The following is a 281,205-nucleotide window of genomic DNA, read 5'->3' on the forward strand; positions in this document are numbered from 1 at the left end:
AGCAGGGCTCGTCCCTCGTCCCTTGAATTCCCACAATGCCCTGGGGCAGCAGGGCTGGGCCCTCGTCCCTGGCGCTCCCACAATGCCCTGGGGCAGCAGGGCTGAGCCCTCGTCCCTGGCATTCCCACAATGCCCTGGGGCATTATGGCTTGGCCCTCATCCCTGGAATTCCCACAATGCCCTGGGGCAGCAGGGCTCGTCCCTTGTCCCTGGCATTCCCACAATGCCCTGGGGCAGCAGGGCTCGGCCCTCGTTCCTGGCGCAACCACAATGCCCTGGGGCATCACGGCTTGGCCCTCATCCCTGGAATTCCCACAATGCCCTGGGGCAGCAGGGCTCGGCCCTCGTTCCTGGCGCAACCACAATGCCCTGGGGCAGCACGGCTCGTCCCTCGTCCCTGGCATTCCCACAATGCCCTGGGGCAGCAGGGCTCGGCCCTCGTTCCTGGCGCAACCACAATGCTCTGGGGCAGCAGGGCTGGGCCCTTGTCCCTGGCGCTCCCACAATGCCCTGGGGCAGCACGGCTCGTCCCTGGTCCCTGGCATTCCCACAATGCCCTGGGGCAGCACGGCTCGTCTCTGGTCCCTGGCATTCCCACAATGCCCTGGGGCAGCACGGCTCGTCCCTCGTCCCTGGCATTCCCACAAGGCCCTGTGGCAGTAAGACTGCGTCCTTGTCTTTGCCGCTCCCACAATGCCTTGGATTTTTATACTGGGCCTGGAAGCCATGTTAATGCCCAGTGTGGCTATTCGCCCCAAATATTGTGCTGGGGTGGGGGCCATGTGTGATGGGGTTCAGGGTCCCCCAAGCTCTGCACCCGTCCGCAGGCAGGAGTGACTCTCACTCAGCAGGAGAACAGCGGGTTTATTAGCCGGCAGGGCACAGCGTGGTACAGAGGAGTCAGTGCAGCCGGCAGAGACAGCCAGTCCCATCCATGCTGGGGAGAGGAGGCCCCGAAGGGCCCCCAGAGCCAGGGCCTTGCCCCCTCCTTGGTCTCGCTCTCTCCCAGCCCAGACTCACTGCTTCCAACTCCCAGTTCCAATTCAAACCCCTCAGGCTCCACCTCCCCCTTTGTCTCCAGTACAAAGGTGTCACCTGGTCGCCAGGTTACCCTCAGCAGGAGCTCCCCACCCTCTGTGACTGACACACACACACACACACTCTCTCTCTCTCTCTCTCTCCATCCCACCTCTCCCCCCTTCCAGACCGAACTGAGCAGGGTCACTCAGCTGGTGACCTGGGGAAGTTCAGGGCCCTCCCCTTGTGACAGGGCATCGGCTGTACCCTTGGTGCTCCCCTTGATGTGCACCACCTCCACATCATAGTCCTGCTGGGGGAGGCTCCAAGTCAGGAGCTTGGTCTTGGCCCTTTTCATGTGATGCAGCCGGGCAAGTGCCTTTAGGTCCCTGGGGTTGGTTGGTTTCCCTGCTTCGGCCTCTGGTCCATCAGCCACATTCTCAAGTTGGGCCGGCAGAGCCCATACAGCTGCTGTAGCACCAGCAGATCAAACAGCTCATCTCTGGTCTGGGCCCTGCCCCGTCTGCCCACCAGCCCATACAGCTGCTCCAGCAAATGTTTGGAATTCAGTTACAGTCCAGTAAAGGAAGGTACAAATGCTTTCCCTCCTTGGCATTTAGCCAGACCACCAAAATTGTTGTGTGCCTCAGTTTCCCCTTCCATGCCACACAATAGGTTTGGAATGTTCCTCCTCATGTGAGAGGTTGCAAGACTAGTTACAGGGAACAACGGTGACATTTCAGAATTACAAACTCCTCCCACACACAATTCATGCTTATACATCAATGTCATCATGTCACATGGCTCTTTCCAAACATTCAGTGCATGGTACAATTCTACAGCTTTTGGTAGCAGCACCCACTGGTCACAGCAGTCAGTGTGAGTAACAAGAACAAATCCATTGCAGCTGTACATTTACGTTGCTCTTTGGTAGACCACAACCTTTGTGTAACATCCTTGAGAATTTGGTATTTTGGGGCGAAATGGCGGAGGCCTTTCTTTGCACCGTCAAGTTCTAATCTCCTCTCTTGACCCCTGGGGTGGAAATCTGACCTCTCTGGGTGTGCCCTCCCTTCTAAGGAGAGCTGGGCCATTGATGATCTCAGGGAAACTGCCCCCTCCCAGCCAGTCTGGAAATTTGCAAACCAAACTGGTTTCTAAAAGTAACAGAGAGGAAGCCGTGCTAGTCTATACACTATCAAAACAAAAAGCAGTCAAGTAGCACTTTAAAGATGAGCAAAATAATTTATTAGGTGAGCTTTCGTGGGACAGACTCACTTCTTCAGACCATAGCCAGACCACAACAGACTCAATATTTTTCTGATTTGCTCACCTTGATTATCTTTTTCTGATTTGCCCTCCTTGCTCACTGTTTTTGGTTCTCTGTGCCTTAAATATTGAGTCTGTTCTGGTCTGGCTATGGTCTGAAGAAGTGGGTCTGTCCCACGAAAGCTCACCTAATAAACTATTTTGCTAGTCTTTAAAGTGCTACTCGACTGCTTTTTGTTTTGATGGTTTCTCGAAGTTGTTTTGTGAGTCCGACTCAGAATCCACATGAAGGAGCCACGTGAAGGAATCCCTGTTTATCCCTTACTGGCCCACCAGGCCCAAAGCTCCTTTGTTCTTCCACCTCCAACTTCTGCTTCCCCCATGGAATCAGAAGTGGAGTCCAGTATGAGAATATGAGTGTTTCCACCATCTGGAGATGGGGAATTGCTGGTGCTCTCCTGCATCCGACAGAGATTGACTGTGCAGCTGTTTTACTTGGTTCTCACAGGGCTGCTCACACTCCCTGAGAGTTTTCACTTTACTTGGACCAACTTCCAACTACTGAGAAGCCTTTGCCCTGCCTGCTTTGGACCCTTGCAGAGTACAGCCAGTGGTTTCACACTCAGGCAGGTCCTGGCCATCAGGAGCTGAAACAAACTCCTCCACGGGCAAAGGGCTGCTCTGGCTCTTACAGACAAGCACCTTTCCTGTTCACTCTCCTTCAGCTCACTCCCATTTTCTGCAGTCCCCACAGACTGCTCAGGAAAAGTTTCAGGGAAATTCTCTTCCTCAAGAGCTCCCCCAAACAACAACTCACCCCTGTCTGCCTCCACAGGGGCACTGCTCCCTTGAGCCACAACCAGCTCCTGGGGTTCACCTACACCCAGGATCACTTCTGGCCCATCAGGCAGATTCCTACATAATCCCCCTCCAGGCAGACAGCTGGTACCACCGGAGAGAAGGTCAGGATCCCTTTCCTCCCTTCTGCTACCAGCTCCTTTATCTTCATCAGTCAGCGTTAACTCCATTGCGCGTCTGCTCTTCCCGTGTCCTGGCGAGAGGATGACTGTGGTGGGACAGAGTCCTCTCACCCCTCCCAGTAACACCTCAGCATCAGGCAGAGAGCAAGTACTAGAATCATCTGGTCTCTGGGATTCCCTGATGATACTAACTGGATCAGACCGAGTTAAAGCATCATCCCCCCTGAGAGACACAGAGGTAGGCCCACTTCCCATCTGGGCTTCAGCTGCACTCAGATCCAGCTCTGGGATCTTGGTCCGATCTCGAGCCCCCACAGGCTCAGACAAAGGAGTCACTTCCCCAGAAGCAGAAGCACCTTTCTTGCACCAAGGACCAGTGTCCTTAGCAGGGACACCACTGCCCATCCCAGAGCCATTCCCTCTGCTCCAGCCCCCATGGCTGGATTCAGAGTCACACCTGGAATGGCCTTTCCTGGTGGTTCCCTCTCCAGCCACCCCAGGCTTAGGAATCCTCCTCAGACAATGGACTAGTTTCCTCCTTGGCACCTTTTCAAATGCAGGCTCCCCTCTCTCCCCAGGCTGCTGCTGCTGTTCAACACAAACAGACAATGGGAGACAATCTCTCCTTTGTCCCAGCCCCCCCGGCTGGTCTAAGACACACACCCAGAAGGTGAAGCAGCTTCTCTCACAGACAACTTGCCATTCCCTGTGGACAAACTGCTTTTCTGCACACACAGGCACCTTCCTCAGCCCAGGCCTGGAAAACTCTTCGCAGATCTGTCTTGGCCACTAGTAGATGATGGGTTGGAATTGCTCCTTCCCTCCTTGAGCGGCGGCAGGACACTCTGTTCAGAGCTAAATGCAGTCCAGGGCTCCCTGCCCCGATCTGGGCTCACCTCTGCAGGAGTTTCCTTAACCCTCAGCTCTGCCACTGCATATCCACTCTGCCTTGTCCAGCTCCTTTAATCTCAATTCGGTTTCCAGGTGCTGCCACTTCACAGCGGAGTTGCTGAGCGTGGTTGCAGGCTCTCAGGCTGATGCCCTCTGCACCCCACGATCCCTAGAAGAATCCCTTCAGTGTGCCAGGCTCCTTGCAGGTCACAAGCTCCCCGGGGTTAGGCCGTAGGCCCCTCCGCCATCTGGGACCGACTCCAACAGACTCCCAGAGGAACCCCTTCTTCGCTGTGACACCCACTGTCAAGGGCCACAACCACACTGTCTTGGGACGAACTCATTCAGCGCGTCAGCCTCCTCGTGGGTCACTTGTTCCTGGGGGTTGGGCCCTCGGCCTCTCCACCTTCTGGGACTGACTCCCAGGAGTAACCCCTCCTTGCGTGTGACACCCCCTCTCGAGGACCACGACTGCAGTTGCTCGGGTTCGGCCACAGGACCCTCCGCCTTGGTGAACTGCACCTCACTGCCCGTCAGCACACCTGGGTCTCGCAGTCTCCCCCTTCTTCTTCCGTGGCGCCCGTCACTTACTGCTGGATGCTCCATCCTCTCGGTGCAGAACATCCCACTGCTGACACCAGTGTGATGGAGTTTGGGGTCCCCCAAGCTCTGCACCCCGTCTGCAGGCAGGAGTGACTCTCACTCAGCAGGAGAACAGCAGGTTTATTAGCTGACAGGGCACAGCATTGTACAGAGGAGTCAGTACAGCAGGCAGAGACAGCCAGTCCCATCCATGCTGGGGAGAGGAGGCCCTGAGGGGCCCCCAGAGCTGGGGTCTTGCCCCCTCCTTGGTCTAGCTTTCTCTCAGCCCAGACTCCCTGCTTCCCAACTCCCAGTTCCAATTCAAACCCCTCAGGCTCCACCTCCTCCTTTGTCTGCAGCCCAGAGGTGTCACCTGGTCCTCAAGGTTACCCTCAGCAGGAGACCCACACCCTCTGTGAGCCCCCCCCCCCAGGTATCCCCCACTCCATCACAGCATGTGAGGAGTCTAAGGAAAGCTCATGGTGCTCTGAATCTCTGAACATTGCTCGTACGTCTGTATCAGGCTTGTATGTAAAGTTACAGATTTCTGTAATGGTGAGGGCTGTCCTTTTGGGACTGCAACACAACGGAAACACAGCACAGTGACCCCATAGCTGTGGGCTTGGGTCCCCTGCCTGGAAGGCTTTTCCAGGTGGAGTCAAGGACCCTTGGTGCTGAGGGGAGCTCGTCTGCCATGGGTCTGGGCTGGCTCTGGTGTCACCACAGGGGCTCTGAGACCCAAGAACCTTGCAGGGGGCGAAAAGGCTTTGCCTCAAACTGCTCTCCTTCCCTTGTGGCTCATGGCTGGTCTGGCAGGCTGGGGGGTACTTAATGCTCTGGCTAAGCGGAGAAACAAAAGCTAATTCTGGTGGTTTAACCCCTGTGCCCAGGCTGGCAAAGGGGCATTGTCAGTCCTGCAGCCAGGGGCCTGAGCCCAGAGCTCCAGTGCCCTGTGGAGTCTCCCAGACCATGAGCGAAGTACAGAAGGTAAGTGGGGCTGGTTCCCAGTTAGGCTCCTGTAAGACTGCATCACAGGACAAATGCTCAGCGTGACCAGCACCGAAGAGCGGGCTCCAGCCGTGTGGGACCCTGGAAATTCATATCAATTTAATCTCTCCAGAGCAAAGCAGCAGATGGAAGGCAGGGCCTGTAGGAAAGGGGCAGAGCCTGTCTCACAGTTAGCACAGGATTGGGAGGCCGGGAACTAGGATTGCCCTGCGTGGCCAGGATGGAGTCCTAGTGCACCATGGGGTCAGAGGCTGAGAGTTTGGCAAAGGCCCTGAATCAGGCTGGGATTAGCCCAGGCCTCTCCCAGGGTCTGGCTTGAAATGCACATGAAGAACCAGGCAAGCAGCAGTCCTAGAGGTGGCTGCAGCAGAGCCTTTTGTCTGGTCCGATGAGACTCTGGGACCAGCCCTCATTCTCTCCACAAGGCCCTACCAGCCGCCCTCCCCTATTACTGCCATGGCTCTATGCCAGCTATGGTATGGCTACAGAGATTCCCTCCAAACACGGTACCCCTGCTGTGCTACCCATGGACCCTTTAATGGGCTGCCCCATTTGCCTGAGGACAGCTTGAGAATGGTACGGTACGGTACGGCTGGACATGACAAGACAGGATAGGACCTCTCTGCTTTTCAGTTTCACATTCCTACCATGTCCAGGATTTCCAGCATCTCCCTGGCTCTGGAGTTCTGTACAGATCACTCTCTCCAGGTAGGCGAGTGCTTTTCTAATGACATGACTTTAACAAGTAACATCTTGGGCATCTGCCTGTTGCAGCTGTTGACAGTTTCTGTTGAACTCTCTCTCCCTGGCCGCCTCAGTCTCTATCGTGTGTGATCTGGGTGATGAATCCGTTTGTCACAAGAGCTGGAGTTGTCATTGTTTTCCTCCGTGAAGTGTGACAAGTATGTTGTCCCTGGGTTCTAGACCCGGCAGTTCTCTAAGTGAGGTTTGTTTAAAGCTGTCCATAAGCTTTCCATAATTTTTAGCCATTTGTCTGCTCACTTCATGTCTGGCCACACTGGAGTTAAGCTCCTTTCCAAAGCTGGACGGGTAGCTCTGAGTTGCTGTCCCCCCAGGAGCTGTGTGGGGCTATCCCCAACAGCTGCTCTCAAGGCTGACTGGTAACACAGAAGAGCAGGAAATGGATCTTCCGCCATTGTATGCTGTAAGGTACAGTGCTGTGTTTTAGATGATCTGTAAGGAATCTCCTTTCAAAAGTCCAGTATCACGAAATATTCCATTGAGTTCTTCCCCTTTACCCAGAGGGCCCAACACAGCTGCCATGCCGTGGCTGAAGAGGCTGTGGCGAGCTGGCCCACGCAGCTCTGAGTACCTCCAGGGCTAGTCTGACCAGCGTTGGGTGACTTCAGCTCTGGGAGGGGCTGAAGGTAATCAAAGTCACTTCAGAGATGGCTGATGTCAGCTCCTCAGTCAATTTTTGTACACCAGTGCCAGAAGCCTGGGTAACAAGCAGGAGGAATTAGCAGCCCTGGCTCAGTCCAAGAACTATGACTTGATTGGGATAACAGACACTTGGTGGGATGACTCTCATGCCTGGAGCGCTGCCATGAAAGGGTATAAACTGTTCAGGAAGAACAGGCAAGGGAGAAAAGGAGAAGGAGCTGCACTGTACGTAAGAGAGCGCTATGATTGCTTGGAACTCCAGTACACAGAGGGGGACAAGCCTGTTGAGAATCTCTGGGTCAAGCTTAGTGGTGTAGGCAGCACTGGAGATGTGGTGGTTGGTGTCTGCTACAGGCCGCCAAATCAGGACGATGAGGTAGATGAGGCTTTTTTTGGACAACTGAGAGAAGTTTCCAGATCGTGGGCTCTCGTTATCGTGGGGGACTTCAATTACCCTGACATCTGTTGGGAGACCAATATGGCGGCACACAAGCAGTCCAGGAAATTTCTGGAGAATGTTGGGGATCACTTCTTGGTACAAGTGCTGAAGGACCTAACCAGAGGTCATGCGCGGCTCGACCTGCTGCTTACAAACAGGGAGGAACTAATTGGGAAGGTAGAGGTGGATGACAACCTGGGAAGCAGTGATCATGAGATGAGAGACTTCAGGATTCTGACCAAAGGAAGGAAAGAGAGCAGCAAATTACACACCTTGGACTTCAGAAAAGCAGACTTTTATTCCTCCAGGAATCTGATGGGCAGAATCCCCTGGGATGCTACCATGAAGAGAAAAGGAGTCCACGAAAACTGGAAGTATTTTAAGGAAGCCCTATTGAAGGCGCAGAAAGAAACTGTCCCGATGCGCAGCAAGAGAAGTAACTATGGTAGGAGACCAGACGGGCTTAATAGGGAAATCCTTGGAAAACAGGCACAAAAAGGGAGCTTACAAAAAGTGGAAACTGGGACAGATGTCTAGGGAGGGGTATAAACGTATAGCTCGAGAACGTAGGGCAGTTATCAGGAAGGCGAAAGTGCAACTGGAATTGCGACTCAGGAGGAATGTGAAGGGTAACAAGAAAAGTTTCTACAGACATGTTACCAAGAAGAAGGTGATCAGAGAGGGTGTGGAGTCCCTACTGGATGAGGGAGGTAACCCAGTGACAGATGATGTAGGGAAAGCTGAAGTACTTAATGCTTTCTTTGCCTCTATCTTCACGGACAAAGACAGCTCCCGGACTAATGTGATAAGTGATGCATTGTGGGATGAAGGTGGACAGCCTTTGGTGGGGAAAGAACAGGTTAGGAGACCTCTAAAAAGACTAAATGTACATAAATTGATGGTCCCGGACCTAATTCATCCGAGGGTTCTGAGGGAGTTGGCGTATGTCATTGACAAGCCCTTGGCCGTTATCTTTGAAAAGTCGTGGAGATCGGGAGAGATCCCGGATGATTGGAAAAGGCAAATGTAGGGCCCATCTTTAGAAAAGGGAAGAAGGGTGATCCAGGGAACTATAGGCCGGCCAGTCTTACATCAGTCCCTGGAAAATCATGGAGGGGCTCCTCAAGGAAGTCATTTTGAGGCACTTGGAGGAGGGGAGAGTGATCAGGAATAGTCAGCATGGATTCATGAAGGGCAAGTCATGCCTGACCAATCTGATTAGTTTCTATGATGAGATAACTGGCTATGTGGATAGGGAAAAAATCAGTGGATGTGATTTATCTGGACTTTAGCAAAGCTTTTGATATGGTCTCCCACAATACTCTTGTCGGCAAGTTAAAGGAATGTGGATTGGATAAATGGATGGTAAGATGGATAGAAAGCTGGCTAGAAGGTCGGGCCCAGAGGATAGTGATCAACGGCTCAATGTCGGGATAGCGGTTGGTTTCTAGTGGAATGCCCCAAGGTTCGGTTCTGGGTCCTGCTCTGTTCAACATATTTACCAATGACCTGGATGAGGGGTTGGTTTGCACCCTCAGCAAGTTTGCGGATGACACTAAGCTAGGGAGAGAGGTAGAGACGCTGCAGGGTAGGGACAGGGTCCAGACTGACTTAGACAAATTGGAAGACTGGGCTGCAAGAAATCTGATGCGATTCAATAAGGACAAGTGCGGAGTCCTGCACTTCGGCCGGAAGAATCCCAAGCATTGTTACAGGCTGGGGTCCGACTGGCTCAGTAGTAGTTTTGCAGAACAGGACCTGGGAGTTGTAGTGGACGACAAGCTGGACATGAGTCAACAGTGTGCCGTTGTAGCCAAGAAGGCTAATGGCATATTAGGTTGCATCAAGAGGAGCATTGCCAGTAGATCCAGAGAAGTGATTATTCCTCTTTGTACGGCTTTGGTGAGGTCGCATCTGGAGTACTGTGTCCAGTTCTGGGCCCCCATTTATAGGAAGGACATGGATACACTGGAGAGGGTCCAGCGGAGGACGACCAAAATAATTAGGGGGCTGGAGCATATGGCTTACGAAGAAAGGTTGAGGGAATTGGGACTGTTTAGTCTGCAGAAGAGAAGACTGAGGGGGGACTTGATAACAGCCTTCAACTTACTGAAGGGAGACTGCAAAGAGGCTGGAGAGAGGCTGTTCACAGTGGTCACGGATGGCAGAACACAGAACAACGGTCTCAAGTTGCGGTTGGGAAGGTCCAGATTGAACATTAGAGCTGCGTTTACACGTGCACGCTACTTCGAAGTAGCGGCACCAACTTCGAAATAGCGCCCGTCGCGTCTACACGCGTTGGGCGCTATTTCGAAGTTAACTTCGACGTTAGGCGGCGAGACGTCGAAGTCACTAACCTCATGAGGAGATAGGAATAGCGCCCTACTTCGACGTTCAACGTCGAAGTAGGGACAGTGTAGACGATCCGCGTCCCGCAACGTCGAAATTGCTGGGTCCTCCATGGCGGCCGTCAGCTGGGGGGTTGAGAGATGCTCTCTCTCCAGCCCCTGCAGGGCTCTATGGTCACCGTGGGCAGCAGCCCTTAGCCCAGGGCTTCTGGCTGCTTCTGCGGCAGCTGGGGATCTATGCTGCAGGCACAGGGTCTGCAACCAGTTGTGAGCTCTGTGTATCTTGTGTTGTTTAGTGCAACTGTGTCTGGGAGGGGCCCTTTAAGGGAGCGGCTGGCTGTTGAGTCCGCCCTGTGACCCTGTCTGCAGCTGTGCCTGGCATCCCTATTTCGATGTGTGCTACTTTGACGTGTAGACGTTCCCTCGCTGCGCCTATTTCGATGTTGGGCTGAGCAACGTCGAAGTTGAACATCGACGTTGCCGGCCCTGGAGGACGTGTAGACGTTATTCATCGAAATAGACTATTTCGATGTCGCAACATCGAAATAAGCTATTTCGATGTTGGCTGCACGTGTAGACGTAGCCTAGGAGAAACTTTTTCACTAGGAGGGTGGAGAAGCATTGGAATGGTCTACCCAGGGACATAGTGGAGTCTCCATCCCTGGAGGTGTTTAAGTCTCGCCTTGACAAAGCCCTGGCGGGGCTGATCTGATGGGTTTGGTCCTGCTTAGAGCAGGAGGCTGGACTCTATAGCTTTTTTAGGTCTCTTCCAGCTCTATTGTTCAAAAAAAAATAAATAAAAAATTCCAGGCCAGTTGTCATGTCCAAATAGTCAGTTTCACTCTCCAGTAAGGTTCCATGTTATCACATGACACTTGATTGCCTGTGATATCAACCAGCTCCCTGATTACACCCCAGTGCATCTTCTGACCCAGCTGAGACCCACCTAGCCAGGGATTCTGCAGCAGTCCCAGTATAACTGGGGGGCTCTAGAAGGCAACCCTGGCCACTCAGGGTCCCCTTAGGGGCTGCTCGCTGTCATCCAAAAGCTCAAAAACACCATGGAGCAAAAACTGTGGATGGCCCTGCTGGGGCTGGACACTGCCAGGAAGACCACACTGCTGAAGTGCGTGGCATCAGAAGAAAACAGCACCATTACCCCTATGCAGGTAGGCGCAGAACCCTGGGCAGGGCTGCTGATGGTGGCAAGGGAGGGCAAAGGGGGCAGCTGCCCTGGGGCTTAGCAATTTAAAAGGGCATGAGACTCCAGCCACTTCCACTGCTACTGCAGCAGGGGAAGGAGAGCTCAGTGGTTGAGCACTGGTCTGCTAAACCCAGGGTTGTGAGCTCAGCCCTTGAGGGCCGTGTCTACACGAGCCCCAAACTTTGAATTGGCCACACAAATGGCCATTTTGAAGTTTACTAATGAAGTGCTGATATGCACATTCAGCGCTTCATTACCATGCGGGCGGCTGCGGCACTTCGAAATTGACGTACCTCACCGCCGCGCGGCTCGTCCAGAGGGGACTCCTTTTCAAAAGGACCCCGCCTACTTCGAAGTCCCCTTATTCCCATCAGCTCATGGAAATAAGGGGACTTCGAAGTAGGCGGGGTCCTTTCGAAAAGGAGCCCCGTTGGGACAAGACGCGTGGCAGCGAGGCGCGTCAATTTCGAAGTGCCACGGCCGCCCGCATGCTAATGAAGCGCTGAATATGCATTTCAGCGCTTCATGAGTAAACTTCGAAATGGCCATTTGCGTGGCCATTTCGAAGTTTGGGGCACGTGTAGACGTAGCCGAGGGGGCCATTTAGGGATCTGGGGCAAATAGATTAAAAAAAAAAAGCCTCTCAGGGATGGTGTGAGTGCAGGGGACTGGACGTGGTTTCTCATGGTCCCTTTCAGCTCTATGAGATAGGTGTATCTACAGATAGCAGCAGGAGTCCTGGGCCCTTTAAATCACTGCCTAAGCCTGACACAGTGCAGGTGGTGCTGAGGCACAGCTTGGTCCCAGGCAGTGTTGAGGGTTGACTGCTTCTACCTGTCACTTTTTGCTCAAGGTCCATCCCTTCAGGGGGCCCAGAGCTGAGTCCCCCATTGCCCAGGTCCCACAGAAGTCTGTTGCCAGCTGTAACATCAGAGGTTTTTCTGGGCACAGCTGAGGCCAAATTGCTTTCCACGGGGCTACATACAGCTCAAGACTGGGGGTCTGCCACTAAAGACACCAAACCCATCAAACCGGGCTCTGCTGTTGCCACACTGGCCGGCCAGAAGTCACACAAACAATTCCTTCCGACACTCCAGCTTCCCTTGCACCAGAGCCAGTCCCCTCCTCACCCAGCGAGAGGTTATGAAAACCAATCTCACCAAATCCGAATGAGGTTTTCTAGTCCCAAAGGACCAGCCACATCCCCAGATCAATATATACTTAGATCTTACCCCAAAGAGCACACTGGGCCAATCCTTTAGAATCTAACCTCTAATGGTTTATTAATAAAATGAAAGAAAAGGGTGAGAGTAAAATTGTTAAAGCAATCAAATTACACACACCATTCACAAAGTTCTTGGTGTAGGCTGCAGCAGATGGAGGGTGTGTATACAGGTGGGAGGCTGATATCTTATATGTCTGTAGAATACACCCTTGCTAGAATGGGTCATCAACCCTTCTGGGCTCAAGATCACAGCAAAGATGCTCTTGAAGTGATGAGCTGGAATGAAGGCCAATGGAGGAGCTCCAAGAGCGTCTCTTTACTCCCTTGCCCACATGGAAGGAATTCCATTGCTCTCCCTGTGCCGGACCAGGTCTGAGATGGAGCCTGTCACATGGACAGGTCACCTGACCACATAATTTTAAGGCCATCAGCCATTGCCTCTCTATTCAGTTACATGATCCCAGCCACGTTCCTCAGATGTGGATTGGAACCTGATAAGGCACTTTGCCTGTCAACAATCAAAGAGAGGTCACCGCATCAGTCTGTATCTTCACAAAACAAACCAGCAGTCTTGTAGCACTTTAAAGACTAACAAAATTGATTTACTCGGTGATGAGCTTTCATGGGACAGACCCACTTCTTCAGATCAGAATTTTCAAATGTGAAGAAGTGGGTCTGCCTCACGAAATCTCATCACTGAATAAATCATTGTTAGTCCCTGAAGTGATACATGACTGCTTCTTTGCGTTTTTTGTTTTGCCTGTCAAGCATGGCTTCACTTGACCAGGAACCTTTCACAATTGGTTGCCAAGCCTCTTGTTGAGGTCTCCCAGAAAGTAACGGTTCAAATACCAACAAAGAGCCAATACTTGTAACTTCTGATACAAAGGTGATGCATGTCTATGAGCAGTAAAACAGAATCAGTGAATCATATGCTCTCAACAGACACCTCACTCAGACCACTTTGCACAAGACTTGGTGCAAACACAAACAGTGGTTGTAAGAATGCTTTGCACATTCATCTCAAAAGCCAATAGAGTCACACCAGCCCTGACACCAGGCCCAACACACTGTGGACAAGGCAGGTTCTTCACCACTGGCTGCATTTACAGGGGTTCAGCATAAAAAGTGTGCACTCACACGGCTTCAGGCTGAACGTCTGGGACATAGCTGGGCAGCGCGCCACCATCCGTCCTTACTGGAAGAAATACCTTGGTAACACACGTGCTGGTAAGCATGGGGCCCACTGCTCAGGCGGGCGGGGCTGACCCAAGGGGTGAGCAAGTCCAATGCCCCCATTCCTGAGGCAGTGGTGGAAGCTAGATTGGCTGGTTCTACGCCAAGAGCTGGTGGGCGCCCATCCAGGGGATGCCTGGGACCAGGTACCCACAAGGTGGGCTGGCAGGTGCCCCAGGGACAAGAGGTGAACTGGCGATTTTGCCTTTTGTTGACTTGGCAGATTTACATCAATGACAGAACTGACAAGAAACGCTTTGAGGAAACCAGGCAGGTACAGTAGAGCTGGGCCCCCATCCAACGTCATGGGCCTCCCTGGAAATACACTGACCTGGGCAGACTGCTCTCCTGCCATTGCTGTGCTGAGAGAGGTCACAGATGCACCTGCTTCTGGGGTGTGGGGACCAAGTCTAGGCTGTGAGTGGCTGCAGCAGCTGCTTTGCTGCAGGGCCAAGGGCAGGGCGGTTAACTATTCAATTCTGAGAGTAGGTTGGGCTGGACCCCAGCCTCCCTGAACACCCCATTCCCCAGCCCCCGCTGAGGGATTGCTGGGAAATAGTTGCCCAGCAGCCAGCTGTAGCCCTGACAAGGCAGGCAGCAAAAGGGCTTCTAGTGAGGAATGTTTCCTCCCCAGCTTGTGAGATCCATAATGACACTGATGAGGTCTGAGGCCCAAACCAGAACATAGCTGGCCGGGGGTCACAGCTTCCCAGGTGAAGTCCCAGACCCTCTGGAGTTTGGCCTGGGGAATCCTGCTGGGTTGGCAGCATCTTGGGGACTAGGCAGAGCCAGGAGGCAAAAGCAAGTCAGTATCTGAGATACCTATATACAAATGCAAGAGGTCTGGGTAATAAGCACGAAGAACTTGAAATCCTAATAAACAAACACAACTATGGCATAATTGGTATCACAGAGACTTGGTGGGAAAAAGCACATGATTGGAATATTGGCATAGAAGGGTACAACTTACTCAGGAAGGACAGACAGGGTAAACAGGGCAAGAGGTGTTGCCTTATGTATTAAAAAATGTGCATACCTGGACTTAAGTGGAGATGGATGTAGGAGACAGACATGTTGGATGCGTCTACACTAGCAAGTACATTCGAAATCCAGATCAGACGACCGAGCTCTTTCGAAAGAACCTGTGGAGCAACTACACTCACATGATGCTTTCAAAATTAACTTTGAAAGAACTCCCCCATTCTTTCGAAGTCAGTCCTCTATTCCCTGGATGGGAAGAGCACCCTCCTTTGAAAGAGAGCAAGTGTAGACACTCCGTAGCCCGCTCTTTCTACGCGAAGAAATTGGAGAAGGTCCAGAGAAGAGCAACAAGAATGACTAAAGGTCGAGAGAACACGAGCTATGAGGGATGACTGAAAGAACGGGGCTTGTTTAGTTTAGAACAGGGAAGAGTTACAGGGGACATGACAGTTTTCAAGTACCTTAAAGAGAGTTACAAGGAGAAGGGAGAAAAATTGTTCTCCTTGGCCACTGAGGATTGGACTAGGAGCAAAGGGCATAAACTGCAGCAAGGGAGGTTTAGCTTGGACGTTAGGAAGAACTTCCTAACTGTCAAGGTGGTTAAACACTGGAATAAATTGCCTGGGGAGGTTGTGGAATCTCCATCACTGGATATTTTTAAGAGCAGGTTAGACAGACACCTGTTGGGGATGGTGTAGTTGGTGCCTGGTCCTGTCGAGAGGGCAGGGAACTGGACTTGATGACCTCTGGAGATCCCTTCCAGTTCTAGTGTTCTATGATTCTATGACACCTCTATGCAAAATTGGTGCAGGAAGGGATGCCTGCAACATCACTGAATGCATCTCAGGGCCTTCCCATTCTTGGCTCTGGGTCACTACAGCTTCTAAGCCAACATGAGAACCTTGCTTGTCCAACACAAGCTTCATCAATGCAATTACCAGCTCAGCATATCCTGCTACCAAGTCAAAACAATGCTCAGCGAGAACAATAGTGGGTGGGATCTGCTTTTGCAGCATGGCTCCCACGCGTCCTATGTGCTCATACCCAGAGATGCATAAAAGAGTGAACTTATCCCTGCAGGCTCTGGCAAAGGTTAGGAATTTAGTCATTATCCAGTAAATGTACCTACAAATGTCTCCTGTAGTGTATGACCCTGTTTTTTGGTCATATAAGCAAAATAGTTGTGTGCCTCGGTTTCCCTTTCCACACTATTCATTGGGTTTGGAATGCTTCTTCTCATGTGAGAAGTTACAAATCTTGTTACAGGCAACAACAGCAGCATTTTAGCATTACAGTCCTTTTACATATAATTCACGCGTATACATCAATGACAACATGTTACATGGGTCTTTCCAGACATCATGCACTTTGTACAATTTTACAGCTTTTGGTAACAGCAACACATCAATTACAACAGCTAACACCAGCAGCAAGAACAAATTCATTGCGATTGTACTTTTACATTGCCTTGTGTCATACCACAAACCGGGTTTGACACTCTCAGAACTCTGGCATCTTGGGGTTAAAGGGCTGATGCCTTTCTGGGCACCATCAAGTTTGACTCTCCTCCCTTGCCCTGTGTGGGGTAGAACTCCAAATTTCCTTGATGTCCAGGTGTGCCCTCCCTTCTAGCAATGGCTATAGCTAGGGAGATTCTGCTCATCTTCCACAGACCTCAAACTGCTCTCCAGGTTTGAGACAAAGCATCCTCCTGAAGCAATTTCTTTTTAGCCCTTGCTGGCCCACTGCTCATTTGTTCTACCATCTCCAACTTCGGTTCCTGCTTGGAATCAGGAGTAGAGTCCATTAAAAGAATACAAGTGTCCACAGTGCCTGAAGATGGGGCTTTACTTGGCCACTCCTGACTTTTGGAGAAATCGACTGCACAGCTGTCCTGCTCCACACTCTGAGTTACATAATCTTCTCTATGAAACTGAGACCTATTCTGCTCACTCACAACAGCAACCTGGCACAGCGCTGCATTCCCAGTGAGCTGGTCACACACAGTCACTTGGTCATTACAGGGCTGATCAAATACCCTTACAGTTTCCACTTTCCCTGGACCACCTAACTCCTGAGAAACCTTTGCACTGTCTGCTCTGGACCCTTCTAGAGCACAGCCAGTGGTCTCACACTCAGGCAGGTCCTGGCCATCAGGAACTGAAACAAACTTCTCCACAGACAATGGCTGGCTCCTACAAACAAGCACCTTTCCTGATCATTCCCCTTTCACCTCACTCCCATTTCCCGCAGTCACCACAGACTGCTCAGGAAAACTTTCAGGGGAATTTTTTTCCTCAGGAGCTCCCTCAAACAACAACCCTCCCTTCCCTGGCTCCAAAAGGGCACTGCTCTCTTGAGCCACAACCAACTCTCAGGTTTCACCTACACCCAGGATCATTTCTGGCCCATCAGGCGGATTCCCACACAATCCCCTTTCAGGCAGACAGCTAGTACCACTAACAAAAAGTTAGGATCACTTCCCTTCCTTCTGCTACCAGCTTTCATATTTCCATCAGGCAGCATACCTCCAGTGCCAGCCTCCTCTCCCTGGCTCCTAGCTAGATGACTCTGGTCAGACAGAATCATCTCACCCCCTCCCAGCAAAACCTCAGCATCAGGCACAGAACAAGCACCAAAATTGTCTGGTCTCTGGGATTCCCTGATTACACTGAGTGGATCAGAATCAGAGAGGTAGCTGTGTTAGTCTGTAGCTTCAAGAACAACAAGACAACTTGTGGCACCTTACAGACTAACAGATATTTTGGAGCATGCGCTTTCGTGGGCAAAGATCCGCTTCATCAGATGCATGAGTGGTGGGGTGGATATTTCAGAGGGGTATTTAAAGAGTGGGGTCCCAGTAAGAGGGAGGGCCAGAGCTGACAAGGTCTATTCAGCAAGGTGGAAATGGCCCAGTATCAATAGCACTTATCAAAAGAGGAAAAAACAAGTCAGATCAGACAGGGGGATGTGAGCCTTTGTCAGAGTCTGATGGGGAGATATTAGCACCCAGCACAGCGAAACTGCCTTTTGTAAGCTGCGAGCCGCTCCCAGTCTCTATTTAATCCAGGGTTAATGGAGTCAAATTTGCAAACAAATTGCAGCTCAGAGATTTCTCTCTCCATTTGATTTTTGAAATTTTTTGTTTCAGGACTGCCACCCTTAAATCTGCCAGTGGGTGTCCAGGGAGATTGAAGTGCTCTCCCACAGGCCTCTGTACATCACCGTTCCTGATGTCTGATTTATGTCCATTAATTCTTTTACGGAAAGACTGTCCAGTTTGGCCCATGTAAATTGCAGTGGGGCATTGCTGGCACATGATGGCACATATTATATTAGTATATGTGCAGGTAAAGGAGTCCCTGATGGTACGGTTGATGTTAGGTCCTGTGATGATGTCACTGGTGTGAATATGTGAGCAGAGTTGGCAGCAAGGACTGTTGCAGGGGCTGGTTCCAGACCTAGAGTCACTGGTTTGTGATTTGTGATTCCGCCAGACCAGGAAAAATTCTTCCCAGGCCTGTCCTTGCCCCTAGCAGACAAATTACTTTCCTGCCCAGACAATGGCTGATCACAATCACTTGATCCAAGCAGACAATGGGTGAGACCCCTGCTTTCTGCTGGATTCCACACACTAACCTGAACTTCTTTCCTAACACAAACCTCACTCTTCTTAGGTAGGATTTTAATCTGATTCTTAACTTCAACCTGCTTGAAAGAAACCTCCTTCTGGCTCCCTGCCCTTCTCTTGTCTCTGGTCTAATTTCAAGCTTCTTTCTAAGGACTTAGACTCACATGCAGGGATTGCATTCAGACACACGCTGCTTTTCTGCACAGACAAGCAACTAACTTTTCAGACACACATCCAGAGAAACTTTCCCCTGGCCATAGCAATATGGGTGAGTTTCAGAGCATTTCTCAGAGTGCCCTCTACCACCCTGTCCTCCCCCCCCGCCCCCATTACATACAGGCAATACAGACACAGCAGAGTTACACAGAGACTCATTCTCAGACACACCCCATATGTTACACTCAAGAGTTCGTAACCAGACCAGTTACACACTGGACTGCCAGGGGACTGCTGCTCTTGCTTCTCCTGCGATGGTTTTGACTCCAGTTCCAGAGCTCGAAGTTCAGCCTCCATGTTTTTATAACCTGGGCATGCTCTGCACTTTCCCATTCGGCTTTTCACTCTCTTGCCTCTTGCTCCTCCAATCAAAGCTCTCCTGCACTTCCCTTATACCATGGTTTTCCAAACTGGGGGGGGGGCATGAAGAAATTCCAGAGGGGCGAGAGGCAACCCAGCACCCTCCACCATTCCCCTCACCACAAGAGCCAGCCTTTGCTTGCGGCTCTCAGCCCCTGCCATTTCAGGTGGGTGACCTAGTGCAGCCACTATAAAAAGCAGGCAGTCGGCGAAGGCCCACATGGAGCTAGCTGCCTCCTGCAAAGGCGAGCGGGGGTTGCAGGGGGAGGAGGAAGATGGGGTTAGATGGGGGGCTGGCAGTGCCTGGCTTTGGAGGAGGGGAGGGCTCAAGCGGGCAGCTCATGGGCGGCTGGCCAGCGGCTCAGGCAGCTGGCCCTGACAGGCTGGGGCTTAGGCAGGCAGCTTGGGCGGCTGGCCCCAGCAGTGTGGGGCTCAGGTGGCTGGTCAGCTTGGGCTGTATCAGGCACACACAAGGTGGGGCCCGTGCCATTAGCCTGGATGGTCCATAGCTGGTCTCCTGGGGTTTCCCAACGTATGAAGAAAATGCAGCATCATCTTGCACATTCCGTTAATTTGTCTCTGATGTTAAATTAGCTTTTTATTAAAGTTTTGGGCCAAGAAAAACTATCTGTGCTTAAAGTTAATTTTAAGTAACATTTTTATATCAAAATTTTGTGTTTATTTTAAATTACTAATTGAATTTTTTGTTAAAAGGGGGGGTTGGATGATGGTAAAGAAGAGGTGGGGGGGACGTGAGGGTTTCTCAAAAATCAAAGGAGGGGGTGTGATGCCGAAAAATTTGGGAACCACTGCCTTATGCAAAAGTCTGATAATTTCTGCAGCTAATCCAAATTCGACTCTCCTTCTATTGTGGTCACCTCCGCAGGGTTCAATGCACCAGGTGAGGGCTGCACTCTCTTGGACTGCCCTCCTTTCAACTTAGCCATGCATTCAGTAGCCTTTTTCTTCACTGCCTCTGCATGGTACCACACCCACAACAAAGATCAAGCTCCCCATCAGTAGCTTCTTTGCCAAAGGAGACATTTCTTTCCCAGCACATCTCTTCCAGGGCTTTCCTTCCAGCCCCTCATACTTGTTCAAATCCATTAGCCACTGCATTTTAACCAAAACTCTCTCAAAACTCAAATTTAGAACAGTGTAGGGTCCCGATCACAAGCTCAACTGACCACGTTTTATGGATCCAAGATGGATTACGCCACTGACATAGGACAGGGTTTCTGAGCACAGCCAGAGAAAGCAGTTCAGGTACGTTTGCTTAAAATCTGAGCCACTCACAGCCCCGGGCTGGGATTTCCTTCTCACTCAGGCAAATCCAACCAGCCACCAAAGCACCTCTGCTAGCCCCCCTGGCCAGCCAGAAGCCACACAAGCAAACCCACAGACTGCCCAACTGCTCTATCAGCCCAGACCAGCAACCTCCAAATTCAGGTGAGAGGCTCTTAAGCCTGGTTTCACCCAACACCACAGATTCTTCCAGACCCCAAAGGGCCCAGCCCCAGAACCCGCTTAATATATATTTGGATCTTACCCAAAACAACACACTCACCGATCCTTTAGATCTAATAATAAAAAAAGAAAGAACAGGGCTAGAGAGAAGAATTGTTAAAGTGACACTTTACACACATCAGTCATAACTACTGATGCAGCCAGCGGTGTTATCTGCTGATTCTTGAAAGTCTCTGAAAGTTCATTTCAGGTTACCTAGATTCAGTGGAGCACTGGAAATCCAGCCTGCTGGGGCCCACATGCTGGGACATGGACCCTTGGAGACCACAAGACAAAAGATCCAAGATGGACACTGCTAAGTCCACACTATTGCTGTCCTCTTGTGTGCTCAGGGCCAAAGCCCCACCTTACCCCCATAGTGCCTTGAGGGTCTGCCCTCACCTGGCAGTCTGTTGTAGCAAACTGCCATTGGATGAATCCCAGAAGACAGTCTCATATTTCTGAGATGGACCTTCAAAACAAAAAAGCAGTCCTGTAGGACTTTAAAGACTAACACAATGTATTAGGTGGTGAGCTTCCATGGGACAGGCCCACTTCTTTAGACCATAGGCAAACCAGAACAGGTTCCTTTGCTTCAGTTCAGGTCACCTGACCAGCAGGTTGCATACCATTGACAAGTCCCAAGCATCTGAAACACGGATTCGGCTGTCTGAGCACCCGTCTATAGTCCATTTATTGTGGCTGGGGCTGAGTTCACACCTGCTATTGTGAAGCTCAGCACGCTCTAACATTTTCTAATATAGCTACAGAGCTAAAATCTATAACTTTCCCTACATACATGATACAGTCACATAAGCAGCACGCACACACTCAGGGCATCATTAGCTTTCATTAGACACCTCACATGACCCCCCCAGCACAATATTTGGGTTGGTAACCACATTGGACATTAAAATGGTTTCCAGACCCAATATAAAAACCCAGCCACGTGATGGGTTGAGAGCCACAGGAAGTCCCAGTATGGGGGAGGTCAGCAAAGAAGCCCAGGGGCCAGTGATCTGGCCAGAGACCCCTGCAAGGAGCCAAGCCAGTGACACCGGAAGTGGCCAGTGCTCACACTGGTCTCTTGTTTTTAATAGGATGGGATGAACTGGATTTGCAGCCAGGTTACAAGATGGAAGAAGTGACTGATTAGTTTCTATGATGAGGTAACAGGCTCTGTGGACACGGGGAAGTCGAGGGATGTGATATACCTGACTTTAGCAAAGCTTTTGATACAGTCTCCCACAACATTCTTGCCCATAAGTTAAGGAAGTATAAATTGGATACACAGACTGTAAGATGGATGAGGGGATGGATTGCACCCTCAGCAAATTTGCAGACGACACTAACCTAGGGGGTCAGGTAGATATATTGGAGGGTAGGGGTAGGGTCCAGAGTGACCTAGACAAATTGGAGGATGGGGCCAAAAGAAATCTGATGAGGTTCAACAAGGAGAAGTGCAGAGTCCTGCACTTGGGACAGAAGAATCCCAAGCATTGTTACAGGCTGGAGACCAACTGGCTAAGTAGCCGCGCTGCAGAGAAGGACCTGGGGAATACAGTGGATGAGAGGCTGGATATGAGTCAAAAAGTGTGCCCTTGTAGCGAAGAAGACTAATGGCTCAGTGGGGTGCATTAGGAACAGCCTTTCCAGCAGATCTAGAGAAGTTATTATTCCCCTCTATTCCGCACTGGTGAGGCCACATCTGGAGTACTGAGTCCAGTTCTGAGCCCTCCAGTATAGAAAGGATGTGGATGCATTGGAGCAGGTTCAGTAGACGGCAAAGAAAATGATTAAGGATCTGGAGCGCATGACCTATGAGGAGAGGCAGAGAGATCTGGGCTTATTTAGTATGCAAAAGAAAAGAGTGAGGGGTAATTTAATAGCAGCCTTCCACTTCCTGAAGGGGGACTCTAAAGAGGATGTAGAGAAGCTGTTCTCAGTGGTGATCAGATGGCAGAACCAGAAGCAATGGGCTCAAGTCACAGAAGGAGAGGTGTAGGTTGGATATTAGGAAACACTATTTCACCAGGCGGGTGGTGAAGCACTGGAATGTGTTGCCTAGAGAGGTGGTGGATTCTCCATCCCTAGAAGATTTTAAATCCCCGCTTGACATAGGTCATGGCTGGGATGACTTAGTTGGGGTTGATCCTGCTTTAGACAGGCGGCTGGACTAGACGAGCTCCTGAGGTCCCTTCCAGCCCTAGAATTCGATCATTCTAAGATGCCATGACTGAGCCGTCCCAGAGCTGAGCTCATCTCAGCGTCTGACATACTTTACTATTGCTTGTGACCTCAACACTGAGCCAACACTGGTGGCGGCAGGAGGCCCACGGAGGGTCAACTGGTAGGAAACTCAGAGAGCTAGTGTGCAAATTGCTAGAATTCGAGGGCCGGAAGGGACCTCAGGAGCTCATCTAGTCCTATTCTGCTGCACTGCTACTTACCCAGTCGGTCCCCAGCCTGTAACAATGTTTGGGAGTCTTCCGCCCCAAGTGCAGGACCCTGCACTTCTCCTTATTGAACCGTATCAGATTTCTTTTTGCCCAATACACCCGCGCTGCCCGACCCCGTCAGTCCGAGCGCCCCAGGAACACCCGCGCTGCCCGAGCCCGTCAGTCCGAGCGCCCGAAAAACACCCGCGCTGCCCGAGCCCGTCAGTCCGAGCGCCCCAGGAACACCCGCGCTGCCCGACCCCGTCAGTCCGAGCGCCCCAGGAACACCCGCGCTGCCCGAGCCCGTCAGTCCGAGCGCCCCAAAAACACCCGCGCTGCCCGAGCCCGTCAGTCCGAGCGCCCGAAAAACACCCGCGCTGCCCGAGCCCGTCAGTCCGAGCGCCCCAGGAACACCCGCGCTGCCCGAGCCCGTCAGTCCGAGCGCCCGAAAAACACCCGCGCTGCCCGAGCCCGTCAGTCCGAGCGCCCGAAAAACACCCGCGCTGCCCGAGCCCGTCAGTCCGAGCGCCCCAGGAACACCCGCGCTGCCCGAGCCCGTCAATCCGAGCGCCCCAAAAACACCCGCGCTGCCCGACCCCGTCAGTCCGAGCGCCCCAGGAACACCCGCGCTGCCCGAGCCCGTCAGTCCGAGCGCCCGAAAAACACCCGCGCTGCCCGAGCCCGTCAGTCCGAGCGCCCCAAAAACACCCGCGCTGCCCGAGCCCGTCAGTCCGAGCGCCCCAGGAACACCCGCGCTGCCCGAGCCCGTCAGTCCGAGCGCCCGAAAAACACCCGCGCTGCCCGAGCCCGTCAGTCCGAGCGCCCCAAAAACACCCGCGCTGCCCGAGCCCGTCAGTCCGAGCGCCCCAAAAACACCCGCGCTGCCCGAGCCCGTCAGTCCGAGTGCGCCAGGAACACCCGCGCTGCCCGAGCCCGTCAGTCCGAGCGCCCCAAAAACACCCGCGCTGCCCGAGCCCGTCAGTCCGAGCGCCCCAGGAACACCCGCGCTGCCCGAGCCCGTCAGTCCGAGCGCCCCAGGAACACCCGCGCTGCCCGAGCCCGTCAGTCCGAGCGCCCCAGGAACACCCGCGCTGCCCGACCCCGTCAGTCCGAGCGCCCCAGGAACACCCGCGCTGCCCGAGCCCGTCAGTCCGAGCGCCCCAAAAACACCCGCGCTGCCCGAGCCCGTCAGTCCGAGCGCCCCAAAAACACCCGCGCTGCCCGAGCCCGTCAGTCCGAGCGCCCCAGGAACACCCGCGCTGCCCGAGCCCGTCAGTCCGAGCGCCCCAAAAACACCCGCGCTGCCCGACCCCGTCAGTCCGAGCGCCCCAGGAACACCCGCGCTGCCCGAGCCCGTCAGTCCGAGCGCCCCAGGAACACCCGCGCTGCCCGAGCCCGTCAGTCCGAGCGCCCGAAAAACACCCGCGCTGCCCGAGCCCGTCAGTCCGAGCGCCCCAGGAACACCCGCGCTGCCCGACCCCGTCAGTCCGAGCGCCCCAGGAACACCCGCGCTGCCCGAGCCCGTCAGTCCGAGCGCCCCAAAAACACCCGCGCTGCCCGAGCCCGTCAGTCCGAGCGCCCGAAAAACACCCGCGCTGCCCGAGCCCGTCAGTCCGAGCGCCCCAAAAACACCCGCGCTGCCCGAGCCCGTCAGTCCGAGCGCCCGAAAAACACCCGCGCTGCCCGAGCCCGTCAGTCCGAGCGCCCCAGGAACACCCGCGCTGCCCGAGCCCGTCAGTCCGAGCGCCCGAAAAACACCCGCGCTGCCCGAGCCCGTCAGTCCGAGCGCCCCAGGAACACCCGCGCTGCCCGAGCCCGTCAGTCCGAGCGCCCCAAAAACACCCGCGCTGCCCGAGCCCGTCAGTCCGAGCGCCCCAAAAACACCCGCGCTGCCCGACCCCGTCAGTCCGAGCGCCCCAGGAACACCCGCGCTGCCCGAGCCCGTCAGTCCGAGCGCCCGAAAAACACCCGCGCTGCCCGAGCCCGTCAGTCCGAGCGCGCCAGGAACACCCGCGCTGCCCGAGCCCGTCAGTCCGAGCGCCCGAAAAACACCCGCGCTGCCCGAGCCCGTCAGTCCGAGCGCCCCAAAAACACCCGCGCTGCCCGAGCCCGTCAGTCCGAGCGCCCCAAAAACACCCGCGCTGCCCGAGCCCGTCAGTCCGAGCGCCCCAGGAACACCCGCGCTGCCCGAGCCCGTCAGTCCGAGCGCGCCAGGAACACGCGTCGGGCTGCACCGGGGCGCTGGGCGGAGCGAGCCCTTCGCGGGGCTTACAGGATCACTGCACTGCCCAGCCCCGAGGCCGCGGCGCGGGAAGAGGGGAGGGGTCACGTGCACCTCAGGGCACGAGGGGGCGGAGCGATGTCCGAGCCAAGACAACGCGGAGACACGGTGAAACTACCGCTCCCGGCATGCTGTGCTCCTCCGGCCTCGCCCAAGTGCACGCCGGGAGTGGTAGTCTGCGGGCTGGCGCATTACGGGCAGAATCTGTTCCACGGCCGCGTCCCGAAGGCCTGCTGAGAGCGGTCTGAGCCTCGTTATCCCCGCCCTCTGTCGCCATGGATACGGGGAATGACGTGTCCCTCTCGCACGAGTTGCGCTGTTTGGGGCGGAGTCTCCTCCGGAAGTTCCGTCAGGCCGAGCTCTAATTGGCGGCCGAGCGCGACACTGCCGGGCGTTTCTAGGGCTTTTGGCGCTTTCTGGCCGGAAGCCGGAAGTGGCGGGGGGCAGGATGGCGGCGGCTCCGGGAGGAGGCGGCTGCGCTCGCCGCGGGCGGAGGGGCCGGGGCTGCCCCCCGCGCGGCTTCTTCTCCGGTGCGCTGCTCCTGCTGGTGTCCGGGCTGCGGTGCGGGGCCGCCGAGCTCACTGACGGGAACAACGAGTACCTGAAGCGGGAGCACTCGCTGATCAAGCCCTACCAGGGTGAGGGCCGGCCTGGGCGCTCTGAGCGGCTGGCTGCTGCCGTCTTCCGCGAGCAGGCGAGCAGGGCCCCGCTTCCCGCCGGGCGGCGCGGCGCGGCGCGGCTCTTAGTCCGCGTCCAGCGAGGCTGTTCGCTGCGGCTCCTCGGGCTTTGCGGCCCTTCCCTCTCTGCCGTGCTCGTGATCTCAGCTGTACCCGCTCTCTCCACTCTAGGGGTTGGTTCCAGTTCAATGCCCCTCTGGGACTTCCAGGGGAGCACGATGCTCACCAGCCAGTATGTCCGCCTGACTCCTGATGAGCGCAGCAAAGAGGGCTCGATCTGGAACCGAGTGGTGAGTGCACACTGGAGGTGGACGGGATTCCCTTTAGGTTGCTTGGGAACAGAGTGCCAAGCCCTGCCAGAGTGAATGTTGCAGCTTCTGTAGGAGCTCTGTGTGAGAGGACAGAGCGTGGATGCAGGCACTGAGAAGTTCTATCTGTGGGAGTCCCCAGAGGTGTGGGAGCTGTTTCTGGAATGCTGTTCTTGGCACTGAGTGCGATTCCCTTTTACAGCCCTGCTTCCTCAAGGACTGGGAGCTCCATGTTCACTTCAAGATCCATGGAGCAGGCAAGAAGAATCTGCATGGGGATGGCTTTGCTCTGTGGTACACCCGGGAGCGCCTCGTGCCAGGTACACCACAGGGAATGGTGCGTGCACTTACAGAAAGAGAGGGGTCCCACTGAGGGGGTGGAGTGGGTGGAAGGTTCATCTCATCTTGGCTTCTGTGCTTCATCCTTTCAGTATCTGCCAGCAGCAGCTCAGGTGGAAGAAATGTAGCTAGTATGTGCTGTAACATAGGTGTGCCCCTTTCAAGCCTCCTCCTAGGGAGTAGGAATGTGGGTTGTCACTCCAAAGACAGAGACACAAGGTAGGTGAGGCCAACTTCTGTTGGTGAAAGATACATTTAGCTCAAAAGTTTGTAACTCTTCTTGAGATCTGGGAAACTAATTCCAAAGTGTGTGTTGAAATTTGCCTTTATTTCCTGTTTGTGGTGGGCAAGAATTCTGAGCCCCAAGTGTGCATCTCTTTACAATTTGCACTGATGGAAGCTGGGCTGGTTTACCACTGTTGTGTAACACCTGAGTGTCTCAGCTGTTCTTATCAAATTTTCCTTGTTATCTAGCACCTAAGATGTCAGTTAGCACTTTCCTCAATGGAAGCTCTTTTTAACAATGAATTAAAAGGTACTTATTCATATTGCTTGTGTAGAAGCTGCATGAAAGATATGTATCAGAGATGTAGCTGGGTTAGTCTGTATCTTCAAAAACAATAAGAAGTCCTGTGGCACCTTATAGACTAACAGATATTTTGGAGTATAAGCTTTCATGGGCAAAGACCCGCTTTGTCAGATGCATGAAGTGGGCTTTGCCCATGAAAGTTTATGCTCCAAAATATCTGGTCGTCTCTAAGGTGCCACAGGACTTCTTGATACTGCATGAAAGAAGTTATTTTGCACACACCCCACCACCACCTCAGGTGTGTTTCAAATCACTGCGTGAATGCTGCAGTTTTAGACTATGTTAAAAGCATAGTTAATTGTTTATGTATGCCTGCTGTTTGAGCTTAAAAATGTTTGAGCCTAAATAACAAAATTAGCCAAATTTATGGGCTAACAGCCAAGCCTTATAGTACAAAAAAGAAATATTACTCTTGTTTTGGGAAACCATTCGTGTTTCACTCCACAATCGCCTTACAGAATGTGTGCTTCAAAGATATACCCCCCCAAAACACTTCTACGTGTACAGTGGTCGCTTGCTATTGCAAAGCATTTTGTGACCACTGAGATGCAGCACACCCATTCATACCCATTCCTGAACTTGTTCTCTACTTTTATTTTATCTTTGATATGGATGTTAGCATTCTGGGTGTTGAACCACATAGGTAGCTCCCCAGCTTGTACCCTGGCAGAATGTTAATGGATTTTGTCTTTGACAGAGTTTCTATCCCTTATGCCAGATGCTGAGTTGGCCTCGTCAAAGGTGTTGTATGGTATACCAGTGAAGAAGAAAAAGCAGCATTGGGGGGGGGAAAAGCAATACAAGTTAGTTGGCATATACTCTTCATACATAATGAACAGTGTCAACTAGTGATTGTATTATACATGCTACTAATAATGGAATGTGACGTTCACCGGTGAGCGGTTGCTAATATGGAGTGGAGGGTCCTGAGTGCCCTTTTCTCCTCCATATCATGTTCAGCTGGAAAAGTGACTCTACCTTATGTATTGTGTGGATGGAGTGATTTGATGTTCTGCATAGTTCCTTTGCCAAAGTACTAGAGCTGACTCTTGAGCTCTCTAACTCCATAGTGCTTTGCTTTTTTAGGTCCTGTCTTTGGCAGCAAAGACAACTTCCATGGCTTGGCCATTTTCCTGGACACATACCCCAATGATGAAGCAACAGAGGTAAGAGGTAACAAAGTCTGGGAGGGCGTGGATGGGTCTTATTATAAGTAGTACCTGCGTTTTTCTGCTGAGCAGCCTTGGCCTATCACTTGGGTGGACACGAAGCTTTGGAACAGGCCTGGAGAGAGAGAGAGAGAGAGAGGGGGGGGGGGGGAGGGGGAGGGGGGGGGAGAGTGTGTGTGTGTGTGTGTTGGGATGCAGGGCCTAGTGACCACCCCACATCAGTAGCCGGATGACTCTCATTCAGCAGGTAGAACAGAAAGTTTATTAGAAGATGGGCGGCGGGGGACACAGCATAGAACAGATTTGTCAGCACAAAACCAGAAGCATTTAGTACAGTCCATCTTGGGGAGAGGGGGTCCCTGAGTCAGGGCTCTGGCCTTCCTTCCTCCCTCAAGTCAGCTGAGACTCCTCCCTCCTGTTCAACTGCCCAGTTCCATTCAAACCAGCCAGGACACTCCTCCCTGTTTCGCACAGAAGGAAGGTGTCACCTGGTTGCCAAGGTTACAAAAGGCATGGAGGCCCATTGTGTACATGTGGGAAGTCATCACACTGAAATGACCGTCAGCCACTATACATTGATGCTGTGCCTGTGGAAACTGAGGCACACACCTTGTGTTACTACAGGACTGTAGGAGGACACACACCGCAGAACCAGGGGAATCAAATAATCACAAACTCCACTTAATCACAGTAGTAGAAGGGTTAGGATGTGTTGAGTCAGTAGAATGGGGCAGTTTTCTTGCTACAAAGAGTCTGTTTTCAGGGTGTCTGATTCCTTCTGCCACAGGAGCAAACACAACACATGCACTGCTTACTAGGTGCACAAAGGGAAAACTTCAAACAGCAGATCAAAGAAATCTGTTACTGAGAATTCCCCAGTTCATCCTGCCCTTACAACAATGATTTACTAAATGTTTGTTGCTAGACCATGGGTTAATTCTGCTGGATTAGTCCTGCCCTTGGTCACCAACACATTTGATGGAAATAGAGAGTAGTAATAGCACGAAGAGACTTTGGTCTAATCATTCCTATACTAATTCTTGTGCCTGCATCTCTTCTTGTTGGGATGTATTTTTCATTCTCCTCCTTTACCCTGTGTGTAAGTCTCATTACATCTTCCGGCTCCCACAGTAACTTCCATTAAGATCCACTAGCTCCATCTTTTGTCTCATCAGATACAATCTGCTGTTCTTCATCAAGGCCCTTTGTGATCTCTGTCCACTACCTGTCATACCTCTGTCATTACTTATCTGTGACTGCTTGTGTCTTTGGTACGTGATGCCAACTTTCACAGCTTGTTTGTCTAAATTTTCAATGAAATACTCTGTTTTCTGCCATGCTGTCTTCTGTACTTGAGGAGCTCTCCTGAGAGTCTGCAAAGCTCCTTCAGCATTTGTCTGAAGACTCCTTTGCCAGGATGCCTTCAAAGAAGCATGCCAATGATTAAGTTGCTAGTTTGCAGAGACCACTGCTTTTCATGCCAACCAATAATGTTTCATTTCTTTATTGTACTTCCTTGTCTGTCTGTCCATCTAGTCTCTTGTTTTATGCTTTGGTTGTAAGTTCTTTGCAACTGCTCTTGTACAGAGCCTAGCACAATAGGATCCTCGTTTTACTACAGGAATACAAATAATAAAAAGTAATCCAGACCTGAAGTGGCCTATTCTATACTGAAGTGGCAGAAGCATATCAGGAAGGATGAAGATTCTAGGCAGGAGGTGATTTCTCTTTAGGAACCTGATGGAGCAAGTCAAGATGGTCAGGCAGAGAGAACTGCCTGATTCCCCGTTGGTTGGAGCCTTCCTAATTCTGCGCACACCTGACAGTTTTGTGAATTTCAAGTGAGATGTGTTTTCTGCATATGGACCGTCATGGCTGAGTCCCCACCCTGGCATGTTGAGTGCAATTGCCAGAGACAGAAAGGTTTTCCTGATTTGTTTCCCTGAAATTAATCATTAGGTGCCACCCACAAGTGCATAAATTCTGTTTCCAAGAAAGAAATCACTTGGAATCTTTTCTCACGTGCACCCCACAAGCCCATGCCAGGAGTGGTGAGCTCTCTGGTACTGTCTGCTGCCAGGCACATAGTTTTAAGCCCCTGTAAAACAGAAAGGATCAACCACTACTTGTTTAACAAAGAAAAATCCCTTATTGTTAAAATAAGACCATATCTGCAAGTACTGTAAATACCTTTAATGTTAAAAAAATTGAATTAAAGCAAAACCTGGGAATTTTTTCATGGGTCAAATTCTTGGTTACAAAAAAGAACAATAGAAGCAAATAATGAGCTCAGACATAATTTCCAAACCACCAAGCAATGAAAATAATAAACCTTACAGGACTGGCTAAACTTTCCCTACTCTCACTTTTTGATGAGCCCAGGAGATCTGTCCTGGAAGAGTTCGTTCTTCCCTCTGCCCTGAAGAAATCCCCCTCTTTTATGTTTTCTAGCAAAGGGTGCTGCTGGGATTGTTTCAGGTTTGACTTTTTCTCCCTAGCTCCTTTTGGCTCTTTGCCACTTACCCCCAAAGACCCTCCCTCAGCTCCACCGTATTTTTAGCTCTCCAGCTAAGTTTAGGTTTTCCTTTGTAGCTCCCATTTGATAGCTTTGTGTGTTGCAAGTGAGCTGCATTGCCTGTGTGTTAACTATGAACTGCACAGAGGAATATCTCCACTTTTGTTTCTCTCACCCTGTGGTCAACTTAACCTAGAAAGGAACCTTTAAGTTATGTGCTGCTTTCCTCTGTTGATCCCCTTTAGGCAACACCATGCTTCAGTACCCTGGCGAATGGTAGATTTGTGTCCTGATGAAGTGCCTAGGCTTATGGGGGACACACACGGGCCCTGCCAGGCAGAGGCTTAGTGCTCGGGCATGTGGGAAGCTGGGAGTGGGCAACCAGGAATGGATCATGTGGAGGCTACATGTTCTTTTCCTCGGGGGCACTGGAAGACAGGGTACTGAGCTAGATGGACCCAATATGGCCGTTTTTATATGTAGCACATACCTGTCCTTAATGCAGAACGCGTGCCTCTCCCAGCCTGTAGAAGGCTGAGTAATGTTCTCTGCCTGTACAGCGTGTGTTCCCATACATTTCTGCCATGGTGAATAATGGATCCTTGGCCTATGATCACAGTAAGGATGGGCGCTGGACGGAGCTAGCAGGCTGCACGGCTGATCTTCGAAACCGGAATCATGACACTTTCCTGGCAGTTCGTTACTCCAGAAGTCGACTGACGGTGAGATGGGTTGGGAAGACAGCACTGAGCTCCGTGCCTGTTGCAGGCTTTCTGAGCTGTGCAGTTGGCTTTGTGCTGGGCAGGAAGGTGGTAGTGCTGACATGCGAGAAGGAGCTATCCTCCTTAGCACCTGGCTCACCAGTCCGCCCACTTGCCAGTGTAGATGGAGAGAGAGGATAATAATGACCCAGGCAGCATGCTGTGCCAGTGGCCCCCAGACAGAGAGGTCAGGTCCTCCCACTCTTTCAAAGCAGATAGGCCTGTCCTGTCCACTTTTCCTTGAGGTCAACCCACTCTCGTCCTCCACCAAACCTCTGGACAGCCCGTTTTGGAGCCTGCCTGGGAAAGGGAGCTTGGGTGGCTGTGGGGAGCCATGCATGTGGGCCTTCCGCGTTCCTGCAGTGTGGGAGGGCTGAAAGTAGCCCCCAGCCTGTCGCCCAAAGTGAGCAGAGGGTCTGCGGTTTCATGCCAGCTCCCAGTAGCAGCTCTTCCAGACCCAGCTCTGGCCCAGGGGGCTGCTGTAAGAACCTTGTGGGCAGCCGCAGCGCAGACCCTCCCCATATGTGAACAGGGGAATCGGGGTGAGGACACAGGCCAGGGCTGTGCCAGTAGAAGGTCCAGAGCTGCCTGGGGTGCTCGTACGATGCTGAGCTGCTGCTGCAGTGCCTCACCCCAGGGGGCGCAAACTGGGGAGAGCCGCACGAGAGCCGGCCTAGACCCTCCACCTCTCCAAGGCTGGGAAGTGAGCCTGGATATGGGCAGGGAGGGGGATGTCTTCCTGGCCACACTCCAGCTCCCAGTTTAGTGGGGAGCAGAGCCTTGTGAGCGGGCCCCCCCCCCCCCCCCCCCCCCCGTGGAAGGAACTGGTGCCCCTTGCGTCTGCACTCTAACTGGCATTTCCTTCTCTGGGTAGGTGATGACCGACGTTGATGACAAGAACGAGTGGAAGAACTGCATTGACGTTGCAGGAGTCCGCCTGCCTACTGGCTACTTCTTTGGGGCTTCTGCTGGCACAGGGGACCTGTCTGGTGGGAGCTTCTTTCAAATGGGAATATGTTCTCAGCTCAAGCCAGTTCAGAGACTGAGGCATGGTGGTACGGGTGGAGTGCTGCCTTGTAGTGGCATGAGTACTAGGTGCTCCTAACCATGCAGGAGAGGAGGCAGGCAGCCTGGGAAACAGAGGAGGCTCTTTGGCTTGGCAGCTGGGGAAAGCCTCTCAAACTGTAGCCACGCCTCTGGATCAAGAAGGGTGGGCCTGAGGGAAACCAAGGTACAGCAGAGAACAAGAGGAACCTTTCCATGAACCTTTAAGAGGGCATGCAGCTTGGAAAGGGCTATGTCATCAGCTAATAGAACTGATGTTTGTTTTGTAGATAATCATGACATTATTTCAATGAAGCTGTTTCAGCTGATGGTAGAACATCCACCAGAAGAAGAGAACATTGACTGGACAAAGATCGAGCCCAGTGTCAGCCTCCTTAAGTCACCAAAAGGTGAATCTTTTTGGCTCTGCGGACCCATAATGGAAGGGTGCCTGTGTCATCCCTTCAGACTTGCTCAGCTCTGAAAATGATGCAGGCCTGATAAAGACCTATAATGACCAATGTTGTCCCTCAGCCACAAGCAGGGGGGAGAGCTAATGTTGCATATCATCACGGGTGGGAGGGTTTTGCCTCACATGCAGCCTGGAGGTCTAGTGTGCATCTTTTCTAACCCAGCCTAAGCAGTGGGATCTCCCTGCCTGGTCTTAACCCAGTAATGATAGAGCAGTCAGTGGCTTGTCCAAAAGCCACCCTCTTGGGAGGAGATTTGGCAAGTTGGCGTTAGCCTGTTTAACCCTGAAAGAGGAGATCACGAGTTCAAGGTGGGATAAACTTGGGGTAAGTCTCTGTGTTAAGGCTCATTCTTTCCTGCTCGCAGACAATGTGGATGACCCAACAGGGAACTTCCGAAGTGGGCCTCTGACTGGCTGGAAGGTGTTCCTGCTGCTGCTCTGTGCCCTGCTGGGCATCATTGTGTGCGCTGTGGTCGGGGCTGTGGTCTTCCAGAGACGGCAGGAGAGGAACAAGCGTTTTTACTAGTGAAGGAGCTGGCCTGGGCCGGGACTTGAGTCCAAATGTGGTCTTTTCTACAGGCACTTGTACAAAACTCTGGTTTCTAAAAAGCTGTTTTTGGAGAAATAACATAGGAGTATTTTGGTATCTTGTTTTTGGCTGTGTGTAAGGTCGTCTGTGTCCAACAAGCAGGTGTGACCAGGTGCTGAATTCTGTGGGCTGGTGCCCCCGGCTCTTGGTTGCTGTAACATGGGTGGGGTGAAGCCCTGTGCCTGATGAGCCGGAGGGGCAGTACAGCCAAGGCGGGGGGGCGGGGTGTCTCTTTCCTGCCCCATGCCGCCCTGGGTCCCAGGGAAGGGTGTGGCCTCCTGCCAAGGGCTGGATTTAGAGGTAAAGGCAGGGGAAGGTTGTCCTGGTCCCTGTCCCCCACGAGGAAAGGGTGTGCCCCCCGTCCCCCCGATGCTTGCAGGGGGTACAGAGCAGGGAAGGGCTGTCACCCCCCGCCCCCTGGGGGTGCGGCAAAGGGCGGTGCAGCGCTGGTGGGGGGAAGGAAGCCCTCCTGCCCGCCGGGGGGCGCTCCCGGGCCGAGGCGGGGGCCAGTGCCGGGTGCGGACGGGCGCGCGGGGCATGCCGGGAGTTGTAGTACCGCCCGCAGTGAGGCTGCGCGGGGTGAGAGGCGGTGTCGGGGCCAAGATGGCGGCTCGCGGCGGGCTCGGGCTGCGGCTGCTGCTGCTCCTGGCGGGCGCCGTGTCCAGCGGCTGCGGCCTCTACTTCCACCTGGGCGAGACGGAGCGGCGCTGCTTCATCGAGGAGATCCCGGACGAGACCATGGTGATAGGTGCGGGGGAGAGGGGGGGCTGGGTGCCGGGCTGCGGGGGGGGGGGGGGGGCTGGGGTGTAGGGGGAAGGGGGGGCTGGGTGCCGGGCTGCGGGGGGCTGGCTGTGGTGTAGGGGGAAGGGGGAGCTGCGTGCCGGGCTGCGTGGGGGGGCTGGGGTGTAGAGGGAAGGGGGGGCTGGGTGCCGGGCTGCGTGGGGGGGCTGGGGTGTAGGGGGAAGTGGGGGCTGGGTGCCGGGCTGCGGGGGGCGGGCTGGGTGCCGGGCTGCGGGGTGGGGCTGTGGTGTAGGGGGAAGGGGGAGCTGCGTGCCGGGCTGCGGGGGGCGGGCTGGGGTGTAGGGGGAAGGGGGGGCTGGGTGCCGGGCTGCGGGGGGCGGGCTGGGGTGTAGGGGGCTGGGTGCCGGGCTGCGGGGTGGGGCTGTGGTGTAGGGGGAAGGGGGAGCTGCGTGCCGGGCTGCGGGGGGCGGGCTGGGGTGTAGGGGGAAGGGGGGGCTGGGTGCCGGGCTGCGGGGGGCGGGCTGGGGTGTAGGGGGCTGGGTGCCGGGCTGCGGGGTGGGGCTGTGGTGTAGGGGGAAGGGGGAGCTGCGTGCCGGGCTGCGGGGGGCGGGCTGGGGTGTAGGGGGAAGGGGGGGCTGGGTGCCGGGCTGCGGGGGGCGGGCTGGGGTGTAGGGGGCTGGGTGCCGGGCTGCGGGGTGGGGCTGTGGTGTAGGGGGAAGGGGGAGCTGCGTGCCGGGCTGCGGGGGGCGGGCTGGGGTGTAGGGGGAAGGGGGGGCGTGGGGGGACCTAGGTGTTGACGGAGGAAGGGGCCTAAGATCCAAGAGCACGGTGGGGGTGAGCCAGTGGTGCAGACGGGGCACAGGAGTGGCAATAAGAGCAAGGGCTGGGGCTGGGGTGGGGGCGCAGGTGGTTGTGGTGCAGGGCAGTTGTGTTTGGTGACTAGGGTGTCCCCTCACCGTTGATCTCTCTGTAGGGAACTACCGTACCCAGCTGTATGATAAGCAGCGGGAGGATTACCTGCCTGCCACACCTGGGCTTGGTATGTTTGTGGAAGTGAAGGACCCTGATGATAAGGTAACTGGGTTGTGGGGAGAAGATACTGGTACATCCTACAGCCAGGGTCAGCACAGGTCCTTTGCCTCCCCAAGCTCATCTCATACCCATCCTGTGTGGCTCCAAAGCTGTGGCAGGAGGGCAGTGGGGCTGAGCAACCCAAATCCAAGGCCCATAGTGAAGGGCACCCCTTTTGCACCTGCCTGCCACTCCACTGAGTTTTCTTACCTGGCCTTTAATTTTGCCTGCTATGTTTTCTGCTGACTCTGGTGCCCCACACAGACCATTAAGCATGTAGCATGTTGACTTGAGACACCAGATTTCCCTGGTGTGAAATCGGCATAGATTCTGGTGATTCTGCCATGCAACAGGCTGTCTTTTGTGGCATGTAAGCAAACTCTGGATTTACGTGGATATGCCTGGTTTTCTGTTGTTGCCTGGTTCTGCTGACAGGCCCAAGGTCATACTGCATTCAAATTCTGAATTAGCTGTGCTCTGTCTTTCTCTTCCAGGTCATCTTATCAAGGCAATATGGCTCTGAAGGCAGATTCACCTTCACGTCACACACTCCTGGAGAGCACCAGATCTGCCTGCATTCCAACTCTAGCAGGTTCTCCCTCTTTGCAGGGGGTGTGTTGGTAAGGGGGAGCCCATGCAGGACAGAGAGGGAGGAGAGGCCATTGTGCTGTGGTAGAACCTCTAATGGTGATCTTTTGTCTTGCTGCAGAGAGTCCATCTGGATATCCAGGTGGGGGAACATGCCAATGACTATGCTCAGATTGCTGCCAAGGACAAGCTGAGTGAGTTGCAGCTCCGGGTGCGGCAGCTCATCGAGCAGGTGGAGCAAATTCAGAAGGAGCAGAATTACCAGCGGGTGAGGAACCAAAGTAGCCTGGCCCCCTGAGCGTACTACATTGGAGATGCTGCATGGCTATGTTCATGGGCTGGACTGGTGATTCCTGAGAAGAGGGTTTACCGAACTGGAGAATGACTACTAGAGATTTCTGAGATACAAGGGTCGTGGGAAGCCGCTGATCTCTGGGGCCTGGGAGGATCATTTTGGTATTTTGCTTGTCTGACCTGTGTGTTTGTTTTGCAGTGGCGAGAGGAGCGGTTCCGTCAGACCAGCGAGAGCACCAACCAGCGGGTTCTCTGGTGGTCCATTGTCCAGACCCTCATTCTTGTTGCCATTGGTATATGGCAGATGAGGCACCTCAAGAGTTTTTTTGAAGCCAAGAAACTGGTATAAAGAGGGCACACTGCATGAGCAACAGCACTCTCTTCACAGAGGCACCTCTCTGAGGTTCAGCAGCCTGTGATGGTCATGTCTACCGTCCACCAACTAGCTGTTGGACTAAGTGTCACCTGCCTCAACCACTTTCCTCTCACCCAGCCTCAATGGGATTTTCTTGCATTGGTTTATGCCATTTCACTTGTTCACAATCAGTGAGTTTACATGTCTCCATCACTGTAGTATGAGTGCCTCACACTCTGTAATACATTTATCCTCAAGGCCCTGGGGAGGTAGGCAGGCTAATACTGTCACATTACAGTAGGAATTTGAGGCCTGAAGCCTGTTACTTGTCTCAGGTTCTGCACAAAGTCTGCAGCAGAGCAGCAACTCTTAGATCCAGTCTCAGGTTAGTACCCTAACTGCTGGACTGCCTTTCCTGTGAATAAGGGATAGAGTGTTAACCTGTGTGGATTCCTCCAAGGTGCCCTGACTTTCCCCAGGAAGTTTGGACCTTGCTTTCCCTGCATGACATTCGAACTCTGGCAGTGTGGGTCAAGCCTGTGTGTGCCTGTGGATTTTCTCCCATCCCAACGCTCACTCCCTGCGATGTACTCTGGTCCCTTTTCCACGGAGCCTGGAATTCTCATCCCTCTTGTACACAGAACCTTCAGCCAGGTGCTGAAACCTGCCATAACTAAGTCTAGGATGGTATAGTCTCTGGTGGGGTAGGCAACATGTGATTGACTCCAGAGATAACAGAATTGATGGTTCTGGCAGAGGGAGCTCTTTTCCACCTGGTGTGAGGCTCTCAAACTGTCCTAATGCTGACAGGGTATTAATCTGTGTAAGGTGCATAATGTGAAGGGACTGAAGTGATGGAACTAGCTGCCTTGGGGCTGAGGCAGTGGGGTTGTATATCTTTCATGAGTGTTACCATGGTGCTGATCACCTTTCTGTGTTATATGAGTACTGTGGATTAGAACCACACAAGTTTCTATGCAAGGGTGGCTGCATATTTCAGTGCTTATCCCGTGTTTTCCTTTGGCATTAGTTTGTTAGCAGGAATCTGGATCACAAGATAAAGCAGTCTTATCTTTCCACTTCAGCACTCTGTGAGTCTGGTGGAGGGTTGGGCATCTCCTTTTCTATGTGGTTCTATATGGTGCAGTATGGCCAATTAGCACCATTCTTTGCTGGTAATAGGGGATGGATCAGTCATCTTCGTCTGCGTGATCCACAGTGCTGCAGCCAGCTTTCCCCTTCCACTGGGCTGCAGGGCAGCCATGGCCCTAGTCTGGTGCAGGTGGAGCAGTGAAATAGAGGGACTGATGCATCCCTTCCCCCTAAAGCACAGAAGCAAAGTGGGGTTCTGGGAAGAGCAAGGGGGATGTTGGGCCACTTGGTTATGGACTGTGAATACTTTGTCCTGTATCATGGATTTCTAATAAAGAGTTCTCTAAGGAAGAGCCTGTGTGCATGCCCAGATTCTTGCCCTGTGCCTGCTGCCTGCCCGGGGGAGAAGTGGGGGGTGACCATAGCTCAGTGAAAACCCTCTTTCAGAGCAGTCTTTCCCCTAATAGCTGGGCGAGCTCCCTTTGAAGGGGGGGTGGCAGGCTGACCGGGGGCACGCTGCAGGGGAGCTCCGGGCCCTGCGGGTGAGGTGGTGATGGGGCCGGGCGTGGAAGGTGCTCCTGGGGAGTCGGGGGGCTGGGGCATGGCTGGTGGCTTTCAGCCAGTGGGGCCGGCCCAGAACTAGGGACAGCGGGTCACCCTACGTCAGACTGCGGGCGGACCCTCCTTCCCTCCGCCGGGGCGTGTCGCAGGTGCCCCCTGGCCGCGGGTCCGCCCGGCTCACGCCGCTGAGCGTGAGCCGCTTGTCGGCCGGAACCTCCGCGTGGGCGGAACGGGCCGCGCCGGCACGTGTGTTCGGGGGGCCCCACTCGGCGCCGCACACGGCGTCGGCGCCAGCGTGTCCGGGTGGCTCCCGGCGCCGCCCGGGAACATGTTCCCGTCCCGGGGGAAGCCGGCGGGGTAGGTGGGGGGCTCGGGGGTCAGGGAGGAGGGGGGGATGGGAAGAAGGGATGGGTGGAGGGTGTGATGAGGTGGGGGTGAGGGGCTCGGGGGTCAGGGAGGAGGGGTGAGTGGGGGGATGGGGAGTGGGAAGAAGGGATGGGTGGGGGGGTGTGATGGGGTGAGGGGCTCGGGGGTCAGGGAGGAGGGGTGAGTGGGGGGATGGGGAGTGGGAAGAAGGGATGGGTGGGGGTGTGATGGGGTGGGGGGCTCGGGGGTCAGGGAGGAGGGGTGAGTGGGGGGATGGGGAGTGGGAAGAGGGGATGGGTGGGGGGTGTGATGGGGTGAGGGGCTCGGGGGTCAGGGAGGAGGGGTGAGTGGGAAGGGGATGGTGGGGGGGTGTGATGGGGTGAGGGGCTCGGGGGTCAGGGAGGAGGGGTGAGTGGGGGGATGGGGAGTGGGAAGAAGGGATGGGTGGGGGTGTGATGGGGTGGGGGGCTCGGGGGTCAGGGAGGAGGGGTGAGTGGGGGGATGGGGAGTGGGAAGAAGGGATGGGTGGGGGGTGTGATGAGGTGGGGGTGAGGGGCTCGGGGGTCAGGGAGGAGGGGGGAGTGGGGGGATGGGGAGTGGGAAGAAGGGATGGGTGGGGGTGTGATGGGGTGAGGGGCTCGGGGGTCAGGGAGGAGGGGGGAGTGGGAAGAGGGGATGGGTGGGGGGGTGTGATGGGGTGAGGGGCTCGGGGGTCAGGGAGGAGGGGGGAGTGGGAAGAGGGGATGGGTGGGGGGGTGTGATGGGGTGAGGGGCTCGGGGGTCAGGGAGGAGGGGGGAGTGGGAAGAGGGGATGGGTGGGGGGGGGTGATGAGGTGAGGGGCTCGGGGGTCAGGGAGGAGGGGATGGGAGGGCCAGGATGGCTGGAGGGTAATGGAGAGCTGCAAGAGCACAGCACACTCTGTGCTTAGACCCCCTTTCTCCCCTGCCCCAGGCCCCGCCGGCTGCTGGCTCTCCTGCTGCGGAAATGCTCCATCTTCCAGCTCTTCTTCCTCATGCTGCTCCTGGGCTTCGCCTCACTCCTGTGGTTGCAGCTCAGCTGCTCAGGTGAGGTGGCTCGTCAGGACCGTGTGGCAGCAGCCCCTGACCCCTTGAAGCCTTGCCCCCCGGCTTCCCAATCCTTGTGGGCTGAGGACCCTTCATGGGGCCCACATCGCCTGGCACTGCTGGTCCCATTTCGGGAGCGCTTTGAGGAGCTGCTGGCCTTTGTGCCCCACATGCATCGCTTCCTCAGCAGGAAGAAGATCCGCCACCACATCTTTGTGCTCAACCAGGTGGATCACTACAGGTATGGTCCTGTGCCCCCTACAGGGCTATGCTCTGTCCCAGGTGCAATCCTTGTGCCACTGAAGCACTTTGGTGGTGCAGGGTGCTAGGTTTAGAGTAGTCACTTCTCAGGGCTACAGAAGAGCCATGACTTCTGGGTTCTAGGCTTGCTCTTTGACCCAAGCAGGTCACTGCAGCCATGTCCTTGTTTTCTGTTTATAAAATGGATATCTCACTCTCTGATGGGGGGTGTGACCTTCCGGGCTTTGCAAGCTCCCTTTCTTTTCTCTTTGCTGGGCTGAGAGTGTTGGAACTAGGCAGAGCTGGGGTGGGAATTTCAGATGCTCTGAGCCTTGAGATGCCAGGTTAGGCATAGTTTTGTAGTCAGTCTGCGTGCAGAAGGGTAAAGGATTATTTTCCTTCTTCACTCTCCTTCCTTCAGTGCTGGACTGGAGCAGAAGAGGGAAATTTAGCTGTGGGCTACTTGACTTTCTTCCTAACTATGAACACTGAGACTGGAACCCTGAGAGTCAGGGGAATAATGCAAGAAATGTTCTCAAAACAACCTTAATACTCCACCCAAAGCCCAACCATGTGGGCCAACACTCCCAAGAGCCTACGTTGCCCTGCATGTTGGTACAGTTGAACCTCTCTAGTCCAGCACACTCGGGACTTGATGGGTGTCAAACAAGAGAATTTGCCAGACCATGGGTGTTCAGTATTGTCTGGCAGCATTACCAACACTTCCACTGCTTACTGGGTTCTTAGAAGACTTTAGGGGTAAATTACAGCCAAATAACAGCACAGCACACTGAGGGCCAGGACTGATGGCTGTAACCCAGGGGTCAGCCACCTTTCTGAGGCAGAGTGTTGAAATTTGACCTTTTCACCTCTATACAGTCCGAGTGCCGGTGATACCTGTTTAAGTCACTAATAGTCCTGCTTCCAACAGCTTCATTAATAAATAAATTAAGATGCAGAACTTTCCTGTGGAGGTGCTGGTTGGTGGCATTAGCTGATCTTTTGTTAATCCACAGGCGGCCTGGCTTTGAGCCAGCTGCATGGGAGAGGCGGGGTGAGGCTGAGCTACCACCTTGTGTTCCATTGTTGGCACTTGGGCAGGGGGTTGCTGACCCCTGCAGTAAACAAACTTTATGGGACTATGGGAAACTTGGCCACACCCATGGTAAGTGGTTGTCCAACAAACTAAAATGCTGGATTGCGGATGTTGCCAGATGTGAGAGTGACAGCCTAGAAAGGTTTTAGAAAGGGAAATAAAGATCTTTTATAAATACATTAAAAGCAGGAGGAAGACGAAGGATAGGGTAGGCCCATTGCTCAGTGAGGAGGGAGAAACAGTAACGGGAAGCTTGGAAATGGCAGAGATGCTCAGTGACTTCTTTGTTTCAGTCTTCACCGAGAAGTCTGAGGAAGGAATGCCTAACATAGTGAATGCTAGTGAGAAAGGGTTAGGTTTGGAAGATAAATTAAAAAAAGAACAAGTTAAAAATCACTGAGGAAAGTTAGATGTCTGCAAGTCACCAGGGCCTGATGAAATGCATCCTAGAATACTTAAGGAGCTGATGGAGGAGATATCTGAGCCTTTATGTATCATCTTTGGAAAATCGTGGGAGACAGGAGAGATTCCAAAAGACTGGAAAAAGGCAAGTGTAGTGCCCATCATTAAAAAGGGGAATAAGAACAACATAGGAAACTACAGACCAGTCAGTTTAACTTCTGTGCCCGGAAAGATAATGGAACAAGTAGTTAAGGAAATCATCTGCAAATGTTTGGAAGGTGGTAAGGTGATAGGGAACAGCCAGCATGGATTTGCAAAGAACAAATTATGTCAAACCAATCTGATATCTTTCTTTGATAGGATAACAAGCCTTGTGGATAAGGGAGAAGCGGTGGATGTGGTATACCTAGATTTTAGTAAGGCATTTGATACGGTCTCGCATGATATTCTTATCAATAACCTAGGCAAATGCGACTTAGATGGGGCTACTGTAAGGTGGGTGCATAACTGGCTGGATAACTGTACTCAGAGAGTAGTTACTAATGGTTCTCAATCCTGCTGGAGAGGTATAACAAGTGGGGTTCTGCAGGGTCTGTACTGGGACCAGTTCTGTTCAATATCTTCATCACTGATTTAGATATTGGCATGGAAAGTACGCTTTTTAAGTTTGCAGATGATACCAAGCTAGGAGGGGTTGCAACTGCTTTGGAGGATAGGGTCATAATTCAAAATGATCTGGACAAATTGCAGAAGTTGTCTGAGGTAAATGAGAAGGAACATTCCAAACCTGTTGTGTGGCATGGATGGGGAAACTGAGGCGCACAACCATTTTGGTGGTATGACTAAATGCCAGGGGTGGAAAGCATTTATACCTTCATTTACTGGACAGTGACTGAATTCCAAACATTTCCAAACAGCTGGAGCAGCTGTATGGACTGATGGGCAGACAGGGCAGGGCCCAGACCAGAGATGAGCTGTTTGATCTAATGGTTCTGCAGCAGCTGTATGGGCTCTGCCTGCCCGACTTGAGAATGTGGCTGATGGACCGGAGGCCAAAGCAGGGAGACCGACCAGCCCGAGGGAACTAAAGGGTCTTGCCTGGGTGCATCACATGTAAGGGGCCAATGCAAAGCTCCTGAGGTGGAGCCTCACCCGGCAGAATTATGACATGGAGGTGGTAACATCAAGGGGAGCACCGAGGGTACGGCCGATGCCCGATCACGTGGGGAGGGCCCCGAACTTCCCCAGGTCACTGGCTGAGTGACCCCACTTGGTTCGGTCTGGAAGTGGGGAGAGATGTGATGTCATGGGGGATACATGTGTGTGTCTGTGTGGGGGTCACACAGGGTGGGGGGCTCCTGCTGAGGTTCACGTGGTGACCAGGTGATACCTCTGGGCTGCAGACGAAGGAGGAGGTGGAACCTGAGGGGTTTGACTTGGAACTGGGAGTTGGGAGCAGTGAGTCTGGGCTGGGAGAGAGAGAGACAAAGGAGGGGGCAAGGCCCCGGCTCCGGTGGCCCTTCGGGACCTCCTCTCCCACACATGGATTGGACTGGCTGTCTCTGCCGGCTGCACTGACTCTTCTGTACGATGCTGTGTCCTGTCGGCTATAAACCTGCTGTTCTCCTGCTGAGTGAGAGTCACTCCTGCCTGTGGATGGGTGCAGAGCCTGGTTAGGCCTCTGTTGTGTCCAGTTCTGGGCACTGCATTTCAAGAAAGATGTGGAGAAATTGGAAGGGGTCCGGAAAAGAGCGACAAGAATGATCAAAGGTCTAGAGAATGTGATCTATGAAGAAAGGCTGAAAGAATTGGGCTTGTTTGGTTTTGAAAAGAGAAGACTGAGGGGCAACAATGATAGCGGTTTTCAGGTATTTAAAAGGGTGTCATAAGGAGGAGGGAGAAAACTTGTTCTTTTTGGCCTCTGAGGATAGAACAAGAGGCGACGGGCATAAACTGCAGCAAGGGAGGTTTAGGTTGGACATTAGGAAAAGTTAACTGTCAGGGTGGTCAAACAGTGGAATAAATTGCCTAGAGAGGTTGTGGAATCTCTATCACTGGAGATATTTAAGAACAGGTTAGATAGATGTCTGTCAGGGATGGTCCTGCCATGAGGGCAGGGGGCTGGATTCAATGACCTCTCAAGGTCCCTTCCAGTCCTAGTAGTCTATGATTATCAAAATCTGCTCAACGCGGCGCTCATACATGAGCAACCACTGAAAGCAGGCTCCCCTCCCCGCCAGATCACTGCAGCCAAGACATGGCATTTAAACCACATCCCAGCTCCAGCAGGCTACCTCCGTCTGTCCCTCCCTCCCTCCACCTTGCTACAGCAGGGAGGTGGGGGGAGCTCCCCACCAGCTCGTTTGGGTTAGGAAGCAGCATTTCAGCTGCCTCGTGGTGTGTCCAGGGCCCTGCAGGGTCAGCATTTCACCTCCTGGTAGCTGTGCAAAGAGCCACAGCAAGGGAAATTGACAACATGTCATGGCACGCCTGGACAGTTTTGACAAGCACGTCAGTGTGCTGGGGCACACTGGTTGAAAACATCTGTCGTACCTGGTCAGCCTCCAGCCTTTAGAACAGGCACTGATGGTGTTACTTGGTTTAGCCCCATACTAGCCTCAGCGACCAAAAGCCCTGGTTGGCCTGGGTTTATTCTGTGTTTCCTGCATGTGGTTTCAGCATTGAGTTGCAGTACCTGGGGCATGAGATCCCAATGGTGAAGCCGGGAGAAACTCTTGGTGCAGAGGGCAGTGGTGACTAAGCCTGTCTGGGGGACAGCTAAGCCTGCTCTGCATTGAAAAGAGACCTGATGCTCCTAGACTGGGACGAGATTTTCCTGGTTTCTTGAGCAGGTTTAACAGAGCATCTCTGATCAACGTTGGCTTCCTGGAGAGCGGGAATGACACTGATTACATCGCCATGCATGACGTCGATCTCCTGCCGCGCAGCGAGGAGCTGGACTATGGCTTCCCAGAGACAGGGCCCTTCCATGTGGCCTCCCCAGAGCTGCATCCTCTGTACCACTATAAAACCTATGTGGGAGGCATCCTCCTGCTCACCAAGCAACACTATGAGATGGTGAGTCTCTGGCAGAGAGAGCTCGGGGGAGGAGTCCTTGTTGGTGAGTCACTTCCCTCCACCACGACAGAGGAGGCGCAATGGGGGGAGGGAGCGACGATTGTGCTTCAGGAGCGGGGGCTCGTGGGCTGAGCTGTGCTCTGGTCTTTGGACGCAAGGCTGCCCCTTGGGGCTGCTCTCCGTCCGTAGGGCTGGGTGCGTGGAGGGAGGGGACAGCGCTCCCTCTGTTTTCTGTCCATGTGCGGAGTGAATTTTGTCACGTGCACCAGTACCGAGATGAGGTGCGGCCCATCCTCCCCATGCTGATGTGCGTAACAGCGCTCATTCTGCGCGTGGACCGTCAGTGCCAGAGCTGGGGGCTAAGTGGCTTGGCGTTTCAGGGGCTGAGGGGATGCTGGCTCTGAGACGGGGCTGCAGATGAGGGTTTGAGGTGTTGGGGTAAAGCTGTGGGATCTCGGATGGAGCTGGGAATGAGGGGATTTTAGGAACAAGCTGCCCCCAGTCCTCTCTCACTGCACCTGCTCCAGGCCAGCTGAGAGGCACTTCTTTGGCTGAACTTGGGGAGGGCACCGCTATGCCAGGTCCATGCTGCTGGGGACAGTGGGGGAAGAACTTGGAGAAGGTGCCTCTCCCCCAGCCATGGCTGCCACTGGAGATGCATCCCCTCCCCTGGGCCCAGCAGGGAGCTGCTGTGGCTGGGTGTGCAGGGGGCTCTTGCAGCTGCGGAGAAGCGCCTCTTCCCTGACCATGGCGGCCTTGTTATCGGGAGCTGTGCAGCTCAGAGGGAACGCTAAAGTAGGGCAGCCCGAGCTCTGCCTGTGGCCTGCTCTCGTTACAGTGCAATGGCATGTCCAACCGCTTCTGGGGCTGGGGCCGAGAGGATGACGAGTTCTATCGCCGAATCAAAGGTGTTGGCCTGCAGGTAGGATGCTCTCGAGTCTCCTGGTCACAGAAACCACCCGAAGGCCTGTGCTCGGCCCCAGGGAGAGGAGAGCCTAGCTCCCTGCTGGTCCCTCTGCCCAGCCCCCCAAAGGCCCTGTGGTGCCGGGGAGGGATGGTGGAGAGCAGGCAGCCCTGGGCATGGGCATGCAGCTTAGGGCAGCGTCTCCGGGGGCTAGTGCAGACTAAGCTCTCTTCCAGGTTTTCCGCCCCTCAGGGATAAAGACTGGCTACAAGACCTTCCAGCACCTGCACGACCCAGCCTGGAGGAAGCGCGACCAGAAGCGCATCGCTGCCCAGAAGCAGGTTTGAGCAGCTCCCTGGGGTGGGGCAGGGCCGTACTGACCTCTGCACTGGAGGGGGCAGGAGGGGCTCCCCAGGAAATAGCATCTCTCCCTGACCCGCAAGTGGATGCATAGCTCTGAGCCAACCCAGTCTGTTTCTCCACTGCTACCCCACCTGGCCCTGCCCCCTCCCAGCTGGCCCAAGGCGGGAACTGAATGCCGTGTTGTCTTCCCAAAGGAGCAGTTTAAGGTAGATCGGGACGGGGGTCTGAGCAATGTGAAGTATCGGATCGAGTCCCGGACGGCGCTGACTGTGGCTGGAGCTCCCTGTACTGTCCTCAATATCCTACTAGACTGTGATGCCAGCGACACCCCCTGGTGTACCTTCAGCTGAGCCACCTGCCAGGGCCTCACTCGTGTCTGCTATGCCGAGGTGCCCGGCGCCTGCAGCGGGGCAGCTGAGCACAAGCCTGGGCCGTAGAGGTGACAGGCCGGAAGAGGGCCGAGCAGCTTGCCCAGAGCTTGGGCCTGAGCAGCTGGGAGAGCAGAACTGAGGAGACGCTGCGGCCCCCAGCACAAAGGCTGGTAGTCTGCTCCTTCCTTGCACGGAGCCGCCACCATGCACAAGGGGACAATAAAGAACTGTCAGGCCCATGTGAGGTCAATGGACTGAGCCCCGCCCTGCTCACCCTGCCAGTGCCCAGCTCCTGCAGCAGCAGTCAGGGCATGGGGCCGTTGCTCACAGCAGAGGTTTGTTGTCCTGGACCTAGGACCCCATTAACACAGGCTGGGATTTCAGCAGCCAGCGGCACTTACTGGGTACAATACTGCCCAGCATGTCCCATTCCCCTCCCTGCAACTTCTAGGTCCTGCTGCTCAGCCTGTATCTGCGGGGTCTTGTGGTGAGCATGTCCCTGCTCATGGGCTGCGCCCCCAGAGCACCAGCTGTGCCAGGGTCACAGTTCACACTGTCCCCCAGCCTTCTCCATCAGCATAGCTGCTGCCCAGTGCTCCTGTCTCCTGGGGCCTCCTCTCTCCCAGCTCGGGTTAGGAAATCCTGTTCCGTGTGTTCACCTGTGCTGTGATGGCTGCTGAGTCACTCCAGTGGAGCCATGGCTGGAGTCTCCGGGAATCCAGCCCAGGGTTCCTCCCCAGAATCATCTGTGGAGACTGGGCTTCCTTTGCCTTGCCCCAACACAGTCCTGCAGCTCCCACTCGATGGAAACTACAGCTGGGATCATAGCTGCCTGGGCCATGCATGTGGTGTGGCTGGGGGTCACAGTCCTTCTGTGGGGCCTTTCACCAGGCTCTGCTTGGGTGGAAAAACACACTAGACTCTCGGCCTCTCAGCTCTTCATGATGGGCCTTGTTCTGCTCAGAGTGAGGGCTGCCCATGGGGGCGGGGGAGAGTACAAGGCTCCCCCAAGCTGGACTGGCCACTGGTAACACCCCGGCCATCCTGCAGTCCCCTGCAGGAGCATGAGGGTGAGCACAAAGCAGACCCAGGGAACAGGACAGCCCTGTTCCTTCATGACAGAGTGACAAGGGTTTTTCTGAGTGTCCGAACAGGCACTGGAGGGAGCTGCTGTGAATTGGGAGTTGGGGGGAGGAGAGCTCATGGGGCTGAAACCCTGGGGAATAAATAACAATCAGGGCAGATGACTGTGGGGCAGCATGGTGAGGCAAGCCTGTGCGCCTTGGACAGGGGAAAGCTCTGGCTCCAGGGCTCAGGAGCACCTCTAGCACTTACTGGGCAGAACGTCTCCAGGTTCCTCTACCACCTTTTCATCTGTGCCCCTGGGCTGGGGTGCCGCAGGGTAGAACTTGGGGCTGGGGCATCCCATGCACTGTGGAAGCACCAGCTACAGCAGCATTTCCCTGCTCCCAATAGTATGAATTTGTAAAGCTCTGGGAAGGCAGGACAGAGGGCAACCACTGCACGGAGGTCAGTGCTCGGGTCTCACACCAGAGCACCTCAAGCAGACGGAGCAGCCTCAGCACCTGCAGTTGGTACATCCAGGTGCAGCTGAGCCCAGAGCCTTAGTGCTGGAAGGGTGGGAAAGGCTTACCCTGAAGGTGTGCAGGGTTTGTGCCCTTTGTGGGGATCTGACAGTCTCCTGTGTCCCACCCAGGGGTGGACAAGAGGCCTGAGAGTCTCCAAGTCACCCAGTGACTGTGTTCCCCTGCTTCTGTGGCTGGGCTGTTTTCCTGAGGTGCTACAGGGTGGCCTGGGGGGCAGGCTGCCTGGGAGAAGCAGCTGGGTGGTGGGCTGCAGCAGAGGGGGCTTCATAACCTGTCTGCTTAGCAGGGTAAGTCCTTAGCTGCAGCACAGTGGCCAGGGAGACCATCAGCCCAGCAGGCGCTGCTGGAGAGATCAGCTGGGTTCCATCAGGCATGTGTCCAGGGGGCGAGCGGGAAGGAGACTCTTGCTGGATGCTGGGATTTGGAGCTGCCGGTGCAGAAGCACTGGGCTGAGGAAGGGGAATGTCTGCATTCAGGCTGGGCTGCTGCGGCTGTTCGGCTGTGCCTGGCACTGCGGTATCGGGGCACCACGTTACCTGAGATACCTGGGGCTAGGTGCACCGGTGAGATGGGGGTGCTGGAGAGCAAGCCTTGGAAGTGGGTGCTCTTTGCAGCATCGCTGTGGGGGCGGGGTGTACCAGATACATGGCTACACACCTCCCAAGGACCTGAGCCCTGCGGGGCGCGGGGAGAGGTGAGCACTGAAGCTGAGACAAGCAGCAAAGGAAAAACTGCCCGGTAATGGGCGAATGTAGCCACGGGGGTGTGACGCAGGAAGGGGAGGAACCTGTTGCATGGACGGATCCCTGTACAGGTACAAACCTGCCCTGGCTCTGTTGGGGGTGGACAGAGACCAGCATGAGCCTCTTGGCAGTCCCGTAATGCTGGGGTATGTACCCTTCCATCCTGGCCTGGCAAGCTGAGTGATGCCAAGTGGGCGTATGGCAAAGGACTGTTCTGGGGCTCTAGACTGCTGCTGGGGGACTTCACCTGCTGTGAGATGACTAGTATTGCTCCTGTAAACACCCCAGCTGGGTCTGCACATCAACATGACAAGGCAGGTCTGGGCCCTAAGGCCTTGCGATTGATAGAACCGACTGCTGAGAGTGGGGTGAGGACGAGATGACCTTTGGGAGGCAGGATGCATGGACAGACTGCCTCCCTTTGCAGACAAACTGTTGTGCTCCTCAGAAGTGTGCAGAAGATGTAATTGGCATCAAAGCGTGGGTGTGTTTCTCAGCATGACCCAGTGCAGCTTTAAACTGTGTAAAAGGCCTTGTGCAAACTGGGTCTTTCAACATGTTACGGCATCAACTGTAGTGAACCAGTCGCGTGGAGCCAGGAGAAGGAGGCACTTTTTACTGAGGCTTTTAAAGACGGAGAATGCCTGAGGCAAATCGTGTGTGCGCATCAGTGCAGAGGAGGCTTACATGCTGTTTCAGGGTTGCAGAATCACCAGGCTGTAAGAACCTCTTAGCCAGATCTCCTTCCTGCCTTCCTCTGGCTCTTCCAGCCCCAGCGGCTTCCTGCACCTGGACAAGGAGGGTGCTGAGGGCCTTAGTGCAGGGCACCAGAGCCTGGGGGAAGCTCAGGCCTACGTTTTTGTCCCTTGCTGCGGGACAATGTTGACTTCCCCTGCCTGGTGCCTAACTGAACATTGGCAACCCCAATGGTTTAGGAACTGAGTCAGGCACCAGTAAATATTCCTATTGGCTTCAAACCAGGGAGCTCCTAAGAACCTACCATGGTGTCTGCTTGAAGGAGATGTGTGTTGAGCAGTGCGTTTAATACCGGGGATAGAAGATGCTGGTGCTTTGCTTGGGTCCGTGCTTCTGAATAAGCTGGGCAAGCGCTTCCATCCTGGTGACTGGAGCAGCCGTCAACATGCCCCAGAATCCCAACTCCCTGAGCCCGCAGCAGCTGGGGTGGGGATGCAAAGTAACAAAGCCAGGTCCTGCTGGGAGTGAGCGGGCCTGATTCAGAGGAATGATTGTGTCACATCCCATTACTAAAGCAGGTGGATCTAGCGCAGAGCTCAGCCCTGTGTTGTGGTCTGTGTAAATGTCAAGGGGAGCAGTAGAGGCTCCCTCAGCTCCTTCCCCCTGTGAACTGGCTGTGAATGTTTAGCAAAAAGCCCTTGTGCTACCCTGCTTCTCTCCCTCCCTCCATCCGGCACACAGCAAAATCAGGGCTCTGCGTGCAGCCTCCTCACAGGCAAGGCCAGCTTCTAAAATTACTGCTGCTGATGAAAGGGCTGTCAGGGATCTCGCCCACATATTCTCAGCAATCAGGACTTCCAGAGAGAAGAGAGAAGTGCCATTTAGTGTGGTATTGACAACATGGTCTGTATAAATGGAGCAAAGGGCCTGGAGGGAGCCCATTACTGCGCAGCACCTGCATGGTGGGGAGAGCTAGGTGTACTTCTAGGCCCTGACTGACTTCTGCATGTCTGGAAATTCTGGATGTTTCATACAACCAGCTGTTCCACTCCTGGCCAGGTCTGTTTCCTGTCATCCACTTCAGTGGGTTTCACAATGCAAATCCCAACAGTACATGTCCAGGTGCTGAGCCTTGAGCCCCAGGGCTGTGCAGTGAACAAGTCCTGGCAGCACTGAATTGCTCACGTACACCTGTGGAGAGCCAGGGCCTTGTCACTGCTCCACCAGTGCTAACCACACATGTGGGTAGCTCCTACTGCAGCAGGATGAGTCAGTGCTGTGTGCTCCTGGGCTCTCCCCCGCCTGTGGAACGGTGCTCTACCTAGTACCAAGGTAGATCCTCATTTCCTGCTCACATGCTCCCTTCGCCCTGGGGCTGTGTGGCCAAGCATCAGTTTGCATTGGAGTGCAGTGACCCTCAGCCAACCTCTGCTCTGCTCTGCTCTGGCTCTAATAAGGACACACGCGAGGGCACATACTGCCCATGAGTGGAAGGGATGACACTGTACCTGTAAATAGCTGGAGGCCTGGTTTGAAGCAGCCTGCAGTGCACATGGCTGCTGAGCTCTGCCTGGCCCTTTGCAGCCTCCTGTGGGGACAAGGCTTGTTCACAGCAAACATCCCAGTGCCTGCAGGGGGCTGGGAGCAGGTCCAAGTAATAGTACTTGTCCTTTACTCCAGCACTGGCAGCCAAGGGCTCTGACTGCATTGGACAGGCCCATCAGCACAGCCTCATAATCACCCCGCTGCTCAAGAGGGAAGGGTTGTTATCGCCTCTGCAGGATGGGGAAACTGAGGCATGAGGCAGCAGATTTGCATTCTGCCAGAGGGAAGCAGAGAGGAGCACAGAACCTTCTGTCTCCAGGGCCTTTCCCGGCTAGTAGCTGCTAGTTTGCAATGGGCTGGGGTGCCAGAGCTCTCTTCAGGTTGTCTCCTGAGTCCGGTGCAGTGGTGCCTTTTGTGACAGGGGGATGAAGGTGGCCCCAGAATGACAAGAAGGGCAGTGTGGCTGGAATCGTGCTACATTGCCTAATTCCAGAGGCCCCGAGCCCCAGGCCAGCGCCCAGCCTGCTGGGCCAGGCCTGAGCCGGGGCGAGCAAAGAGGCCCCTGAGGCAGGGGCACTGCATACTTGCCTTCCACCCCAACGCTGCCTTGTGGGCTGTCTCTGTTGCCCAGGCAGGGCAGAGCTGTGCTGCCCAGGGCTGCTGCATGCCAGCGTCCTCCAACAGGCACGGGCGTGGAGGCGCTGGCCAGCTAACAGCTGGTAGCCACGTGGGGCAGAGGCGCTGCACGCAGAGGATCCCGGGGCCCCGAGCCCTGCCGTAGGGCGGGGAAGGGCTCCGTGCAGCGCCGGGCACTGGGGGCGGGCCCGTAGGACAGGCCCCGCCCCCGGGCCGCGATCCAGGCCGGGCTTTGCCGCGCCGACTTCCAGAGCAGCCGCGATGCGGCCGCGGGGGCCAGGCCGGGTTTTGCAGCTGCCCCGGCCGAGCCGCGCGGAGCCCGCGCCGCGAGCATGGTGAGTCCCGGGGCGCCGCCGGGCACGTGGCCGCAGCCCCAGCCGGTCCGAGCGCTGCGCCCCGGCGCGGGGCCGGGGCTGGGGCTGGGGCTGGCCCGGGCCGGGCGGGAAGCGCCGTGCACTTGGCTGGGCCGGAGAGGAGCCGCGGCGCGGGCAGGCTGCGAGCGGCAGGTCGCGCCCCGGGCCGGGGTGTTCCCGGGGGGATCGGGATCGGGGGCGGGAATCGGGGGGGGTTCCCGGGGGGATCGGGATTGGGGTCGGGGCCCCGGGGGAGCGGTTCCTGGGGGGATTGGGGCCGGGGGTCGGTTCCCGGGGGGCCGGGAGGGCTGTTCCTGGTGGGACTGGGGTCGGAGTCGGAGGGGTCGGTTCCCGGGGAGATGGGGGGCGGTTCCCGGGGGGCCGGGAGGGCTGTTCCTGGTGGGACTGGGGTCGGAGTCGGTTCCCGGGGCCCGCGGGGGGGTCGGTTCCCGGGGCCCGCGGGGGGGGCGGTTCCCGGGGGTCCGGGAGGGCTGTTCCTGGGGGGACTGGGGTCGGAGTCGGAGGGGTCGGTTCCCGGGGAGATGGGGGGCGGTTCCCGGGGGGCCGGGAGGGCTGTTCCTGGTGGGACTGGGGTCGGAGTCGGTTCCCGGGGCCCGCGGGGGGGGTCGGTTCCCGGGGAGATGGGGGGCGGTTCCCGGGGGTCCGGGAGGGCTGTTCCTGGGGGGACTGGGGTCGGAGTCGGAGGGGTCGGTTCCCGGGGAGATGGGGGTCGGTTCCCGGGGGACCGGGAGGGCTGTTCCTGGGGGGACTGGGGTCGGAGTCGGAGGGGTCAGTTCCCGGGGGGATCTCGATTGGGGTCGGGGCCCCGGGGGAGCGGTTCCCGGGGGGATTGGGGCCGGGGGGCGGTTCCCGGGGGGCCGGGAGGGCTGTTCCTGGTGGGACTGGGGTCGGAGTCGGAGGGGTCGGTTCCCGGGGCCCGCGGGGGGGTCGGTTCCCGGGGAGATGGGGGGCGGTTCCCGGGGGGCCGGGAGGGCTGTTCCTGGGGGGACTGGGGTCGGAGTCGGAGGGGTCGGTTCCCGGGGCCCGCGGGGGGGTCGGTTCCCGGGGAGATGGGGGGCGGTTCCCGGGGGGCCGGGCCCGCAGAGCTGGGCTGGACAAACCCCGTTGCCAGCGGCCGAGACCGGGCCAGGGCGCTCCCATCTCCCGAGCCTCCGCCCTGCTTTAGGGGGCCGCAGCCCGTCGCGGGGCGCTGTTGCCCCCGGCTCCCTGCTCTGCCCGGGGCGGCGAAGCCCCTTGGCCCGGGCCATCAGCGTGGCGGGAGCGGAGCTCAGCGTTGAGGGTCGGGGGCTCTCTGGCCCGGCCGCCCGTGGCAGTGGGTTTCCCGGTCAGCCCCGCGGGCGCCGCGGCACCGCTGGGTTTTAGCGGCAGACTGGCAGGGCCCCCCCTGCACCGTGCCAGGGGGCCACAGCTCCAGCGAGCCGGGGCCAAGCGCTGCCCCCGCCGACGCCTTGGGCTCTGAGGGCTTCCAGCGGCAGGGGAAGAGAACGGGGCTCGGACAGGAGCTCGCCTCGGGCGCTGAAGGTGACCCCCTCCGGCAGGAATGGTGTCGCTGCAGCGTGGGAGAACCAGGGCACGTCAGCCCATCTGCCCCACTCGGGCATCAGCGCCTCCGCCCGCACCAGGCTCTTCAGGGGCATCCCGCATGCTCAGCACCGCAGGGCCTGCTAGAGCCCCGGGGGGCTGCGCTCGCCACCCCTCGGCCTGGTGCCCCCACTGTGATCTGGAGTCTGTGCTTGGGGGTTGCCAGGCCTGCTAGTGGCACCTGCGTGTGGCAGCAGGAGTCGTGCTGGGCTGGCGTGGCGTGAGTGGGCGAACGCCGCGTCCGGAGTTTGCACGGCTGCTAGGCGGCGGTGTGGTTGGGGACTCCGCGGGATGGCGGCTGGGATGCTTGCAGTGGCGCTCGGGTGCTGTTCCCAGGCTGTGACTTCTACCTGCCGGCGCGAGCTGGCTGCCTGAGAGGCAGAAAGGGCCAGGAAACATCAGCTGCTGCCTGCTCTCACCACAGGTGCCTCGTGGCCACCCGCGAAGCGAGGGGTTGGTGGGGGGTTCTTGGTTATTACTGGGTTAGGAAGCGAGTAGGGAGGTTAACATGCTGAGGTTAATGAGAGCACTTCTGAAGCATTGTGGGCCTGCTCCCCACCGTGGGCCTCTGTGGCCAGGGCCGCTCCCAGGGTCGGCTAACAGGCAAGCATGCCAGCAACCCTCATGCTTACTAGCTAACGGGTTACTGTCCCTGGAAGGGCTGGGTGACCCCGGGTGAGCAGCCTGTCACTTACTGTCACCTGGCAGTGGCCAGGATCCTGCGGTTCTCGGGGATGTGGCTGGGCAGGGAGGTGGTGCAGCGATTACCTGATGTCTCCAGCTGGTGCTGAGATTCCTGCCAGGTTTGGAGAGTAAACCCCAACCTCCCTGCCTGGGACGGGGTTCCTGGGGCAGCTGCATTCTTGGGGAGGAAGCCTGGCAAAGTCAACAGCGCCCAGCCCCCTGGGGTCTGCGGGATTTAGGGGCTAGGACCTTGCCTGTCCAGCTGGCTGGCAGGATTGCAGCCCAGACTGCAGGTTGGAGGAGGTGTCAAGCAAGTCCCATAGGGCCTGAAAGCCAAATCTGATTATCCAAAACTCTGTCGGAACCCATTGCCTTGGCTGGCTCTGGGTTCAGCTGTCTAGCTGTAAATCCCAGGCCCTGTGCAGGAGCCAGTGCACTGCGTGGCCTTGGGGTGGGGTTGCTTTCTCCTGATTCCTGGCCTCCCACACCACTCCCATGGTACTCCAGGGCCTCTTGTATCGGGGGTGGCTGGTCGGTTTCCCCAGCCACCCAAGTGCAGCCCTGGGAAAGCAGGCCCTCAGGAGAGGTGCACTGTAGCCAAGGCCCTGGGGGTGTCTGTTTAATCCCACCCGGAGCAGGGTGAGTCTAGGGCTGAAGGTCCCACTGACATGGTTCATCCGGAGAGGCTGCTGCTGCCACCAAGGTGAACCAGGCTCCAGTAACCAAGAGGCACGGAGCTGCATGGCGCCTGCCTTGCCATGTGTCCCCTCCCCTCTGGCAGGCACAGGGAAGGAGAGGATGCTTACTAATTGTCTTACTAATCTGTTAGAGTTCTTTGAAGGGGTTAACAAACATGCGGACAGGGGGGATCCAGTGGACATAATATACTTAGATTTCCAGAAAGCCTTTGACGAGGTCCCTCACCAAAGGCTCTTTTGTAAATTAGGTGGTCATAGAATAGGAGGAAAGATCCTGTCATGGATTGGAAACTGGTTAAAAGACAGGAAACAAAGGGTTGGAATAAATGGTAAATTTTCACAATGGAAGGGGGTAACTAGTGGTGTTCCCCAAGGGTCAGTCCTGGGACCAATCCTGTTCAACTTGTTCATCAATGATCTAGAGAAAGGGGTAAGCAGTGAGGTGGCAACATTTGCAGATGATACCAAACTGTTCAGGACAGTCAAAACCAAAGCAGACTGTGAAGAACTTCAAAGAGATCTCAGCAAACTGAGTGACTGGGCAGCAAAATGGCAAATGAAATTTAATGTGGGTAAGTGTAAGGTAATGCACATTGGGAAAAATAACCCCAATTATACATACAATGTCATGGGGGCAAATTTAGCTACAACAGATCAGGAAAGGGATCTTGGAATTATAGTGGATAATTCTCTGAAGACATCCACGCAGTGTGCAGCGGCAGTCAGTAAAGCAAATAGGATGTTAGGAATTATTAAAAAAGGGATAGAAAATAAGACAAAGAATATCTTACTTCCCCTATATAAAACTATATACGCCCACATCTTGAGTACTGTGTGCAGATGTGGTCTCCTCACCTCAAAAAAGATCTACTGGCATTAGAAAAGGTTCAGAAAAGGGCGACTAAGATGATTAGGGGTTTGGAACGGGTCCCATATGAGGAGAGGCTAGAGAGACTGGGACTTTTCAGTCTAGAAAAGAGGAGATTGAGGGGCAGTATGGTAGAGGTATATAAAATCATGAATGGTGTGGAGAAAGTGAATATTGGAAGGTTATTTACTTGTTCCCATAATATAAGAACTAGAGGACACCAAATGAAATTAATGGGTAGCAGGTTCAAAACTAATAAAAGAAAATTTTTCTTCACACAGCGCACAGTCAACCTGTGGAACTCCTTGCCAGAGGAGGCTGTGAAGGCCAGGACTCTAACGGAGTTTAAAAACGAGCTTGATAAATATTTGGAGGTTAGGTCCATAGATGGCTATTAGCAAGGGGTAAGGTATGGTGCCCAGCCTTTAGTCAAAGGCTGGAGACAGATGGCAGAAGACAAATCGCTTGATCATTGTCTTCGGTTCTCCTCCTCTGGGGCACCTGGCACTGGCCACTGTCGGCAGACAGCATACTGGGCTGGTTGGACCTTTGGTCTGACCCAATATGGCCGTTCTTATGTTCTTATGCTGTGGGCCAGCACCTGGGTGCCGCTTGTCTTGGTCTGCCAGATCAGAACTGGCTTCCTGCAAGGCGATGCCCATGGGGCACAGGTGGAACCCATGCTCCGCAGCCTTGGGGGGAACCGGCTGTGCGGTCTGGTCCCTGCAGCGTTCTCAGGGTGTGGGGCCTGGTGCTGCAGGTGCAAGGACTCCTGCCCAGTCTCTGAGAAGTGAGAGCCCTTGCAGACCCCTCAGCTCCCGGCTGCATGAAGACTGGCCGTTGCGGAACGTGGGCTCCTCCTCTGCTGATTGGAAGGCAGGGAGCAGCGGCTGGGTTCCGGAGGCAGGAGATGGCCTGGCAGGGCAGGAGCTGTCAGACTGGTCTGCATGGCGGTGATTACAGGGGAGGTGTTTGCTTACACAGCCTGCTGCAGAGAGCTGGGGTGTGACACAGGCCGGGAGCTCCCGTGGGTCAGGGCAGTGCCTGGCCCAGGGCTCCCAGCAGGTATCTTTCTGGCATTGGCAGTGCTGGCCTAGATTTGGGTAGTTCCTCTCACTCCCGTACACTGAGGTCCTGTTCTCGCTGGAGTCCCAAAGCGAAGGCTCCTCTTCCCCTAGACACTACAGTATCCAGGGCTGAGCTTGCAGGGAGCTGAGGGAGGGGGCCGTGGCAATGCTGTGCTCTCCCGGCACACACAGTATGCCCTCGTGGGCAGCCCAGCTCTTCCGCAGAAGCCTGAGCTCCTTCGTTCTTGGCTGTAATGTGAGGTTATGGCAAGGCTGTTTGCTGGCACGTCACGCACCCGCTTTGTCTCACTTTCCCAGTCTGTATAATGGGGCCACTAGAGAAGTCGCCTTCCAGGGCTGCTGGGCTGGGCAGAGCATGTTAGCACTGCCTCTGGGGTATTTGGCTAGCTGTCCTGTCAGAGGCAGGGGAGGAGGAGCAAGGCCCTGGAGACCGTCCTTGCAGCATGGAAATGCCCTACCAGTGCCGGAGCTGCTGACGTAGGTGTCTAAGGCAAAGTGTGAGCCTGCGGTGAGTGGGCAGTGGCCTGAGAGGCATTGGAATGAGTGGCACAGCCTGGAGCGAGGAGCCCTCCCCAGCTCATGGGCATCCTGCCAGTTCTCAGGCTGGGCTGGGTTACCCCTGCGCCCTCCTGAAGCAGCAGCAGGCCCTGATGCCTGGAAAGGAAAGAGCTGAGATGTCCCTCCTTGGGGCTAGGGCTGCAATGGTGGCTTGAGGCTCCATGGCCGTCCGGAGGAGCTGGTCACCTTGCCTCAGGGTCCATCCCTGAGAGGATGAAGGGGGCTGTGGGTATGTGCTGGCCTGGGCTGCTGTTTGCCTGGCTGCCCAGGCAGAGGGGGTGGGGCAGGACCCCTGTCCTGAGTCTGGCAGACCTGGTAAGAGTCTGTTACTGAGGCAGGATCAGGCCCCAGTGGAAAAAGAGTTTCTGGTTCCTGTGGGGAGCTGCTCCTCCCTCCCAAGCCAGACTTTCCAGCCCAGCTGCAGCAGCGCCCAGCCGCCTGGCTGGAGTGCCTGGCGGCACCTGCCGCCTGGGCGCTCTGGCATTGTGATTGGCATGAGCAGGGGCTGGCGGGTAGCAGCCGCTCACTCTAGCCCAGCCAGTCTGAACCCCTCTGCTGTGGCTGCCAGTGGGAGTTAAGCTGGGTGCTGGATTTTGTGCTATTGAGAGCCAGGTTTGCCAGCCCCAGGCCTCAGAGCAGCCATGGAGTGGGGTTGTCTGCCCAGCTGGGCCGGGCCGGGCCGGATCCCCGTCTGCCCCCAGAACTGCTCTCCCTGGAGCTGGGCTGAGGAGCCACGTGCCGCAGCCTGGGGCTGTGAAGGCTGCTGGGGCTGGGGGCGGCACGGCATGTGTGGAGCAGCCGGGCGCCCTGCTGCTGTGCCAGAGCCCTGGCTGTGCTCTGCAGGGGCCAGCTGTCCGGGGAGCAGTCTGGGGTCAGAGCCTGGGCAGGTGACGCAGGGCGCCTGGGAGCCTGCTTGCCTGGCTGGGTGGTGCGCGCTTGGTTTGTTAAGTGGGAGGAGGAGCAGGGTGTGGGCACCGCCCCGTCAGACAGGAGCAAGCCGTTCAGCTGTGGCTGTGTGGCACCACTCGGCTCCTGCCCAGCATGCGGCTCCCGGGGGCTTGGCCCTGGCTGCCTGGCGGAGCAGGTCAGTGGCAGAGGCCCCTGCGTTCTCCCTGGGGAACAGGCCGGCCTCCGGATGGCGCCTGCAGGGAGCAGCTGGCCTGGGACAGCCCCGCTCTCGCCAGAGCCCACTTGCTGGCGCCAGTGAGGCTTATGGCACATGGGAGCGAACTCCCCTCCCTGGCTGGTTCTTTGGCATCCTGCTGGGGGAGCAGGGAGATGGGGCCTCCCCTCTGGCTGGCTGGGGGTCTGTGGGGACTGGGGGAGCCCTCCCCTCCCCTCCCTCCCCTCAGGCCCCCTTGCTGACTGTTGGTTGCTTCCTTTGGCAGCGCTGGTACCATACGTCCATTTAATTCTCCATGGCAACAGCCCAGGCCCCTCATGTGACCTGTGACCCTGGCAACTGCCTCCTGGACTCCTCCCTCGCCTCCGGGAAGTACGGCTGCAGCATGGGGAGCGTGGGCAGCCTGGTGGAGAAGCAGGACTTGGCGCCAGTGGAGCTGAAGGCGGCACTGGGGGCTTCGCGGGGGTTTCGGCAGCCGGACGGCTTGCTCCGCAAGGGCCCGGGCCAGCGGGAGCTCTTCAGCTACCTGCCAGGGACCAGGAAGGAGCCCCGGGCTGAGAGGAAGCACCAGGTGCCAGGGGCACCCTGCAAATGGGACTACGAGAGTGACCGTGAGAACTGGTCCCCTGAGCACTGCTCCCGCGAGCACCAGCGGGGGGCGGAGTTCTCTAAGAGCTCGCTGCCCGAACGCGGCCGCTTTGACAAGGTGAGGGTCCAGGGCAGCACCCAGCACCAGCCACTCCTCAGCTGCGTCTGCCTCTGGGGTGGAGTGCGGTGGCTGGTGGGAGGCAGGATGCCATGGTGATGGTCCTCGGTAACTGCTATGACCGGTGGGAGCTGCTGGGAGGTCCTTTGTGCAAACGTCATGTCTACGTCCAGGGCAAAGGGTGGGGCAGCCCTGTGCCTCCCGGTGGTTGGGGAGATGGGCTGGGGTGCAGTTCCAGTGGAGGGTGGTGGAGCTAGGTGGCTGTGCAGCGACCAGGCTGGTCATTGGCTCCCCTGTCTTCCAGTGTCGCATCAGGCCATCAGCCTTCAAGGCAGTGGCTGGGAAAGGCCTGGTCTCCATGCAGGGCCTGGCTTCATCCAAAGGGCAGAAGCTGTCGAAGAGCAACGGAAGCCTGCACACCCTCCTGTCCCAGAGCAGCACCAGCACTGGGGCCTCCTCCCAGCACGGCCCCCTGCGCACCCACCTGCTGCACACTATCAGCTTAGACGAGGCCTCTAATTCCAGCCACAACTCCATCCAGAGCTTCCCCTCCTACCCGCCCTGCTTCAAACCCTCCCAGGGCCAGTTCAGTGCCTCCATGGGCCACATCAACCATATTGGGGGCTCCCTTGACAGGGTCTCCCGGGGCCCTAGAGACCCCCTGGCAGTGGAGAAGGCACCTCTGTCCTGCAAGAGCATGGCCACGCTGAGCCGCCTGCAAAGTCTGGGGGAGTCCCCACCCCCCTACGACTTCACCTGGTCCCTGGAGGATGTGGTGAAGCACCTGGAGGACCGGCTGCAGGAGAAGACTGGGGAGCTCTGGCAGCTGAAGCGGAGCCTTTCTGAGACAGAAGACCCCTTCGCCCTGGTGAGTGCAATGGGGCTGGGCTGAGGGGGTGGGGCCCGAGGCCTACTTTCCCCGCCCCACCCCTCCCAGCAGCCCACCCGCGCAGAAGTGCTGACGCTGCACACGTTCCCTGCTGCTGCGTGCTGTGAAGTGTCCTGGAGCTCGTGGGCTCAGAGCCGTGTGGGGGCCGTGATTTCCTGGAGCAGCGCTCTGGCAGTATTGTTCCAGTGTACTGTGTTTGGGACGAGCAGGGCTGGGAGAGGGCAGTCACCTCCAGAATCCGGTGTTGCTGCTCCCATTGCTTGCTCCAGGGACACTGGCCTGGGAAATCCCCATGCACCGGGAGCCTTTTCACAGCACCAAAGGCAGGTGGCAGTGGGAGGAGGCTCATAGGGGCAGCTGCCCAGCCTGCATCTGCTCAGAAAATGGGGACATTCTGTCTCTGGACTGTTTCAGAACCTTGTACTCGTGGTCCAGGGCTGGGAAGTGAGTCCTGCTGTGCTGGCTGAGCCCTGCTTAGAGATGTCTGTATTGCTGGGGGGTGGCTCCTGGAGCTGTTGCACCCCATGCCAGACAGCCAGGCTCCAGGGCTGTAAGGCGCGGTGGGATCTGCTGCTGAAGGGGGCTGGGCTGCTTGGCACTTGACCCCATGAGTCGGGCACAGACTCCTCCTTGTGCCAGCAGGTTTATGAGGACAAGCAGCATCTGTGGCTGGAAGCACTGGACGAGCTGAAGCAGATGTATGTCGCCAAGCTGCAGCAGGTGACCCAGCAGGCCCAGCGCAGCCAGCGGGCACTGCAGCTGCAGCTCTACAAAGCACAGCAGGAGAAGAAGCGGCTGCAGGAGGAGCTGAGCCTGCACCAGGGCCAGTGTGAGGAGCTGAGGCGGCGGCAGCAGCAGTGTGAAGGTGTCAGTCCCAAACTAGAAGAGACCAGGTGGGAGGTGCGTAGTGGGGAGCCCTCCAGATCTCCTCCGCCCTGCGGCCCCCAGCAGCAGTGCCAGCAGCCCTCGGTCCCAGCCACAGCCCCAGCCCCAGCCCCAGCCTGGGCACAGGCTTCAGGCACAGCGAGCGCCAATGCTTTTATGGAGGGCCTTTGACTCAGGACAAGGCCGAGAGTGGCTGAGTCACTGTCATCTCTGACTTAATCCAGCTGTGGCAGCAGCTTCTAGAGCCAAAAGCTTAGTGACCCCGTATCCTCCCATCCAAGCCGTCCCTTCTGACCCTTCACACCCCTGCAAAGCCTCTTTCCTGCCTGGGGGAATCCCAGGACCTCTGCAGGTGTAGTGCTACGCCCCTGGACTGAGTGGGGATCTCCTGGTCTCTCCCACCTGCTGTGCCTGGGCACCCCATGTCTGGCTGTGCCGCTCCCCACCCATTCTCTGCATCTCTTGCAGGTGTGTCAGAAGGCAGCGGAGATCGCGCTGCTCAAGCAGCAGCTTCGAGACTCCCAGGAGGAGACGGCCCAGAAACTCAGCGAGATCTTCAGCTTGAAGACCCAGCTGCGGGAGGCCCAGGCGGAGGTGCAAGCCAAGGAGACTCAGCTGGCCCAGCTAGGGGACTCCTTCCGGGCCCCACCAGAGCCCAGCTCCCCTGTCCCCTTGGGGGATGCTCCCATGCCAGTCTGCCAGGACTTTGCTGGCTGTGAAACTGACGACTCCAAGTGCTGGGGTCTTCACGAGGAGAGTACAGAGCCCCCGGAGAAGCAGGTGGAGTGGCTGTGGGCAGAGCTGCTGCGCGAGCGGCGCCAGAGCCAGCTGCAGGCTGTGAACTTTGAACTGGAGCGGAAAACCTGGCAGGAGGAGAAGGAGAAAGTGCTGCGTTACCAGAGGGAGATCCAGGCAAGCTACATGGAGATGTACCACCGCAGCCAGGTGCTGGAACGGGAGCTGCGGCAGCTGCGGGCTGAGCCCAGAGCGGCTGAGTCTGACTCACCCTGGATTGAGAGAGTTGAGTCTTCAAAAATCTGAACAGGAAGCCGACAGCCTGGACTGGGGAAGGGGCAAGAGCTCTCGGGTTGGTGGCCAGGCAGAGCATGGGGTAAGCCCAGGGCCAGATGGATGATGCTGGGAGCGCTGCAGGCCCAGGCCTGGGTGAGTGAGGAGCAAGCGATCCTTCTGCCTGGGCTCCAGCAGCTGCCTTGGCTGGGCGACAGTGCACTGTGATTCTTACTGTCTGGCAAAGAGAAGCCCAGCATCAAGTGGGACGTCCTGTTCTTCCTCTCTCTTCCCCTGTTCTGGCCCCACTGGGGTGATGCCCTCTCCTGACACCGACAATGCTGCATGCCCTCCGCACTCAGCCTGCACTGCCCACTGGCCCCAGTGGAGAGTTGCAGGCAGAGCAAACAAGCCTTGCTGGGTGCCAATGCAGGTAGCCTGCAGAGCAGCTTCCAGACCAGGCTAGAGATGCCCTGTCACCTGGTTCTTCAGCTGCAGAGAATCCAGCAAAGGAGTGACTAGAGGGCTCATGCCACAGGGGACAGGTTGCAGGGGCTCTGTGTGTCGCCTCTGCACTGGGGCTTCTGCTGCTGCTTTGGATTTTGCCGTAGAGAGAGGAAGCATCTCCCACCAGAGAGCAAACACCACTGCGGTGTCCTGCTCTGCCCAGCCATTGTCCGGGTTTGAGGCTTTGCTGTGATGCAGTAGTGGATGGATGGATGGATGAAGAAACTTTCCCCCACTAGCCCAGCCCAGGGTGAGGGGAGGGACCTGCCCATTCAGAACGAGAGCCCACAGGGGAGCACCTGGTGGGTTCAGTGGCACAAGCATAGTGAGTGGGAAGGTCTGGTGAGCTCCCCCTGCCCATTCAGCTGCAGCACCCAGGGAAGCAGGGTCAGGAGGGGTGGGCTGGCGCTTGGTGCTGAGCGGCTAGCACCAGGGGGTGGAGGGCTTGCTGCTGAGGGCCTCTAGATGCCGGGGCTCTGGGTATGAAGATCCTGGCCTGGCAAGGCTCTGCTCAGCCTCTCCTAGAATAAATCTGAATTTTGTACTTCTGGCTCCTGTGGCTGCTTCTTTCTCCCCTCCAGGGGGTGGCCCCAGTAACTGTCCATGGGCGCACGTGCTGGCTGAGTTACAGGCCTCCCACCTGGCAGTACAGGGCAGCAGTAAAGGGTGATACTGCAGCCAGAGCTCCCTGTGCTGTGCAGGGAGGCGGAGCAATGACAGGGGAGTAGTGCTCCCAAAGCGCCGACTGGCCTGCTGAGAGTCGCCCTTCCACACACTGGCGTGCTGGGAGAGCCAGTCACAGCCTGGGGCAGAGGTGGTTGTAGAGAGCTCTGGTACCTGTGCATCCCTCGCAGAGGTAGCTGTGGCAGCTGCTGCCCTTACTCCTTTTCACTGCCGATAAGGATTGCTCTCTCCCCGCCCTTCTCTGAGGCGGTTACAGCTTCCCTTGGCCTGGCCCCCAGCTGCTCAGTGATAGCAGCAGCTTCAGAAGCTCCCTACCCCATGGTCTGTGATCCCCCGGGGAGCGTAGGCTCAGGTTTGTCTTTAATGAGCTTGCAGTGACGTGATGCTCTTTAAGGTCAGACGCAGCCCCCCCTCACCTCTCTTCACTGCAGGGTATATGAGGGGTGGAGAGGAACTGAACTGGCTTTGAGTTGATCTGCTAGTGGCCACAGGTGCTGGGCTGGCAGGGTCCATCTCTTTGGCCTTGTCCTGGCAGCACCCTCTTGACTCTGCTTGGAACTATAATACTTCATGTGCCAAGTGCTCTAATACCCTTAACTGCTGGGCAGTGTTTCTTTCTAAATCATCCCGTCATGGTGATGCCTGGGACCAGTCCATGCTGTAAACCAGGCATGGCCCTGTGGTAACCAGAGCTGTGTGCACACAGCACCGCTCCCTGCTGCTAGCCCAGTGGGCCTTGGCTGTGAGAGGCAGGAGCTGGAGCCTGGGATCTACTACAGGATTGTTATTGAGAGCAGCTGGCTGTTGAAATCTCATTTGACTGCTGGGGCTCACATCAGGCCAGGGCTCTGATCCTTGCAGCAGGTTGACACCCAGCAATTAGAGCCCTGGGAAGGCAAGGTGGGACTCAGGAGAGGGCGGCACCAAAACTTGGCAGAGAAGCCAGAAACCAAGCTGCCGCTGCGGATGCCACAGGGCAGAATTGTAGCGTCTCAGGAAGAACCTGGTGCTTAAATTACTGGGCTCGTGGTGAAACCAGTTTCCTGAATTCCACCATGTTGATTCACACATGTAGCTATCAGTGCTGCGTGGCAGAGGCCCTTCTCCAAAGGCACTGCAGGACAGCTCACCCGAGCTTGGCACCCAAAGGCTGTGACAGGCCTCCCTTCACCCACTTCTAGCCATTGCAGACAAACTCACACTGTCAGCATCTCTGACCCAAGCTCTGTCACTCAGCACAAGGAACCCTAGGGAACCATCTCCCATGTACCCAGCAAGCATTCTCTCAGGCACCAGGCAGAGCTGCGTGAATGCAGCTGTGGGGTGGGGGGTGGTGTCCAGATAGCAATGCAGGTGCTACAGGCTTGGTATAGTTAGTTGAGACATGCTGATGCTGCAGAAGCCTGAGAAAGGGCAGGGGCAGTTTTTTCTTGCTATTCAGTCTAAGGGCTCCTCTGCCTCATTCCTGCCCCTCACTCCTACTTATATCCCTGTCCAGCTCTTGCACAACTCTCCTTGGCCGTGTCTACACTAGCCCCAAACTTTGAAACGGCCATGTAAATGTAATACATATTCAGTGCCTCATTAGCATGCAGGCGGCCACCGCACTTCGAAATTGGCGCGGCTCGTCCCGATGGGGCTCCTTTTCAAAAGGACCCCGGCAACTTCAAAGTTCCCTTATTCCCATCTGCTCACAGGAATAAGGGGACTTCAAAGTAGGTGGGGTCCTTTTGAAAAGGAGCCCCGTCCGGACGAGCCACGCGGCGGCGAGCCGCGTCAATTTCAAAGTGCTGCGGCCACCCGCATGCTAATGGAGCGCTGAATATGTATTTCAGCGCTTCATTAGTAAACTTCGAAATAGCCATTTGCATGGCCATTTTGAAGTTTGGGGCTAGTGTAGACACGGGCCTTTTCTCTCAGGTTGTCCCTGGAGGTGTGGAGTCACATTCTTGTCGCTGAACCAAGCTCCTAGCCTTCCCTCACCAAGCTGCTGCACGTCTCTCAGAAAACATGCCCTGACCTGACCCATGCAGGCACCTTGACTGACCATGGGCTGTTATGCTGTGTACCACCTGCAGCTCAGCTCAGCTCAGCTCAGCGAATTCATGAGCACCCCTAGGGTACACCTGGAAACCACAATCTCTGACCTCCCTGCTGCAGAATCCTGGGCCCCTTACCTGCGCCCAGGGAGACCTGCTCATTGCCTGACATGTAACCAGGGCCTGAGGCAGGGAGCAGGCTTCTGGCTTGGGCATGGGGTGGGCCAGGGTCTCCAGCTGGGGACTGGTGGGGCCAGAGGAAGGGGCTGAGATCACAAATGGTATTGTGGGTACCTCCTCTGTGCTGACCCACCAGGCTTCATCCCTGCTCCCCAGCAAAGCCTGCCTGGGCCTTCATGCTTTCCTGCTGCATTTGTTCCACCCCCTGCATCACTGCCCCTCTCCCTTGTCCTGGCGCCTTCCACTGCTGCCCTTCCCCCCAACCGCTCCCCAAGCAGTATCCCTGTCCCCAGGTCCCCTCCCCCACCCCCACCACTCTCCCTCTCCCCAGGCCCCCTCCCACCTCTGCCCTCCCCAACACTATCCCTGTCCCTGGGCCCCCTCCCACCTCTACCCTCCCCCAACATTATCCCTGTCCCCAGGCCCCCTCCCCCCTCCCTCAACCCCTCCCCCAACACTATCCCTGTCCCCGGGCCCCCTCCCACCTCTGCCCTCCCCAACACTATCCCTGTCCCCAGGCCCCCTCTGCCCTCCCTCAACCCCTCCCCCAGCACTATCCCTGTCCCCGGGGCCCCTCCCACCTCTGCCCTCCCCAACACTATCCCTGTCCCTGGGCCCCCTCCCACCTCTACCCTCCCCCAACATTATCCCTGTCCCCAGGCCCCCTCTGCCCTCCCTCAACCCCTCCCCCAACACTATCCCTGTCCCCGGGCTCCCTCCCACCTCTGCCCTCCCGCAGCCCCTCCCCTAACACTCAATGGTACATTCCAGCGCCCTCCTTCCCCCGCCCGGCGAGGATGGTTTGCTCCCACTGAGGCCGGGCGGTACCAAGCTCGGGAGCCCGGGGGTCGCCGGGCCTCTAGGCGACCCCTCCCTCAGGAATGGGCCCGCCCGGTTCCCCTTTCCGCCGGCCGCTGTAGGAACGTACCACGGCGTCTTCCGCGGGGAGAGTCACCTGCCGCGCAGTGGGACGGTCCGTGTCCCGCCCCTGGCAGCTGCCGGAAACCGCCCGGGCGCCGGGTGAGCGGAGCAGGTCCCGGGAGTGACCGCCCAGCGCGGCAGGGGTCGGCCGTGCGGGTGCGGGTGCGGGTGCGGGTGCGGGAGCGGGAGGGGCAGTGGGGGGCGCTGTCCCCGGGGCTGGAGTGGGGGGCGGTGCGGGAGGGGGAGGGGCAGTGGGGGGCGCTGTCCCCGGGGCTGGAGTGGGGGGCGGTGCGGGAGGGGGAGGGGCAGGGGCAGTGGGGGGCGGTGCGGGAGGGGGAGGGGCAGTGGGGGGCGCTGTCCCCGGGGCTGGAGCGGGGGGCGGTGCGGGAGGGGGAGGGGGAGGGGCAGTGGGGGGCGCTGTCCCCGGGGCTGGAGTGGGGGGCGGTGCGGGAGGGGCAGGGGCAGTGGGGGGCGCTGTCCCCGGGGCTGCAGTGGGGGGCGGTGCGGGACGGGGAGGGGCAGGGGCAGTGGGGGGCGCTGTCTCCGGGGCTGGAGTGGGGGGCGGTGCGGGAGGGGCAGGGGCAGTGGGGGGCGTTGTCCCCGGGGCTGGAGTTGGGGGCGGTGCCGCCGGGGGGGCTGTGCCGGCAGTCGGCGGGGGCGGGGACAGTGGGCTGCTCCCCCTCAGCCAGCGCCTGCCTGCAGCTTGGCTGGTCCCTGGGGCTCTGCCGCCCTTGGCCAGTGGTCAGGGCTCATGGGGCCAGTGACACGTGGCCCTTTCCAGCCTTCCTGCGGGGAGCTGCTGGGGGTCCTTCCGAGGCGTGCCCGGCCGGGCTGACAGGGGAGGGAGGGCTTGGTCCCAGCATGTCTGTCCCGGCACTTCCCCCCAGCACCCACCCGCGCCCATAGGGCCCTCGGATGCTGGAGCAGGGCACCTCTGGGGTGCGCTGTCCTCTGTAGGGTCCCTCAGATGCTGGAGCGGTGCGCCTGCCCCATGTGCTTCCCCTCTGTAGGGTCCCTCAGATGCTGGAGCGGTGCGCCTGCCCCGTGTGCTTCCCCTCTGTAGGGTCCCTCAGATGCTGGAGCGGTGCGCCTGCCCCATGTGCTTCCCCTCTGTAGGGTCCCTCAGATGCTGGAGCGGTGCGCCTGCCCCGTGTGCTTCCCCTCTGCAGGGGCTGTGGGATGCTGGAGCGGTGCGCCTGCCCCATGTGCTTCCCCTCTGTAGGGTCCCTCAGATGCTGGAGCGGTGCGCCTGCCCCGTGTGCTTCCCCTCTGCAGGGGCTGTGGGATGATGGAGCGGTGCGCCTGCCCCGTGTGCTTCCCCTCTGTAGGGTCCCTCAGATGCTGGAGCGGTGCGCCTGCCCCGTGTGCTTCCCCTCTGTAGGGTCCCTCAGATGCTGGAGCGGTGCGCCTGCCCCGTGTGCTTCCCCTCTGTAGGGTCCCTCAGATGCTGGAGCGGTGCGCCTGCCCCGTGTGCTTCCCCTCTGCAGGGGCTGTGGGATGATGGAGCGGTGCGCCTGCCCCGTGTGCTTCCCCTCTGTAGGGTCCCTCAGATGCTGGAGCGGTGCGCCTGCCCCGTGTGCTTCCCCTTTGCAGGGGCTGTGGGATGATGGAGCGGTGCGCCTGCCCCGTGTGCTTCCCCTCTGCAGGGGCTGTGGGATGATGGAGCGGTGCGCCTGCCGCCTGTGCTTCCCCTCTGCAGGGGCTGTGGGATGATGGAGCGGTGCGCCTGCCGCCTGTGCTTCCCCTTTGCAGGGGCTGTGGGATGCTGGAGCGGTGCGCCTGCCCCGTGTGCTTCCCCTTTGCAGGGGCTGTGGGATGATGGAGCGGTGCGCCTGCCCCGTGTGCTTCCCCTCTGCAGGGGCTGTGGGATGCTGGAGCGGTGCGCCTGCCCCGTGTGCTTCCCCTCTGCAGGGGCTGTGGGATGATGGAGCGGTGCGCCTGCCGCCTGTGCTTCCCCTTTGCAGGGGCTGTGGGATGATGGAGCGGTGCGCCTGCCGCCTGTGCTTCCCCTTTGCAGGGGCTGTGGGATGATGGAGCGGTGCGCCTGTGTGGAGCGGGAGCTGGACAAAGTGCTGCACAAGTTCCTGAGCTATGGGCGGCACTGTGAGCAGAGCCTGGAGGAGCTGCTCTGCTACGTGAGCCAGCTGCGCCAGGAGCTCAGCAGTGCAGGTACTGCCACCCCGCCAGCCTGATGCGGCACAGTGCCCCTCCTGGAGCAGACCTGGTCCCCAAAGGGTGTCTCAGGAGTGGAGCACTGTGCCGGCGAGGGGTGTCCCGATGGCAGATCTAAGGGTATAGGGTGAACTTCTCTTCTGTCTGCTCAGCCGATTGTGCTCTGGCTCAACCCCCTTTGATCAGAGACATGCCTGCTCTTGGGGCACAACCACCCCCCAGACCCCCACTGCTGGGCCAACCAGAATGTTCTGAGGCCCTGAGACAAGTGGCAGGGGCAGTCGGCAAGTTCCTGGCTCGATGAGGCATCCTCGCCCCAAGCACATCTCCCCCTTCAGGGCACCCTCTGGAGCCTCCCAGTGACCCCATCCTGAGACTCCCACCAACCCCTTCCCGAGCATCCCACCTGCTTCCTGAGCAGGTCTCTCCTTCCTTGCCACATCCCTTCCTGTGGTCCTCCCAGGTTGGGAGGTCCTGGCCAATTGCAGGGCTGAAAATGGGGGCCTGACCTAAAAGGTTTGCTCACCTCTGCTCCAGACCAGCACTGAGCAAAGTCCTCAGCTACGCCAGCCACATCCTGCTGCTCCCATTCAGGTCCTGCATTGCTGGGTCTCGCAGCTCTGGTTGCTCCTGACCCTAGTCCTGCACTGGGGAGCAGTTGCCCAAGCTCCAGGATGAATTAGAGGATCTTAGTCAGACAGAAGTCACATCAGAGCCTTGTTCAGGCAGGGCAGGGGGTGGCTGGCAGAGGTAGCTCAAAGCTTTGGCAGTAAGGGACTTGGACTTCTTGCAGTAGGCTCCTGGCTAGTCCCTGTGGCTAGGCCTGAAAACCCTTTTTACTGCAGCCCTACAGGGAGCACCTCTCTCTGCCACACTCTCCCTGGTGATGGCTCAGTGCTGTCGGAAGATCAAGGACACGGTGCAGAAACTGGCTTCAGACCATAAAGATATTCACAGCAGCGTCTCCAGGGTGGGCAAAGCCATCGACAGGGTGAGTGCCCCCTTTCATCCAGGGCATGGGCCTAGGGCCCCAGACGGGAATCCCTGCCCTAGTGCTGCCTTTCACTCTCATTGGGCTTTGGCCCTCTGCTGGCTGGAGCCTGGGGAGAGGATATCCCCAAGGTCTCCCTCATCTGCTGGCGCCCAGTGGCATTATAACAGGAGCCAGTTCTCATGGTGTTGGCCTTTCTGTGGTCCTGAGTGTCTCCTACTCCTGTGGCTTCATGACTAATTTGCATGTACTGCAGTGATGCCCTGAGGTTGTGGTCAGAATCATGGCCCTCTTGCGCTAACGTCTTCTCAGCCTCTGGCGGACTCTCTGTGAGCTTGAGACCACTGTGCCCCTGTAACTCTCCAGCCTGGGCTGTCTGTGAGTTCTGTGTCTAGTCACAGGCAGCAAACCCCTCCAGGCACCGTTATCAGTCAGTACAATAGCATGTGGGCATGAATGCTCCCAGAGCTGCTCACAGATCCCCTGGAGAAAGGCACCAGCCAATCTCCCAAGCACCCAGCCTTGCACCCAGAGCTGTTCTGTCTTGCCCAGGTCTGAAGTCTGACTTGTAAGTTTGCTGGCCAGTCTGCAAAGGACAGACACTAACCTTTGTAAGCTGCGATTTATCAAGCACGTCAACTGAAGCACAACACTAGCTAAAATGTACAACAGATTGAGCCCTCTGAAGTGAACAATGTGAAGTGATTAAATGTGATAGCCACAGAGGTCGTTATCAAAGAAAAGTTAAGTGCACAAACCAGCTGCTAAGCCCTGCGGGAGGAGGCAGTACTTGGCTCAAGCAGCCTTTCTCACCTGCTAGATGAGGGAAGCAGGTTGTAGTTCTTGAGCCATGGGCTTCTCCTGCAAGCCTGGGACCAGTCTTCTCCGTTCAAGTCTGCTGTGAGCGTAGGTGTGGAGAGGAGAGTGGCCAGAACACGTCCCTGTTTTATCTCTTCTGCCCGTGTGCCTGGAAGACACGAGGCCAGGTGGGCTTTGCTGTGTCACGGTGCTGAGCAACCCCCCCTTGTGCAGCCCTCCTACAGCATTGTCAATCCCTTGCTTACCCCTCCCCTGCTGCTTAATGGTCATGTTAACAGCTTCCTGGCAGGAGCGTGCAGCCTCTGTCACTGCAGAGCCAGCAGCGTGTTTCAGTGCCAACCCTGCAGCGGACTCTCCCCAGTCCTGCCCAGAAATGAGCTATGGTGGCCCTGAGGCTGTGATTCCAGCCAGCCAATCAACTGCAGCTCAGTGCAGGGGCCACGGCTGTTTGCGTAGGAGGGGGTGTGGTGGGCTGGGTTCGCAGGCGGCTGCAGGGGGATGTTCATGTGCTTGTGGTCAGACCCGGAGGTGCTAGGTGAGGGCTGTGACCTTGCTTTTTTGCGGGGGGCACCGCTGGCTCCTCTGGTTCGTCTCCCAGAACTTTGATGCCGAGCTCTGCAGCGTGGTCTCTGATTCTGTCTGGGAGTCGAGGGAGCAGCAGCAGCAGCAGCCCCTTCTGCAGCTGGCCATTGTGGAGCACCTGTACCAGCAAGGGATGCTGGGTGTGGCTGAGGAGCTGTCCCAGGTACTGGGGCACCAGTCAGCATCGTGTGCGGGAGGGGGCACCAGGAGTGCCGTGCGCTTTACTTGGGGTTAGCCACTGGCAGGTTTGCTCCAGGCCAGTTGATATGAAACCCTGCCCAGCTCTGCCAGGACGGCATTGCAGCCACCTGGTCTGCTGCCCCCCACCTGTGTTCTGTGCTGCGAGTGGGGAGTCTTCCCTCTCTCACGTCATGCAGGGTAGGAGTCCTCAGCCATCCCTGCTGAAGAGAGCCTCTCCTGGCTTCTCCCCTCTGCCCCCGTGCCACCTGCCTGCTGCCTGCCTGAGAGGGTGGTGGGGTACGACTGCTGGCGCTCATTCCCCACAGGAGTCCACCCTGCATGTGGACGCAGGCTTCAAGCAGCCGTTCTTGGAGCTGAACCGGGTCCTGGAAGCACTGCACAAGCAGGACCTGCAGCCAGCACTGGAGTAAGCACCGTTCCTCTGGGAGTGCTAGACTGGCTGGGGTGGACACCCCAGTAGCCTCCTCTCCCACCACCACCTCATCCTTCCTGAAAGTGGCCCCTCCCCTTTGGCCTGACTCCGTCCCCGAGATGGGGCTGGGCTGGGTGTGCTTTGTCTGGCTGCAGCAGCCTGGCATAGCTACTGTCTTATGCGGGCACTCGCCCTACCTGGTGGAGCATGTTCCTGGCACCTTGTATCCCAGCTGAAAGGAGGCCTCCAAGCCCAGTGGTCCGTCATGCCCCTGCAAAGCCTGCTGGCCCTCTGTGGTCTGACATGGCCCCTCTCTTTTCACCCTGGCTGACTGGTGTTGCATGCGCAGTCCCTGGACTTAGGGACGCTGGAGGTAAAGGAGCTCTCTAGGCCAGTGGCATGTCCCACAGATGAGTCTCCAGGCCCAGGCATTAGCCCCAGCCTTGTCTTGTTGTTGGGTTGTGCTTCTTATCTGTCCTGGCTTCCCCGCCCTGGGCTGGCCAGGGCTTAGCTGCTCCTTGCTCTTTCTGATTCAGCTGGGTTATTGCAAACAAGCAACGTCTGTTGGAGCTGAACAGTTCTCTGGAATTCAAGCTGCATCGTCTCCACTTCATCCAGCTCCTGGCAGGTGGCCCTGACAAGCAGCTGGAGGCCCTGAGCTACGCTCGCCACTTCCAGCCCTTTGCCCACCTGCACCAGCGAGGTGAGCCTGTGCCAGTGGGGCTGCTGCTGGCCTCCCTAGCAGCATTCCCTGTAAGCCGGGCACTTGGGCAGCTGCCCAAGACAGTCAGGTGCCAGCCAGATGATTGCCAAAGTGCCCACAGCTCCCCCAACTGGCAGCGTGTCTTCATTGGCCTCAGCGCACGTAACAGAATGTCTCCACGTGGCTGGAAATATCAGCGAGACCACTGCCCCGTCTCGTGCCATCCGCTCACTAGCCCCACGCCGGGGGCGCTGGCTGGCTGGCAGGCAGGGAGGGGGTGTTGCCATGGTGTTTCCTAAGGCCAGCCAGGTGTTGTGTTCAGAGATCCAGGTGGTGATGGGCAGCCTGGTGTACCTGCCTCTGGGCATTGAGAACTCCCCGTACTGCCACCTGCTGGATGCGCGGCACTGGACAGAGATCTGTGAGTCCTTCACCCACGATGCCTGTGCCCTGCTGGGGCTCTCGGTGGAGTCCCCGCTCAGCGTCAGGTAAGGCGCAGGCTGGGCCTGTAGGCCCCCCTTTGCAACGCCACCGAGTGCTCAGGCCTCTCCCTCTTGTGCAGCTTTGCCTCTGGCTGTGTGGCACTGCCGGTGCTGATGAACATCAAGGCGGTGATTGAGCAGAGACAGTGCACAGGTGTCTGGAGCCACAAGGATGAGCTGCCTGTAAGTGCCATCCCCTGGGGTGGCGGGGCCGGGTGGGGCCGCAGGCTGCCGTGACCTCCCTGTGCTCTTGTGGCAGATTGAAATTGAGCTGGGCATGAAGTGCTGGTACCATTCTGTGTTTGCCTGCCCCATCCTGCGCCAGCAGGCGACTGACTCCAACCCGCCTATCAAACTCATCTGTGGGCACGTCATCTCCCGGGACGCACTCAACAAGCTCATCAGCGGGGGGAAGTACGTGTGCTGCGCACCAGGCTCGTTCTGCGAACCTGCCTCAGGTCTGCCTTGTACCCCGCCCGCAGGCTGGGCCCTCACACGGCCTCCCTCAGCTAGAGCAGCCCAGTGCCATGCGTGCGCCCTGGACTGCCAGGTTCTTGGCTGGCCTTGTGCTAGTCTGGGCCAAGTCACCTTCCTGAGTCCCTCACTCCCCTGCTGGGAAATAGCAGTGCTGTGTGGGCACCCTGCCTGCCCCGGAGGTGCCCAGCTTTCCCGAGGCTGTGCCACCGCTTCCAGGCCCCTGGGGACTGGACTGAGCCAGGAAGGGCAGTCAGGTCTCTGCTGCCATCAGCCAGCTGTGGCTGGGCTCCCTACAGTACCCCAGAGCTCTGCCATGTCTGCGTTCCCTGATCTTCCTGCCTTTACCTCTGTTCCTCTCTCCAGGCTGAAGTGCCCCTACTGCCCCATGGAGCAGAACCCTGCTGATGGGAAGCGCATCATCTTCTGATGGGGCACAGGTCACTACTCTTCCCCTGAGGTGCTTTCAGTGCCAGGGGCTGGTGGTGTGGGTCTGAGAGCAGCTCTGTGCCTGCAGCCTCACTAAGGTCCCTTCCTTCTGCTGATCTAGTACAAGGTCCAGGGCAGGGGCAGCTGAGCCCAGCCACCCTCTGGGACAGAGGCTGAAACAAGCAGGGGTGGCCACGGTGCCTCTGCCTGGCGTATGGCCACTGGCACGTTCCTAACTGCTGCAGACAGTGGCTGTGCTGCACAGCCCTTTGCCTATTTGCTGGTTGGTTTTTGCACTGTAAATATTAAATGCAGAGTTGTGTGGGGCCAGTTTATAAAACCCAGAAAAGAGCCCGGCCTGCTTGCGCTCCAAGCCCCTTGGGGAGGGAGGCACTGTCAGAGCAAACATGAGGGAGGGCCAGGTCCTTAGCAGCCTAGACTCAAAGGTGAAGGAACCCCACTGTAGGAGGGGGCATGCTGTCTGGGGTGGGGCCGGCAGGTGAAGTGGGAGCCCCCAGCTGTCTCCTCCCCCGCTTGTCCTTTATCGGCCTATGGAATAGGGCAGAGAAGTGAGGTGGGGAGCTGCCCTAAGAGCTGAAAACTGGAGGGATGAGGGAGGGGGTAAGGCAGCAACGGAAGAGAGTGGGGGGCGGAGGGGGCCCGGGGCACTAAGCCTGGGCAGAGTAGTAGCTTTAGAGTAAGCTAGACCAGCGCTGAAAGAAACCCTTTAGTCTGAACAGCAGCAGCTGCAGCCTAAGGTAAGAAACAAACTGTGCTATGACTGGCCTGGCAGGATCACAGGGAAACTAAAGCCTGTGAACAAGTGAACAAGGCTTGGCTATCTGTGCCAGAGCTTATTCTGCTGCAGGTGGGCCCTTGCTTACAGAACGTTTCTGAAGTAAGCCAGTGGTACCTGGGAACTAACAAACGACAGGCCCTAGAGTAACTCATTTCACCCTCTCAGGTTGTGTTAATACATCTGTCTCCAACCTCTCAAGAGTGTTCAGGGCTTGGTTCCATGTTGCGTCTGCTTTCACTGGCACGGCCATGGGGTCGGGGATCCCGGCACATGCTTGTTAGAGTAAGAGCCTGCTTTGCTCACAGTCTGACTGAGGTGACTCCCCTTTGGTCGCTGGCAAGCTGGGCACTGCCAGTCTCTGTGTTCAGCTGGGACAGGCCTGGCCTGCCTTTCCCAGACTCCTTAGTCCTCCTTGCATCATGTGTAACTGAATGCTCTGAGTCTACTGAACAATGTGGGGCTGGAAGGGACTGAGAGACCATCAAATCCAGGCACCTGCACTGACAGAACCAAGGAAATCTGAGCTTTCCCTGGAAGGTGTTTGTCCAACCTGCTCGTGATGGGGATTCCACAGCCTTCCTGCCAGCCTCATCAGGCAGTTTTCCCCAGTATCTAACCTGACTCTCCCTTGCTGCAGATTAAGCCATTCTTTAGGATGTCCTGGCAGAGGACAGGGAGAACAGCTCATCCCTGTCTTGTTTGTAACAGCCTTTCACACCTTTGAATCCCCTGCCAAGTCTCCAGCAGCCTCAGCAACGCTTCTCCAAGTCTCTCTCTCTCCTTCTCTCTTTGCATGGCAATCAGTGGTCTGTGGTAGCTTCAAAGTGGCCACTGCAACACTCAAGAACACAGTGAATACGTGTGCTGCCAGACCCAGCAGTGCTCTGTGTATAGCCTCTGCGGTGCTCGAGGTTTCAGAGGCATGCAAGACTGGCAACCCATGAGGCCTGATACACCCAGCCAGCCTCTTGGAGCACCTCTATAGGTGGTTTAAAATAGTGCAGGGCTGACACCTAAATGGGCTTTCAATCACTGCCTGACTGCTGGTCATTTCCTATTTGCCTGCTACTTGCCAAAGTCACAGGCACAGGTTGCTGCTTTCTGTCCCTGCCCGATTTCACTCTGAGCTTTTCCTGTGCTGATTTCCTGGGGCCATTCAGTCACACACTTGTCTTTTTTGGCTTTTGTGCCAGTGCTGTTGCTTGCCTTATGTCTGTGCTTAGTAATCCTGCAGCTTGGTGAGCCATGACAAGCCAGACAATCTGGGCTAAGCCTTTTATTTGTAGGACAAATTTAAAATTAGGCCTGTGCAGTGTTTCCTCTAGTTCTTTTCCTCCCATGTATGGAATAAATTTTATGTGCCCTGAGGCAAGTGCCAGCTGGGGGTGCTCTGCTAGTCAGCCGCACAGCACCTGAATCGACCCTGGGCCACCACCCAGGTGCTCAGCAGACAGGGAACACTGGCCCTTTTGTTTTCCCCCCTTCCTTCCCTTTGCTCTGGGGCCTTGGCCTGACCTGTTCTCTTTCCCAAATACCTCTTCCAGGGACACCCTGCTCCCCACAACATGATCACTGTTTTTCCCTCCCATCCCTGCCCCCTGGTGCGGGCTGTCCCACCAGCTGCATGGGAGGCAGAGTGTACAGCTCTACTGTCTGGGCCTGCTACTGCTCTTTGCTCCTGTGGTTACGAGCCAGCTGACTGCTGCCTGGCTTCCAGGCCTGTGGCATTTCCACAGCTTCTTAAGGCTGCTTGGGGAGTTGCTTACAATTGCCCATGTTCTGTAACAGCCACTGTAATACTACTGCTCCCCAGGGCTTCCAGCACATGGTGACTTCTTGGCTGGTATCTTTTACCCTCCCGTTGCTCAGCAGACCAGGATCAAGATAAAGGGCTGGGCCATGGGGCAGAAGAATCCTACAGCCAGGACCAAGGTTTTCAGTTGCATTATTTATCTCCCTGGGCAGCAGGCATTGTTAATGGAACAGCTGCATGCAGACAGGGTTAGCGCTGCTGTGCTTCCACCAGCAATGAGAAATGTGCTGTGGCGATGTCTCAGCAGCCTGCAGGGTCCCTGGCTGGGTCCCTCAGCACTGCTGTAGGAGGCAGGGTAAGGACAGAAGGACTGGGCCTACAGCTCCTGGGGCTGGGGGTGTTATTGGGAAAAGCCTGCTCTGGTCTGTGACACTGCAGAACCAACACCACCATGAGGGCAGGGACAGGTCTACAATCCCGCCCCCGACCCCCTGCACCAAGTGCAAGGGCCCATTTCTTCTGTAACAAACCCTACTGGGCCCAGAAGCCAAAGCAGCATCCTGTGTTCTGTCCTTTCACCAGGGTCAGCCTTGGTTCTCTCCTGCCTCCTATTCTCCAGCATTCAGGCCTAAACCACTTACGCTGCTTGCTCAGGCTGTAGCCTTGACAGCAGGCACCACAGACACAGGCTTAGCTGCTTTACTAAAGCCCCCGACAAACTAAGAACTGTATAAAATACATTTATTCCATCCATTACAGCCACGGTGTTTTTGCTGCTTGTGCCTTGGGCTCTTTGCTCCTGGGAACACTGCCCAGGCCAGGAAGCGCCAAGGGGGCCATCTTCAGTAGCTCCTACGCTAGTTCAGAAAAGTTTTCTTTGGTGAAAGGGAAAAGCCCAGGTCCCTGCCACCTGCTCTCCACCACTGAGCTGCGCCAAGTAGCTGAGGGACCAGCCAGCCAGTAGCTCCACTGCAGGCCCTTCACAACTCCTTCACAGCGGGACAGGCAGGGCAACCACCTCCTCCACACACTCGTCATATGCCTCCTGGTACTCCTCGTGTGGCTTGACCATTATCACACAGGTGGGGCGCTTTGAGCCTCCAGCTGCCCCCAGGTCCTGAGCAAGAGGGTGGAGAGGGTATCACAGGGCCATCCTTAGGCATATGCAGCCACAGAGGGCTCCCATGCAGTACCTGCCCCTTTTCCTGGCTCCATCAGCCCACAGCCCCATGCTCTGGCTTGCAACCCCCTTTGGGCTCAGCTGTGAGACTGCAGCAGCCCCCATCCTCTCTGCCCCCCTTCACCAGGCTGAGGCAGGTGGCACAAGTGTGGGCAGGAGGAGCAGAGGGTGTCCATACTGCCAGCCAGAGAAAAGCTCCCTCCCTCACTCCCAGCTGTCCGCTCCCCAGGACAAATACCATTGCAAGAAATGGTGTCCGGGCCACGAAGGTGGGCAACCCTCTACTCCCTGCCCCCACAGCTTCTTCCCTGAGCAGGGGTGTTCCCCTCACGGGGGGTGTGTGCACACCAGTGCAGCCCAGCACAGGACACCAGCAGGGTGTGCGTGTTGGGCACCAACCAGTGACCAAATCAAACTCCTCTTTACAGAGTTCCTCATTCTGAAGAGCTAAGTGGAATCCACCACGGATGGTGTGGTAGCACGGGTGGAGGCGGTGGGCAAAAGAGCAGCAACAAGTGGGGAGGGCCAGGCCCTCAGCTGCTCAAGGCACAATTCCATGTGGGAACAGCTGTGTCCGAGGGACTTTCCCGAAGTCACAACCCAGCCTGTCCTTTCTCATCTAGGAACAGCCAAGTGCCTGGCAGGGTGGGGCCAGCTCTACTGTATGAAAATGTGACAAGTCACAGCAGAGCCAACCTCTTGCGTGGAAGGAAGCAGGTAATATCCTAGGGAGGCCATCTGGAGACTCCTCCCCAGAGGACCCCCCCCGCTCATTAAGTTGTTCTAACAACAAAACAAAGGAGCTGCCAGCTGAGACCCAACACCTAGACCAGGCTTTGAGCTGCAGCTGGGCTAACTAGAAAGAAGCTGTGGGAACAACAGTGCCTCCTTTAGCCCATACATTACTGCACACAGCACATTACCTCCGGCAAAATCACTGCTGCAGTGGCAGACAGCATCTCCCTGTTCAGCCCCTCCCTGGAAGCAGGATGACCAACAACCCGTGGAGTGTCACTACCAGAGAGGCCAACTGACACCCACAGGTGAAGTTTCCCTCGGGGGGCGGGTGGGGGTGGGGGGTTCTTAAGCCCCAAGCCAACAAAGGCAGGGGAGGGGGAAGAGAGGTTGTGTACCACTAAGCCACAGCTCCTTATCCCGCTGGGAAATTCATCCACTCTTGGTGCCCACAAATGGCCAAATAGCCCCCTCAGACACCCCCAACCCTACCGATTTGGAGGGGACATAAGCGTAGGGAAGGTTTCTGTCTTCACACATGATGGGGATGTGGCAATACACTTCAATAGGCAGCGTGTCTCCAGCAAGGACGATGATCCTAAAAGCACAGAGCAAGAAAACCCGTCAGTGCAGACGGGGAGGTGGGACCGGGACCAGGACGAGGCCGGTGATCCGTCAGACTCAGCACCCGCCGAAAGGCTCAGCCGGCACAGGACGAAGTGCTACGGGCTGGAACGGCCAGAGCCGAGCGGCCAGGATGCGAGTGCTGCAAGCCCCGGCGGCAGCCGCTCAGTGCCCAGCTCCCGGGGCAGCGCGGGGACGACCGCGGCGGGCGGGGGGGGGGTCTCACCCTTTCTCGCCCTTGTTGATGAATTTCTGAACTTCCTTCACCCCGCGCCGGATCTGCTTCTGTTTGGCGGCTGCAAGAGAAGCGAGAGATCTTGAGCGCCCGGCGGGCCCCGGCCCCGGCCCCGGCCCCGCGCTCGGCTCCCCGGCCCCGGCCCCGGCCCCACCCTTCCGGATGCACTTGTGCAGCTTGCGGGTGAGCTTGCGGGACGCCAGCGGCTGCGCGATCGGGTTGAGGTGGCCCAGCAGCTCCCGGTACGAGCGCTCCGGGGTCGCTTCGGCCTCCGCCGCCTCCGCCGCCTTCTCCCGCGCCATGACCGGCAGACACGTGGCCCGCGCGCAAACCCCACTTCCGCGCGTGCGCAGAGCACGGGGAGAGACGCGGCTCCCAGGCCCCGCCCCAGCCAATAACAACCCGCCGATTGTTTGGCCCGCCCGCCGCGGAGGCGGATTGGCTGGGCGCCCACGTGTCCGCCGCGCCCCCTCCGGGGACACAGTCAGACTCGGGCCCGCTCCAGCTGTCCCCCCTGCCCCCGGCGTGTCAGTCAGACTCGGGCCCGCTCCAGCTGTCCCCCCCCCCCAGCGTGTCAGTCAGACTCGGGCCCGCTCCAGCTGTCCCCCCCCCCCGGCGTGTCAGTCAGACTCGGGATCGCTCCAGCTGTGCCCCCCCCAGCGTGTCAGTCAGACTCGGGCCCGCTCCAGCTGTGCCCCCCCCGGCGTGTCAGTCAGACATGGACCGGCTCCAGCTGTGGCCCCACCCCCCCGGCGTGTCAGTCAGACTCGGGCCCGCTCCAGCTGTTCCCCCCCCCCCCCCCCGGCGTGTCAGTCAGACTCGGGATCGCTCCAGCTGTGGCCCCACCCCCCGGGCGTGTCAGTCAGACACGGACCCGCTCCAGCTGTTCCCCCCCCCAGGCGTGTCAGTCAGACTCGGGCCCGCTCCAGCTGCACCCCCCCCCCCCGGCGTGTCAGTCAGACTCGGGCCCGCTCCAGCTGTGCCCTCCCCCCCCGGCGTGTCAGTCAGACTCGGGCCCGCTCCAGCTGTCCCCCCCCCCGGCGTGTCAGTCAGACTTGGGCCCGCTCCAGCTGTCCCCCCCCCCGGCGTGTCAGTCAGACTCGGGCCCGCTCCAGCTGTCCCCCCCCCCCCCTCCCAGCGTGTCAGTCAGACTCGGGCCCGCTCCAGCTGTTTCCCCCCCCCCCCGGCGTGTCAGTCAGACTCGGGCCCGCTCCAGCTGTGCCCCCCCCCGGCGTGTCAGTCAGACATGGACCCGCTCCAGCTGTGGCCCCACCCCCCCCGGCGTGTCAGTCAGACTCGGGCCCGCTCCAGCTGTCCCCCCCCCCCCCGGCGTGTCAGTCAGACACGGACCCGCTCCAGCTGTGCCCCCCCCGGCGTGTCAGTCAGACATGGACCCGCTCCAGCTGTCGCCCCACCCCCCCGGCGTGTCAGTCAGACTCGGGCCCGCTCCAGCTGTTCCCCCCCGGAGTCTCAGTCAGACTCGGGATTGCTCCAGCTGTGCCCCCCCCCCCCCACGGCATGTCAGTCAGACTCGGGCCCGCTCCAGCTGTCCCCCCCCGGCGTGTCAGTCAGACATGGACCCGCTCCAGCTGTGGCCCCACCCCCCCCCGGCGTGTCGGTCAGACTCGGGCCCGCTCCAGCTGTGCCCCCCCCGGCGTGTCAGTCAGACATGGACCCGCTCCAGCTGTCGCCCCACCCCCCCGGCGTGTCAGTCAGACTCGGGCCCGCTCCAGCTGTTCCCCCCCCGGCGTGTCAGTCAGACACGGACCCGCTCCAGCTGTGCCCCCCCCGGCGTGTCAGTCAGACATGGACCCGCTCCAGCTGTCGCCCCACCCCCCCGGCGTGTCAGTCAGACTCGGGCCCGCTCCAGCTGTTCCCCCCCGGCGTGTCAGTCAGACTCGGGATTGCTCCAGCTGTGCCCCCCCCCCCCCACGGCATGTCAGTCAGACTCGGGCCCGCTCCAGCTGTCCCCCCCCCCCCTCCCAGCGTGTCAGTCAGACTCGGGCCCGCTCCAGCTGTTCCCCCCCCCCCCGGCGTGTCAGTCAGACTCGGGCCCGCTCCAGCTGTGCCCCCCCCCGGCGTGTCAGTCAGACATGGACCCGCTCCAGCTGTGGCCCCACCCCCCCGGCGTGTCAGTCAGACTCAGGCCCGCTCCAGCTGTCCCCCCCCCCCCCGGCGTGTCAGTCAGACACGGACCCGCTCCAGCTGTGCCCCCCCCGGCGTGTCAGTCAGACATGGACCCGCTCCAGCTGTCGCCCCACCCCCCCGGCGTGTCAGTCAGACTCGGGCCCGCTCCAGCTGTTCCCCCCCGGCGTCTCAGTCAGACTCGGGATTGCTCCAGCTGTGCCCCCCCCCCCCACGGCATGTCAGTCAGACTCGGGCCCGCTCCAGCTGTCCCCCCCCGGCGTGTCAGTCAGACATGGACCCGCTCCAGCTGTGGCCCCCCCCCCCCCCGGCGTGTTGGTCAGACTCGGGCCCGCTCCAGCTGTTCCCCCCCCCGGCGTGTCAGTCAGACACGGACCCGCTCCAGCTGTGCCCCCCCCGGCGTGTCAGTCAGACATGGACCCGCTCCAGCTGTCGCCCCACCCCCCCGGCGTGTCAGTCAGACTCGGGCCCGCTCCAGCTGTTCCCCCCCGGCGTCTCAGTCAGACTCGGGATTGCTCCAGCTGTGCCCCCCCCCCCCACGGCATGTCAGTCAGACTCGGGCCCGCTCCAGCTGTCCCCCCCCGGCGTGTCAGTCAGACATGGACCCGCTCCAGCTGTGGCCCCACCCCCCCCCGGCGTGTCGGTCAGACTCGGGCCCGCTCCAGCTGTTCCCCCCCCGGCGTGTCAGTCAGACTCGGGCCCGCTCCAGCTGTTCCCCCCCCCGGCGTGTCAGTCAGACTCGGGATCGCTCCAGCTGTGCCCCCCCCCCGTGTGTCAGTCAGACTCGGGCCCGCTCCAGCTGTGCCCCCCCCGGCGTGTCAGTCAGACATGGACCGGCTCCAGCTGTGGCCCCACCCCCCCGGCGTGTCAGTCAGACTCGGGCCCGCTCCAGCTGTTCCCCCCCCCCCCGGCGTGTCAGTCAGACTCGGGATCGCTCCAGCTGTGGCCCCACCCCCCGGGCGTGTCAGTCAGACACGGACCCGCTCCAGCTGTTCCCCCGCCCCCCGCGTGTCAGTCAGACTCGGGCCCGCTCCAGCTGTCCCCCCCCCGGCGTGTCAGTCAGACTCGGGCCCGCTCCAGCTGTCCCCCCCCCCCCCCCGGCGTGTCAGTCAGACTCGGGCCCGCTCCAGCTGTGCCCTCCCCCCCGGCGTGTCAGTCAGACTCGGGCCCGCTCCAGCTGTGCCCCCCCCGGCGTGTCAGTCAGACTCGGGCCCGCTCCAGCTGTCCCCCCCCCGGCGTGTCAGTCAGACTTGGGCCCGCTCCAGCTGTCCCCCCCCCCCGGCGTGTCAGTCAGACTCGGGCCCGCTCCAGCTGTGCCCCCCCCCCCGCGTGTCAGTCAGACTCGGGCCCGCTCCAGCTGTGCCCCCCCCGGCGTGTCAGTCAGACATGGACCGGCTCCAGCTGTGGCCCCACCCCCCGGGCGTGTCAGTCAGACACGGACCCGCTCCAGCTGTGCCCTCCCCCCCGGCGTGTCAGTCAGACTCGGGCCCGCTCCAGCTGTGCCCCCCCCGGCGTGTCAGTCAGACTCGGGCCCGCTCCAGCTGTCCCCCCCCCGGCGTGTCAGTCAGACTTGGGCCCGCTCCAGCTGTCCCCCCCCCCCCGGCGTGTCAGTCAGACTCGGGCCCGCTCCAGCTGTGCCCCCCCCCCCCCGCGTGTCAGTCAGACTCGGGCCCGCTCCAGCTGTGCCCCCCCCGGCGTGTCAGTCAGACATGGACCGGCTCCAGCTGTGGCCCCACCCCCCGGGCGTGTCAGTCAGACACGGACCCGCTCCAGCTGTTCCCCCCCCCCCCCGGCGTGTCAGTCAGACTCGGGCCCGCTCCAGCTGTCCGCCCCCCCCGCGGCGTGTCAGTCAGACAGCGACCTGCTCCAGCTGTGCCCCCCCGGTGTGCCAGTCAGACACGGACCGGCTCCAGCTGTGCCCCCCCAGCATGTCAGTCAGACACGGACCCGCTCCAGCTGTGCCCCTCCCCCCGCGTCAGTCAGACACGGACCCGCTCCAGCTGTTCCCCCCCCCCCCCCGCCGGCGTGTCAGTCAGACTCGGGCCCGCTCCAGCTGTGCCCCCCCCCCGGCGTGTCAGTCAGACATGGACCCGCTCCAGCTGTGGCCCCCCCCCCGGCGTGTCAGTCAGACTCGGGCCCGCTCCAGCTGTGCCCCCCCCCCCCCCGGCGTGTCAGTCAGACATGGACCCGCTCCAGCTGTGGCCCCCCCCCCCCCGGCGTGTCAGTCAGACTCGGGCCCGCTCCAGCTGTCCCCCCCCCCCTCCCAGCGTGTCAGTCAGACTCGGGCCCGCTCCAGCTGTTCCCCCCCCCCCGGCGTGTCAGTCAGACTCGGGCCCGCTCCAGCTGTGCCCCCCCCCGGCGTGTCAGTCAGACATGGACCCGCTCCAGCTGTGGCCCCACCCCCCCGGCGTGTCAGTCAGACTCGGGCCCGCTCCAGCTGTCCCCCCCCCCCGGCGTGTCAGTCAGACACGGACCCGCTCCAGCTGTGCCCCCCCCGGCGTGTCAGTCAGACTCGGGATTGCTCCAGCTGTGCCCCCCCCCCCACGGCATGTCAGTCAGACTCGGGCCCGCTCCAGCTGTCCCCCCCCGGCGTGTCAGTCAGACATGGGCCCGCTCCAGCTGTGGCCCCCCCCCCCCCCGGCGTGTCGGTCAGACTCGGGCCCGCTCCAGCTGTTCCCCCCCCGGCGTGTCAGTCAGACTCGGGATCGCTCCAGCTGTGCCCCCCCCCGGGCGTGTCAGTCAGACACGGACCCGCTCCAGCTGTGCCCCCCCCCGGCGTGTGAGTCAGACATGGACCCGCTCCAGCTGTGGCCCCCCCCCCCAGCGTGTCAGTCAGACTCGGGCCCGCTCCAGCTGTTCCCCCCCCCCGACGTGTCAGTCAGACTCGGGCCCGCTCCAGCTGTTCCCCCCCCCCCCCCCCGGCGTGTCAGTCAGACTCGGGATCGCTCCAGCTGTGCCCCCCCCCCGGCGTGTCAGTCAGACTCGGGCCCGCTCCAGCTGTTCCCCCCCCCCCCGGCATGTCAGTCAGACTCGGGCCCGCTCCAGCTGTCCGTCCCCCCCCGGCGTGTCAGTCAGACAGTGACCTGCTCCAGCTGTGCCCCCCCGGTGTGCCAGTCAGACACGGACCGGCTCCAGCTGTGCCCCCCAGCATGTCAGTCAGACACGGACCCGCTCCAGCTGTGCCCCTCCCCCCGCGTCAGTCAGACACGGACCCGCTCCAGCTGTTCCCCCCCCCCCCCCCCCGCCGGCGTGTCAGTCAGACTCGGGCCCGCTCCAGCTGTCCGCCCCCCCCGCGGCGTGTCAGTCAGACTCGGGCCCGCTCCAGCTGTGCCCCCCCCCCCGGCGTGTCAGTCAGACATGGACCCGCTCCAGCTGTGGCCCCCCCCCCCGGCGTGTCAGTCAGACTCGGGCCCGCTCCAGCTGTTCCCCCCCCCCCGGCGTGTCAGTCAGACTCGGGATCGCTCCAGCTGTGCCCCCCCCCCCGGCGTGTCAGTCAGACTCGGGCCCGCTCCAGCTGTGCCCCCCCCCCGGCGTGTCAGTCAGACATGGACCCGCTCCAGCTGTGGCCCCCCCCCCCGGCGTGTCAGTCAGACTCGGGCCCGCTCCAGCTGTTCCCCCCCCCCGGCGTGTCAGTCAGACTCGGGCCCGCTCCAGCTGTGCCCCCCCCCGGCGAGTCAGTCAGACATGGACCCGCTCCAGCTGTGGCCCCACCCCCCCCGGCGTGTCAGTCAGACTCGGGCCCGCTCCAGCTGTCCCCCCCCCCCCGGCGTGTCAGTCAGACACGGACCCGCTCCAGCTGTGCCCCCCCCGGCGTGTCAGTCAGACATGGACCCGCTCCAGCTGTCGCCCCACCCCCCCGGCATGTCAGTCAGACTCGGGTCCGCTCCAGCTGTTCCCCCCCGGCGTCTCAGTCAGACTCGGGATTGCTCCAGCTGTGCCCCCCCCCCCACGGCATGTCAGTCAGACTCGGGCCCGCTCCAGCTGTCCCCCCCCGGCGTGTCAGTCAGACATGGACCCGCTCCAGCTGTGGCCCCCCCCCCCCCCCGGCGTGTCGGTCAGACTCGGGCCCGCTCCAGCTGTTCCCCCCCCGGCGTGTCAGTCAGACTCGGGATCACTCCAGCTGTGCCCCCCCCCGGGCGTGTCAGTCAGACACGGACCCGCTCCAGCTGTGCCCCCCCCCGGCGTGTGAGTCAGACATGGACCCGCTCCAGCTGTGGCCCCCCCCCCCCGGCGTGTCAGTCAGACTCGGGCCCGCTCCAGCTGTTCCCCCCCCCCCCCCGGCGTGTCAGTCAGACTCGGGATCGCTCCAGCTGTGCCCCCCCCGGCGTGTCAGTCAGACTCGGGCCCGCTCCAGCTGTCTCCCCCCCCCCCGGCATGTCAGTCAGACTCGGGCCTGCTCCAGCTGTGCCCCCCCCGGCGTGTCAGTCAGACTCGGGCCCGCTCCAGCTGTTCCCCCCCCCCCCGGCGTGTCAGTCAGATTCGGGCCCGCGCCAACTGTGCCCCCCCCCGGGCGTGTCAGTCAGACACGGACCCGCTCCAGCTGTTCCCCCCCCCCCCCCCCCGGCGTGTCAGTCAGACTCGGGCCTGCTCCAGCTGTTCCCCCCCCCCGACGTGTCAGTCAGACTCGGGCCCGCTCCAGCTGTTCCCCCCCCCCCCCCCCGGCGTGTCAGTCAGACTCGGGATCGCTCCAGCTGTGCCCCCCCCCCCCCCCGGCGTGTCAGTCAGACTCGGGCCCGCTCCAGCTGTTCCCCCCCCCCGGCATGTCAGTCAGACTCGGGCCCGCTCCAGCTGTCCGTCCCCCCCCGGCGTGTCAGTCAGACACGGACCTGCTCCAGCTGTGCCCCCCAGCATGTCAGTCAGACACGGACCCGCTCCAGCTGTGCCCCTCCCCCCGCGTCAGTCAGACTCGGGCCCGCTCCAGCTGTGCCCCCCCCCGAGGTGTGTCAGTCAGACTCGGGCCCGCTCCAGCTGTTCCCCCCCCCCCCCGGCGTGTCAGTCAGACTCGGGCCCGCTCCAGCTCTCCCCCTCCACCCGTCGTGTCAGTCAGACTCGGGCCTGCTCCAGCTGTTCCCCCCCCCCCCCCCCGGCGCGTCAGTCAGACTCGGGTCCGCTCCAGCTGTCGTCCCCCCCCCGGCGTGTCAGTCAGACTCGGGATCGCTCCAGCTGTGCCCCCCCCCCGGCGTGTCAGTCAGACTCGGGCCCTCTCTAGCTGTTCCCCCCCCCCGGCATGTCAGTGAGACTCGGGCCCGCTCCAGCTGTCCCCGTCCCCCCCCCCCGGCGTGTCAGTCAGACAGCGACCTGCTCCAGCTGTGCCCCCCCCGGTGTGCCAGTCAGACTTGGGCCTGCTCCAGCTGTTCCCCCCCCCCCGGCGTGTCAGTCAGACTCGGGATCGCTCCAGCTGTGCCCCCCCCCCGGCATGTCAGTCAGACTCGGGCCCGCTCCAGCTGTCCCCCCCCCCCCCCAGCGTGTCAGTCAGACAGCGACCTGCTCCAGCTGTGCCCCCCCCCCCCGGTGTGCCAGTCAGACACGGACCCGCTCCAGCTGTGCCCCTCCCCCCGCGTCAGTCAGACTCGGGCCCGCTCCAGCTCTGCCCCCCCCCCGAGGCGTGTCAGTCACACTCGGGCCCGCTCCAGCTGTCCTCCCCCCCCCCCGGCGTGTCAGTCAGACTCGGGCCCGCTCCAGCTCTCCCCCCCCCCCCCATCGTGTCAGTCAGACTCGGGTCCGCTCTAGCTGTTCCCCCCCCCCCCCCGGCGTGTCAGTCAGACTTGGGATCGCTCCAGCTGTGCCCCCCCCCCCCCGGCGTGTCAGTCAGAGTCGGGCCCGCTCCAGCTGTCCCCGTCCCCCCCCCGGCGTGTCAGTCAGACAGCGACCTGCTCCAGCTGTGCCCCCCCGGTGTGCCAGTCAGACACGGACCTGCTCCAGCTGTGCCCCCCGGCATGTCAGTCAGACACGGATCCGCTCCAGCTGTGCCCCCCTGTGTGTCAGTCAGACATGGACCCGCTCCAGCTGTGCCCCTCTCCGCGTGTCAGCCAAACACGGATCCACTGGAGCTGAGCCCTGCCCACGTGTCAGTCAGACACGGACCTGCTCCAGCTGTGCTCCCCTGCATGGCAGTCAGACATGGCCCTGCTGGAGCTGTGCCCCGCCCCCCCCGCCGCGTGTCAGTCAGACATGGACCCGCTAGAGCTGTGCCTGTCCTGTGTGACAGTCAGATACGGACCTGCTCCCGCTGTGCTCCCCTGCATGTCAGTCAGAGATAGCCCCGCTGGAGCTGTGCCCCCCCACCCGCATGTCAGTCAGACATGGACCCGCTGGAGCTCTGCCTGTCCCGTGTGACAGTCAGACACGGACCTGCTCCCGCTGTGCGCCCCCCCCCCCCGTGTGTCAGCCAGAGACGGATCCACTGGAGATGTGTCCTCCCCTACGTGTCAGCTAGATACGGACCCCGCTCCAGCTGTGCCCCCCCCCGCATGTCAGTCAGACAGGGACCTGCTCCAGCTGTGACCCCCCCCCGCATGTCAGTCAGACATGGACCCGCTCCCGCTGTGCCCCCCGCCAGCATGTCAGCCAGACACGGATCCACTGGAGCTGTGCCCCACCCACGTGCCAGTCAGACACGGACCTGCTCCAGCTGTGCCCCCTGCATGTCAGTCAGACATGGACCCATTGGAGCTGTGCCCCCACGGCGTGTCAGCCAGACATGGACCTGCTCCAGCTGTGCCCCCCTGCATGTCAGTTGGACTCGGGCCCGCTCCAGCTGTGCCCCCCCCGGCGTGTCAGTCAGACATGGACCCGCTCCAGCTGTGCCCCTCCCCCCGCGTGTCAGTCAGACTTGGGCCCGCTCCAGCTGTGCCCCACCCGCGTGTCAGTCAGACACGGACCCGCTCCAGCTGTGCCCCCCTGCATGTCAGTCAGCCATGGACCCGCTGGAGCTGTGGCCTCCCCCCCCGTGTCAGTCAGACACGGACCCGCTCCAGCTATGCCCCCCCCGCATATCAGTGAGAGAGGGACCTACTCCAGCTGTGCCTCCCCCACGTGTCAGCCAGACACGGATCCACTGGAGCTGTGCCCCGCCCACGTGTCAGTCAGACACGGACCTGCTCCAGCTGTGCCCCCCTGCATGTCAGTTGGACTCGGGCCCGCTCCAGCTGTGCCCCCCCCGGCGTGTCAGTCAGACATGGACCCGCTCCAGCTGTGCCCCTCCCCCCGCGTGTCAGTCAGACTTGGGCCGGCTCCAGCTGTGCCCCCCCCCGTGTGTCAGTCAGACACGGACCCGCTCTAGTTGTGCCCCCCCCCGCGTGTCAGCCAGACACGGATCCACTGGAGCTGTGCCCCACCCGCGTGTCAGTCAGACACGGACCCGCTCCAGCTGTGCCCCCCTGCATGTCAGTCAGCCATGGACCCGCTGGAGCTGTGGCCTCCCCCCCCCCGTGTCAGTCAGACACGGACCCGCTCCAGCTGTGCCCCCCCCCGCATATCAGTGAGAGAGGGACCTACTCCAGCTGTGCCTCCCCCGCGTGTCAGCCAGACACAGATCCACTGGAGCTGTGCCCCGCCCACGTGTCAGTCAGACGCGGACCTGCTCCAGCTGTGCTCCCCTGCATGTCAGTCAGATACAGACCTGCTGGAGCTGTGCCCCCCGCTCCCCCCGCATGTCAGTCAGACACAGACCCGCTGGAGCTGTGCCTGTCCCGTGTGACAGTCAGATATGGACCCACTGGACCTGTCCCCCCCACCCGCGTGTCAGTCAGACATGGACCCGCTGGAGCTGTGCCTGTCCCGTGTGACAGTCAGATACGGACCTGCTGGAGCTGTGCCACCCCCCACATGTCAGTCAGACACAGACCCGCTGGAGCTGCGCCTGTCCCGTGTGACAGTGAGACCTGCTGGAGCTCTGCTGCCCCCCCCAATCCAGGTCACAGTTAGACACTGGCTGGAGTGTGTCCCGCCTCCACTTGACAGTCAGCTACACCCCTGCTGAAGCTGTTGCCCCCCGGAAATCACCCAGGTCACAGTCGGACACACACCCGCTGGAGCTGTACCCGCCCCCTGGATCGGGTCACAGGCACACATCCACTGGAGCTGTGCCCTTCCCCACCTGAGTCAGTCAGATATATGTATCGGCTGGAATTGTGCCCCTGTGCTGTGGCAATGGCTCTAGGCCATGGTAGCGGAAGGGGCGAAGAAGCACCAGTTCTGGGCAGTGATACTGCTCCCCCTCCAGGCAATGGGCCGGCTCATCTTTTGGATCCATGTGCAGACTTCTTCCAGCTATTGGCGGAATAAATGTTATGTGCACCACCGAGGGCCACCCGCTGCTGGCTGTGGGCTCTCTGCTAATCAGCCGCCTGGCATTTGTCTCTCTCTGCAGTGGCGGCACAAATGACCAGCTTACAGGGAACACTGGTGCCAGGGGAAGTGGGGGAAGGTCCTGCACCTGGGGGAGGCCCCAGGCGCAGTGGGTGGGGTGGGCTGGGGAGGGCCCAGGCCCAGGGTGATAGGGCAGACACTAGGCACAGAGGGGTGAGGGGAGGCCTCAGGGTCAGCAGGTAGCTCCAGATCAGGACCAGACTGCCTCACCTCTGGATACCAACGAGGGGTTGCACCAGATCACAACTGAGGCATCAAGTTTGGTCTCCAGCTTGATACCCTGGCCACCTGATCTAGTCAGTTACCTGGGAAGTTAGTCCTGGCCCCCCACCCTGGCCCAGTGGGAGGACTTCTGGACCCAAGGACCAGCTGAGTTTGGGGAACAACAAATGAGAACACAGTTGCGTGTGCAGGTCAGAGGTGTAAAGCCAGGGAACTGTCAGGGCACGCCGAGCAGAGAACTCCAGACAGTGCCCACCCCTCCTCAAAGCAGCCAGTGGCTGCTGCCCAGAGGAACTCCGCTTAGCTATGTGAGACAAGGGAGGAATGAACTAGGCCCCACAGTCACAGGGCGCCCCACTGACCAGCAGCCTCCTCCTGCTGGTATAGGGGGCAACCCTAGTGAGCGCCAGGCAGTTGACGAGGTGAAGTGACTTCATGGGGGCCCAGATGGGGCTGTGTGTAAACGACCAGGGTGAGGGGGGAAAGTGCAGCCAGACACTCAGGAGGAGGTTCTGCAGGCGCCAGCACAGGGGCCAAAATCTGGCACGCTGGAGGCAGATGTGTGCCAGGTTCTCCCTCATGCCACAGAAGGGGCATGCAACAGGGTGAGGGTGAACCCTGTGACATCAGCATGCCACCCCCTGATGTCCTGAGTGGGCCATGGGACCAGAGTGGAATACAGGCTGGCCCATCAGGGTTCCTCATCCTCCAAGGTGGCAGGTAGTCCTGCTACTTGGTACTGGGGTGGGACTCAAGGGTGAGGAGGTGAGCCCGTGAGGATGAGGACGAGCATGCACAGGTGGTCTCTGGGCATGGTCTGGAAACAGAGTGGCTGCAAGTCAAACAGCCAGCTGTGGTGTAAGGGGCGGGAGGCCGGGGGGAGTTTGTGCAACAGGGTTCCCAGAGCAAGAGCTGGAGGGTTTGCAGTGAGGTGGGGTGAGGCGTTACGCTCTCGTAGGGGTCACTGCAGGAAGACAAGACAAGTGTGGCAGTGACACGCACACCTCAGAGTATGCACAGGTGGATTCGGATAGTGGAAAGCCGCATTCCTAGGCAGCTGCAGGGAAGACAGAAGACAAGGCCCAGGTCCTGAGGAGCTGCAAATCCTGTCTCCTTCCAGGGAAGTTTCCCTACTTCAGAAGTGACCAGCTGGGACAGGATCCCTGGGCTGACAGGGTGACATGCGGGTTCCAGAAGCTCTTCCCCTGTAGCAGTTAGAGAGTTCTGTCTGATGACAGCTGTGTGAGATCACCCACTACTTCACAAACGGAAGCTTTATTAGAGAAAGGAAATAGAAGAGGGTGACTTTACCCTGTGTTCAAGCCAAAAACACAGTAAAACACAGTAAAAAACCACAAAAACACCAGGGATAGGAGGTACAAATATAACAGTTGCAACAAGCTCCAATCCAAATATTACACACACAAGCAATTAAATTTTAGATTACATGTAACTACAAGTGTGTTAAGGTTGGAACTGCAACATCAACCAGTTGCTACCTCTGCCCTGGGACGACACTGTGCAATAGCCATATGATTATGATTAAGGCACTATAGTCTGTATGGATGCAGATTAGATTAAAAACAGATTTTTAAAGGTCTTGTAGCTGCTACCCCCCACATGGCCTCATGACAAGGATTACATCGCAGAAACAAACAGCTGCAACTGCCACTTTTCAAAGGCTTAATTATCTTACTTGGAGCATGCATTTCACAAACAGCCTGGATGGCGCCGTACTTCTGTACCGGCCTTTCAGCGACACAGCCACACAATGTGTTCAGTACATGCTTCCTATCTCATTCTCCATCGTACAGACCCTCATCACTGGAACTGTTAAAGGGACCAAGGACTATATAGCTAACATACTTGGGGCCAGCTGCCTTCTTTGCTGGACAGGAAAATATCACCATCCCGCAGCCACGGAAGCTGCCAGCTCAGAGAGTGGGGGCCTCCCACCCCCAGGGGGGTTTTTACTGGCCGAGGGGGCCCCAGAAAGCCAGAAATAGCACAGGGTATTTTTATTTCAGCATCACCAAGGAGCTGGGTGCTGGCAGGAGGGTGAAGGGTAGGGAAGGGGGCAGCTGCCCCAGAACCCAATGATTCAGCCCCTTGCCAAGGAGCAATAGCTGCCAGTCCCATGAGCTGTGAGAAATGGTTGTAGGGGAGGGGAACGGGTTCCAGAACAGAGCTGGGGGAGGGTACTACACCCTCCCTCCCCTGAAAAACAGGCTCCCTACCTCCTTCCAAAACCCAGCCTCTCCTCTGAGCACAGGAGGGCCTCGCCCAGCAGTTGCAGCTGCTCCAGGACCTCTTGCTGCATCTCTGCCGCCATGCGGTGCACATGATGGTCAGCGTTGTTGTACATCAGTGCGTTCTGGAACATCAGCATAAGGTCACACTGGAACTGGGCTGTGGTCCGGATCTGGCCTTTGGACAGGCGTCTCTTTATGTTGGTTAAATCCATGGGTCTAGAAAAAGGCATGAAATGTAACTGCAAGTACCTGAGGACTTCCCTAACATTGCCTCGCCAGGGCAGGGGGAGCACCCTCTCCCTGAGATGAAGGGCTCATTTTTGTCTCCCTGTGGCAGCAGCACTGACAGCTACTTTGGGCTTGGGGAAAGGTCGTCAGGGGGCTCATTCTGCACCCCAGAAGGTGTGAGGCCTCGGGTCAAAGGGGCGGGGCTGGGATGGGAGCAGTCAACCCATAATGTCACCTGGAGGACAGCACTGTGTCTTTCCCCAGTCCTTAGAGCCGTGCAGAGAGGCCTTTCAAAGGGGCCTCTGCCATAGTAGCAATGTCTGGGACCTTCGGGCCCCTTTAAAATGCTGAGCCCATGTGCAATCGCCCCCTTGCCCTCCTGCTGGTGGGCCTGCCCAATGGTCCCAAACACGAGAATTCACTGGCCCACTTCTCCAATGGGAAATGGCAAGAGGTTAAGAAAGCTGGAAAGAAACTGGCAGATTTGGGTGATGTGTATCACATGGCTGATTAACTTGCCAAGGCACTAGCAATTATTCCTGAGAACCAAATGTGACACTGAGCAGAAAAGGAAAGAGGCATCATCCTGGTAATTAGCACCTGTCAAATCACCCCCTTTTCACTTGTGCTCCAAAATGGCACATGTTAAGAACAGGACCCATAAAGAACAAGACTCTAATGATGCCATGGAAAAGCAGCGGTGGTGAGGGGGGTGTGGTATACAGAGCAAAGCTTATTTATGTGCTTGAGAAGTCACTACAGAATTGATGGCTGGAGGGGGAGTTAGACAAGGATGATGAAACACAGGCCAGAAATAGCATGAGCTTCAGCCTTTAAAAATGTAGTTAATCCATCTGGGGGAAAACGATTTGAAATTCAGTTCTGTGCTGGCAAGGGGAAACCTGCAGAAAGGAGCGAGTGGGTGATCTTCCAACCCACTGTGATTATATAAGCCCATCAGTGCAATTGTAGGTGGCATGTGCAGCCTGTCACAGACCCTGGAGTCCCCATGGAGCCCCAGGGCCCACACTTGCAGTTCTGCGGCTAGTGCGCCACAAACATGAATAGATCTATGTGGACAAACTGTCTAGAGACCAGAGAAGGGGTGAAGGGATAGCTCAGTGCTTTGAGCATTAGCCTACTAAACCTGGGGTTAGGAGCTCAGTCCTTGAGGAGGCCTTTTTGGATTGGGGCAAATAGATGCCAGGGACAGTACTTGGCCCCACCAAGAGGGCAGGGGACTGGACTAGATGACCTCCTGAGGTCCATTCTAGGAGATGTGTGTCTCCAACCATCTCATTGCCTGTAAGAGCAAACATACTCTGAAGCAGGGCTGGCGAGAGAGAGTGCAAACCAAGTTACAGAAAAAAGGCCTCAGTTCAACCTTTGAAAACCACTGATGTCACAAGAGATGAGGTCCCTCCCCCTCAGCAGTAATTGCTGTTCTTCAAGATGTGGCCTTCCTGTGCCTCACAAATCCTTGATCAGAGCTTTTCCATTAGCAGCGTATGGTCGGCCCACACATGCACCTGTGCAGTTTTATGCTGCACACCAAGGAGCTGTAAGGCACAGGTGAACTGCCTCCAATTCCCGTAGCCAATTGGCCCTAAAGGAGGGTAAGGCAGGTGGAGCTCCCACAGGGGCACAACTCAAAGAAATACTGTTACTGGATAGGATGAGTAACCACACCTCTTCTCCTACGGGCACTCCACTTCAGGTGACTCCCGAGCAGTGGCCCCACATGGAATCGGGGCCTTCAGAACTGAGGCCGAGGTTGAAAACAGTACAGCAAAACCAAGTGGCACATCAGCCCTGGTGTTTAGACAAGGTACACTCTGAGGCCCAGCAGCAGCTCTGCATCACTCAGGCTTGGGCTACACTAGACCTTACAAGCAGCTGCAGACATGCAACTCCGGCTGCAGCAATCGCCACATCTGCACTCGACTGTAAGAGCTGTCCTCACTGAGGGAGGATGACAAGAGCATTTCTCCTGTTGACCTCCCTTACTCCTGGTAACGGCTGACCCCAGAGAGAGCCATTTTGCATGTCTTTACAAGACTTGCAAAATTGAACTCTAGAAGATCGACCCTAAAGGGGTTGATCTGGTAGCAGCATGAGCAAAGTGGTGGACGTTGCCGTGATTGGGCAGAGGGAGCTTTTATCATACGGGGAGGAGGTGGAGCACAATCTGAATGGTAGCAAGTCACCCACAAACTCAGAGTGCCAGCTCACCAATCTCTGCGTAGAGACAGTGTTTTCAAAAGGGCTTGGTCCTAGCTAGATACAAGGCCAGTGCCTGTCTAACAGCTAAGGTACAAACAGTACGTTTCACGATGACATTTTTGTTGTTTGGAAGAAGCAATGGTAGACATATTCCTTTGGTTAAGATGAAAACTCCAATAATGCTCTAGATCAGAATGCAGGGTGTGGCCATAAATGGACCCACATATGAATATTCTGTGAAATTTGAGAGTCAGCTCCCACCTATAATCCTGGGGGAAGAGACTGCGGGGTCATACTAGCTGGATTCCAGCAAGGTGAACAAAAGTGACAGGAAGAAGTTACTCGCCTGGTGCAGCAGTGATAGTTCTTGGAGATGTATGTTTCCAGGAGTGCTCCAATGTAGGTATATCTGCATCCCTGTGCTGATGATTACAGAACATTGGCAACAGCGTCTGTTCAGCCCCCACACAGGTTCAGTGGTACCAAAAGCTGCTGCAGTGACATTTCAAAGGGATATGGAGCACCAGCTGCTGCTGCTGCTGCTGCTGCCGCCATCATAATGGTGGCAGCCAGAGATCCAGGTCCCTTTGGCCCAGGGCCAACTGCCCCTATACCCTGCATCCCACTGGCAGGCCTGCATGGATTGCTTCCCTTGTGCTCTGCCAAGAGGCTAGCCAGCACTGTGTGGGCAAATCCACCTCAGCTCTTTCTCTCCTGGAGTTTATGACGAGAACTGAAGACAGGGGAGGAGGGCGGGTCATGGAGCATCTCACAGAACTACTCCATTGCTACTGCACAAGGTGAGTAAATTCTTCTTCAAGTGGTGTCCCTTGGAGTGCTCTACTACAGGCAATTCCCAAGCAGTAGCCCGAACTGGGGACTGGTGTGATGCACTGGAACTCCCTTTGAACTGTTACCTGATGTGCTGAGACCCCAGTAGGCCTGCTTTCCCTGACAGCCTGGACAGCCTGTAACTCTGTCCCGCTCAGCCCAGCACTTCAGCCTGCTTCAGCTGAGACACAAGGATAGGATCTCATCCACAGGGCTGCAGACACACACTGTCAGCAGCACAGGGTAAGACCTTTCCTCAACACACAGCCTCTCTGGGAGCTGAACCCTAAGTAAATCCATTTTATGCTCTATAGAAACCTCTCCAATAAAAGCTCCTGACATTTTGAGGACTAAAGGGACTTCGAAGTACTGGCGGGTGAGCTGTGGCTAGATGCGAGCTGGCGCTTGGAAGTTTAACACTTCGAAATTGCCACGGGGGTGGGGGGAATTTGCTTAATGAAGTGCTGCATGTGCACCACAGCACTTCATTAATAATCTTCCAACACCCTACTTACCATGCTCCCTTCAAAGCAGGAAGCTAGCGTAGACAAGCCCTAGGTGAGGTCTGAGGGTATCTTTGTCAGGGAATGTGACAAGGTGGTTACCCTGCGCTGGTGGAGAAATGGTTAAAAGCAGCCCTGGAAGAGGGCTGTCCTGGGACCCAGTCGGGGGACGCATTCTGGAAGCCAATCAGAGTCCATAAGGGCTGTTTAAAAGAGATGGCTGGCCAAGGTGAGCACACACTCTTGCTCCAGTCCTGTGAGAGTTGGGTACCACAGACAGAGCAGTGCTAGAGAGAGCCAGGGCAGCTCTGGCCAGGCAAGCACCAGGCTGCAGGGCAGCAGAGAGGCAGCAGGTTCAACACCTTGCCAATGATGAGCAGCCATTTTGCACTGCAGCTTGCCCCGGGGCTTGGATGAAGACTGGCAGTGGGTCACTGAGGGAAGGGGGGTATAGGGGACTTGGGCTTCCCTGGGAGGGGAGCATCCTAGAGTGCAGTGTACTGTGGCAGGCCAGTCCCTGTAAGAAGTGCTATGTGATCAGGGAGGGATGCGGGTCCTAATATAAGGGGGAGAACACAATGACAGGCAACAGAGGGTGAGACACTGGCCAGAAGAGGGCGCGCTGGAAGAGCTAATTCCCATGTGACCAGCAGGAGGCACTGCAGTGGTGAGTCAGGTCATGGGCGGACTGAAATTGCCTGCCCCTGGAGGTAAGCAGCTACTATTCCTGGAACCATTGAGAACACCTTCGGGGCCAAAGGGAAGAACATGGCATTGAAAATGCTCCTCACCTGTAATATAACGTAGTATTTCTTGAGAGCCATGTGCCTCACTATGGAAATAAGCTTTTTGGTCCTTGAGACTTTTAAAATGCCATCTCCAGTCTCTAAAGAAGTAGTAGCCATCCTGAATTTCTGAGATGTTACAAACTTGTTCAGTCATTGCAGATCTGAGGTCAGTTCTTCACCCTCTGCACAACAAACCACTGTAAGTAAAATTCTTTACCTCAGTTATGGGAGGAGAGCTGCTCTGCCAATCCTAAGCAAAGGAGACAGTGCACTTCTTGGCTCAGTATAGGCTCACGAGAGGTTTTCCTGAAAAGGGATGGGTTAGAGGGATGAAATGGAAGAAAGGACATAAAGTAGCCTGATGTATTAACCCCCAAGACCCTTTGCTGTAATATGCAGCTGGGTCTGCTGGAAATAAGAAAGACGGTCGCCAAACGTGGGGCAGAGGACAAAATGCTGCATTTTGCAAACCAGAGGTGGGGGTGGAATCAGGCCCTCCCCTACCTGCTGAAATGGCTGTGTACTTGTGCATACATGCTCTCTTCCGCTGGAATCTTTCCAAGTGGCTTTAGAGGTTCTGCTAAATACAAAGAACTAAGCAGGACACGAGCACAAAACTGGATGACTGGGCAACAAAATGGCAGATGAATTTCAATGTTGGTAAATGCAAAGTAATGCATATTAGAAAACATAATCCTAACTCTGTGACTGAAATGGTGGGGTCTACGTTAGCTGTGGCCACTCAAGACAGAGATCTTGAAGACATTCTGGATAATTCTCTGGAAACATCCATTGAATGTGCAGCACCAATCAAAGAAGCAAACAGAATGTTGTGAATCATTAAGAAAGGATTAGATGATATAATAGAAAATGCCATATTCCTGTTTTATAAATCCATGGTATAACCCTGTCTCGAATAATGAGTGCAGATGTGGTCACCTCACTTCAGAAAAGAAATATTATCGGAAAAGGTTCAGAAAAGAGAAAAAAATTATTAGAGGTAGGAAATGGCTTCTATATGAGGAAAGATAAGTCAGACTGGGACTTTTCAGCTTGGAGATGTGATTATTAAGGAGTGATATTTATAGTGGTCTATAAAATCATGACTGGTATGGAGAAAGTAAACAAAGAAAAGTTATTTACTCTTTCCCTTAACACAAGAACTAGGCTAAATGCAATTAATAAGGAACAGGTTTAAAACAAACAAAAGGGAGTATTTTTTCATGCAATTCACAGTTAACCTGTGGTTCTCCCTGCCAGAGAAAATTGCGAAGGCCAAGAGTTTAACAGGATTTAAAAAAAAAAAAAAAACCTAGATAAATTCATGGAGAATTGGTCCATCAATAGCTGTTACCCAGGGTTGGTAGGGATGGTGTCCCTAGCCTGTTTTTCAGGACTGGGAATGGATGACAGAGGACAGATTACTTGATGATTACTAGTCTGTTCACTCCTCTGAAACAACTGGCACTCCCCACTGTCAGAAGACAGGATACTGGGACAGATGGATCTTTGGGCTGTCCCAGTATGGCTGGTTTTATGATCTCCTGCAGTGCGAGACCTGTAAAATCTCTTGTTCATAAGGATATATATGGCCAGAGATCTCTATGTGACCCTATACGTTTCAAGAAGACCTTCTGACCATCAAATGGAAAGTCTACACCAGTATTCTGAACCCCTTTCAAACCCTGATAGCAGCAGCCTTGATGACCTGTGCCTAATAACAGCTGTAGAGATGGATTTGGCAGCAGCATCTGGGGCATCCAAGGACACTCAGAGAGATTCTGGCTAATCATTGACCTTTCTAGATGATGGCCTGAAAGAGTTCTCTGTGCTCTTGTGGAAGATTAGTTGAAATTCATGAGGTTGTACTTGGCCGTGATCTCATGATAGTTTGTGATCTGAACCTGTTGAGTCATGGATGAGTAAGTCTTTTGGCCAGGAAGGTCTAAACTCTTTTGGTCTCTATCATAAAGGATAGATCTAGAGAGTCATGTTGTTTTCCATGCTCATTTACAAGCATCTGCTATCAGGGAAGTAGGCAGATGGTATGAGAACAAAAGTTCTGAGTCCTTGGGAGAAACACAATGTTTCTTATCTGCCTGTTTGCAGATTGGTAGGGTGATGGAAGGAGTTTTCTACACAGTCTTGGCTGGATCTAGGAGTGGTTCATTAATAGGTAGCACAACCCAGGTGGGTGTTCCTGACTGCAGAGTGTTCAGGAGCTTCTGTTGTGAATTTTTAACTGACTCGATGCGTCAGTGAGTCTCTTGGAAATGGCAACCTCACAACCTCTTGGAAATGGCAAAAATCTCAAGCCACTGGTGGGGGACTGAGTACCTTGTCCAGAGATCAGGATGACGCAGGATTTTGAGGGCAGCCTCCGTATCCGATCGTCACCTCATGTTGGGGTTGGGTAGATAAGACTGTGTAACCCAAGCCCCTCAGTGCATTGGCGTCTCAGATTAGGCAAATTGCTATTGATATGCCATCCAAGGATCCCAGTACGGCCACTGAGGGAGCAGGATTGGAGCTCTTGTGGACATATTTCAAAAAGGATCCCTCTATGGATGAGGGGAACCCTGCACTGCTAGAGAAGAGACTAATTGACTGTCTCTGCCAACCTCCTCAATGTCTATACCTTTCTCACAGAGCTGGAAGGGACCTCGAGAGGTCATCAAGTCCAGTCGCCTACACTCACAGCAGGACCTGTCACCATCCCTAACAGTTTTTTTTTTTTCTATTTGCCCCAGATCCCTACATTTCTTTGCTTCAGTCTTCACGGCTGAGGATGTTAGAGAGATTCCCAAATCTGAGCCGTCCTTTATAGGTGACAAATCTGAGGAACTGTCCCAGAGTGAAGTGTCGTTAGAGGAGGTTTTGGAACTAATTGATAAGCTAAACAGTCACAAGTCTCCAGGACCAGATGGTATTCACCCAAGGGTTCTGAAAGAACTCAAATGTGAAATTGTGGAACTATTAACAGTGGTTTGTAACCTATCCTTTAAATCAGCTTTGGTACCCAATGATTGGAAGACAGCTAATGTAATACCAATATTTAAAAAGGGCTCTAAAGGAGATCCTAGCAATTATAGACCGGTAAGTCTAACGTCAGTACCGGGCAAATTAGTAGAAACAATAGTAAAGAATAAAATTGTCAGACATGTAGAAGAACATGATTTGTTGAGCAAAAGTCAACATGGTTTCTGTAAAGGGAAATCGTGTCTTACTAATCTATTAGAGTTCTTTGAAGGGGTTAACAAGCATGTGGATGGGGGGGATCCAGTAGACATAGTATACTTAGATTTCCAGAAAGCCTTTGACACAGTCCCTCACCAAAGGCTCTTATGTAAATTAGGTGGTCATGGGATAGGAGGAAAGATCCTTTCATGGATTGGGAAGTGGTTAAAAGACAGGAAACAAATGGTAGGAATAAATGGTAAATTTTCACAAGGGAAGGGGGTAACTAGTGGCATTCCCAAGGGGTCAGTCCTGGGACCAATCTTGTTCAATTGACTCATCAATGATCTAGAGAAAGGGGTAAGCAGTGAGGTGGCAAAGTTTGCAGATGACACCAAACTGTTCAGGATAGTCAAAACCAAAGCAGACTGTGAAGAACTTCAAAAAGATCTTAGCAAACTGAGTGACTGGGCAGCAAAATGGCAAATGAAATTTAATGTGGGTAAGTGTAAGGTAATGCACATTGGGAAAAATAACCCCAGTTATACATACAATGTGATGGGTGCAAATTTAGCTACAACAGATCAGGAAAGGGATCTTGGAATTATAGTGGATAGTTCTCTGAAAACATCCACACAGTCTGCAGTGGCAGTCAGTAAAGCAAATAGGATGTTAGGAATAATTAAAAAAGGGATAGAAAATAAGACAAAGAATATCTTACTTCCCCTATATAAAACTATGGTACGCCCACATCTTGAGTACTGCGTGCAGATGTGGTATATATAAAATCATGAATGGTGTGGAGAAAGTGAATACAGAAAAGTTATGTACTTGTTCCCATAATATAAGAACTAGAGGACACCAAATGATATTAATGGGTAGCAGGTTCAAAACTAATAAAAGAAAGTTTTTCTTCACACAGCGCACAGTCAACCTGTGGAACTCCTTGCCAGAGGACGCTATGAAGGCCAGGACTCTAACAGAGTTTAAAAAAGAGCTCGATAAATATTTGGAGGTTAGGTCCATAGATGACTATTAGCAAGGGGTAAGGTATGGTGCCCAGCCTTTTGTCGAAGGTGGGAGATGGATGGCAGGAGACAAATCGCTTTATCATTGTCTTCGGTTCACCTCCTCTGGGGCACCTGGCACTGGCCATGGTCAGCAGACAGGATACTGGGCTAGATTGACCTTTGGTCTGACCCAGTATGGCCGTTCTTATGTTCTTATGACCCCCCACCCCCCGACGATTGGGCTCACAACCGTGGGTTTAGCAGACCAATGCTCAAACCACTGAGCTATCCCTCCCCAGTGGAGAGGAGCAGGAGAAAAAGGGGAGGCACTTGTAGTATCAGGAAGCAATGGTAATCCAGAGACTGGCATTTGGTACGAAGAGCTGGCACTGTTAAGCAGTAAAGGTGCTAGCTGGTGTAAAACTGACCAGTCCCTGCAGTAGCAGAATTCCTGCTGTACCAAGTGTGGAACTGTAAAGGGCTGGGGAGGCATGAGACTCATGGGCCAGAACAAGGCAAGCTGCTGTCCACATCTAGCACACAGGCTCTAGGTGCCCCCGCCCTAGCACAGCCTTTTGAGACCTTTACAGAAACAGCTGATGACAATGCCCCTCTACAGCGCACAATGTACATTGGGCAAACTGGGCAGACTCTTCGCCAAAGAGTGAATGGACACAGAGCAGACATCAGGAATCTCTATACACACAAGCCGGTCAGTGAACACTTCAATGGAGTGAGCCATTCTGTTAGACCCGAGAATGTGTGTCTTACAACAGAGACTTTAAAACCAGATTACATAGAGAAAGTTGTGAATTGGAGTTCGTATTCAAATTTGACACATTAACTCTTGGTAGGAACAGAGACAACAATTAACTCATGCATTACAAGGACTGCTTCCCTTCCTTTGATGCTCGTGACTATCTCAGGCAAGACACTTGATATCCCCCCCACTCTCCAGTCCTATGTACTTGATTTGTCAGTTTTTATTGCAATTTTTTTTGGACCTCTGTACTTACAGATGTCAGTCTGTACTGGAAATGCGATTGGTCTGATGACGTGGGTCTGCCCCATGAAAGATCATCACAGAATAAATCATTTTGTTAGTCTTTAAAGTGGTACAGTTCTGCTGTTTTGTTTTGTTAGAATACAGAATCACAGAGTCACGGAATCACAGGGCTGGAAGGGACCTCAGGAAGTCATCTAGTCCAGCCCCCTGCTTCCAGCAGGACCAAACCCCACTAAGTCGTCCCAGCCAGGCCCTTGTCCAGCCGGGACTTAAAAACCTCTAGGCATGGAGAATCCGCCACCTCTCTAGGCAACGCATTCCAATGCTTCCCCACCCTCCTGGTGAAGTAGTTTTTCCTAATATCTAACCTCCACCTCTCCCTCTGTAACTTCAGACCACTACTCCTTGTTCTGCCATCTGACACCATTGAGAACAGTTTCTCACCCTCCTCTTTAGAGCTCCTTTTCAGGAAGTTGAAGGCTGCTATTAAATCACCTCTAAGTCTTCTCTTCTGTAAACTAAACAAGCCCACATCCCTCAGCCTCTCCTCATAGGTCTTGTGCTCCAACCCCTTAATCATTTTCATTGCCCTCCCCTGAACCTGCTCCAGCAAATCCACATCCTTTTTATACTGGGGGGTCCATAACTGGACACAATATTCCAGATGTGGCCTCACCAGTGCCGAATAAAGAGGAATAACTACTTCTCTAGATCTGCTTGCAATGTTCCTCCTAATGCACCCCAGTGTGCCGTTAGCCTTCTTGGCTACAAGGGCACAGTTTACTCATATCCAGCCTTTCATCCACCATAACCCCTAGGTCCTTTTCTGTCGTGCTGCTGCTGAGCCAGTCAGTCCCCAGCTTATAACAATGCTTGGGATTCTTCTGCCCCAGATGCAGCACTCTACACTTCTCCTTGTTGAACTGCATCAGATTTCTTTTGGCCCAGTCCTCCAATTTATCCAGGTCACTCTGGATTCTTGCTCTGCCCTCCAACATATTTACCTCTCCCCCTAGCTTTGTGTCATCCGCAAACTTGCTGGGGGTGCAATCCAGTCCCTCATCCAGGTCATTAATAAAGATGTTGAATAACACCGGCCCCAGAACTGAGCTTTGTGGCACTCCGCTTGAAACCGACCGCCATCCAGATATTGAGCCATTGACCACTACCCATTGGACCCAACAATCAAGTCAGCTTTCTACCCATCTTATAGTCCAAGGATCCAATCCATAGTTTCTTAACTTACGGACAAGAATGTTGTGGGAGACTGTATCAAAAGCCTTGCTGAAGTCAAGGTATATCACATCCACTGACCTCCCCATGTCCACAGAGCTTGTTACCTCATCACAGAAGCTAATCAGATTGGTCAGGCAGGACTTGCCCCTGGTGAATCCATGTTGGCTACTTTTGATCACTTTCCCCTCCTCCAAGTGCTCCAAAATGGATTCCTTGAGGATTCTCTCCATTATTTTCCCAGGGATTGAGGTAAGGCTGACTGGTCTATAGTTCCCTGGATTGTCATTCTTTCCTTTTTCAAAGATGGGCACTACATTTTCCTTCATCCAGTCATCCGGTATCTCCCCTGATCTCCAAGAGTCTTCAAGGATAATGGCCAAAGGTTCAGCAATGACCTCTGCCAATTCCGTCAGTACCCTTGGGTGCATTAAATCCAGACCCATGGACTTGTGTACATCTAGTTTTTCTAGAATACAGACTAACATGGCTACCACTCTGTTACTATTCAACATGCAGGGAACTACATTTAGCTGTTTGGAATGGAGATCCATCAACTATATACAAAAACTTGCGCAGATCTAGACAGACATCATCTTTCTCTACAAATGCAAAAAGATGGACATCGTACCCAAGGGACTGACAGTGAAAACCCCATTGCAATCAACATACTACACTGATTATAGTGAGAAACTGTGCCACGTACGCTCTAAGAAACTGAGGAACCACTTGATCAGTATCAGTACAGGAATGACCTCTCTGAACTTCAAACTCTCCTCACTAATCAAGACCCCACAGAGCGGGACTTTACTTACACTAGACAAGAAATCTATAATACACACTTCCATGCCCTATAAAAAACAAGGACAATAAACTATTTAAATTACTTCATACCTCAGGATACTACATTACTACAACTACAGCAAACCAGATAATATCGTTAGCCTATGAAGCTGCAAATTCTACCCAGCTGAAGAGTCTCTCTTATCCTGGGGTCTTTCTTTCTGCACCACCGCTTCCACAAACCTAACATAATTTTGTGGTGATCTCAAGGCCTTCTTTCATCGTCTCCGTCTACAGGAATGCTTCCAACACACCAATAAACATCAGTCTGACTCACTAGATCCCCCACACCAACACCAAAAGAAGAAGAATTCTATGTGGACTCCGCTGATGGTCGTAGTGACATTCTAGATTCTACATACAATGCTTCCGCAACCGTGCACGGACCGAAATTATATGCAAACAATACCAAACAAAACACAATCTCAACTGTGCTTAACGCTATGCTGTCCAGAGTGTCAAAAATAACTCAGACATTATAATCAAGCCAGCTGAGAAAGGAGGCGCTGTTGTCATCAAGACTAAGTCAGACTATGAACAGGAGGCAGCCAGACAATTCTCCAACACCACATTTTACAGACCTCTCTCCGCTGATCCCACTTTAGAATTCCAAAAAAACTGCACCATCTACTTAAAGAACTCTCTGCCTCTACTTGAGACCAAATTCACTTGGACACACCATCTGAGCCCCAACCTGGATTATTCTATTTACTGCCTAAAATCCACAAACCTGGGAACCCTGGATGCCTTATCATTTCAGGTACTGGCACCCTTACTACCAGAATATCCAGCTATGTAGACTCCCTCCTCAAACCCTACACCACCAGCACTCCTAGCTATCTCCAAGATACCACTGACTTCCAGAGGAAATTACAAAACACTGGAAACCTTTCTGACAATCTCATCCTTGCCACCATGGACGTAGATGCTCTCTACACCAATATTCCACACAAAGATGGATAAAAAGCTATCAGGAATACCATCCCTGATGTTACCACAGCAAATCTGGTGGCTAACCTACGTAACTTTGCTCTCATCAACAATTATTTCCAATCTGGGGACAATTTATACCTCCAGATTAGCGACACTGCTATGGAAACTTGCATTGCCCCACAGTATGCTAACACTTTTATGGCCAACTTAGAACAATGATTCCTTAGCTCTTGTCCCCTGTTGCCCCTCCTTTACTTACACTATATCAATGACATCTTTATCATTTGGAACTATGGTAAAGAGACTGTGGAAGAATTCCACAGAGATTTTAACAACCTGCACCCTACCATCAATCTCAGCCTTGACTATTCCACATGAGAAATACATTTCCTGGACACCACAGTACAAATCACTGATGGCCACATTGACACGACTCTCAATTGGAAACCCACTGACTGCTACACTTACCTACATGCCTCCAGCTTCCATCCAGCTCACACCATCCATTGTTTACAGTCAAGCCCTTAGATACAATCACATCTGGTCTCATCCTACTGACACAGACTGAAAACTTCAAGACCTCTACCATGTATTTATACAACTTAATTACCCACTGGGAGAAGTAAACAAACATTTTGACAGGGCCAGACAAATACCCAGAAACCAGATACTTCAATATAGGCCCAAGGAGATCAATAACAGAACACCACTTGTCATCACTATAGCCCCCAACTCAAACCTCTGCAATGCATCATTAAAAACCTACAACCTATTCTAGATCATGACGAACACTCCGGAAGGCCCTAGGTGACAGGTCTGTCCTCTTCTACAGACAACCTCCTAACCTAAGAAAGATTCTTACTAGCAATTACAGGGTATACAGTAACATTTGGTATGAACAGAGACAGCAATTACCTCACACATTGTGCTACTTGACTGCTTTTTGTTTTGATAGTGTATAGACTAGCACAGCTTCCTCTCTGTTACTATTACAAGGACTGCTTCCCTTCCTTTGATGCTCATAATTATCTCAGGCAAGATACTTAACATCCCCCACCCCTTATCCTCCTCCTTCAGTCTTACGTACTTGATTTGTCAGTTTTTATTGCAATTTTTTTGGACCTCTATACTTATAGATGCCAGTCTGAACTGGAAATGCGATTAGTCTGAAGAAGTGGGTCTGTCCCACAAAATCTCATCAGCGAATAAATCATTTTGTTAGTCTTTAAAGTGCTGCATTTCTGCTGTTTTGCTCAGATGATCATAGGCTTAGCAAACGCCATGCGTTCCTCTGTGCCCAGGTGGAAGGCTGAAATGGTGACCAAGTGAACTTTTATTCATGAGATGGAGAGCCCCTGCTGCTTGAGGTGGAAAAGACAGCCCTGTATAAATGGCACAGAGGTGACCATCAGGGATAAATGTTGCTGCACTGACCAGCATGAACAGGTCTTCCACTTGTGAGACAGGTGGCTCTCATGGAGGGTTTCCTGCTGTCAAGGAGGACTTGTCTTAACTTGACCCATGTAAGGAAGTTCCACTGGATTCAGTGAGGGAGCTTCCATGCCACGAGGTGCAATGACTTGGGGTCTGGGTTTTGTCGATGGCCATAATCCTGAGTACGTAACTCTGGGAAGAGTGGCAGGGTGACTGGAACTTCCACACACATTTCCAGCAGTGATGTGTACCAGTGCTGTCAGGGATGGACTGGAGCTATCAATGTCACTGAAGCTTCTTTCCTATGTATCTTGAGGAGAACCTTTTGTAACCCTTCTGCTGAAAGGAGTCAACAGCAACCAGGGCTGGGTTCAACGTCTAGGGGTTCCTTTTCATCCATCTCACACAGAACCAGCTCGAGCCCTCACCCAGTAGCCTGGGAAATGCACACACCCCTGGCGCCTCCGAGAGGCAGTGCTTCCCCACTCGCAAGCACAGAGTCTGAGTGCAGAAAAGAAACTTCTAATGAAAGAGGCAGAAACATCAATTGACATAAGCTTGAGAAAATACCACACCCAGAGTTCATAACCAATCCTCAAGTAACTGTCCGAGCTCAAATGGACTGAGCAGTGTCCTTGGCCTCTCAGGCTCACCAGTCCAATACTGTAAACAGCCAATCCACACACCCAAACTTTCTTCGTACCCCCACTTCAAATGCCCCACTTACACCTCGGTCCAGTCCGTACAGGCCCTGACACATCACCCTGATGCATCCCCTCACTGAACCTAAGGCAATGCCCCACTTACACTAGTCTGGCGCTCCACTTGCTCACTGCCAGCTGCCAGTTGCGCTGTCCGTGCGCCCGCTGCTCCTCCTACTGGCCATCCATCAGTCACTCCTGCTGTCCGCCCGCTGCTCCTCCTACTGGTCGGCTGCCGGTTGCACCATCCGTCTCTTCATCCACTACTCCTCCTACCGGCTGGCTGCCGGTCATCCGCTGCTCCTCCTACCAGTTGCACCATCCATCCGCTGCTGTCTTGTGGGTTTTTTTTGTAGACAAAACCCTGTGATTCCAGCTCTCAGTGAGTTCACCTCATAGTGGCATTCAGTTCTGGGCCTAGTCACAGCACCTCAGTATCCACCAGGGTGGATTCTCACAGAACAGCTATAGACCCATCTTTAGGTCTACCTGTGAACAGTGCAGGAAGAACTAGCCAAACCAGTCTTACAGCTACAGAGAGGGAGCCGTGCTAGTCTATACACTATCAAAACAAAAAGCAGTCAAGTAGCACTTTAAAGACTAGCAAAATAATTCATTAGGTGAGCTGTCGTGGGACAGACCCAGTCTGAAGCTCACCTAATAAATTATTTTGCTAGTCTTTAAAGTGCTACTTGACTGTTTTTTGTTTTGACAGTCTTACAGCTGTATAGCCAAAAGGCTTCCAGCCAGCTAGTTCAACCACTATGGCTCCCCATTGTTACCCACACAGTGCTTTGAGGGGGGGAGCCCTCTGTAAGCCATATCTTACACAGAAGTGATGACTGCCCTGTACCCCCCACAAAACTTCAAGCATTTCTACAATTCTTACACTGGGTGATGGCATAAATTGTGACTTTACAACAACATATTGTTCACAACAGACAAAACCTCCTTGCTTTGCCTGCTCCCAGCAGGCTTTGTTTACAAGGCATTACGTACATACACCTTTGTATTTTCATGAAAATATCTCTGCAGGATACATTCCCCAATGACTTCAGCAGTACTGAGCTCCTGCTGGCACACTCCTTACCCTTGTGTCCAAGGGGGAGAGGCAGAAACACACGTAGGACATGGCCTGACCATCAGAAGAGGAATGTGTTCACCATAGAGTCTGGGCTGTGATTCTGGAAGGAGAAAACTGTTGACATGTCCTGTTGCATTGCACCATGAATGGGGGAAAGGACCACTGATGGAAGATTGAGTTTAGTAGGCCTGGCTGAACGGACCAGTTATGGCCATAGAACACTATGCTGAGAGAGTCCACCAACTTGTTTCTACTGCAGGGAGGTGTGAGGCTTGCAGGTGTATGGAATGCTCTACGCAGAAGACCCAGCGCATTCGGGCTTCCTGGCCCAGGGGAGGGGAACGACCAGGCTGTTTGTAGCTATAAAACATCACTGTGGGGTTTTGTCAGCACTCACTTGTACGCATCGCCCTGTCACGAGGGTTTGGAAAGCCTGGTACACCAGGTACACCACGCTCAGCTCTCTGACACTGATGTGGAGAGCAAGTTGTTGCCAAGACCAGAGGCCTTGAATCCTGAGGGCCCCCAGACAGCTCCCCAGCACAAGTCTGATGTGTCCATTGCTAGCAAGTGAGATGACTGAGAGCTGGTGAAGAGGACCCCTAAAAGAACTACACGGAGGATTGACCATCCACAGGAAGGATCCCAGGACCAGCAGGGTCCCCATCGTGTCCAAACTGTCCCATGCTGCCTGATACTCATTGCTAGCTATCTCGGAAAGCTTTGAAGTTTGAGCCTGGCATGTGGAATCAGATAGGCACAGGGAGCCTTGTGACCCAGGAGTTTCTGGCAATTTCTTGCTGTAGTGGCAGGAAAACTGCCTGAGACCTTGAATAACGTAACCAAGGGTCCAAAATCTCATCTCTGGGAGGTACACCACAGCTTGCATCAAGTCCAGTACTGCCCCTATAAATTCATATTCTGACCTGGGGCAGTGTTGATTTCCCTATGTTCAGTTTGTAAAATGCTCTTATGAAGCTGACGTGTGTCTCCACTTGAAATCTGAAGAAGCCCTTGGTGAGTAGAGCCCTGCATGGATACAAAATTTATATCCACATCCCTATCTGTATCAGCAAAAATGAGCCGTGGGCACCTGCATTGACATCTACAGAGACCTGCGGATATAAAGGACAGGAGCCCTGTTCCACTGCATGCTATACAAACACATTTTTCTGCCCATCCCAGATCATAGACTAACTGGCGTTAATGCCCAAAGGGCAAGAGGTGAGCATAATGCATGGAGCATTTGCAGGGTCACCCACACAGATCAGTGGTCCCAAATCACCTGGAAGAGGTTTTCATGAAAACAAATGAAATCAACTCTCCCCAGCTGCCAACCAGTCTGACCAGTTCCTTTGAGGCAGTGCAGCAGGGGACGGGACTAAGAAGATAACAGATTCAAAGTATTTGAAGGGTGCAAATGCACCTTTGACCCATTGGAATACTCCCACTTTCTCTTCTGCAACATTTCAAAACAGAACATGGATGCGGAAAGGCAAAATGGAGGCTGTATGTAAGGAAAACATTTCCAAAGAGTGAGATCTATTCAGGGAGAGGAGAGCTGGGATGAGGAGAAGCCCCAGGGATCTGAGCAAAGCCTGAAGACACTGAAGGGAACCTGGTCCCTGATGGGAAGCAGCTGCCATGGTGACAAGCATGAGACAGATGACAGAAAGTTGTCCCACAGCTCTTTGCTCTCTACATTTTGGGGCCCTTGAGAGGTGGAGGAAGCAGATGAAAATGGTCTAGGGCAGCCTTCCTACCTTCTCACCACATCCTTGTACCCAGGAGCCTGCTTGTCTGAGACCGGCTTCAGGAATGGGCCACTGTACCTAAAAGGACAAGCTCAAAGAGACAGGAGAGAATCAGGTTTGCCTCCTCCTATGCACCTGACTTTTGAAGAGAAGTCACCAGCCCCCTGGTCCTCTTCCCTGGCACTCATGAAGCTGACAGTGGGTGAGGGGGAGTGACGACCAGTACCCATAGGAAGTACAGGAAGAATGGCGGGAAACCGTGGAGTCTAATGTTTGTGTTTGGGAAGACAGAAAACTGAACTCCGTTTTCTGCTTAAGCCAGCGGCTGCCAAGGTAAACAGGTGCAATATGCAGGGCCAGCACCTCACATTAGCTTCGTCCCAGCAGAAGTAGGAATTCTTGCAATATGGATGTGGGTGAACCCAGCAAGAAATGATCCATTCTACTTCTGCCTTCATGGATAAGCCCGGGGCGAGAGCTAGGGATAGCACGGACAGGGGCCATGCAAATTTCACTCCCAGATCTGCTGCTGCCTCTCATTGCCAATCTGCAGCCCCTCTGCTATTCTATCCTCACCCCCTCCCTCCAGCTGAGCCCCTGCCCTCCACCCAGCCCACCGCCATCTGACACATCATTCCTCTCTCCACACCTCTCAGTGTTGGTGATTCCCCTCAGTTCACTGATTCAGAATCAAAGATCAGAGAGGACCACTCTGACCTTCCGGTCTGATCCCCTGTATAACACAGGCCAGAGACCTCCCCTCGATTATTCTAGCTATGAACTGTCCTGCCCAGATACACACCTGTGGCTGGCTATCATCTTCCAGATGGACAGCAGTGTTTTTTTGAAAAGCAAATGTCTCAGTGGGTGATCCCAGCTGCGTGGCACCCTGCAGAGAGGAGAGGTTATTAGCTTACAGTAGCAGGAAGATGATGAAGTGGGTCCTACCCACAAAAGGTCATTACCTAATAAGTAATACCGATAGTCTTTACGGTGTTACAGCATTGCTGTTGTTGGTTTTTGTGAAGCTACAGACTAACGTGACTACCGTTCTGAGCCTATGTAGCAGGAAGAAAGTGCTTAGCACAGAGCACTCACACAAGCACATTGCAGTCTCAAGTGGTACCAAAATGTTCCAGTACTAAACATGGTACGAAAACATTCCTTCAAAATAACAGGACCCACACGACGATCCCCTCCTACGCAAATAAGATTAATAGAATACTATTGCTAAACACGTTTTAATTCACAAGTACAAGATGAGGGGTGATAACCAGCCATGCCAGGGGCAGTACTAACTTGTTTGCAGTAGGGTATAAGAATGTATTTCAGAAGAAGTATCTTTGTTTAGCCTAGAGAGGAACAGAAAGTCCTGCCATTTACTGAGCTGGTCCATTGTTACAGACACTCATGCGGTAGCAGCCCAGTACAACTTATGGCATATTGTACAACACTGTGTTGAAAACCAACTTGGCTGGTGCTTCATTCCTTAGAAGACATAATAGTTATTGGGCATTTTGCCTGAGGTCTGCCATTCGGGCTGTCTGTGCAGTGCAGAGCAGCATGCAGACAGAACACCCATGCAGCCAAGCATCTATCGATACGCATCATGCCAGGTAAGGAGCAGGGGGTACTTCCACTGCTGGCCGCCAGGACACCTGGGTGAGAAAAGGCCTCTGCGCTTTAGCTTGTGGTCTAAACAGAACACCCTGTAGGTACCTACTAGGCAAGCCTTCCCGTCCAAGATGTATAGGACAATATTTCCCAAGAAACTTCCTTTGTTTGGGTCTCTCCAGCAACTCTCACTTTGGGGTTCTGCTTAGCAGCAATACCTGCTATTGTACTCACAATTTACAGGCCAGCAGAGGTCTTTAGCAATGGCTCAGTAATGTCAGAGGCACCAAGGCCCTATGTGATCCCATGTGCTGAGTTTATTAAAGCCAGCAAAACCTGGGTAGTTGTCACTAGCTCCTGCTAGAGCTGCTGGCCCACATCTCTCTCTCACTGTGTTGTGAAGAATCTCTTTTGCTCACATCCATGAAGGGACTTTAGGCACAGCTGTGATCCACGCATCTCCTGCTCAGCTGTGCCTGCTACCTAACACACTAGGTGCCAAAAATCACCAGACTGTAAAAGTTCCCTAAGGAACTCAGTTCCTGCCCCTGGGGATGAACTCTTCTGCCAGAGTCGAGTGTCTGGATGTCATCTCATGTATGTATAACAATGAGCTCCTCAGACCAAGGGAAACAGGCACGTGGCTGTGTGGCTTGCCACAGGGTGCCAGCCGGGAGGCATGCTCAGAATATGGCTGCCCTGCACAGCAAGGCCGGGGGAGAGGGTAGCAGACTCTTTTATGGGCTTTAGCCCAGTGCTTAAGGTACACACCTGGGAGGTGGGAGACCTAGGGTCAGTGTCCCTTGCTACTTGGTGAAGCAAAGGAATTTGCTCTCTGGTGAGGACCCTGACCACTGAGGTACTGGACAGCCTGAGGCAAGAGCTTCTCAGTCTCGCTTGCTGAAACCATTCCCCTTTGTATTAACAAATCAGATACAAATAAGATCAGAGCACAAGTGAGAGTGGATCTATAGCATAAGGAGGAACTCCGTTTCATTCTTCAGAGGGGGACCTGGGGTTTCTCATGTCCCAGTGTGTACTGTGAAATCAGAAGTTTGATTGGATCTGCCCTAGGCAGTATTTGGAGGAAATTCTCTTGTTAGTATGTCAGGGTGCTCTGCAGGAGGATAAACAAGATCACAGTGTGGTCTTCTGGCCTTGAAATCTATGACTCTGTACAGAAGGCCTAAGTCACCTGATTCCAGGAGAGGGCACCTGGCTGTGGCTCACAAGCAGAGACAGTGACAGAGAGCCGTATTAGTCTATTCTATCAAAACAAAAAAGCAGTCCAGTAGCACTTTAAAGACTAACAGAATAAATTATTAGGCGATGAGCTTTGGTGGGACAGACCTACTTCTTCAGATCATAGCCATACCAGAACAGACTCAATATATAAAGCACAGAGGTCCAAAAATTGCTATCAACATTGACAAATCAGAAAAATTGTTATCAAGGTTAGCAAATCAGAAGAGCAGAGGGGTGGCAGGATCGGGGTGCGGGGTGGGGAACTTAAGACATAAAACAAAGTATGCAAAAGAGTCCTTACAATGGGCCAGGTAATTGCTGTCCTAGTTCAAACCATGTGTTAGTGTGTCGAATTTGAAAAAAAGACAGTTCTGAGCATTCCCTCTGTAAATGGTTGTTAAAGTTTCTTTTCAGTAAAACACAGAATCAGGTCATTAACAGAATAGCCCACTCCAAGATAGGCCCAAAAAGTCAATAACAGAACACCACTGGTCATTACCTATAGCCCCCAATTCAAACCACTGCAATGCATCATTAAAGACCTACAACCTACCCTAAATCAGGATGCTACACTCCAGAAGACCCTAGGTGACAGGCCTGTTCTTTCCTATAGACAACCTCCCAGCCTTATGAGGATTCTCACTAGCAACCCAGGCTATACCACAATAATACTAATCCTGGAACTTTTCCTTGCAACAAGCCCCGTTGCCAACTTTGTCCACAAATCTATTCTGGAGATGCCGTCACTGGACCTAACCAGGTTATTCACAGAATCACAGGCACATTCTCCTGTTCCTCAACTAACATCATATATGCCATCATGTGCCAACAATGCCCACACACCATTTATATAGTAACAGAGAGGAAGCCCTGCTAGTCTATACACTATCAAAACAAAAAGCAGTCAAGTAGCACTTTAAAGACTAGCAAAATAGTTTATAAGGTGAGCTTTCGTGGGACAGACCCACTTCTATGGTCTGAAGAAGTGGGTCTGTCCCACGAAAGCTCACCTAATGAACTATTTTGCTAGTCTTTAAAGTGCTACTTGACTGCTTTTTGTTTTGACCATTTATATAGGACAGACTGTAAACACTCTTTGATAAAGAATGAATAGACACAAAACAGACACCAAAAATCTCCTAACACACAAACCTGTCATCCACCACTTTAATGAAGTGGGCAATTCTGTTAATGACCTGAAAGTCTGCATTTTACTTAAAAGGAACTTTAACAACCATTTAGAGAGGGAATGCTCAGAACTGTCATTTATATTTAAATTGGACACACTAACACGTGGCTTGAACCAGGACAGCAATTACCTGGCCCATTATAAGGACTCTTTTACATACTTTGTTTTATCTAACTCTTAACTTCCCCACCCCACACCTGCCTCCTGCCGCCCCTCTGCTCTTCTGATTTGCCAACCTTGATAACAATTTTTCTGATTTGTCAACATTGATAGCAATTTTTGGACCTCTGTGCTTTATATATTGAGTCCGTTCTGGTATGGCTATGATCTGAAGAAGTGGGTCTGTCCTACCAAGGCTCCTCACCTAATAAATTATTCTGTCAGTCTTTACAGTGCTACGTGACTGCTTTTTTGTTTTTTTTAAGCAGAGACAGGTGCTTCTGGACACCCTGGACTTAGGAACTGAATGCTGTGAGAGGATGAGGCTTAGGGTACTTTCCTCTCCCCAGCCTCTCCAATTGCCCAGCTCAGGCAGTGTCAGTATAGCATGCAGATGTTCTGTGGATCCCATTTTTAGACACCTGTTTAGAGACACTTGGCACCTGATCCAGGCTTTGCAGATTCCGTTCATATTCTAGGCACCTAAACATTAACAATGTCTAGGTCCCTTTGCAGAGTTAGAGCTTGTCCTTGTTGCAGCCCTCCGGTTCCCATAATTCACTCTACATCACACCTAGCCCCCTTGCCAGGCTGAGACCCTAGTTCACAGAACTCACTGCCTGTCCCTTCAAAGGTGTCTGGGTCCTTGGGCTACAAGCTTGGGAATACTTGTGAAATGAATGAAGCAGGACAAGGAGCTTAGTCTTTCGTCTTTCCCTCTGTGCAATGAGATGTTCTAGGCTGTATGAATATCTCCAGAGGAAGAGGCAGTGATGGCTCTGGTTGTGGGGTGTCTGGTACACAGTGTTATTACCGTTAGGCCACGACGTCACAGGAGTGGCAAACGAGCCATGGGACAGGATTTGAGGCACAGGAAGGTGCAGGACTGCAGATGGCAATTACAGGTGGGGTGATGTGATTCAGGGCAGCTCTGAGAAGTGGCCAGGAAGCTGAGTCCAGACCTGGGTAGGAAGCCACAAACCAAAGTCGGGCAAGGGACTGTATCGTGATCGCTTTTGGTTCCTGGTTTCCGTTCCTGTTTTTTCTGATTTCTGTCCTGAAGGGACAGATTTTATTTTATGCTCTGCTGCATCATTTCCTTTGGCGAGTCAGACCAGCGGCTCTGGTGTGTAACAGAGCCTGCCTGTTACACACACTCCTGCCTGGCCCCCGACATGGTGGCTGTGGTTGCCCCTGCACATCTCCATCCGCGAGTGGGACTGGACTCTTGTGCCTGGCAGAGCATGACCCTCAGTCAGGCTTAGACAGGTCACCCCAAAAGAAACTCTTGGGTTTCCTCTACGTTTGGTTCCATCCCCCATTTCACTTAAACTGCAATATGACTATCATTGAAAGGTTAAAGCCCTGTCACCATCTAGGCAGCCAGGGCCTCTCTTTCAATCACCTTCCCTCACATGATCCCCTCCACGTATGTACTCCCTGGATTGGGCCCATGGAGACAGGTCCATTCTCCAGCACAAAGGTGGAGTGAAGAGGTGATGACCTCAGCAGCACCTACCAGACTCTGACCCAAACCAGACCCAAGACTGTGCTACTCACAACTGTGAGGAGGCTGGGCTCAAGGGACTGATGTCTACCAGGGACACTCTAGGACTGCAGGTATCACTGTCACCACACGCAGAGCGATTGTTGTCTCCCTCCAGTAAGTGGCTCTCACCCTGAGTGTACTCTTCAGACTGCTTCAGAACATCCCCCTGGGAAAAGACAGAAAGGAAGAGTAACACCGCAAGGCTGGGTACCTCCATGACAGAGCTCCCTGGCAAAGCAACAGATCAACTGGAATCACCCAGCCAAGGGCCAGATTTGCCTCATGTGCCCTTACTACCACCAAGCTTCAAGGCAGGGCCTTCATGGTCTCTCGGAAGCCAATACAGCAGATGGACAAAAATTGAGTCTCTACCCTGCAGGAGCTGTCCTTAGCAGTGAGCTCCGTCTGTGCATCTGACACTCACTTTCAGCCTTTCAGTCCAGTGAAGATGGGTGGCCAATCCCCTCACCATACCGTCCTCACGCTACAGGAGCTCAGAGAGTGATTCTACTCTATCAATGAGGCAGTCCCAAAGAGCAGTGCCCAGGGACATTACCTTCTGCAGGTCAGTCAAGAAATGAGTAGCAGTATATGGAGGAGGTCCAGAGAAAACAATGAAGCAGAATGACTGGCTGCTACAAGGAGAAGCAACGGAAGGGGCCTGACCAGTAGCGCAAATGAAATGGCCATGGAGGGAATACTGTATTGCAGGGAAATTGTGTAGCTCATAAACTCAGGTTTGAGCTGGTTCTTATTCTGGAGGAGAATCCTGGGGGCTTAGTTAGCAGTTTCAGTCACCACGAGTGGACATGCTGGTATAAAAGTGAGGAAGCAGACACATGGCAGGGGGAGATGATAAACTAGCCAAGGAAAAGGAAGGTGGGAGGATTTGGTAGCTAAGGCATATGGTCACCAAGAAACAAATATTGATACCTTGGCAAACAAGGACAGGTCAAGCAGGATATTGCAGAACCAGTGATCAGGAAGCTACTAAAACAGCTTACCAGGAAACAGAGATGTGATCCTGACTGTTCAGAGTCTAGTGAGGTGACTGGCCTGTAGTCACAGCAGAACCCTGCACTGCACTCTGAAAAGTTATCACCCCAATTTGCTGAACTGCTTAAGCACAGTCAGGAATGATTCTCAGAATGCAGGAGCTTTTGCTGCTACCGAGCAAATTGCAAAGTCATGCCTCAGGAAGTTTTGGACACCTTAAAAGAATGTCAACTCAAGATGTTAACTCAAGAATCTCTACTCTGCGCTGGTTAGGCCTCAGCTGGAGTATTGTGTCCAGTTCTCGGCACCGCACTTCAAAAAAGATATGGAGAAACTAGAGAGGGTCCAGAAAAGAGCGACAAGAATGATTAAAGGTCAGAGAATGTGACCTACGAAAAAAGGTTGAAAGAACCGAGCTTGTTTAGTTTGGAAAAGAGAAGATTGAGGGGAGACATGATAGCGGTTTTCAGGTATCTAAAAGGGAGTCATAAGGAGGAAGGAGAAAACTTGTTCTTCTTGGCCTCTGAGGATAGAACAAGAGGCAACGGGCTTAAACTGCAGCAAGGGAAGTTTAGGTTGGACATTAGGAAAAAGTCCTAACTGTCAGGGCGGTCAAACAGTGGAATAAATTGCCAAGGGAGGTTGTGGAATCTCCATTGCTGGAGATATTTAAGAACAGGTTAGGTAGATGTCTATCAGGGATGGTTTAGACAGTACTTGGTCCTGCCGTTGGGGCAGGGGGCTGGACTCGATGGCCTCTCGAGGTCCCTTCCAGTCCTAGTGTTCTATGATTCTATGTGTGAATCAGAGCCAAAGTTTTCCTGGCTGTTGGAGAGTCATGGTTCGCTTCCTTTGCAAAAGATCCAATACCTCATTTAGGGAAGGAACATTCAGTGGTTAGCACATTGGCCTTTTAAACCCAGGGTTGAGTTCAGTTCTTGAGGGGGCCTTTCAAGGGTCTGGGGCAGCTTAGATTTAAAAAAAAAATCTATCAGGGATGATGGAGAGGGAGTTCTCCAGGCAGGTAAAGGAGAAGGAAATACAGGATTCTTAAGTAAGAGGCTCTCTGTGTGTGTGTGTTGTGTTTGGGGCTTTCTGGCTGTGGCTGTGGTGCTTTTCTGTTCTGTGGTGTGTGGTGGTTGTTCCCCCCGCCCACCCACGGAGGGTGGACTGGAACTGGCAGTTGGAATCTGTTGGCTTCTAAATAAGCTTGTTATCTAGAAGCCTCTGCTGATTGGCTGAGCCTCAGTAAGGGGAGGGACTTTGAGGCAGTTCAGGGCTTTATACAGCAGTGTCCAGCCAGGTGAGCCTGTGAACAGGGAGTTAGAGAGGGAGTTCTCCAGGCAGGTAAAGGAGAAGAAAATACAGGATTCTTAAGTAAGAGGCTGTCTGGGTAGGAGACCAGACGGGCTTAATGGGGAAATCCTTGGAAAACTTGGGCACAAAAAGGGAGCTTACAAAAAGTGGAAACTGGGACAGATGTCTAGGGAGGGGTATAAACATATAGCTCGAGAATGTAGGGAGGTCATCAGGAAGGCAAAAGCGCAACTGGAATTGCAACTCGGGAGGAATGTGAAGGATAACAAGAAAAGTTTTTACAGACATGTTACCAAGAAGAAGGTGATCAGAGAGGGTGTGGGGCCCCTACTGTATGAGGGACGTAACCCAGTGACAGATGATGTAGGGAAAGCTGAAGTACTTCATGCTTTCTTTGCCTCTGTCTTCACGGACAAAGACAGCTCCCGGACTAATGCGATAAGTGACGCATTGTGGGATGAAGGTGGACAGCCTTTGGTGGGGAAAGAACAGGTTAGGAGATATCTAAAAAGGCTAAATGTATATAAATCGATGGGCCCGGACCTAATTCATCCGAGAGTTCTGAGGGAGTTCGCATGTGTCATTGACAAGCCCTTGGCCGTTATCTTTGAAAAGTCGTGGAGATCGGGAGAGATCCCGGACGATTGGAAAAAGGCAAATGTAGGGCCCATCTTTAAAAAAGGGAAGAAGGATGATCCAGGGAAGTATAGGCTGGTCAGTCTTACATCAGTCCCTGGAAAATATCATGGAGGAGCTCCTCAATGAAGTCATTTTGAGGCACTTGGAGGAGGGGACAGTGATCAGGAATAGTCTGCATGGATTCATGAAGGGCAAGTCATGCCTGACCAATGTGATTAGTTTCTACAATGAGATAACTGGCTCCGTGGATAGGGGAAAATCAATGGATGTGATTTATCTGGACTTTAGCAAACCTTTTGATATGGTCTCCCACAATATTCTTGTCGGCAACTGAAAGGAATGTGGATTGGATAAATGGACGGTAAGATGGATAGAAAGCTGGCTAGAACGTCAGGCCCAGTAGGCAGTGATCAACGGCTCAATGCAGGGATGGCGGTTGGTTTCTAGTGGAGTGCCCCAAAGTTCAGTTCTGGGTCCTGTTCTGTTCAACATATTTATCAATGACCTGGATAAGGGGTTGGATTGCACCCTCAGCAAGTTTGCGGATGACACTAAGGTAGGGGGAGAGATAGATATGCTGGAGGGTAGGGACAGGGTCCAGACTGACTTAGACAAATTGGAAGACTGGGCTGCAAGAAATCTGATGAGATTCAATAAGGACAAGTGCAGAGTCCTGCACTTGGGCTGGAAGAATCCCAAGCATTGTTACAGGCTGGAGTCCGACTGGCTCGGTAGTAGTTTTCTAGAAAAGAATCTGGCAGTTGTAGTGGATGAGAAGCTGGACATGAGTCAACAGCGTGCCGTTGTAGCCAAGAAGGCTCATAGCATATTAGGTTGCATCAAGAGGAGCATTGCCAGTAGATCCAGAGAAGTGATTATTCTTCTTTATTTGGCTTTGGTGATGCCGCATCTGGAGTACTGTGTCCAGTTCTGGGCCCCCATTTATAGGAAGGATGTGGATACACTGGAGAGGGTCCAGCGGAGGGCGACCAAAATAATTAGGGGCCTGGAGCATATGGCTTATGAAGAAAGGTTGAGGGAATTGGGACTGTTTAGTCTGCAGAAGAGAAGACTGAGGGGGGACTTGATAACAGCCGTCAACTTACTGAAGAGAGGCTGCAAAGAGGCTGTTCACAGTGGTCATGGATGGCACAACATGGAACAATGGTCTCAAGATGCGGTTGGAAAGGTCCAGGTTGAACATTAGGAAAAACTTTTTCATTAGGAGGGTGGTGAAGCACTGGAATGGTCTACCCAGGGAAGTAGTGGAGTCTCCATCCCTGGAGGTGTTTAAGTCTCACCTCGACAAAGCCCTGGCTGGGCTGATCTGATGGGTTTGGTCCTGCTTAGAGCAGGGGGCTGGACTCGATGGCTTTTTTAGGTCTCTTTCAGCTCTATTGTTCTATGATTCTATGAGGGGTCCTGCTGTGAGGGCAGGGGACTGGACACGATGACCTCTCCAGGTCTCTTCCAGTTCCATGATATTTAATTAAATCACTTCCTCTTTCAAATATGCAATAGACCAACCAACTCAGAAGAATCCCATCCTGGATACATCCGTTCTTACCACATCAGTACCCATAGCAACCTTCGATTCCTGAGCATGCACATAAAGAAGATAACCAGGGGCAGTTCTAGCCAACTCCAAGCTTGCCTTGGAACACATGAATCACCATATTGGATGAAACACAAAGTCCTAGTCCACTGTCCACGTAGTACAGAGAAAAGTGTTACGTCGAATGCTACAAAAGATGGTTTTCTACCTTTCTTAACTGTTGTTTTCGAGAGGTCTTGTTCATGTTCATTCCAATATATGTGTGTGCATTGCATGCACAATTATCTGAAAGTTTTCCCTAGTAATATCCATGGGTTAGTGGTGGAGGCCCTGGATGGCACCAGCATGGCAGTGTATATATGCCACTGCCAACCTACCCATCTCTTTAGTTCCTGCTTGCCAGATTATTCTGAAATAGGGGAGGCAGGTGGGATTTGTAATGGACCTGAGCAACATCTTTTGAAGAACAATAGTTACAAGATGTAGGCAAGTGTCTTTTCTTCTTCAAGGGAATGCTTATGTCCATTCCAATAGGTGACTTCCACGCAGTGCTCCTGGAGGACAGGTCAGAGTTCAACTGGTCACTGACTGCAGAACTGCCCTACCAAAGGCAGCGTCATCCCTGGTGTGCCGAGAGATGCCATAATGAGTTGCAACAGTATGTACAGAGGACCATATCACTGCCCTCCAGCTGTTCTGAATCGGGACTTATGTGAGAAAATGTGCACCTTTGCCAAATCACAATATGTCTTGACAAAGACATGAGACCCTCATTCATGCCCGCCACGCTGCCCTGAATTCCTTCGCATTGATGAGCAGGGCTAACTCACTTTGTGACCCTAGGACCTGTGCCCTGATCTTCCACAGGTGTGCCCCTCACCCTAGTGTCGAGGCATCTGTGACCAGCATCATTATCAGATGACGTCTAGCAAATGGTACCCCGGCGCAGACTAACACACATTGCAGCTTTGGGACAGGACAGACGGAGGAAGGGTTACTACCATGTGCAGGGGAGCATGGCTGGGTTTGGGCATCTGTGCTAGCTATGACCGAAGAGGTTTGAGTTGTAATCTGGCATGCTGGGCTGTATACGCGCATGTCACCATGCAATTCTGCACAGTTGTGGGGAATTGGCAGAGTCTTGATAATGGTTTTCAGGGTCTGGAATTGATTCTCGGATGCAGTTCTGGCCACTCGTGACTCTCTAAGAAAGGGGCCCATGAATTCTATGCTGTACAGGTGTCAAAATGTATACCTGTATCTGTGGCTGTGTAGGCGGTAGGCTGTGACTCTGTGAAAGTACGAGAGGCTGACAATAGACCAAATTGGAGTACTCTGGATTGGTAATGTCTGTGTCCCATCATGAAATGTAGAACTCTCCAGTGGGCCAGAATGATGGCTGTATGAAAGTACACATCTTCTACATGAAGGGTGGTATATCAGTCTCCCGGATCCCGGAAGGGACAATGGAGGCCAGAGAGAACATATGGAACCTCTTGGCCCCTGAGGTCTAGGATTGGGTGTAGTCCACTCTAGGTCTTGGGGATGAGGAAATATCGAGACTTAAACCCCCTGCCCTAAAACTCCTGAAGAATCTCATCTATACCCCCTAAGTTGAAAAGTGACTGCACCTCATGAAAGGGTTCCCTGAAGAAGGCCTGGAAAGGCAGTGGGAGGGTGCAGAACAGGAATGAGTATCCTGACCTCACCATGCTCAGAACCCAGCAATCAGATGTAGGCCCAGGCCTGGTAGAATCGGGACAAATAATTCACAAAGAAAAGACAATCCGGGCATATAACTGGTACTCTGTCCCTGGCAGCACCTTCAAAAGCTGGCTGCTGGTCCCTGCAGGAGTTTATTAGATTGCTGCCCCCAGTCAGAGGATGACTGAGATCAGTGACAGCTGCTGTTTCCGCCCCGCCTTTTATATTATCCTGTCTGGGTGGACCAGAATTAAACCGTAAAGGAGTTTGGGGTTTGAACAGTCTTCTCTGGGGAGCAGGAGTGTGACTCTCCAGGGACTTGAGTGTAGTTGGGAGTCTGTTTTAGCTGTGAACACCCCCGCACAATCACATGGGAGGTCTCATATGATGTTCTGGACTTCTGTGGGGATGCCAGACACCTACAGTCAAGCACTGGTGCATTACCACGCTGGTCATCATGGCATGTGCTGCAGAGTCAGTGGAGTCTAACGTCACTGGTAAAGCTGACTGGGACGAGATCTTGCCCTCTTCCAGCACAGCCCCACACTCCTGTCAGAAATCTACTGTGAGTAATTCCTGGAATTTCCCAAGCAAGAATCAGGTATTAAACTCATAATGACTAAGCACTACCTGCTGGTTTGCTACACATAGTTGAAGTCATCCCGCTGCACAGACCTTGTGGCCAAACAGATCCAATTTTCTGGCTTCTTGGGATTTGGGGGCAGACGCTGGTTGACCCTGTCACTCCCTGTGGTTGGGTGTGTAAATAGGATTTTGTAACCTACATGGGAAACAACATTTCTTAGCCTGTCCTCATATGGGTTTGCAGATGGGCTGTGTGTGGCTGTAGATGGTATGGAGACTGGAATTCGTCATAAAATCTAGAACTCTAGTGTTGGTAATAATGGCTTTAATGAGTGGCCATGCTACTCCGGAGGGACCTTCTGGCGTGAGGTTACTGACCATGGGGCCTGGTTCCTTGACAACCTCCTCTGACTGTAGTTTCAGGTTTTTAGCCAACCTGCAGAGGAGGTCCTGGTGTCCCTTCAGGTCCTTGGTCAGCAGGAATATGGTGGAGGCCCTTGCCACAGCTTTGTCCTGTGAAGAAAATGATGAGGCTTTGGGTACAGGATCCTTCTGGTCACTGGGTTCCCACAATGGCTCCTAAGGTGGAGTGCCCTGACAAGGTGTGACAGAGTGAGTGCTCTCAAAATAAGCCTCCAATACCAGCCCTGAAGCCACAGGTGTTGTCTCTGAAGCCATCAGTGGCATCTGATCTGGTGGGGAGGGGCTGCCACTGTGTGTAAAGCTGCGGAAGCAGAAGGGGGACCTCAAGAGATCAGTCCCACCAAAGCTCCCCTGAAACCATGGCCTTCAGCCTGATGAGCCCTGAAGGGGCCCAAATGGGCACTGAATGGCATTGTGAATGGCACTGGGCCAAGAGGTGGGGCTTGCGATTTTAATGGTTCACATGGTGCCAGGAATGGTGCTGGAACAATGTGAGGAGTGGGATCTATAATTGCTTTGGCCCAACACAGATGACTCCCCAAGGTCCGAGGAGTATTCAGACTTAGACCTCTGCAATGCCAATCCAGTTGATGCTGGGTAATGAGGACTGTTGCTACTCTGCAAATGGTTTCCCATGGTGAATGGTCAGTGCCGAAGTAGGCACCATGAAAGTGGCCTGGGCCAGGGCCAGCAGAGTGCTCCAAGGTGCCACAGCAGCTGCTGATAGTGATGCTGCAAGCAGAGACATGGATGGTGCCAGAGCCAGTACAGTAGCCCGTGCCATGGTCATGGCCACCAGTGGTGCCAAGGTTTGTGCTGCCAGGATGGCTCTGCATAGCACTGTCGGCTCCATGAGATCATGCGTGGCCTCAGGTGTGAAGGGGAGATTCACATCCTCCTCCAAGACCTCCCTGACAGGTGAATCAACCAGCACTGGACTCAATGAACTCCTTCTGGGAGCTGAAGTCAACGGTGCTGAGGCCTGTTGCTCTAGTCTTGCCTCCATGGAGCTCCTGTACGCAGGCCTAGTTGGGGACTGATGTGGGTCCATCATCTTTTTATGCAGTTTCAGAGACTATGAGCAGTGCTGAGTGCTCGTACCCTGTGGGAACACAGGGGAGAGGTGACAATGCCCTTTTGCTCAGCCTCTCTTTGGCATTGAGGTGTCACGCCTGAGATCTCAGTGCAGTCCCCATCCATGGCAGTTTGAGGTGACAGTCCCTCCCCTTAGATCTTAGCTGAAAACTTTGGCAAACGGGGGACTTATCAGTCCAGTGTCCTTCCCTCGAATATGATTTGTGGGGTCACTTCTGGGCATTGACTTCCCACAACGTGTGCAAGATTTAAACCCATGCGATCCTGGCATGTGGTGCGGGGAAAAAAGCTGCTGGGGTGGGGTGAAATTCCTGAGTAGAGAGTTAGCTAACAGGAATGCTAATACTAACACTAGCTAGTAACTGGAACCTAACAGTAACTAGGGTAAGACAGGTTTAGATTTGTGCTTGACAAGCAAGAGCAGGCAGCTCCAACAACTGTCACTGGCAGTAAGAAGGAAGTGAGTAGGTGGAGGGATGGTAGCAATATATATATGCTGCTGTATTGGCCCCACTCCAGGGGCCAGATTTATCCAAGCCTGGCAGGTACCACTAGGGAAAACTTTCTAATGATCATGCATGCAGTGAATGTAATCACCTATCTGAATGGACATGATCAATCACTCAACTAAAAGCAGAGGTTTGACTCAGAACAGGGCACCTTGGAATATGCCAGAGGTAAGAGTTGAGGTAGTGGAACAGGCTCCCCAGGGAGATGGAGGAACGCTCCATTATATGGGACTTTGGAAACTGGAGCGAACCCTAGAGATACACGCCCAGGACACCCTTCGTCTAGCTGCACAGGAGAGGCAGACAGACTCTCAAAGGCATTGTTCACCTCTCATTTCTAACCTGGCAAAGCAAACAGCTCGTCCACAGATAGAAAGGTGCTATAATACACAGCACGATCATTGCTTTTAGTAAAGTAACATCTTGAACTGTGAAGCCGAGATGGCCGGGCATGAGCCCTGCAAGGACACACCTAAGACAGTGTTTCATACACAAGACAAACTGAGGATCACTGTTCTCATTTTACACATGGTCCTCTGAGATCCAGAGAGATTCAGTGACTTGCCTGAGATCTCACAGGCAGCCTGAAAAGAACTCTTGTCTCTAGAGCCCCAGTCTACTGCCTTCAGAGGACATGTATTTACCTTCATATGGCCTGGGAGCACCTCCTCTAATGCGCTCACGTCTGAGGAAGTCTCATCCATAAACAACTTTCTGCTCTTCTCTTCCTCTTCCATTTCCATTTCTCCTGCATCCTCCACTGGAAACTGCAGCTCCCTTTGTTCTCCAGAATTCCCTTCCTTCCCTCCTGGGACCTGAAGATCTCCTGTCTCCCCTCCTAGAATCTCCTGTTCCTCAGCTTCTCTAGCCTCCCAGCCCAGGACCTGCAGCTCTCCTGAGACCTGTGGTATCCACTCCTCCAGAACCTCTCTTCCTGGGACGTGCAATTCCCTGGCCTCTTCTGTAAGGACTTGCAGCTGCCTTTCTTCCCTTCTTGGAATTAGAGATCCTGCCATTTCTTCCTTGAAGCTCAGGACTTCCCTTTCCTCTTGCTGCCCAAAGCCAGAGAAAGCCCATTGATTCTGTGCAGAGTCTGTGCCACTAATGCAGAGAGGTTCCATGAGATGGGTCACCTGTAACACAGAGCAGTTCATTATCAATTTCTAACGATGTGAGCATGAGTAAATAGGAGAAGGGGTCAGCAGTATGAACTCCTTGGGGCTCCTCCATTACAGCCACCTTTTCACCTTCAGGGACTTCTAATAACAGTATCTAAATCAGGAGTATTACAAAATGAGTGTCAGCCCATCATCACCTTTTAAAGGGTTGGCTCTATATCAAGATCAGGGCTTAGGAGACCAATTGGCAAGACAACCAGCCAGACACTATTTCAATATGGTAGAGACCTGGACTTTCTTCTGAGAATACAGTAATTCATCTAAGAGGGCTCTGGGGGTTGCGGGGGTCTCTCTTGCTCCACATTAAGTTACGTATGGCAGATGCTCAGAGAACCAGTGTTTCCAAGGCAAGGTTTTTGAGGGCTGGGTCCTTCAGACTCCCTGCTTCCCACTGTAGCAGCTCTACCTCCCAGAGGAACTGCAGAAGACTGTCTTGTTCACACTGCCCTGCCTCTTCCTCGAGCTCTTCATGGCCATCCTCCCATACCACAGGTTCCCTGGACTCCAGCCTGCTATCCTCTTCCTCGCTTTCCTCTTGTTCCTCCACAGCAACCTCTTCATTCGTCCTCCAACTCCCCACCTCCTGCTCCAGGCTGGAGTTCCAGGAGCTGCTGAAAGACAGGCAGCCACTGCTCTTCACTGATTCACCGGGTAACTCTTTCTTGGACTGCAACCACAGCCACGCACGACCCCTCTGCAAACACACATGGGAAAATGCTGAGACATTATTTTACAAACTAATCCCAAACTACAAACTCCAGCTCATTACCCTCTGTGCTCAGAAACAACCCACATTAAGCACAGAACCTACTACTGAGCCCAAACGTCATTTATATACATATCTGATAACGCTGGAAGGGTCCCTGAGAGGTCATCATGCCCACTCCCCTGTATTCACAGCAGGACCTATCACCATCCCTCACAGGTTTTTTGTTTTCAAACCTAACCTGTCACAGAACATTGAAAGGCCCCTTCAAAGGCTGAACTCACAGGCTTGGGTTTAGAAGGCCAATGCTGTAACCACTGAGCTACCCCTCCCCCTATAACCCATTTTCATCTGGTGCACTTAAAGGCCCCTGCTGAACCACAGATACTGGAATTTCTGAATTACTGAATCTAACCTGCTATGTTACACTCTGCTCCGGCATCTCAGTAGGTCTTCATGATAGAAAGGGCGCTATCCTACCTAGCATTACCATTGCTTTTACTACAGTAACAACTAGAGTTGTAAAGCTGAGGTGGCCTGGCCTGAGCCCTACATGAACACACAGGAGACAGTCTAATACATAGATCCACACTACCATAAATTTAATGATTTCAGCTGTTTAAATCTGAAATTTCACAATGTTATAATTGTAGAGGTCCTTGCCCAAGGAGTTATGTGGGAGCTGCAAGGTTATTGTAGGAGAATTGCAATATTACTACCCTCACTTCTGCGTTACTGCTGGCAGCAGCCTTGCCTTCAGAGCTCGGCAGCTGGAGAGTAGGAGCTGCTGGCCAGGAATCAAGCTCTGGAGGCAGAGCTATTGTCAGCATCTGCAAAGAAGTAGGGATGGCATGGGATGGTATTGACACCCTTACTTCTGCACTGCTGCCTGCAAAGGTGGGCCCTCAATCAGCAGCCACCACACTCTGCTCACCCATTTCTGGAAGCAGCAGTACAAAAATAAGGGTGACATGGATATGATATCGCCACCTTTACTTCTGTATTGCTCCTGGTTGGGGTGTTGCCTTCAGACCTGGGCACACAGCTAACATTACAACCAGTGCTCTCCAGTTGCCCAGTTCTGAAGACAGTGCAGAAATAAAAGTGGCAACAGCATGAACCTACAAAAATAACCTTGAGTCCCCCCAGGAACCCCCACTTGAGGCCAATTTGAGAAATACTGGTCTAGCCCATTAAATCTATATAGCAAAAGGTAAAGGCACACAAAAAGCCACATTTCATGAGAGGACACCAGATTTCATGGTCCATGACACATTTTGCATTGGCAGGGTCCTATGAATACACAAGACAAAATAAGGAACATTACTTCCATTTTACAGATAGTCAGCTGAGACACAGAGATTAAGTGACTTGCCCAAGATCATGTAGGCAATCTGAAAGGAACCCAGGTCTCTAGAGTCCCAGTCCACTGTCTTAACAACAAGACTAGGTGCTTTCATGCATTTACTGGGGACTGGCAGGAATGAGGGTGGCACCTTTGTCTGTTGTGTACAGAAGGGTGCAAGGATGTGAGAATGCAGCTGACAGAAGCAAGAGCTCCACAGAGGAGTGTTGCCTCAGGAACTGGAATGTTATTTAGCCACCGTGAATAACCCTGGATTTTGAGGAGCACTCACCACAACAACCTTAGCTCCCAAGGGAGCACTTGGTATTATGCAGTCTCTTCAAAACTAGAACTCAGCCTTTCTGTACACTTGAGTCTAGACTGCTGCAATCTCCAAAAAGAAAACACGTGGGTCCTGATTTGCAGGCCTGTCGAGCAGCTTCAGCTCCCCTGAATACACTTGGCAGAGGGAGGAAGGGGCACCCAGCATTCCATGTGGTCTTGGCACCAGGAAAGCAGGCTGTTTACTCTTTGGAGATGGCAGCATGAGCAGTTTGCCCTCCTTCGCTTAGGGAGGAAACCAATGGAATTTGATTCCAGAAATGAGACAACATGATAACTCAAACTGGTGCTGTTATCCTTTTCTCCTATTAGCAGTCTGGATTCTGAAATGTACAAGAAGGGTGAGTTATTTCTGCAATGTTGCTAGGCTACTGTTACTGCAAGAACTTTCACTTCAAGATTGTTTGACTTGCGCATTTAAAAATTAGTGTTGCACCAATCTGCTCTGGGAAGAAGTTTATGCTTAGGAAAAAGGCCTGTGAGACACTATGTATCCTTATTGCTTCCTTCACTAAAAAGTGTGTGTTGTGCAAAAATTCAGCAGTTTAGATGGTAGGATTTGAGGGCTGACTCTGTCACTCACTCAAATATAGTACGTAGCTCGTGTACTATTTACTTAGACTTACAATTTAACCTTTGTCTCTCCCTTCCCCTCCAAATACAGGAAAAACAAATATTTGCCAAATTATATAATTTAAAAAGTCTCTCTTGGGTTTGAGTACAGATAACTGATTTTATTTATTTTTTTTAAAATGGAGTCTTCTGGCCCATTGAAATAGCTGAAAGGGGTTTATTTCAGCTTTCTTAAAGAAAAAACTCATGTTCAAGCTGAAAAATTTAAGCCCAAAGTTATCTTCAAAGAAGACATTGTGATGTGTATTAGGAATGGAGAGGCCATTTCAGCCCTGCATGCAAACTCCCCTTGGAGGGTGAGAGATTTACTGATTGGATATACTTTCAGCCCAGTTTTGAAAAATCTTGTTTATTTTTACTATGAGATGGTTATTCACCGTGTGTAGTAAGAACATAAGAACACAAGGTCAAAACAAAGATCCCAGTATCTTGTTTTCCAACAGTGGCCCATCTCAGGTCCGCTGGAGGGAATAAAAAGAACAGGTAATCATCAAGAAATCTCTCCTCTCTCACCCATTCCCAGCCCTGACAAACAATGGTGAGGGACACTATCCCAGCCCAGCTTGGGCTTATGAGATGAGACAACCACATCAGCTCACAATATTCAAGACGTGGACATGCCATGGATGTATAATTAATTTTATTTTTTTTAATTTAATTTTATAAAGATGCAATATCTTTATCTCATTAGGTATTCCTTTCTTAATTACTCCCAGCACTGTTCACTTTTTTGACTGCCACTGCATATTGAGCAGATGTGTTCCAAGAAACTGAGGTTTTGAGATGTGTATCTCCGTGCATGCTCCACTTCAGATGGTGGTGTGTCCTGGTGCAGTCACACAGATTTTTGCTAGCCGTGTCTGGCTGGGGTTCTTGTGCACACTAGCGCTCTCAGAGCTCCTCTGGTGTGTCTTCTAGCATGTGCATGTGCCGCCTCTTCAATGCCTTCTCTGCCATGGAGCGTGCGTTTCTTGTTCTCAAGTAGAGGGTAGGCCGTGGAACACCAAATGGGCCACATACCCTGAAGAACCTCATATACTTCACAAGCTGAGTTATCTTTTCTTCTTCAAAAGCTGTGCCTCTGGGTGCTCCACTTCAGGTGGCTGTAGCGCAGGGACTTCAGAACTGTTTGTTGCTGTGGCTAGGACTGTGAGGTCTAGTCCTATGTCAGCAATTGAGTCAAGTACTGTGGCATAGTGGTTCATTAATGTGTATTCAGATGCCCATATGGTGGTTCTGCATCTGTCTAGAATGGATACGTTTTGCAGGAATTCATACCCATTTTGATGTTCATTGCCTAGAAATAGCAGTTCCCTTTGATGATCCTGTTGTTGACACAAATAGTCTGGGAGTTTTATGGAAGGATTTCAATCTATCCAGATAAAAGTCCAAGGCATGGTGGACATCTAATGTGCGCAAGACTGCCTCTTGGGGGGTTATGATGTTTCAGATGAAATAAAAGTAAGTGAATCGGCTGTTGAGATGGAACAAGGATGATATTTTGGGTGAGTCACTATCTTTGAAGAATATTGTATATGGAGTGTAAGTCGCGAGCACTCCCCATCTCACTCACCCTTCATGCCAACGTAATGGGGATCAGGAATGCTACCTTTAGAGGCAAGTGCAGTGAGGAACATACAGCTAATGGCTCAAATGATGGTCTGCTTAGACTTTTGAGTATGAAACTTACGTTTTATGCTCATGTAGGTGGCAGGGTACGTGCTCGATAGGCACATTGTAAATCTTTGAGTAAGTGGACGAGAAAATATTGATGCTCCATCCACCTGTTGGTGGAAGGCATTTATGGCCACAAGATAATCAAATTCATAGCCAGTCCTGAGTTCTTTAGGGATAGTATGTAGTCCAGTATTATAGAGAGTGGTACCTAGACTGCAGATACTTGTTTTGGCATCATCTCTCTGCCTACTCATTTCCTTCTTACTATTTTAAAGTCACTAATAATCCTACTTCACAGAATCACAGAATTATAGGGCTGGAAGGGATCTCAGGAGGTCATCTGATCCAGCCCCCTGCTTCAAGCAGCATCAACCCCCACTAAGTCATCCCAGCCAGGACCTTGTCTGGCTGGGTCTTAAAAACTTCTAGGGATGGAGAATCCACCACCTCTCTAGGCAACACATTCCAGTGCTTCACCACCTGCCCGGTGAAGTAGTTTTTCCTAGTGTCTAACCTACACCTCTCCCTCTCCAGCTTCAGACCATTGCTCCTTGTTCTGCTAACTGACACCACTGAGAACAGTTTCTCACCATCCTCTTTGGAGCTCCCCTTCAGGAAGTTGAAGGCTGTTATTAATTCATCCCTCAGTCTTCTCTTCTGTAAGCGAAACAAGCCCAAATCCCTCAGCCTCTCCTCATAGGTCTCGTGCTCCAGCCCCTTAATCATTTTTGTTGCCCTCCGCTGAACCTGCTCCAGCAAATCCACATCCTTTTCATACTGGAGGGCCCAAAACTGGACACACTATTCCAGATGTGGCCTCACCAGTGCCGAATAGAAGGGAATAACCACTTCTCTAGATCTGCTCAAAATGCTCCTTACAATTCTTACTTACAACAGCTTAATTAATAAATAAATGAAGATGCAGAAATTTACTGTTTGGTTGGTAGCATCAGATGGTCTTCTGTTAATTCACAAGTGGCATGGCTTTGAGCAAGCTTCTGGGTACATGGGAGGAGGAGGAGCAGGGCTGAGCTACTGGCTCATGTGCCAATGAAAATTGTTTTGCCTGCCTCTCTTGGCACTCGTGCCAGAGGTTGCTGACTCCTAAACTAGAGGAACCTTAGAAATTGTATGGACTCTTTATGAGATGGTAATGGTAAAATTATTAATGATGAATGCTGACCTATGATCTTGTCTTTGAATTACACTGCAGTGTATTTGGCTAACAAAAACTAAGTGGTAGAATGCTAACTAGTTTATAATTCTTATTAAAGTGAAATATGGTGGGAAATGGGAAAACTAAAAGTAAAAAGTACTTGGTAACAAGTATTAGACTTTTCTATAGTATAAAGGTAACATTTAATGTGAAGCCCAGTGCAGCAGGCTTAATTTTCAGTTAGCTAAAATAAGCCTGAGGATTTGATTCCGAAATCATATAACTGCACACTCACACTGTCACAAACACGTTGACTGCAGAAAAACAGTACACCATATAAGATTACTTAAATTTTAAATAGGAGATTTGTAGGTATTTTTGGAACTAATAACTCTGGAAATAATTGTATAGATGCAAATGATTTAAGAATTTAACTGCCATGGACAAAGTGGCAGGATCAGGTTTATTATTAAATATGGCCATGGATCCACATGGGTTATATACCCTAAAGAAACAGGAAACTCAGATATTTGCTTCCCTGGATACACTGTCTGCCAATGGGCATGAAATGGGTCAGGACATACACATTGATGTGCTCTACTGAATGATTTAATCTGTTTTTTCTGAATTTTAGGAATATGTTCATAACCCTAAGAACTCTCTCTTTGGTTGTAGCTTGACTTGTTTGAGTACATTAACAAGTGGATGTATTTGGATATTACATAAATTACTTTTATCTATAACCATTTGGAAAAAAACCATCAGTAGTAAATATAATGTGCTTTTCTAACTTTATACACAGAGAAGGCTACATGCAGAAAAAGCAGTGTTCAATATGTATTTGTTCTACATTTGGAAAAAATCCACTATGCTACTATTAGACTAGGATAATGCAGTAAGTTCTAGTTCACTAGTAATTAAGGAAGATGCTAAGAAATTATAAGAAATAACCAGACCTGTTTTTAAAATTTTTAACTTGCTCTTTCGGGGTTGCCTGCGATTGCTGCCTCACTGTTAGTTTTCAAAAGTATTGGCAAAATGGGAAAGTTCCAGAACCCTGGAAGACAGCTACTGTTGTACCACTATTCAAAAGAGCACACAGGACGACACACCTAACTACAGGACATTTTGCCCAACATCAGTCCCAGATGAAATAATGCAAAACTAACAGAATTCACCTGTAAAAAAAAAAAAATTGAATACCAGTAGTTCTGTAGAAAAGAGGTCCTGTCACACCAGATTTCTTTGAGATTACACGTTTCACTAATAAAAGTAATAACTGTGTTACCGTAATCATAGGACTGGGAGGGACCTTAAGAGGTCAAGACCAGTCCCCTGCATTCATGGCTGGACCATGCTCCATCTTCAATGATCCCAAATTATGTAGCCTGCTCTTAAACATCTCAAAAGATGGAGATTCCACAACCTCCCTAGGCACCTTATTCCAGTGGTTAACCACCCAGACAGAAATTTTACCTACTGTTCAACCTAAACCTCCTTTGCAGCAATTTAAGCCTGCTGCTGCTTGTCCTATCATCTGTTGTGAAGAAAAATACTTCTCCTGCCTCACTGTTAACAACCTTTTAGACACTCAAAAACTTATGTTCCTTTAAAGTCATCTCTTTTTTTAAACTAAACAAACCCAACTTTAGATCATGTCTTCTAGATCTTTAGTCATTTTTGTTGCTCTTCCCTGGACACTCTCCAATTTGTCCATGTCTTTCTTGAAATGCAGAGCCCAGAATGGGACAAAATACTCCAGCTGATGCTTAATCAGTGTAGACAAATTACTTGTTTCTTATTTACAAGACTCTTATTAATACATCCCAGAATGGTTAAGTGTCACACTTGACTCACTTTTAGCTTGTGGTATACAATGACCTCGCCCACAATTCTTTTCTGAAGCACTCCAAAACTGTAATTTCCTATTTTATGGAGATACACACATCTCAGAGCCAGAAGGAACCTTGGGAGGTCATTGAGTCCAGTCTCCTGCCCTCTTGGCAGGACCCAGCACCATCCCTGAGAGATTTCTTTTTTTTAAATCTACTTGCCCCAGACCTCTAAAAGGCCCCCTTAAGGACTGAGCTCACAACCCTGGATTTAGCAGGCCAATGCTCAAACCACTATTTTGGAGGTGTGAAACTGATTGTTCGTTCCTAACAAATGCAGACTACTCAAGTTCTTACTGAATTTCATCCCATTACTTCTGACATTTCTCCAGTGTATTCAAATCATTTTGGCAGCGTCTACACTAGCCCCCTTCTTTGAAGGGGGCATAGTAATCAGCCTGATTGGAGAATACTAATGAAGTGCTGTGATGAACTTCATTAGGCTAATTCTCCTAGGCTGTGTCTACACTAAGCCAAATCTTCAAAATGGCCTTGCAAGTAGACATTTCAAAGTTTACTAATGAAGCGCTGAAATACATATTCAGTGCTTCATTGGAATGCTGGCGGCCACAGCACTTCAAAATTGACACGGGTCGTCCAGATGGGGGTCCTTTTCGAAAGGACCCCGGCAACTTCGAAATCCCCTTATTCCTAACAGCAGATAGGAATAAGGGGATTTCAAAGTTGCCAGGGTCCTTTCAAAAAGGACCCCCATCTGGATGACCTGTGTCAATTTTGAAGTGCTGCGGCCGCCAGCATTCTAATGAGGCACTGAATATGTATTTCAGTGCTTCATTAGTAAACTTCAAAATGGCCATTTGCATGGCCATTTCAAAGTTTTGGGCTAATGTAGACCTGGCCTTAGTGTCAAACTTTGAAGTGGTGGCATGCCGTTTAGCCATGGGCACTTCGAAGTGCCTTTACTCCCAAAAAGTTTGACGCTTCGAAATTGCTGCAGGGAGAATGAGCCTAATGAAGTGCTGCAGATTGATTACTCCCACCCTCTACCATGGCCCCTTTGAAGAAGGGGGCTAGTGTAGATATAGTCTTTGCATTTTAATACTATCCTCCAAAGAGCTTCGCAACCCCTCCCAGCTTGATATAATCTGCAAACTTGTATTCTTGACACCATTATCTAAATCATAATGAACAAACTTTTTACTTTGGGCCCCACTTTTTATTCCTGGATTTAGCAGGGCCCCCCGACCCGTATAACACAATCTAAACAAACTGAAATTTCAGTTATGCTCACATGAAGAAAAAACTTTTCTGCATGTGTAAGAAAATAAGTAGGTAGCATGTAGACTGACAAATGCAAACACACATACGTAAAAGTAATATTTCAACATTTTTAATGAGATGGATGAGCTTGAGACCCAGCACCTGATCTTGCTGCCCTGCTTATGCAATTTTACGCTCACCCCCTACTTTGCTCACCCTTGAGCTAAATAATTGATGAAGACATTGATCAGAACCAGACCCAGAACTGGGGAACCCTTATTGTGCCCTTCCAGCAAGGCTGAACCATTGATACCTACTCTTTGGGAACGGTTATCCCACCAGCTATGCACCCATCTTATAATAGCTTTATCTAGGTTGCGTTTGATTAGTTTGGAGGTTATGCAAGACATCATCACGTGTTACTAACGTCTAAATATCGTATAGCTGCCCACGTAGCCACGTTATTCTGAAAATATATTTACTGTTCAAGCCAACTAGCTATACTTGACCAGCCAAATAGTCACATGTGGCTAGTGTATTGGATACCACAGGTGCAGAGGATTCACAAAAGAGCCACAAAAATTATTCCAAGTCTGGAAAAAATGCCTCAGCTCTTTGTGTCTCACTGTAAATCTGTTAATTTTAATCACTTGAGAGATGATGGTTACAGTATATGAAGTACTTTCAAAAGAGAAAATACAAGATATCAAAAGACAAGTTTAACAGATGGGTAATAAAAGGATCAGCAGCTGAACACTGAAGCCAGACAAATTCAGATTAGACAGATTTTAACAGTGATGTTATCAATAATTAGAACAATCTACTTACCACAGCTGCAGATTTTTCCTCCCTTCGTGTCTCCAAATAAAGATGGGATGTTTTTCTGGAAGTTGTGCTTTAGTAAAACAAATTCGATTCAATAGGAGAGTAATCAGATGAAATTTAGTGGCCAGTGAAACAGAAGTGATCGGACTAGATTTAGCAGTCTGCCTTAAAACTGACTCTGGCTCTTGGATCCCTGTATGAAAGGACTAAACGCTCCACGGTAGGGAAATGTGTGAAGTAACCTTTCCACTTCCCTGCCTAATGCCAACTTGGGAAGCAGGAAGTACATTCCCAAACAAAATCTGCAGCAATTACAGCCTATGGGGGTCAAGAGGACTGTCTCTTTCCAGTGAATAAGTCTCAAATTAGACTAACTGCAAAGGTTCTGAAAAACTGTCATATTAAAGAGCTGCTTCTCTTCATAAGAGCAAGGTTATATCCTGATGCACTTGGCCAAATTTCCTTGCCTTTCTTCCCTGCTACAGGGCAACATTCTGGGCAATAGATGTTCTCTAGTCCAGAAGCAGATACTTTTCAGCTGCTGGTGCTGTATGCAAAGAACTGGAAGGTACTTCAGGATCCATGAAGCTGAGAAGTGTTACACACATTCTAAATCAGTTTGTCCTTCAGAGGTCAGTGATGCATGAAGACATGAGTCACTATAAATACATTACACACACAAACTCTGGATACTCATCCACTTTATTATACACATTTACACTTCACTAATAAAAATCTGTACATTTCATATTACAGTATATACTAGCCCCCAGCTGCTAGCTAACACCAGAAAGCAGATGTGACATAAGACTGCTAGCCCTAGAACAGCAGTGGGGCTGCTCTTCCTTTCCAGATAAGCTTCTTCAGCTTACACTTGTCAGAGAGAATGTCTTCCGTGTAGAGAAGCCAGAGTGGCGGAACAGATCTCAACATGAATCCTGGCTGCATTCAGCTCTTCTCCCCTTCTGCGAGATGGGCATGCAGAGTGCTCACTAGTGCCTCACCTCAGGCTGCTCACTAACGCCTCGCCTCCTGCCTCCAGCCTCATTTCTTCATCTTCAAATCAGCCTCAATAGCACAGCGACGTCCTCTAGTACCCCCATCCTAAGCAAGATGCGAACAAAAGGAAAAAGGTCCAGAATTAGTAAGAATGACAAAAAGCTGCCTTGACTATTCAAGGAATAACTGAACTGCACAACTGAAAGACAGTTCTCTTTGCTAATTGGAAGGAGGGGAGTTGGAGAAAGTACACTGCAGTGTGCTGTAAGATAGGCAAAAGGAGACTTCCTCTAAGGCCTTCCTACAAGAGTCAATGTGGGTCTATAACATACATATGTGTGTGTATATATATATATATATATATTATATATATAAAAAGATGACCCAGTGGGGCCTCAGAACTGCAGTGCCTCTATGTTCCACTGAAAACAAGAGGAGACAAAATTTGACTGCTTCTCACCTGGAAAGAGGTTTTTTGGGGCCAATACATACTGCTGCTTTTTTCTATGTGAAACATTCCAGATGAATTGTTCAAGTGGGAAGAGGGTCTATGGTCTAACATACCTGACCAGCTGCTCATCCCTATAGGAAGTGTTCCTCCAGCTGAGCGACCCTGGCACTAGCTGTGCAGAGAAGCTAGGGAGCTACTGTCCATGAATGCAGGGTAGCTGGAGGACTTCTTCTCATCGGATCCCTCTCCCTCTGGCTGACATGCTGCCTCTGCTGAAATACTTCTCTATCTAACAGATGTGTGAGAAAACAAAAACCTCAAAACTTATGTTCTTAGCTCAAAGGCTTGAACTCCCAAGGAAGAAAGTGCTTTTCCAGGCTCTCTCAGATCACTAGTGTGCACAGTAGAGGTGCCCACAGAGGACTATGGCTGCTTCTTAATCCAAGCATCAAAACAAAGAATAAAGCAGATCCTCTCCCATCCTGTAGCCTACTCACAGTGCCCTGTATACAGTGACCTGTATAAGAATTTGCAATGTTGCATTTGACCCATTGCAATAATTGTGGACTAGCAGGCCCACCCCAACTGTGAGCTCAACTGTGGAAGAAGGCATACACCTGACTGAATGTTCCAGTCACCCATAAAATTTGTATAGGAAAAGATACAGAACTGAGACAAGGACTGAACTAGTCTTCATTAAAAGGCCTACTGTATTATCATGAATTTATGACTGGAAATTAATGGACCAAATCCAACATGTAGGAAGTTACGCCTAAATCTAAACGATGTACAAGACCAACAGGGGATCAGCAATTCCACTCAATGCTCCCTTCTGAGTTCTTAAAAAAAGGATTGAAATGGGAAAAATTAAGCTGGATAGGAGACCAGTACATTGGACAGAGCTTCACCATCATGGCTGCAACCACTACTGTCTTCTGGAACCCTGGGATCCAGTGTTATGCCTTTGTCATCTAGATTCTGAGAGCAACCCTGACCAGAGTCAGGGCCCCAGATGACACTGACCTCCACCAGCTCCAGCTAAACTACTATGTGAAACTTTGGTTCCATTTGTCACTCAAGCGTCCTCTCTCCCTCACCATCTCATTTCTTCTCCTTCCTATCCTCATCGTGTCTTCTGTTTAACAGACAAGCTTTGCTGACCACGACTGCACATTTTGCAATGCTGCTGTAACTGTGTGATCCAAGCAATCCCCTAAATAGCATAACAGAAGTATAACTTTGCCAGGTTTTGGAATGGCCGATGAGACCATGCACAGGGCCTGTGTTTCTTCAGAAGGCTGCAAGTCAGAGTTAGCATCACACAAGGATTTCAGAGCTATTCTAACTAGTGTGTGTCCAGGCACCCTGAGCATGGACCCTCTCCTGAATTCCCTGTTCTCTTCCTTTGTGGTGCATGTACACAAGTCTTGTTTTGTTCTAAAGGAAACCGGATCAGACTAACACCTCCAGCCCATCTTAAATAAATGTCTCTCCTCCACCCCTCAAAAGGACAGACAGTTACCATTCTTTAATCTCAAGACTGGCAGTTTCCCTTAAACTGTTTTGCTAAAGGAAAAGGGAATAAGGGATACTGTTAAAATGACAGACCTACTTAATACTTCAGGTTTTTCCTTCTTTATTGTACTTTTAATATGTTTAAAAATATTTTAATGAAACAAGGTGGCCAATGTCTGTGTTACACCCCAAGCTTTGCTTAACTGTTAAATGTTGTACAGGGCCATTAACACCTTTAACTCTCTGGGCCCATATATTTCACAGAATTCGGTCCCACAGATTTGCCTTCCCATTTACATGGAGAAAAATGGATACAAATCATGGAAGAAAGGGGACGTAGATGAGTGTGCTATAACAACGCAAACTAGAAGGAATGGTTAAGACCTCTCCAAAACCTGAGGACAATGGGATTGAGAAGTATTACTGGATGACCCTACATGTACAGCCATGAGTTTAAACACATTGCTACAATGCCACATATGTCAACAGTGCCACAATCTGCCAGACAAAGACCTATCAGTACCTTTCAATGTACAATTACCTACCCAGCCATTTGATACTTACAAAGAGCGAGAGAAGGAAGGCAGGAGAGCCCATGGGGACGCTGTCCTGTCAAAAGGCCAAAGAGATTTACTGATCAGATTGCACAGGTATGAACATGCACACAACATACACAGCCTCCGTGCTCATAAAGGCAAAGAAGCAGGCACCCTCAAAATACCCTGCTACAGGTATTACAGAAACAGATAACTAGGAGAAAGGATGGATGCGCAGGAGAGGATTCTGTGACACAAAGAGCGCTATAACAGGGATTATTCTGCACACTGCTAATGTTGTTTCCAATCAAGGTGTGTCTGCCATCCCCCAACATCATTCTGGTGCCCCATGCACTCAGCCTCTATTTTCCACAACATTTACGTATCTCCCAAGTGATAGGCAACATCAGTTGGCTATCAATGTCCTCTCTAATCTTTTCCATACATGTGCACAATAATTTTTTGTGCGCATTAAGGTATATGTGAATGTGGACCCCAAGTAGAAACACAACCTAGCCCTTGATGCTCTGCTAATCAGTCGGCCAGCATGTGAATCTCTCCTGAGCGTCTGCTCAAGCACACAATTTACATGGAACACTGGCTGCTACCATCTGAAGTCATTTAATCAAGACTGGATGTTTGGTACATTACTTCAGCGACAAGTTAAGCTTGATGCAAGAATCATTGGGCGAAGTTTTCCAATCTGTATTACACATGAATTCAGACTAGTTGATCAAGACAGTCTCTTTTGACACTAAAAACCAGCAAGAAACAGACCATTTAAGCGAGGCACAATGGAGTGTATCCCATTTTTGATTCTCCAACCCAATCTCTCCTGGCCAGACAGTGACCCCATGTTTCCTAAAGGTTCTTGTGATTACTTTTACACAAAGGCCAAACTGTCACAACTGCTAGGGTGACTCACAAGAGTTGTGTCTGTAGTAACCTACAGCTGCCTTTTCTGAACTGCAACTGAAACCCTTATTTCCAGAAAGGTTTGTTCTCATAAGGACCTCAGAACTAGTCTAGCCCCAAGAGCATTTATGCACCCAGGGTCTCATTAGGTAACCCACATCTGTGTCTTTTTTTTTTAAATGATCCTCCTGAAGGAATCACTAACACAAAAGCATGATCTCCAGTCTCCTTTTCCCCCTCACCTTCTCTGAAGCATCTTGTTTCCGGGTGGAATCTCGCCCCCGCAGGCTCTTTGCACTGATCCCGGACTCTGAAGTCTGCATGATCAGCTGCGTGGCCAGAAATTGCTGCATGAAACCACAAGCAAAACAAGCTCAGTTTGTAGCTTTACTCCCACAAACCATAAACTCAAGAAATGGAGGTGGCTTCAGTTTCTAGTTTGCTTTTCAACGTAAGGTCCATCTCTTGCCTAAAAGAGCAGCAATTCATTTTGAGAAACAGTAATAAAGCTACACAGACTCATCAAGTTAACTTTGATGCCTGTCAGCTGGGACTTGCCAACCCCGTGGGAAACTAGATGGCACAAAAGAGAAGGCAGCACTCAGAGCTATGTATCCCCCTCCTACAGATCTCCTCAGTACCTCCCATCAGCCAGTGCACGAGTTTTGTTCACCACTGGGCTTCAGCTTAAGAGGTCCAAATCATGCTTTTACCTGGATCTGCTCCAAGACATCACGCTGCATCTCCACAGCCATATGGTATACATCATGGTCACAGCTGTTGTACATGACAGCATTCTGGAACATCAGCATGATATCACGCTGGAACTCAGCTGTGGTTCGGATCAGTCCATTCTCAATATTTTTCTTAATGGTTGATAAATCCATCGGCCTGTGAATGAAATGCAGTTAGTTTTTTAGTTCCTTTCTGCTGTTTCTATGACCTACTTTTTGTAACTGTTCTTTGATATGTGCTGCTCATGGCCATGAGATTTTTGATGTGCATGTACACAACTGTTAGGAGATTTTTGCCTTAGAAGTATCATTCAGGTTGGCTGTAGTGCCCCCTTGACTGCCATGCACACGTGGTGGAATCTCAGGTGCTACCACAGGATTTCTTGTTGTTTTTGAAGATACAGTTGGCTACCGAAAGAAAATTACAGCTAACACATATGCTATCCATTGGAACATGGAACACCTGAACAGTGTGGGCAACTAGAAAATTAGAGCTGCTTCGGAAGGAGATGGAGAGATACCGATGTGATATACTTGGACTGGCAGAGATGCATTGCATGGCATCAGCAACAGTGGTTGCAAAGTCATTTGGTCAGGAAATGAAACAAAGTGTGAAACAGGAGCTGGATTCCTTCTTTGCAAAACAACTAGAAGAGCCTTATTAGGATGCAAGAATGATGGTAGCGAGATTCAAAGCAAAACTGTTCAACATCTCAGTCATTCAGGTGTATGCACCCATGTTGGACAGTACAGAGGAAGAGATTGGGCTATTCTACAAAGACTTGACAAAGACGGTGGAGGAGATACCGAAGAAAGATGAGTTGATCATCGGAGATTAGAATGCAAAGGTTGGAACAAATAACGGTTGGGAGAGAGTCATGGAAAGGTGTGGATATGGAGAAACAAACAAATGAGGTCAAAAACTACTAGAGTTTGCTACAGAGCATGAGATGGTGATCTGCAACACAACATTCCAACAAAAGGACTGCAGGAAGTGGACATGGTGATCGAATGACAGGAAGTCCATGAACACAATAGATACGATTTTGATAAGAAGATGGATAACATCAGTACAGCAGTCCTGAGCTTTCCAAGGAGTGGATATAGACTCAGACCACAGTCTAGTGATCGCAAACATCAAGATAAAACAAAATATAAGACACTGTTTAAGAAAGTGACAGATGATGCAGGAAAAGCTGAAGTACTCAATGCTTTTTTTGCCTCAGTCTTCACTGACAAAGTCAACTTCCACATGACAGTCCTAGACAATGCATTATGGGAAGGTGGAGGGCAGCCATCTGTGGGAAAGGAACAAGTTCTGAGCTATGTACAAAAACTAGATGTTCACAAGTCCATGGGTCTGGATTTAATGCACCCAAGGGTACTGATGGAATTGGCAGAGGTCATTGCTGAACCTTTGGCCATTATCCTTGAAGACTCTTGGAGATCGGGGGAGATACCAGATGACCGGACAAAGGCAAACATAGTGCCCATCTTTAAAAAAGGAAAGAAGGATAATCCAGGGAACTATAGACCTGTCAGCCTTACCTCAATCCCTGGGAAAATAATGGAGGGAATCCTCAAGGAATCCATTTTGAAGCACTTGGAAGAGGGGAAAGTGATCAAAAGTAGCCAACATGGATTCACCAGGGGCAAGTCCTGCCTAACCAATCTGATCAGCTTCTATGACGAGGTAACAAGCTCTGTGGACATGAGGAAGTCAGTGGATGTGATATACCTTGACTTCAGCAAGGCTTTTGATAGTCTCCCACAACATTCTTGTCCATAAGTTAAGGAAATATGGATTAGATCCTTGGACTATAAGATGAATAGAAAGCTGGCTTGATGGTCGGGCCCAATGGGTAGTGGTCAATGGCTCAATAACTAGATGGAGGTCTGTTTCAAGCAGAGTGCCACAAGGCTCGGTTCTGGGGCCAGTGTTGTTCAACATCTGTATTAATGACCCGGATGAGGGACTGGGTTGCACCCTCAGCAAGTTTGCGGATGACACAAAACTAGGGGGAGAGATAGATACGTTGGAGGGTAGAGAGAGAATCCAAAGGGACCTGGATAAATTGGAGCATTGGGCCAAAAGAAATCTGATGCAGTTCAATAAGGAGAAGTGTAGAGTCCTGCACCTGGGGTGGAAGAATCCCAAACATTGTTACAGGCTGGGGACCGAATGGCTCAGCAGCAGTACGATGGAAAGGGACCTAGGGGTTATGGTGGATGAAAGGCTGGATATGAGTAAACAGTGTGCCCTTGTAGCCAAGAAAACTAACGGCATACTGGGGTGCATTAGGAGGGGCATTTCGAGCAGATCTAGAGAAGTAGTTATTCCTCTTTTTTCGGCACTGGTGAGGCCACTTCTGGAATATTGTGTCCAATTTTGGGCCCCCCAGTATAAAAGGATGTGGATTTGCTAAAGCAGGTTCAGCGAAAGGCAACAAAAATGATTAAGGGTCTGGAGCACAAGACCTATGAGGATAGGCTGAGGGATTTGGGCTTGTTTCGTTTACAGAAGAGAAGACTTAGAGGTGATTTAATAGCAGCCTTCAACTTCCTGAAGGGGAGCTCTACAGAGGAGGGTGAGAAACTGTCCTCAGTGGTGTCAGATGGCAGAACAAGGAGTAATGGTCAGAAATTACAGAAGGAGAGGTGTAGGTTAGATATTAGGAAAAATTTCTTCACCAGGTGGGTGGTGAAGCATTGGAATGCGTTCCCTAGAGAGGTGGTGGATTCTCCATCCCTTGAGATTTTTAAGTCCCTGCTGGACAAGGTCCTGGCTGGGATGACTTAGTAGGGGTTGATCCTGCTTGAAGCAGGGGGCTGGACTAGATGACCTCCTGAGGTCCCTTCCAGTCCTATGATTCTGTGAAAAGAAGAGATCTGGTGAGGCTGTGTGAGGAAGAAATAAGGAATGCATACAGAGCAGCGCTCAAAGAGAAGATTAAGAACATCGCCACAGAGAAAGACCTCGGTAAGAGAATCACAGGGATAGCCATCGCTATAGAAGAGGCAATTGAGCATACTGTTCCAGAAGAAGAAAAAAATCAATAAGAAGTGGATTACCCACAAGACACTGAAGTTGGTTCAAGAGAAGAGAGTACTGAAGATCAGAAAAGATGTTTCTGAGATGGCAGAACAGCAATATAGGGTGAAATGCAACAAGGTAAGGAAAGCAGCCAAAAAGGATAAGGAGAAATGGTTAGAGGAGCAATACGAAGATAGAGAGGTATTACGGTGAATGTAAGACCAGAGAGGTGTATAAGACAATTAGGAATATTAATACGAAATGGCAACCAAAGCAGATGGCGATCAAAGATGAGAACGAATAAGCGCTCATGAACAGGGAGAAGATTGTGCAGCGATGGATGAGATTGCACTGATCTATACAAAACACAGTTGGACCCGAGTGTCTCAGAGAGACTGATCGAAGAACTGAAAGATATCTCCACCAAGCATTGAGAGCGAGACCAATATTTCGAAGGAGGAAGTAGAAAAAAGAGCCCTAGAAATGGTAAGATCATGGGAGAGATGATCAAATATGGCAGAGAAAGCATGATTCAGGAAATACACAGACTATGTAATATAGCATGGAAAGAAGGGAAGTTGGCCAAGGAATGGACGAGATCTGTGCTAGTGACAATACCCAAGAAAAAAAGTACATTGGAGTGCAAGAACTACAGAACGATTGCTCTAACAAGTCATCTAGGTAAGGTAATGATGATCATACTGATTGAGAGACTAAGATTGCAGATAGAAGAACATACAGCAGATGAGCAAGTGGGGTTTAGAAAAGACAGAAGTACCATGCAGCAGATATTGGCACTAAGACTGATAGCGGAGAAAGCTCGACGAAAGAACAAGAACATACACATTTGCTTCGCTGATTTTCAAAAGTCATTTGACAGTATAGATCAAAGTGACTTGGGTGGTACTGGAGTCATACAGAGCAGATAGCAGACATATGGTTGTTGAAGGATATCAATGATAATGCAGAGGCAGCAGTGAGAACATGCAGGGAGTTGGGAAGTTGGTTTAAAACAAGTAGAGGTATGAGACAAGGAGATCCAATACTGCCAACTATCTTCATTGCACATCTGGAGAGAGCGATGGACAAGATCAAGGAAGAGGCAAAAGGGATATCTGTGAACAGGAAAAGAATTAACAACTTGAGGTTCACGGATGATATAGTTATCATTGAGGAAGATGAGGAGAAGCTAGCAAACGGTGCAGGTGTTAAACGAAGAAGGGAAGAGGTGCGGACTGATTATGAACATTGATAAAAAACAATGGTATTTGGAGATAAGGAAATAGGAAGAAAGATCAGTGTTGATGGTATTGAACTAGAAAATGTAGAGAAGTTCACATATCTGGGGAGCAACATAACGTGTGACCTAGACTGTAAGAAGGAAATAGCAACTAGACTAGCGAAAGCAAGAACGAGTTTGAAGGCGAGGGATAAGATCTGGAAAAGCAAAGCAATTAGCTTAAGAACGAAGCTGAGCGTCTTGCAAACGTGTGTATTGAGCAGCATGTTGTACGGATGTGAGACATGGGTGATAATGAAAAAGATTCAAAAAGAAGAATATTGGCGTTTGAAAGGGAGTTATAGAATGATTCTGAAAAGGTCACCAATGAGGAATTATATAGAAAGATGCAGCCGAAAGAGAACCTGCTGCAGGTTATAAAACAGAAGCTAAAACTATTTGGGCATATTTGCAGAATGAACGACGAATGAAAAATCAAGACCCTGGTATTCGGCATAAAGGACGGCTCGAATAGGAGAGGCAGACCCCACAGAGAATGGATGGACGATACAGTAGACTGGTGCGGAGCTAGTTCACAGAAACTAACCCACTCCGCGCTGAATAGGGAAAGATGGAAGGAAATAGAGAGAGGTAGACAGACACTAACGGGCATTGAGCCCACTGTTATTGATGATCTAGCACCCTGAGCATCTGGGCTAGGTTGTTTCTGTTTCGGGGCATAAACTGAGCTGGCAAGAGAGCGAGGCATGACTGACCCCTTATATGCTGGTGGCCATGTGGCCCAACAACCACAGGCAGGGGGTGAGTGGGTGGTCCTTGTCACAGAGATCAGGTCTGACATGGCGTGAAAACACACCTTTGGAAGTCTTGGCTTGTGCAGAATTGAGAACTACCCTGATAATCTCTATCAGCTGAACTGGCCATAAACAGCCCCAGGGTTCAGCAGGTGGAATTCACGAAATTGAGGCTTCTTTGAACTTGTTACCAGGACCTGCCCTTGAAGAGCCAGTTAAGATATGGAAGACCTGGACCCCTCAACACCTCAGGTAAGTGGCTACTGACATCATATTTTAGGTATCAGATAAGACACCAAAGGGCACTGCTGAATGTTGGAAACATCATTCACCCACTAGGAAGCACAGGAAAAGCCTGTAAACTTTGAGTATGGAAATATGATACCCACAACTTGCAGAAGGCCTTCCAGTCTCCTGGATTCAAGGAGGGGATGATGAAGATGACAAACCATGGGTCTGAGGGCCCCCTTTCTATATGGTATTGGAAAATAATAGGTGTAGAATCCTTTCCCTTTCACGAATGAATGGATTTCCTCCATTACCCCAGGCACGGTAGGTTCTCGACCTCTTGGACAAGGATCCTTGAGGAGGAAAGGAAGGGAAGGCAGTTGGTCAAGAATTGCGAAGTGTAATCTTGCAACACTACGTTCAGCATCCAACAGTTTCAGGTGACTCCTGACAAGGACAAACAGAAGGGATGAAGAAAACCGAGGAAAGAACAGTTGGCAAGTGACAGGGTGTTGCTCCAGCCAACACCTTCAAAATGTTTCTGGCCCCTGGAGTGTGTTGTGCAGGTACTGGCATAGCAGGTAAGAGGAGGAAAATGGGCAACAGTGGCTGAAACTAATGTCTTTGTCCCTTCTCCTTAAGGACGCCAGATAAGACTGCCAAAGCCCAGGCAGTAGGAGTGGCTGGAACTGCTTTCTCACAGACTGCACTGCATGCATGCCCAGTGAGCAAAGGGTGACCCAAGTGTCCTCCAACCGATGCAATCCTGCATCCATTTCCTCTGAGGGAAGAACTCCTCCACTGAATGAGAGGTCTTGGGTCAGGGTCTGCATCTCTAGGGATAGGTTGGTCATGTGAGATGCACCTTGTTAACCACCACCAAAGCTACCACCCTAGCTGCCAAGTTCGATGTGTCCCATGCCATTTGGTGGGAGCACTGAGCTGCAGTGGTGCCCTCTGCCACCAGGGTTCTGGATTTATGGGCCACACCCTGTGGGGGAAGCACTCCTTGAACTTAAGGAGGGAATCCCATAAGCTAACATTATATCTCCCTAGGGAGGCCTCAGGTTTCTCCACAGGCTGTCAGCCAAATAAATGTTTCTCCCGAACAGGTTCAATCTTTGTCATTTTATTTTTGTGGTTTGAGCTGGTATGACTTAACTTATCCTTTTCATTGGCTGCAGAGACCACCACCAAGCCTGGGGGAGAACGGAGATAAAAGTATTCAAACTCTTTCACTGGGACAAAGTATTTCTTCATACACCTTTCTGAGGCAGGATGGATGGATGAAGGGGTTTGCCATATGGTAATGGCAATCTTGAGGACGCTGTCATGCACTGGTAGCATGACACAGGCCGGAATAAAAGCTGATTGGACACAACACATAGCTGCTTGGCCATTTCCTCTACCTTCAGGCCCAAGTTCTTGGCCACCTGATGAAGCAGAGCCTGGTGTTCTTTAAAATCATCTAGAGAGCTGAGCCTCAGGCATCCCACAACCACCTCATCTCAGCACGAAGGTGACTATCACTGAGGGAGGTCCCAGGGCATCTTACCCAGCAAGGGAGGGAGACTTAGCGATGGCTGCTGCCTCTCCTGCCTTGACCTCCGAACATGCCTGTTACACTGAGCCCATGTTGTCATTGCCCCCAGCCATAGCTCCAAGGTGGCAGCCGATCAGCAGTGTGGAGAGAGCATTGCCATGACTGGCACTTCCCATACCCCCCAAATAAGGCCACTGGCCATGCTGCCAAGGCAGCATTACGGATATTGATATGGTCTTGGGGTGCCCATTTGTGCTGTGAAGTCTAGGCAAGGGGCTTAACTGTACAGTAGACCACTGAGTTATGTGGGGATTGTGTTCCTTGCAACCCCTGCATAACTCAAATTTCGCACAAGTTGGGGGACACAGGAACCAGGTGGCAGCCTGGTTGTTGTCTGCCCTGGGCTTGCAGAAGCTGGGAAATTGATCAGCCCTGGTGGGCTGGTTAGTTTCCTGGCTCCCAGGGTGGCAGGAAGCGAGAACCAGGTGGCAGCCTGGTTCTCATCTCCCTGCTGTTTGCAGGTCCCAGGAAACTGACCAACACATTGGTCAGTTTCCTGGGCCCCACAAGCAGCTGGGGGAGGAGGAGTGTAACCAATATGGTTTCTCTAGCTACACAGAGTCCTATAGCTTGTCTGCAGCCAGACTAAAGAGCAGCAGTCATTAACTATGAAGCTAAAGTCACATACTCACATTCCATCTACATTCCAGTTCAATACTATCATATCAAGCTGTTAAGACGACCACATCCTAATGCCACCCATTGTTAAACAGAACTCAAGATGCATAAAGAAAACTTACTTAAACACATTTAATCTGGCAGGCAATGACTTATCAATAGCTGAGGTTGTGGAATTACCATTCTATGATTATCTTCACTTTTCTACTGTTTTCTATATAATCTCTGTCTGGTTTGTAATTGCTCCCATCTGCTGTATAATTAATGTTGTTAGGTGTAAATCAGTTAGTGGTGGGTTATGATTGGTTAGGCAATTCTGTTACAGGAGGTTATGCGTGGTTAGTAAAATCATACAAAATAATTGGTCAAGGTATAGCCAAGCAGGACTCAAGTTTCACTACTTAAACTGGGGTATAAGAAGAAAAAAGGGAAGAACAGACCATCAAGCAGGAATGAAAGGAAAGGACAGAACATCGAGCAGGAAAGATGAAAGACAGGACACCTTAAGGAGGACTCACCCCCCAAAAACCCTGAGGTGCACCAACCAGCATCCAAGGAGTGACTTTGTCCCAACAGTGGACGTCTGCCTGCCTCATCAGGACTGGTGAGCATGATACTGTGTGCTTAGCATGTATTCTGCTTTCTTGGTAATAGTAAATAAATAGAGAATAAGAATATTACCGTGTAAGGCTTTTTCAGTGGCACAGATCCTGCAAAGCCACAGGAAATTACACCTTGAGCCCTAGGAATTGGGTAAGGGTGGGAGTTTAACAGGGTCATGTCTTGAGTCCTATGGATTAGGTAAAGGTGTGTATGTCCCTGAGTGTGGAAGGGATGAGAAATTTGTGTGGGTAACGGAGAAGAGAGGGAGAGAGAACAACAGGGGCCTGGGAACCAAGGGGCAGCCTGGTTCCTCTCTCCCTGCCACTGCTGGGAGCCAGGAACATAAGAACATAAGAATGGCTATACTGGGTCAGACCAAAGGTCCATCCAGCCCAGCATCCCATCTGCCGACGGTGGCCAATGCCAGGTGCCCCAGAGAAGGAGAACAGAAGACAATGATCAAGTGATTTATCTCCTGCCATCCATCTCCTGCCTTTGTTCTGAAGGCTAGGGCACCATACTTTATCCCTGGCTAATAGCCATTTATGGACCTAACCTGCAAAAATTTATCAAGCTCTTTTTTAAACCCTAATAGAGTCCTGGCCTTCACAGCCTCCTTGGGCAAGGAGTTCCACAGGTTGACTGTGCACTGTGTGAAGAAAAATTTCCTTTTATTAGTTTTGAACCTACTACCCATCAATTTCATTTGGTGTCCCCTAGTTCTTGTATTATGGGAAAAGGTAAATAATTTTTCTATATTCACATTCTCCACACCATTCATGATTTTATATACCTCTATCATATCGCCCCTCAATCGCCTCTTTTCCAAACTGAAAAGTCCCAGTCTCTCTAGCCTCTCCCCATATGGGACCCGTTCCAAGCCCCTAATCATCTTAGTCGCCCTTTTCTGAACCTTTTCTAATGCCAATATATCTTTTTTGAGGTGAGGAGACCACATCTGCACGCAGTACTCAAGATGTGGGCGTACCATAGTTTTATATAGGGGAAGTATGATATCTTTTGAATTATTATCGATCCCTTTTTTAATAATTCCTAACATCCTATTTGCCTTACTAACTGCCGCTGCACACTGCGTGGATGTCTTCAGAGAACTATCCACTATAAACTCCAAGATCCCTTTCCCGATCTGTCGTAGCTAAATTTGACCCCATCATGTAGTACGTGTAATTTGGGTTATTTTTTCCAACATGCATTACCTTACACTTACCCACATTAAATTTCATTTGCCATTTTGCTGCCCAATCACTCAGTTTGCTGAGATCTTTTTGTAGTTCTTCACAATCCCTTTTGGTTTTGACTGTCCTGAACAACTTGGTGTCATCTGCAAACTTTGCGACCTCACTGCTTACCTCATTTTCTAGATCATTGATGAACAAGTTGAACAGGATCGGTCCCAGGACTGACCCCTGGGGAACACCACTAGTTACCCTCCTCCATTGTGAAAATTTACCATTTATTCCCACCCTTTGTTTTCTGTCTTTTAACCAATTCCCGATCCATGAAAGGATCTTTCCTCCTATCCCATGACCACCTAATTTACATAAAAGCCTTTGGTGTGGGACCGTGTCACTGACAGCACTGGTGGGATGGCCAGTTTTCTGGCTCCCCACCACTCTGGGAGCCTGGTGCCACTTCTCCTTGGCTTCCCCCAGTGGCAGCATCTCTCTACCCATATGGCTTCTCCCCGGGGCACAGGTGTCTGCCTGCCTGGTTTCCCCCAGGGGCGGGGGAGCCTGGCAAGCAGACAGCTGCAGAGTGGCTCTGAGTTTTGTTTAACTCAAAGTCACACATTGAGGGTTTTCTGTACTTCCCTGTCAGAGGAACTCTCTTCCAGTGACCAAGGTGGGGCCATTGATGCCTAAGTGTTTGCTGACTGTTGCCATTACAAATTGACATCCACAACAAGGCAATCACTGCCAGAGGGACTCAATACTTGCCTGGTAGCATTCGCATGAGGCAAGTGACCAGGATCAGCACTGAGAGGACAACCGGCAAAAGATGCTAGTAGTATGGAGACATCATCTCTCTCTAGGCCATCTGCACTGAGCAGGTGGGAACCACAACTGCAGAGCTGATGACCCAGAGAGATCCCTTGAGGATCTGTGGCATGGAGTGCTGCTGCATCTTCCTGGGGAGGGGCTGGGGGTGTTTCACTGCTCCCTGAGGGATTTAGCAATTGGCTTGCCCTTGCGGGGAGCTTTGACTGGTTCCTGAGGCACGTGCTGCAGAGAGATCAGAGGCCTTTGCGCTCTCAGTGCAGAGGGAACCTGTGAAGACAGCGATGTCCTCAACAGCTTAGGTCTCAATCTACTTCTGGGAGCCGGTGGCTGATCTTTTAAAGGGATAAGGGCCCTGACCACGGAGGAAAGAATGCAAGGTTCTAGAGTGGCTAAGCAACCCAAAATGGGTCCCTTTCCTGATGTCCCAGGATGCCATGTTTCCTAGCCTTCTTTTTGGTCACTGCTGATGGGGAACAGTGCTGAAGCATGCTGCACACCGAGGGTGAAGTATTCAGCAAATCCTAATGAGATGGCATGGAAAGCAGATGAAGTCCTGACTCCAGAAAGACAGCCCAAAACTGAATAGCCCCATAATTCTGTGCATGGGGCTGAACGTTTTCACAAATGTAGCATTTCTTTCTCATGTGTGATTTCCCCCAAGCACTTGAAGTCACCCCCACAGTAGCTTAGGTCTGTGCAGGACTTAAACCCAGGAACGAGGGGTATATGTTTGCCTTGGGCAAAGTCCCCTCTGAAGCTCTAACCACTAATGACAAACTACACTGAACTACTTAATGCTAACTACAATATGCAAATTATTTGTAAGGCCCTACCGGTGGAAGTCAGTATGACAAAAACTGCTAGCTCTTGCTATGCAAGCAAAGGTGCTAACTACCTCCCATGGGCAGTAAGAAAGAACTAAGTATGCAGATGACAGTAGACAGACAGAACTATGGTGGGACAGGAGGGCAATAGCCTTTGACCATACCAGTGACACTCAGCACTCTGAACAGGACTGCTGTGTTGCCCATCCAATCAGAGAATGGACTACAGACCCAGGGTGGGGGAGCACTGACTCACAGACAAATCAGCTGGAGTCCACCAAAGTGAGAAGCAGAAAGAAAAAAGCCACACCTCACTGATCTGCTCTTCAACTGTATGGGGGCCAGGGACTTGGGGTCTACAGTGGAGGGAGGGTGCAGGAAGAAGGCTGGGGGTGTGGGTCTAGGTGACAGGAAGGGTGCAGGAGGGTTTGGGGTGTGGAGTCTGGATGGGAAGCGGCACAGGAGCTGTCTGGGAGGACGGGGTTTGTGCAACAGCAGTGTACACCTTTGCAGCACCCCCAGATACACTTGGTTTTGCACCCCTCCCCCCGATCCCAGGCACCCCGTCCACTGCTCTGACTGGCTGGGATTGTGGCCAATCAGAGGAACAATAAGGAAGCCTTCAGGCAGGCTGCCCAGGCCACTGCTGATCCCCAAAGCTGGGAGAGAAGTGACTGTTAATAGAGCCCAGAGCTGCTTCCTGCTCCCCTGGCAGTTTCTCAGTCTGTATCTGGCCCACCGCTTGCCTGATCTGGCCCACAAGGCTTGGGACTCTGCGCCCTTCACCCAGACACCAGCTGGATACCATGCAGGGAAGCCTCGAGTCTCAGGGTCCAGATCCAGAACATGGGTTCCCCCCTCCTGCTGACGACAATTCTACAAACACACACCAGTTCCAGGTAAGCCTTTTCCTCACAGAGAACAGGACTGAGCCTTTCTTCCTACCTTGAAATCTGATTGTCTGCTGAAGCTTTGTACTTCCCTGCCAGAGACTAACATGGGCAGACAGAAGTGGATGCAGACAACAGCTGGGTCACTTACCTCTGCACAATACTGTGGTAACCCGGTGCTATATCATCAGTAACAGGCTGCAGGAAGACATTGGCATATCTGAAGGGAGAGAGAGGTAACTGAGCAGCCAGTCTCCTCGCTGGCAATGAAGTGAATACCTGGTCAGGGGCTGAAGCATGCTCTACCACTCCACTTGTTTCACAAACGCATGCAACTCTGGTGAAAACCAGCCAGCCAGACATGGGGAGTGGAGTCCCTGCCACCACAAGTACTATAGCAGACCAGTGCAGGGCACAGAACAGCACATTATTCCTCTCTTTGGCTTGCTGGGCACTACCTGCCTCTTCCTGCCAGTCCCAGTGGGATTGAATTCACTAACCTGTGATTGGCTGCTGCTCTCCAAACTAGCATAATAGCTTTCTTCCAGATCTTCTGGGCTTGAATTGCCTCCTGGTCCTCACTGCAGACAGAGCTGAGGAGATAAAGATACCCATCAGAGAAGGCTGCACTGAAGCCTGTAGCCAAATGCACTGGGCCCTGAGCCTGTGCAAGACTTCCCTCAACAAACTCCAAAGCTGTTCTGGAGCAGCAGCTTAAGTTCACTGAGCCTTGGGTCCACCCACATTGCTCCACACAACCCAAAGGAAAAGAAGTTGCACCTATCTCCTGGGAACTTGCTTGATAGGAGTTGTCTGCAATGCTCCTGGGAGTAAGGAGAACACAGGAGCCAGACAGACGAGGAGCTAATCTTCACTACAGGCCCATTCAGCCAGCAGTACACACAAATGAGGATCTCCTATTTTCTCCCAATGGGAGAGGATTTGCATTGTGGGTGGCTGAAGGTTTCAGTGATACTCACAACTGCGAGGAGGCAGGGCTGCTGGGGATGGAATCAGCCAGCGTGTGAGACTGCAAAGGTGCATTATGGATACTGAAGCCATCATCACTCTCACTCACAGGTGGCTCGTTATCCATTTCTGATAGGTACCCCTCCCCCTGGTCTTCCTCCTTGGGTTCCTCCAAGCTGGCAGCATCACTGGCACCATCCTCATCATCATCTTCACCCTGAGCATCCTGAGATACAGGATCAAATTCCATCAATCTGCCTAATCAAAATGCAGCTATCAGTAACAATGCCTGCATCACAGCCTCCAAAGATAACTGAGCAGACAGAGCGGAGCCCCCTTTTCACAGCTGCCAGCCAGTTCTAAAGGCATTTGCACAAAGCTTTACAAGGGTGTGAAGTGAGTTCCTCTAGGCTATAGATATCAGATGCAGATACTTACTGGCTCCCTCTCCTACTCAGCACAGGGGCGGGCCACAGGCTTTCCTATCCACTGTGTGGGAGCTGAGAAGCAGCAGCAACATAATGGCATCAAACTCATTTTAACCACTGGACTCAAGAAGTTCAAGGCCAATTACCTTCCCAAAGGCAGCTCGGGTCTCTTCCTTCATTGACTCTGGGAAGAAGATACAAATTTTAATTCACACGTAAAGTTTTTTTATAACTTCCTCTTCTGCACCAACACCCTTCCCTTCCAAATTCATTATTCCTTGTTTCTACACAGACTGTCTTCATCCCCATGCTGAACCAGACACTGAAGTCTCTTCAGCCATGAAATTGCAGATAAGATATCCTAGCCCAGTTAAATTACCTGACAGCTCAAATTTGTGCTGAACATCCGCCTGTGAGGAGTTGTCACCTGCACTTAGTACATGTGGAGGGGATAAATCATCATCAGGTAGCATCTGGAGGGAAGAGAAATGCACTGATTTAAATAGTAACAGAGAGAAAGCCGTGCTAGTCTATATACTACCAAAACAAAAAAGCAGTCAAGTAGCACTTTAAAGACTAATAAAATGATTTATTAGGTGAGCTTTCGTGGGACAGACCCACTTCTTCAGACCATAGCCAGACCAGAACAGAATATTTAAGAAAGAGAACCAAAGATAGTAATCAAGGTTGACAAATCAGGGAAAAAAATTATCAAGGTGAGCAAATCAGAGAGCAGAGGGGCGGGGGGGGGGGAGGAGTCAAGAATTAGATTAAGCCAAGTATGCAAAAAGAGCCCCTGCAGTGTCCCAGAAAATTTGCATCCTGGTTCAAACCGTATGTTAATGTGTAAAATTTGAATATGAAATAGTTGAGAGAGGGGTCTGTCCCACGAAAGCTCACCTAATAAATTATTCTGTTAGTCTTTAAAGTGCTATTTTACTGCTTTTTTGTTTTGATACTAATTTAAATAGTTTGTCAGCTTTCTTCAGACAATGGTGTAGCATAACCAATCCCAGCCATTAGGTTTCATGAACGCAATGACAACAGTAATCCTGCAGCACATGGACTGGTGGCAGACAAAGCAGAGAACTATTATAATGTTGAGAGCGTCAAAGATCTAGCACAGTAGTTATAATTCATAAAGAAAGGCACTTGCTGAAGAGACATCTCCAAACTCAAGGGTCACTCTCTCCTCTGAGCTGCTTTTCCTTGCCTTCCAGCTATTACCAACTTTCAACCACACCAGTCCCAGATGGCCTCCCCACCTACATACCTCTGTCTTCACTGTATTGTGTGCTGGTGTGTCTCCCTTGACTGACTCTGTCTCCGTGTTAGAATTCTCTCCCACAATACCAGCTGCCTTCTGCTGCTCCTCTGTCTCTCGACTCCTGAGCTCAGGAGTTTCTGCTATTTGCACAGCTGCCTCAGTGGCTTCCTCAGAGTCCAACTCATTCTGCTCCAGCTCTGCAGATTCTGTCTTTATTTCTGATCGCAGCTCTCCAATGCTTATTAGCTCTTGGATTTCCTTTGCCTGTGACTCCTCACAGTCTCGCCTTTCCTGCTTCACAGTCACTGCTACTTGGGAGATCTGAGCCTGCTTCTCATGGTCCTGCTGAATTGGATGCTCCCATGGGCCAGTCAAGGCCTGAGGGTCATCAGTCTCTTCACAGAAAGACAAAGCAGCTTCAACTGCTGCTACGTCCAGGACTTCAGGATGGTCATCTCCCTTTACCAAAACAAAGCAAAGCAGCAAAAGCTAAGGTCAGCAAAGAGGGAATCAGAACCTCTGTACTGGTTCAGATACAGAGACCTCCCCATCCCAAATACATCTCTACCCTATCGGCCAGGGCCACAGTGTTCCAATACTGAGAAAGCGGCAATGGGTGCATCAGTATAATTTCTAAATAATAAACCAATGCGGCTTTCCAAAGCTGTATGAACTGTTGTTAAAACAAGGGTATCTAGGAGCCTGGAAAAACCACTATGAAGACATTAAACAGGTCCTTACATCCAGGTAGGGCCATATGTATTCTGTCTTCAGATGGTTCATACCCACTTTGGGCCAAGTGCATCACAGATTGTTAAGGAACCTTTTAATCCTTGCTAGCAACCACTCAGCACCATGTTCCTGGGTCAAGTATTGCTTAATATGGAGAAATAGGACTCACCTCTCTGTACTTTTAGCCCAGGAGACTCCTTGGCAAAGCTTGGGGCCTCCATGCTCAGAGACATGGGATTCTGGAATATACAGTGCTAGCAGCACTTGTTTGTTTGCCTGTCTAGAATCTGTTCCCCATTCAGTCTTGGTGCCAGCTGAAACCCAAAGGGTTTGCTCCAAGTGGAGCACCATACAACAATTGCAGCATGCTGGCAACGAGGTTGCCAGGGGAATGGAACATAACTTGGATGAAGAGGGAGAAAATATGCAGGTGAAGATAGTTGAATGAGCAAGAAACACACAGAAATAGGACTAGGAAGCAACAACTTTGGCTATGTCAACAGTAGACTAAGAAACTCAACCACAGATACAAAATTTCAGCTATGGCAATTGTGTAGCTAAAAGTCGACTCCTCTGTGCTCGGCTAACTTGGCTGTCTATACAGGAAAAGGTTGACAGCAGAGTTTCTCCCGTCAACCTCCCTTACTCCTCAAGTCTTATGAGGAATACAAGGGTTGACTTGGACCCCGAGTGGTCAATTTTATGCATCTCTCCTACAAGTGTGAAACTGAACCTTGGAAGATTGACCCTGAGTGGATCAATCTTCTGGGGTAGTGTAGATCTGACCTAAAATAAATATATCCAGACCCTGAAGAAAAATGCAGCCGACCCTCCAGCTTGCTTTGACAATTTACCTTTTCCTCAATGATGGCTATAATATCTCCAACGGTTTCAAAGTCCAGTTCTTCTCCGGTATAGGAGACTGCAATGCCCATCTTCTCAGCCAGATCCAGGTCTTCTTTCCCATCCATGCTGTGATCTTTGGAAGGCCCTGCACCACTGCCAGTACCGGTACCCAGACACTCCTTCTTGATGGAATCAATGATCATGGAAATTTCATTGCTGTCCATAGAGACTGTCACTGTGTGCGGATCAGACACTGCCTCCATGGAAACACAAGTGTCTGACTGGCCCCCTGGAAAAGGATAAGGATCATGTGAAAGCCTGCCAGCACCAGTGACCATTATGGTGGAAAGATCAGCAGTATGGCCAAAAAGAATAGAGAGGCACACAGGGCAACCTACTTGCTACCCAAAAATGGATGAAAGCAGGAATCTTGCCCTTGCATCATGAGCCAGAAGATAGTGCTTGCAACCATCCCACCCAGCATATTCCCTTAAAAACACCATCTGTCACCCATCCAGCACTACTCCTCAGGAGTCACCTTTGCATGCCCATGCTCCCTCACCCCCTTCTGGGGAACAGTCCAGCTTCTGAAGCCGAGTAGATGCCCCAGCTCACCTCTTCCTACCTGTAGAGCCTGAGGGAAGCACTGGAGTCAAGTACTAAACCACCCACAGTGCATAGTTCAAGAACACACCTGTCACTACACTTTCTGGAGTTGCAGTTGGTGGCACAATGGATTGTGCTGACAGCGTGGGCATCATGACAATTGTTGCCTGGGACACAGGCTCTACAGGGGGTGGCAGGAGTTTAGCTGGAGTTTCACTGGCAACAGCAGAGAAGGAAGCAAGAGGTGTGGTGAACTGTGCAGGCCCAGCTTCTAGAAGCCGAGAAAGGGTAGGAGCACCTAAGAGTACAAGAGGGAAAAAGCACATAAGCAAGAAACAGTCACTGAGCACTCCAATGCAATCACCAGACTCTTTACTGGCTGACTGCTCCCTTCTGGGCCAACATACTATAAATTATCTATGGGCACAGAGAACCACGTTAGTCGCGTGTCAGAAATGCATGGCCCTAAGGACTTACCACTACAGCCAATACCCATGCTGCAGTGAATCAGCCAGCATCTCTAGCAAAGACCTGTTAAACTGTCCGCCTATCATTCAGGCTTTAAGATGAGCTGATCAGAGAGTTTCTTCAACTGGCCCAGCGTGGCGTAAACACTGCGGTAAGTAGATCTAAAGTTGCACTGATTTGAATTACACTACTAATGTAACAAATTGCACAGCTTCAGTAGATTTTTCCATGTAGTATAGAACTTCCTTAAGTATACAGTCTGAGCCAGGACTATGCAGAAACTATGGGGACGTCAGTGTCTATAGTCTAAGGACTGTACAGGTTACACCACATGTTCAAAAGACATTAAGGGCCCCTTTTAAAAACTCACTGCAGATAGCCACATGACTAGGGAGAATGCAGTTCTCAGTGAGCAGAGCAGAGAGGAATAAGAAATTCTCTTGCAGGTTATCCCTGACAGTTGCCTTCTGGATCAAGGGCTATTTTGCATCTTAAGCTCTAATTCAAGCCTGAATTTCTGGAACACCTTTGGCTCCGGCAGGAGGATACAGATCAGATATTCAAAAGGCACAATGAAAATGTGCACATTGGACATGACGAAGCATTTACAAAAAAGCATAAACCCTTCTACTTCAGAAAACAGGAGCAAACCACTAACTGGCAGAGGGTAAGAAGAAACCTTCTGATGGAAATGCTGCTCTGTACCACTTGACCAGATATACCAGCACCTTTCTGTATACTTACACACCTGACCCTTGGCATAACATCCAAGTGCGTCACAACTATCTGGTTTGCCCCACCACAACAACTTTGAATTGATGCAGACTAAGTGACTTGCCCAAGTTTACGAGTAGTCCACAGCTGAGCCATGTACTGGATCTTTGTTTCCTATCCACTCAACTACCCTCCCTATCCTGAAGCTCCCAGTGCTGGCCATTGTTAAGACAAGTGACCAGCATACACCAACCATGATCGGATCCAGACTGGGAATTGCTATCATCCCATCTTTTACCGGCTACTTTCTCTGGCAGGATCAGATCCCTTTTAAAAGAAAGCAAGAAAGTTCCAATGAATCTCTTAATGGAAAGTGATGAGCCAGCAGCCTACATGTCTTTGGCCCTTTTCTAAAAGGGGCTAACTACAGAACAATCTCAAACTACCTTCAGGTGCCCCAGAAGAGAGAACTAGGAAGACAGTTTGTTTGGGTTACCTGAAGCAGCAGGGGATGCAGGGACAGCCCCAGATGCCAACTGCATTTCCCCACTGTGCAGCACTGGAAGGACCCCTCCTACCTCCAGGAGGACTCCTGAGCTATTCAGGTGACCAGATGCCACTGCCATCTCGCTTTCACCAACCTGCCAAAGGAAGACAGATGAAGATCCTGGGTTGGTGATACATTTATGCTACTGATTCTCTGCGAGAAATGTACCCCATTAATACATACACTATTCTGTGTATCAGAACTTCTTCTGAACACTTCAGTCTAGTCCAGCCCGACTGAAGTGCATCGTGCTTGCACACCAACATGGCTGTTTCAAAGTATTTGATGACATTCACTTGAAGCAGATGCCATGTGACAGTTGTCTTAGAAGTCAGAGTGAGTGGGACTGTACTCTAGTACCTCTAGCCAAGGGTCTCGAGCTGATTTACAAGTGTCAGTGTACTTAGTCTCTCCAGCCCATAAGCGGAAGGGAAATATCATCATTTCGCAGATGAGAGGGGAAGAAACTTAGCCAATGACCGAGGTGGGAACAGACGCCAAATGCCTTAACTTGACACAAGCATAATCTGGTTTTCCTCAAATCTGAAGATTGCATACTGCTAATTCATAACTCCAGAGAACTGCATGGGAGCCAACTATACTTCTGCAAGTGAGGAACCAGCAACACCTACCTCTCTGATAGAGAAAGGAGTAAGAGAACCCTAAAGCAATTTCGCCTCTCTGTGTACCAGACTTCTTCCCACCCATCAGAAGCCCTAAGGCTCACTGGCCCAGCCTACATAAAGGACAGCTAAGTTTCCCCTATTAAACACCTATTCAGCCCCACCATGGTTAATATTAGGAACTACTATTCCATCAGCCTCCTTTGCTAACCCAATTTTCAGAACAGATCTACTAAACAAGTTACCAAGGAGCATCAACAATTGCTTGTCCCTCTATCACAAGTGCTCCCAACATCCCTAACACCAGTAGGGTAAAACTGGTGTTAGCAATAGTAGTCATTCTGAGGAAACTGAGCCACTGAGTCCAAGACAAAACAAATCACATTATATTTGGGTCACACACGTTTTAAATACATAAAGCTCATTTATTTGACCTCCCTATTTACAAGTTAACCTGGTTTTGCTGAACATTAAAATTTATCTTTGGGCTGAGATGCAGACAAGTATCCTTACCTAATAAATAAAATCACCACCACCCAAATATATTTGTTAGTCTTTAAGGTACTACAGGACTGCTTGGTTTTTGTGAAGCTACAAACTACTACTATACACACACACACACACACACCCCCCCCCAAACTACTAAACACAGCTACTTCTCTGAGAGGGTTTAATTACAGCTTTAGGATATTCCCTGTGCTGGAATCTCACAAGATCTGGATGGTTTTTTTATACAGCCCTTTTCAACTATCCCAATCAGTACCAGAGTCGGGAGCATAAATTCTGAGTACGTTTATATATGCGAGCAGAAAGCTCCGTACCAGCCTGGGGCTTGTGGGGAGGAGGCTGCCCTTCTTCAGTAGCTCCGAGAGCAGTGGGGAAGGAGGTGGAGTTGCCTTCTGTCCTAGCATCTTTTTCTGGGGTGAATCATCAGTGACTGGGGTTATGGGGGCATCCAGGGGAGCAGAGCCTGGAGGGGTATCAGGGATCCCAATGAAGGAGGCAACTGGGGTGCTGGGTAATGTCCCTGGAGTTACCTGAGAAAGAGAAAAACCACACTGTTCAAAGCCACACCTTTCACCCTACTGACCAGACCCACTTATTCTTTTCCCCAAGGCCACTGACCCAGCACAACCCAGGAACCTCCTTCATTCATTTCATAGCACCTGCTCTAGACACATGCCTTCACCTTTCACTTCCTGCTGTGCAGGGTCTCTGCCCAAGACACCTGCTCCATTACCTCATCACAGATACCGAAGGGACTTTATCTTGGATAATACTGCACACAGGTCACACGACAGCACTAAAAAAATAAGGAAAAAGCCAGCAAGGCAAGGGGCCCTCCCAAGCTGCACAGACTCCCCACTCCCTGTTGCTTTCTCTCACCATCGGAAGCATCATTACCCCTGGACTGGTCTCCTCCACAGTTTGCTGAGACAAGTCCCCCAGAGTATAGTCCCTTCCAGGGGAGGTTGATCCTGCAGGAGAACGAACCATCACTCCGGTCAACCTTCGTGGAGGGTTCTTAACTGCCTGACGAGCTGGAAGAGAACAGATAAGAATGAAAATCTCAAGGCTGCAGCTGGGAAACACCCTTGGAATCTATTCTGCTTCTGGCCTAGCTGTCACTCCCAAATAAACCACCTCACTTACAGCAAGGAATACAGGGTCATTTAATTCAACTCCTGCACCACGATAAGGCTGACCATCCTACACCATCCCTAAAGAATCTGTTCAGAGCTCTGCTTTGAACCTGCCTAGTGGTAGGGTCTCCATGACTTCCTCTAGCAACACTTCCATGACAGAAGTGTCCCAGAAGACAAAAAATTCTGACGTTCAACCTACCTTCCTGTGCCTCACCTTCACACATGAATGCAAGTTTTATCTTCCTTCACTAGTGAGTGTCTCTTATTCCTGGTCTACTTCCAATACCCCTTATCAGGCCATTCTCCTGCCTCCCCTCAGGAGTATTTTCTGTAAAGTAGTGCATCCTGCTCTCCCTCCCACTTGACTAAAGGTCCATTTCTACTCCATGGGTTACTCTTTAAACTTTCATTTTGCCTCTGTAGAATGCTGAAAATTGTGTGCAGCCATCTCCCTCCTAACCCTGAACCAAGGAAAGCAGAGTATCTAGCTCTTTCCTATCTGGGTCTCTGGAGGTTCCTTGCTGTCTCCAGGCTAGGCCCTACCCCAGATTTTTTAAAATAAGTAAGAGTTCCTTTCTGTGTGTTTCGGGAGGAGGAAGCGAATAGTCCCATCTCACCCTGATAAGCAGCATCTGTAGCCCTTCTTTTCACCTCTGCCTCCTCCTCTTCCATTTTTTTCTTCCTGAATAAAGAAACACACACACTTGGCTGCACCATATCCCTGGGACTCAAAAGCCATCTGGTGCCTCCCTGAGTGCCAGCAGGTCACAAACACTAGACCCACAGTCTTCATATGTCAATGAGACACCTCTGCTAGCCGACGCCCACTTTCCCTGAGCCAAGGGGTATTCAGGCTCCAGTCAGAAAATGAGACATTCCATGGAGACATGCTTCCAGCTGCTTTACATTAAAGGAGATGTCAACAGGACACTGCAAACCTTCAACAAGCTCCTTACACAAATGCTGGAGAACTTAGAGACATTCCATGTTGGCTGGTGCCCTCATTCCAAATTTAACCCTTAAAAGCCAGCACATCTGTCCAGATTAGCTGTTCCTCTGAAGACTAGGAGTGCAATGATTGAGAGGAACTGAGAAGGGGGAACATCCCCAATCTCAAGGGACATGAGAAGTATAATTTCAGGGGGAACGAGAAAAGAGAAATAAGATAACCCACATCACAATGTCATTGCATAGCTCTTCCAGCCTGCTATCCATGTGCCCAGCCTGGATCAGCTCTGCATCCTTCTTCAGCTGCCTACAAACAGACACAGAATCACCTCAGCACCTATACTATTTAGTAACCACACAAAGTCAGCAATACACACACTGTAGTTCCCTCTACTTCCCCTTCCTGCACACTCTCTCAGGACAGCTTCAGTAACATTGAGCCTGAGCCATATAATACATACCTATACTTCTCCTGTGTCTCCTTGATCATTTTCTTCAACTCCTCAACTCGCTCTGCTGTAAGTTTCCGCACAATGACATCCTCCACGGTTTCCACAACCTCCCCTTTCTCACCTCGTTTTCTTCTGCAGAAAAAGGACAGGAAAACAATGTAGGCACCAACCAGTAACCCTAATCTGCCTATAAATACTATCGGCTGCCCAAACAGCCTCAGCATTCCAGCAATGCCTGTCGGCTCCTCCCTTACCAACTAACCTCATCCCCAGCTCACCTCTTTCCCTTTTGCTTTTCCTAGAGAGCACTCTGGGACTCACATTATTCAAACACCCTTCCTTCTGATGAGTTCACCTAGCCAGGTATCTTGCCTCTGATAGTGGCCAGCAACAAACGCTTCAGAATGTGCAGAAAATCCCACCATGTGGCAAGTTTCTTTCCATCTTCCAACAAAACTGGCATGTGCTGAAGCAGGAAGGATTTGCCCTTCTGCAGATTTTTACCTTAACTACTATAACTTCAGATAAAATTTTTACTATCCTCATACATGCCCAAATCTTCTCTTGACTGCTACTAAACTCTTCGCTTCAGTGACTTGTACAGAGAGTTCCGGAGACTAGTTGTGTGTACTAGGAAAAAGTTACTATCATGAAATGTTTTTCCTTTAATGTTGATGGGTGTCAAGGGCTAGTATAAGTGCCTTAGCTCAGAACTTGGGCCTACGACTAGCACAGACAAACATTTCAGCCCGAACAGTTGCCGTGTTAGTACAGGGGAAAGAACAGGAGGTTCAGTTGTTCCTCCCTGCACAAACCCAAAATGCTTTGGGTATATAAAGAAAAGCATATACTGAAGAAGGGGAGAAAAGCCTGCACTCGTTAGATAAACACACACCTCAATTCTTTCTTGTTCTAAGATGTAGTTTTATGCATGCAACTTTTGGTTTATAAGGTATAATTCATGTGACTTGAAGGATTTGTTTTTTAATACAAAAAAGTCATTCTGGTGCGATACTAATGCCATATGTTTTATGAAACATTTAATATAGCCATCTTACTGGAATGATACTAAGAAATATTCTAAGTGTAGACTGCAACTATCTTAAAATACTACATTGGGGATATCCAATGGGAATCATGGCCTAAATAACTCTGGAGCCCCACACTGCACTATGAAGGTGTTCAAACTGTGGGTTGGGACCCCAAAGTGGGTCACAATCCTATTTTAATAGGGTCCCTGTGGCTGGTTTCGATTTGCTGGGACCAGCAGCTAAAGCCAAAGTCTGAGACCCATCGGCAGCGACCAACCCCTCTGGGCTTCAGCTCTGCGATTGGCACCAGCAACGTTGGGACTTGCTCTTCAGGTTTGGCCACCCAGCCTGGCATAGCGGGTCTTGAGTGGGCTCAGGCTTTGGTCCCCCTGCCCCCCAGTGTCACGTAGTAATTTCTGTTGTCAGAAGGGGACATGATGTAGTAACGTTTGAGAACCCCATGCTATATTATAAAGTTTGCAAGGACCAATGTATGTGAATGAACTGAATAATGATTTCAGGAATAAACATTACAATAACCAGTTACAGAAGTTTCCAAATTTGAAAGTAACTAGTACTCTAAAGTAGGTGAATGGATGAACAAAAAGAGCATTCTAGATGAATATGCCCATGTTTCCTTCCAAATTGCTCTTCCCTTGGCAGCAATCACTTGAGATTTCCCTGTCCCTGCCCTCTCTTCCTTAGACAACGCTAGCAAACCACAACCAGATACACAGCAAGGGCTGCTGCAGAAACCACGTGCCTCATCTTTTGTACTTACTTGGGGGTCTCTGTGGTCTCTAGAAGCTCTGAATACTGAGATGCACAGTGCTAGAGAAAAACAGAGGAGTAAGAGCACACAGAACAGTCACCACAGGCAACAGTACCAGTGAAAGCTCATGTGGGTGCTGGGATCCCCTCTTCAAAGATCTACCATCCATTGAATGTGTTCTCTGAGATATGGATGGGGACACAGCTGCACTCACTGGAGTCACATCTATGAGTGCAAGTGGGCTTAATATACCCAGGCTTACACTCACTCCACTCCTGTCCATATTGATAAGTCAGAAATAAACAGCTTAATACGTGAATCAAAAAAAACAAATACTAGTTATGATCAGAAACTGCAGGATGCTCTCAGTGTTGGAGGAGACAAGAATACCTCAAAGTAGTGGGCTGACCAGAATTGTACCAAGAGTAGCTCTTCACAAGACATAAATGGGACTAGAAGAACGACAATATTAAAAAAGTGATTTAATGTGTCCCTCAGATGAGCACGTCCTCTCTGGATGTCACAAGGTACTGACTTTTGAGCAGCCATAACCCCAGAAACCAGTCTTGACAAGACTTGGAGCTCTGTTCCAAAGCATCTTACCTTTTGAGAAAACCAGTCAGGTGGGCGGCCGGGTTCTGCAAAGGGCTTGATAGCTCTGCTGACTGATACCCTGAAAGAAACAACAGATAAATGACCAGAAACCTGCCTTTCAATACACACCAAGCCATGCAGCATGGTGCTATGTTGTCTCACTGCTTACTCAGTCGATGGACACGTAACATACAGAACCTTCCTAGCTATTTACGAGAGGAAACCTTTGGAAAGATGCTGTGCATGCGCAAGCCCTAGTGTAACAACGGTCTCGTCTGTGACTGGGGCTCCTAGATACTTTGGCAATACAAAAAATAAGTTAGCTAGTAAATTCCTGACAATTGTCCACCTCCAGCCCTAGAAACGCCCCTTTCCAAACAAACGGAAGTCTTCCTTGACACAGAATTGAGGCTCGGAAGAACAGCATCACTCTCCCTCTATAAAAGCAGGCACAAGCCGCAACGGGCTTAACCTGCAGCAGGGGAGGTCAGCGGGGACCTTGACCTTCGTAACTGCGCAGGGGAGTCAAACACTGGAGTCACTTGCCTGCGCAGGCGGGGGGTCTCCACCACGGAACACATTTAGGCGCAGGTTCGAGACAAACCTCTCAGGATGGTCTAGACGGGGCCTACCCGTGAGGGCAGCGCAGGGCACCGGGCGCCATGAGCTCTTGCGGTCCCGTCCCAGTCTCGCCTTGTGACCGAACAGCCACCTGGCGAGCCCCGCAGCTCTCACGAGCTGGCCTCCGCGCCGCCCCAGCGCGCCCGGCCGCTCGCTGCCCGCGGAGGTCAGCGCTGGAGCCGGGCGCTGCGGGCGGGCCGGAGCAAGCGGGGGCACAGGCCAGGCCGCGCCGCGCCGCGCCGCGCCGAGACGCTCACCAGTTCTGGTCCCCGCTGCGCATGACGGAGGAGGCGAGGCAGAGCTTCTCGCGGACGGACCACGGCTCGGTGGGGCCGGCGCCCAGCAGCTTGTGCTCTGCAGGCAGACGGGACAAGCTCAGGGGGCTGCGGACGAGGCTCCCGCTCCCGCTCCCGGCCCCGGCCCCGGCCCCCCGCCGCGCGCGCGCCCCTCCCTCACTCACTCCCGGTCCCGGCCGCCATCTTCCGCGCCAGAGGCCGCCGGCCGGCGCCCAGCCAAGCAGCAGCCACGCGCAAAGCTCGCCGGGAAACGCTCGCGCACCGCCCCCGGGGCAGGCTGGGAAATAACCACGGTCTCATCTCGCCCCGCCCCCAGCCTCGCTCTCACTTCCTCAGCGCCTTTCCTCCGGCTCTGGGGGAGGCGGCTCGCGCTCTGATTGGCTGAGCGCGCAGACCGCGAGGTTTGAACAGAGCCAGAGGGGCTGGACGCTGCAGCCAAAGTAAGTTGCGAGAAACGAGCCGGGGGGTGGGGGTGAGTCTGTGCTGGGGGGCGGGCGAGAGCCGGGGGGGCGAGTCTGTGCTGGGGGGGGTGAGAGCCGGGGGGTGGGGGTGAGTCTGTGCTGGGGGGGGAGGCGGGGGCGAGAGCCGGGGGGGGTGGGGGTGAGTCTGTGCCGGGGGGGGAGGCGGGGGCGAGAGCCGGGGGGGGTGGGGGTGAGTCTGTGCTGGGCGGGGTGAGAGCCGGGGGGTGGGGGCGAGTCTGTGCCGGCGGGGAGGGGGGGCGAGAGCCGGGGGTGGGGGTGGGGGTGAGTCTGTGCTGTGGGGGGTGAGAGCCGGGGGAGGGGGCGAGTCTGTGCTGGGGGGGGTGAGAGCCGGGGGGGGGGCGAGTCTGTGCTGGGGGGGGTGAGAGCCGGGGGGGGGGCGAGTCTGTGCTGGGGGGGGTGAGAGCCGGGGGGGGGGTGAGTCTGTGCTGGGGGGGGTGAGAGCCGGGGGGTGGGGGCGAGTCTGTGCTGGGGGGGGTGAGAGCCGGGGGAGGGGGCGAGTCTGTGCTGGGGGGGGTGAGAGCCGGGGGAGGGGGCGAGTCTGTGCTGGGGGGGGTGAGAGCCGGGGGGTGGGGGTGAGTCTGTGCCGGCGGGGAGGGGGGGGCGAGAGCCGGGGGGGGAGGGGGTGAGTCTGTGCTGGGGGGGGTGAGAGCCGGGGGGTGGGGGTGAGTCTGTGCCGGCGGGGAGGGGGGGGCGAGAGCCGGGGGGGTGGGGGTGAGTCTGTGCTGGGGGGGTGAGAGCCGGGGGGGTGGGGGCGAGTCTGTGCCGGCGGGGAGGGGGGGGCGAGAGCCGGGGTGGGGGTGGGGGTGAGTCTGTGCTGGGGGGGGTGAGAGCCGGGGGAGGGGGCGAGTCTGTGCTGGGGGGGGGTGAGAGCCGGGGGAGGGGGCGAGTCTGTGCTGGGGGGGGGTGAGAGCCGGGGGAGGGGGCGAGTCTGTGCTGGGGGGGGGTGAGAGCCGGGGGAGGGGGCGAGTCTGTGCTGGGGGGGGGTGAGAGCCGGGGGTGGGGGCGAGTCTGTGCCGGCGGGGAGGGGGGGGCGACAGCCGGGGGGTGTGGGGGTGAGTCTGTGCCGGGGGGGGGCGGGCGAGAGCCGGGGGGTGGGGGTGAGTCTGTGCTGGGGGGGGTGAGAGCCGGGGGGTGGGGGTGAGTCTGTGCCGGCGGGGAGGGGGGGGCGAGAGCCGGGGGGGGGTGGGGGTGAGTCTGTGCCGGGGGGGGGCGGGCGAGAGCCGGGGGGTGGGGGTGAGTCTGTGCTGGGGGGGGTGAGAGCCGGGGGGTGGGGGTGAGTCTGTGCCGGCGGGGAGCGGGGGGCGAGAGCCGGGGGGGGTGGGGGTGAGTCTGTGCCGGGGGGGGGCAGGCGAGAGCCGGGGGGTGGGGGTGAGTCTGTGCTGGGGGGGGTGGGGGTGAGTCTGTGCCGGGGGGGGGCGGGCGAGAGCCGGGGGGTGGGGGCGAGTCTGTGCCGGCGGGGAGTGGGGGGCGAGAGCCGCGGGGGGGTGGGGGCGAGTCTGTGCCGGCGGGGAGGGGGGGGCGAGAGCCGCGGGGGGGTGGGGGCGAGTCTGTGCCGGCGGGGAGGGGGGGGCGAGAGCCGGGGGGGGTGGGGGTGAGTCTGTGCCGGGGGGGGGTGAGTCTGTGCCGGGGGGGGGCGGGCGAGAGCCGGGGGGGTGGGGGTGAGTCTGTGCCGGGGGGGGGCGGGCGAGAGCCGGGGGGGTGGGGGTGAGTCTGTGCCGGGGGGGGGGTGAGAGCCGGGGGGGGTGGGGGTAAGTCTGTGCTGGGGGGGGTGAGAGCCGGGGGAGGGGGCGAGTCTGTGCTGGGGGGGGTGAGAGCCGGGGGGTGGGGGCGAGTCTGTGCCGGCGGGGAGGGGGGGGCGAGAGCCGGGGGGGTGGGGGTGAGTCTGTGCTGGGGGGGGGTGAGAGCCGGGGGGGGTGGGGGCGAGTCTGTGCCGGCGGGGAGGGGGGGGCGAGAGCCGGGGGGGGTGGGGGTGAGTCTGTGCCGGGGGGAGGGGGGGGCGAGAGCCGGGGGGGGTGGGGGTGAGTCTGTGCCGGGGGCAGGCGGGCGAGAGCCGGGGGGGTGGGGGTGAGTCTGTGCCGGGGGGGCGCGGGCGAGAGCCGGGGTGGGGGTGGGGGTGAGCCGGGGGGGTGGGGGTGAGTCTGTGCCAGTGGCGGGGGGGGGCGGGCGAGAGCCGGGGGGGGTGGGGGTGAGTCTGTGCCAGCGGCGGGGGGGGGCGGGCGAGAGCCGGGGGGGGTGGGGGTGAGTCTGTGTCAGCGGCGGGGGGGGGCGGGCGAGAGCCGGGGGGGGGTGGGGGTGAGTCTGTGTCAGCGGCGGGGGGGGGCGGGCGAGAGCCGGGGGGGGGTGGGGGTGAGTCTGTGTCAGCGGTGGGGGGGGGCGGGCGAGAGCCGGGGGGGCGGGGGTGAGTCTGTGGTGGGGGCGAGAGCCGGGGGGCGGGGGTGAGTCTGTGCCGGGGTGGGGGGGCGGGCGAGAGCTCGGGGTGGGTGGGGGTGAGTCTGTGCCGGGGGGGGCGGGCGAGAGCCGGGGGGGGTGGGGGTGAGTCTGTGCCAGCGGCGGGGGGGGGGGGGGGGCGGGCGAGAGCCGGGGGGGCGGGGGTGAGTCTGTGGTGGGGGCGAGAGCTGGGGGGTGGGGGTGAGTCTGTGCCGGCGGGGAGGGGGGGGCGAGAGCCGGGGGTGAGTCTGTGCCGGGGTGGGGGTGGGCGAGAGCCGGGGGTGAGTCTGTGCCGGGGGGGTGGGGGTGAGTCTGTGCCGGGGGGGGGGGCAAGCGAGAGCCGAGGGGGGGTGGGGGTGAGTCTGTGCCGGCGGCGGGGGGGGGGGCGGGCGAGAGCCGGGGGGGGCGGGGACGAGTCTGTGCCGGCGGCGGGGGGGGGGGGCGGGCGAGAGCCGGGGGGGGCGGGGACGAGTCTGTGCCAGCGGGGCAGGGGGGGCGCCGAGAGCCACGGCGGGTGGGGGAGCGAAGCTGTGCCGGGGGGTGGTGAGTCTGTGCTGGTGGGTAGGGTGCGAGCCGGCGGGGGCGGGAGCGAAGCTGTGCCGGGGGGTGGCGAGTCTGTGCTGGTGGGTAGGGTGTGAGCCGGCGGGGGCAGGAGCGAAGCTGTGCCGGAGGGGGGAAAGGAGAGCGATCTGTGCAGGGGCTTTGTCGGATGGGGGTGAGAGTTGACCTAGAGGACCTTGTGGGGAGGGGTCTTGGCTGGAGATCGTGGGTCAGAATCGGGGGCTACTAGGGGGATTTCAAGGGTGTGAGGGCTGATTGGAGGGAATGGGGGTGGGGGGTTCGGGGGTTTCAGGGTTGGGGGGGCCAGGCCAGGCTAGGCTGGCGGGAGCACAGGGGCCTGGGGATGCGTGTTGGGGGTTTCTGGAGTATGGGGGGGCTGGGCTGGAGGGACGAGGGGGTTAGGGTTGGGAGTGTAATCCAGTTGATCTTGCCTATGCATCTTCCCTGTAGGAGTCACCAGTGGGAACCATGGCCCAGGGACTCCTCTCCTCGCAGGGGCTGCTCTCTGATGAGGAAGTCACAGCCTCCCCACTGCTTGAATCTACAGCAGCGGAGTGTGGGTTAGGCCTCTGCAAAGATCTGCTCCCAGAGTTCTCTGCGATTTCCCCGAGCCTGGGGGGCTCCCAGCAGGTGAGTGGATTGTAGAAAGATGGACAGTTGTTAAGGATGTGAAACAGTTACAGATGCTTCATGGTTTGGAGCCTCGATGTTACCACCACTAGCAGCAAGTGCAGCCTGCTAGGCTTCTGTGTTTCTTGTAGACAAAGACTACAGTAGATGCCTGACCCTCCGTTCTTGCACAGCCCCACAAAAGTCAAATTTCGCATAACTTGGGGGAGCCAAGAAACTGACCAGCGCGCACGCAGGCGCACAGAGCCAGGTACTCAACATTAACAGGCTAACAACTTACATACCAGCTTTGAGCTTTGGGATGTCTATTATCTCCCCATGCTCTTCATAGTACAGAAAGAGTTCTTGGAGTGATTGCTCATGTCCTTTCCACGCTGGGTGTGCACTGGTGCATGCTCAGTCTCCACACGCTTTTTGCCTTAGCCAGTACCCATAGGGTCGGTGCAGCTATGGCAACCAATATATGCGTTGTCCTCTCCCCCACAGTGGGTCTGTCCCACGAAAGCTCATTGCCGAATAAATTTATTGTTAGTCTTTAAAGTGCTACTGGCCGGCTGTTTTGTTTTGATAGTTAGCGTTTTAACTTACAGCTGAGGCGGGGCTTTCCGTCTGCCTCAGCGCTGGGGAATGCCTGGCTCCCCAGGCTTTAAGGCTTGTTCAGAATGTGGCAAACGTATGCCCAAAACTGACTCCCATTCAGCCTGTTTGATTTGCGTGGAGGAAGGACACTTGTGTGATCGCTGTCCAGTTTGTAAGGCCTTTAATCCCAGAATTCTGAAAGATAAGGCACAAGGCCTTAAAGGTCTCTTAATGGACGCAGCTCTTAAGCCTCAAGAGTCTCCAGTAGGAGCGGAGAGTAGAGCCTCTTTGGTGCGAAGTGCACCGGCGCCGTCAACTACAGTGCCAGCTAAGGACTCATGGCACTGAGAGCAGGTGCAGGCACCATCGTCTTCTCGGCACCAGTGCTGATGAAGAGGAGGAGGGACGAGAGGCATCACTGGCCAAAGTCAAACTGGGTCGGCCTCAAGTCCAAGGGTCTGGTGTGCACTGCTGAAGGGTAGGGGGCACGTCCACTGAAGCTAGTGTGGAGCGGGATGCTGCAGGTGCTGGACTTGCCCTCAGTGCCAGAGCTGTTTTGAGTGGCACAAGGACTTCCCCAGAGGACGGTGCTGGGTCCTCCTCCATCTATGGAGGACAGGCACTGTAGCACTGAAACGGAGCAATTGGAGCCTGTGGATGTGATGCTGGCGCCAACCCCTGCGTTCATGTTGATGCTGGCACCAGCACCATATTTGGTGCTGAGCACTCCGGTACTGAGCCAGCAGACTGCGGGCCTGTTTTAGGTGCCCTATACTCCGGCACTGTCCTTGGTGCTCACGACATCGGCGCCAACTCTGATGGTCCCGCCGTGGTCATCTGCTGCTGAATTGGCGTTGGAGTCAAACTCCTTTTCCTTGATCTCCAGATGGAGCGGGAGCTCGAAAACATCACATCATAGCTGGTGCAGGCACTGTGGTCGTCACTTGGATGATATAGGTTGGCCGCCAGCTTCACAGGCAACTCAGCAGTGGCCCTTCTGGACCCCGTGGGCATTTCATGAGGCACAGGGCCAGGCTGTTGCAGTGCCTTTTATGGTGCTGGGGGCCCCGCCGATCCCACATTCGTCAGTGTCACTGGGCACCCTACCACCGGAACAAAGACAGGAAGTGACGGTCATCGTGGAGTCGCCTGCATCTACTTTGTTGGCATCGACCTTGGCGCCATTGCAGCAGGACTGGACCCTTTGGTGCCAGCGCCATCCATAATTGTACCTACGATGCCGATAGGGCAGGCACCAGCCTAGGCACCGACACCGACTCAAGTACAGGGAGTGGTAATGGCGCCGTTTGTGCTACCTGTGGCGGGGTTTTCGGGCCAGCTGGTGCCTATGCCAGCTCTGTCTACGGTGCCCCCCCGCCAGCCCTGGTTTGCCTGTAAGTTCCATGGAGGGCCAAGTGCCTGAACAGGTCACTATTGCCCTTCCCCTCTACATGGAGGAGCAAGGGCTGTCGTCCTCTTCCTTCCTGGACGAGGCGATGGTGGGCTTATTGGCCTCACCTTTACTGGAGGATGGCCCAAAACTTAGGGGTGCAAGCGGAGGAGGTCTGGAATAAAATGGACCCTGTCACGGGCATTTTGTCCTCCGCAGGCCCCTCCAGGGTGGCTCTGCCAATAATCAAAGCAATTGCCGCGATGGCTAAAAGGGTTTGGCAGACCCCTGCTTCTGCCCTTCCCACAGCCCCTAGGAATGAGAGGTGGTATTTTGTCCCATCCCAGGGCAATGGACATTTGTTCATGCACACACCCCCCGCCCCCCACCTGACTCCCTGGTAGTGGACACTGCTAACCATGGAGAGTGCCAGGGCTTCCGGGGTCCCTCCCCGAAAAATGGAGAAGGTAAACTCTTGGACCTCTATGGGAGGAAGGTCTATTCAACGGGTGGGTTGCAATTAAGAATTGCTAACCAGCAGGCTCCAGTTAGCAGGTATGCTTATAATACAGTCAGCTCCCTGTCTAGGCTCTCTGAGATGCTGCAACCTGAAGCCAAGCAGGACTTCACAGCTGTGATGGAGGAGAACAAATTGATTTCAAGGGTGGCCCTGCAGGCAGCACTGGATGCTGCTGCACAGTTTATGGCCTCCAGAATGGCAATGCATGGGGGAGTTGGTTGCAAGTTTCCAGCCTGCCTCATGAGGGCCAGCAGATGATCCAGGACCTCCCCTTTGGTGGCCTTATGCTATTTTCAGATAAGACAAATAAAAGACTGCATAGTCTGACAGACTCTAGGGCCATCCTCTGCTCCTTGGGCCTGCATACACATGCCAACCAATGCAGGCATTTTAACCCCTGTCCTCAATAAAGACAGTTTCTGCAGCCACAAAGGGACAGCAGTAGAAGGCGGAACAGGATGGACAGGCGTCGTTCAGGCCAACAACCTCAAGGCCACCAAAAGGGCCCACAGGGACCTAAGCCTCGGTTTTCATGGCACAGTCGTGAGCGTTGAGTCGATCTCACCCACTCCAGTATCCTCACTTTTTTTTTTTTTTTTTTTTTTTTTGTTTCACCTATCCCCATTTTACCATACATGGTACAGCATCCCCACAGACCAGTGGGTCTGGTGTACGGAAGAGGGGATATGCTATTCAGTTCTCTTTGTATCCCACTTCCCAACCCCTTCTTTGTCCCTCTTCACAGACCCCTTTCACAAGACCTTGTTATGGCAGGAATTACAACCCCTCCTGGATTTTGGGGCCACAGAAAAAGTTCCTCCTGGGGACAGGGGTTTTATTCCCAGTATTTCCTAATTCCAAAACCAAAGGCGGGGGGCTTGAGACCCATCCTGGACCTTAGAGGTCTCAACGAGTTGGTGAAAAAGATCAAATTTCATATGATGTCCCTGGGTCTCATACACCCAATGCTGGAGTGGGGGGATTGGTTCGTGGCTCTCGACTTAAAGGACAATCTACCCTCCTCACAGGATGTTTCTCAGGTTCATGGCAGATGGGAACCATTCTCAGTTCACAGTTCTGCACTTTGGTCTGTCTGTCTGGCCCCAGGGATCTTCACCAAATGCATGGCGGTAATAGCAGGGCAGCTACACAGGCAAGGGTGCAGCTCTTCCTGTACCTGGATGAGTGGCTAGTCAAGGGTCGTTCCAGGGAGCAGGTGATTCAGCATGTACAGCTGGTCCGTCAAACCTTTGTAAGCTTTGGTCTCTTGATCAACAAGGTAAAGTCGGTGTTCGTCCTGGCTCTGTCAATAGAGTTTGTGGGGGCACGACTAGATGCCAGGTGTGCCACAGTGTTCCTACTGGACAACAGGTTCATGTCCATGGGGGCCATCATCTGAGACATCCCAGCAGTTCCCACCACGATGGCCAGGTGCTGCCTGCATTTGTTGGGTTACATGGCAGCGTGCACCTTTGTGATACAGCATGCAAGGTTAAGGATGTGCCCTCTACAGCTATGGCTGCCATCGGCGTATCGCCCGAAAAGGCCGTGTCTATACGAGCACAAATCTGCTGATAGGAATAAGGGGATTTTGAAGTTCCTGGGGTCCTTTTGAAAAGGATCCTGTCTGGATGAGCCATGCGGCAGTGAAAAGTGGCAATTCTGAAGAGCCGTGGCTGGTGGCATGCTAATGAGGCGCTGAATGTGCATTTCAGCGCCTCATTAGTAATTTTCGAAATGGCCGTTTGCATGGCCATTTAGAAGATTTGTTTCAGTGTAGACGTAGCCTAAGAGACAGTTTAGACTTGGTGGTTGTGGTGCTGACATGGACATCGTTGACCCTGCGCTGGCAGTTGGCCGACGGGAGTCGTCCTCACAGGAGTCCCCTTTGCCCCGCAGCAGCCCTCACTTTCCCTAGTAACAGACGCTTTGGACTCGGGGTGGGGAGCGCACCTGGGTCAGCTATGAACCCAGGCTCTTTGGAGTGTGTTGGTCCCTTGGCTCTGCATAAACTTGAGGGAGCTCAGGGCCATCAGACTAGCACGTGTGGCCGTCAAGGCCAATCTGATGGGACATTGGGTGTCAGTCCGTACACAGGACAGCAGTGTTCTATATCAGCACACGGGGGCGCACGCGCCTCTCCCCTGTGCCTCGAGGCCATGATGCTCTGGGACGCCTGCACTCGGCACATCATGCTGCGGGCCCCTTACCTGCCAGGTGTGCGCAGGTCCCTGGAGGAAGAACTCAGCAGGTCCTTTATGGGTCACAAGTGGCCTTTCCACCCAGAGGTCGTACATTCTAGTTCTTGGAAGTGGGGGTATCCCCAGGTGGACCTGTTCGCCTCCCACCTCTGCGAAATGCAGGACGTTTTGCTCCTACCACAGTCAGAGCCCGGGGTTCTGGGCAGACATCTCCAGTGTCCCCTGGTCGGGCAGGCTGATGTGTGCATTCCCTCCGATTCCGCTAGCTCACAGGGTCCTCCTCAAGATTCGCTCAGAAGGGGCATCGATCATCTTGATGGCACCAGCATGGGCCCGTCAGCACTGGTACTCGACCCTCCTGTACCTGTCGATCCGCAAGCTGATGACATTGGCGATCCAGCCAGACCTGCTGATGCAGCAAGAGGGGAGACTGCAACACCCCAACCTCCAGTCACTGCAGCTCGCAGTGTGGATGCTCCACGGCTGAGGGACCGGGAGCTGCCTGTTCAGATCCCATAAAGGAAGTATTGTTAAATAGTAGAAAACCCTCTACCAGGGTGATTTGTTTGGCTAAGTGGAAAAGGTTTTTGGTTTGGGTGCCTCACAGAGGGTGATCTTGCTCACAAGCCCCCATCCCACAGATTTTAGATTACCTATGGGGTCTGGTACAGGAGGGCTTGTCTCTCTCTCTCTCCTTGGTTAGGGTGCACTTAGCTGCTATCTCAGTCTTTCACCCAGATCATGGAACGTCTTCTGTGTTCTCAGACACCATTGTCAAAAGCAGTCAAGTAGCACTACTGCCCCCCATGGGATCTCGCTTTGGTGTTAGCCAAGCTTATGGGGGGCCCCCTTTGAACAGCTGGCTACCTGCTCCCTTCCGTTTCCGAGTTACAAAATGGCGTTTTTGGTGGCAGTCACCTCAGCCAGGAGGGTGTCTGCACTGAGGGCACTTTCAGTGGATCCCTTCTACACAGTGTTTCACAAGGATAAGGTTAGGCTGAGACCTCCCCTGCGTTTTTACCTAGGGTGGTCTTCACCTTTCATGATAACCAACACATTTCCCTACCAGTATTTTACCCAAAGCCCCATGCCTCCCTGATGGGGCAATGTTTACATACACTGGAGGTTAGAAGGGTGCTGGCCCCTTAGAAGAACGCAGTAACTCTTTGTTGCAGTTGCTGATAGGATGAAGGGCCTCCCGGTCTCCTCCCAGCAAACTTCCTGCTGGATAGTGATGTACGTCAAGGGGTGTTACAAGCTCACGGGGGTTCATCTCCGGTTAGGGCGCTCTCCGTGACAGCGCAGGCATCCTGTGTGGCGTGTAGGTGCAGGTGCCTATCCAGGACATCTGTAGAGTGGCCACCTGGTCCTCCATTCACAGATGTACAGGACGTTACGCTTTGCTGCAGCGCACACGGAGCGATGCTGCAGTGGGCAGGGCCATCCTACAGTCTGTTCGGGGCTCCAACCCCACCTCCTAGGCATTGGCTTGTATCCACCCCACTTGGAATGCACACGAGCAATCACTCGAAGAAGAAAAGACAGTTCCTGTTCTGTAAGTGGCCTTTGAGATGTGTTGCTCATGTCCATCCCAAGACCCTCCCGCCTTCCCCACTGTCGGAGCAGCTGACAAGGAGGAACGGGGCAGGGATAGGTGGTGCATATATTGGTTGCCATATCGGTGCCACTCCAGGGGGTTCCGCACCGACTGGCTGGTGACTGGGCGTGCACCTGTGCACACCCCACTTGGAATGGACATGAGCAACACGTCTTGAAGAACACCAGTTACAGAACAGGGAACTGTCTTATTTATCTCGTCAAAACATCTTTTCAGTATTGCACGCTAGCCGTTGGAAGTGTATTTACGTAAGTATTTAGTGCAGGGGTGGAGAAACTTCCAGGTTGGGGCCACTGATTCACAGAAAAATCAGTTGGGGGCCACATGCAAATGAGAAGCAACCCCCCTCCCTGCACCCACCCCCGAATCCCGAAGTGGGGGGCTCAACTAAGAAGCAGAAATAAGGCATTCCCCTCACTATCCTCGAGTTCCACCTAGATCTTAGGGAGACTGGGACTAGTAGATTTTGTAGGGACCCCCTACGCTCTGGGGTAAGGCCATAATGAGGGGTACAGTGCATGGGAGGGGGCTGTCTGGGAGTGGGCTGGGGTGGGGATGTGGGGTGTAGGCAGGGGGGAGGGGTGCAGCAGTGGGATGGGGGTAGAGGGTCGAGGGGAGGGATGGAGGATGCAGGAGTGGTGGGGGTGGAGTCTGGAAGCGGGGGGTGCAGGAGCAGGGATTGAATGCAAGGCCTGGGAGGGAGATGGCAGGAGATGAGGGGCATGGGTCTCCTACCTGGTGCAGCCCTGGAGGATAGCAGGTGGGCAGGGCCTCTGTGTGCCTCTGTATGCTGCAGGAAAGCACCCCCCATTGCAGTGATTTTGGTGCCCCCTCCGCAGGGCTGGAGCATGCAGGGATGGGATGGAGCCCTAAGCCTCACAGGACAAATCCAGTGAAGCCATGGACTTGTAGGGTCCCCACCCCTAATCTAAACCATCCTACAGGCCAGCGCCAGATGTACCCACCAGTCATTCACTTTCTCAGTCAATTTTGGTGCCTCCTTCTGGTTTAAGTAGTATGATCTGGCCAATCGATGGGGCCTGTCGTTGTACGCAGTCTGGATCTGTGCAGGTAGCACCTCTGGATGGGGTGAGAGATCTGTTAGTTCCTCACTTTCAGTTCTGCTGGATGAGCTGCCTCGTGGCTGCCTGAGAACCTACTGGGAGTTCCTGAGCAAACTTATGTTTTGGAACTTCAGGAGCAGTTGCCAATAAAGTACCCAGAAGCTTCTGAGGCATGTCTTATGAGCTACCTGTGCCCCATGCTATGGTTCCCATTACTGCACTGAGCTTGACAGAATTTCTGGTATTTCCACTGTGGCTGATCTGCGTGTGGCTCTGCAGGTTGCACCTGAGGACAATAATGGGAAAGTAAAGGTGTATCTGAGAGTCCGGCCTCTGAAGCCATCTGAGCTGGAGAAACAGGAGGATCAGGTGAGAGCCTCTGGCCAAGCAGGAGCTGCATATGGGAAATGCAAGAATCCATATCTCAGTCCTACTGGGAACAGGATGGTTGTGGTGAAAGGGGAGGATTCCATAACCCCCTGCTGTGTCTGTGTGGTGGAGTCATGGGTGGAGGGGCAGATTTGTCTTCTGAGCCACTGCGATGATGAAGTTTTATTTATATCCCTCAGGGCTGCGTTTGTATTGAGAATTCAGAGACCCTCCTTCTGAAAGCGCCCCAGGACTCTTTCACCATGCGGAGTACTGCCCGGGGCATAGGCCAGGCAGTGCACAAATTCACGTTCACCAAGGTAGGTGCTGAAGCCTGGACCATGCAACCTACCTTTCCTTTAAAGAAATACATAACTGTAGAAGTACTGGATCGAGCATAACTGGCAATCCGTGCTGGGGGAAGGCTGAGACTGGGACAGTTGACGGGGCTGCATGTCAGACTTGAGGGGGACTGGCAGGGGAAACGGCTGCACTGGAATAACAGTGAGTGCCGCAGCCAAGGGTGGGAAGCCTCTATGTGGTATCATGCTTGTGCCCATGTGGCATTTGTGGTTGCAGATCTTTGGGGCAGAGGTGGGGCAGAAGGCGTTCTTTGATGAAACGATGGGGGAAGTGCTGAAGGGTGTACTCCATGGGCAGAACTGGCTGGTTTACACCTATGGCATCACCAACTCTGGGAAGACACACACCATCCAGGGTAAGTAGCGCCCAGGCTGTCCAGTGACGAGTTGATGGTATCTGCCTGTATGAGTGCTCAGCTTGCTGCTGTTCTCCCCTTCAGGGAGCAGCAAAGATGGAGGGATCCTGCCTCGCTCTCTGGCTGTCATCTTCAACAGCGTGGGGGATCGGCTTTACCACTCTATGGATCTGAAGCCCTTGCTTTCCAGTGAGGTGATGTGGCTAGACAGCAAACAGGTGCATCAGGAGGAGGCCAAGAAGATGGCTTTGCTGTGTGGGGTGCTGCGGGAGGTGAGTGCCCCTTTGGGGTGCTAGGGCATGGGGGGAGCATGTCAGTTGTCACACTCAGGTTTGCCCATGCTTTTTCAGGAGGAAGTACCGACTCCACTGAAGAGGAGCCACAGTGCTGAGTCCCATCTCCAGGCTACCACCAGTGCCAGCTTTGACAGTGGGATTGGTGGACTCTCTTCTACCAGCCAGTTTGCCACTCAGTTGAGCAGCAGCCAGCAAGAAGGTACATCCAGGGCTCTGCTGTCCTGTGTCACCCATTGGATTGGGGAGGAGTGGGTTCTTCTTCGAGTGATTGCTCACGTGCATTCCAACTTGGGTGTGCGTTGGCGCATGCCCAGTTGCCGGAAGCTTTTTGCCCTAGTCAGTAGCCCTAGGGTCGGTGCTGTGTCCCCTGGAGTGGCGCCCATATGGCTGCCCATATATGCACCACCCGCCCTGCCCCCAGCTCCGTTCCTTCTCCCCACGCTGTGGGTTGCTGGAGCTCCCTCATTGAGGTGTTGGTCGGTAGCCCTTTTTGTTTTAATTAGTTGTAAATAGTTTATCTTTCATAGGTAAATAGCTCTTCTTAGCACCTAGTGAGCTGAGGTGGGTCTTTAACCCCCTCGGCGCCAGGGGATGCCTGGCTCCCCAGGGTTAAAAAGTGTTCAAAATGTGGCAAATGAATGCCCAAAAGCGACCCGCATAAGGCGTGTTTGTTGCCTTGGTGAGGCTCACCTCCGGGAGTGCTGCTCTATTGGCAAGGGCTTCAAGCCTAAGACTTTAAAAGAGAGAACTCAAAGGCAGAAGGTTCTACTAATGGAATCAGCCTTGCACCTGGAGATTTCCCCGGCGGGAACTCAGAGTGCTGCATCGTCGGTGCAGAGCTCTCCGCCACCGTCGGAAAGTTCCCGGCACTGAGAGCAGGACTTGGCTTGTAGCGCTTCCCAGCGCCATAAGAGCCGGTGCCTCGCAGAAAGAGAAGACGGGACTGGGGTCAATCCCAAGAAAGAAGGAGGAGAGGCAAGCTTCGGGGGAGTCCGCCAGCTTGCACCGTGACTGGGGTCATGAAGTGCTTGCGTTGACTCCAGCGCAAGGCGTGAGCCCGCACTCTCCCAGACTGCCCTCGATGCCGGAAGCCTTTAGTGCCTGCGCAAGGCCTCCTGCAAATTATGATGCTGCTACAGATGCCACACCAGGAGCCATCATTGCCCCAGTTCCAGGTGCCTGGTCAGGCTCTAGGGACTCCAGCATGGTTCCTGACACCAGTGAGACCCCAGCAAACGGTCACTTCCCTCGGTGCCGTGCAGACGGTGCAGAGCATGCAAGAACCGGAGGGAGCTATGGGACCCTCGGCACCGCCATGGTCGTCGGCATCAGAGGCCATGTCAGACTCGCGCTCGTTTTACTCCAGCTCAGCTCAGAGTGGGAGTATGAGGTCATCTCAACGCAGCGGGCATCGACGCTGCTCCTGATGCCCCTTAGAGAGGGAGTGGCAGAGACTCCCCCATGGTGCCCCACAATGGCTCTTCAGGACCCTGTGGGTGATCCATGAGGCACAGGGGCAGGGAGGGGGGACTCCTGTTCAGGGTACCCGGCGTGCCTCAGGTGCCGAGATCAGCACTGACTGCTGCTTTGGGAGCCCTGGCGGGAGAGCAAGCAGAATCGTTGGCACCAGCACCGGTGCACTCAGAGGCGACCCAAGTGTGGGCACCACCCCTGCAGGCACCAGAGACTGTGGTGCTGTGGGCACCGACAGAACCGGTGCCATCCTAGGTGCAGAGTGCCCCCATCTTTATGGCACAGTGCCAGAGTCCACTAGGGGGCCCGTCACCCCAGGCACCGAGCACAGCACCGCAAATCGCTGTGCTGGGGACTCAGATGGAGGTGCCTGTACCCCCCACACTGGTGGGCTTGGAGGGCATGATGCCCTCGTCCTCGTCCTCATCCTCCCCAGATGAGGCGCTAGCTGGATCCTCTGCATCCCCGGTACTGGAGGATGCAGAGGATGGAGATGGAGGGGCGTACCAGCAGTTATTGAGAAGGGTGGCCCAGAGTTTGGGGGTGCAGGCGGAAGAGATCAGGGACTCAATAGACCCTGTTACAAACAACCTCTCAATGTCTGGACCGTGCAGGGTGGCACTGCCTATTATATAGACAATTGCCAACACAGCAAAGACAGTGTAGCAGACCCCGGCCTCAGCCTTGCCCAGGACTGGGAAAAACGAGCATTGGTATTTTGTCCCAGCCCAGGGAAATTAATATCTGTTCACCCATCCTCCCCCTGCCTCCCTTGTCGTGGATGCTGTGAACAATAGGGTGAGGCAGGGGGTCCAGGGGCCAAAGATCAGGCCTGTATGGTAGGAAAGTTTATTCTACAAGTGGCCTACAGCTGAGAATGGCTAACCAGCAGGCCCTGCTTAGCAGATAGGCGTACAATATGGCCAGCTCCATGGACCATTTTGCTGAGCTGCTCCCACCAGACGCCCAGTCGGAGTTTGTGGCCCTCATGGAGGAGCAGAGACTCGTATATAGAGCAGCACTACAGGCTGCCCTAGATGCAGCTGCTGCGGCCACCAGGGTCACGGCCTCGGGTATAGCCATGAGAAGGCGGGGGGCAGGGCTTCAGGTCTCAGGACTCCCACGGGAGGTGCACAGTCCATTCAGGACCTCCCTTTTGAGGGGCCCCTCCCTATTTTTGGAAAAAAACTGACGAGGCTTTGTCGTATGAAGGATTCAAGGACCACTGTACGCTCACTGGGTCTATACACACCAGCGACCCAGAGAAGATATTTTACTCTGAGGGCCCCAGTTCAGACAGTTCTTACAACAACGGGATGGGAACAGAAGGGGCCGCCATAATAGGAGACATCATGGTCGCCAAACACAGGACCAGAGCCACCAGCAACCCCCACTGGGGTCTAAACACCAGTTTTGATGGGGCAGTTGGGAGCGACACCCTGGCCACCCCCACAGTTCCAGCTCAGGATTTATTTTCATCCCACCTATCCCCATTCTACCATTCATGGTGCAGCATAACATGGGACTGGTGGGTCCTCCGCACGGTAGAAAAGGGACATGCTATCCAATTTTCTTCATACCCCCCTTCCCACCCTCCTTCCTTGTCCCTCTTCAACTGCTTTGGAGGATAGGGTCATAATTCAAAATGATCTGGATAAATTGGAGAAATGGTCTGAGGTAAACAGGATGAAGTTTAATAAGGACAAATGCAAAGTGCTCCATTTGGGAAGGAAAAATCAGTTTCATGCATACAGAATGGGGAAAGACTGTCTAGGAATGACTACAGGAGAAAGGGATCTAGGGATTATAGTGGACCACAAGCTAAATATGAGTCAACAGTGTGATGCTGTTGCAAAAAAAAGCAAACATGATTCTGGGATGCATTAACAGGTGTGTTGTGAACAAGATACGAGAAGTCATTCTCCCGCTCTACTCTGCACTGGTTAGGCCTCAGCTGGAGTATTGTGTCCAGTTCTGGGCACCGCAGTTCAAGAAAGATGTGGAGAAACTAGAGGGGGTCCAGAAAAGAGCAACAAGAATGATTAAAGGTCTAGAGAATGCGACCTATGAAAAAAGGTTGAAAGAATTGGGCTTGTTTAGTTTGGAAAAGAGAAGATTGAGGGGAAGACATGATAGCGCTTTTCAGATATCTAAAAGGGAGTCATAAGGAAGAAGGAGAAAACTTGTTCTTCTTGGCCTCTGAGGATAGAACAAGAGGCAATGGGCTTAAACTGCAGCAGGGGAGGTTTAGGCTGGACATTAGGAAAAAGTTCCTAACTGTCAGGGCAGTCAAACAGTGGAATAAATTGCCAAGGGAGGTTGTGGAATCTCCATCGCTGGAGATATTTAAGAACAGGTTAGATAGACGTCTATCAGGGATGGTTTAGATAGTATTTGGTCCTGCCATTGGGGCAGGGGGCTGGACTCAATGGCATCTCGAGGTCCCTTCCAGTCCTAGTGTTCTATGATTCTATGACCCCTCTCATGAGACGGTTCTCAGGCAGGAGGTAGGGGCCCTCCTACAAAAGGGGGCTATAGAGGAAGTTCCCCAGGAATTACAGGGGCAGGGATTTTATTTCCATTATTTCCTAATTCTGAAAGCTAAAGGGGGGCTACAGCCAATCTTTGCCCTGCGAAACCTGAACAATTTTTGAAAAAGATAAAGTTTCGTATGATATCCCTGGGCCTAATTATCCCAATGCAGGAACCAGGGGACTGGTTTGCCACTCTCAGCTTACAAGATGTGTATTTCCACATAGCAATTTATCCACCTCACAGGAGGTTCCTCAGATCTGTGCTAGGGAAGGACCATTACCAATTCACAATCCTTCCCTTCGGCCTCTCTTCAGCCCCGAGAGTCTTTACCAAATGTATGTCAGTAGTAGCAACCTCCTTATGCAGCCAGGGAGTGCACCCGTTCCCCTACCTAGATATCTGGCTGATCAGAGGTTGGTCACAGAGACAGGTGATGAGACACGTACGGCTGACAAGAGAAATGTTTGACGCATTAGGCCTCCTAGTGAACAAGGCAAAGTCTGTGCTAGCCCCAACTCAGGTTACAGAGTTTGTGGGCACCTGACCAGATGCAGAGCAAGCCGGGCCTTTCTGCCCAGAGCAGGGTCCAAGCCATGGCGTCTTGCATCCAAGGCCTGATCGGGTGCCCAACCATAATGGCCAGGGGATGCCTCAAGCTGTTAGGACACATGGCAGCATGCACATTTGCAGTCCAGCACGCCAGGTTACGAACGCGCCCCTTCCAGCTGTGGCTCGCCTCAGTATACAGACCTGTCAGGGACAACATAGACAAGTTAGTTACAGTCCCCCCGCAAGAGTGTTAACAGAATTACATGGGTGGGTAGAAGCCAGGTCGGTCTGCATGGGAGTGCCCTTCAATCCCCCGCAACCCTCCCTCTCCCTGGTCACAGGTGCCTCGGACCTGGGCTGCGGGGTAAACTTGGGGAACCGCCAGACTCAGGCTCTGTGAAGCAAGACCGACACTCAGCTCCGCATAAACGTGCAGGAGCTCAAAGTGGTTCAGGCTGGCATGCAAAGCGTTTCAGAGTGAACTGAAGGGGCAGTGTGTCGCAGTCAGTACAGACAGTACTACGCCAACATACTATATAAACAAACAGGGTGCACACTCGTCGCCCCTCTGTCTCGAGGCCCTCACGCTCTGGGACTTCTGCATCCAGCGCCAGATTCTCCTGAGGCTGTTCTACCTGCCTGGGGCTCACAACTCCCTAGCAGACCAGCTCAGCAGGTCCTTCATGGACCACGAGTGGTCATTACACACCGAAGTAGTGAATTCAATTTTCCAGAGGTGGGGACGTCCCCAGGTAGACCTCTTCGCCACTCATCTCAACGCGGAGTGCAGGACGTTCTGCTCTTACCAGAACCAAAGTCCAGATTCTTGGGCAGATGCCTTCAGCATTCATTGGTTGGGTCCCTTGCTGTACGCCTTTCCACCAATACCGCTCATCCACCGAACACCGTGGAAAATTCAGTCGGACTGAGCATCATTTGTCCCCTAGACTGAGAAATGGCTGATCTCATCTGAGAGATCTGAACACAAGGAGACTAGGGAGTCTTGGAGACCCAGGACCAAAGCCCATAGAGAGATACAGCCTCAGGCTGTATATTCTTCCATTTTTACAGATCAGAGGTAGGGCACATAAGAAGCTCATGATAAGGGAGAGATGCAAGAGCTAAGGAGATGCCTATCTTGTCCTGACCGGAAGTCTGTGTTGGAGGTGGAGAGTCCCGCACAGCGACAGGGGTGCACTGGGGCTGAGTTAGAGTTTCTACTGGGCAGGAGGCGTATGCAGTCTCGTACTCCCAAGCCATTCAGCTGCAACGTGCCACAGGATGCTGCAATCACGACTGTCCTCTTTATCCCTTTCTACCAGAGCTGGACCCTCAGCTGACTGACCCAGATCGCATCTCACTCCTCATCCCAGGGGATGTGCAGTTCTCCATCTGGGTCTCTTTCTTGGAGATTTACAATGAGCTGATTTATGATTTGCTGGAAATGCCTCTGTCTGGCCAGAACCGCAAAAGGCAGACTCTGAAGCTATGCGAAGACCGGACTGGCAGCCCCTATGTAAAAGGTATAGTTAAGCAGCCTTACCATGGGATGAGCTCAGGAACACCTGGGAAAGGGTCCTTCTAGCTCAGTTTTGGACTGAAGGAAACAATAGACTGAGGACGTGACAAAGCAGTAACTTGAGGGTGAAGGATATGATGTGTATGGAGTGAGGGCACCAATGGGAAACAGAACATGCTCTGTGGTAGCTTATACCCAGGAAGCTGCTCCTCTCTATTGGGCTGTCAGGTTAATATTTGGTCTCCCCAGTGGATAATGTTGGAGCTCAGACTGGCTCCTGGTAGCAATGGAGCCTGGCTTGTAATAGGTAGCCGATATCTGGGAGGGCAACCCTGGTGTTGGTGACAGTCCCATGTGCCTGGCTCACCTGCGTCTGCTCTTCTAGATCTGAACTGGATCAATGTCCAAGATGCCGAGGAGGCCTGGAAACTTCTGAAACTGGGTCGGAAGAACCAGAGCTTTGCCTGCACCCATTTGAACCAGAACTCCAGCCGTAGGTCAGAGCCAGGGAGTTGGGGGTTGGTCTGGTGTGGAGGCTGTGGTTTTACTCTGCAGTTGGGAGCCATCAGACTGGTATGTTTTCCAGGAGCACCTGATGTATGTTCCTTCAAACTTTCATCCTTGTCCCCCACAGTCACAGCATCTTCTCCATTCGGATTCTGCACTTAAAGGGAAGCAGCAGCGGGGTACTCCCAAGAATCAGCGAGTGAGTCCTGCACTTCTTTGTATGGGTCAGGGAGTTTGGGGGCTCCAGTAGGCTGAGCTTTCCCATGTTTGCTGCTGTTAAGGCTCTCAGGGTCTTTGGAGGGTCACTTGCTGGGTTACTGGGAAGGAGCTCTCATTCCCATTGTGCCACTTGGCAACTGGGGACGTGGATGACTGTGAACTCCCAAGGCCAAGGCCAGACATGATTTATGGGATTTGCTTCAATACAGAGCCAATTAGGGATAATAGTACTTTATTAAGCTTATCTACACGTTACTGCAATTAATTCACACAGTACACATGATAAACAAAGTGCTACAGGAATGTGTGTATATATACACATCTGGACAAGAAGTGATTTGACATGCTTATGTCCCTTTTGGTCGTGGGGAGTTCCGGTCCGGAAGTGCCATCAGGGCCATGGTGGACATTGCTCCAGCTTGGGGAAAAAGATCCAGGGCGTTCCTGAGGCTGAGGGTCCCCAGCTGAAACTCCACTGGGGTGGGACCTCGCAGTAACTGTATCCCTTAGCTGTTTACTGGGTGGGCACATACTGGCTCAACGCCACTTCTAACATTCTCATGGGGCTGAAGCCAAGGTTGCCCTGGTTACTGGTTTCTCTGGTTCCCATGTCTAAACGCAGGTGTCAGGAGATGATATGGCTGCCTCATGTTTATGTTTACAGGGTGCAAGGCTGTAACACAGAGATGGGTTACATGACAATGATTTGCTATGAGAGGTGTTGGAAAGCACCATCCGAGTCACCAGTCTCCACTGAACTGCTGCTTATATGGGTGTTTTGCTCCCATTTCAGGAGTTGAGGGGTCCTTGCAGCTGAGCTGCTGTTGATGGATTGGCCATCTGCTATATAAGCAGCTAGAGAAATCTGCATTGGCTCTGTTCTTGGAAAGCAGCTGCCATCTGGGGATCAGAGATTTCTGGCTGTCTTGGGCCCCCCAACCCTGACTGTGAAGGCAGTGTAGACTGCTACAACGTAACAGCCTCTGGGATTGCAATGACAGAGTTAATCAGCTGTCCTGCAGCTTGAGCAGCTTCTGCACCTACTCAAAGAATATGGAAGATGGACCCATAAGGGGAGGGTGAATATGAAGTGGGGGAATCACGGGATGTTTGGCTTGTGGGGCTGAGGTGCAGAATGAGTGGGACCAGATCACAGGTATCTCCTTGGGATTCCCTTAGGCTGTCCCTCTGTGACCTCGCTGGCTCAGAGCGCTGCAAGGACCAGAAAAGTGGGGACCGCATGAAGGAGGCAAATAGCATCAACACCTCCCTTCACACACTGGGCCGCTGCATTGCTGCCCTCCGCCAGAACCAGCAGTCCAAGTGAGTGGGCACAAGAGACTTGGGGGAGGGATTTCTCAAGCTGTTTGACTACCGAGCTTAGCGGATTCTTCTCTCTCCCTGCAGGCTGAAGCAAAGCGTCATTCCATTCCGGGATAGCAAGCTGACCCGTCTGTTCCAGGGTTTCTTCACAGGACGTGGACATTCTTCCATGATTGTCAATATTAACCAGTGTGCATCCACGTATGACGAGACCCTGCACGTGGCTAAGTTCTCAGCTATAGCCAGCCAGGTCAGTGGGCCAGTGCCTAAGGACCAGGTGTCCAGTAATGGAGAAGTTGCTCTGAATTGTCCAAGTATCTGCATTACTGACCTGGATCTCAGGAGTACCTCCGGCTGCTATGGGAACCAGTTGCTCCTTTCTCACTTGTGGTGAGGTGGAGGGAGTCGGGAGAGAAGGTGTGATGGAGTCCCTAGTGGAATACACGGCTTCCTCAGCATTCCCAGCTGGTTAACTTGAACAAGACTATGACTGGGGAAAACATCTGCCCACAGGCCACCCTGGTCCTCTCACTTTGTGGGATCATGACCATGGCTTTTTGTTTTCTTTTCAGCTTGTTCAAGCTCCCACAAAACTGGGACTCCCATCCATCCAATCATTAATCAAGGAACACAGCATGCTTTCAGGAGAGGGCTCCAAACAGGAAGTGGAGCCTGATGAAGAGAGCAAGGATGATGTAGACGTGCCCATGTACGATAGGGAGGTGAGTGATGGTTTATCTCGTACCCCATGAAGCCACTCTGGCATGTAAGGATGGAGAGTCTGCCTCAGCCCTAGCCTTTGGAACTGTCACTGTGAGTTACTGGGAACAAAAATAGCTGTTGCTGGCACTCCAGCCAGAGCCCTTGTACCCCATCCGCCTGTCCCAGTACTAAGGCCCTCATCCACAGCCCCACTGCAGAGCCCACACTTCCCAGCCCAAGCCCTCAGATTCTTGCACTCCAACCCTCTGCCGCAGGACTAAGTCTCTTCCCACACTAGGAGCCCTTGGGCTCCACCTCACCATGTTAATTTTTATAGGCTTACCACGATCAGGGTGATGTGTTGCACATGACCTTCACATTGGTGCATTAACATTCATTCTCCTTAGGAGTGGGAAACATTAGAGGGAACACTCATACTAAGGATCAGATACACTGACTCAGAGCTGGAGAAAGTTGTGAGGATTTGCAAATCTCTGTTGACAATGCACATTAAGAATGACACGCACAGAGTCACATCAGAGCCCAGATCCCAAAGGCTAGGACAGCGAAACCTTTGCTGAATAAGGGAAACTTACCAATCAGAAACAAGCAGAGCTCAGTCTGTTGTGGGAAAAGGCAACGTTATAGACAGAGGGAGAAGTCTGTGCACTTGGAGTAGCTGAAGGACAGCAGGTGAAACAGAAGCTTGCACTGCATGATATATACCGGCAAGGCTAAGGCAGTAGCCTGCTGTTAAGTCCACCTGGAAAGCTGGTCGCTGCCATGTGCAACTTGCACTGGAGACCAGTTTGAAGTGAGACTGATAAAAGCCATCGGGAACTGGGGGAATGAGGAGAGAGGCTGTCTTAGATTTTGCTCTTGGGATGTGACGAAAGGGGACTCTAAGCTACCCTGGATCCTGTGTTAGTACATGGAATTAGGGATCTGATCTGTCCCAGTGCAGCCAATCTGGTATCTTCATGGCCTTTCCCTGATTCACAAGCATAGGCAGAAGCTCATGTCATCTTATGCCCTCCTCGCAGGACCTTCCGCAAGCAGTGGAGGTCCTCTGGGATCTGCTGGTGCGGGAGCGCCAGGACAAGCTGCACCTGGAAATGCGCCTCCGAGAAGAGCTCTGCAATGAGATGCTAGAGCAGCTGCGACAGAAAGAGCAGTGGTGCAGGTACTGTCATACTGCCAGGGAACAGGGAACTCATCCCAGCTAATTACCCCTCAGCACTGAGCCTCCCCAGTATATCCCTGAGCTGGTACACATGGCATGTGTGTCCTATTCTGCTCTCCGCAGCCAACACTTGGACACTCAGAAAGAGCTACTGGTGGAACTGTATGAGGAGAAGCTGAGCAATCTGAAGGAGTCACTGATGGACTATTACCAGGAGAGGATTCAGGTGTGTGTATGCCCCTGGGGGAAAATGGGCCACTCTGGAGGTTGCATGAGGAAGTCAAACTTAGGAGCAGAGCCAGAGTGGTGAGAAGAGCTGATCTAGGCCCAGGAAAATCTACGACTCTGCCAGTAGCAAGGTTTTCCGGCTTCTCATTTGGTGTTTCTATGGACAGCACCAACTTTATCTTCTTCTGTTCCCTATCGACCTGGAGCTCTGGCTCAGAGCTCTCTCTAGCCCCTTTCCAACTTTTTGGCTATTGATTTATATAGTACAGCATCAAGGTCTGCTTGGGACTAATTTTTGGGCCTAAACTGGACCCAAACCTAAGCAGACTGAGTTACCACTGCACTTGACCCTTGGGTTGCAGTCATCACGTCCTGTCCCCCTGTCAGCATGCTGGGAGCTGCTGTGCATTGTCTCCAGTGAGAAGCACTGAGACTCCTTGAGACACTCACTCCATAGCACACATCAGTGCAGCAAGTGGGTGGCAGCTGGCAGGAGCAGAGCAAGCAGCTGTCACTGATCCACAGTTGAGAGGGTCCAGCTGTTTACCCTCCTGACCCAGGCTTGACATTTGTCAGTCCTGTTTGGTTGCAGGGCGTTAGCACAAACTGCTGGGCATGGGCTAACAGGCAGCTAATCTGGTGAAATGCAGCATCTTTGCTTCCCCTGTTCTGAGCACGTTGTAAACTCACCCACTATTCTTAGTATAAATGCCAGAGAAAATAGTAACATTGACAGATTAAGGACAAGGATCGGTAGATTTCTCTTCCCACCTATTAGTGGTGGTGGGTAGTCACAAAACTGTTTAGTTTCAGTTCACTGAGTAGGCATGTGTCTGGGGTTATGCTGCAGACCCCTCCTCAAGGTACAGACCTTTTTAAAATACCCAGCTTGGTGCGTTTACTGCCATTTAGTTCAAGTGCCCATGGTGAGAACAGGCTTAGTGTGTACAGCATAAGACTGCTGCCCACAGACCGCTGGGCAGGTGCAGATAAATGCTCAACTTTCCCATGAGGAAACCCCTCCCCAGTAAAGGGGGGGGCACATGGAGCAGTAAGTCGGCTGCCTAAATCTGCCCTTCCTTAGGAGCGTGATGAGAAGATTGGAGAGCTGGAGGCTGCGTTGCAGGAAGCAAAGCCACCCTCAGAGGTGCTGGGAAAGAAACAGCAGGAACTGGAGCAGCCCCTGCGCAGATCAAAGCGAGTAGCAGCTGCATCCACACTACAGCAGGAGCTGCAAGAAGTTAAAGCCAAGCTGGAGCAGTGTCAGTCAGAGCTGACCACCACTACTGCAGGTGCGGTGCTGGCGCTTCGGAACTGGGGCTGGATTCTCAAACAGCTGTGATTACAAATGTGCTCAGGGCAGTGGGCCAGGAAGTCCTGAGACCACTGTGCTATTCCAGCTCTTCCATGTAACCAGCCCCTTCCTGTCTCTGCTACTGCTGCACCTCTCCCCTTTGTCAATTTAGATAAGGATGGTGTTTGGGGCAGACATGCACCCCCCACCCCACCACACACAGAGCCTACTGTACTGGGCCCTGTAGTCACACTATGGCAAATAAGAGTTGGGGGGCAGAGTTAAGAATAGAAACTTCTCTTACCCTAAATAAATGAAGCAGTTACAGATCTAAACTGCCCGTTGTTTCACAGGGCTGTGGAACGTAGCATCCAGGTCTCTGTGTTGGGCTTCATGCGTGAGATATTCCATTTGCTTCTCTGCTCCTGGTTGTTTTCAGAGTTGCACAGGTACCAGAAGCTGCTGGAGCCACCTCCTTCTGCCAGACCCATCACTGTGGATGTGGACAGGAAGCTGGAGGATGGACAAAAGGTAACTGCATGCTGTGAAGGGTACAGGAACTCTTGGAGGACTCTTACCTGTTCACAATCACCAGTGTGCTTCAACCACACCCTCATGGAAGCCAGTGTTCTGCTGGTAACATTCTCTTCTGGGGAGTAGGATATGTATCGCCTTCCCCGTTTAGGGAGCTGCTGTATTGATCCCTGCTCCGAGGCTTGAAGGTTTCCCTTAGCATTACAGGTAAGGGCTGTTTTGCCTCTAGGGCTGGGTGTTGCATGGACTTAATTTCCCACCCTTCTGCAGAATGTAAAGCTGCTGCGGTCAGAGCTGCAAAGACTTGGGGAGTCCCTCCAGTCTGCAGAGAGAGCATGTTGTCATACCACAAGTGCGGGAAAACTTCGAGAAGCCCTTTGCACCTGTGATGATATCTTGGCTAGACAGGTAATAGGACAACTTTTTGGATGTGTGTGTCGGGGCGGGGCGGGGCGTGCACATGGGATTTAGCCTGGACACTTGGCTGCTTGAATCTATAAGGGGGAGAAAAAAAAATGGAGGGCAAGAGGGAAAATATAGGAATCCCCTGTCCATTTCCCCTCCTTTTCTCAGATGCTGAAGGGTAGATCAGGATAAAGAAAACCAACAGTTAATAAGGGACAGTACTAACAAGTTACCCGTTTGTTTTTTTTTATGGGATCTCTATGTACAGAGAGATCTGTTTTGTTCCCAAACCACACAATTTTTCCCTTACATCTCTACCTGGGCCTCAGCAGTCATAGGTAACTGGTTCTAGCCCTGTTTATTTCCTGAGCCCTTTGCAATGCCTGGTTACAGCAGAGGCCAGCCTGAGGCAGAAAGCAGTTTATCTACAGTTGAATGTTTACAGTCAGATGGGTTCAGCTTCCCCAGCTGCACTGCTCACTTGGTCCAAGCCAGGGATTGTCATCTTGCCAAACTATTTGCTAGATCAGGCCTAGAAAGAGCTGCTCGGCAAGTCCTCTAACTGTGAATGGCTTGTTGGGTAAGGGGAGTGTTCCATTTCTGGAGGGGTAGCTGGGAGTTCCCAGCAGCTCTGATAGAATCACATGTATAAAGAGTAAATGTAGTGCTGGTTCTCTATCTCAGGACCAAACACTGGCAGAGCTGCACAATAACATGATGTTGGTGAAGCTGGATTTGCGGAAGAAGGCAACCTGCATTGCTGAACAGTACCATACAGTGCAGAAGCTCCAGGCCCCTACATCTACTTTAAAAAAACGCTTTTGTGCTAATAGGGAAAACTTGCAGCAAAGTCAGCCTCCCGGCAAGAAACCCTTCCTACACGGCTTTCTGTCCTGCTCACCTGCTCGACTTCGTACAGCAGACAGCAGCCCCTACCGCCGCATCCTCTGGGCTCGGCAATCACCAGTGCTCAAGACCTTGCCCCCTCATAAAAAATAAAGTGGGGCCTGTGGGTTAGTTGACTCACGAGGGAGAAAAAGCTCCTTGTTTGTGTACACAAACCTAACGTATTTAGTAACACTTCATGGGCTTGTGCAAACACAGCATGTGACCTCCAAAGATGGCTTCTTGTAGTCTGTTTCAGGCCAGCTGCTATTTCAATCTCTGGACCTAAGGTCCTGCTCCACAAACTGTAACATTACCTTGCTTCTCAACTTGTATGTATTATGTTACATTGTTTATGCATGACAATAAATGTACAAACTTATTGCTAATGTTTTACATGAACAAAAACCTGTTTGACAAGTGTTCTGGATGTTAATACCAACTCTAGCATCCTCCAGGAACATCACCTGTTTGAGTCTTTCTACAGCCATGTCAGCACACAATGCCTAAAACAGAGCTGGGCTTCTGCCGTCATCCTGTAGAGACAAGGCTAAGCGGTGGACCCTTGGGGCAGGTCTACTTTGGCATTAGGCACCTGGGACTGGACTGTACCACCTGACTACAGCTTAGGGCCTAGTTAACTGCCATGCAGATTTTCAAACTTGAGCAAGCTGTAAGATCTTCCTCCCACCTTGCAGGGTCTTCGAGCCTGCGCCTAAATAGCTACTCTGCAATTCAACAGCCCCTTAGCCTAATCCAGCTGTAAGTTCAATCACAGTACAAACAATTTAACCACCTAAGGATGTCAGGGTAACTGCTTCATGGTCAAGAGGTACTAAAATTCTCAGGATATGGCCAGTAATGTAGTTTAACTGAAATAAATGGAGGGAGGCCCTATAATTATTTGTATTGATACCAGAACAGGCCCTCACCCTCATGAATAGCTCTGGGCTCAGAATGAGTTCATGACGCAGACAAAGGGCCTGAGGGTATGTCTACACAGCAGTATTATTTTGGAACCGCTTATTTCAAAATAAAACTGCTACACACCATCAAAACAAAAAGCAGTCAAGTAGCACTTTAAAGACTAGCAAAATAGTTTGTTAGGTGAGCTTTCGTGGGACAGACCCACTTCTTCAGACCACAGCCAGACCAGAACAGACTCGAAGAAGTGGGTCTGTCCCACGAAAGCTCACCCAATAAACTATTTTGCTAGTCTTTAAAGTGCCACTTGACTGCTTTTTGTTTTGATAGTGTACAGACTAGCATAGCTCCCTCTCTGTTACTGTGCTACACACCATGCATTTCAAAATAGCTATCTAAAATCAGCATCTACATACAACAGAGCCTATTTTGAAATAGAGCCATTGGATGCACTAATTAGGGTGACCATCTGTCCCATTAGGCAGGACAAAAAGGTGTCACTTTTTTTTAAAAGGGACCAATTGTCCTGTATTTGGGCCCTCTCCCCGCTGACCTTTTCCTCCAGCAGCAGTGTGGGTTCAGCTGCCTTTTCTCCAGAGCCTGCCACTTCCCCGGGATGGGCCAGTGGGTGCCGCTTCCCTGGGGTGTGCTGACAGCTGCTGCCTCCTTCCTGGCTCCCCAAGGTGTGGTGGAGCCAGAGGAGATGCCTCTTCCTAGCATATTTCCCTATCCCCCATTTGGGACAGGGAGCTGTGAGCACCTTAGCACTATTCCATGTCAAACAGCTGCTACTTTGAAACAGCAACGATTCCTTGTGGAATGAGCTTTACAGGTTTCAAAATAAGCCAAGTGGTATTTTGAAATTCTTTCAAAATGGGGTTGCATTTCTTAGACGCTAGCAACCCTGCTAAGTTGTGGTAGGCTTTGAATCACTACTGAAGTTTTTCTTTGAATGGCTAGTCAATTATTGGTACTGCTGTTGGCAAACCAGAAGACTGAAGTGATAACAGCAGCCTCCTGCCAATTCCAGTCGACCTGGTGTGGTATGTGTCCATGCAACCTAGTTTCCAGATTTGAAGAAGGCGGGCTGTTTTGTTAGTCTTTGCAGTGCTGAAGGACGGCTTTTTTGTTTTGCCAATTTGAAGTTCAGCCCCACAGAGCAGTGATGTACAGCATCCTAAAACTTTCCCTTGTTACATTAAAAAGTCAGAGAACAACAAGAGGCCCTGTGGCACTTTATAGACTAACGTATTTTGGAGCATCAGCTTTCATGGCCAAAGACTGCTTAAAAAGTCAGGAAATTCACAACATGGAGTTCATAGCTGCACTGTCAAACTCCACCTTCCACAGCAGGGATTTCAGACAAAAAGACATCAACACACTCCAAACCCATCAAAGAATACCAGTGAGATCACGATCTCAGATTTCTAGGACACTTGAGCTCATGCACTTTGTCATAAAGCATGCTGGACTTCCACAGAAATCAAAGGTAGCATCAAAACAGGTATGGCTACCCAGCAGGCACCATGTGGATATGATCAGTCCTAGAAGTCCCCTCCTCACTGTGATGCACATAACCCTTTCAGCTGTTCATTGCTGTTTCCTTTTCGAGATTTTTTTTTTTTTTTGGGGGGGGGGGGGGGAAGGCTCAGTTGGCTTCAATGTAGAGACTGAACCCCTTAGCAAGCTTGTTTGCACACACATTTTAGGGCAGATGTCTGGTATGCAAGGTTTTTCTGCTTGCTCTCAGGCTGTAAGAAGCCTCATCTGTGGGAGTGGTCCAGCATTCTGTACCAGATCACACCAGTAGCTTGGCACTTTCTTGGACTTCAGAACACCTTGGTGGATTAGTTCAATTAGGACTTTTGTGAAAGCCACAGATAGTCTCACTCAGTTATACACAGCATTGAGCTCAAGCTCCCTGATAGAGGACTCTCATTCCGGCCGTGTCTACACTAGCCCCAAACTTCGAAACTGCCATGCAAATGGCCATTTCGAAGTTTACTAATGAAGCGCTGAAATACATATTCAGCGCCTCATTAGCATGCAGGTGGCTGCGGCACTTCGAAATTGACACGCCTTGCCCCAACGGGGCTCCTTTTCGAAAGGACCCCACCTACTTCGAAGTCCCCTTATTCCCATGAGCAGCAGAGTTTACGTGCCCATTGCCAGCAATCCATGTGAAAAGGAGGGACCCGAGGTAAGAAGCAGGTTACATTGTCTTGACAGCTCTAGCATCGACCAGGGAGTTTGATTGTTTGATATGTTTACCAGATCCAAAAGAGCCACTGATCAACTTATCCATTCTACCCCATAATTTCCTAATTCAGTTCTCAGATATTGTATCGAGGCCCAGAATCTTTATACGTGATGGTATCCACACTGCCTAGGTGGTATTCACCAAATGATGCTATTTGGCCGATAGTCAGAACATTCTACTCAACCAAAAGGACTGGAAGAGGTACACGAAACATTTGCAATCTGGGCATTTCAGTCCAGTTTTCTCCCCAGACAGCAACACATGTTCTAGCAAGTCACCCTCATTCCCAGTTCACAATGGATTTTCCTACCCTGACAGCAACAAAATTCCTGTCCAGCTCTCACGTCTCATATTCTCCTGCGCCCTCTGTCAAACCTGAGGCGCACTCAAGTCCTTTCTGGGATGTAAGTACCAAGAAGGTTGACGAGTCTCCTTTCTGAAACTGCTCCCTTTACTACATGTCAGTGCAAGCTCTTAGGTCTGGATGGATAAAAGGAATTAGGTGCCTAAGCCCCAGGTTTAGTGCCACAGGGACAAGCTGTCATTACAAGAGTTAAGGGGTATAAGGTCTCGAATCTTTGATGCCAGACATAAGATTGTTTGGGAACATGCCCAGGGAAACCTACATCATTCTGTGGTGTCATGGGTTATCTAAACTAGTGTTTGTGACAGAACATGTCCTGATTTAGCCACAAAACGTGCCCAAGCCATTGTAGAGCACATTCTGGAAGGGCTCAGGCAGCCTTTGCTGCCTACTGTGGAATACTTCCATATCTGATGTACACCAGTGTGAAGATGAGCCACATCTGTGCTATTGACTGTTCCTTTCTACAGGCTTATGGACTGGATACGCATTTTGGAAGGACTGGCCTGCAATCTCTATGCCAGTAGGACTCCTTATATACACCCCTAAAAACAGAAAGCTGCTTGTTAGTCACCAAGTGTGGAATCTGTGTGTGTGTGTGGAGGGGAGGGGGGGTTCTCACAAAGAACAATTCCTTATCCCACAGTAACTGTCATTCAAGATGTTACCCATACTGCTTCCAGAGCCTTCCCTCCTTCCCCATTATTTAAAAAGGCCTACTCCTGTAAGCTTCCATAATGAAGAAGAAATTGAGACAGTTGGAGCACCTCAGTTCTTAATCCCCTCAAGTTAGAAAGACACAAGCTCACCCACAGAGCAGTGGACACTAATACCCCAAAAACTATTCTCAGGAGCATGAGGTACACGATCACGAGTGGAACCTCAGGGACAGCATCTAGAGCAGGGATTCCCGACCTATGCGTCGGGAACCAAACACGGGTCATGATTAGATTTGTTAAGGGTCGCCAGCAGCTCGGAGCTGCGTGGGGCTCTTAAAGGAGCCACGGGCAGCTCCTTAACGCTGCCACATCCAGCAGCTACCTCTAATCAATAGAGAAGCAATTATTCATTATAAAGACAGCTTCTCCACTTTTGATACTAATAGTCGTCCTGGGCAAGCCACTTAATAGACTCTTGCAGTAATTTTCACACCCCTTCCACCTTCCCCCCCTTTGCCTCCTTCTGTTCTATGTAGCTGATCTGTTAGTTTTCATTTTTTGTTTGTATCTCCCCCTAGCCTGAGTGTGGCCCCCAGCTCCCCAAACTCCCTCAGCCCCCAAGTCTGATTCCAACCCCAGCCCCTCCAGCCTCTAAGTGTCGGGGGAGCAGTTTGGGAATGAGGGTCTTCCCCTACTACAACTCAGACCAACTATAATAAAATAATTAACTAACAAACCTATAATTATTATTATTACTACTATTAATGTATTTTCCCTTTTCTATGAAATAACTATGAATTTATAGACCAGAGGGGCACAATTTTATATTCACGTCTCAGGTGCAAAATTAGCTAGTTATGGAATTGTTCTCTTCCCACCCCGCCCCCCGACCCCCATGTTTGCATTGCCCTGGGACGCCAAGTCTTCCTGAATTGTTAAAATGGATCTGCATCTGCAGAAGGTTGGGAACCGCTGGCCTAGGAGAACCACAGTTATTTGAGGGCAACTGTTATTTACAGCTCCAGACTATACGCAACAGGCTTGCAGGAAAACAGATTTCTGGTCAAACAGTCTTTCCCAGGCTTGATCAAACAGAATGCCAGTGTAGAAAGAAAGTGAACATACCCTGCCCTCCTCGAACCTGCGCCTTCACGGAAGGGCACAGAAGCTCCAACCAGCTGGACAAACCAGGCACCTGCAGCAGTTGTGCCATATACTCAGTTTGCAGAATGAAACTGAACAGCCAAATCACTACACTGCTGATGTCAATGGTAAAACATCATGTTCCAGGCCCATCTAACCCCCACCTCTGCCCCAGGCAGTGGAAGTTCAAACAAAATGCTACGCTAGTCTGAAAGACTCAGACTACTCCAAAGGACACTGAACAGGACTAATCAGCTCTGCCCTTGGTAGCTATTGGCCACCACCCCCTTCTCCCTTCTTAATGAACTTATGGAAAATGGGATCTTCTCTACAATTAGTTCAACTGTTTGCGTTATAATTGGAAGGAAATCTGTATCACAGCAATACCCAGGGACAGCGACATGCCTACCGACATTTAATGATGTTTTTATCACTAGCTGCTTGGCCAGTTCACAGAGAAGCACAGGCATCTGGAGACAGAGACCGAGCAGCACCCACTTTTCTGGGCGAGGACACTTAGGACTGACATTTCTCAATCCTCAAGCACTGTTTCCCTTTCTCCACAGCAGCAAAGCTGAGATGTCATTCTTACTGTGCATGCTGAATGGCTTCGGTGCAGGTGCAGAACAAAGTCCTCAGAGAAGCCAGCATGGCCAGTTCTTGCAGTAGGCAGCAGTAGTCACAGGAGGCCCCTGAAAGGAGTTCAGAGGTAAGAGTAGAGAACAACTTCAACTCAGGCAAGGAGTGAATCCCCTCGGGGGAAAGCAGCTGCTTCTCACAGGCCTGGGAGTGTGGCAGTGAGAAGCAGGGGTTGCCGACATCCCAACACAGGCACGTCATGTTAGTTCCCCAGTGATAACTGCCTGTACGGACACAGCAGCTGTATTTAGCTATGAGTTCTCAGAATTTCTGCCTCCAACAGAAGGCAGTAACAAACCGAAGCTTTGCAGAAGTGAGATGGTTTTCCCCGGAGGATGGGTTTGAGTCCCCAGTTGCTCCTGACTGGCCCAGGGCTGCAGCACAATTCATGGCGTAACTGAAGAGAGATTGAATGGGGATACTCTCCGTGTGGGAGTGTTATTGGATGAGAGCGACCCAGGGAGGAAGAAGGGAGCAGAGATCTCTGTGGAGGAGGTTTCCCCTTGGTTGCGTAGTTGTAAAATCTGCCGCAGCAAGGCCTTCCCTTCTTCTCTTGTCTGCAAAGAGTCAGAATACAGTAAGTCAATTCCATATCTAATGCAGGTTGTGGCTTCAAGGCACTGAAAGATGTTGGTTTTTCCATCTATTAACAGCAAGATTTAAGATTAGAAAAAGAGTATTTAATATGCTCTTCCCAGCCCCATGGCACACAGATTACTTCCTTTGCACACCTGATTATCTTAAGGATATGTGCTGTCACTTCACTATAGAATGTGGGCAGATTCCGCCATATAGCTTGGCAATAACAGACTTTAGACAGACTCAGTCTCTAGTCTTCTCTTTCAACGTTCTGAACAGCTTTGCTCAGGAGCAGGTTTTATGCTGGTGGTATCTGCAACAATTCCTAGGCTGACATCAAAATCTAGAGCACCCAACTATAGCCTAAGAGAATCTCAGATTCCAAATATGCCAGGATCCCAATTACTGCTGTATCCTTTGCACTGTGCGCCAGATCACAGGTAACAAGGAACATGGCAGATTCCAGGAGGATACTGTGCAGTAAGTCCATTAGTCCCTGCAGAAAGGTGGCAGGATTTCCTACTGGAGATCTGAGGGCGTCAAGTCCTAAGTCATTTTTAAAATACTGAATGCCAAACCAGTGCAACTCTTGGCACAGCTTGAACTAATTACTAAGAAGCAGCAGTAGGAAACAGGCGAGCAGCAGCACAGGGGGTCTTCTCACGTATATGAGGATCGTCCACTCCAGGAAGATGCAGCCCATGCTCCTCCAACGGAAGAGCTGGTCTGACTCCCGGAAGAGAAAGATACAGTTAAGAGTCCCCTGAACACAGGGACACTGGAGATTGGCTACTCACATCGTTGAATGCACAGCACTTCTGAGCACAAGCAGAGGCTTCATCCCAGAGCTTACACTTGAAGTAATATTGGGCTAGGTAGCGGAAGGCAGTGCTCACCTCCAGGTGCTCTACAATCTCCTACAACACAACGTAGAAACAGCAAGAGCTGGTTTCAAAGGAAGTTCTACATCATTCGTCCTCACTTCTTCCCCCGTCCCTCTGCCATTAACTCACCCCACAGGAGTAGATATCCTGGATGTATTTGATGTAGCACTGAGCAGCCTGCTCAGACTCATTCAGCTGCTCATGCAGTCTGGGAAAGGAAAGAAATTGGATCCATAACAGCGTGGAAGAGATCCAAAAGCAAGAACTTGTCTGTCTGTTGTTTCTCTCCCCAAGACAGGCAAGTTCTGGACTCTGCTTTACTAGTTGCAACCAGGCCCAGTCGCCTGGAAACAGACAGACCACACCCAAGGCCTCAGAGACAGGGCATCAGGATAGCAACTAGTTATTAAAGTTGCTTGCCAGTGTCTTGGACTTCTGGGTCCCTCAGCTGAGAACACGCACAACTAGAAGTTCTTTTGCAGAGCTGAGGCAAGACATGAGAAGTGTTGGGGTTTCCAGAGACCGGGGTGGAGAACCATTTTTCTATCATGGGCCATTCATCCACAGACAAAAAAATCATCGTGTGCCATGGCTCAGGGCTTCCTGCCTGTTGCAGGGAGACCCAGGGCTTGTGTCTCCAGCTGAGGCGGGTGGGGTGGGAGGGAGGAAACCAAGACTTGGGGCTTGCTGCTTTAAACAATTTGATAATCAATACAACTGTAATGCTTCACACAAGCTATGTGTTTTACACGATCTTCATAGCACACAGACCCCTTAGCAATCTGCGGGGAGCTGAGAGAGAGAAGCAAAATGTCTTTTGCCTGATGCCTGAGTCTTCATGAGCCAGGATCAACTGCAAATATGCTTCCCTTTCTCTAGGACAGGATCTGCAACCTACTTAGCTCCCTTCCTCCCCTGGGGATAAAGGCTCCCTTGTGTGCCCCTCAACAGCCTATGGCAGGGGTGGGGAACCTGCAGGTCACACCATTAATTAAGCAGCAAGCATGAGCTGACCCACAGGATGTAGTTATCCCACCCCTGCCACAGCCCTAGGGATACGACTCACACCACAGTGGAGGAATAACTACCATTTCAGATCTCAAAGCGTTGTTTATGAGAAAACTGAGGATAAATGCTGAGCCATACTCACTTGGCTAGTTTCACCAATGCCATTTTCTCCACATCTCCCACAGCATAAGCTCTCCAATAGCACTGCCAAGGAGGGAGAAAGTCACATACCGCAGCAAAATGTCTTCTCCAGCATACAGTGGGAGCACCCTGGTCACCCACAGACCCAGTTACTGTGTGAAGAGAGCAGGTTTCTGGAAGGCCACCACAGACATTCACCAACTGCTCTGGGTAGGTGGTTAGTGCAGCTCTTCCCCTGATGTCACAATTATAACAGGAACCTGCTAAGAGCAGGGCCAGACTGCACAAAGCTTTCCCGCCCCTCTTCCCTGCACAGCCTAGGATCCAGGTCAGGACTGGGATAGAATAGCCATTCTGATCACTGTCCCTTAGTGCACCTAGAAAGTAATGGATGGGGAAGACCTGGGAGTACTAATGTGGCCTGTGCCTGCTTCCCTGGTATCCACCTGGATCCCCAGACTTCCCCGCAACACTTACCTTTTTAGCTTCCACCAGCTGATTGAGTTTCTCATAACACTCTCCCAGAGCAACCAGCATACGGGAATCATTGGGTCTGTGAGAGGGAACAGCCAGTCAGGCTACCTGAGAACACGTTGTCTCAAGCTAGCTGACCAGTGAAATCCAGCGCAGCTTTACCTGAGCTGGTGGGCTCGTCGGTAATAATACAGGCAGTAAAATGGCATCTTGAGGATCTCATAGGTTTGCCCCAGTCCATACCAGGCTCTGTAGTCCCTTTTGTTCACCTCTATTGCATGTCTGCCAAAGAAGAGAGAAAGCGGTGTAAGTGTTTGGAAACAAAGCACGTCAGCTCATGGGGTTAGGAGTATGGACAATGAAATACAGTTCCACGCAAGATACTCCTCCACTTCCGTCCAAACCTGTCACTACGTCATACACACCCAGAGGCCATTCACTGCCTTGCATGACTCCTGCACACACACCTATAAGCCTGGATAGCTGCAGATGTGTTCTTCATTTCCATGTACTCATGTCCCATGAGGGTCCAAGCTCCAAGGTACCGTGGATTAAGTTTCAAGGCTCTCTGGAAATAGAGTGCTGCTTTCTCATGCTGAGAGCGTAGACTATAGTAATTCCCTAGAGGACAGTCACAGGAATAAAGTGAACAGGAGAAAGAAGAAGGGGATTAGGAAACAGATAAAAAAATAGATGTCACAGACTGCATCTAAATTAGAGAAGGGAGAAACCTATTACGTCAGATCTAATTCATTGCATAAGTCTAAGCCCCGGTCTGGTCCCCAGTACTTTTGTTCAGTTCACTTCATCTGTGCAAACCAATGAAGACCCACCCCTTACCTTGGAAAAAACAATCCCAAAACCTAATAAATTGCATACATCTTTTTAGGCATCATGTGCCCAGAACCAAACAACAGTATTCCAGGATCTCAGAGCTGCACAGAAAGCCCACCACCAGCATACGCTGCCAATACTGCATTAACCTCTTTTGTTTTAATACCATTTCATGTGGTGTTTTACCTTGAGTGAGTTGCTTCAGCAAGCACAGCCTCAACACTCCTGCTAACAGTTCCTGTGGAAAGGGATTTGTAAGCTGCTTTCCCACCTTTTATAGCCTCAGCAACAAACTAGTAGAAGAGCTACCTCTCACCTATCACACAGCATGTCTCCACACGATACTTGTCAATCTCACACAGATTGTGAGCCAGGTAACTCAGCTCAGGCTTCATGCTCTGTTAGGAAAGAGGAAGGAGACTGCTGAGGGGATGAGTGACACATCATTCCAGAGGGAAGAGGAGAGGTAGATTAGAAAAGCACATCTGGCATACCAGTCCATGGGGAGGAAGGGGAAAGAAAACCGCTGTCAGTTTATGCCCAGAGAGATATTAGCATTCATATGACTGAACTGAGCTAACTCAATATTTTATTAAGCAGCTGTAAAATACTTTACTGCAGAGGAATGGGGGTGAAAGGAGGTGCTCACCCGAACATACAGCAGGTTAGAGAAGGTGTCCATGTTTTCTATCCTGTATGGATCTTGTTTTCTTAGTTCATTGAAGATAGAAAGAGCTTTGTCTATATCTGCAGACAGAGGAAGGCAGAAAACCAGCAAGTGCTGCTGATGGTTGCTGAGATTGCAGTAGGAGATAGCCTCCACCCACCAGTTGAGTTCACTGACCTCTGATGTTATGGTAGGCAACTGCGATCTGCGAAATGATGTAGGTGCTCTTGGAAAAACCTGCATCAATGAGACTCTGGTATTTTTGTAGAGCCTCTTCTATCAGCTGCAGCTCTGTGTAAATGTGTGCCAGGAAAAACTCCTTCATCCAGGTGTCTGGCAAGGACAGGCCCTTCAGCTGGCAACAACCAAACAAAAACAGACACACTAAGAGGACAATCCACACACCTCAATGCCTTGTGCAGCAAAGGAAAAACATCTGCACTCTCTTTACTCAGTGTCCAGATCTTTCAAGGACAAAGGCAGCAAAGCCTTGTCCTTAGATGGTAACTTCATCAGTGGTGCAAAGACCAAGCATGAATTAAAGGATCTGATCAATTTAACAGCACATAGTTCTATAAAATGGATTCAGTCCTGACCACAGATAGATTTTTGTTTAGGGCCAAAAGGGACACTGAGATCATCTACTCTGACCTCCTGCATAACACAAGCCATAAAACTGAAATGCGGTAATGCATTTCAGACTGCCTGATGGCAAATAGTTGCAGCACAGCAGCAGTTTCAACAAACTAACAATGTAAAGGTTCCCTTGCTTTCTAACATGCTTTTGAACAGAGAATATAACCAAAGGCAATGCCAATCCCAAGACATTATTCCATCAACCCTTGGCTTGTACCACAAATAAAAACTAGGTTTTACCATCTCTTTGTCTGTGATCAGATTACAGAGCTCCAGCCAAGCTCCCCAGTGCAAAGGCAAAACATGGACAGCTTCAACAAACACATCTATGGCCTCTTTCACCAGATCCAGCTTCCGCAGCACAACACCATACCTAAGGTACAGAAAGATACCAAAATAACTTTTTGCATCACTCACCTCTGGCAGCTGTACCTATCTGGTCATTACCTCAAAAACTGTCAGGACTACAAGGAAAAAAAAATCAAATTCCCCAGTGACAAATTTCCTATTAAGGTGCAGCAACAGCACTAGAGATCAGTTTAGCAGGAGCCTCAAATTTGCTTTATTCTATAAAAATGTAACTGAGGCAGCAAAAATCAAGCCAGAGTATAAACTTCTAAGTCTTATTTGACTTTTTCATAGTAGTTTGAAAAAGTGGTACCGAGTGAAGCATTAAAAAGGTCACCTTTCCACCAAACTTTTCATCAGTGTCTCAACTTTCTTTGTCTGCCATTTTGCAAAATACCTAATGCACACAGGGACCTATTCTTTAGCCACATGGCTACTTCTGATGCATTCATTCCTTCAATATCAGTTTTACATAGGTAATGTTTGTCTATAGAAACTTGTGTAAAATTTTAGGAGAGAGCAGTGAATAGACCAGGAGTTCAAATCCCACTCCTCCTGAATGGCTGAATTCTCATGCAATTAACTAACATTATCCACTAACACCATAAACCCCAACCTAGAAATCAGCGAAGTTTCTGAACACAGGCCACTTTTTAAAATAAATAAGCACAGAGATTATGCAAGTTTGTTATGGGCCCACAATTCACGTCTGTAACAAAACTAGACACAATTTTATCCACTGCATCATAGAACCTTTGAGAATAACTGAACCAGTTTTGGTCATCCTAACTTTAACCACTGTAAACCACGTTCTTGTACCAGAGCCAGGGATACAATCTAGAACTCCTGAGTATCTGTGTTCTACAGATGACTATTAACTATGTAAGTAATCCACATGGAAAGGGTGCATCAAGCTGTCCCTCCAAGGCCTGTTTCCAAAGTACTTCAGCAAGTACTAAGAGTCCAAGCCATGAATCTAAAGGTCAGGAGAGGATGGGGGACTCAAATCCTGCTGCAGATCTGTAGGGTCAGGACCATTATCATGGTTGCATCTAATTCAAACAGTGAAAACATAAGAACAGCCACACTGGATCAGCTCACAGGTCCATCCAATCCAGTATCCTGTCTTTTGACAGTGGCCAGTGCCAGGTGCTCCCGAGGGAATAAATAAGTGATCTTCAATTGATTCATCCTGTCCTGCATTCCCAGCTTCTGGGGACAGGCTAAGGACCATGGTGTTTTGAGAGAATTAGCTACAGTGACCTCTCAAGACACCCTGAAGTAACAGCTAATTTTGACTCCACCATTTTGTCTGGGGAGTTGGGATTCTGTTGCATTTATCAGTGAATTTCATCTGCCATTTTGTTGCCCAGTCACTCGGTTTTGTAAGCTCCATTTGCCACTCTTCACAATTAGCTTTGTACTTGACTATTTTTGTGTAATTTTATATTATCTGCAAATTTTCTCCTCTCACTGTTTTACCCCTTTTCCAAATTATTCATGAATATGCTGAACAGCATGGCTCCCAGTACAGGTCCTGGGGGACACCACTACTTACCTCTCTTTGGTCTGAGAGCTGACTTTTATTCATGCACTTTGGTTCCTATCTTTTAACCAGTTACTGAGCCATAAGAGGCCCTCCTTCCTCTTATCCACTGAGTGCTGATTTTACTTAATAGCCTTTGGCACGGGAAACTCCTAGAATGCTGTATAGAGTGGATTACCTTTGTCAACCTTGTTGCCCCCTGCTCTCTCATTGATGAGGCACGATTTCCCTTTATGAACGCTGCGCTGACTCTTCCTCGGTACATCATGTTAACCTGTGTTTGACAATCCTACTCTTTACTATAATCAGTCTGTCTAGTACTGAAATTAGGTTTACTAGTCCGTAACTGCCAGGATCGCCTTTTTAAAAATTGGTGTTACCTTCCATCTGGCATAGAAGCCGAATTAAAGTGATAAGTTACATAAGTTCTGCAGTTTCATATTTAAGTTTCTTCAGAATTCTTGGGTGAATACCATCTGGGAGCTTGGGTGGCCAGCCAGGAGAAATTCAGTTACCAGCCATCTGATTAGTAGAGCCCCCCACAGCTCCCAACAGCTGGCAGCATGTGCTTCTCTTGGTACCACACAACTGCTTATGCCTCAGTGGACATAACATTTATTCCACACGTGGATGGAAAAAAAATTGGAAGGAACATTGATGAATTCAAGAAGAAGTCATGGGGACCAATCTGTTCCAAAACCACCTCAGTCTAGGGCAGTTCCTCAGTTTGGTCACTAAAAGGAATGGCTCATGTTTGGGAACTTCCCCCGTGTGCTCTGCAATGAGCACGGATGCAAGGAATTCACGTAACTTCTTAGGAATGGCCTTGTCTTCAAGCACGCCTTTATCAACTTGGTTGTCCACAGGTCCCACTGATTATATAGGACGCTGCCTGCTTCTGAAGCACTTAATTTTATTTATTTACTTTTGCTACTTAATCTTTTGTTAATTGCTCTTGAAATTTTTGACTGGCCTGTGTATACCTTTACACTTAGACTTGTCAGAGATTATATGTCTTTCTGTTTGCTTCAAAAATATTTGACTTCCAATTTTTAAGTCAGTAAACCCTCAAGATATGTGCAGTCAAATTGTGCGCATCTCGGGTTAATGCAACTGCCAACCCTGACCAGAGTGGGAAATCACTCCAGTGAGGAGCAGCAGCCGTGAGTCAGGCTGCTGTCCCTGACAGCAGTGGAGAAACCTGCTCCTGCCAGAGGCTTCCTGCTCCTGTCAAGAGCAGCCACGAGTCAGGCTGCCGCCCTGACAAGAAACCACTCCTGTCAGGGACAGCAGCTGCGAACAACATGCCCGCCCCTCACCGGAGCTATTTCCCGGTCTCTGATGAGGCTCCCTTCCGCTTGCAGAGCCAGGAAACTGAGCAGGGCAGCAGCAATGGTTAGTTTCCCAGCTTTAAGGAGTAGAGGGGAGCCAGGAACCAGGCTGCTACCTGATTCCCAGCTCCCTGCTACTTGCAGTCCCTGGGTCCTGGAAGCAGTAAGCTGCGGGGAGACAAGAACCAGGCTGCCCCCTGGTTTCCAGGTCTCTGCCACTCTGGGAGCCAGGAAACAGACCAGTCCTCCTGGGCTGGTCAGTTTCCTGGCTCTTGCAAGCCAGGGTAGCCAGGAACCTGGTTCCCGTCTCCCCTTGACTTGCATGGAAATTCAAGTTATGCAGGGGTTGCAGAAACGCAACCCCATGTAACTCGAGGGTTTACTGTATGCCTTTTTGCCTCTAACAACCTAGTATTTTGTTTAGCCATATCGGTTATTGGTGGTCATCTTACTGGTTTTTAAAATGGCAGTACACATTTAATTTGAACTTCTACTTTGATTTTTTTAAAAAAAAGTTTCCATGCCGATTACAGGCATTTCACATTTGTGACTGTTCAATTTATTTTCCATTAATTAGATTTCTCAGTTTCGTGTTGCGCCTCATGCTGAAGTTAAATGTTACTGTGATGGGTTTGACTGAGATGGTCCTCCCCACAAGGATCTTACATTAGTTAGATCAGTGGTTCCCAACCTTTTCACTAGTGCAGACCCCCAATCACCTGCCAACTCACCCACGGGCCCCCCCCAAAGCCCATTCTAGCTGCTATGTACACTTCATTAACTGAGAAAGGAAACCACAGCACAGACTTTCAGACAGCAAACAACATTAGTGGAAGAGATTTAATTTAAAATTAATAATCATTGCACCTGCAATTTATTTAAAACTTATTTTCCACGATAAGTTTTATCTTTTATTTTTTTCCTGGTCCTCCAAAAATAAACTCGCAGCCCTCCCCCTGGGTTCCACAGACCCCCAGTTGGGAACCACTGAGAGTTGTATTATGGTCAGTAAAACCAAGCAGTTTAGCTACGTTTAGTTGGACTAGATCCTACACTTCACTTAGAGGACTAAATCAAGAACGGCCTCTACCCTTGGGGGTTCCAGAACCTGCTGTTACAAAAGCAGAGAGGAAGTCTGCAGCTGCGTGTTAGTCTGTATCATCACCTCATAAAGTATTCTGTTAGTCTTTAAAGTGCTGCATGACTGCTTTTTTGTTGTGCTCTAAAAGCAGTCATCAACGATGTCCAGAAACTTTGCCTCTGTATCCCACTCAAAGGTGACATGTATCAGTCAGTACGGCGATAGCTGAGATCCCCCATTATTAGTGGGCTTGTTTTGGCAGCCTCACAAATCAACCTGAGCATTTCACAGTCACCATGACTATCCTGGCCACTAGTCTATTCCTACTGCTATAATCCTATTATTCAAACATAGAATTTCTGTCCACAGAGATTCTGATACAGCTTGATTTAAGATTTTTATTGTAGTTGACTCTATGCCTTTTTTCACAGACCATGCCAGTCTCCCACAGCACAATCTACTCATTATTACTGTGTATTTTGCATGCCGATATTACCATGTGCCACTGACTGTCACCATGCCATTAAGTTTATGATTTCTTTATCCTCGTTTACTAACGGGCATTCCAAAAAAACCACATTTTAGATTTCTAGAATTTGTATAAAAGTACTTACAGAACGCATTGGTTTTTAGTTGTCTGCTTCCATGTGATGAAAACAAACCTCATTCAATTACACTTGAGTGATTCTCTTCTGTTCCTACCTGTGCTTAATTAACTTCAATCTTCTCCTCATTACTAGGCTATAAAGAATCCCCATTAATAGCTATACACCCTTTCACTAGGCCTCTGATCTCAGTATGAAGCATGTTTTTAACCTTCAAAGTTGTCAGTGTGGCTGGCTGTGATACAATGGGGCTTCTGGGCACAGCCAGAAAAATCCATCTAGGGTAACTGCTCAAAACTTGGCCACTTACAGCTCCAGGCTGGGATTTCCTTCTCACTAAGGTAAGTCCATCAGCCACAAAAGCATCTCTGCCAGCCACACTGGCCAGCCAGAAGTCACACAAGCAAACCCACAGACTTCCCAGCTGCTGTACCAGCCCAGACTAATAACCCTCAACTGAGGTGAGAGATTATTAAATCTACTTCACCAACTCCACAGATCTCTCTTCTGAGACCCAAAGTCTCCAGCCACAGTCCCCTGTCAATATACACTTGGATCTTACCCAAATCGCCATGCTCACCAATCCTTCAGGTCTAAACAGCTAAAGGTTTATTTACAAAGTGAGAAATAAGAGGGTTAGAGAGAAAAATTGTTAAAGTGATACTTTACATGCATCAATTACAGTTATTGATGCAAATATCAGAGGGGCCAGCACTGTTCTGTGCTGATTCTTTAAAGTCTCTGAAAGTCTACAAGGTAGGGCCATTGCTCAGTGAGGAGGGAGAAACAGTAACAGGGAACTTGGAAATGGCAGAGATGCTTAATGACTTCTTTGTTTCCGTCTTCACTGAGAAGTCTGATGAAAGAGTGCCCAACATAGTGAAAGCTAGTGGGAAAGGGGTAGGGTTAGAAGCTGAAATAAAAAAACAAACAAGTTAAAAATCACTTAGGAAAACTGGATGTCTGCAAGTCACCAGGGCCTGATGAAATGCATCCTAGAATATTCAAGGAGCTGATAGAGAAGGTATCTGAGCCTTCATCTATCATTTTTGGAAAACCATGGGACACAGGAGAGATTCCAAAAGACTGGAAAAGGGCAAATATAGTGCTCATCTATAAAAAGGGGAATAAGAATAACCCAGGAAACTACAGGCCAGTCAGCTTATCTTCTGTGCCAGGAAAGATAACGGAGCAGGTAATTAAAGAAATCATCTGCAAGCACTTGGAAGGTGGTAAGGTGATACGGAATAGCCAGCATGGATTTGTAAAGAACAAATCATGTCAAACCAATCTGATAGCTTTCTGGCTGGATAATCACACTCAGAGTCGTTCTTAATGGCTCTCAATCCTGGTGGAAAACTATAACAAGTGGGGTTCCACAGGGGTCTGTTTTAGGACCAGTTCTGTTCAGTATCTTCATCAACGATTTAGATATTGGCATAGAAAGTACGCTTATTACGTGTGCAGATGATATCAAGCTGGGAGGGGTTCCAACTGCTTTGAAGGATAGGGTCTTAAGTCAAAATGATCTGGATAAATTGGAGAAATGGTCTGAGGTAAACACGATGAAGTTTAATAAGGACAAATGCAAAGTGCTCCACTTGGGAAGGAACAATCAGTTTCACACATACAAAATGGGGAGAGATTGTCTAGGAATGACTACAGCAGAAAAGGATCTAGGGGTTATAGTGGATCACAAGCTAAATATGAGTCAAAACAAAAAGCAGTCAAGTAGCACTTTAAAGACTAGCAAAATAGTTTATTAGGTGAGCTTTCGTGGGACAGACCCACTTCTTCAGACCATAGCCAGACCAGAACAGACTCAATATTTAAGACACAGAGAACCAAAAACAGTAAGCAAGGAGGACAAATCAGAAAAAGATAATGAAGGTGAGCAAATCAGAGAGTGGAGGGGTGGGGGGGAAGATCAAGAATTAGACTGAGTTAAATATGCAGACGAGCCCCTATAGTGACTCAAAGTTCACATCACGATTTAAACCATGTGTTAATGTTCCGAATTTGAATATAAATGTCAATTCGTCCACTTCCCTTTCTACAAAGCAGCGATAATTTCTTTTCAGTAACACACACACCTTGAGGTCATTGACAGAATGGCCCATTCCATTAAAACGTTGACTAACCAGTTAAAATGTTAGTTTTAGTTAGTTTAGTTTAGTTTAGTTAGTTCGAGGTCCCTTCCAGTACTAGTATTCGATGATAAGGGGTCAGATTCCAGGTTACATAGTTTTAATCACTGGAGAATTGTAGATCTGGCCAGCTGGGGTCAGCACACTGGGATACGGATCCTTGCTACAGGAACAAGACACAAGACTCTTTCTAGGCAAAAGACTTCTCAAAATGGACCTCTAGTCCCCTTTTATAGTTTTCCCCCGCGGAGGGAAAAAACCCTGTTTTCTTCCCATCAGGCCCTAGAGGGTCAATGTCATCTGACCCAGGTGAGCGGCTGTGGCAAAATGCCACTGTCACTGGTTTTGCCAGCACGCCCCAGTCATTTACATGGTAGGTGGAATGATGCCAGGGCATCTGATTTCCATTCCTTTGCTCAGCCCAGGTCACCTGACCAGTGGGCTGCATTCCACTGGCAAGTCCCATATTTCTGAGATGTGGATTCGACATCTGGTTTCCATCCCGCTGTTTAGCCCAATATCCTGGCTGGGGCTCAGTTCATACCTTCTATTGTGAATCTTAGCCCTAAATATTGCTAATACAACTAGGCTGCGTCTACACGTGCACGCTACTTCGAAGTAGCGGCAGTAACTTCGAAATAGCGCCCGTCACGTCTACACGTGTTGGGCGCTATTTCGAAGTTGAAATCGACGTTAGGCGGCGAGACGTCGAAGTTGCTAACCCCATGAGCGGATGGGAATAGCGCCCTACTTCGACGTTCAACATCGAAGTAGGGACGTGTAGACGATCCGCGTCCCGCAACATCGAAATAGCGGGGTCCTCCATGGCGGCCATCAGCTGAGGGGTTGAGAGATACTCTCTCTCCAGCCCTTGCGGGGCTCTGTGGTCACCGTGGGCAGCAGCCCTTAGCCCAGGGCTTCTGGCTGCTGCTGCTGCAGCTGGGGGTCCGTGCTGCATATACAGGGTCTGCAACTAGTTGTTGGCTCTGTGTATCTTGCACTGTTTAATGAAAGTGTGTCTGGGAGGGGCCCTTTAAGGGAGCGGCTTGCTGTTGAGTCCGCCCCGTGACCCTGTCTGCAGCTGTGCCTGGCTCCCTTATTTCGATGTGTGCTACTTTGCCGTGTAGACGTTCCCTCGCTGTGCCTATTTCGATGTTGGGCTGAGCAACGTCGAAGTTGAACATCGACGTTGCCAGCCCTGGAGGACGTGTAGACGTTATTCATCGAAATAGCCTATTTCGATGTCGCAACATCGAAATAAGCTATTTCGAAGTTGGGTGCACGTGTAGACGTAGCCCTACAGAGCTAAAACCCGTAACTCTACCTACCTACACTACAGTACAAATCGAGGATGGCCTGATCAGTACCACACTCTACCAGAAAATCCACTGATCGTTATACTCACCTACATTGTTCTAGCTTCTATCCTGCACACACAACTAGATCCACCGTTTACACTCAAGCCCTTAGGTACAATCGCATTTGCTCTGATCCTACTGACAGAGACCGAAAACTACAAGATCTGTACCAAATATTCATTAACCTGAATTACCCACCAGGAGAAATTAAAAAAAAACAAATCAACAGGGCCAGACGAATACCCAGAGACCAGCTACTCCAAGACAGGCCCAAAAAAAGCCAAGAACAGAACACCACTGGTCATTACCTACAGCCCCCAACTCAAACCACTGCAACACATTATTAAAGACCTACAACCTATCCTTAATCAGGATGCCACACTCCAGAAGGCCCTAGGTAACAGGCCTGCTCTCTCCTACAGACGACTTCCCAACCTTATGAGGATTCTCACCAACAACCACAGTCTATACTGCAGGAACACCAGTCCTGGGACTTTTCCTTGCAACAAGGCCTGTTGCCAACTTTGTTCACATATCTATTCTGGAGATACCAGCACTGGACCTAACCAGGTTATCCACAGAATCACGGGCACATTCTCCTGTTCCTCAACTAACATCATATATGCCACCATGTGCCAACAATGCCCACATGCTTTGTGTATTGGACAGACTTCAAACTCTCTTAGATAAAGAATTAACGGGCACAAAACAGACATAAATATGCTCCAGATTCACAAACCTGTCAGCCAGCACTTTAATGGAGTGGGCCATTCTGTTAATGACCTGAAAGTCTGTGGTTTACTGAGAAGAAACTTTAAGAGCCGTTTGGAAAGAGAGGCTGCTGAACTCTCTTTTATATTCAACTTTGACACATTAACAGGTGGTTTGAACCAGGATGGGAATTTTCTAGCTCATCATAGGGGCTCTTTTACATACTTTGCTTTATCTAATTCTTGATTCCCCCTACCTCCTTCTGCCCCTCTGCTCTCTGATTTGCTTATCATTATAATTTTTCAGATTTGTCAACCTTGATTACTATTTTTGGTTCTCTGTGCCTTAAATATTGAGTCTGTTCTGGTCTGGCTCTGGTCTGAAGAAGTGGGTCTGTCCCATGAAAGCTCGTCACCTAATAAATTATTTTGTTAGTCTTTAAAGTGCTACTGGACGGCTTTTTTGCCTTCTACCTACCAACATGATACAGACATATTAGCAGCATACACAGGTTCAGGGCATCCACATCTTTCATTAGAAATCTCACATGGCCCTTCTGGCACACTGTTTGGGGCCAACAGATACAGTGGACACATAAAATGACTTCCCCATTCAATATAAAAGTCCAGTCACTTGGACGCCATCACACTTATACGTGTGCCAGCGTCATCTAGGCCAATACTGGGAACTGAACCAAGACTCCAGAATTAAGAACATGAACCTTTTCACAGCTTGAGTTAAAGAGCCGGACTATCAAGTTGAGTTGTGAAAGACTCACATCTTCTGTGGAATAAGCGCAAAGGGGAAGACAAGAGAAACACTGACCAGTGGGCTACACAAGCAAATGTATGACAAACGGCTAATGCTAAATGTCCGTGAGGGTGAGTCACACTCTAACTTGTAGATTAGATTAGACAGGTGCACAAGCTCTGACAAATGAAGTGCAAAAATGTGATTACGAAGGCCAAAAAAGAATCTGAAAAACAGCTAGCCAAATACACAAGAAGTATTGGCACATATACATCATAACCAGAAAGTCTTCTAAGGAATCAGTGGGGCAACTGGATGATCAAGATGTCACAAGAAGCACTCAGGGATGGTAAGGACACTGTGGAGCAGTTAAAAGAATTTGTTGCATCCATCTTCTCAGCTAAGCGTGCAAGGGAAAATTTCCGAACCTGAGCCATTCTTTTTACATGGCACATCTGTGAAACTGTCTCAGATTGAGGTGTCAGAGTAGTTTTGAAACAAATTGATAAACAGTAATAAATCACCAGAATCAGATGGCATTTATCCAAGAATTCTGAAGGAACTCAAATGGGAAATTGCAGAACTACTAACTGTAGATTGTAGCTTATTTAAATCAGCTTCTCTCCCAAATGACTGGAGGATGGCTAATATTATGCTAATTTTTAAGAAGCGCTCCAGAGTGGGAACCTAGCAGTTACAGAATGGTAAACCTGACTTCAGTACAATGCAAACTACTTGAAAGTATAGTAAAGAACAAAATTATCAGACTCTAAGATGAACATAATTTGTTGAGAAAGAGTCAACACGTTTTTTGTAAAGGGAAATCATGCCTCATCAATCTACTAGAATTATTTGAGGGGTGTCAACATACATGACAACATTGGGGATCCAGTGGATATAGCATTTTTAGATTTTCAGAAAGCCTTCAACAACATCCTTCTTAAGGCTCTTAAGCAAAGTGAGCTGGTATGGGATAAGAGGGAGAAAGTCCCTTCATGTACTCTTAACGGATTAAAAGATAGGGAACAAAGGACACACAAACGGAAGAGGCAATTTAAAATCAATGATCTGAACTTTAGATTCTAAACGTTTTCCATTCGGTGATTTAAATCAATCCACTCTGTTACAGCAATTTTAAATAGGGTTAACATGTACAAAGTAGTGCAGTTATCTCCCATATTCTGCAGCAGATGTAACCTCCTTTCTCCTTGAACCTAAAGAGCTATGCACGGAGGTACAACAAAGCTGTAAGAAACATGAAACACCATACACAGAGACTTAGATTGAAAACCAAAATGTAGTGGCAGTTACCACAGGCTGAACCTCTCTAGTCCGGCACTTTCTCATTTGGCAACATTCGTAATTTGGTGTGATTTTAGTTAGCTGGATGACCAGTTATCAGGGGTGTGGCCAAGTTTCCCATGGTCCCATAAAGTATATTTACAGCAGAGGTGGAAAAAATACTCAAAAAGCTACTTGAGTAAAACTACAGCTGCTGCAGGGGTGAGGTGGGGTGGGGTGTGTACTTAAGCACCAGCCACCAGTGTCCCTCTGGAAAACTAGCATAAAAGTACACATGCACACACAAATACACATCTTTATTGTACTCAAGGACCCAGAAGTGAAAGCAGCTGCACTTTTACTCAAGTAAATTTTTTAGGTACTTTTTCCACCCCTGGTGGCCACCAATCCTAGCTCTGAGTGTTCCGCGCTATTATCTAGCTACAATTTATTCCTAAATAACTTTTAAGAGCCCAGTAAGCAATAGAAGTGTTGGTAATGTGCTAGACAATATCGACCCCCCTGTCATCCAGCAAATTCTTTCGTCCAGCACCAATTAGGTCGCAAGTGTGCTGGACTACAGAGGTTCAACTAGTATAGGACATACTACTGAGCCCAAACCTTAAGAGAGTGAAATAAGTCTTAATATGAAGATGGAAACGAGTACAAAACACTGTCAATAATACCTCCCCAGCACACACAGCCAGATGTTCACTTCCATCTCCAGACAGAAAAAAGCTTTATCGCCCCAACTTCAAATTAATACTTTAATGCAAAGCCGATGCACAGAAATACATACCTCTCCGTTTAATGTGGTTGGAGAGTGTCTTGCTGACATCATACCAGCCACGAAAAACATTGTTTGATAATTCTCCAGAAAGATACCACCTCCTCCTGTTTTCCTTTTGGAAAAGCACAAAGTGCTCCAGGGGTTCCTGCATTCCCCATCCCACTTCCTCAGTCAAAAATTCAAAGGAAAACCTCCAGATGCTTACAGATAAAGGCCAAAGCCATCCAGCTCCTGTGCTTTGTGTTTCTTGCTAAGCTCCACCCTTAGCTCTCTTAGTGCTTCATTCTTCACCTGTCCTTTTTCCAAGGGGCCTACAAAAAGAAGCGTACAGATGACTTTGTGATTATCACGGTACTTTCTGTACCCTTTGTTGGCTGAGGCGTCACCTGCTTAGAAAGATTTTAAAGACCAGAAAAAGACTATTACAATCACCTAATGTAATCTCAGGCCACAGAATTTCACCCAGTAATTCCTCTATCATGCCCATAACTTCTGGTGGAATAGAAGCATCTTTTAGGAAGATATAGAGTCTTGATCTAAAGACATCCAAGAAACAGACAATCCACCACATCCTTTTGCAGTTTGTTCCTATGGTTAATCATCTTCACTGTTAAAAATAACAATACTTATATACTAATCAAGTTGTAGTAAGCCAATGTATCATAGGCCTGGTGTGCGACTTGAAGACTAGGCACAATGGTCAATATTTTGCTAAAATAAAACAAAGAAAACTGTGATCAGGAGGCAGGTTCTGCTAAAGAACTTAATGTCAGCAGTGTTAAGGGTGTAAAGCGCTAAACGGTGCTAGGCACAGGCTGGAATCATATTCCAGAGGGATCATAACTTAATACCTTGTGAAGAAACATTTTGGTACCAACACTCTACCTACAAACAACAGATACCGACTTCAGGACAAGGTTTAAAACTAACAGCATGATAGCGATTCAATCCCCATATAGAAGGTAACTGGCGGTGTTTAGGTATGTCAGAGCATAGCAACCTGATACATAGGAGTGATGCATAACTTGTTTGTACCGGAGTATAAAAATGTAGTCCAAGGGAGTTGTCTTTATCCAGCCAAAGGGGCAGTGATGAATCCCTGTCACTGACTGATCTGAGTCCATTGTCTCAGACACACATCCTTAGCCAACCTATAGATATATGATCCCAGGAAGCTATTACTGTGCTTCATTTACAATGAACTTGGCTAGGTGCCCTTGATTCTTATATAGTTTTGTGGTCTTTGGGGGCTCATTTGGAGCCTGCTGGGCTGGTTATTTGTGCAGTCAGTGCAACACACAGGAAGAGCACATGCATGCAGCAGCCGAACAGTTATCATTGGGCAAAGAAAGAGACCTGTCAGGATGCTATTTTGGTGACTTCTGACAACCACATTAGTGACCCCAGCTGCTTATCTGGTAAGTAAGTGAGTTGTACCTCTGTTGGAATTGCGATCTAACATGACAGAACTCCACAAGCTAAGGAACCCCTGTAACCTACCCCAAAAAATCCTCACAGACTAATAAATTATTTACCTGATGAGTTGCTAGCAAGAGAGGTCCATATGAATTAAAAATAATATAGTGGGGAAGAAACACGTACAGTGACTGCAGCCTTGAAACACAGAATATTGCAGACTGTAATTATGGCTGTTAAATAGTTAAGACCACACAACAAAATTAGCAGGGCAAGTAAAAGAAACAAAGAAAAAGAGTTAAGAGAAGCAGGACTACACACAATGCATTAGAATGCTTCTGTTCTCCTTGCAGGGCAGCAAGTAATCCAGAGAGAAAGTGTCAACCAGAACATTGCTAACTGTAAGAAACCTACCCAAAAAAAAGTGCTCTCTCTGTTTATAAATACTGGAGGTCAACAAGAGGCATCACGTACCTACCCTGTGCCTGAAGAACGGGGACAGAGATGGAAAAAGATGGCCCTGGTAAATTTAAAGGATGAAATGAGGTCCACTGAATTGCAACCACAACCATATAAAAGCCAGGTTCCAGTTAAACTGAGACCTAGATTGGAGTCTGTCAGAATGGGACAAGTAGGGGCACAAAAGTAAAAAGTAGCAAACGATACTTTCCGTGAACTGGGATATAAAATGAAAGAAAAATGGAACTGTACACAGAGCACATCAGGAGACAGGCACTGCAACCTGATTGCAGGAAGAAAACAATTCAAAGTGAAAAGCCAAGATTAAGCAGGTTAACAATATTAGATGCATTAACATGTGGAGTTCCCCCCAAAACAGTTAACTGCAACACATAGGGCACCCTTGCAATCCATCTGGCATGCAGAAAAAAAGACTGTGTTAGAAGTTACACTTTTTACAAAAACTGCCAAAATATAAAGCAATTAGAACAACACAAGAATTAGAACAACACAAGAATCATAGAAAACAAGGTAAAAGCTTTACTTTAAATATAGCAGTAAATTATTTATTTTAAACCTTCAGGAATGCAACAGCTGGAATAAACTTTTCTGAAGTATCAAAAAGCTCAATTTTTTTCTTTTTTTGATAAACTGAACATTTTAAAATGTTGCCCCCCAGGACTGAACATAGTTCTCCAGTACCAACCTGACCAACACTGTATAAACAGTGTATCCCTTTTCATATATCCAAGGCTCACATTAGTTCTTTTTGCTACAGTATCGCAGGTGTTCATCCATTATGACCTCTAATTCTTCTCAGAGTCAAAAGTGTGTACGACAGATAACTTCCAAAGCCAAATCTCCTATACAGCACAGGCTGTAAAACTTCCCTAAAATAAGTCCTAGAGCAGGGGTTAGCAACCTTTCTGAGGCAGACTGCTGAAATTTGACCTTTATGCACAGTCCAAGGGCCAGTTATACTTCTTAAAATCATAAACAGTCCTCCTTATAACAGATTTATTAATAAAGATGCAGAGCTTTACTGTTTATTTGGCAGTTGGTAACATTAGCTGGTCTTTTGTCAATCCACAGGCAGAATGGCTTTGAGCAAGCTCCCAGCTGCGTGGGGGGGTGGGGTGGGGTGGGGTGGGGCTGAGCTCCAGGCATGCGTGCCAATGAAAATTGGCACCTGTGCCAGGGGCTGCTGAACCCTGCCTGAGATCAAGTCTTCAGAAAGACATCCCAGCCCTCCAGTCTATAAGTGTGTCCTACATTCCTTAGGAATGGATCAATCGTCCAGAATCTGTGGCCACTGCCTTTAGGATTGTAAGATCATACTTCAGCCCTACAGGCAAATCTGTGCTGTCCAATCACATCATCTCTCTTGCTACAAAGCATGCATAGTTAGCATAAAGATACATTGTTGGCAGTTCTGTTTTCATTGGTTTGCGTTCTCTATTTCAGGTGAGAGAAACAGATCCTTACCCAGACTATCAACTGTTTCATCATCTTTCTTCTTTTCTCCCGACTGTAAAAACAGAAGGAAAACAAACAAACAAACTAGTTTTACAATATATTATGCCACAGGTTGCAGTATAATTCTGCTAAGAGCACTTAATTCCAGCTCCAAACAGCACCACCAAAAATTCTGTTAGCTTTAGCAGGGAATCAAGTGATTAACCCGGCTTTCAACATGATTGTGGGGAAGAGAATAAGTGGAAGACTGTAACCCACAGGGCTCTGTGGGAAGACAGAAGGGACATATTCTGTGTTAAAGGATGGATGTCTTCATTGTCTTACCAGGTATCTGGAATACATATACAAGAAGTAGGCCTTCTGGCTCTTGCAGCCCCTCAGAAAGTATGCGGCCCTGTCATACTCCTTCAGATCAAAGTAGGATTTAGCTAACGTGTAGGCATCCAAATCATGAGCATCCTCCTAAAGAGGAGAGAATTTATGAACTCAGTTTTGGACTTCCTTAAAAGTCTTCTCATGACGACAAATTGTTAGGAAGGAAAAAAGAAAACACACTGCTCTGGCAGCTCTTTGCCACACCAAATTAACATTTTCAGACCCTCCCCCCAAATTCTCATTTCATCCCAACCACCAAGTCCTTTCATGTAAAGGTTTAAATCTTAGTTTGAAATAATGCACCAAATCAGTGAAATTCCAGAAAATAAAATATTAAGTGATCAACCACTAGAATAAAGTACAAATTTAGATGGGGCAAGGACAGACGGGGAACACAAGTAATTAAACTGAGAATTTAAGCTGCCAATTTAAACTCAAACCCTCCATTACACTGCCTCCATACAGACTTATTGTAGGACTTATATTTAGCCATGCTTTATAATGAATCCTTTATAACCTGAATTGGTGTAATAAGAAACCAGGCTATCTTTAACCAATTATGATCCACTTGAAAAAACTATGCTCAGTTTTGATCACAACATTTAAAAAAAGAAAAAAGAAAAAAAACAGGCATCATCTAGAGATAGGCCAAGAAAGTTATTTGAGACCAAAAGACTTGCATATGAGAAGTTAAAATTAGAATTGTTCCAAGAGATATGACAGGGATAGATAGGATTGTGAAGAAACTTCCTCTGTAATCAGTTATTCCACAGCTATCCATTAGATTATAATTGCATTTGAGGCATCTAGTATTGATCAACGTACAAAAGTGGACACTGTACTAGATGCACCACTGATCGGCCACATTTATTACATTCTTGTTTTTATGATTTTACTGCCTTAACGCGCTGCATTAACAGACATTTTGGCATTTGGAGAACCTTGAAGACCAGAGTAATAGGGGATGAAATTTACTAGGGCAAAGTCATGCAATTCGGGACTAACACAATTTTTTGCTCTAAACTGAGAACTTATCAGTTGGAAGTGACAGAGAAGCAGGGAAATTTGATGTATTGGTTGATCACAGGATGACCATGAGTCAGTGTGACGGGGCCATGAAATATGGTAACACAATCTTAGGATGCATCGCATGATGTATTTGCAGTAGAGACCGGGAACTAGAGTAAATGGTGGATTTTCTGTAACTTGAATTTTTTAAATCATGATTTGAAGACTTTAGTAACTCAACCAGAAGTTATGGGTTTATTACAGATCGGGGTGAATAAGGCTCTATGGTCTGCAACATGCAGGTGGTCAAACTAGACGATTAACGATTAAGATGGGTTTGTCTGGTTTTGAAGTTTATGTATTACAGTTAGATGTATAACCTAATATACTTTTACAAAAGACAGACAAAAATCTGGGACTTCACTCTATAGTTCCCAGTAGACCTTTCAGCCACTATACATATACATAGCTAAGCATACCCTATTTAAGACAACACTACACATGTAATTAAGTAGGTATAAATGGAGATCAATTTATGGTTAGTATGGGACTCATTTTAAATTTCTGATACGTATGTGTTTAAATGCACTTCTATAATATTGCTTTAATTCACTTTTCCATAGTTCCCCTACTTAAAAACTAAAATACTCCACAAACTAATTGCTTATTAGAATACATTTCACATATGTATCTGGATACTATCCTTAATGTGACTAGATCATTACTAACTGTTCTAGTTCCAACTATTCACATTTTATTTTACAGCCTGGGCCCAGTATATTCCTCAGTAAGAGCTACAAAAAAAATCATGTGGAACTTTATGTTGAAGAGTGTTTGGCTAGCCAAATGCAAACAACACCTAAAATGTTCTTGAAGAAAAACACACCATCATCATTCCTCTATATAACAGAAATTCACTTTTGAGCCCAACAAGTAATGGTTTTGGAAAGTTTAAACTCCCTCTGAGGAGGTTCTCTCAGTGCAAAGCTCTCTACACTATGGGAGCGGCCCTCAGGTAGTTACATGGTTCTATTCCACAACAGACCTTAATCATATTCCCTAGACAAAAACTTTTAAAAGTCTGTTGTTTTATTCTCTTTAAGCAACACAGCTGAGGTACTATGTATGCTACAAATGTGCACGGCACTCAACCAGGTCAAGGAACAGCAGCATAAGAAGATCCACAGCCTTGGCCATAATACAGCAGAGGCTTGACCGCAGCAGTCTAAATGCACATGTAATAAAGATGAAGCTACTCTCAACCTGAACATAGTAGGATGCACTGCTAGGCCTTGCATGGTGACTAGTATCAGAGGTTAGTCTGCATCTTCAAAAACAGCAAGTCCCTTGGCACCTTACGGACTAACAGATATTTTGGAACAAAAAAAACAGTCAAGTAGCACTTTAAAGACTAACAAAAGGTCCCACAAAAACTCATGGTCCAAAACATCTGTTTGTCTGTAAGGTGCCACGGGACTTCTTGTTGTTTTTGCTAGGCCTTGAGGTCTCTTCAGGCACGGCAATTCACCCATTAAAGGGAAACCTTTCTGGGTGCCAGGGGAGGTCACTCTGCCCGATATTGGCTGATGCCATTGTCTTTGCCTTCCCCACCTCCGTGAGCGCAGGAGCAGCAGGCAGATCGCCCAGAGGCAAAGGATCCAGGGCAAACGCCAGCTCGGAGGCCCTGAAACCAAGAGACCAGGATGAAATTAGCATCCCGCAGCCCTCAGCTCTCACACAGGTTATGCAGCCCTCAGCCCCCCCCCCCCGGGCCCGGCGGCCGGACCCCGCACCCCTCAGCCCCCGCCCCCCCCGGGCCCGGCGGCCGGACCCCGCACCCCCTCAGCCCCCCCCCCCCCGGGCCCGGCGGCCGGACCCCGCCCCCCTCAGCCCCCGCCCCCCCCGGGCCCGGCGGCCGGACCTCGCACCCCTCAGCCTCCCACCCCCCGCCCCCGCCCCCGCCCCCCCGGGCCCCGCACCCCTCAGCCCCCGCCCCCCCGGGCCCCGCACCCGGACCCCGCACCCCACCCCCCGGGCCCGGCGGCCGGACCCCGCACCCCTCAGCCCCTCCCCCGGGGCCCGGCGGCCGGACCCCGCACCCCTCAGCCCCTCCCCCGGGGCCCGGCGGCCGGACCCCGCACCCCGGGCCCGGTGAGAGCCCCCACCCCAGAAGCAAGTGCAACGCCCGCGGCGGACAATGCCCGAGAGCAGGGGAGGCGCAGCCCCCGCCCCCCGCACCATTTCCCGCTGTGCTGCAGGCCGCGCTCGCGGCTCCGCTCCGCCACGCTCAGAAGCTGCTTCTTGATCTCCCGCAGGTCGGAGAAGTCGCAGTTCCCCAGCCCCGGCGCAACCGCCGCGGCAGCCATCTTGCCCATCCCGCCCCGCCAATCACAGCCCGACATCCGCCGCGCGCGGAGCGGCGCTAACAGCTGTACTCCTATTGGCCAGCAGCGCCCGCAACCCAGCCAATCAAAGCGAGGAACGCGGCTCCTGTATGGTGATTGGCTGATAATTTATTGGTTTGCACGAGCGATCCGAAAGAGGTGAAGAAATCGCCGCTTCAAGTCGTTGCGCCCCACTTCCCCCCAGGGTCACCCTGCACCCCACTTCCCCCAGTGACCCCGCACCCCACTTCCCCCTAGGGTCACCCTGCACCCCACTTCCCCCAGTGACCCCGCACCCCACTTCCCCCTAGGGTCACCCTGCACCCCACTTCCCCCAGTGACCCCGCACCCCACTTCCCCCCAGGGTCACCCCGCACCCCACTTCCTCCAGTGACCCCGCACCCCACTTCCCCCTAGGGTCACCCTGCACCCCACTTCCCCCAGTGACCCCGCACCCCACTTCCCCCCAGGGTCACCCCGCACCCCACTTCCTCCAGTGACCCCGCACCCCACTTCCCCCTAGGGTCACCCTGCACCCCACTTCCCCCAGTGACCCCGCACCCCACTTCCCCCCAGGGTCACCCCGCACCCCACTTCCCGCAGTGACCCCGCACCCCACTTCCCCCTAGGGTCACCCTGCACCCCACTTCCCCCAGTGACCCCGCACCCCACTTCCCCCTAGGGTCACCCTGCACCCCACTTCCCCCAGTGACCCCGCACCCCACTTCCCCCCAGGGTCACCCCGCACCCCACTTCCTCCAGTGACCCCGCACCCCACTTCCCCCTAGGGTCACCCTGCACCCCACTTCCCCCAGTGACCCCGCACCCCACTTCCCCCCAGGGTCACCCCGCACCCCACTTCCCCCCCAGGGTCACCCTGCACCCCACTTCCCCCAGTGACCCCGCACCCCACTTCCCCCCAGGGTCACCCCGCACCCCACTTCCCCCTAGGGTCACCCTGCACCCCACTTCCTCCAGTGACCCCCACCCCACTTCCCCCAGTGACCCCGCACCCCACTTCCCCCCAGGGTCACCCTGCACCCCACTTCCCCCAGTGACCCCGCACCCCACTTCCCCCCAGGGTCACCCCGCACCCCACTTCCCCCAGTGACCCCGCACCCCACTTCCCCCCAGGGTCACCCTGCACCCCACTTCCCCCAGTGACCCCGCACCCCACTTCCCCCCCAGGGTCACCCTGCACCCCACATCCCCCAGTGACCCCGCACCCCACTTCCCCCTAGGGTCACCCTGCACCCACTTCCCCCAGTGACCCCGCACCCCACATCCCCCAGGGTCACCCTGCACCCCACTTCCCGCAGTGACCCCGCACCCCACTTCCCCCTAGGGTCACCCTGCACCCCACTTCCCCCAGTGACCCCGTACCCCCACTTCCTCCCTGGGTCACCCCGCACCCCACATCCCCCAGGGTCACCCCGCACCCCACTTCCCCCAGTGACCCCGCACCCCACTTCCCCCCAGGGTCACCCCGCACCCCACTTCCCCCAGTGACCCCGCACCCCACTTCCCCCCCAGGGTCACCCTGCACCCCACTTCCCCCTAGGGTCACCCTGCACCCCACTTCCCCCAGTGACCCCGTACCCCCACATCCCCCCAGGGGCACCCTGTACCCCACTTCCCCCAGTGACCCCGCACCCCACTTCCCCCCTGGGTCACCCCGCACCCCACTTCCTCCAGTGACCCCCCACCCCACTTCCCCCAGGGTCACCCTGCACCCCACATCCCCCCAGGGTCACCCTGTACCCCACTTCCCCCAGTGACCCCGCACCCCACTTCCCCCCTGGGTCACCCCGCACCCCACTTCCTCCAGTGACCCCCCACCCCACTTCCCCCAGGGTCACCCTGCACCCCACATCCCCCCAGGGTCACCCTGCACCCCACTTCCCCCAGTGACCCCGCACCCCACTTCCCCCCTGGGTCACCCCGCACCCCACATCCCCCAGGGTCACCCCGCACCCCACTTCCCCCCGTGACCCCGCACCCCACTTCCCCCCAGGGTCACCCCGCACCCCACTTCCCCCAGTGACCCTCCACCCCACTTCCCCCCAGGGTCACCCTGCACCCCACTTCCCCCAGTGACCCCCCACCCCACTTCCCCCAGGGTCACCCTGCACCCCACATCCCCCCAGTGACCCTGCACCCCCACTTCCCCCAGTGACCCTGTACCCCCACATCCCCCCAGGGTCACCCTGCACCCCACTTCCCCCAGTGACCCCGCACCCCACTTCCCCCCTGGGTCACCCCGCACCCCACATCCCCAGGGTCACCCCGCACCCCACTTCCCCCCGTGACCCCGCACCCCACTTCCCCCCAGGGTCACCCCGCACCCCACTTCCCCCAGTGACCCTCCACCCCACTTCCCCCCAGGGTCACCCTGCACCCCACTTCCCCCAGTGACCCCCCACCCCACTTCCCCCAGGGTCACCCTGCACCCCACATCCCCCCAGTGACCCTGCACCCCCACTTCCCCCAGTGACCCTGTACCCCCACATCCCCCCAGGGTCACCCTGCACCCCACTTCCCCCAGTGACCCCCCACCCCACTTCCCCCTAGGGTCACCCCGCACCCCACATCCCCCCAGTGACCCCGCACCCCACTTCCCCCCAGGGTCACCCTGCACTCCACTTCCCCCAGTGACCCCCCACCCCCACTTCCCCCAGTGACCCTGCACCCCACATACCCCCAGGGTCACCCTGCACCTCCATTTCCCCCAGTGACCCCGTACCCCCACATCCCCCCAGGGTCACCCTGCACCCCCATTTCCCCTAGTGACCCCGCACCCCCACATCCCTACAGGGTCACCCCAAACCCCCAGATCCCACAGTGACCCTGCACTCCCACATCCTCACAGGGTCACCCCAACCCGCATTTCCTCCAAGTGACCCCACATCCCCCCACATCCCCACAGGGTCACCCTGCACCCCCAGATGCAGATGGATGCCTCTGTCCCTCTTAGGAGGGAGTCCTCGACCACCACCCATGTTCTTCTCTTGGGGGTGGTGGTTGTAGATCTCCCATCCCTGGGACTACGCATCCCATACCTTCCAGTCGGTGGGATCTTCTTCTGATCCCTGCCATGAGAGCAATCTGCCACAGCATTCTCCACCGTATCACCTGTGCAGAGTCTGAAAGCGGTTGCTTCCCTCCACCGGAATTGGAGGTATCGGAACCAGCTTTCATCTCCTGGAGGTTACATGCAGCCAGTGCTCCTCCTTGTTCTGTACTGTCCTCATTCTTTGCTCATCAATGTAATCAATATAGTGCAAGTTGGGGAGGGGCACTAGGGTTATTCTGCACTCCCAGACCCTCACAGAGTAACCCCACACCCTTCAGAGCCTCCCACAGTGTGACCCAAGAGCCTCCTCCACTTTAACAGAGTGATGCTGCATCCATAAGTGCCCTCCCCAACAGGGTGACTGTGATCCTCTTGGTGTTTTCCTCTCCCTGCAAGGTGACTCCTGCGTTCCTATATCACCTGTGGAACACTTCAGCCTAGGAGCTATTTAGGGGCTTCGGGAGCATGGCCAGCACAGGGCTCTGCCATTTCTGGCTGTTTCATCTGTCCTGTGTGTTCATATCCATTTATCTTTGCCATCCTACCTTCCCTGCTCATTTCCATTTCTCCTCTGAGTTCTGATGCTGCCTACCAAATCATTTACACCTCCATCTGCTTGGCCCATGTAGTCATTGTGTGCCCCCTTGATACCATATGTCCCTTAAGTCACTGAATTCCCTTGGTGTTTTGCTTATGTCATGTTACCTCTTATGTCACTTTCATCATCTCTGTAGCACCTAGATTATCTTTTCAGGGTAATCTTTAGTGCATGTATCTTTAGTAACTTGTATCTGTGTTGTAATGGTGTTGATGTGCAAAAAACCCTCAAAATACTTAAAACTGATAAACATTTTATATAAAACACTTAATTGCTGGGACTCACCTCCACAAGATATCATTTGGGCAAGGATCTTAATATCCTCAAGACATTTTCTGGATAATGCAAACATCTACAGTTACGTCAGAGAATGTAAGAGGTATAAACCCTCATTCTGCAGTGCATGAAAAATAAAGGGCTGCAGTCAAGAAGAAACTTTCCCTCTGGGCAGGTTATTCCAAAATTGTTTGCTGCACTTTTGTCTTCACCACCTTCCCTACCCCATCATCTCTGTTTCATCCCCTTTCTCTCACGCTATCTTCCAAATCACTTCTGTCTCCCTCTACTAGGTCTACTTTGTCTTTCTGCACACATTTGCCACCCTGTTCCCCCGAGTCACTGATTTCTCCTGGAGACAGGATACTAGACTGGATGGACCAATGTTTTGCTCTGGTATGATAATTCCTATATTCCTCATTTGTTCAGCCCATAGGTATCCTTGGAAACTCTTAGTCATTATGGAAGCTAGATGTCAGGACCGACACCTGCAACTCTGGTCTTGTCTGCTCAAGAAAATCTCACCTATTTAACTTACATCTGTTTTCAATCCAGTTTAGTTAAACTGTAGAAACCACCTGCATGAACAAAGCCAAAATAAATCATGTTTCAACTAAGGTAAATGTCCACGTGGTGATTTGCACAAGTTTAATTAATTTGAAATGGCTACTTAAATTTAACTGATACAACTTGCTTGCATAGACATCTTGTGTATAATATTATGCTCCCCGTGTTATTCAACATATCTATAAAGCCATTGGGAGATCCAGTCAGACATGGTCTGAAGTGTCATTATTATGACTATGCAAATAATGTCCAGCTCTACATTTCGTATGCATAAGGCATCTGACAGCTTCTGCAGGCCCCTAAGCAAGTCTGACTTCAGGAAGGAGTGGAATGGCCCTCAGAGCACCTGGACCGCAATACTAGGCTTCTCCCTGTCCTCAGAGCTGCACGGAGCAGTGTTCTGGTGGCAATTTAAAGGGCCTGGGGCTCCAGCTGGTGCTGCCAGGCCCAGGGGCAAGTGTCGCCTTTGCTCCCCATCAGCAGGCACACCTGTACTGAAAACACAAATAGCGTTATATCCCCCAGCGTTCGCAATGCCTATTTAATATTAGCAATTGGCCAAAAATGTGTCTGGGCACAACAGAAGTAATGTTGCTAAGGAAACAGCAAATGCTTTGAAGAACGTGCCTCTGCAGCATTCCCCATCATCAAAGACACTTATCCTTGCATTAGCTGGTTCACAGTCTAGGGATTCCTTAGTAATTCTAAATTCCTAAGTAACCAAGATGACAAAAAGGCAACCGCTTCCATTTGCGCCTGGCCTAGTGATTGCACTTAAAACGGTTGGACACAAACCTGTCTACAGCAACCCAGTTTTGTCACCTTCAGGCTTAATTACTGAAGTTTGTTATAACAGTCTTAAAAATAACTCCAAATAATACAAGCCTGCATGTTAGTTTCTCTGTTTAGCAACATGCAGTGTTGTGAATGCAGCCCTCTGGTGCTCCGGTCGCTGGGCTGGCTGGCTCCATGTTAAATATAGAGCCAGTTCCAGATGCTTCTCTCTCGGTTATTCAAAGCCCTCTGTGGAAATGGATCTATCTTTCTGAAATCTCTCTTTTCCTTCCATGAGCTTGATCTTCCATGGGAATGATGTTCCACTTGAACAGTTAAACTGTTGATTATAGGGGGAGGCTTGTGAGTTTTAGAGACAGAACTTTCATGAAAACTGGACCTAAACTGTGGAACTCAGTCCTGCAAGGAATGAGTGTGATGCTCACTATGTTCAGAAATAAATACAAAACTAATTTTTAACCCTAAATTCAAATACATAGATGTGAGAGAGGTGTCTTTTGGGAAAGGCAGAAGAGCAAGTTGGATGGACATTTCTGTTAAAATTATTTTCAATAAAAGGAGGACAGGGAATTCCTTTTATGTGTTCCTGATTATGATGCAATACTCAATATTTATGTAGCACCTGACAAATATTAACAAATTAATTGTTGCCCCTTTCTGAGTTAGGTAATTACCTTCCTTGACAGATGAGGAAACCAATGCACAGTGGTTTCAAATTTGAGAGGACACAGAACTAGTCACTGGGGTAGATCTTGGGAGCTCCTGTCTCCCTGCTGCCACTGCAGCTCACTAGAATATGCTGACTCTGAACTTTGTTCTAGAAGGACCAGCAGGACCAGCTATAGATTAGGATGAAATGCAGCTTCCATTATGCTATCCTTGGCCATTCATAGCATTCACAAACCAATGTGTTTGGGGATGACTTTTCCACGTTTGGTCTTAGGCTAGACACACTCCAGAGACTTCATAGTTGTAACACCAGCATGTTTTTTTATGTTTGGCTGTACCATTCCAGAAATGCAAGCTGTCCAAAGCAATTTTTGCACACCATTCTACACAAGTCTTGCCCAGCACTAACATCTGGCTGGTGTGTTCTCTTACCACGAAGGCTCCATGTTACCTGTGTCAGGGGAAGCTACAGCTCCTTGACTCTGCTCATGTGTCCTTTCTAGCATAACAAAAGTGATTCGAGTTGGAGGTCACACAACATGAACTAGTGATAAAAGGAGAATAATTGATTAGCATGATGTCACCACACTTTATTCATAATTATCATAATGGGGTTATTTTTTCTGTGATCCTTTGTTAAAATGCTATTGCTGAATGTCATCTGTTTCTGGTTGCTGTGAATCCAAATTAATTTCTATGCCTACCACCAGTTATTTAGTTTTTTGTTGATGAGAACTGTATAGAGATGTCCCATTTGTAATTGTACAATGAATGGCCCATGTCATCTGGAGCTCTCTGCTGAAATGCAGAATATTTTGTCATTTACAGATTGACAGAAACGGATAGTTAAGTTGTCTTCAAAATGGAAAACTATGAGGCATTTTTATTCTCTCTGGTTCTTTTACGACAGCTAAACAAGTCAGTCTGGTGGGTGATGTGGGTGTGTTTCAGTACTACAATTTTGTTGCTTTTTCAGTTTCCAGATTAGTTTCCATGTCTGACTGTTAAAGATTTAACAGAAATTTCAACATAAATATTTCTGTTGCTTTCCAGACTCTTTTAGCCTATACATCAGAAATGTAAATAGCATCTTGAGTGCTCCTGGACTGGCACAAATAACTCTGGTACTGTGAGTGTCAAACGATCTTTCTCAATCCCTCCACAGAAGTTTTTAAATAATACATTTATTTGGGAATATGAAATTTAAGAAGTTGGTGTTATATTTTGTTCTGAAGGTAATTTGATAGTTTCATTATTCTAGCTGATCTACAAATGGTTGAAATGAAGGAGCATGAATTTTGAACATAAGAACATAAGAACATAAGAACATAAGAATGGCCATACTGGGTCAGACCAAAGGTCCATCAAGCCCAGCATCCCATCTGCCGACGGTGGCCAATGCCAGGCGCCCCAGAGAAGGAGAACAGAAGACAAGTGATTTATCTCCTGCCATCCATCTCCTGCCCTTGTTATGAAGGCTAGGGCACCATACTTTATCCCTGGCTAATAGCCATTTATGGACCTGACCTGCAAAAATTTATCAAGCTCTTTTTTAAACCCTAATAGAGTCCTGGCCTTCACAGCCGCCTCGGGCAAGGAGTTCCACAGGTTGACTGTGCGCTGTGTGAAGAAAAATTTCCTTTTATTAGTTTTGAACCCACTACCCATCAATTTCATTTGGTGTCCCCTAGTTCTTGTATTATGGGAAAAGGTAAATAATTTTTCTATATTCACTTTCTCCACACCATTCATGATTTTATATACCTCTATCATATCGCCCCTCAATCGCCTCTTTTCCAAACTGAAAAGTCCCAGTCTCTCTAGCCTCTCCCCATATGGGACCCTTTCCAAGCCCCTAATCATCTTAGTCGCCCTTTTCTGAACCTTTTCTAATGCCAATATATCTTTTTTGAGGTGAGGAGACCACATCTGCACGCAGTACTCGAGATGTGGGCGTACCATAGTTTTATATAGGGGAAGTATGATATCTTTTGTCTTATTATCGATCCCTTTTTTAATAATTCCTAACATCCTATTTGCCTTACTAACTGCCGCTGCACACTGCGTGGATGTCTTCAGAGAACTATCCACTATAACTCCAAGATCCCTTTCCTGATCTGTCGTAGCTAAATTTGACCCCATCATGTAGTACGTGTAATTTGGGTTATTTTTTCCAACATGCATTACCTTACACTTACCCACATTAAATTTCACATTAAACTTGACTAGTAAGACAAGTACAGATGAGTTTAACAAGAAAATTTTTTCAGTTGATAATCAGATCAGAATTTTTAAGGAGATTATGTCAGCAGTTCTTCTCGGTCAGAGTCCATTGCCTGCCTCATGTTTGATTCCAGGTATTGAGCAGAAGGTGGTGCTTTGGGCTCTTCTTTGGAGCAGCAGTAAGAGGGTGAAAGGTTATAGATTGCTAAGAGTTCAGTAATTCAATTTCTTAAGACTGGTTTCATAATGAGAAATCGTAATTCATTCTGTCACTCCATTGTGTAATAGATGCATCTTTTAAGTGACACTCAGGGCTGGCTTTTATAGCAGGAGGCTAATTAAATACTCTGCCTGAAGATAACATTTCAAAGAGCTGCAGATTAACTTAGCTGACACTAACTGAGGACTGTTGGAAAAGTAGTTTTGTTCATTTTATCATTGCTCAACTCCATGATTTAGACTAATAATCTCTAGCCTGATAACAAAAATCTACTGAAAATCAATGGAAAATGAAGGCTAATGTGTTTGTTAGATAAATATTTTTCTAAGAACCAATAATTGTCATATTATAAGGGTTCATTTTTAAGGTTAAAGTCTTCAAACCCACAACATTAGCTAAAAGACATTTAACTGAGTGAGCTTTGTAAGCAGTAAAGAGCATTTTGCAGACACGGACAATATCATAGTGTTATCAGCATGTTTTCAGCCTTTCTAAAAGCACTGGAAAATTGTGTCCTTTTACAACAGCTAATAATTCATATGTTAGGCTTGCTTTGTTAATTAAGTGGGTTTCATTGTATAGGGTTTTCTAACCTGTATAGAAAAAAGTACAGTTAATGTAATTTCTTGCTCCATTATATCAGATTTCTCATTGTGAAATTTCACATAACAGGTTTTTGCCTGATAGCGTTTGCATTCCCTGTTTGGTTGTCAGGTGACTGTTATCTTCACCTGTGATGTAGTGTCTGCCAGCACACAATTCAGATTAGATCTTGGAAACCACATGACCCTAAAATGTAAGGGAAACCATCTGTATTTGATTTACATCCTGACAGAAGAGTAAATCCTCTTAGATTAGGGTTGGTACCCACAATCTACTGTCTCTCAGGCCAGAGCTGAGATGTGTCATTTGGGAATCTGTGTCAGCACTTTAAAAATGGCTATTTGTGGAGGGTTGTTTGCTGTTAAAAGGATGACACTTTTCAGATTTTGAATCTGGGGGACAAGTCTTTCCTTTCCCACTGCACTTCTCAATCTGACCCCATGTAGTGGGACTGCTGTTTTCAGAGAAGGATGTGGACTAGATGTCTGTATGTACATGCAGGTTGAATCTCTCTGGTGTGGGACTGTGTGGTCTGGCAACATCTGTGATCCAGCAGGTCACCAGAGACTGGGAGTTCAGCCGGTCTAGTGGCAGACAGCCCTGCAAGCCACAAATGGAGCCACAGTGATTAGGGGCACACAGCCTTTAGGATAGGGAGCCCTGCTGGCCCAGGTTGTGGAGGTGCTGGCTGCCAGTGGTAGGGAACCCTGCTGGCTGGAGCTGGGTGGCCTAGAGTGGTCTCACCTCCCTGGTCCAGCAAACTCTACTGTGGGATCACTCAGATCCCAAGAGTGCCAGACTAGAGAGGTCGAACTTGTATAGCAGATTTGTACTAACCCTTCCCCAAGTTGGGAGATGTTAGCTAAAGAGTCCATATGTGCTGATTTATGAGCGTGGTCCTGATGTGTGATACAATGTTCTTGAATTGTTCTTTGGAATGAGTGAAATATCCTGGTTTTTAATGTAATCAGTCTGAACGTTACTTTTTAATAACTACAGAATGATTGAAATAATATAAAATATTGTGTTCATGCCCATTTCAGAATCATCACATAAGCAGTGTCTACACTAGCCAAAACAACAAGAAGTCCTGTGGCACCTTATAGACTAGCAGGTATTTTGGAACATACGCTTTCGTGGGCAAAGACGAAGTGGGTCTTTGCCCACCAAAGCATATATTACAAAATGTCTGTTAGCCTTAAGGTGCCACAGGACTTCTCGTTGTTTCTGCAGTTACAGGCTAACGTGGTGACCCCTGATACACTAGCCAGTACCTTTGAAATTTTCAGCCCTCTTTCAAAAGAGAGCGTGGAGAGTCTGCACACAAAGCACACGCTTTTGAAAGGAAATCGAAGGAATGCACGGCAGCTTTCGAAATTGCTCTTCCTAATTCGTAGCAGCAAGAGCTCCCACTTTTGAAAGTACCTTTCTAAAGAAAACGTGTAGCCACTCCGTGACCTGCTCTTTTGAAAGAGTGGGTCTCCAGGGCACCGGCCACCCAGGTCTGCGCATCCAGGAGCCGTTAAAACCACATAGATCCAGAAACCTCGTAGCAGGAAGCTGACAGCATGCTGGGAGCAGCCATTGCATGCTCTGCACCAGCATGCCCCACAGAGAGCCCCCGAAAGCTCCTGCAACAATGACCAGCAGCCAACCCCCAGAGGAGCCCAAGGGACCCCCTCTGAGTGTTCCCAGGGCACACAGGGGACTGGACAGGCTCTGAAAAATTGAGCCCCCTCCTAGATGGAGCCAGAGCTCCGGGACCTCCTGGGCCTCTGGCAGGAGGAGGAGGTCCTCAAAGAAATGGGGACCAAGCACTGCAAAGTGGCTGCTTTTGCCCAGCTGGTGGATGGACTGGCCTCCAGGAACACCCTGGCCACACTCCTGACCAAGTCAGGAGTAAAGTCAAAGAGCTGTGTCAGGGCTATGCCCAGGCAAGGGACTGGGCCTGGTGGTCAGGACAAGGTCCACAGCCTGGCCCTTCTACAGAGAGCTACGGAGCCTCCAGGGGCCCAGGGACAGCTCCTTCCTGCCCACCATCCTAGACCACATGGCTAAAGAGCCTCACCCTGGGGACAAGGAGGAGCTGAGACCCCCAGCCAGCCCCATCATACCAGGCAAGGAAGCAGCCACCGAGTGGTCCAGTGATGAGGGGGAGCTGGTGACTGACCTCCCCTCCTGGTCCTCCAGCAGTGCCTCAGCCAGCTGGGCATCCCCAGACCTTGGCGCTGGACCCTCTGGTAAGTAGCTGCTGGTGCGCACACCCCAGATCACTGGGCTGGGGCACCACAGCCACCAGAGGGCCACCCCCGTGCCAGCGGACCTGGGCTGGATGCAGCCCAGCTGGCAGTGGCCCCTGGGGACATTGTAATGGCTGCCAGTGACACTCAGCACCTGCTCCCATGGACAGCACCATGGGCTGCTTGTGTGAGGAGGGGGGAGGGGGCCCAACCTCACAAGGGGGCCACCCCCACAGACAAGAGGACCCCGTTGGCCTCCGTGATCCCCCAGGGCTGCCGTACCGTCAGACAGGGGGTGGGTGCTGCCGTCCCCAGGGAGGCGGGGGACGTTGGTCACAGGGCAGGGGCTCGGGACTCATGGGTAGTCCATCTCTCTCTTTCCATTCATACAGCTGCGCTGTCAGAGGGCCAGGAGTGCCTCTCCCCATCTGTGGTCCTGTGCAGACCACCGGAGGCAGGGGTTGGCAACCGGGCAGCGCACCCCAACAGCACCAGGTTGGACCCACGCCAGGAGAGCCAGAGGTGGAGCGTGGAGGACATCCCCCACACTGCCTCTGTCCCTTCAGGGAGCTCCTGCCCCAGCTTCCCCCGGCAGCTGCCCCTCCAGCTGCCCTTCCAGCTGCCCCCCTGCTGAGCGCCCTGCCGAGGCCCCACACAGCCCTACCTCCCCGTCCTACTCATGCCATCCAGAGCTCCTGGCTCAGCTTCCCCCTGCAGCTGCCTCTCCAGCTGACCTTCCGGCTGCCCCCCTGCTGAGCCCCCTTCTGAGGCCCTACACAGCCCTACCTCCGCGCCCTACTCACGCCATCCCAGCCTCACTGGGGACCCCAGTGGGAGGGGATCCCGTGGCTGATGGGGCTCAAGGCCCTCCAACCCTCCTTACAGTGAGGGCCCCTCAGCTCCCCATTGGATGAGGTGCTCCCACATGCTCTGCCCCAATGTAAATAGTTCCCCCCTCCTTCCCCCCGTATATAGTTCTAGTCCCAGTTGTTTATGTTTACACGTTGTTGTTAAACATAATATAGTTTATTTAGTCTAAATAACTATGTGCCATGTGCTAGGGGCAATGACGGGGAGGGGGAGTGTGTGGGGTTGGTGATGGGGAGGGGAGAGTGTGGAGGGGCAGTGAGAGGGAGGGGGCAGCATGCAGGGGGCCTGCTGGGGGCAGCCAGGGAGGTGGTTAATGGGACTCCTGGGCAAAGAGCTTGTGGAGGGCCTCCCAGATGCAGACCCCATCCCAGTGGGCCGGGCAGTGGCCAGCTGTTCATAGTCCAGGCCGGACCTGGACGCCCACCCCTGGTGGAGCACCTTGCCCTTTCCCTTGGCAACATTGTGCAGGGTGCAGCAGGCACCCACCACGTGGGGGACACTTTGCACTCCCACCTCTGTGTACCAAGAGACACCACCACCAGCCCGTCAAACACCCGAAAGCTCACTCCACCCCGCTACGTGTTGTGTTGAGCTGGGGGTTGAAGAGCTCCTAGCTGGGGTTTGGGTGGCTGGTATGGGGCCGCATGAGCCAGGGCTGGAGGGGATAGGTGGCATCTGCCACCATGTAGGGGGCATGGTGGTGTTCCCAAGCAGGAGCTCCCCCTGGGGGGTGAAGGTCCCTGCCTCCATGTGGTGGCACAGGCCGGAGTTTCTAAATACCTGCGCATCATGGGCGTGGCCCGCCCAGCCCACGTAGATATCCTGGAACCAGACCCTGCTGTTTACCAGGTCCAGGAGCACCACAGAGCGGTGCTCCTTCCTGTTTAAGTGTTCGCCTCTGCTGTGTCCTGGGGTGCAGATTGGAACATGGGTCCCATCCAGGGTGCCGAAGCAGTTCGGGAACCTGAGCACTGCAAAGCCAGCAGTGGCCATGTCCAGGTCCCCTTCCTGGATGACCCTCTGCACGAGCGTGACGTCAATGGCCTGAACCACTGGGATGGAGGGTGTGTGCACTCATGAGGGCATGATGGGGAGTGCCCAGCCCCCTACTTCCCAAGTCCCTCCTGGCCCCCAGTCGCTGATGGTCCCCCTGTCCGGGGAGCCCCTCCTCCTGGCGGCTCTGTGAACCAAGCACGACTTACGTCCATAAGGACAGCCCCGACAGTGGCCTTGCCCACCCAAAACTGATGGCCAATGGAGCGGTAGCTATCTGGGGTGGCCAGCTTCCACACTGCTATGGCAACCCTCTTTTCCATGGGGAGGGTGGGACGCATCCAAGTGTCCTGGTGTCTCAAGGCAGGAGCTAGCCACTGGCAGAGCTCCAGGGCGGTCTGTCTCCTCATCCTAAAATTCTGGAGCCGCCTGGCGTCATCCCACTCACCCATCACCAGCCACTGCCACCAATCAGAGCTACTGGGGTTGTAAGACACCTCGGGGGAGCACCGGCGGGGTCCCCGGTCCAGGCGTTCCATGGCCATGGCGGGGACGGAGGCCCCCAGAAGGTGAAGGGCAGGTGCCACTGCTGCGGACAGCAGGGCGAGCATGCTGTTGGCAAGGGCCAGCAGGAATCCAGCTGCTGCTGGTGGTCCATCTGGCCTTGGTCGGTCCATCTGGTGCCTGCACTCAGTCTGCGGGGCTCATGGCAGCTCTGTGGGCCTCAGCATATGCAGGGTAAGGTTGCTGGGGGAGGGACCCTTTAAGGGAGCGTCTGGCTGCGGGCCCAGAAGAGCTTGTCCGCCATGCGACCCCGTCCATGGTGTTTCCTGGCCTTTTTCTTGAAGGAGCTCTTGTGGCAGCGTGGACACTCTCTTTCGAAAGGGTGGATCGGAGGCACCAGCTGCTGTTCGTGTGTGGACGCTCCATTTCGAAAGGCGATCTTTTGAACTGTGAATTTCAGAAGAGCACCTTTCGAATTCGTCCTGTAGTATAGACGTAGCCACAGTGGTTTTAGCACCACCCATTCAAGGCCAGAGCTTGTCATAGCTTGTCAGGCTGTTCCCATGGCTCTGCCATTCCCTGTGTGACTCCTCGTCTACTGTGTGGTCCAACATCCCATGCAGCTGCTTTCACACGGTCTCCCATGTTTCACATCTCTTTTCTTGGCTCATTCTGTATAGTGCAGGGGTGGGGAAACCCCGGCCTGCAGTCCAGATCCAGACCCCAGGCTCGGGGCTCCCCACCATAGAATCTGGCTCATGGTGGTGTGGAGGGTTTGCAACCCTGCGCCTCATGAGGCAGATCAGGCAAGCTGCAGGGTTCTGCCAGGGGTCGGGCCTGGGGGGCAGGAAGTGGCTTTCGGTTCCGCTGCCTGGCACTGCTATTCTCCCAGCTGGGAGAAGGGAGTGGGGAGCAGCCGTGGCCTCACCAGCCTGCCCAGAGGCTTCCTACCACTGTCCTGATTCCCACCACATCTCACCCCCTTCCTTCACCCTCCCTCCCTCTCCGACTCCCTACCTATATCCTGCTCCTGCCCCCTCCCCTACACCGCTTGCCCCCAGCCTGACCCCTCCCTCCCAGACCCCACACCCAGTACACTCCATGTGCCTCTCAGCCTCCCCACACATCCACCTCTTGCACCCTTCCCGCCCAGATCCCCCACCTACACCTTGCTCCTCCTCCTCCCTCCCAGAGCCTTCATTCACATCCTGACCCCTCTCTTCCAGACCCCACAGTTCAAATGCTTCCGCACCCTTCCTCTCACCCAGACCCCCAACACTGACCTGCTTCTGCACCCCTCCCATCCCGTCCAGACCGACCACCCCCTCTATACCTTCCTCCATCCCAGATTTCCCCACCCTCAGCCCACTCCTGCACCTCCCTCCCACCCAAACCCCATAGCTGGGGCCCCCATACAGTTGGGAACCACGTCAGGTGAGGTGGGTTTTTGTTTATTTGTTTTAGTTTGCATGTTTGCTTGCTTCTCACTTCTGTGGCTCCCAACTGACTTGGCTACACACCACTGGCCCCCAATATGACAAAGGTTCCCCACCCCTAGTGTAGATGCAACCATCAGTTGCTTCTCTTCTGGTACTCGGGTTGCCAACTTTCTAATTCCAGAAAACAAAATGCTCTTGTACCATCCACTGCCCTGCCCACGGCGAAGGTCCCACTGCCCCAAGGCCCCACCCCCACTAACTGCATAGGCAAACAACACAAGAATGCAGGAGAAAGATTAGAAAGGCAAAGGCACAAAATGAGCTCAAATTAGCTACAGGCATAAAGGAAAACAAGAAGGCTTTTTATAAATATATCAGAACAAAGAGGAAGACCAGGGACAGGGTAGGGCCATTGCTCAGTGAGGAGGGAGAAACAGTAACAGGGAACTTGGAAATGGCAGAGATGCTCAATGACTTCTTTGTTTCGGTCTTCACTGAGAAGTCTGATGAAAGAGTGCCCAACGTAGTGAATGCTAGTGGGAAAGGGGTAGGGTTAGAAGTTGAAATAAAAAAAGAACAAGTTAAAAATCACTTAGGAAAGTTAGATGTCTGCAAGTCACCAGGGCCTGATGAAATGCACCCTAGAATACTCAAGGAGCTGATAGAGGAGGTAACTGAGCCTTTATCGATCATCTTTGGAAAATCATGGGAGACAGGAGAGATTCCAGAAGACTGGAAAAGGGCAAATATAGTGCTCATCTATAAAAAGGGAAATAAGAATAACCCAGGAAACTACAGGCCAGTCAGCTTAACTTCAGTGCCAGGAAAGATAATGGAGCAGGTAATTAAAGAAATCATCTGCAAGCACTTGGAAGGTGGTAAGGTAATAGGAATCAGCCAGCATGGGTTTTGTAAAGAACAAATCATATTCAAACTAATCGGATAGCTTTCTTTGATAGGATAACGAGCCTTGTAGATAGGGGAGAAGCGGTAGATGTGGTATACCTAGACTTTAGTAAAGCATTTGGTACGGTCTCTCATGATATTCTTATAAAAAAAGTAGGCAAATACAATTTAGATGAGGCTACTATAAGATGGGTGCATAACTGGCTGGATAACTGTACCCAGAGAGTAGTTCTTAATTGTTCTCAATCCTGCTGGAAAAGTATAACAAGTGGGGTTCCGCAGGGGTCTGTGTTAGGACTGCTTCTGTTCAATGTCTTCATCAATGATGTAGATATTGGCATAGAAAGTACGCTTATTAAGTTTGCAGATGATACCAGGTTGGGAGGGGTTGCGACTACTTTGGAGGATAGGGTCATAATTCAAAATGATCTGGATAAATTGGAGAAATGGTCTTAGGTAAACAGGATGATGTTTAATAAGGACAAATGCAAAGTGCTCCACTTGGGAAGGAACAATCAGTTTCACACATACAGAATGGAGAGAGACTGTCTAGGAATGACTACAGCAGAAAGGGATCTAGGGATTATAGTGGACCACAAGCTAAATATGAGTCAACAGTGTGATGCTCTTGCAAAAAAAGCAAACATGATTCTGGGATGCATTAACAGGTGTGTTGTGAACAAGACACGAGAAGTCATTCTTCTGCTCTACTCTGCACTGGTTAGGCCTCAGCTGGAGTATTGTGTCCAGTTCTGGGCACCGCACTTCAAAAAAGATGTGGAGAAACTAGAGAGGATCCAGAAAAGAGCAACAAGAATGATTAAAGGTCTAGAGAATGCGACCTATGAAAAAAGGTTGAAAGAATTGGACTTATTTAGTTTGGAAAAGAGAAGATTGAGGGGAGACATGATAGCGCTTTTCAGATATCTAAAAGAGAGTCATAAGGAGGAAGGAGAAAACTTGTTCTTCTTGGCCTCTGATGATAGAACAAGAGGCAATGGGCTTAAACTGCAGCAAGGGAGGTTTAGGCTGGACATTAGGAAAAAGTTCCTAACTGTCGGGGCGGTCAAACAGTGGAATAAATTGCCAAGGGAGGTTGTGGAATCTCCATCGCTGGAGATATTTAAGAACAGGTTAGATAGACATCTATCAGGGATGGTTTAGATAGTACTTGGTCCTGCCATTGGGGCAGGGGGCTGGACTCGCTGGCCTCTCGAGGTCCCTTCCAGTCCTAGTGTTCTGTGATTCTATGATTCCCCGCTCCACACCCTTGCTCACATGCTCATTTTCACTGCAAGACCCAGACAGGCATGTTTATTGTTTGGACAGATGTATTGTATTAAATTCAAGTTTTATTTGTCACAGGACACTAGAGCTGGCAGCAAATCAGTCAAAAAGAGTAATTTTTAAAAAATGAAATTTCACAAAGAAATTTTTTCAAGATTCTTTCGCTCCCCTCTTCATATTTTTTTTGTAACTAGTGTTTTTTGTTCACAAAAGTTGTTATAATTTTATGTGTGGAATTAGGACCAGGCATTATCATAGCTGCAATGGGTTAATTAACAATCCACTCATAAAGCCCCCAGTACAAATCCATAGAGCAGAACCACAGAAATGCACTGGCCCAGAGACCTCCAGGATGAAATTTGTAGAAACTGAGTCCAACACCTAAGTGCTGATATACACGTGCATGCATGTGTACATCTCTAGCACGCACTAACACGTATATTTTCACATTATTTGCAATTACATTTCTTGTTTAGTGTCTAGAGCAGGGGTCCACAACATCTGGCACGGGTCCCAAAAGTGGCATGCGAGCCAATTTTCATCAGCACTTGAGGTGGGAGCTCAGCCCACACCCTGCCACTCCCATGCAGCCTGGAGCCTGCTCAGAGCTGTGCTGCGTGTGGATTAGCAAAAGACCAGCTAATGCTACCAACCAGCACTTAAACAGAAAAGCTCTGCATCTTAACTTATCTATTAGCCACGCTGTTGACTATTAGCAACTTTAAAAAGTATCACCGGCCCTTGGACCATCCATAGACATCAAAAGGTCAGATTTTGGCACTCTGCCTCAGAAAGATCTCAGACTTCTGGCTTAGAGACACCAACTAAGATCAGGGCTCCAGCATGATAGGCTGCAGGACATACACATAAAAAGATAGAGTCTGCAATAAAGAGTTTATAACAACTAGACAAAGGTGGTGAGAAATGTACTATACAGTAAACCCTCTGCAACCCCTGTGTAACTTGAATTTTCACGCAAGTCGAGGGCTTGCAGGAGACAGGAAACTGACCAGCCCAGCAGGACTGGTCGTTTCCTGGCTCCCAGAGTGGCAGAGAGCTCCCAGCTGCTAGCCGCTGGGCAGTTTCCTGGGTCCCACAAGTGTCGAGGAGCTGAGCATCAGGCAGCAGCCTGGCTCCCAGCTCCCCTCTGCCTGGTGATGTCTGTCTGGGAAGGCTAACCCGTGGTCCATCCTCTTCTGCCCACCTCCTCACAGCCACAGTTCCCTGATGATCCTGACAGCGTGATCAAGTGGTGGAAGCGGTCAGGATCCGGGAGGTAGGGATGGTCAAGGGACAGGGAATAGGGTGGGACTCTGGAGGGCGGTCAGGGGTGGGAGAAGGGGAGAGTTTGCTCACCCCGAGCTACAGCCACTTGAATGCTTAGCAGGTGGCTGTGAGGAGGCGTAGGGCCTGCTTTTCACGCTGCTACCGAACTCCCCTCTGGCATTTCTTGTTTGGTGGGGCTTGAGCTGCAGGACATGGTCTGTCAGCCCATTGCTAGCGTCCAGGAGTGCAAGGTATGTGTCTGCCCTTCTCCGAGTGCTGAAACGTGGAGGGATGCAGCGAAGGGAGAGTGGGATGGGGATGAGCCCACTCAGCACTCAAGTGGTGCTAATTCGGGGTGGGCACGCCTTTGGCCGAAGGACCACATTGGGTACAGAATTGTACACAGGGCTGGGTAGGGAAGGTGGAGGGAAACTGGGTCCCCAAATAATCAGGTGTGTGGCCTGGCTCCTGCCCCCAGCTGGACCTTTGACCCCCCAGGGCCACCAACCTCTGTCCAGCCCTTCCTGCTCACCACCCCCTTGACTGCTACCTGGAATTCCTACCACCCAATCCAACTGTATGTGCTCCCCACCCCCTGCCTGCACTCCTGGAATGCCCCACCTCCTATCCAAACCCCTATTCCTCATTCCAGGGCTGCCCCCAGAATCCCCCTCCCCTGACCATCCCCTTGCATCCCCAGTTTCTATCTACCCCGCTCTCCTTTCCTCCCCAGACTTCCCCTGCTCTTTGCCCCTTGACCACCCCCCATGATGCCTTCTGCTTTCCATCCCCTGACTATGCCACCTGGCACATTGGGACTGGTGGGTGGCAACCATGCAGCCTAGGTACTGGGAGAACTTTGGCTGAAAGGGGCCCTGGGCTAGCCTCCCCAGACAGCCGGTAATCTGGCCACCCCCTGCACGTGCCCACAGAAAAAAATATCAAGCTACCAAAAAAGCCAAGATTGACTGTGCTCTAGAGTGCACTTAATTGTGGAGAACACCCACTGAACTCACTAGCACATCTGTCTTTTGAGAAAACAAGTATAGAATGTTGTTCCCTTGTAAAAGCTGAGTGATGCTGAAGTGAAACAGGGAACAGGCTTTGGGCATCCTGTGATGTTCCAATATAAGGGGCACGTATTATATAATATAAGAAAATGACACTCAGTGGCAGTTGGCAACTTTAGATGTCTCTTACCGTAGCTTTCTGTATTTTATACTTGAATGACCGACTCTAAACCTAGTTAACTAATTAAGCAAACCATAAGGATTAGCTAAACTAAACCATTTTTTTCTAGCAACATCCAACACAGCCGATGCCTTAGGGAGTTTACTTTTTAAATCATGTTTGTATGAAAAGGCACAGAGAGTGACTTGAAGAATGACGCATTGCAAAGTGAATTATTTAATTTACTAACCAGTCGATCCAATTGGCCATATCCAAATCTTTATAGTCATAATTTTCTCCCAATAAGCATTTTTTCTTCTGATGTTTCATCCTTGCAGTTAGGCCCTGCATCACCTTTTTGCAATGCTTACGCTTGACACATTTTCCTTTTTTTACCAAGGGAATGAAATTCTTCAAAATATTCACAGTTAGGTCCCTCTGATGCTCAGAAGTAACGTTGATTTTTCTGTGGCAAAAGCATGTGCGGGGTATAGAAAGGTGTGTGTTGAATAATGTCTTCGCTTTTTCTTTCCATTCCACTCCACTGGTCCTTTTTATGCTGTCGAGCTTGGCTGAGGTCCACCACCACCTAAACAGTCCTATCCACCAAAGGCCACATAAGACCTATTTGGAGATACACATCTCATAGAGCTGGAAGGGACCTCAGGAGATCATTAAGTCCAGTCTCCTGCCCTCTTGGCAGGACCAAACACCCTCCCATTCTATTTTGACCAAACCCCTAAATGGTCTCCTCAAGGACTGGGCTCACAATGCTAGGTTTAGCAGGCCATTGCTCAAACCCCTGAGCTATTCCTCCCTGGGCTAGCTTGTGTCTTTCTTTGCATGTTACTTTTTAGTTTGCGGAGAAACAGCAATCCCACAACCTTCAAGAAGCAAAAGTAGGTAGGCTGGACAGACTAAAGCCATTAGTTTATGAGACTGTAAGTGCATGTTTGTGTTGAGGTTTAATTGGAACTGTTATTTTTAGATGAAAAATTTAGTATTTTATTAATGATTTTGTATAAAAATCTGATTAAAAAAACCAAACATCTATTTTGATCGACCCTGGTTCCACCCCTTCCCTGCCCCAGCCAAGGGGAGCTGTGCCACTGGGCAGGAGCAGGACAGCACATGGACACGCTTCTCTGGCAGCCAGCTTGGCTGCTTCCCCAGGGGCTGCTCAGTGAGTTTGTCAGCCTCAACATGGCATCACAAACCGGACATTCAACAGCCTGGTCTGCTGTGCTGACTGGAGCCTCCAGGATCCCTTTTTGACTTGGTGTTCCAATCCAAAACCAGACACCTGGTCACCCTATGTGAAATTGCTGCAAATACCACACTGAAGGATTGTGCTTTCAGATCAGTTGCTCTTGTTCTTTCTGCAGGTCTTCTCCCGCTGGCACTTAGTGGGAGGTAAGGGATGTGGTGGCCAAGGTCCAGTTCTGGGAAAAAACAGTTTTACCAGGAACCTCTCTCAATCCTCCTGTGCTTTTAATACGTTGATGTAGCATCATAGAAATGTAGTGCTCAAAACCATCATACAGTCCAATCCCCTGCACTGAGGCAGGACTAAATATTATCTAGACCAGGTTTCTTAAACTTTGTGGCTGAGGCTACACTAGCACCCACCTTTCGAAAGAGGGGGTGCTAACCAGCCACTTTGGCAGATGCTAATGAGGCGCTGACATGCATATGCAGCACCTCATTAGCATAATAGCAGCCACGCGTATTTTGAAAGTGACACTTTCAAAATGCACACGGCTGGTGTAGACATGGGCCTTTTGAAAGGAACCCCGTGCTTCAAAAGACTCTTCTTCCCAAAACCAAATGGGAAGAAGGGGCTTTTCGAAAGGCAGGGGGTCCTTTCAAAAGGCCCACATCTACACCAGCAGCGTGCATTTCAAAAGCAGCACTTTCAAAATGCACGTGGCTGCCATTATGCTAATGAGGCGCTGCATATGCATATGCAGCAACATACACAGTAAAAAACAAAATGAAGTAATTTAATCAGGTATCACAGCAGTGAAGAGGTAACATTGTATCTGGGTGTAATAACAGAAAATACATACCATCAGTACGGGATATCAAAAAGGTGTCAGCAGCTCGTGGCACACCTGCGAGCTGTTCACAGAACTCCAGTGTAATCCTTCTATTAATGTCAGGTGATTGCCAGAAGGGCCAGGTTCATTTCCTAGGGGTTTTCCGTCAATGATGCAACCAACTGGCTTGAGACCCCACCCAGTAACCTGGGACAATCTCAGCCCACCTGCTCATGAGCTCATGGGAATAAGGGGACTTCGAAGTAGGTGGCGTCCTTTCGAAAAGGAGCCCCGTCTGGACGCGCCGCGTGGCGGCAAAGAGCATCAATTTCGAAGCGCGGCTGCCACCCGCATGCTAATGAAGCACTGAATATGCATTTCAGCGCTTCATTAGTAAACTTCGAAATGGCCATTTGCATGGCCATTTTGAAGTTTGGGGCACGTGTAGACGTAGCCAATCTCAGAATCCATCAAAATGGATTCTTACCAAAAAATAAAAATACAAACTCTAGTATTCGGTTCTTTGTTTACACAGCTGAAGGAAGAGTAAAGGACTAATCAAACCAGGCTAAGCCTCAACCCAGTCTAAACCTCCCAGCCAGCTGGTTCAACCAATCACCCCTCCTTCTGCTCCTTCAGAGTGCTCAGATGAGAGGAGCCCTGTGCAATCCATATCTTATGAAGTGATGATGACTGCCCTGTACTCTCCACAACAACTTCAAGCATTGGTGAGACTTCACGTTTCTTATACTGGGTGATAGCATAAATTGTGACTTTACAATGACACGCTGTTTACAATAGACAAACCTCCATTGCTTCCCTGCTACCCATCAGACAAGGCATTACATATGCACACCTGTGTATTTTCATGCAGATGATCTCTAAAGGACTCCTCAGATCCTTCAGCAGTAGCGGGCTTCTGGTGAGACTCCACAGTTCTTACATCTGGGTGATAGCATAAATTGTGACTTTTCACCAAAATGTTGTTTACAATAGATAAAGGCCCATTGCTTCCCTGCTACCCATCAGACTTTGTCTGCAAGGTATCGCATATGCACACCTTTGCATATTCATGCAAATGATCTCTAAAAGACACATTGCTCCAATGCTTCAGCAGTATTGAGCTCCTGCTGACACATTCCTTAAACCATGTTCCATGGAACACCGATGTAAGAAACGCTGATCTAGACCACCCGTGATGGCATGTACATACACTGCACCAGCCCCAAAAGGGTTAACTGTGCTTTGCAGGCTGATAAAACCCCACCCTGGCTCTGCTGAAGGCAGAATATAAGAGGAGTGGGCAAGCTCCTGAAGAGGGAAACTGCAGGCTCGCCTCAGGAAGTAGCTACGGTCCCCCATTACAGGGCCATGGCACACAAAGCTCCAGGCTGCCTGGCAAATCTGAGCAGTAGATGTCACTTGAGAGCCCCAGAGACCCGGGGAAATCATGAAGCCTTGCCAAGGGAGAAAGACTAGGAAGCAGCCCAGGGACTTAGATTTTTCTCCAGTGAGTGAACTGGCAAACTGGTCAGTGTGTTGTGGGAGGATTCCCGCTGACTGAGTGGTGAACATCCCACCATAGCCAGGGGCCATGGAGGAGCAGAAAGGACACAAGTCTCCTTTCTCTGAATGCTACAAACCTGTAAGAGGCACCCCATTTCCCTAATGGGCGAAGGGGACATGCAGTTTGCTTTAACGACTCTGGCTGGTAGGCCATGCTGCACTGGTGGTTCCGAAACTACTTATTGACTATGGCCATTGGACTACACTGCCATGAATGGAAGGACCCCCTTGTTGCATCTAGCCATTAGACAACACTGCTGTTAGCAGAAGGGCCAATTTATTGACTCTGGGCATTAGGCTAGGCTGTCCTTATTGACTGTGGCCATTAGGAAACAGCCCTGAGTGGAAGGATCAGTTTATTGATTCTGGTGCTAGGCTAGAATACCAGGTTTCATAGCCAGGGTCGTCAACACTCGACCTAACTGGCAGCTGTACAGTTTTTTCCTCATCTCAGGGAAGAGATCTTGGGGTTATCATGGATAGGTCTCTGAAAACATCCACACAGTATGCAACTGCAGTCAAAAAAGCAAATAGGATGTTAGGAATTATTTAAAAATGAATAGAAAATAAGACAGAATATTTGACCACCCCTTTATAAAACTATGGTACACCACTTCTTAAATACTGCATAGAGCTGTGGTCTCCTTACCTCAGAAAAGATATTTTAGCATTAGAAAAGGTTCAGAAAAGGGCAGCTAAAATGATAGGGATTTGGAACAGGTCTCACATGAGGAGATGTTAAAGAGACTGGGACTTTTCAGTTTAGAAAAGAGGAGACTGAGGGGGGGATATGATAGAGGTATATAAAATCATGAGGAGTGTGGAGAGGGTGAACAAAGAAAAGTTATTTTCTTGTTCCCATAATATAAGAACTAGAGGACACCAAATAAAATTTATCAGTTTTAAACCTGCTACCCATTAAAGAAAGTTCTTTTTCACACAGCACACAGCCAGCCTGTGGAACTCCTTGCCAGAGGAGGCTGTGAAGGCTAGGACTATAAGGCCGTGTCTACACTAGCCCCAGACTTCAAAATGGCCATGCAAATGGCCATTTCGAAGTTTACTAATGAAGCACTGAAATTCATATATTCCTATGAGCAGATGGGAATAAGGAGACTTCGAAGTAGGCGGGGTCCTTTCGAAAAGGAGCCCTGTCTGGACGAGCCGCGCAGCGGCGAGCCGTGTCAATTTCGAAGTGCCACGGCCGCCCGCATGCTAATGAGGCGCTGAATATGTATTTCAGAGCTTCATTAGTAAACTTCGAAATGGCCACTTGCATGGCTGTTTCGAAGTTTGGGGCTCGCGTAGACACGGCCTAAGAGAGTTCATAGAAGAGGTAGATCAATTCATGGAGGTTAGGTCCATAAAAGGCTATTAGCCAGGGGGTAGGAATGGTGTCCCTGGCCTCTGTTTGTCTGAGGCTGGAGATGGATGGCGGGAGATAAGTTGCCTCATCATTGTCTGTGGCACTGGCCACTGTTGGCAGACAGGATGCTGGGCTAGATGGACCTTTGGCCTGACCCAGTAATGGCCATTCTTATGTTCACCTTACAAGACCCAGCACCTGGGATGGAGTGTACACACCATGAAACATCATCTCTGACAAGTCTTTTTCTAACTTGTTCTTTAAAATCTCTAATGATAAAGATTCCACAACCTTCCCAGGTAATATGTACAGTTATAGTTTGGAAATTTTTCCTGATGTCTAACCTAAATCTTCCTTCTCATAATTTAAGCCCATTACATCTTTTCCTGTCCTCAGTGGTTAGAAAGAACAAGTTATCATACTCCCTCTTTATAAGAGCCTAAGAGGTCCTACTAATGACAGGTAATTTCCTTTTATTTTCTGCTGTATAAATCCTACATTCTGGGGGCTTTGTACCACTGGGTTGTAGGGAAAAGAAAATTGCCACAGTTGCTTGGAGGTGTTTGACGTTCCTATCCCAGAATGCAAAACACTATCCTAGAATTCAGAGCACCCACTACCTGCAGGAAAACAAACAGGAGATCACACCATTTTCTATGGCACAATGCTAGCGAAAACATGGATCCTCAAATTCTTCGAGTCATTGCACAGGCCATTATGGCCACTTTCTGTTGCGGCTGACTCCTAATGAGGCCCCAGCTGCCTGCCCTCATTGGGCTTAGTTGGGGAACAGGAAAGCATTAACCCACCTTCTAATATACCTTTTTTCTGCCATGTCCTTGCAGCCTGTGCTCTGCCACAGGACCTGCTTTGCCCAGGCTCCTGTGGTATGGGAGGTGGACTGCTGGGGTGGTAGGCAGCCTCTGGCTGCTTTTGGCCTCCCCTGGACCAGGTTTCCTGGCTACTTCCTTCCCCTCCTGCCTCACAGCTAGCTCTTGGAGTTGCTGAGAGGGTTGTGGTGGGAACACCTACTGCCCTGCCCTTGGGCAGGGGATGGGGTAGCCTCCCTCTTCCATCTCCTTGGGAGTCTGCTGGACCTTTGCTTCAGGCGTGGAACTCCATCTTTGTGGCTGCTGCTTCTTCCCAGTGCTGCAGAGGAGGCAGGAGGCTGCTTTCAGGCAGCGGCTGGGCTTCGCTCTACAGCTTGCTGTGGAGTGGTATGTTTGCGGGTGGGGGTGGGGTGAGTTTGTGTGAAGCCGTTTCCACCTGGGCTCCCAGAGAGTGGCTGTGCAGTTGGGGTGGGGTGCTGGGGTGTGGTCTACCCCGTCCACCACCCCTGCCACCTCCACTGCTGTGTCTGCCACCCCCGCCCAGCTGCAGCTGGGGCCTTTCCATCCAGGCCCCATCACCACTTGCCTCCACTTCCTCTGCTCTGTAGGGCTCTGCAGCAGCTCCTGCGGGCCTGTCCCTTTACAGCCCCCTCCCATTTCCTTATAGTAGGTTAGCCTTTGCTGCCCACCCGCTTCCCATTGCCTTTCCCCTTCCCGCATGCTCACGACTCCCACCCTTGCATTTTTGCTTTGTTAGGTGCCTGAGCCCCTCTCCTTTTCTCATGCACCTCCCTCGCTGCCTCACCTCCCCACATATAAATAAAAAATAGGAGCTACACATCTCATAGAGATGCAGGGACCTCAGGAGGTCATCGAGTCCAGTCCCCTGCCCTCTTGGCAGGACCAAGCACCATCCCCCCATTTTTTCCCCCCAAATCTTATTGGTTTAGTTCCCTTCATGGCCCCAGTGCAGCAGCAGGAGCCGGAGCTGGTTTACCACCCTGTGCGGGGAGCTGTAGCTTTTCTCTTGTGTTTTCCACCCCTGTCTTTCCTCCACTCACCACCCCCACCTCACCTGGCCAGGCCCACAGCCTGGAGGGTGGGGGAAGGGTAGCTACTCTTTCTTTCCCCTTTCTTCTCCCTATCCCTCCTGCTTGTTAACCACCCTTATAACGAACTGTTTGCTCCTGCCCTCCCCTCCCCATGGCCAAAGCACCTGCTGGGGGGTTGTCACGCGACACCCCCACCCTCCCTCTCTCCCCGTTCTCCCTCTCATCTCTGCCACGGTGGATCCACCTGAGGCTGCCGGTCATCTGCCCCCACAGTGGCCAAGGGCGCAGGTGTGGACTCCGCCCCAAACGCAGCTTCGCAGGAGGGGCCAGGGGTCGAAAGAGGGCTAGAGCCCTGCCCGGAAAGCAAAGCCTCCCACGGCAATGGCTACCACTCCTGCTGCAGCTCCCCCTCCATCCTGCCCCCCCCAGCTTCCCTCACCAGCCCTGGGGGCCCTATCTCCCCCGCCCCCAGGTGGTAGTTCCAAGCGGCTGCCTCCTCACACTCCACTCTGGCTGCCTCCGGGAATACCATCCCCAACAGCTGCAGCCCTTTCCTCACCCTCACCCTCACCAGGAGTCGTGGAGTGTGTTGTCTCCTGGTGTTGGCCTCACCCCACATAGGCTACGTCTACACGTGCAGCCAACATCGAAATACTCTATTTCGATGAATAACGTCTACACGTCCTCCAGGGCCGGCAACATCGATGTTCAACTTCGACGTTGCTCAGCCCAACATCGAAATAGGTGCAGCGAGGGAACGTCTACACGTCAAAGTAGCACACATCGAAATAGGGATGCCAGGCACAGCTGCAGACAGGGTCACAGGGCGGACTCAACAGCCAGCCGCTCCCTTAAAGGGCCCCTCCCAGACACAGTTGCACTAAACAACACAAGATACACAGAGCTGACAACTGGTTGCAGACCCTGTGCCTGCAGCATAGATCCCCAGCTGCCGCAGAAGCAGCCAGAAGCCCTGGGCTAAGGGCTGCTGCCCACGGTGACCATAGAGCCCCGCAGGGGCTGGAGAGAGAGTGTCTCTCAACCCCCCAGCTGATGGCCGCCATGGAGGACCCAGAAATTTCGACGTTGCGGGACGCGGATCGTCTACACGGTCCCTACTTCGACGTTGAACGTCGAAGTAGGGCGCTATTCCTATCTCCTCATGAGGTTAGCGACTTCGACGTCTCGCCGCCTAACGTCGAAGTTAACTTCGAAATAGCGCCCGACGTGTGTAGACGCGACGGGCGCTATTTCGAAGTTGGTGCCGCTACTTCGAAGTAGCGTGCACGTGTAGACACAGCTATAGAGACGTATGTGTGGGTGATGGCACGAGTGGTGGGGCCTGCGGCTGTGGCAGCCTCTCGGATGGTTGGGGAGATTTTCTTCTGCCTGGTGTTGACGGCTGCCGCCCAGGAGGCAGTGGAGAGGGGCCTGGCAGTATGGGGTGTCCACATGCCCCTCGAGCCGGTAGAAGAACTGGGCATGCGGGTGGTGTTCTCTTCTGTCCCTCCCTTCCTCCCCAGTGCAGCCCTTCTGCCTTTTCTGGCCACCCTGGGGAGGCCTCTGTCAGTCCTGGGTCCCCTCCCTCTGGTCTGCAGGGACCCTGCCCTCTGCCACGTCCTCTCCTGCTGCCGGCAAGCACAAATCCAACTGCTGCCGGCAGCGTGAGGTGGGGTCACCCCAGAAGGGACTTTTCTAGGGCCCCAACAAGGGGCCCTGTACTGGGTTCATTACAGCATGGGGGAGGCCCACTGCTTCATTTGCTGGGGACAGGGCACATCTGAATGGACCACCCCCTGGCCCAGCCTAGGGAGCAGCCTGGGACCCCCAACACCTGAGAGGGTGCCTGCCAGGTCACCCCCGTCAGCCCTATTGCTTCAGACCCAGGGGCCACCCTTCCTTCTCCTTCCACGGGGCTACCACCACCGCTCAGGTGTTGGAGGATGCCCCTGTGCTGGACCAGAACAAGCATGCAGGTGCCGATGCCCGACCGGGCGCTACAGTTGGGCCTGTGGAGGAGAGGGTGGCAGGGCCTGGAATGAGACTCGGACAGGGCCCACCCCAGGGCGAGTTCCTCCCTTCCCTTGCTATCCCTGCCTCTTTTTTCTTGCCCCTCTCACTGCTGCCCTCTCCCCCGGCCCCTCCTCTGTCACCCAACCCAGAGGGCTGGATGCTTGCGTGGGGGGACGTACAAAAAGCGGGGGTGCACTCGGCACTCCACCCTGTCTGGTGAGAGGATGGATGTGCCGCGCAAGGCCCTGAGGAGAACCAGGAGCCCTGACCCCCCTGCGGGACCCCTGGCTACTGACCAACAGCTGCGGGTGGCTGAGGTCTCCCGGGCAGTCGCGACCCTCCGAGCCTGCACCCAATCCGCTTCAGAGGCGGCTGCTGCGCCAGCCACTGTCGGGGAGAGCCCCCAAGAGGTGGACATCAGCCTCGCCTTCCTCTCTCAGGAGGTCGAGGCCTTGGGCCTCAGCCATGGATCCCCTGCTTTTGGAGGATTGCAGGTACGATGCCTGTGCCCAGTTGCCCCTTCTGACCCCTTTTCTTTCCGCTTCCTCTGACCCGTTCGCCACCCCTACCCCTGGTCTCAGGCTGTCCCAGGATGTGATACTCCAGCCGTGACCATTGAGCCCCCGGCAGGCCAGAGTTCCTGCTGCTCCCAGAAGTCCCTAGCACCAAAGCCCCCGGTACCGCACTCCCTGCAACGCTGGAGCCTGATGCTGGGGGTAGTTGCACCCTAGCCCCCTTCCCTACCACCCTCCTGCCCTCTGAGGGGGCCCCTTCCTGACGCCCCTGTTGCTCAGGCTCCCACCCCCCTTCTGGCCCCACCACCTGCCCCTGTCATTTGTCCCATCCCCACCCCTGGCCCTGCCCTTTTGCCCAGAGAATGCCCTGCTCCCGACCCTGACTCCTTTCCCCCTCCTGATTCTTTCCCCGCTTCCCCTCCTGCTCCCTCTTCCCATCCTCTCCTGAACCCCCTCCTTCTCCTGACGCCTTCCCCATTCCCATCCCCCACATTCTCTGGGCCTATCCCTATCGTTCCTACCTTCCCCCGTTCCTTATCCCATTGTCCCCGGGAGGCACCTTTTGTGTTGCTCTCTCCCAGCACATCCGAGGCTGTTCTCCCTCAGCCACCACCACTCATCCCATGGCAGACACTCAGCTCCTGCCTATCTGTCCCTGTCAGCCGTGAGGTCTGCCGAGGGGTCTGGCCTGGGGGTGCCCAAGGCCCTGACACACAAGGGTGAGATGCCCAGTTTCTTGGAGGACATTTGTGGCTCCAAGAACAATGTAATCCTCACCCTCCAGCACTGGGGAGACTACCATCTAATCCTCGAGACTGTGAGGGCCATTCTGAAAGAGGGTAAAGGGACTGGGAGGAGGGATGCCATGGCCTACCAGCGGGCCCATGGTTTCCGTGACACTCGGCTAACCTTCGAGGCTGGTCACAGACTGCTAAGAGGCTCCATAGGGATTGCCAGCACTCCCTCCAGCAAGGATCTTTCTTAGCCCTTGCAATGCTGCTGATCATCTTTACCACTTTGAACGTCAGGGACTGCAGGTTGCGTCTCCGGAGGTGTCGGGTGCTCTCCTTCCCTCGGGGGGATTACTTGGTCACCTTCCTGCAGGAGACCCACACTGCTCCAGCCACCGAAGCCAGCTGGTGGGTGGAGGAGGGAGACAGGGTCTACTTCAGCCTCCTTTCAGCCCTTCAAGCCGGGGTGGTGACCCTGTTCTCCCCAAACCTGCAGCCTGATGTGGGGAGTGTCAAGGTTGTGCCAGGTCACCTGCTATACCTCCAGGTACAGGTCGAGGGGCTTCCATTACATCTGGTTAACATCTACACGCTGACCTCCAGCCTGGAGTGGACACACTTCTTCCTGCAAGCTTCTGCCTCCTTCAACACCAGGGATCCTCGCGAGTGCCTGGTTCTGGCCACAGACTTAAACTGCACCCTCAAGGAACTGAACTATACAGGGACTGAGCAATGCCAGGCCACCACAGGTGTCCTCCAGGAGCTAATAGACCATCGCTGCCTGGTGGACATCTGGAGCAGCCAGCAGCTGGACGAGGACACTGTATTCACCTTCGTCCAGGTAGTGGATCAACAGTTGTTGCACTCCTGGTTGGACCGCATCTACATCTCTTGCAGCTCCACTCCTCCCGCATGCGGCAGGCCCCTTTCTTGGACCACCACTCCCCATTCAGTTCAATGGAGTGGTCAGTCTGGGCAGTAAAACACCAGTAGGTACCGTTCATTTGGACCAGCTCTGTATGAATCCGTTTCTCGGTGACCATTACTTCAAACCTAGGCAAGTTCGTCAAGACACTATATAGACATGTGCACAGGATCTCCTTACCAGAATGGGTGCAACACTCACTGGGGTACAGAGTACCTCCAGCAACCTCCGAGTAGGCAATACCCTCTATTTTGGTAGTGCAGGGGTTCTACTCTTATCCTTTATAACTTGGCTGATGGGTTCCAGTTGTGGGCATTTCAGAGTGGGCCATCGGTTAACGAATGATTGCCATGTCTCTGGGGTTACTTCTGTTTGGGCTTTAAGTGGTAGACCCCAGCGGGAGTCAGTAGGACCTAGTCCTGTAGGCACTGTGCCAGCATAATTGACATGTGATCTGGTGCTGGTGTTGAGCTTCTGTCCTACAATATCCCACACAAACTCCAGCGCTGAGGACTGCGTGTTTCCCTCAGCACCTGTGTCATTGCAATATGCAAAGTAATTATGTGTAAATGAGGGGCAACCCAAGGCTTTATGGCCTCCCTCACTGTTAGTATGCAACTGCCTCTCTGGGTAAGTAATCTGGAGGCTTGATGCATTTATTGGGGTTACTGTTCCCCTTACAGGACCACAGCAGGGTTCGAGGGTGTCTTTCCTTTGGGCTGGAGAGCCAGTGCAACCCATGACTTTTCCCAAGTATGTCCCCTGGGGTCCATGACTCCTGGCACCAGCGAGTAGCTGGACACTTGGCCATTATGGAAATGGGGATGTTACTAGTTTCTCGGTTTATGCATTATGCTCATGCATTAGTGCATGATTTTACGTGAACCCTTTGTAATCTACTGGCTCTTGTCCCAGCCATAGGCTGACCTTTACCTCTGGCCAGGACTGTGTAAGGATTAGTGTGCAAGTTCTACAAAACCTATGTGTTTTGTTAGCATAACAAGTAAAACAAAGCAGTTCCGAAGGGGGTCAGCGACCCTTTCCAGTTGCTCCCTTTCACATGGCACGCTTTTCGCTTTCTCCATCATGTACCACAGGGGCAGCAGGTGCCTCAACAGAAATGACCTTATGATTGTTCCTTGATTCTTCTTGAGTACCTGGGGAGAGTAGAGAAACATTAGTATTTGCAGTTGCTGGTTCAAACATCTTGAATTGATTTTGGTGCCTTCAGAACATCCCCGTCCCCATCTTTTTCCAAAGTTTAGCAAAGGTGTCTGTGGTTAATAGGACCCACTTAAGAATTTAACACCATGGTTTTAAGATTCCTTTAATCTCAGGATAAATGGAACTCTATTACCAAATCCCAAACTTAAAATGCTGGTTTGTCTAGGCTGAGACTGCTGTTATCTTGCTGGGTTTGATTTTTACTTTTATTACAATGGAGAGAATTTACTGCTTGGAATCCCACAAGGCTTTGTACTAGCTTCTTCTCATTTTTTTCTTTTTTTGGAAAAACAAAAGAACATTTTTCTACCCCTTTTGGAGGTGGCAGATTACATCTTATAATACTCCTTTTACAAATATATTTGCTGATTTTTGGATAAACAGAGGCATTGATTCCAGGCTCATTTGTTGGGCTAGGTTTTAATGGCTTTAACCCTTTAAGATGGGTTAGGGTGAATTAATGAGTTAAATTAATTAAAATTGATGAGGTGGCATGCCTCAGTTTCCTTTTTATACCACCTATTAAGTTGGTAATAGTTCATACTGAAAAGCCTTCTTACTATAGTAACCCCTTATCATACAGGACGTTTTCAGTTACCATTTTTAACATTTCTTAAAGGTTTTTCTTTTATTAAACAAAAATGTACATTGCACCTTCTTACAGGGTCACCCATGTTAAGTGCATACATTGTCTTGTTAACACTGCTTGCATTACTTTTTAACTAATTTTACACTGCTGTACATAGCTTACATTCCCTGTTATATACTTCATCTTTTAGAAGCCCCTTATTTTTAGAAAATTTTACTGAATTACAGAGATTTAAATTTGATTATCTCTTTGCCTGGCTTATGTACAGACACTCCTTTGGAAAAAGGGCCCATTTTTCCTTTAGAGTGGCTGCAAAGAAACCAAGGATTCTTTTCCTATTAACACTTGCACAATGTTGAATAATTTTGCCTGGATTTACTGACTCCTTTCCGCCTGTCACTCTTGCCCTGAACTTTTAGCAAACAGTTCACTTTCTTTGTCTCTTGTATTCAGGGTAGAACATGAGGCAACTGCGTACAGGAGCCATGGGAGGGGTTTCAGCATTTATTTTTCAAGAACTGGCCAAATTTGGACAATTGAAGGGGCTCTGGGTCTTAGTGAGGACCCCTTTCTTTAGTAAATCTTGGATTACTCCCCCTATTCCTGCCTCTGCTATGGCAGAGTAGGGATAGCCTAGGGTTTAACATTTAGGGCTGAAAGCTGTTGGCAGATAGATATTAAATCCTTCCTCTAACTTACATATTCGACTCACCAGACCCCACAGATCCCTGTGGTCCTGCTGGGCATAACACTTAGCAGGTGATTTTTAAATACATTTTACTTGTTACTTCTGCATATCGAAGTTATCTTTATAAAATACTTACTTTTACAACACAAGAGAAAACTTAATCTTGTGAGCCTATTAGATTTTACACAATTTCTGTACTCTGATATTGGAAGTTGTCCATATTGGAAGGCTCCCCCTCCTTATGGATCCACCAGTAATACAACAACAACAGACATACAAACAATCAGAAATTGCCCCTGACCAGGCACAAAGCAAAGAAGCCCCATACACATGATGAGGAGTACAGATCCTGATTGTCAGATATTTAACAGCACAAAACTGAAAACCATTCCCAGTGGTCACAAGGGCAAGTTGTTGGATTCTGACAACGACTTGTTTAGCAAGACAATTGATTTAAATTAAACTCCATGATACATACACATAACTCTACAGCTTGCATGCTTGTAGGAGTATACTCTATACTACAAAAGAGTTAGTTGAGGAAAAAGATTTAGATAGACAACGTTCAGAGCTGGGCAGTTTCTTTAAGGTCTTGTAGTCTGGGCATTTGTCCGGAAAGCTATTTCTCACAGCCCGGATGTAGCTGCCCAGTTAGGCTTCTATTTGCTGCACATGTTTTACCTTTCTCCAATCTTTGTAGCATAAAATCACAATTCCTTTCTGTCCCTAAACCAGATCACTAGAGCAAACTGAATCATAGTTAACCCATCGCAGGGATCTTCACCTGTTATACATGCTAGTTGCAAAGCCTTAGCTTGAATTTCCTCCTTCATTTATTCTACTTCTCCTTTTTTCATACACATGCTTTTCTCCCTTTTCGTTTATTTGCTTAACTTTTGCACCAGGGACTGTAATCCCAGTACCAACTGTGCTACCTCAATTTCTAATCCCAGCATTAACTTAATTTCAGTTTCTTCCTCTCTTCTCTCTCACACCCTCTCAGTACCCTGCAGGTACATTTAGATGACTCCTTTCTATCTCAAGCTTTTGTTTACATGCTCCTGCAGCTGTTTGGCTCATGCCCCCTTTATGCTGCCTGTGCTGAAATCCTTCCTTGCTGCAGCATAGGTGAGTAAAACTGCTGCTGTCAAACTATCCTTTGCCTTAGCTACTACTTCTGTGCAGAATCCCCGACCAGCTGCACTGGCCTTCCCAACATTCCTTATTCTCCTCGTTTGTGTTTAAATAGGGGTCATACATAATCCGCCATGGTTGCTATCTTCTGTGCCTCCTCCATGTCATTCCTGGCAGGATTTAGATGCTTCTGGCAAAGAGGTTTTGGTTCTTAGGGGTCTAATTTTCTTACTCTGGGGCAGACATTTGCTCAGGGCTTTATTTTCCTGTTCTTTTTAGTTCAAGGATGTCCAATAGTGTTTTCACTGCTTCCTCTGTTTTGTCCTCCTTTTGAGTGGACCACCACTTGATTAAATTCTCCTCTGTTCTGGCTGCAGTGTAATTTGCCTTTTAAACTGCTGCCTGCTGAGTACATATCTATGTATCTTCTAGATGATACCCCCATGGGTCAGCTCTTGCTTATCCTTTAGATGCTATAATTTCTGTTCTGACTTGGCTGATGTCTAGGGGTGTGTATTGTCTCCCTCTCTTCCCTTTTTTCCTTATTTTGTTTTACTGTAAATTATATGAGCTCAGGCTTTCCCGGATCAAGTGTCCGGTTTGGATGGGGATGCTCGCTCTCCCCACTTTTCTGGATAGATATGTATACAGCTTTACCGCGGTCTTAGTGCACACAATGCCGGCCTTAGTGGGACTTGTACTATTCGAAGGTGTATACGTTATGTGCCTGCCTGGGGGGCTTCTGTCAGGACTTGCAATGTTACGTGCAATGAGGAAGTGGGACTACCAGTTCACACTGCCTGCCGCCTTGCATACCCAGATGGTCCTGGGCTTAACATACGGCTCAATTGTTCCCTGGTGGTTTGTCCAGTCCCTCTGTAACACACCCCTTAGCTTAAACAGTATATAACCCTTTTGTACTCGTCCCCCTTTTTAATACACGATGACCACATCAATACCACCCCGTACCGTAAACCTACTGACTGCTGTGCCTACCGTCATGCCTCCAGCTTCCATCCCAGACACACCACACGATCCATTGTCTACAGCCAAGCACTAAGATATAACCGCATTTGCTCCAACCCCTCCAACAGAGACAAACACCTACAGGATCTCTACCAAGCATTCTTGAAACCGCAACACCCACCTGAGGAAGTGAAAAAACAGATCAACAGAGCCCGACGTGTGCCACAAAGCCTCTTACTACAAGACAAACCCAAGAGAGAAACCAACAGAACACCACTAGCCATCACCTACAGTCCTCAGCTAAAACCTCTACAGCGCATCATCAGGGATTTACAACCCATCCTGGACAATGATCCCCCACTTTCACAGGCCTTGGGAGGCAGACCAGTCCTTGCCCACAGACAACCTGCCAACCTGAAGCAAATCCTAACCAGCAACTATACACCGGACCACAGTCACTCTAACTCAGAGACCCATCCATGCAACAAACCTCGTTGCCAGCTCTGCCCACATATCTACACCAGCAACACCATTACAGGACCTAACCGGATCAGCCACACCATCTTGGGTTCATTCAGCTGCACATCTACCGATATAATTTATGCCATCATGTGCCAGCAATGCCCCTCTGCTATATACATCGGACAAACTAGACAGTCTCTACGTAAAAGAATAAACGCACACAAATCAGACATCAGAAATGGCAATATACAAAAACCCATAGGAGAGCACTTCAATCTCCCAGGCCACACAGTAGCAGACTTAAAAGTAGCTGTCCTACAGCGAAGAAATTTCAGGACAAGACTCCAAAGAGAAATTGCTGAGCTACAATTCATCTGCAAATTCAACATCCTCAGCTCAGACTTAAACAAAGACTGTGAATGGCTGGCTAAATACAGAAGCAGCTTCCCCTCCCTTGGTGTTCACACCTCCAGATCAACTGCTGGTAGTAAGCCTCACCCTTGCTGACTGAGCTAACCTTGTTATCCCCACCCTTGCTCTGGCTTATTTATACCTGGCCCTGCAGATTTCCAAGACCAGCATCTGATGATGTGAGTCTGTGCTCAGGAAAGCTCATGCTCAAAACTTTTCTGTTAGTCTGTAAGGTGCCACAGGACCCTTCGTTGCTGTTACAGATCCAGACTAACACGGCTACCCCTCCAATACTTGTCCCCCTTTATGGATACGCCTTCTGACCCTTATGTTTGGATCACATACATCCAGGCTCCTTTGGTTTAAATTTGGAAAGGGGAACCAAGATGTGTCTGAAGGAAGAGAGAGACCCACATCCCTAGCCTAATGAGGTGGTGAAGTAAACATACTCACCTCTCTTGTATGTTAAGTCTCTGGCCACCATTCAGCTCACAAGCTTTGATCCCGGATGAGCCCCCAAACTATTGGAATAAAGTCTGGATACTGTATGTGAAGCAACAAAGGTTTATTACAACCAGCTGGCGGAGAGATTCTGAACTTGGTTGAGTTTCAGAATGCACTGACAGGCATCAAGTTGTGATTGTTTATGTAGAGATCTGATAGGCAGAGGAAAGGATAGGAGCAGACAGTAAGGAAATGAACATAATCAATGAGCAATCCATGTGAATTAACAAACAATCTGGGAGTTATGAAGAGTTTCCGTGCAGTTTACAGAGTGTTTTATCTACAAATAACAAGTCCTTTGAAGAGTGCAGTCCCCAACATTGATGTATAAAGTGATATCTCATCTGTAATACACTGATGTATAGAGCAGTGATGTATTTTCTGGCATCCTGATGTAATCATTGCATGGACTTGATCATTCAGGTTATCTCTGAAGAATCAAAGCAAGTGGGCAATGCAGGATCAAAGCAGAAGATAGTGAAAGAATCATGTAAGTCGCTCTTTATCTATAGTCCAATTACCCTCCCCACAGGGTCCCTTCCAGGAATGTGGTTGCCTAGGGACTTATTTACATCAACTGGGATGCCCTCCCAGATGGCTGGGGTGGGGGGGCTTACCAGACTCCATTTTGGAACAGAGGTTCTTAGCAAATATCATGGCCTACTTCTTCAAAATTTTATCCTACAAGGCAATGGTCTGACATTAGAGAAGGAGAGGTGTAGGTTGGATATTAGGAAAAACTACTTCACCAGGAGGGTGGTGAAGCACTGGAATGTGTTGCCAAGGGAGGCTGTGAAATCTCCATCCCTAGAGGTTTTTAAGTTCCAGCTTGACATAGTCATGGCTGGGGTGAATTAGTTGGGGTTGATCCTGTTGGGGCAGGGGGCTGAACTCAATGAACTCTTGAGGTCCTTTCCAGCTCTGTGGTTCTATGATTCTATGAAGGAAGATCAGTGTAGATGGCATTGAACGAGAGAACATATCTGGGTAGCAATGTAATGTATGATCTAGACCGTAAGAAGGAAATAGCGACTGGCGTAGCCATAGCAAGAGTGAGTTTGAAGGCGATGGATAAGATCTGGAAAAGCAAAGTAATTAGCTTAAGAACAAAGATGAGCGTCTTGAAAATTTGTGTATTCAGCAGCATGTTGTACGGATCTGAGACATGGGTGATAACGAAAGATTTGAAGAGAAGAATATTGGCGTTAGAGAGGAGTTGTTATAGAAAGATCCTGAGAATAGGATGGGTGCAGAAGATGACCAGGGAGGAATTATATAGCAAGATACAGTCGAAAGAGAACCTACTACAGCACGTTATACAGCAAGTTACAGCTATTTCAGCATATTTGCAGAATGAGCAATGAACGAAAAATCAAGACCCTGGTCTTCAGCATAATGGATGGTTTGAATGGGAGAGGCAGATCCCACAGAGAATGGGTAGGTGATATAGTAGATAAACTGTGCCACACCGCATTGGACAGGGAAAATGGAAGGAAATAGCGAGAGCAGCATCAGACACCAATGAGGGGCAAGCCCATGATTGCTGTTGATAATGATCTGTGGCAGAGTTTATTTGCGATTGGAAGGAGTTGGGACATAAGGGTGAAGAACGTAAATGCCAAACAGGAAGAGGAACTTAGGGTGAGTAACAGCATGAAATCGAACAAAAGTTTAAAATGACATAGTAGAAAAGTCCTACTGGTGAGGTGAATTAGCTTGTTCAATAATCTATCGTTTGCATCGGGCAGAATGGAGCAGATTTGGTATGGCATTTCCATCTCCAATTTCTGTAATTCATTCTTCCTTCTCCTTCTGCCCCTCCCCTGCCCACCTGTGCCCCGACCGTTCACCTGCACACTTGTTAATTGTTATCTTGTAAATCCTGAGCTCTGCATAATAAGCCAGGGGGTCTTTCACTTGCCATTGGCTGTTGCTGGGAAGGTGTCCTTTGTGACTAAGGGCACAGTCAATAGTGGCAGTTGCTCTCAGTCTAAAATATCTGATATCTAGAGAGCCTGTTAACATGAGTAATAGAGCACAGATTTTGATTTTCCAGTCATTTGATGCAACGCTATCTAGTATCCAGTCCTTAGGGAACAATAATGATATAATACACATTAAGGAAAGCATGAAACAGCTCTGACTGAAAACAGACCATCCCTTATTATAGAAATGTTGGGCACAATCCATTAATTGCAACAGTTTGCTTATTTTTTTCATCTCTTTTCTTATACAAGTGTAACCCTTCTGCAGGAAGCAGTTGGCAGCAACCAATGCTGTCAGTTTCATTGATCTCGCATAGAACTGGCTTGAGCCCCCAACAAGTAGCTTGGGAAATTCACATACCCCTGGGTGCCTCACAGAGGCAGTGCTTCCCCACTTGCTAGCACAGAGTCTGAGTGCAGAAAAGAAACTTTTATTAAAAGATCCAGAGAAGTCAAATGGCATTAGCTTGGGAAAATCCCACACCCAGAGTTCATAACCAACCCCCAAGTAACTGTCCCAGCTCAAATGGATTGAGCAGTGTCCTTTGCCTCTCAGGTTCACCAGTCTGACACTGTAAGGGTTCCACTCATATACCCAAACTTTCTCCGTACCCGCCCCTTAAATGCCCCACTCACAGATCTCTCCTGTCTGTGCAGGCCCTGACACATCACCCTGATGCATTCCCTCACTGAAACTGAAGCAATGCCACATTTGTGCTGGTCTTCTGTTCTGCTTGCTCCTGCCAGCTGCCCCACTGGCCATCTGCTGCTTCTCCTACCGCCCACCCGTCAGTCACTCCTGCTGCTGCCCTGATGACTGCTGCTTTGTGGGTTTGGCTCGAGGCAAAACCCTGTGATTTCAGTGCTCAGGGGCTTCAGTTCTCAATCTCAGCACCCAACAGGGTGGATTCTCACACAAAGGCTACATCTAAACTTGGCCAAAACTTCAAAATGGCCATGCTAATGGCCAAATTGGAGAATACTAATGAGGCACTGAAATGAACATTCAGCTCCTCATTAGCATGCTGCCGGCTGTGGCACTTTGAAAGTGCCACGTTTTGCTCGTGCGCGGCTCATCTACATGGGGTCCTTTTTGAAAGGACCCTGCAAATGTCAAAATCCCCTTATTCCAATTCAAAGTTTTGGTCAAGTGTAGACATGGCCAAAGAAAATACTGACACCAATATCCAGCTTTTAGTTCTACCTTTAAACAGGAGGGGGAAGAACTAATCAAAGCAGTCTTATGGCTATAGGTCAGTTTGGCCTAAGGCTTCTAGCCAGCTGGTTCATCCAGAAATCCCTTTCCCCTGCTACCTCACAATACTCAGATGGGGGTAGCCCTATGCAATCCATATCTTACACATCAATGATGACTGCCCTGTACCCCCACCATAACAACTTCAAGCATTGGTGAGACGACACAATTCTTACACCAGGTGATAGCATAAATTGTGACTTTACAACATGTTGTTTACAAAAGACAAAAGATCATTGCTTTACCTGCTACCCATCAGGCTTTGTTTGCAAAGTATTATATATGCATACCTTTGCATTTTCATGCAAATGATCTTGAAAGGACACATTCCCCATATCCTTCAGCAGTATTGAGCTCCTGCTGGCACATTCCTTACATAAGATAAAAGATGGCTTTGTTTTAGGAAGAAGTGGCTGTCAAAGTTGGGGTCCTTTTGAAAGGCTCCTGTTTACACAGGCGGCATGCATTCTGAAAGCGTCACTTTCGAATTGCATGTGGCTGCCATTATGCTAATAAGGGCTTTATATTCATGTCAGCACCTCATTAGCATCTTCCAAACTGCTTCATGAACATGCCCCCTCCAAAAGGAGGATGTGTGTAGACACAGCTTATCTGTGGAACTGCAGCATAGGTAGCAGAAAAACAAGCTTTCCCACTGCAGCAGTGTGTCTCTGCCCTATTTTAGAATATTCACTTTGCCATGTAAACAGAGAAGTCAGGTCTAGAAGACACTCCAAAGTTTTGGTGATAGAAGTTGCCTTTTTTTTTTTTTTTGCCAGAAGTTTGCACGCTTCCATACACTAATTTAACTTCAGCTTTTCTGTTACTACAAAAACACCACTTCTCTGATGGACACCAGTCCACCACTGGAGAACTGTTGGCTGATGTATGCCAGTGTGGAGGACACTGCAGTATATGTACCAGTGAAAACAGTCCTCCAGCAGCAACCTTACAGTGTATCTCTTCTGTCTCTTGACACAGTTCTAAACTCTCCTGTCCAGGGCTTCCACTTACCAGAAGCACAGTCCTCTTTACATCCCCCAGAATGTTTTTTAAATGACTCTTTTTCCATTATCTCTCCTTTGCAAGAACATGGATATGGCTCAGTGTGAAGACAGAGCTCCAGCTAAATGTTATGTTGTTTCCTGGACCAGGGAAGAGATCCTGGATCTTCTCAGCCTGACAGGAGAAGAGGCTGTGCAAGCCCAGTGCAGGGCAACCATGGGAATAAGGATGTGTGTGTGAACATGGCAAGGGAGCTGCACATCCAGGGCTGTGAAAGGGGCAAGAAGTAATACAAGGGGAAGGATCTGCAGCAAGCGTACATCAAGATTAGGAAGGATAAAACAAGCTGGAGCTGCTTTTCACCTCAAGACCTGCTGCTTCTACAGTGAGCTTCATGTTTTGGGGGGAACTGACCACCACCCTCAATGTGATGGTGAGAAGAAGGAACAGGACGCAGAGTAGAGCGCAAATAAGTAATGAGCCAAGACTAATTTTTAGCACAGCTGGATGTGACCCTGATGAGTCAAGAAAATGAAACCACTGAGGAAGAGGGTGTAGGTAGGCGTCTTTAAATGAATGTTTTACCTTTGTATTGCCTGTCCCTGCCTCCATCCCATTTCTCCCCTTTTTCAAAATGGCTCCTGTTTGCACAGTCAAAGACCTAAATAATTTACTTTTGAAGTGGCTGGTTGATTTTTTTTAAAGTACTGGAAGTAAAACAATAGTCTATTACATCATGTAGTGGCAAACCAGTTCTGGCATTCAGATAGGATTTTATGCTATCTGAAATTCTAGCAAATTAGAAAATCAGTTCTTTACAAGCAAACAGAAAGATACACTGATACCTGACAATAAAAATAAATCGGTTCAGTGTCTGTCTCTAGGGTTCCTTATTTTTAATAGTTAACTTTTAAAATAAACATGTAATGGTAACATTGCAAAATATAGATTAACAGATATTTTGGAGCATAAGCTTTCGTGGGCAAAGACCCGCTTCATCAGATGCATGAGAAGGCATTCAGGGCACACAACACGATCCATTGTATACAGCCAGGCACTAAGGTACAACCGTATTTGCTCTGATCCATCAGACAGAGACAAACATCTACAATACCTTTACAAGCTTTCCTCAAACTACAATACCCACCTAAGGAAGTGAGGAAACAGAATGACAGAGTCAGATGGGTACCCAGAAGCCACCTGCTATAAGACAGACCTCGCACAGAAGACAAGAGAACACCACTGGCCATCACATACAGCCCCCACCTATGGCCTCTCCAACACATCATCAGTGATCTGCAACCCATCCTGGACAATGATCCTTCGCTCTCCCAGACATTGGGAGGCAGGCCTGTCCTCGCCTACAGACAGCCTGCCAACCTTAAACAAATCCTCACCAGCAACTATAGACCACAACACAATAACTCTAAACCTGGAACCAATCCCTGCAACAAACCTCACTGCCAACTCTGCTCATATATCTACACCAGTGATATCACAGGACCTAACATCAACCATACCGTCAGGGGCTCCTTTACCTGCACATCTACTAATACAATATGTGCCAGCAGTGCCCCACTACGATTTACATTGGCCAAACTGGGGCAGTCTCTACGTAAAGAATAAGTGGACATAAATCAGACATCAGGAACGGTAATGTACAGAAACCCGTGGGAGAGCACTTCAATCTCCCTGGACACTCAGTAGCAGATTTAAAAGTAGCACTCCTAAAACAAAGACATTTGAAAAATCAAATGGAGAGAGAAATCTCTGAGCTGCAATTTATTTGCAAATTTGACTCCATTAACCAAGGATTAAATAGAGACTGGGAGTGGCTGGCCCCTTACAAAAGCAATTTCTCTGCCCTGGGTGTTAATATCTCCCATTAGACTCTGACAATGGGCCCACATCCCCCTGTCTGATCTGACTTGTTTTTTCCTCTTTTGATACATACTCCTGATAATAGGCCATTTTCACCTTGCTGAATAGACCTTGTCAGCTCTGGGCCTCCTTTTTACTGGATCACCACTCTTTAAATACCCCTCTGGAAACCCCCCACCCCCATGCATCTGATGAAGTGGGTCTTTGCCCATGAAAGCGTATGCTCCAAAATATCTGTTAGTCTATAAGGTGGCACATGACTTCTTGTTGTTCTCGAAGATACAGACTAACATGGCTATCTCTCTGATAATTGAGAAATATAGTGCTTTATTTTAAAATCCAATTTCTCCAGTCCAGAATAAAGCACTCTCAAACTGTGATTGGATGGAAACAGAGGTGTTATTCCTGAGTTAGTGGGTTTACTTTTCCTTCCCATGCAATTTTTTGGGAGTGGTGGAAGAATTTCATAGAATCACCCAGCTGGAAGGGACCTCAAGGTGTCATTGAATCCAGTCCCCTGCCTCTATGTCAAGCTGGGACGTAAAAACCTCGAGGGATGGAGATTCCACCACCGCCCTCCTAGTGAAGTAGCTTTTCCTAATATCCAACCTACTCCTCTCCTTCTGTAACTTCAGACCATCATCCCTGGTTCTGCTGTGTGTCACAACTAAGAACAGTTTCTCTCCATCCCTTTTAGAGCACCCCGTCAGGAAGGTGAAGGCTGCTAATAAATCACCCCTCACTCTTCTCTTCTGCAAACTAAATAAACCCAAATCCCTCAGCTTCCCCTCATAGGTAATGTGCTCCAGCCCCTTAATCATTTTTGTTGCCCTCCACTGCCCTCCTTTCTATACTGAGGGGCCCAAAACTGAACACAGTACTCCAGATGTGGCCTCACCAGTGCAGAATAGAGGGGAGCAACCACCTCTCTAGATCCACGCAAAATGCTGCTCCTAATAGATCCCAGTATGCCATTGGCCTTCTTGCTTATGAGGGCACACTGTTTACTCATATCCAGACTTTCATACACCATAACCCCACGTCCCCTTCTGCCGTACTGATGCTTAGGCAGTCAGTCCTCAGCCTATAACAGTGCTTGGGATTCTTCCATCCCAAGTGCAGGACTCCACACTTCTCCCCATTGAACTGCATCAGATTTCTTTTGGCCCAGTCCTCCAGTTTATCCAGGTCACTCTGGATTCTCTCTCTACCCTCCAACGTATCTACCTCTCCCCCTAGTTTTGTGTCATCTGCAAACTTGCTGTGGGTGCAACCCAGTCCCTCATTCAGGTAGTTAATAAAGATGTTTAATACCACCTGCCCCAGAACTGAGCCTTGCGCCACTCCGCTTGAAACTGACCGCCATCCAGATATTGAGTCATTGACAACTACCCGTTTTCTATCCATCTTATAGTCCAAGGATCCAATCCATATTTCCTTAATTTATGGACAAGAATGTTGTGGGAAACCATATCAAAAGCCTTGCTGAAGTCAACCACATCTAATGGGCTGTTGTCTAGAATAACGTTGGCTCACTGAGGTATACCTTGAGTGAATACAACAGTTTTCTTCATACTTGTATCAAGGGAAAACAACTTCCAACCTCTGGATAGAGAGTCCATCAGTGACTGTAGAGTGTCTTCGTTAGGAGCGGCGAGAGCTACATCATCTGCGAAGACTAGCTCCCTGACGAGGATTTTCTTGACCTTAGTTTTGGCCTTGAGTCTTGCCAGGTTGTAGAGAGAGCCATCTAATCTTGTGTGGAGAAATACATCGCTGCATGAGTTTTGAAATGTGCAATTTAGTAGAACTGAGATGAACATGCTGGAGAAGGTAGGGACAAGAACACACCCTTGTTTGACTCTGGTGTTCACAGCAAACGGTTTCATTGTAGATCCATCTTATCGCACTGTTGCTTTCATGTTTTTGTGAAAGGATGTTATAAGCTTAAATAGGGTCAGTGGGCAGCCAATCTTGTTAATACTCTGTATAGTCCTGATCTACTGACTGTGTCAAACGCCTTTGTTAAGTCCACAAATACTACGAATAATGGCTTTCCTTGTTCTCTGCATTCTTCCTGTAGTTGTCAAAGTGAGAAAACCATGTCCATTGCTGACCTGCCAGCCCTGAAGCCACATTGTGTTTCTGGATAGACTCAATCTGTGAGCTTTTGCAGATGTTTGAGAGTGACACGGGCAAATGCTTTGACTGTCATGCTCAGTAACGAGATGCCTCTGTAGTTGTTGCAGTCACCCTTGTTGCCTTTGTTTTTATAGAGAGTGATGATGTTTGCATCTTTCATGTCATGTGGGACATCACCTGCTCTCCAACACTTTAGGAGTAAATCATAGAGGAAGAGGAAGGGCACAGCCTTGTTTGCCTTCAGGACTTCAGCTGGAATTCTGTTGTTTCCTGATGCTTTTTCCATTGAAGAGAGCATCAAGAGCTTGAGAAAGTTCCTCCTCAGTAGGCTCTGCATCTAGCTCAGACACTTCTGGAAGATTTGGGAAGAGGTTGTCAAGTTCAGGTTGTATTGTACGCTTGTGGGAATAAGAGTTGAGTAGTGCTCCACCCATCTGGACATCTGCAGCTTTTTGCCTGTGATCACCTGTCCATTTAAATGCTTCAGTGGGGTGACTTTGGTAACGTTTGGTTCAAGTTCTTTCTTCAGTCCATCATACATGGTTTTCAGATTGCCCAAATCAGATGCCTTTTGAATATTAGAACATAGGTTGGCCCAATACTTGTTCACCCACCGCCTGGATTCTCTCTGAAGAACAGATTTTGCATGTTGAAGTCGATTTCTTGTGCTTTGAGATGGGTTCTTTATGTTCTTCAGATGTGCCTGGTGTTTTCTTCAAGAAGAGCCTAAGAATGTCAGCATTTTCATCGATCCAGTCTTTGTTAGAGAATTTACATGTTCCAAAGGGTTTGTTGGTCAGGTTTGTATTCCATTTTTTAAGTGTGATCATCTGCAAAGACAGAACATTTCAGCGCATCTCTGGTATTGAGGGTATTGATTTTTGGCGTATTGCATTCCTTTGTCATAGAGAGTTTCTTTGGAACGATTTTCATTTTGCTGATGATCAAGGAGAGATCAGTCTCATAATCTGTGCTGCGATATGTGTCTGTAATCTGACAGCATCGAGAGGTATCCTGCATACCAGTACAAGGTCAAGTTGATGCCAGTGACTGGATCTGGGGTGGTGCCATGAAACCTTGTGCCACTCTTTCAAGTTAAAGAAAGTATTAGTGATGCAGAGCTGATTCTGAGAGCTGAATTCGAGTTGCCTTTGACCATTTTTGTTCATTTTCCCAAAACCCTGATGACTGAGGTAGATGGGCCAGGACTGATGGTTGTGTCCAACTCTAGCATTGAAGTCATCAAGGACGTACAGTTGTTCGTCAGTTGGAAAGGAATCAATAACTTTCTGAAGATTATAATAAAAGTGGTCTTTGTCTTCAGCACACAATGCAAATGTTCATGCATAAGCAGTGATGATATTGACATATCCTGACTTGGTGCAGAGCTTCAGTGATAAAATATATTCTGATTCAGTTATGGGCATACAGATAGATTTCAGCAGTTTGTCCCAGACCACAAATCCAACTCCATAGAGGTGGTGTTCCTCTGAATTCAAGCCCTTCCAGAAAAAAGTGCAGTTGGTTTCTTCCACTGACCCAGCATCTGCCAGCCTGGTTTCCTGGAGAGCAGCATTGTCGACATTCCCTTTGTGTAGCTGTTGATCTATGACTACTCTTTTGCGTATTGAGTCTGTGTTTGGAAGGTCATGGGCAGATTCAAGTCCCAGACACATGGTCCACACATTCCAGCCACTGAGCCAGAGGTACACTGATTTATTATGTCGTTTTTTGGTGGGTACATCATTTACATCTACTTTTTTATTTTTGGTCTATTCCCATGAGGAAGGCAGATGAGGCAGGTCAGCACCCTATTGACCGGAGGCTGCCTGGCTTGAGGTGGGCAGTAGCTGACCAGTGGAGCGCGATGACTCCTCCCACCAATGAAAGTGACCCATGGAGTCCTCCTCTTTGCCAGTTGAGGAGGGCTTATAACCCGTAACTGCTACTTCCCGTGTTATTTCCATGCTATCAGCAAGGATGGAGGGTCCTGTCCATTTGGCACCCTCTGACACGCTGCACTGCCTGGGCTAGTGTTTTGAGCAAGTGTGTTGCCTAAGTGGCCAGTCCTCCTCTTGGCTGCCCCAGTTGAATCCAAAGGAAAGACAGAAGTCAGTACCTTTAGAACTGAGGTGACTTCAAGGAGACGCCGGAAAGCAGGTCTGACGAATCCTCCCTGCTAACTGCCTTAGGGTCTCCACTCCAGATTTTCTGTCTGGGTTTACTCCCACTGCCTTTGGATCTCCCAAACCTACCCACAAGGCAGTGGGGAATTTACTGACAGGGTTGTCTTCCCTGGGGTGATGTAAGGAGTCACACTCCCTTGGATGCCAGTGACCAAATCATGGTTCATACGCCATTTGGGACCCAGGTAACCTAGACCCTCATCTCACGCAGAATGAGGGGGCAGAAGCTGCTCAGTCTGCCCACCTGCTGTCACTGTCGTGGGTCCACGCTGCCTGGCCAGCACCCATGGGCTGCTGGCGCTGCTGCTGTTGCTGCCATTGCTAGGGGCTCATGGAGGACCATGTGAGCAAGAAGAAATAACAAATGTCAGGGAGGATTGGGCTAGCTCAATCCTCTGCACCACCACCCCGTGCTCCCCTGTCGCTGAGCTTCCACCCCTGCCGGCAGCTCCCTGCCATGCCTGGCCCGGTCCCAACACCCCCGTGCTCGCACCTCCCCCTGCCTTTACTCCCCAGTCCAGCCTGCTCCCAACACCCCCTGCCCACAGCACCCCCCCCAAAGCATGACCTGTCCTGCTCCCAACACCCCCCGGCCCAGTCCCCTAACCCCACCCCAGGTAAGTTAAGGACTTACCGCTGGTGCAGCCTGGAGGAGCTGCCAGTACGTCCAGCTGCGCACGGCAGAGCAGCTCCTGCCATGGGGCAGGCATCTCCAGCCATGCTCCACAGCTCCCTCTACACCCTCCAGCCTAGCCTGGCTCGGCCTGCTCCCTCCCTTGCACTCTCCGGCCTGGCCTGCTCCCAACATCCACGATGGCCTGGTCCACGAAACCCCCAGCCTGCCACACCCCCGCCCCCAGATACTGCTGGTGCAGCCTGGAGGAACGAGCTGCCACATCCTCCACCGGAGCTGCCACCTTGCCTTACCAACTCTTCCGTTTTTAAAAATTTCATGAGTTTTGAGATTTATACTTCCTTTCTGCTGCTGTGGTAAATCAAATATTGGCTATCAGCCTCCTCATCAAGCATAGTCCTGTGAGGTGAACCCTCCCTGACTGAAAGAATGGCCTTGATTAGGAAACAAAAGAAGTGGATAAGGAAGGGTTTGTTCTCAGAATTTCTCCGATCTTCAGAGGCTGCTGATTGAGAGACAGATCAAGCAATGGAAGGACTGCATGCTTGGAGAAAGGCAGAGGAACTAGGAGATAAATTAACGGCAGAGCAGGAATGACAGTCTGGTGACTGGAGTACTGGCAGCAGGTGTGAGGAGACTTAGGTTCAATCTCATATTCTTCTATGAACTTCTTGTATGACTGTTGACAAGTCCCTTATCTCCTGTGCATCAGGTCCTATCTGTAAAATAATGCCCTGTCTACAGGGATGATGTCTGGCTCAACGCATTAAAGACTCTGAAGCATTTTGAGATCTACTGATGAACAGCACAATACAAGAAATAATTATTATTATTATTACTACTGCTGCTACCAGGCACATTAGATTATAATGCCTCTGTGTAAGCAACAAATATTATAGTCACAGAATATTTATGGAGTGAAATATCCAGAAACCTATTTTTGCACTAGATGCGACAATTTGATTTATGCTGGCCCCATCCCTCAAGGCACAAGCATGTCCTTCAGCCTGATAACTGCCACTCCACTCTGATTGTAAATAAGGAGAACTATAACTCTGCAAACACTGATCAGCCAATAGTGCAGAGTTAGACAGCAAACTCCTAAGACAGCTTCCCTCTTTAGTACATATAATAAAGGTCCAAATATTAATAAATTTATGTGTGACTTCTTAAGGCTTTACAGCAGCCGATAATCATAAAGTTAACTGTTAATAGGTTTATTTACACTCTTGAACTAGTCTGTAAATTTTGTTTTTGAAAATCACTCTTTGCTTTATTGGGTGTTGCCAAACAGAAATGCTACAAACCAGACCTCTTCTCCCCACATCAAATTCTTAACAGATATAATCCCATAATTATGCCATTTATACAAAACGAACAGTGCTCTGGCATAAAGCTAAACTGATCTTTTAAGGTCTCTGTCAGCATTACAGCTGTACAACTACTTTACTGGTTGTGAGTTAATGCCCCTGTCTCTGGCTGTTCTAAATCAGCAGACAACCTTTCCCCTCCAAATATCCTGCTAAAAGTTATGTTTCCCTGTGCTTTGCAAATCTACGTAATCTATAATACACAGTGATAACAGCAGAATTATTTGCATTGCTGAGATCCAGCCTGGTCATGACATGCACAGAGCATGATAACTACCTGTTTCTCTACTGTCACAAAAGCTCCATTGTGGTGTCTATATGTGAGAGGGATGGGCACTTGGCATACAGATGCACAAACGCGGCATTCCACATCTGGAAGTTCTGTAGCCACTGTTGAGTTTTCCATATCTGCATCACAATGCAACCCCCCTAGTTAGTATTTGTTTCCTGGGCCCATAAGGGTGGAGCTGATCTCCTAATGTGTACGGCATTCTGAATTTTATGCACTGCCTGCAGTATTCACCTCTTCTCTGTAGCTGGGTCTACATACCAGCACCCCTTTGAAAGGGTGACAATCGATGTGTGGAGGTCGAAATAACAGCTGTTGAAAGGGAGCGACCGCACACTAACAGCAGGTCAACAGGTCAACCAGCCCTTTCGAAGGGCCGCCGCAGTCCTTCAAAAGAGAGCATCCGCACAGCTCCAAGCAATCCTGTGAAAGAAGGGAGGCAGGAAATGCCATGGTCCCATGGTCGACAAGCCTTTCTGGGGCCACAGCCAGCCTCTCCCTTAAAGGGCCCCTCCCTCCACCTCCCCACCCCACACAAGCTGAGTGCTGCCCAGCTGTCCTCAGCCCGGCAGAGCCCACTCGTGCTCCAGGATAGAGGCACAGCAGCAGCTCCTGCAATGAAGACACCCTCATCCTGGAGACCCTGCTGTCAGTGCTCTGCACTGTCGCTGCAGCTGCCCTCCATCTACTTGGGTGGCTGAGTGGTCCCCCCGGGGCCATGGGGCTCCCCCACCCAGGACACTGCTAGGTTCCCCACAGGTGCCTTGGCACCATCCCAGCAGCACCGACTGGTGGGAGCACCTGGTGCTGGGGGAGTGGAATGACAAGAGGTGGCTGTGGAACTTCTGCACGTCGAGGCAGACCTTCAAGGCGATCTGCCACGGGCTCGCCCCTGCACTTCAGCACCAGGGCACCTGCGTGAGGCCTGCTCTCACCCTGGAGAAACGGGTTGTAATCGCCATCTGGAAAGTGGCCACCCCGGACTCCTACTGCTCCATGGGACAACAGTTTGGGGTGTGCAAGGCCACTGTTGGGACCATACTTATGGAGGTAAGGCAGGCCCCGGTCATGTGCCCCCTACAGGTGGGTTGGGGGAATAGGGGGAGGGGAACCCCCAGCTGCAGGAGCCAGGCGGTCGGGGGCAGTCTGGGAGGGGGGAAGCTGGGGCCAGGGGTAGGTAGGGAGAGGATAGCCTGGTGGGGACAGGCTGAGACTGGGGTAGGAGGGTGGGCCAGGGGCAAGCCAGCGCAGAAGGGGACGCCCCACCACACCCTCATGGGAGCACACATCCCCTCCCCATGCAGGTCTTCAGCGCCATCAACATGATGCTGCTGCACAGGGTCGTCCACCTGTGGGATCCATGCTGCCATGTTGGGCTTCGAGGACCAGGTCTTCCCAAACTGCTTCAGCGTGTTGGATGGCGCACACACATCCCCACCCGTGCCCCAGCACACAGCACCAGCCAGCAGGTCAGCAGAAAGGGCTACCACCTGATGGTCCTCCAGGTCCCTGTGGACACTAGGGACCAGGTCATGGACGTCTACGTGGGCTGGGCTGGCCGCACCAATGACTCCCGTGTCTTCCACAGCTCTGGCCTCTGCCGGCACATAGGGGCTGGCACATTCGTCCCCTGGGAGAAATTCTGGTGGCAGGGGACATCGCTGTGTCACCCTGCACAGTGGCAGATGTGACCTGCCCCCTCCAGCCATGGCTCCAGCGGCTGTGCATGGAACACCTCAACCCCACCTGGGAGGCATTCAACCAGTGCCTCAATCACGTCCGCAACACTGCGGAGCAGGCCTTGGGGCCCCCTAAGGGGCGGTGGAGGTGCCTCCATTTAAGGTTGGAGTTCAGGGTCCTCAAGGTGCCCCAGGTGGTGGGCACCTGTTGCGTCCTCCCTAACATTGTGGAGGGCAAAGGGGATGGGGGGGGGCGCAATGTGGCCACTGCTGGCTATGGGCAGCTGGGTGCTGCTCCCATCTGCCAGGCCCACCAGGATGGCCTCTGCCTTACGGAAGCCCTCAGGCAGGCATTTGCGGACGGCCACCTGTGACCCCCACCCACCCCGCATACACTTCCACCACCATCACCCCCACTCCCACCATGGCTCCCACTAGCACCACACCTGCGCATCCACCACCCAAGGAGCACAGCGCAAGGGAACACATGGTAAATAAACATTTATGAACAACTGGGCAGTATGTGCAACTCTGTAAAGGTGGGGGGACACGGCGTGGAGGGGGGGGGCGGGTGGGCACCTAACTGGGAAAGGGGTGGGGGAGCTCTGAACTTGGAGCGGGGTGGAAGCACTCATTCCAGGGCCGGGGTAGTGGGCCGCAGGCCCTGTCAGCCCCGGGATCCTCTGCCTCCCCAGGTGCGGGGTCCCCGGCGGGGAAGGGAGGGGGCAGGGAGCACCAGCAGGTAAGGCCACGTGGGGCTCGGCGGGGGGGGTGGGAGCAGGCTCGTCTGGCGTGGCCACCGGGGGCTAGGAGATGCGAAACATTGGCCGCATGCTACTGGAGTGCCACGCCAACACCCTCCAGGGTGTGCAGCAGTCTCTCCCATGCCTCCCTCTGCCACTCCAGCTCGGCCTTCGCGAGCCTGGCGGTGGCTGGCTGAGTCCTCCTTAGCCTGGTGAGAGGCCCTCTGGCTGTGGGTCCAATGGCGTGGGCTGGGGCCTGCCCACCTTCAGCATCTGCTGGGGGGCTCTCAGGGACCAAGGATGGTGCTGGGCTCTCCCGGCCCCCGGATGGTGCAGCTGTGTGGAGAGAGCGACAGCGTGTCGGTAACATATTATGGCCTGGGGGGGGGTCTGGCCTTGGGCCACCCTCTTTCACAGGCTGGGCGTTCCACCCTGTGGTGCAGCAGCCGGGGGGCTTCTCAGCGGGGTGGGCCTTCCCAGCCCATGGTGTGTGGTCCCCAGGTGGTGTCCAGCTCCGACCAGCCACCACTCCACAGGTGGCGCGCAGTGCTGTCCTCTGGAGATGGGTGCAGGCCATCGCTGGCGGGCCACCGTGGGCTGCTGTGTACCACAGCAGGCTGGCATGTATGCAGCCCAGGACTGCTGGTCCTGTGTGCAGTTTGCTGGCTGATGCGTTGCTCCCACTCTACGGACTGGGTGCGTGCCCTGCCGCATATGTACCGGAGGGTTCCTTGGTGACGTCCGGGGATGCCTGGCTCTCAGTCACCCAGCTGGATGAGTGGGAGGGGATGTAGCTCGTGAAATCTCCCCTCCTCGTTCAACCACTCAGTAGTCACATCAGCTGCCTGGGTTCCCAGTCCAGGCTGCTCCTCTGCCTCTGGCTGCGGCTCATTCACTGATATATCCAGGACCACTGGGGGTGGGGAGCTCTTCCAGGATCCCTGGATGCCCTGGAGCTCCCAGAAGTAGGGGCATGTAGCTGGGGCTGTCCTGGAGAGGCCATCCTGGTCCCGGCCCCGTACATAGCCCTGCCACAGTTCTTCGACTTTACTGCGTACCTAGTCTGCGGTACGCTCTGGATGGCTCCTTGTGAGGAGTCCCTGGGCCAGGCTGGCGAAAGCTGCAGCATTTCGGCATTCGACGCCCATCTCATGGAGGACCTCCTCCTCTTTGCAGAGGCTCAGGAGGTCTTGCAGCTCCTGTTCTGTCCAGGAGGGGGTCCTTTTTTTATCCTCCCATGAACCCTGGAAGCCCTTTGAGGGCTTGGGGGCAGGGGCACCCTGGGGCTCACGCAGGGGCTGTGTGCTCGTCATCGTGGCCTGCTGCTGCTCCCGGTCATCACTCAGAGCGTGCAGCTGGAGCTGGCGCTGGGGCTGCTCCTAGCATGCTCTTAGCTTCCTGCCACGGGATTCCGGCATGCGTGCTGCTTTAAGGTGGCTGGACGCAGGGATTACAGAGCCCCTGCTGTTGCCGGCTGGAACAGCCCCATGCTCCAGCCGACCTGTGCCATGGTGGACCCTGCTTTTGAGAAAGTGGGATGTGGAGCATCTACATGTGCACTTTTTCAATTTAGTTTTTCGAAGGGACAATTTTCCTGTTACAGGATTGGAGTTCGGATTTCGATGTCTGCGCCCTGTTCTTTCGATTTTCTTTTGAAAAAAGGTGTTGCAATGTGGATGGTCCTCCTGTTCTTTTGAAAGAGGGCCACATATTTTCACGTTTTGTGCACATGTACACACAGCTAGTATGTCCTGTCTCATCTTCATCACAGCGTCACTGGTTACCCTTGTAGCAGATACTATAATGATAGTCAGTGAGGTTCTGCAAATATAGAATTGTGCCTCCCAGCTCTAAAATAGACATGAAAACTCTGCTCTGCTGTTCTTGAAACATACTTCTGATGGCAACATGACTGAGGAAATAAGAAAGAAAATAAATGCCTCAGTCTTCACAGGCAAGGACAGCTCCCACACTATGGTTCTAGACAATGCAGTGTGGGAAGGTGGAGGGTAGCCTTCGGTGGGGAAGGAATGAGTTAAGAGCTGCTTAGAATCATGGAATACTAGGACTCAAAGGGACCTCAAGAAGCCATCGAGTCCAGCCCCCTGCCCTAATGGCAGGACCAAGTACTGTCTAAACCATCCCTGACAGACATCTATCTAACCTGTTCTTAAATACCTCCAGCGGTGGAGATTCCACAACCTCCCTTGGCAATTTATTCCAGTGTTTGACCACCCTGACAGTTAGGAACTTTTTCCTAATGTCCAACCTAAACCTCCCTTGTTGCAGTTTATGCCCATTGTCTCTTGTTCTATCCTTAGAGGCCAAAAAGAACAAGTTTTCTCCCTCCTCCTTATGACACTGTTTTTGATATCTGAAAACCACTATCATGTTGCCCCTCAATCTTCTCTTTTCCAAACTAAACAAGCCCAATTCTTTCAGCCTTTCCTCATAGGCCACATCCTCTAGACCTTTAATCATTCTTGTTGCTCTTTTCTGGACCCTCTCTAATTTCTCCACATTTTTCTTGAACGGCGGTGCCCAGAACTGGACACAATACTCCAACTGAGGCCTAACCAGTGCAGAGTAGAGCGGCAGAACGACTTCTTGTGTCTTTTTCACAACACACCCGTTAATACATCCCAGAATCATGTTTGCTTTTTTTGCAACAGCATCACACTGTTGACTCATATTTAGCTTGTGGTCTGCTATAACCCCTAGATCCCTTTCTGCTGTAGTCATTCCTAGACAGTCGCTTCCCATTCTGTATGTGTGAAACTGATAGTTCCTTCCCAAGTGGAGCACTTTGCATTTGTCTGTATTAAACTTCATCCTATTTACCTCAGACCATTTCTTCAATTTATCCAGATCATTTTGAATTATGACCCTATCCTCCAAAGCAGTTGCAACCTCTGCCAGCTTGGTATCATCTGCAAACATAATAAGCGTACTTTCTATGCCCATATCTAAATCGTTGATGAAGATATTGAATAGAACTGGTCCTAAAACAGACCCTGCGGAACTCCACTTGTTATACGTTTCCTGCAGGATTGAGAGCCATTAAGAACTACTGTGTGAGTATGGTTATCCAGCCAGTTATGCACCCACCTTTCAGTAGCCTCATCTAAATTGTATCTGCCTAGTTTTTTTTATAAGAATACCATGTGAGACCATATCAAATGCTTTACTAAAGTCTAGGTATACCACATCTACTGCTTCTCCCCTATCCATAAGACTTATTATTCTATCAAACAAAGCTATCAGACTGGTTTGACATGATTTGTTCTTTACAAATCCATGCTGGCTGTTCCCCATCACCTTACCACCTTCCAAGTGCTTGCAGATGATTTCTTTAATTACCTGCTCCATTATCTTGCCTGGCACTGAAGTTAAGCTGACTGGCCTGTGGTTTCCTGGGTTATTCTTATTCCCCTTTTTATAGATGGGCACTATATTTGCCCTTTTCCAGTCTTCTGGAATCTCTCCTGTCTCCCATGATTTTCCAAAGATGATAGATAAAGGCTCAGATACCTCCTCTATCAGCTCCTTGAGTATTCTAGGATGCATTTCATCAGGCCCTGGTGACTTGCAGACATCTAATTTTTCTAAGTGATTTTTAACTTGTTCTTTTTTTATTTCAACTTCTAACCCTACCCCTTTCCCACTAGCATTCGCTATGTTAGGCATTCCTTCATCAGACTTCTCAGTGAAGACCCAAACAAAGAAGTCATTAAGCATCTCTGCCTTTTCCAAGTTCCCTGTTACTGTTTCTCCCTCCTCACTGAGCAATGGCCCTACCCTGTCCCTCGTCTTCTTCTTGTTTCTAATGTATTTCTAAAAAGCCTTCTTGTTTCCCTTTGTGCCTGTAGCTAGTTTGAGCTTATTTTGTGCCTTAGCCTTTCTAAAATTGCTCCTGCATTCTTGTGTTGTTTGCCTATATTCATCCTTTGTAATTTGTCCTTGTTTCCATTTTTATGTGATTCCTTTTTTATTTTGAGATCATGCAAGATCTCCTGGTGAAGCCACGGTGGTCTTTTACCATATTTTCTATCTTTCCTACGCAGCAGGATAGCTTGCTTTTGGGCCCTTAATAATGTTCCTTCCAAAAGCTGCCAACTCTCCTCAGCTGTTTTTCCCCTCAGTTTTGCTTCACAAGGGACCTTACCTACCAGCTCTCCGAGTTTACCAAAATCTGCCCTCCTGAAATCCATTATCTCTATTTTGCTGTTTTCCCTTCTTCCTTTCCTTAGAATTGTGAACTCTATGATTTCATGATCACTTTCACCCAAGCTGCCTTCCACTCTCAAGTTCTCTACCAATTCCTCCCTATTTGTTAAAATCCAATATAGAACAGCTTCTCCTGGTAGCTTTTTCAACCTTTTGGAATAAAAGATTGTCTCCAATGCAATCCAAGAACTTACTGGATAGTCTGTGCCTTGCTGTATTAGTTTCTCAACATACAGGTGGATAGTTGAAGTCCCCCATCACCATCAAATCCAGGGCCCTACATGACTCTGTTAGTTGTTTAAAAAAAGCCTCATCCACCTCTTCCACCTGGGTAGGTGGCCTGTAGTAGACTCCTAGGATGACATCAGCCTTGTTTTTCACTCCTCTTAGTCTAACCCAGAGACTCTCAACACGACCATCTTCTATGTCCATCTCCACCTCAGTCCAAGTGTGTACATTTTTAATATATAAGGCAACACCTCCCCACTTTCTTCCCTGTCTATCCTTCCTAAGCAGGCTGTACCCTTCAATACCAACACACCAATCATATGTATTATCCCACCAAGTTTCCGTGATGCCAACAACATCATAGTTGTATTTATTTATTAGCACTTCCAGTTCTTCCTGCTTATTACCCATACTTTTTGCATTTGTATATAGGCATCTAAGATATTAATTTGATCTTGTCTCCCTGTTTTGCCCTTACCCTCATTTTACTCTGACATTGTTGCTCATGCTGCCTCCCATTTCTGACCCATCTCCCAGGTTTCCATGTTCTCCACTTACCTGTGGGCTTTGCTCCCCTGCCCCCATCGAACCTAGTTTAAAGTCCTCCTCACTAGGTTAGCCAGCCTGTGTCCAAATACGGTCTTTCCCCTCCTCGAAAGGTGAACACCATCTCTGCCCAGCAGTCCTTCCTGGAATAGCATCCCGTGGTCGAGGAAGCCAAAGCCTTCCTTCCTGGCAACACCATCTTCGAAGCCAGGCATTCACCTCTAGGATGCACCTGTCTCTGCCTGAGCCCCTACTACTGACAGGAAGGATTGAGGAGAATACCACCTGCACCCCAAACTCCCTCACCCGTGCCCCCAGAGCCCTGACGTCACTCTTGACCTGCTCAGTGTCACACCTTGCAGTATCATTAGTGCCCACATGGATGAGAAGCATGGGATAGTAGTCAGAGGGACGAATAATCTTCGACAACGCCTCCGTAACATCTCGGATACGGGCCCCCAGCAGGCAGCTTACCTCCCAAGATGAAATGTTAATTAGATGAAAATTAGAAAAACTACATGTATACAAATCCATGGGTCTGGATTCAATGCACCCCAGGGAATTGGCAGACATCATTGCCAAACTTTTGGGCATTATCTTCAAAGACTCTTGGAGATTGGCAGAGATCCCAGATGACTGGAAAAAGACAAATGTGGTGCCCATCTTTAAAAAAGGAAAGAACGACAATCCAGGGAACTATAGACCAGTCAGCCTTACCTCAATCCCTGGGAAAATAATGGAGAGAATCCTCAAGGAATCCATTTTGGAGCACTTGGAAGAGGGGAAAGTGATCAAAAGTAGCCAACATGGATTCACCAGGGGCAAGTCCTGCCTGACCAATCTGATTAGCTTCTATGATGAGGTAATTGGCTGTATGGACATGGGAAAGTCACTGGGACCGTGTCTACACTAGCCCCAAACTTCGAAATGGCCACGCAAATGGCCATTTCGAAGTTTACTAATGAAGCGCTGAAATGCATACTCAGCATTTCATTAGCATGTGGGCGGCCGCGGCACTTCAAAATTGACGCGCCTCGCCGCCGCGCGGCTCGTCCCAACGGGGCTCCTTTTTGAAAGGACCCCACGTACTTCAAAGTCCCCTTATTCCCATGAGCTGATGGGAATAAGGGGACTTCGAAGCAGGCTGGGTCCTTTCGAAAAGGAGCCCCGTTGCGACGAGATGCGCGGCGGCGAGGCACGTCAATTTCAAAGTGCCGCTGCTGCCTGCATGCTAATGAAGCGCTGAATATGCATTTCAGCGCTTCATTAGTAAACTTCGAAATGGCCATTTGCGTGGCCATTTCGAAGTTTGGGGCTCGTGTAGATGTAGCCTGGATGTGATATACCTTGACTTCAGTAAACGGTTTGATACAGTCTCACACAACATTTTTGCCGATAAGTTAAGGAAGTATGGATTGGATCCAAGGATAGAAAGCTGATTTGACAGTCAAGCCTAATGGATAGTAGTCAATGGCTCAATATCTGGATGGCAATCAGTTTCAAGTGGAGTGCCCCAAAGCTTGGTTCTGGGATCAGTGTTGTTCAACCTCTTTATTAATGACATGGATGAGGGACTGAATTGCACCCTCAGCAAGTGTGCAGTTGACACAAAGATAGCAGGGAGAAGTAGATAAGTTGGAGGGTAGAGATAGGGTCCAGAGTGACATGGATAAACTGAAGGATTGGGCCAAAAGAAATCTGATGCCGTTCAATGGGGAGAAGTTAGAGTCCTGCACTTCGGATGGAAGAATCCCAAGCATTGTTATAGGTTGGGGACCGACTGCCTAAGCAGCAATACAGGAGAAAGGGAGCTAAGGATTATAGTGGATGAAAAGCTGGATAGGAGCAAACAGTGTGCCCTTGTAGCCAAGAAAGCCAATGGCATATTGGGGTGCATTTTGAGTGGATCTAGAGAGGTTGTTGTTCCCCTCTATTCAGCACTGGTGAGGCCACATCTGGAGTATTGTGTCCAGTTTTGCGTCCCCCAGTAGAGAAAGGATGTGGATGTGCTGGAGCAGGTTCAGGGGAGGGCAACAAAAATGATTAAGGGGCTGGAGCACATGACCTATGAAGAGAGGTTGAGGGATTTGGGCTTATTTAGTTTGCAGAAGAGAAGACTGAGGGGTGTTTTGATAGCTGCCTTCAACTTCCTGAAGGAGAGCTCTAAAAGGGTTGGAGAGAAACTGCTCTCAGTGGTGACAAAAAGCAGAACAAGGGGTAATGGTCTGAAGTTACAGAAGGAGAGGAGTAGATTGGATATTAGGAAAAAACAACTTCACCAGGAGGGTAGTGAAGTACT

The 281,205-nt window shown here is 51.7% G+C and overlaps 10 protein-coding genes across 21 annotated transcripts; 6 read left to right on the plus strand and 4 right to left on the minus strand.

The window, feature by feature from the left end:
* The first annotated feature begins 25,449 nt into the window (after window positions 1-25,449).
* On the plus strand, window positions 25,450-33,551 carry LMAN2 (lectin, mannose binding 2). Its single transcript, XM_075009377.1, has 8 exons — window positions 25,450-25,654; window positions 25,865-25,983; window positions 26,204-26,321; window positions 28,016-28,095; window positions 31,174-31,335; window positions 32,249-32,363; window positions 32,709-32,828; window positions 33,256-33,551. Exons 1-8 carry the CDS (start codon window positions 25,465-25,467, stop codon window positions 33,414-33,416), a joined length of 1,065 nt encoding a protein of 354 aa, XP_074865478.1. The 5' UTR covers window positions 25,450-25,464; the 3' UTR covers window positions 33,417-33,551.
* Window positions 33,552-34,068: 517 nt separating this feature from the next.
* TMED9 (transmembrane p24 trafficking protein 9) lies at window positions 34,069-36,906 on the plus strand. The gene is made up of 5 exons (XM_075009466.1): window positions 34,069-34,227; window positions 35,194-35,294; window positions 35,786-35,911; window positions 36,001-36,147; window positions 36,373-36,906. Exons 1-5 carry the CDS (start codon window positions 34,083-34,085, stop codon window positions 36,520-36,522), a joined length of 669 nt encoding a protein of 222 aa, XP_074865567.1. The 5' UTR covers window positions 34,069-34,082; the 3' UTR covers window positions 36,523-36,906.
* A 1,514-nt stretch (window positions 36,907-38,420) lies between these two features.
* On the plus strand, window positions 38,421-47,249 carry B4GALT7 (beta-1,4-galactosyltransferase 7). Of its 2 annotated transcripts, none has more exons than XM_075009499.1 (6): window positions 38,421-38,538; window positions 39,500-39,853; window positions 44,203-44,428; window positions 45,267-45,350; window positions 45,569-45,673; window positions 45,890-47,249. In XM_075009499.1, exons 1-6 carry the CDS (start codon window positions 38,510-38,512, stop codon window positions 46,043-46,045), a joined length of 954 nt encoding a protein of 317 aa, XP_074865600.1. In that variant the 5' UTR covers window positions 38,421-38,509; the 3' UTR covers window positions 46,046-47,249. The 2 variants fall into 2 exon arrangements, with proteins under 2 accessions (XP_074865600.1, XP_074865601.1); XM_075009500.1 differs by having other exon boundaries at window positions 38,461-38,538; window positions 39,549-39,853.
* A 4,179-nt stretch (window positions 47,250-51,428) lies between these two features.
* On the plus strand, window positions 51,429-62,798 carry N4BP3 (NEDD4 binding protein 3). Of its 3 annotated transcripts, XM_075009477.1 has the most exons (6): window positions 53,355-53,672; window positions 55,780-55,872; window positions 58,533-58,973; window positions 59,278-59,841; window positions 60,505-60,762; window positions 61,216-62,798. In XM_075009477.1, exons 3-6 carry the CDS (start codon window positions 58,563-58,565, stop codon window positions 61,786-61,788), a joined length of 1,806 nt encoding a protein of 601 aa, XP_074865578.1. In that variant the 5' UTR covers window positions 53,355-53,672; window positions 55,780-55,872; window positions 58,533-58,562; the 3' UTR covers window positions 61,789-62,798. The 3 variants fall into 3 exon arrangements, with proteins under 3 accessions (XP_074865577.1, XP_074865579.1, XP_074865578.1); XM_075009476.1 differs by lacking the exons at window positions 53,355-53,672; window positions 55,780-55,872 and adding an exon at window positions 51,429-51,628; XM_075009478.1 differs by lacking the exons at window positions 53,355-53,672; window positions 55,780-55,872 and adding an exon at window positions 51,769-51,799.
* A 3,303-nt stretch (window positions 62,799-66,101) lies between these two features.
* On the plus strand, window positions 66,102-76,892 carry RMND5B (required for meiotic nuclear division 5 homolog B). 4 transcript variants are annotated; one of them, XM_075009722.1, is made up of 10 exons: window positions 66,102-66,185; window positions 68,104-68,255; window positions 69,104-69,249; window positions 70,667-70,813; window positions 71,157-71,257; window positions 71,800-71,966; window positions 72,289-72,454; window positions 72,529-72,631; window positions 72,708-72,862; window positions 73,289-76,892. In XM_075009722.1, the coding sequence occupies exons 2-10, from the start codon at window positions 68,114-68,116 to the stop codon at window positions 73,350-73,352; spliced, it is 1,191 nt and encodes a 396-aa protein (XP_074865823.1). In that variant the 5' UTR covers window positions 66,102-66,185; window positions 68,104-68,113; the 3' UTR covers window positions 73,353-76,892. The 4 variants fall into 4 exon arrangements, with proteins under 4 accessions (XP_074865823.1, XP_074865821.1, XP_074865824.1 ...); XM_075009720.1 differs by having other exon boundaries at window positions 66,180-66,185; window positions 68,051-68,255; XM_075009723.1 differs by lacking the exon at window positions 66,102-66,185 and adding an exon at window positions 66,221-66,229.
* Window positions 76,653-79,014, minus strand: NHP2 (NHP2 ribonucleoprotein). Its single transcript, XM_075009725.1, has 4 exons — window positions 78,832-79,014; window positions 78,669-78,738; window positions 78,311-78,416; window positions 76,653-77,020 (listed from the first exon to the last, which is right to left on the minus strand). Exons 1-4 carry the CDS (start codon window positions 78,977-78,979, stop codon window positions 76,895-76,897), a joined length of 450 nt encoding a protein of 149 aa, XP_074865826.1. The 5' UTR covers window positions 78,980-79,014; the 3' UTR covers window positions 76,653-76,894.
* A 12,356-nt stretch (window positions 79,015-91,370) lies between these two features.
* On the minus strand, window positions 91,371-129,777 carry LOC142021394 (bromodomain-containing protein 8-like). Its single transcript, XM_075010125.1, has 7 exons — window positions 129,771-129,777; window positions 125,578-125,888; window positions 124,638-125,126; window positions 115,182-115,336; window positions 110,217-110,303; window positions 109,424-109,492; window positions 91,371-91,882 (listed from the first exon to the last, which is right to left on the minus strand). The coding sequence occupies exons 1-7, from the start codon at window positions 129,775-129,777 to the stop codon at window positions 91,648-91,650; spliced, it is 1,353 nt and encodes a 450-aa protein (XP_074866226.1). The 3' UTR covers window positions 91,371-91,647.
* A 5,879-nt stretch (window positions 129,778-135,656) lies between these two features.
* On the minus strand, window positions 135,657-165,783 carry BRD8 (bromodomain containing 8). Of its 6 annotated transcripts, XR_012647632.1 has the most exons (23): window positions 165,698-165,783; window positions 165,495-165,591; window positions 164,626-164,695; window positions 164,032-164,081; window positions 162,229-162,351; window positions 161,994-162,074; window positions 161,437-161,501; window positions 160,560-160,714; window positions 159,995-160,210; window positions 158,500-158,644; window positions 156,910-157,119; window positions 156,224-156,504; window positions 154,644-155,096; window positions 153,750-153,843; window positions 153,517-153,554; window positions 152,954-153,168; window positions 152,474-152,566; window positions 152,125-152,193; window positions 140,098-140,275; window positions 139,627-139,731; window positions 138,498-138,542; window positions 136,532-136,707; window positions 135,657-136,072 (listed from the first exon to the last, which is right to left on the minus strand). XR_012647632.1 is itself a non-coding variant. In XM_075009860.1 (22 exons), exons 1-22 carry the CDS (start codon window positions 165,714-165,716, stop codon window positions 136,013-136,015), a joined length of 2,844 nt encoding a protein of 947 aa, XP_074865961.1. In that variant the 5' UTR covers window positions 165,717-165,783; the 3' UTR covers window positions 135,657-136,012. The 6 variants fall into 6 exon arrangements, 5 of the variants coding, with proteins under 5 accessions (XP_074865961.1, XP_074865960.1, XP_074865964.1 ...); XM_075009860.1 differs by lacking the exon at window positions 136,532-136,707 and having other exon boundaries at window positions 160,578-160,714; XM_075009859.1 differs by lacking the exon at window positions 136,532-136,707.
* A 164-nt stretch (window positions 165,784-165,947) lies between these two features.
* On the plus strand, window positions 165,948-192,126 carry KIF20A (kinesin family member 20A). The gene is made up of 19 exons (XM_075009865.1): window positions 165,948-165,973; window positions 169,454-169,633; window positions 177,285-177,374; window positions 177,575-177,694; window positions 177,954-178,092; window positions 178,177-178,364; window positions 178,443-178,587; window positions 184,268-184,468; window positions 184,850-184,961; window positions 185,099-185,170; window positions 186,370-186,513; window positions 186,598-186,763; window positions 187,086-187,235; window positions 188,259-188,398; window positions 188,522-188,624; window positions 189,711-189,918; window positions 190,360-190,451; window positions 190,725-190,862; window positions 191,544-192,126. The coding sequence occupies exons 2-19, from the start codon at window positions 169,472-169,474 to the stop codon at window positions 191,856-191,858; spliced, it is 2,685 nt and encodes an 894-aa protein (XP_074865966.1). The 5' UTR covers window positions 165,948-165,973; window positions 169,454-169,471; the 3' UTR covers window positions 191,859-192,126.
* A 5,370-nt stretch (window positions 192,127-197,496) lies between these two features.
* Window positions 197,497-222,013, minus strand: CDC23 (cell division cycle 23). Its single transcript, XM_075009864.1, has 16 exons — window positions 221,877-222,013; window positions 221,250-221,322; window positions 218,580-218,717; window positions 218,265-218,307; window positions 215,110-215,215; window positions 203,197-203,329; window positions 202,498-202,675; window positions 202,303-202,400; window positions 201,970-202,051; window positions 201,287-201,440; window positions 200,982-201,101; window positions 200,823-200,898; window positions 200,347-200,408; window positions 199,326-199,404; window positions 199,110-199,229; window positions 197,497-198,290 (listed from the first exon to the last, which is right to left on the minus strand). Exons 1-16 carry the CDS (start codon window positions 222,011-222,013, stop codon window positions 198,120-198,122), a joined length of 1,770 nt encoding a protein of 589 aa, XP_074865965.1. The 3' UTR covers window positions 197,497-198,119.
* Window positions 222,014-281,205: the final 59,192 nt, after the last annotated feature.

The sequence above is a fragment of the Carettochelys insculpta genome, chromosome 15, assembly GCF_033958435.1.
Source record: "Carettochelys insculpta isolate YL-2023 chromosome 15, ASM3395843v1, whole genome shotgun sequence".
In the NCBI taxonomy this organism is placed as follows: Eukaryota; Metazoa; Chordata; order Testudines; family Carettochelyidae; genus Carettochelys; species Carettochelys insculpta.

Bases quoted from the DNA above. Each gene is read 5' to 3' on its own strand.
- RMND5B (XM_075009722.1), top strand. From the start codon at position 68,114: ATGATGGAGCGGTGCGCCTGTGTGGAGCGGGAGCTGGACAAAGTGCTG. The intron at 71,967-72,288 runs GTGAGCCTGTGC...TGTTGTGTTCAG, and splicing joins TGCCCACCTGCACCAGCGAG to AGATCCAGGTGGTGATGGGC. The intron at 72,863-73,288 runs GTACGTGTGCTG...TCCTCTCTCCAG, and splicing joins AAGCTCATCAGCGGGGGGAA to GCTGAAGTGCCCCTACTGCC.
- N4BP3 (XM_075009476.1), top strand. From the start codon at position 58,563: ATGGCAACAGCCCAGGCCCCTCATGTGACCTGTGACCCTGGCAACTGC. The intron at 59,842-60,504 runs GTGAGTGCAATG...TTGTGCCAGCAG, and splicing joins CAGAAGACCCCTTCGCCCTG to GTTTATGAGGACAAGCAGCA. The intron at 60,763-61,215 runs GTGCGTAGTGGG...CATCTCTTGCAG, and splicing joins TAGAAGAGACCAGGTGGGAG to GTGTGTCAGAAGGCAGCGGA.
- CDC23 (XM_075009864.1), bottom strand. From the start codon at position 222,013: ATGGGCAAGATGGCTGCCGCGGCGGTTGCGCCGGGGCTGGGGAACTGC. The intron at 200,409-200,822 runs GTAAGTGTTGCG...CCTCCTTGGCAG, and splicing joins AGCTGGTGGAAGCTAAAAAG to TGCTATTGGAGAGCTTATGC. The intron at 199,405-200,346 runs GTGAGTATGGCT...TTCCTTTCCCAG, and splicing joins GCATTGGTGAAACTAGCCAA to ACTGCATGAGCAGCTGAATG.
- TMED9 (XM_075009466.1), top strand. From the start codon at position 34,083: ATGGCGGCTCGCGGCGGGCTCGGGCTGCGGCTGCTGCTGCTCCTGGCG. The intron at 35,295-35,785 runs GTAACTGGGTTG...TTTCTCTTCCAG, and splicing joins TGAAGGACCCTGATGATAAG to GTCATCTTATCAAGGCAATA. The intron at 35,912-36,000 runs GTAAGGGGGAGC...GTCTTGCTGCAG, and splicing joins TCTTTGCAGGGGGTGTGTTG to AGAGTCCATCTGGATATCCA.
- B4GALT7 (XM_075009499.1), top strand. From the start codon at position 38,510: ATGTTCCCGTCCCGGGGGAAGCCGGCGGG. The intron at 44,429-45,266 runs GTGAGTCTCTGG...CTCTCGTTACAG, and splicing joins CCAAGCAACACTATGAGATG to TGCAATGGCATGTCCAACCG. The intron at 45,351-45,568 runs GTAGGATGCTCT...GCTCTCTTCCAG, and splicing joins TCAAAGGTGTTGGCCTGCAG to GTTTTCCGCCCCTCAGGGAT.
- LOC142021394 (XM_075010125.1), bottom strand. The intron at 125,127-125,577 runs GTAGAGCTGCTA...TCTGTGTTACAG, and splicing joins TTCTGCAGTTCCTCTGGGAG to GTGACCCATCTCATGGAACC. The intron at 110,304-115,181 runs GTGAGTAGCACA...TCCTCTCTGCAG, and splicing joins AGCCCAGCCTCCTCACAGTT to GGTGCCACGCAGCTGGGATC.
- KIF20A (XM_075009865.1), top strand. From the start codon at position 169,472: ATGGCCCAGGGACTCCTCTCCTCGCAGGGGCTGCTCTCTGATGAGGAA. The intron at 186,514-186,597 runs GTGAGTGGGCAC...CTCTCCCTGCAG, and splicing joins CGCCAGAACCAGCAGTCCAA to GCTGAAGCAAAGCGTCATTC. The intron at 189,919-190,359 runs GTGCGGTGCTGG...GGTTGTTTTCAG, and splicing joins GCTGACCACCACTACTGCAG to AGTTGCACAGGTACCAGAAG.
- BRD8 (XM_075009859.1), bottom strand. The intron at 162,075-162,228 runs GTATGTATTATA...GTCTGTTTGTAG, and splicing joins GAGACACAGGAGAAGTATAG to GCAGCTGAAGAAGGATGCAG. The intron at 155,097-156,223 runs GTAAATTGTCAA...GTTTTGGTAAAG, and splicing joins TAGCCATCATTGAGGAAAAG to GGAGATGACCATCCTGAAGT.
- NHP2 (XM_075009725.1), bottom strand. From the start codon at position 78,979: ATGGCGCGGGAGAAGGCGGCGGAGGCGGCGGAGGCCGAAGCGACCCCG. The intron at 78,739-78,831 runs GTGGGGCCGGGG...CTTCTCTTGCAG, and splicing joins GCACAAGTGCATCCGGAAGG to CCGCCAAACAGAAGCAGATC. The intron at 77,021-78,310 runs GTAGGGTTGGGG...CCTCTTGCTCAG, and splicing joins CTTATGTCCCCTCCAAATCG to GACCTGGGGGCAGCTGGAGG.
- LMAN2 (XM_075009377.1), top strand. From the start codon at position 25,465: ATGGCGGCGGCTCCGGGAGGAGGCGGCTGCGCTCGCCGCGGGCGGAGG. The intron at 25,984-26,203 runs GTGAGTGCACAC...TCCCTTTTACAG, and splicing joins GCTCGATCTGGAACCGAGTG to CCCTGCTTCCTCAAGGACTG. The intron at 32,829-33,255 runs GTGAATCTTTTT...TCCTGCTCGCAG, and splicing joins CCTCCTTAAGTCACCAAAAG to ACAATGTGGATGACCCAACA.